The sequence below is a fragment of the Larus michahellis genome, chromosome 2 (genome assembly GCF_964199755.1).
Source record: "Larus michahellis chromosome 2, bLarMic1.1, whole genome shotgun sequence".
In the NCBI taxonomy this organism is placed as follows: domain Eukaryota; kingdom Metazoa; phylum Chordata; class Aves; order Charadriiformes; family Laridae; genus Larus; species Larus michahellis.
In genome coordinates, this window is record NC_133897.1 from 144,582,199 (window position 1) to 144,870,556 (window position 288,358).

At 41.9% G+C, this 288,358-nt stretch overlaps 2 protein-coding genes across 4 annotated transcripts; both read left to right on the forward strand.

Annotated features, from left to right (window-relative positions):
* The first annotated feature begins 5,273 nt into the window (after positions 1–5,273).
* SDC2 (syndecan 2) lies at positions 5,274–65,103 on the forward strand. The gene is made up of 5 exons (XM_074577487.1): positions 5,274–5,597; positions 54,577–54,688; positions 61,569–61,702; positions 62,495–62,630; positions 63,886–65,103. The coding sequence occupies exons 1-5, from the start codon at positions 5,538–5,540 to the stop codon at positions 64,047–64,049; spliced, it is 606 nt and encodes a 201-aa protein (XP_074433588.1). The 5' UTR covers positions 5,274–5,537; the 3' UTR covers positions 64,050–65,103.
* An 11,174-nt stretch (positions 65,104–76,277) lies between these two features.
* CPQ (carboxypeptidase Q) lies at positions 76,278–238,784 on the forward strand. 3 transcript variants are annotated; one of them, XM_074577488.1, is made up of 9 exons: positions 76,471–76,544; positions 84,507–84,571; positions 99,381–99,835; positions 111,489–111,696; positions 136,248–136,455; positions 177,087–177,198; positions 194,162–194,253; positions 204,274–204,475; positions 236,256–238,784. In XM_074577488.1, the coding sequence occupies exons 2-9, from the start codon at positions 84,540–84,542 to the stop codon at positions 236,414–236,416; spliced, it is 1,470 nt and encodes a 489-aa protein (XP_074433589.1). In that variant the 5' UTR covers positions 76,471–76,544; positions 84,507–84,539; the 3' UTR covers positions 236,417–238,784. The 3 variants fall into 3 exon arrangements, with proteins under 3 accessions (XP_074433591.1, XP_074433589.1, XP_074433590.1); XM_074577490.1 differs by lacking the exon at positions 84,507–84,571 and having other exon boundaries at positions 76,278–76,544; XM_074577489.1 differs by lacking the exons at positions 76,471–76,544; positions 84,507–84,571 and adding an exon at positions 79,096–79,181.
* Positions 238,785–288,358: the final 49,574 nt, after the last annotated feature.

The following is a 288,358-nucleotide window of genomic DNA, read 5'->3' on the forward strand; positions in this document are numbered from 1 at the left end:
GTATTGTGTCATTGGCTAATAGGTTATGGTGCTTGGTAGGCCCTTCCCCTGGAAAAGAGACCCTCAAATCAGCATGGCCCTGGAGGCACGCGTTTTACATCTAAAAGCTTCAACGACTTACTGGATAGCAGGGAAGGAGACCTGCTGCAGGAGCACTGCCAACACCGGGCTTTAATGCCAGGTGTAAAGGCCATCTTTGAACCTGGATGAGTGATGGGTTCAGCTGTCCCCCTCTAGGCAGGGGTCATGACTTCCTGAACATAACTCCTCTGGAAAGCTGGGTAACGCCGTTCTCTGGTGGAGCAGGAGGTTACACCAGGTCCCCCCCCTGCCCGCCCCACCTGCAGCATCTCCCTCCGCAGCCACCCACACTCCCTCCTTTTGTTGCAATGCACAATGACAAACAGAAACCAGCCCCGTTTCCAGCCTGCTCCTGGACTGCTTCACCCAACCCACCATCTCTTAAGGAGGCCGCTGCTTGCGTTCTGCCCGTAATGCCAGCCTTTTAGCGTCTTCTTTATTAGGCCTCCCTACCACTATTCTTTTCCAAGGAAAAGAAGTGAAAAAGTTTTGCTTGCCGCAAGTTTTCTGTCGCCCAGCAAAGTTGCAGGCCAAGCTCAGACCTTCCGTTGCATTCGTGTAAAGCCCAGTATTATAAACCACCTTATAAACCACACACAGTCCAACTGTATGGCCCTGGCGGTGCCACAGCAGACACAACAAGCACTGGTTGCTTAATGGTGCCCTTAGCTCCCGCCCTGCTGTTGTTTCGGCTATCAGGGAGCGCCCGGTTCTGTGCAGACATATTTTGTGTCTAACCAAAATAAACAGATAGAGGGAATAAAAAACAGATAACCTGCATAAGTCTATGCTTCAGCAGCTGCATGCAGAAGAGGCCTTTGAATGAAAGAGAAACAAAGATGTCCCAGGGTATTTTGGGGATGCTTAGAAGAGGTACCCTTGGAACAAGAGCCTGTTGAAGAAGGATGCATGTTGATATTGTTACACTGTTAAGAACTGATGCAGAAAAGAACCATTCAGTGTCACGTTACCAAAAATTGCTGCCACCTCTCCTGTGGTTCAATGGTCCCATAAGCACCAGTCCCATCCTACTACATCCCTGAATTCAGATTATAATATAGAAATGAACACGACTGCACTTGCAAATACTTAGTGAGACGTTTTTATGGAAGAGATGGGGAGTTCTATTGTTCTTAAATTAGAAGCATAAAATTTGGGAGTTTAGGGATATAGAAATAAATCTTACCCTGAACTGTCCTACCGACATATTTTAGCAAGTTAATTTCAGATCATTGCTGGCATGGGTTCAAACATATTTAATGTCAGATGCTTTCTTCCTTTTCACAGGTTCTGCTCCACTTTCAATAAGTTATTTGGGAAAACTTGCCGCTTCTTATGACTTTTGAAGGTGATGCCAAGGCTTTCCCATCCTGGGCACAAACACAGCCACTGATCATTTACACAACAAACGTCAGCTCCAGCCAAGGCCACCTCATCACCCACTTGACCGCAGCGTGAGGCTCAGGGTTTTGCTGTGTTTGCTGGTGCTTTGGGCCAAGCGTTCTCAGTCACACCTTGCATTATTGGCCAAATCTTAATGGAGAAATGGCATTATTAGGAGCTCTCCTCCCCATGTAGATCTCTTTACTTAGCCCTGCTAGTTCTGCAAGTCACCTGAAGGACTTGGCTACGCAGGATTGAACGTTTGGGAAGCACTTCGGAACTTGTTAAGCACACTTATCCTTGGCCATAGGCTGGAAATCTTTTCCCCAGTATTTCCAAACTTGTTTTTTGCAGAGCTCCCATCTCTTTCTAGCCATGACTCTTCCCTAAAATTCCAGTAAATCCATGCCACATCGCACTAAAAGGGTCCTGCAAAGCCCTGTCTGTAGTCTGTGGTACTCCTAGATTTAGAAACATTTGCGTTTGTGTGAAATCACTCAGTGCTTTGACTGCACAGTGCGAATGAGCCAGAGCCAGGAACACACGCTACAAATCCAGAAGGTTTATTTCCCCTTAGGAGAGATCCAGAGCTGAATTTTCAAATTTGGTGGACACTTGGGTTGTAGTAGGAGCTCTTCTGTAGTTGATAACCACATTGCAAATGCTATATATGGGGTCCTCTTGCATCTTTCCAGCATATAACATATTTTGGAAAAATCATAGAATCATAGAATGGTTTGGGTTGGAAGGGACCTTAAAGATCATGTAGTTCCAACCCCCCTGCCATGGGGGACCTTAAAGATCATGCCATCCAACCCCCCAACACCTCCCACCAGACCAGGCTGCGCAAAGCCCCATCCAGCCTGGCCTTGAACGCTTCCAGGGAAGGGGCCTTTGGTGAAGTTTGTCACTTAATCCCACTCCATCCTGGTTTAACTCCACGTCGGCGTTGTGAATGGGTGGCTGGTGCCCGTCGAAGGGCTGGGGGGACTCGGGGTGGCACAAAGGCAGTGTGGTGATCGCGGCCTGACAGTCTGCATCAGAAACGCCCAGGCCTGCAGCTTTCTCTTGGCAGCTCTCTCTCATCGCCTGGCTCCGATTACCCTCTCGTTGCAGTTCTTATTACATAACTCCTTTGGGTTAAAAACACTTGGTTTCAGCTTCGTGCTGGGCTTTCTGATTGCCTCTATCCCTGTAAAATCGGGGCGACAAGAACAGGTGCCGGGGTGCTTGGTTGTGATAAGGGGGCACAGCCGTTCTCCATGGGTCCACGCGTGGAAATGCTCCTACCGCAGTGCGGTGTTCCCAGTCACACGGCTCAGGAGTGTGGGGAGGCAGCAAGTGGGTCCCAAGACAATCTTTTGTTATTTCTGTGACCTACAAGCGTTATTTCTTTTCTCTTCTTTCCTCTTTACACTCATTTCTATCTGTCCAACTTATCTGTCTGGCTTCTGGTCTTCAGTTCTGCTCTTCCTAGTATTAATGCGTGTGCTCAGCTTTGTGCTTGGCATCAGAGATTGCCCCCGCACAGGTTTAAGGATGTGTGTAGGCATTTGGAGGTTTTGCAGGTCTTAGCTCCGAGTTCTTCATGGGCACTGTCCGTATGGACACTCGTGGTCCACGAGGAGCCCATTAGTTGGTGTTGTCTTTGCCTGAGGAAGGCCTTCCCTTCGCTGTTTGCACATGTTTTGGTCTTTGGATAGATTCTACCAAGTACATAAATCCCTGATAATCGTGGATTGCCACGTGAAAGAAAAGGTGAGATGGTTTATTTGTTAAAGACATGCCTGAAAGGTCTGAATGCTAAAAAAAAACCCTGCTGTAGTAAATCACCTGCCCGTTAGTGTCTGACAACCCTTAGGATGCTTCCTGTACTCGGCTCCTCTGTCTTCACATTTGTTCTTTTATGTTATTTGTTTCTAATGTGGCGTTCTGTTTTCCTGCTGTTAAGGATCCTGCCAGCATAAGGAATGCTATTGCTGGTTTCCGCTTTGACTTGGGGCAAGTTGCAACCTCTTTATCTCTCCCAGCCCTGCAGACGGGGGTGCCTGTAAGACCCCGTGCCTATGTGAGGTCCTACAGATTTGGCCCAACTGGAGTTTTCCTCCCTTTGCTTCACTGCACTTCACTCACCCACATCAAACAGCGCTGAAACTGTTGCTTGGTTGGATTGCAATCCTGCTGCCTACAAAGGAAGAGGATACACAGAATAAGGTCCTAAGCATTTTCAACTTACTTTAAAGGAGAAGGATTATATTAAACAATCTGTTTAATTAAGCAATCTGTGTATGACACCCACGAGGAGCAGACCATTGAAAATCTGATAAGAATTCAGTGGGGAATACAGCCTAAAAACCAATGACATGGCATGTCTGGAAGGTGGATCTAGAAATAGCAAGTGTGGTAACCATTGAGAGGTATCACGTTCCTGGGACTGGGCGGCGCACAGGGAGAGCACTCTAGGCATGGCCATCGACCAATCTGGGGACAAGGGTCCTGCCGCTCCCCAGCACAGAGTCAGCCGCTGCACCCACACTGCACAGGGAGCTCCAGGCACGCGTGTTTGGCTGGGAGAGGCTGGGAAAGCGATGAGCGGGGTGAGAGATGGCTTGTGCCAAATTAACTTGATTTTATTTTCTTACATGGCATTCCTGTTTTGATAGGAAGGCAACCAGGGCGGGAACCAAAGGTGGTTGGGATCTCAACACCACCCGTCTGCCGAAGGGTTCCACAGAGCCCAGGGGAATAAAGGCAAAGGGTGTGGAAAACCAAAAACATCTGCCCATGGGATGTCCCTGGGCCAGGGTCCTCTAAGAGGGATAGGTTTTGCTAAAGCAAAAGAGACCATTACAGTCCTTGTGACCATTTGGCTCGGGCTATAAAACGCTGCCTACAGCCTTCTGAATTTAATCACAAGTGGTAGTTTGTAAGCGAGACCGATAGATTTTGCTGTCTTGGTTGTTGCTCCTTTCCCATGTCCAATGACTGATGTAATATATGGATGTGTTCAGCGGTGGAAACATGCTGGCATAGGCAAGTGGATCGGGCTGAGGCTCCTCAGCTCTGCAATACCACCATTTTCCCCAGTTGAGAAATACCATGGACTAGTCATAGCAAGACCTCTTGGTTTGGCTCCTGGAGCGCACATTCTTGGGGCTGTCAATTCCTGCAATATTTATTTTGAAGACATAGCTCCTGGATCCATGTAACTAGGTGCAAATTGCAGCCCTCTCTTGCTTGCCACCCCCTCACCCCTAAAAGTTTCTTGCCTTCTTGTTAAGGGAGAAAAGCCTGAAAAATGGAACCGTGGGGCCGAAAGCCAAGTGGGGATCCAAAGTGGGCTGGCATTTTGGGATATCCCCCCTCCCCGTGATTTTTAACCCCTCCGTTCTGCTTTTTTTCCGACACTTGAGGCTGCCACCCGGGCTAACCGGGGAGGGTGGCGCGGAGCAGCGATGCGAAAGCCGGCGGCCGAGCGCTAAGAGCAGGCGGCAGCGGCCAGATTTCCCTTGAAAAGCGGGAGCTTTTCCACGTCCCCGCTATGAACACCGGGCCCTCGCTCCGTCGGCCCGCGGCGCTGCTCATGTTTTCCACTGGGGGCGGGGGGGGGGGGGGGGAACGACGAGAGAGGGGAGACCGGGGCGGAGGAGGAGAGCGACAGGGGTGGTGTGGGGGGTGGGGGGGGGAAAGTTGCTTGAATTTGCGAGGGGCGAGAGCCGGCGGCGGCGGCGCGCCGCCTCCTTCCACTGGCTGGGGGAGCTGCCAATCTGTGTTGTAATCCTGCAGGAATTTCTGCGGGGTTTAACTGGGAGCCGCGCCGCCGCCGCCGCGCACTCGGGGCGGAGGGAGGGAGGAGGGCGGCGGAGCCGGCACCGCGCAGCCTGCAGCCCGGGCGCCCCAGCGCCGCGCAGCACCGGGCCCGCCGGCCAGCGGCGGAGCGGAGCGCGGAGAGGAGCGGAAAGAGCGCGGCGGGGCCGGAGGGCGCCCGCGGCCCTGCCCCGCGCCCCCCCGGGCGCCGCCGCCGCCCCCCGGTTTCTCCTTTGTGGCCGGCCCCAGGCGGCTCCGCGGGAATAATGCGGGGCGTGTGGCTAGCGCTCACCGTCAGCTTCGTGGCCTGCGCCTCCGGGCAGCCGGTGAGTACCGGGGCGAGCGGAGGTGAGGTGGGGGGGCGGCAGCCCCGCGGGGCGCGGCGGGACGGGACGGGGGCAGCCGCCTGGGCATCGCTGCTCACCGGTTGGCGGGGGCATCTGTTGATAGCTAAGCGCTCTGCAAACAGCAGACACCCCCCCCAAAAGAAAAAAAAAAAAAAAAGAGACACCCCCCCCCAAAAAAAAAAAGCCCACGAAGCCAAGCGGAGCACCCTGCCGCCCTCCAGCGAGCCTCATACGAAGTTTGCCGCGACGACCCAGCCGCCTGCCGGCCCCGGAGCCCCCCCGGTGCCGCTTTCCGTGCCGCCCCGGAGGGAGGGGGGCTGCCCGGCGGCCGTGGGGCGCCCGAGGGGCGGCAGCGCCGCGGGGCTGGCTCCGGGAGCCCTCGGGGCGCCGCGTCCCGCGGGGCTTTGTGCCCGTCCCGGCCCCGCTGGGAGAAACGCCGCCTCCCCCCGGCTTCGCGGGCGGTGAGGCGGGAGCGTCTCCGTGCAAGATCAACCCACCCCGGCCGGTTGCTAAAAAGATAAAGAAAAGAGGGGAAAAAAAAAAAGCCGTGACTAGCTTTGGCTGCGCGGCTCAGGACGCCCCAAAAGCTTCGCTGCTGCGCCTCTGCCTGCGCGGGCGCGCAGCGCTGCGCGCCTCCCGGGCAGCAGCCTGTCCCGGCCGCGGAGCCGCCGCTCGGCGGAGCCCCAGCCTGCCCTGTCCCCGCCAGCCCTTTCCCTCCGCTCTTGCCGCGGGATGCTCGGGGTAATGCCGCTGTTGACACTTTGTCCGAGCCACAAGTGTATTTGCTAACCGGGGACCTCTGCTTAATGCAATTAACTCGGTTGCCGGGATTTGTACCTCTGGAAGAGCCACTCTCCGGAGAAGCGCTCCCACCCTTCCGCGGAGCGGAGCTGGTGAGGGCCGGCTGGAGGGGTTTTCGTCTTTTCCATCGCTGGATCTGAGATTGTCTTGAGGGAAGGGGGCGTGCAGATGACACGGTTGCAGTGTTGGGCAAATATTAGGAAATAATAAATTGAGGTTTCAGTATGAAATTAAAAAACCATGACAATTTAATCCAATTAAAATGAGCTGCTCCACTGAACTAAATAATGTCACTAGCTTGGGTTAACTTTTGAAGTTGTCTAGCTATTGTATAAATTAGCCCAGTCGCAGCCTTCGTGAAATCTGGCTCATCATTAGGGATTTCTAAGGATACAATTGCAAAACACTTTTCTTAAGGACTAATTAAAAAAGGGTTGTGTAGAACACTGACTCCTGTTTCCGCTAAGTATAACTGCGCTGCAGAAACACCCTGGCTAATGAGGTACAATATACTTTAATTTTATAGAAATGCTGTTATTACGAAGTCCTCTGATGGTGTAGTAACTATTAAACTGCCACAGTAATTAGTAAAGTATTAAGTTTTATGTGTTTTTGCCTTAGGATGAAGGTGCTGCGGCAGCGGGAGGCGGGTTGTCAGGGCGTACGGGGGCAGCGCGGTTCGGGGAGCAGGGGGGGAGCCTGCCCGGCCCTGCTGCAGCGCCCTCGCTGCTGCCAGAAAGTTGTGGAGAGACTGGAAAAGTAAAGGCGGGGTGGATTTTTTCCTTTTCTTTTTTTCCCCCCCTCCTTTTTTCTTTTTTTTTCTTCTTTTTTTTTTTTTTTTTTTTTCCCCCCCACTATGCAGCAGCTACGTGGTCCTTTAAGGTGGGATTTTGTAGACCGGTCTCTGGGAAAAGGTAGATGCTGAAACTGTTGTCTTCTGCAGAAGGCTGTCCTGGTCATAAGAGAAGTTTTATGTGGATGCTGAAGAAAACCTGCTGGCTCTCTGGAGCACTGTCAGGTGGTTTTAGCTCTAAATTTCTTCCGCTTTGTTTGATTCTGCTATTTGTTATTATTATCTAGGCAAAGCTGCAAGGTAAAAATATAACTTCCGATGAAGTAAATTATACAGGAGTTTTTTGAGCAGGGAAGGGGAAGGCAGCAGGAGATTTTGTTTCCTAAGGCAGTGGGTTCCCTGTGTTCCCTTCGTGTAAGCAACAAGACTCTTCGTGGGGTGGGCCAAGTAGATGTCGGAGCCCTGTTAAAAATGCACTGGAACCCAGAGCTGCCCATGCTGGGCACGCGCTTTGTGTCCCCTGGGGTGGGCTGTGGTGCCGCAGATGGGTTCCGCTGTGCAGTGCCAGCTCCCCCGAGGGAGTCGCACTTTGGGGACACGGTGGGGATGCGGAGGGTGAGGGGGAGCCCGACCTGTTCGTGCCGACCTGCGCGTGGTGGTAAGCGTTGCCCACATCAGAGCTGGCGGATCGCAGCCAGGGCTCGCAGGGTGGTTTGCTGCCATCAGCGCAGCATGCGGTGAGATGCCAGATTAGAGTGGGGTCCGGTAGCCCCAGCGGGCCTGGAAGGATGTGGGGCAGTTCACCCAGGCTTGGCTAAATGGCAAAAAAATGTACTTTTTAGGTACTTTCAAGGCTTCCTGGTTTGCTTTTAGGAGAGGGGAAAAAGTGTGGCATGAAACCTCTGGAAAGAAAAGGCAAACTCTGTAATAGTGAGAGGCCTGATGTGCCTTTTAAGAGGTTGGGTCTGGTCCTGATGATAGCAGGAGTCAGCTCTTGCTGATTTTGATAGCACCAGGGAGCAGCGCCAAGCATCCAGCTGTACTTGTCAGCTCCCATTCGGAAGAGACTGGTAAACCTTTCCGTTTCATCCTGGGTCACGGCAGCGGGACGAACAGTTTTCCAGAGCTGGTGCAATAGTCTCATCCTCCCTGCAAGCCCAAGCGGGCGCTGGGGAACTTTGCTGGCTGGCAGGTTGCGCTGCTCTCCTCACAGAAGGCTGATCCTGGCTCTTCTCTTCCTCAGTGAGGTTTCTGGAGCCTGGAGACTTTGCTTCATGTCAGCAACGCGTGTGTGGGGTTGGTTTTTAGGCTTTCAGTAAAATAGAGCACTGAGGCATCAACAGCAACTGGGTGGTCTTTTTGTTTCTTCTGTAAGCTCTGAGCACTGATTTGTTGGCATAAACGTTATTGAAAGATGATACAAAGATAATATTGGGTATTTTTTTCAGAAATATTTAGTATTTCAGAAGCACAATGCTATAATTTTCCTGCATTTGTTCCTAATGTTTACTTTGCTTTTGGAATTTGGAAAATCAATAGTGTGTTGGAGAGGAGAAATGTTAGTTTTTTGAAAAATGCAGCTAAACTTTGGAGATAGTAATTACAGGAGAAGAGAGATGAAGGGCTGAAGAGGTAGGTGGCGTTTCAGATTTATATGCTGTGCGTGTCTCCCCTAAGCATGTTAAATCTGCATTGCCAAGTAAGTTCCAAAGAAAGGTAGGAAATTTTTTTCGCCTTGATTTATTTCCACCCTTCCCCAACTCACGTGAGCTTTTTCTTCTCACTGGAGAATTAATAAATATCTGTCCATTGCTTTTTGTGGCTTGGCAGCCCCTGCAATCAGCCAGCAGCATCTGCCATGGCTGCTCCCCTTGCTCTGGCTGAACATCTGGGTGCTCCCATGCAACATCTGCCTGCGCTGCCGTACGCTGGAAATTCGGGGGAGCTCTGGGTTTTGCCACCAGTTTTGGGTATTACAATTCTGGTGCTGCAATGAAGCCGCCCCTTATCTGGATGTTCTCAGGAGCCACTTTCTGGGAATAGGTTTCCCTCCCAGGTTAGCTTATCTTTTAAAAATTAAAGAACAGATGAATCTTGACCCAAGATCAAACACTGAAGCAGTTTCTCTTTTTAATATCTTAGCCCCGAGGTCTGCATTGGAACTGACTTACTATTCAGGCCCAAAGTGCAGAGATGTTTTCTCTGCATTTTTTTCTAGATCCTTATCGGGGAAGTAGATGAGAGCCTCGTCGTCGGGAGCAAGTCGGGACAAATATCTCAGGGTTTGAAGTCGGGTAGTGGGATTGTGGTTCTTGGGCAGACGATACCTCTGTGGTAGGTTTGAGGCAACTGCTGCAGCTAATGGGATAAAGATGGTGGACTAGGGAGAATGAGCTGTAAGCCTTGGGGTTGTTTGAAGTTTTGATGGATCTAAGTCTCTGTGGTCCTAATCTTAAATGTAATCTCAGGGTGACCAGATCAAGGCCTAATTTCTTGACTAGCAGAGGTCGAAGCCTAATTGCTTGGCTAGCAGAGGTGCGAGTTATGAAAAGCCCCACTTCAAACATACAGCTAGGATCTAAAGCCTCTGGAGGGGATGGTGGAGAGCTACCTGCCGTCCTTGGTGGGGAACATGGTGTTTTGGCAGGGAATCCTGAGCCTGGAGGAGAGCTCGTTCCTCCCTGCCGCAGCTGAGCTCTCCGTGGAGCAGACAGTCGTTTGCAGAAAGCTCCGTTCGCCCTGCTCTTAGTGGCCAATTGTCTTTATAAAACGTCAAGCAGAGGCATATGGATGGCATTTATTAATTACATTATCTCACCAAATTGACTTTTGCCATTGACCAGTTTAAACATTTTCCTTATGGCAAAGAATTACGGGCTTTAGTAAGGCTCAGTGGCTGAACAAAGGGCTGTTGTCTAGTTACGGAAAAGTACCCTTTTGTCTTCTCAATAGATTTGACTGACTCTGATTTTTAACAGAAATGTTGTGTTTGAGACTGGGGAGCTTATCTGAGGCCCCGTGTAAGAAGCTACTTGAATGTAAGTCATAAAGATGCCCTCTGTGCTGCTGTCTTTGAGAGAGGATGCCCAAGTCACGAGCAAGCAATTTGGTCCTCATTCAAGTTGCTTTGCTCTCCGTGTTGTAGCAAGCATGAGAGAATTCCTTTAGGCGGTTCTGCAAACAGCTTGTTGTTTGGTTATCTTTGGTTCATGCTTACAAGACGACAATAAACTGCTATCTATAATCTTTTCAGGACTATTAATTTATTCATAGGTTACATGGCACTATTCAGCAGTTTGGGAGCAAAATTTCTCTTGCTCACATTGAAGTATAATTTGCAATCTCTCGAGTAAAGACCGCATTAGTGTTTGACCCTGTAGTAATGACAGTTCTCTGTATGTATGTTGTTTTCTTGATTAGCTCAGCCCTGAGGGATGCTTTCAAAAGCATACTAGATATTTAGGCAGAAATACAAAATACGTGTAATCCTCAAAAGTATTGGAAAACTGATTGCAGCAGGAGCGTTTAACAACAATTTGCAACAAGTACTTTTGCGCTGCACAGAAGATTTCTGTTGGCGTCTCAGGTAGGGGGTTCATTTAAAATGAAATAATGACTAATGGGGTGGTGATGAATCTGCAGAACTTGGCCTTGTCTGTAGATAGGCTCTTAGTGTTTACTTAAGCCGTGCTTAACTAAAACCTGAGCTGGACGCTCCATCTGAAATCACTATTTGTAGTTTATATATAAACAACTTCTTCAGAAATCTGCCTTCTAGGCTAAATTGTTTTGTTCCAAAGGTGAATTGATTTGGGAAAGTTCAAATAAAAACCTGTTTGGCTGTGTTTGAGTTGAGCGTGAAGAAAAATACATACTTTGTACTCTTATTAAGGGTGAGGAGACAAAGGGACTTGCAGAAGGTCAAAGAGCCTGTGGTATACACAGGAACTGAATCAAAATGGTTAGAAACCGGCATTGTGATTAACAACCGGAATGTGTTGTCTGTTTTTAAATATTATGTTGTCAGACATGTGTTGTTCCTGCTTGATTAGCCGTAATAAGGCATAATTTTCTCTAGAGGTGCTTCCACACTAATGGAGGTCGCTTGTCACCTTTCAGATCAGTGTGAAGTGGCCTATCCTTATTTTTTGAAAGGTATTGCAGAAGTGTAACCGTAATGGCCTCACAGAGCTGTAGAAAACGGTGCTGCTAAAGCAATACAGCCTGGCATGTAAAGTATTTTTCGGGGGGGCAGTTGGGTGCATGACTGGTGTGGCCTCAAGACGAAGGATGTTTTGAGAGAAGAAAAAACGTAATGTGCCTGCTGCCACATGAATGAATAACCCAACTGGGTCTTCCATCTTTCCTACCTGCCCCAGGATCCTCTTAGGTATGTCTGCTGATGTGCCTCTATTAGTTACACAAATAGAAGTAAGCCTTCCTCTCTCTCGGGGCTGAGCTGCCTTAATTCCAGCTGTGGTGACCCTGCAGTACCTTCAGGAACAGCTGGCTGGATGCAGCAGCTGGAGGGCACAGCTGTGACCAGCCAAGCCCCGTGCGCTTGATCTCTTTTAGCTTTAAGAGCCGAGTCTTGTTTGCTTTTCGGACTGGGGTCTGCAGGGGAAGGCTAATGACGGGTTTGAATACATACTGTATCTCGCGGGCCGAGGAGAGGAGATGTGTCCAGGAGACAGATCCTTCCTTTGCTCTGTTGTTTAGCCGTGCTCATTCTGGGAGTGGAGATCCCAGAATCAGTGCGTCACTTAAACTGATTACCAGGTGAAAGCCTCCGCAAAGCCTTTCCTTTCAAATCCCTTTCAAGTGTTGTGAGATTCCGCATTCAAATATGCAGGCGCGGAGGTGTGACATTGATGGTGTTCTTTAACTTTTTTAAAATGGAAACCTGCAAGGGAAGCAAAGCGGAAAGGTGAAGCCAGTTCAAAGTAATGGAAATACATCATTATTGGGACATCCGAAAATTGAGCTTCCATTGAATATAAATTTGTGACATTGCATAAATAAAAATAGGTATGGCTTAGCCCTATAAATAATAATAGTGTATAATTCCCGCAGCAAGAATGTGCATAGAATAACGTTGCTGAGAAGCAAGATTCTGAGTTTTCCGTGGAAGGAGGGTTGCAGAACATCCAGGTCCTGTCCTGGCTGTGGCACCGCGTCTCCTCCCAGTCAGGAGCTCAGGGGCACTCGGTACTTGCCACGGGTGGCAGCACAAGCACAGGGAATGGAAGTGTGTGTGCAGCAAGGAGAAGGGGCATCCATGAACAGGGTGTGTGAAATTTGGTTGTGTTAGTGAGTGGCTTGCATAAGTCTCACTGAAAGAAGGTGAAAAGTTCTCAAGAACTGTTGTGGCAGCATACGATGTTAGAAGATTAATGCTTTAGGATCATTAGTGACTTGAGCATCTGTAGCATGTGGGAACTCACAAATCTCTTTCTCCATGGTAGAAGAAAGATGGCTAGTCCTGGAGGTAGAAAGGAAAAGTTACTAAAGTGCCATGAATATCTTCTAAAGTCTTGTCTTTGGTGGAGTTGCTTGTAATTTTCCAGTCGCGTGCTCTTTGGTTATTTCTCATCTGTGAAGGCTGATTTTTTTGAATGTAACAATTAAATTGTCTTGAAATGAAACTTTTGGGAGTATGTTTGAAATTACATATTCCTGGAGACTGTCTTCCACAGAACGTTCAGCACTGAGCTCTCTGCAGCTGTTGCAGTTCTATCTCGGAAGGGCTTTGAAACTTTGTGTGTATTATATATAGGTTTTTATTCTACATACATCTCTATTTTACATATATTTTAATTTTATATACTTTTGTGTGCATGTCTTTTACGAAAGACAGTGTGTCTTTCAAGTGTCAGGAAACGAAGTGCCACGCAGAACATGAGGAGGACTCCCAGTTAAATAAACAACAAAATTGCTCTCAAAATCATCTTAATAATTCTCCTGGCCTGAATTAGGATAGGAAGAGCAGCTTCTCTGATATTACTTACTAGGAAAAAAGGCCTTAAACAGAAGGTGGTCTTTACAAATCGTTTTCCTCTTGTTTCTCCACTGGTGATTTAATACAGCAATTTCGTAACAGTTTTCCTCCGTAAGTATGATTTGATCCTCCGTGGCTCCCACAGGTGCTTTTGATTTGGTTCTCCAGCACAGCCTTCCCTTTGCCCTCAGAGCCCTGGTAGCGGGACAGGCATGTTCATCACTGTGAAATGTGAATGAATTGGAAAAATACCATTCTAAAGAGAAAAACTGGGAATAATGGTTAACATAGGTCTGGACCTGACCTGGCCAGGCTGGGAGGTCACACCAGAACTGTTGTGGCCTGAAGGGACTCCTGGCTCAGCTAAAATTGTCTCTCCGTGTTGAAGCTTGGGTTGATTGAATTTGTCTTTTGGTCTCCTGAGCAAAACGCCTTTGGTGGACGACATATCTGTCTCCTGCATAAAAACATGGCAGAGGTCTCCAGAAGTTTCCAGAGAGTTTGGCAGTGAACGGGAGGTGGGTGAGGAAGCCCTGTGGCAAACCATGAGCTAGTTTCTGCTCTTCTGGTGGGAGCTGTGGTCCTCCCTGCAGAGCAGCATAGAGCATCCGTTGGGGTGCAGAGGGCACGGATGACATGAGGGCACTGAAGAAGTTGGCAACTCTGAAAACTGACCATAAAAAAGTATATTGATACCATTTAACAGCCTTACCTCCAACATGCTGAGTAACGATTGGAAACCTCATTGCAGCTTAATGGCCTGGCTGTGCAGGGTTTGAGGGGTGAGGGGAGTACGTACCATGGCCACAAGTTAAAAACAGACGTACCTCCCTAAAGCGCACAGGTACAATAGTTACTGGAGGAGACTGGAGGAGACTGGAGGAGACGGAACGTTAAAGCCGAGTATGGCTGACTGTGTCTCCAGCTGTGTTGCATATCAGAAATGCTTTTCTCTCTGGTGGCGTTTAGCCCAAGCAGCCATGGCCAGTTGAAGAGCAAGGGGGGATCGCTATGGCTTTGCCGAGTCTCAGGCTCAGTAATAAATAGCCTTTCTGCTGGGGTGGGGAGGTGGAGGTGTGCCCATGCCACCATGCCGGGGCTCACCGGCTGGAGGGAACTCCTGAGCTCCTGGTAACACAGGAGCATTGGGTCTAAAATGGTTTGGGACAGTACCCTCAATAGTATTGCCGTGCTGAAAATGCCACTTCTTGTCTGCTTTGTAACCGTAGGGCATTAGAAAGGGGAAATGACCTTTCTTCCCTTTTGTTCCTGTTCTTACTGTGATTCAAATCCTGAAAAGCTTATTCTACCCTTGGCTGCTTTGGGGTTTTGTGCTTTCACTAATGCTGCTTGTTTGACTGTGTCTCTCCCACTTAACCAAGAGCTGGAGACTTGGTATCTTGATGTAGGTTTCTTCTGGTGGACACCTGTAATTGGTCTTCTGCCTGGTGGAGTAAATTGTCATATGCCAAAAGCCAAATAAAATTAATAGTGATGAAGGTTTCCTGATACTTTTTTTGAGAACCATGAGTCTTGTCTGTGGGTTAAAGAAATCTGGACTTGCGAATATTTAGTAATGCTACCGAGGTCATGTGCCTATCATTTATTTTTTTTTTTTCTGACCTTCTCTATATGCACTGGAAGAATTAGGCAGTTTTGTGTTATGATATAAAAAAAACTCAGCTTGGGAAAAAAATCTGGTGCTTCTATAATATACAGTTAGGAACCTCTGTGATACTTTCTCACTATGTTACTTCTTGCTGTCTCACATAACATCTGAGGATCTCCACTGTTTTAAGCGTGTAAAGGTATTTGACGAGAGGAACCTAAAGAAAACTGGGGAGAAAACTTCTTCTGGCAGATGCTGTCAGTCTCAAAAAAAATAGGTAGGATCCCTTGTCTTGAAGATTGTGGCTGTACAGACAGTCAGAGCTGGCACGGTTCCCGTGTAGTAGCGTAGCTCACATGGCATTTCTGTATTTGTGATCAGAGATGAAGGGGTCCTAAGGGAGGATTAGCAAGAGTATTTTTTTGGAATTTCTCTTTGGCTTCGTAGAGATGCACAGAAAAAGCTAATCTCTCTCTCTCCCTCTCTCTCTTGTTATTTAATTCAGCTAACCTAATTGGAAAACCTCCTTAGCGCAGTCTCTGGCAGCTAGCTGTAGCAGCTGTACAATTAGTAGTGTCACCTAACGGGAGAGCGAAACAAGGAGTGGTAGGAGACTGGAGGTGGATATTTCTGTGTATCTTAACAACCCTCCCAACAGCCAAGCTTGCTAGAGTGAACTCAGCTGTGAATGTTAAGAGTTTAAAAAAAGAAAGAAAGGAAAAGTCTGTCTGAGTTTTTAAAGACTTAAAATTCTGAATGCCTTGATTTTTCTTACCGCCGCTCTTGTTATGCGGTTAAGCTCCACAAAAGGAGCCAGAGTTACTGTTTTGGCTATGTAACCCCCTCTTACTCCTTGAAGCATTCAGCTTTGGGGTTTGGGCATTGTTGCAGTTAATTTACGGATGAATTTATTAATGAAATTTTACACAAACATGAGGGGATGTGGGGACTGGTGGGCTCTATTGGCCATTCCTTGAGGTGTAAGCAGTCAAGCTGCGTGGGGAAGAGGCGTATTATTAACTGCTTTATGTATCTGCGGAGAGTTCTTTGGCATTTGCCCTCCCAGCTGGGCTACTAGAGTGTGGTTTATCTGGGGATAGCCCTGGAACCCATTAAGATCAGGAGCTGGCGTGGAGGAGAGCATCATCCCCGGGGCTGACCATGCTCCAGCAGGGCAGGAGGTGGCAGAGCCGGTGGCAGTGATGCTCCCTGGCCGCACCGTTCAGGGCTGTACGGAGGCACCAGAGGGCAGAGACAGGTTTGCATTTGAATCGCCAGCTGGGCACTTCCCAGCTTCACATGATTAATTACCGCGATGCTAATTACGTATATTCCAGGGAGCATTTAGTTAAAGAGTATGTGTGGGGCAAGCCGTAATTTCCCAATCTGTGCAGAGTTATGTGGTCATCATATCTGAAATGTGTGACCCATGGTTATAAAGGATGGGTTTTGGAAGGGCTGTTAACCGTGTGGCATGTGTCAGGGACTGGAAAATGTAGGCTATTTATAATTATCCACAGGTGGAGAGGGAGGCAGCAATGCACAGCACTAGTAATAATTATCGGCAGTATAGAAGTTCATCTCTTAAGCCGTTGGGTCTAATGCACTAAAAAGTATTTGATCTGAAGTCTGGCACAGCCTTCAAATGGAGCCGTTCAAAGGCGTCCTGACCTAATTTTGCTGCGGAAGCGTGCGAGCCTTCCTCATTCCCCTAATTTCTTGCAGAAGGTTTCAGTGATGAAGTCCTCATCCCCTACACGTGCATATATTTTACCGCAGAGCATTTGAATAAAAGCAGCCATTACAAGCCAGGTGGTAAATATAGCATGCAGCTTAGCAGAAATGACCTTCGATTAAGCAGAGGCGGAACCTTCTCCTGCGCTTTGCAGTTGTCAATTAGCTTTCCTTAAGACTTTTTTTTTTTATTTGCTGGGTCTTTTTGTGACTAATAGCAAAGCCTGAAGTGCAGTGCTGGCTCTAAACGTACGGTAGAGACTTCGTGTTACACTGAAGTCCTATTTCAGTGAACATTTCAAAAATGTGAAGCAGCTTATAAATAAGAAGTTTGCTTTCTTTTCCAGGGAAATAAATCATTAGATTTTAAAACATTGTCCATGGAGCTGTGTAAATGTATCAGTTAAAGCACATAGCATAATTGCTTTGACTTTCCTTTGGATAAATCAAAGCAGATGTAATGATGTTATGTCACAATGGGCTTCTGTCTTCTAGAGAAAATGGGGAAAAAAGGAGCCTATTTTTCAGCAGCGGTACGATAGAGCGTGCTGCAGCGATGGGTAGTGCTCCGTGCTATTGTCTGCGTAGGTGTAGGCTGTTTTTATCAGAAGATAAAAACAAACAAAGCGACTCGAACTGAGGGCTTTTAAATTCTGTCTAACCCGTCACTTGTACATTTTCTCATGCCATTATCACCACAGTGGTGGTGTAAGACTACCAGTTTCCTACCAGAAATGTTGCTTTTTGTTCAGCGTGGGTTTTTTGACTTGTGCTAATGGTATTTCTGAGCAATATTGCGCAGTACGTAGTAACTACAGTGCACTTAATTGTAATTTGTATCTTATATTCATTATTTGCTCTTTTTTTCTCCAATCTCTTGTGCTTCCAACCTCATTAGGCTGATTTTTTTATGTTTTTTTTCCCCTCTCTGCTGCTTTTGTGCTGTCAGGCAAGCCAGGTAACTGTTAGCATTGGCACCGCTCTTCAGTCTCGTGTTGCAAGTACAAGATCCAAGAGCAGAAGAAAAGGTAGATGAAAATCTGGGCCTGCCTTGGTCCTTTGCCCACCCTCCAGAATCCTTCTGCTCGCTCAGCTCGCCGCCATGAACTGGGGGGAGTGGGGAGGGGACGGCTGGGGGTGACTGAAGCACTGGCAGAGCTCTTGGCAGCGAGGGGATGCTGGGCTGCTGGCACATCTTGGACAGACCATAATTCAAGGAAAAATCCTGGAGGTGACTGGTCTGGGGTGGAAAGGAGTCCCTGTATCAGGGATACTGGCTCCATTTTTGACTTGTAATCTGTGTCTGACAGTGCTGGAGCACATGAACCAAGCGTTTAAGCAGACGTGGATGATCTGAGCACTGCATCCCTCATCCCCTTTGGTTTTTGGAAAGTGAATGTGTGGAGCCAAACTTTGCAGCTTGGCATTTCTTTCTGCTCTTCAGGTCGCCTTGGAAGCCTTTGTATTCTCCTCGGGGCCTGGGGAAGGACGGGAATGGTGGGTGCAAGGTGCTGAGGAAGCCAGTGCTCCTCCTCCGACCTACAGCATCACTTCAAAACTTATTTTTGTGCAAATCACCATTTGACTGTTTAAGTGATCAGTAAGTGTGCTGGCCCGAATGGAGCGGGAGCCGGCTGAAGTTGGGATTAGTTGGAGAAGTATCAGGTTGCTGAGGGCACTGTAATCAAGGTGACAGCTGCTTTCCTTATGCTGTACTGAAACAAAATATCCCAAACCCTTCGACAGAGCCTTACCAAATACATTAACCTCGTCGCTTTTACTCTTTCCACAAGTTGGTGGAATACTTAGCGCTGCTGGCTAATGAAACATTGGAGTGCTAATCTCTTTCCATGGATACCGGAGGGGAAAATGTTGAATATTGCTACCCTGAGAGGACAGGCATGGGCATATGCTTGCACCGGGGGACATTTTGGAGGCAGGCAGTGCAGGGAGCATTTTCTCCCAGGAGAAGTTTGTGCACCCTCAGGAGGTGCTGAGGGTGGCTGGGGCCGGGGGGGCAAGAGGAAGGGTGGGCTCCATCATGCCCGGTGGGATTATCTATGGCCCAGCAGCTGCTGTCTGGATGCTCGCTTCTCCATACCCTGCATGGTGAGCATCCTGTTAACACAACCGTCTCCCTCCCACCCCTTCCCGAAGTATTTACACTTGCCCTTAAGTAACCATTTCTTTCTTTGGCTGCTTAAGCTGACACACTTTGAGATGCTCAGGAGTGAAAAATGGGAGGTGCTAACTTGAAATAGCCTTGATGTGCTGCTCAGGAGAAGCGTGTTTGAGGAGCAGGCTATGAGAGACCTCTCTGAGCTCTATTTATACCTCCCTTCTAATAATACCAATTTATTTTATTTTATTTTAAACAAAAACTCCCCTGGGTATCTTAACCACAGAAAAAACACAAAAATACCTTGCTGGGTTTTGGGTGCAGTTTGTTTCCAGTGATGAAGGGCAAGCATGTGTGGGAAAGGGGTTTATGGGAAAGAATAAGATAAATGAAGACCAGGAGAAATTGCTAGTCCTGGGCTTTATTTGGGACTGTGACTAAAGTTTTAGGAATTGTTCTCTGGTACAAAGCCTTTTCTTAATAGGCTTCTTTTCAGAGAAAGCTAGTCTTGGGCTTAGTTTTTGGATTGCCAGAGGCTTGCTCCCAGAGCTGTCAGAGGGCTGTAAGCCCTGGCTTTCTTCAAGGCAGAGGGACCTTCTCCCAGGCCCCTGTGGAAGGGTCTGCTGCGACAGCCAGCATCAGAGAAAGGGAGGTTGAACTGGGAAGCCTGAATCTGTAAAGGCAGCCGGGATGAGAGACTTAAAAATTGCGGAGAGGAAAGATGGGAGTAATCTTCTAATTGCTGAGTCTCACTCGATGGAAAGTGTAGCTTTAGCTGTTATGTGTCCACTGCCACATCCCCTTTCTGGTTAGGAAAAGCAAGAACAAAAAGTGAAAGGACTCCGAGAAAATCATCTTGATTAAACTTGACTGACACGTCTGATAAAATGCACCAGGAATTTCCCTGAGTGCATGTTAAGAGATGGCTGTAAAAGGCTGAGGCAGGTGATCTGCAGTAGGAGGAAGGTGGTCAGGCTCCAGGCTCCTTCCCCACCACGAGCTCCCTCTCCGCAGCCCCCCATTCTACCAGGCTGCCAGTGGGACTGGAAACCTCCCCTTTCCCTGGCTGCAGAGCCTTCTCCAGCTTATGGAAAAACATGCCTGTATCACTTCATTTGTGGTCAATGATGTGAAATGTTTCCAGAGTTGAGAGCACGCTCTGGGCAGTGCTGATGCTCCCGTCAGGGCAAAGAAACGGGGTGAGAGTTAAGGTATTGGTAGAGCATGAACTCCCTATTCCCTGGCTTGCAGCTGCTTGGCTGTTGCAAAGCATCTAGTTTAGCCTTTTATCTTTTCTCGGTTGCACCTGGCTGGGGTGACAAAGCCTGTGCTGTGTGGAGACAGTGTTGGAAAATGTGCATTTTGAAGCAGAGAAACTGCTCAGTAGTGAGGGGGCATGAATATCTGAGAAACAGCTTTTTACCTCGTGATTTTTACTCTTAGAAAGTCTGGAGCACTAGGTGCCCCATAACACATCTCCCACAAGCAGAAGGCTAAGTGGTGTAGGCCATGACAATCATGGTTACATCCAGGCTTTCCCAGGGGGACTAGTTAACCTGAACCCTTGCAAGAGGATGGCTGGGCTGTGCGAAGTCCCCACCATGCAGCAGAGATCCTGCACAGCTCCATTTTCAAAATTCTTGAGGTTCTTTTTTTCCTTTCAGTGCAAGTAGAGGCTGAAACTGCTAAGGGTGACCTCTTGCATGAGGTGACAGCTTCTTCCAAGGGAGAAGGAACAAACACCAAGGAAATTAAAAGGAGAAGTGTTCCAGTATTTTCCCTAAAATATTTTCTTTTTCCATAATTATTTTTAATCCTCTCCTGCTGACAGCGTAAGAGGCATCAGAAGAAGGCAGTGTGTTCATGAGGTGTGGTGCAGGACTTGTGAAGTCTGACCAAAATGAATAGGCTTCACCGGGTGGTCATTGAGTACATGCTCTGGAAATAACTCCTTCATTTTCTCTTGGGGTTTGGGAGATGAAGGGGCCCTTTCTTTCAGCCCTCCTACTTATTTGAAATAATATGCTGGGATGCCAATCAGAGCAGGATTATTTTTTCTGATGCTGGAAGAAGCAGCTCATGATTAAGAAATTCTGGCAGTTTGTGACTCTTACGTTTGTTTTCATTTATTTTTGATGCTTGTGTTTGTATGCGTTCAGAAAAGCATAAGAAAGTGTATTTTCGGGAAAGTTATGAAACGGGTGACATTTTCCAGAAGGACAATGTATCTCTTTTGGCAGCGTCATGGTCAAACAAGTAAATATGTATTTTGGTAAGGAGCCTAATTTTGAAAACATCTATGGATCTGCCCCATCGTTCCCTCCTCAGTGTGTTTGTAACAGTCTTGGAAACACCACAGATGTCAAATCCAAGTATTTTTGTTCATATTTCATGAACTTAGAATTACTTTTTAATTCTGTGATAAAGGTCTGGATTGCTGCACAGTAAATACACTGTATTTCTAGTATATTTAGCACAAGTTAGGGATGAAGTAGCCCAGAACTCCAGTAGTGGTGTCTCAGCACTTTCTGTGGAGGAAAAGGGAGCCGAGTACCGAGTTCTGATCATTTTTTTACCTCTCAGCTGAAGCTGTTGCTAAACAGGGTGTATTTGGGTGCTTGTATTTCCGATGTGGAGGGATCTGCCCTCAACTAATGAAAAATGTCAAGCTTTCCTCTGCTGAAAATTTGGTAGAGGGGGATGGAGTAATGGTGCACTGCTGCTGCTGATCTCTTGTGGGTACGGAGCATATAAAGAAAGTCAGATGGAGAGACACAGGGAGAGGGGAGAGAAGAGCCACGGTGTGACTTTGCATGCTGAAAATCATCCTGTCACTGCTCCCAACCAACTAACGCCGTTCCAGAAAATTATGTGTGCTTTGGAAGTGGCTGCAGCAATGGATGGGAGAGTGGCAGCTTTCCCTGAAAGGAGGAAAAACCCTCAAGAAAACCCGCTTGCTGTAGCTTTTGATTACTTCTACTTTTCGTTTTTGTTGGGTTTTGGTTTTCTTTCGTTACATGGAGGATGTGACTACAGTCAGTTCCTCGTTGTACTCTGCCCAAGAGCCAAGGGAAGCGCTGATGGAGAGTGAGCGGGTACCTGGTGCTGTCACTCCCAGCAGAGGTGCCGGGAGGTGAAGGAGTTCCATCATCTCACCCATCCCTGAGCCGCTCACCTCCTCCAAACCGGGGCTTCATCAGGAAGGCATGGTAGTGTTGCAAGTAACGCTGTGGGAGAAGAGGGCGAAGGTAATGGTGGATTTATCTGTGGGACTCCAGAAAGATGACCCAGGGAGGTGGAGGTGCTCTTGTGTAGAGCTTGTGAAAGCAGAAGGCTGCTTTCACTAGGAGAAGCAGGGCAGAGTGGCAGGTTGGAGCTGACTGTTTGGGTGGAAAAAGACCAAATACTCTTTTTAGTATTTCACACCTGAACTGGTGTGAAAATACGCAAACCGATATGGCTGTTATGTCCATAATTCAGCATAACATAAGAAATTTCTAGCTCCTACGGCAACAGCAGCAAATGAGTTACTGCTTTGTTACGGTCATGTATGAAGTAAAGTACCTGTATTTTATTGGTTTATCTTTGGAAGTCTGTATGATCGAGGGCTTTTGGCATATGAATTAACCAAGTTAAAGGTTATGCATCGCAGTGCATATGGTTGTAACATTCTTACTTACATGATGAAAATTAGCTAATATTTTATATGAGCTATTAAAACTTATTTAGCTTTTACCTAGTAAATATTTATTAGCTGCTAAACGTCAGTCATTCATGCCTGATAATTGAGGTTCTCCAGGAGGCAGCTTCAGCTGGGAAGGCATCTCTCTGCTGCCCTCTTTGCACAGTTCTACATTAAGTGACATCTTTCCCACCTGCTGCTTTTTGCCTGTGGTTGGAATGTACCTTTTCAGTGATTGTCACCAAGTCTGGATGGAGACGTGGGTATCTTGCACTTCCCAGCACTGAGAAACGGACCAGTTCTCCAGGACAAATCCTCTTAGAGATGTGAATTGGTTTGCTCCGCAGGGAGGATTGAAATGGATCATCTACTCAAGCGACGCTGTGATTTCTTCTTGGGAATTTTTAGGCGGATATTATGCATGTCACACAGCTGAGTTTCTGAACATGTTTTTCTTTTTAAAATCTGCTTTTAAATGTCAGTCTACTCATCTCTGAAGCTTAAGTACCCAGAATTGACATGTGGGTTTTTTTGGACTAGACAGTCTTTGTGGAGAGGCAAGAAGGAAGACAGTAGTAAAATAAAGCATTAGACTGTTTGGGATTGCTGGTTCAGCTTTAGTATCAGGGGATGAAAAGTCTGGGAGTACTATGGATGCCATTTTCCAGGACACCATGTGCCATGCGAATGCGTGTAGAATTCGGGATGGAGGGGACAGGATTTTCTACAGAATAGGAAAACAAGAATTCGTGTGTATGCATTATGGCGTTTTTGATGGCAAGGGCAAATCTCCCTTTATATGTGAGAGCATCGTAAGTTGCGATGGGGATAAAGGCAGGACAAGGGGGAGATAAAAAAAATTGGCCAGAATTGTATTGGTTTGTTGGTTAAGAAACAAGAGATTAGGTAAAACGCACCAAAAGAAAAGATCCGTGTCAAAGTCCAAATGATTTTATCATGATCAGCGACGGCCTAGCAGGCTGGCCTCAAACAACAGCTTGGGATATGCTACTGGGTCTTTTCAAAAGAAATGATTGGTAAGTGGTATTTTGCTGATGTATTAAGTGGCGGTTTGCTGCAGAATTGCCTTGGGGAATCAAAACAAGTTAGGGACTTTACTTTTTCAAATGTAAAGTTTCTATTGCCTAGCAGTTCAGGGATTTCCATGCATCAGCATGATCTGCACGGATTATGGAGCTGGATTTAGTTATATGCTTTTACCATTTAAAAAAGTCAACGCTTCTTAGCAATTTTATATAAGGAATGCTAGATACTGTATTAATTTACTTTTCAGTCTGTGTGTTCTGTGTGAGGTTTTATTGATTTTTTTTTTAAAGAGACCACAACATATGAAACTTTGTAAAAGTAACTTTCAAGGGAGTAATTATTACGCAGTTCTTCGATGCATTACACTTGTTTTGTAAACTGTCGCTATGCAGCTGAACGTATGCTTTGAATGAAGCCTTATGTGCCACCAGAGTTAATATTTAAACCAAACCACCCGCTTAAAATTGGCTACCCATTACCCCAGTTACATTAAATTAGAAACTCCGGTAACAAAGTGAAAAGGTTCTTGTTTTATAGCATGAGCCGCTTTCCCACCCTCAGGCAGCAAACTTATTTTAAATCTCTTGCTCTGAAGAAAATAGAGTTCAGTCCTCCCACTGCACGTGGCTGTCTCAGCGCTGCGAAAATAGAAACCAGTGCTATCCCAAATGCATAATTCATCCGGTAGCTAGCAGGCATTTGTGCCATACGGTCAGTGGCGATGGCTCCTTTGAGCGTGCCGTGGGTGAACAGTGGCACCAGAGCTGCGGTGCCTGCGCCAACGTGCCCCTTCCCGGCTCAGCCTCTTCCATCCTGCGCCCAGTGGGATGGGTGCCCTAAGGATGATGTGGGCAGCTCGGCAGCCTCACCGGGGCACCCAGGGACCTCTCTGCTTTTGGTGAAGTAAAGGATGACCATGCAGCCACTTACGTTATGGGGAAATTTAACCTGATGTGGTCTTGGTTGAATGCAAAACACAGAGTTGAAGAAATGAACAGACCTCAGCTCTGTTGGTATCCTTTGGATGAAAGTATATCGCTTGAAGCTTTACTGAGCATGCTTATGTTCTGAATTTGTATAGGAAAAAGCAGTTTTGTAAGCTGTATAAGTGCTGTGTAATGTCTTTTTCTTCCTTCCCTCTTTCCCACAAACCAGTATTTATTTCTTCCCCTCCATCACATCAGTGTTGCTCGTTACTGCCATCAAAAACAGAGTTGTGATCAAGGTTGTGTTCACAGTTGAATATTTGAGAAGCGCAGCATAACATAGCTCATATTAATAGTGTCCTTTTCCTCATCTACTTCTGAGCAAAATTTTCTAGAGCATTTCTTAATTTCCATTCAGAAATTTGGGATACTCTTGCTTTTAGTGTTGGTTTTATCTGAGCAAATGCCATCATTGACTTGAGAGAAGTTTGTAGTAATTGGAGATCTTACTCCAGCATACAAAAAAAAAATAAATAAAAAAAAGAACCTGTAGCTTTGGAGACACTGAAGGGTGGAATAATCTCAGGTAGAAAGGGGAATACAGAAAGGTGGTGGTGTTTTTCTTACAGAGTGAAAGCATGACAAAGGTAGCTGACCTGCTACTTGTTTTGATAATAGACACATACACATCTGTTTCTTTACTACTTTGATTTTTAGAGGAATAAACATTGAGCAATGAAAATAAAGGTGGTATGTCAGAGAACTGTAGAAGTTTAGGTGGCTTCACGGCAGAGAGGAAATGCTTTGAAGTCTGTCCTGTACAGGTGCAGAGTGACAAGCACGCAAGACTTTTTATTCATTATGATGCCTTTCAAATGAGATTCTTTTTAAAAAGGCTTCACCAAAGTGATTCTTAAAAAAAAAGGGGGAAAAAAAAGAGTAGTTCTTCACTTGCTCACAGCTCTCTTCATCCCTTTTCCAAGCTGTTTTTGTTGCTGTATCTCTGTGTGCACACAGGATGTAGATTCGGCAGCGCTTCATTTATTTAGGAAAGGTAAGTGCTTCGGTCATGCTAGGTATCTATCAGTGACTGTGGTGGATGCAGAGAGGTGTTGACTGTTTCATGGTTATGGCTTCAGGAAATTAATCCCCAGATTAAGCGGATGCTTGAACCAGTGGGAGAAGGGCATTCAGAGAAGTGTGGCTGTCTTCATTTCCCAAGTATGTCCCTAGTGCCAGCAGTGGGGTGGGCAGCCCTTCTGCCTAGAGCCCTGCCACCAGCTCCCCCTAGGGCTGGTGCCCCAAGTGCCTCTGTGGCACCTCTGCAGAGGTGGAGGAGGGCTGGGTTGGCTTGGAGGCTCCCCAGCTCTGCTGCCAGCTGGGTCCTTGCTGGGGAGCAGGTGGGCCAGGCACGTGGCCAGGAGCCCCACGCTGCCCTATGGTCCCTGTTTGGTTGCCCCACTGACCCTTTCGTTCTCCCACGGCAGAGGGTCTGGGTGGCCCTGCTGTTGGTGTGTGATGGCCAGGGGGGACGAGTGCTGCCTGGGGTCTGCCTGTGGGCCAGGGGGCATGGCTTGGCCATGTGGCCTCAGTAGCTGAAGCCAAGCTAAACCAGGGGGCTTGAGGATTTCAGTCATCAAGGGAGAGAGGTCAAGTTGGCAGCCATTCCTTGTTGCAGGAGTCTACATCTGTTAGCGCATGTGCTTTGCTCTGCTGGGTGATGGTCTTTGTTTTGCTGGGATTTAGGACAACCCCAGTCCCTACTTTACTTAGGACTAGGTGCTGCTGAAGAAAGTGTTTTGGTTGCATAACACTAAATAGTAGTTGATCCATCGCCTCCCTTATCTCTCTTCAGCTTCTGGTGATTGTTGACCTTTAAACAAAACTTTGTGCGACTGTGATACAGGTTGTATTGTGACAGCTATTAGCTGGGCTCCAGCTGTGCCTCGTGTTAGATATGTGCAGTACATGCTGACTCAGGGTGTTGGTGGTGAAGTTCAGGTTAGATGGATCCCATGTCTTATTCTTTGTTACTCTTCCATCTACCTCATTTTTATTAGAGCCCCTTAATTTTTAATAGTGCCAAAAAAAAAAAAAGTGTAGGGGTTTAAATTACAGGCATGTACTCGTATAGTGTCCTAAAGTATTTTAGAGCTGCAAATAAAACAAAAAATGGAGAGAACTGGTGTTTTCAGAGCAGCCCTGTACATCATGAATTAAAAAAAAAAAAAGTCAAATTGTGTTCCTTGGAGGGTTTGTTGGCGCTGTTAAAATGCTCCATGAAGCGGTTTCACGGTTTTGGATTGATCCAAGGCAGGCCAGAACATACTTTTGTCTGCTGGAGATCTGTTTAGTTATTTATAAACTTACAAAATAATGTCATCAATTGTAGTGCTCTGGAGGGAGGAGACAATGGTAAAAAATTCTGTATAAGCACTGAACGGCGCGAACACTTAGACTAACACTGCAGAGGTTGCTTTATTCGGTTCTGTATCTCAGTGAAAAGACTGTGAAGGAAGCAAAATCCACCAAGTGTTGCATTGGGAGGAGCAGCCTGCATGGCCCAGGCTGAGCAGGAGGAGACAAATGCAGAGAAGAGGCAGCTGGCTGCCTTGCAAGTTTGTCCTAGGAACTGTTGCTTCTTTTAAAAAATAAAATATGAATTGAATTATACATACCAACGGCAGTTTACACGCTGTGTTTGGCCATAAAAGTTAGGAATGCAGCTGAGAGGGAGGGATACAGATGACTGCAGACAAGCACGGAATTGTCTCAGTGGAAAAGATGAGTAAATCCGTAAGAGAGTCCTGTACAAGAAGTTCACTTATTTTGGTCAGCCCTTCAGAGAGGGAATGGAAATGACAGAAGCCTGTGAGTCTTGACAAGTTTCCATCCATCACGCTAACTGGAAGAAAGGATGTTTCTTCTGTGCCTCACGTGAAGGAAACCAGTGGTTGTCATTGCTTGTGTAATTCTGTTACCCGTCGTTCCTAAGTGTGACTGAAGCGTAACACGTGTGCGATGTCCTTGTTTTGGATAAGTAATACTTTCCATCCCAAGCTCTCCTTGCAGACTTATTTGTGAAGCACTGTTGTTTTTCTTACTTGATAACTGGCAGTTGCCTGCTCTTCTCTCCTCCCAAATCCTCACCCCTGCCCCAAACTCAAGCTACTAAGCAGCGTAAGGCTAAACCCATGGCATCTTGCCTGTCTCTGGAGCTGCAGCCCAGGCCTGGCTGAAGCCCAGGCTGTTGGATCACCACCGCCTTGCTCCTGCTTGAGGATACTCCGCACGGCACAAGCAGAGGACGTTTGCAAGGGCTGGAATCACACTGTAGTGCCTGGGAATCTGCAGCTGTAGACTTCGGGCTAGCGTTGAGTTGGCTAGCTCGTACCAGGTATAGGTACTGGTCTCACAGTGCAGAGGTTGTGCACATGAACCTCAGTGATGTTGCAGAATTGGATCCTCCAAAGTTGATGACACATACGACATCAACAAGCGCCTTAATTCTGCTCTTACATATTTGCCATCCCTGGAAGTTGTTTATGTTTCCGATTCCCTTCTTTGTTTCCTGCCAGAGAAGCTTTGATGTCGTGTCCTGTATAGATCAGGCACAGAGGAGGTCTAGTTTATTGGGGTGGAGTACTGTGCTTGAAACTGTGCTCCCTCCTCTGTTCTTCCGAAGCCGGTTGCTCTGCCCCTAGACTGGGGAGCTGGTAGGAGTTGCCGGCACAAACCCTGCAGTGAGTGCAGTGAGGTTGTAGCTCTGAAGCCCGTAGGCAGTTCTACTCCATTGCAGAGGATTTGGCTTTGCCGCTCTGCCGTTAGGCCTGGCAGGTGAATGTGATTAAAAATAGATCTGGCTGTTAACTGTTTGAATTCCCAGGTGGCTGAATTTCCATGTAATAGGACTTTCACCATAATTTATCCACTTGGGGTGTATTAGTGATGAAAAGCCGCCTTTCTGCAATCACAGTTTTATTCATCATGTTTTGTTTCTGCTAAGCCTTTATTTCACTCATCTTTGCTTCTAGGTGGCTTTTGCTACTGTAAAATTTGAAGTATTCTAATGAAGAGAAGCTATACTGGGAAATTAGACCTTTTATTACACTTGCTCTAGTATGTCCTTTCCTTCCTTTCCTTCTCTCTCTGTTTTTCTCATACCACTTCAGCCTCAGAGCTCGGGTGATGAGACCTCCTTTGGTCTCTGTTAGTGAGGCCTTCCTCCCGTTTGAGGAGTAGCTGGCAGGCAGTGACCTGCACCTGGGTGCTCACACCCGACATGGCAAACCCCAGCCTGGGTGTGCAAGGTGCTCGCTGTGTTACCTCCTTCTCCTCTGGGCAGCAGGTTTGTCCTTGGTGATGGATGGCAGGTCTCCTTCTGAGGCTGCCTCGCCAGCAGCAAAGGGAGGGTGGTGTCTTGGAAGGTAGAGGAAGCTGGTGTGGGCAACATGGCAAAGTGGGTTTTCTTTTTGGCAGCTCTGTTTTATTTGACTGAAATTGCCGCACCCATGCTTCATGAGTGACTCTTGGGGAAGCGCTTTCCAAATCGTATAGGTGCAGTGACTTGGCTGGTGCCAGCAGTTGATATGAGCTGTATTTGTCCCTCAAGGTGTGTGACACCTCATTGTGTAATATTGATAAAAGCAGAATAAGCAGAGGAAGTTTTTCCCCCTCCCCTTTTGCCAAGTGAAGCTTCAGTTTTGGACCTGTCTCCTCTCAGATACACCAAGGGAGTACACCTCAAAAAAGGTGTTGTGTGAGTTTGAAAGAATGGCATAATCTGCAGTGTGGGGTTTCTGCTAGCATGTCACCTCACCCTGCTTCACAGGCCTTTTCAAGAACTTGACAAGGAAAGTATAATTTATAGTTTATGACATATTTATATGGAAACAACAATATTTTACTATAGACCTGTATTTCTCACTCTCTTTCCATAACTCACCTTAAATTGCTCAATCTTAGAAAGTATATGCATTATAAAGTTATTTTTTCTGGGTTTATATCTTTTTCATATATTCTGTGGGAATTTTTTATAAAATATACTTTTTTTTAAATGTTGTTAGCTTCCTATGTCATTTTCTTGAGTGTTGTGCAGTACTGAATGAGCATTCCTCCTGTTTCTTGAAGCATCGTGCCTTTGTTCATGTATAAGGTTTCTGAAATTCATTAAGGTTTATAGGAGTTTCTTCATAGCAAATGAAAAGAATTGCAGGTATTTCAGGAATCTATGAATAGCTATTTCATAGTAACAGGCTAATAAGAGGGGAGCATTTTTTTCCCTGGTAATCTGAGTTTCAAGAGAGGTGAGTACTAAGAGCTCAGTGTTACGGCCTCCTTGCTAAAACTTGATACTTCAGCTGTGTAAAAGAAAGCTGTGGTCTTCAATGAGATTGCGGAGAGATAAAAATACAGCTCTGCGCTGTGTTAGAGTATTTCTCACCACAGCACTGAGTGAGCACTGAGGTCTCTTTTGTCTAAACCAGAAGTGACAGCATGTTGCCTTCAGCATGGCCAAGAGCTAAGGTAGAAGGAGGGTGACTGGATAACAAGTCCCATTTGAGCGCCTCTAAAAAGTAAATAACTAAATTACTTGCAAATTCTATAGTATGCTACAAGTCCGTCTTTGGTAAGGAGCGTTAAATAACTCTGATTTGGAAAGACATCTCAGGATGACCATTTTACCTTTTAGAAAAGTAATTCCGCTAGATTTGCTTTGCTCTGTATAGTGAATTGCAGTAGCTGCTGTGAGAGCCCTTCAACCTTAATGCCTTCCTTTTAGGAAGTGGTATTGCTAATGGGAAGTTGTACAGATTAGGTTATATCAGTGCCTGGTTTCTATCAAACAGCTTGGCGGGAATTGCTGCATTCTCTGCTAATAGATTCGGTCCTCTAATGGTGTATCTTTCTAAATGCAATCTCAAATGAGATGCTATAGTACGACTTTTGTTTCATGACTGTACTTAAGAGTATTGCCTTTAAATCGTGGAGGCTTATTGTGCTTCAGTTTACTTATGTTTAATTTTTAAGCAGGGATTCCCTTGAGCTAGGTACTCAGTTTTACTTAAGGCACATAATAAGGTAAGTATCAGATGTGGATGATTGTTTAACAGCCATGGATTTTCACAGTATAATTAAGGTTAATGTTTTCCTAAACTTATTTGGTTTTGTATCTTTTTCAATTAGTGTCCAATATAAAAGATAGGTTAGTAGGCTACCTCTGCTCTAATTTTTTTTTTCGTTTTTCTAATGTGATTTAATTATTTCTAAGGGGTGAAAAAAACCCTTCCTGGTTTGGCTTCAGTGTTTCAGCAACCTATAACTTTAGAGGAATACGCTAAAGCCTGAATTTAGCTAAGCTTTTCTTTTTCCTCTCTCATTAGTAATGATCAGGAACAGGCTTCCATATCGTCCAAGGGCAGTAGTATTACCTGTGCTGTGAGTTCAACCCAGACAAGGTGGGTTTCATTATAGGTGCTGAAGAGGGGACATCTCTCAGACAAACAGTTCCAATGAAATAAAAGTCTTTTTCCCCATTGTCAGAAGCAGTCTTAGGGTTTTGCTATTGGAGGAATTTACCCCAAAATAAGTAAGTCTAAACTTACATGTAGTACTTGTGCTGTATTATTTTTGAAAATAATGCTCATTCCTTCCTAAAGTAAGAGACGTTTGATTTAATGCTACTGGTTCAAGACAGTATCGTTAAGACACAGACAAATCTTGTCCATGTGTTTGAATGCAGTAGAAACATTTAGACGATGTCTCGCTTCACACAGGAAAAATTTTAGGCCCAGATAATGGAGTTAACTGAAAAAGTTTAAACTGGAAACGTGTTTTTTGCTTTAAAAGGACAGAACATACATAGCATACGCAGCTTGCTAATGACTTCTAGTTGGCCTGTGACTGTTGTTATTGCAGCAACTACGCTTTATGTGATTATCAAGGAAATTTAGAAGTATATGCAAGTTTTCTAAAACAGATAAAGATAAAAAACTCCAAACCTCTGTCCCCCACACCCTGTGTTCTGATCCTGAAGCTGTCGTGTGGAGGTTTTGTATTGTTTTCTGTTCCTTACAAGATGTACTTGTATTTAAAAGAAGTTAAAAGCCCCTGTGGGAATGCCTGTTCTGTAGGAAGCTGTCAAGGCTTTCTGGTTGTATATGCAGTAAAGCTTACGTGTTACTTGCACAAAAGTTAATTGCTCCTATGTTTAACTTAATCACAGACCTCAAGCATATAAAGGAATTAAAATCGGGGATTGTGCCTTGGTATAGACCCTTTTTTTTTTTTTTTTTTCTAAAATTGTCCTTTTATCCCTTTTAGAATCATTGCAATAAAGCAAAATGCCTATTTTTAATAAAGTGAGTGCAGTATGGAGTACAGTCATGCATTTATTTATTATTTTTTTGACTGCCTGTACAAATTACATTCTACATACCACGCTGCAGTGTGTTGGTAGGCAGTCTGATTTATGGTTGAAGAAAAATACCATTGATAGTGTTTTTGAGAGCCTGGGAAGGAAGGAAATAGGTAGCCTTTCTGGTTAGCTTTCAGTGGAGTGCTCTGAAATGCTTGGCCTTCAGTCAAGAGAACAAAAGCCCTCTTGTTGGTTTATGAGGTTTTGGGGTGTGCCTACACCCTAAAAATGTTGCAATAGCATTTATTTTGGAAGCTTTATTTGGAGCTTTCATCAACACCTTGATGAGGAGGGGAGAGCTACCATCAACTCCGCTACCTGGCCAATTTCTGGGTTAATCCAGCTGACAGGGAAACGTCGGTAAAAATGCATCAGCCTTTAAAAATCCTGCTTGGACCTGTCTTTCTCGCCTTGAAGAAAGAATGAGATGTTCACCAAGATTTCCTACTAATCTCTGTATTGCTGGTGATCTGTACGATGAGGAACTCTGGAAGTAGATCTACAGGTGTTTTAACAAAACCAGCTGGTAGTGCTTCACTTTGTTATTTTCAGCTGCCCATCTAATATAGGATCCAATTCAGGATTGCAACCTGCTACTCCTTTTTGAAGTCTTGTTTTTGCAAAGGGATTGTGTGGCTGAGAACTACTGAAAAGTTACATGTAAATCTGTGCAAATCACCTCGTAGCTATGTGCACTGAAATGAGAGTAAAGCTTGCTCCTAATCAGAATATTTTCACCAGCTCTTATGCCATAGGTACGAGTACTGTGACTTCTTCTAATCCCATGCCTGTGTCTACAGGCATAAGACTGAAAATGATTTTCTGTGTAGTTGTGGAGCCTAAGGCTAGTGAAAATGCTGATCTCTCACTGTGGAGCCAGAATAGTGCAAGCCTGGTGAGAAGGGTACCCTCCTCTTTCCCACCGCACCTTAGTTAGCTTTTCACCATGGCAAAGGGGAGGAGGATTGTTCCTTCCAGAAGAAGCTATGGCTGCTGTAGCAGCCAGTGCTCCCACAGCCTCTGACATGGATGTGTTGGAGGCAGCAGGGGATGAGGGGGATTTAGTGACCTGTAGAGAGAGTTCAACAGGCCACTGCAGAACTTGGACGTGTTCCTCCACTGGTGTAGGAACTATTGCTGGTTCTCAGGGTCTTTCCACAGCAGCAAGGGGAACCAGTGTAAGCAACACTAAGTTGTGGTGAGGAAGGCAAAGATTGGGGTTCTTGGTTTTCTACTTATTAGAAAAATTGTTTAATAGATTTGTGTTACAAAGACGTCAGTGTTCGTCTCACCTCTATAAGCAACAGGTTCTTTAAATTAGCTCTGAACGTTTGGAAACTTTCTATGCTGGCATATTTAGTTACAAGAGGGCAACAGGAGAGAAAAAAATCTTCAGTGTAGTTCTTGTATCCTGTGTAATCGTCGTGCACTTGGGATACGGAAGTCTGCATTGGCATCTGCTGTTGTGAGGAGCATCTGGGTGTTTGGCCCAGACCTCATCATCTGAGGAGTTTCTAGGTGGTGTAAGTGGGCTCTGACACCCTGGAGCGCTCTCCAAAGCTTGCCCTGCTGTGCAGGAGTTGCTGTCACTGACGGGTGATAAGCCAGGCTTCGCTCATGTTATATTCAATACCTGTGTATAGGCACTGTGTGCTGAGGTTACAAAGCTGAGTGTTCCAGAAGTGTTTCAGACATCTCTGCAGCCTTCATTCAGGGTCCTTTGTCTTGTATGCCACAGACCGGTCCCTGATTCAGAAACAGCCTCCTCCTCCCGTCTGCAACTCCTGCCCTCCCAGCGCAGGACACAGAAGAGAAATGATCTTTACTTTTTGTGCCTTTTGGCACTGGGAGGTCCGCACAGTCCTGGAAGGTGCGACAGGACCTGCAGGAGGCACGTGTCCATCTGGAGCAAGAGCTGGGGACAAAACAGGGTGCCTGAGGCATCCCAAGCAGTGCTACGTGCCTGTGTTTAGGAAGCTCAACAGGGCTCCCCTGGCTGCAGGGGCTAGATTTCCACTGATTAAGATAGGATTTTGTACACTGAGCTCCAGGCAAATGCCTGCCTAAAAGTAGGTGTCTTTGGAGCTGAATCCCTTGCTTTAAGCCTGGCCCTCTGGGCAGCTGAGGCTCTCCAGGAACAGGTTTTAAATTCTCCATGCTTGTTTGTGCTTTTTCTCTTTTCCTTTTCCCCTATCTCTGACGAACAGTGATGGGTCTTCAGCTTGGGGCCAGGAAGCACACCGATATCCTGTAATTGCCACTCAGACGTTAGCTGGGAAGTTCCTTTTGTGTAATTGTCTTGTTTTGTTCTCGACTTGTTTGTTCCCACAGCCTCCTATTACATTAGGACAATATGTCCCTCTCGGAAGGTTTTCTAAGCCACTGTAAGGTAATTTCATCTTGCTGACCAGGACACCATTGTCTGTAAGTGCATTATATGCAGGTATCCTTAGGGGGTTTTCATACCGTCTGCGCATTTATCAATAGGCTGGCTCGAAAGAGAAGAAGGTGACACAGGAATAGGAACTGGAGTGCTGTCTTATGCTGAGGTAATAGGTCCTTACTATCTGTAAGCAGAATAGGTGTATAATTACCAGAAATTTCAAGCACTTTTTAACACAAGCCCATCTCACATTTATGGGTTGGCCTTAGGTCAATTTTTCTGCTATTCTGTAATTGATAGGTATACAGTGCCCTTATCGAAGAGCATTACATATACTTATGGTCCATGAAGAATGTAGTAGGTAAAATGTCGCTGAAATGATAATTGGCTTGTTTAACGGCAGCAGTTTTCTGCCATGCAATTCGGGTTTGATTCTTTTCACTGCTAGCAAACTCCATTAGTTTCTCATTTCACACCTGGGAGGTTTCTGATGCTAACTGTGTTGCAGAATTTCAAGAGGCTGTCTCACTCGCGTTTGGATGCCGGTCTTACTGCCTCTGTTGATTTTAGGAACGAAGCTAAATTTACATAGAAAAGAACTGTGAGTTTTGAACTGGTTTGGCTGGTTTCTGTCTCATTGCATGATAGATACGGGGTGTTTAATTTTAAGCCTTAATAGATTACAATTCGTTCTCATTGTCCATGAGAAAATAAAGTAAAATACAGTCTGCAGATTTTACAAACCATTACATCCTTCTGAGATAGCTCAAGTCTGAATAGTTGTGCTATCTTGTGGATTTTGATTACAGTATCACAATGCAGCTTCTCCTTTGGTCTCCATTCCTCAAAGTAGTACATGGAAAATCTTATTTCTAAAACATTATGTTCAGCATGCATTCTCCTGTACACACTGGATAGCACTGAGAAAGGATCTGATATATGGTACCATTCATTTAATGACTGTACAGGGTAGAATTAACAACTGGAGAAGAGTTGCAGTTCTACAAGTGTGGAACAATATAACTTTCATAGCAGTCATCAAGCAACTATAAGCAGCATACGAAGAGGTAAAAAGTTTACCTGGAAAAATTTTTTTGGCACATAGTACTGAGCTAATTAGCCAGCAGAATTGGTTTTCTGCACAGCCGGCTCCACACATTTAGTTGCATGACAATGATGTCTGGGTGCTTGTATACTTCAGAGCTGAAATAGCTGCTGTTGTGCATGGCCAGAGAAATACAGCTGTTTCGTTCTGAAAGAACTCTGCAGTCAAGAATTATGCTGTGGTTGCTTTTTTTTCCTTCCTTATAAAGTGTCCAGAGAAATGAGTACCCGCTGTCCCAGTCCAGGGACGAGTCACCTACTTGGTTGGGTTATACTGTGTCATTACAGATAAACAGAGGTCTCTTATTAGAACCGTCAGCTGCAAAAGTATGGGTCTGCAGCCTGAAGTTGTGGGGTTTGAGGTTTTTTTCAGCGCATCTTGTGGCAGCACTGAGATACTGAGTTTTCTTTCCAAGGCTCGTAAATGTGCTGTTGTCACAGTAATTGTTCCCTTGGAAAATGCAGAAGATCTGCTGGCTTTGCAATGTGCCTCTCTACTGTTTTATTCCAAAACTCATTCAGACCTACTGGAACCTGACGTTATAGGAGCCATTTCAGTCAGAGATTGACTCTCTTGCTTGACATGTGTTGGAAGGACTGTTCAGCTATTAACTGTCAACTGAGGAGTCTGAATTCAGACATAAAATCAGGACTCTGGAGAAGTACACCTCTCTCCATTGATCTGTAGAAGGACCTTTTGGTCCTAAATTTAGCTACTCTGAATTGAAGTAAAGTTAGGTGCCTGAAATACACAGTGACTTTCTGCTTCCCCCTCTTCTTAGTCTCATCTGAGAGTGCTGCTGTATTAAAGCCCTGAATTGGATAATCCAGCATGAGGCCAGTGGGTTCAAAATTACAAGTGAAGCCTATTTGTAGTGATTATGCTAATTGTACAGAGATATTGAGAGGGAAAGGAATGTGCATATGACTATTTGGGGACTTGCTTTGATCCTTTGCCTCCCTGTGCCAAGCAGAGAGGGACACAGAGAGTGGGAGTAGATGCAGATAACATTGGAAAAATACTTTACGTTTCATCCAAGGCTGATGTTGCGCTTTAGGCCGTGTCACTTTTCATCAGGCCAGGTGAAACCATGAAGGAAGCACTGTTGAGGTTGGGTGGCTGCAGTCGGCAGCAGAGCTGAGCACTGGCGCTGCGAGGAGCAGCGTCCTTCTGCTGGGCTCCTTGTCCTGACCAGCTGCCATGCTGGGCACTTGCCATTAACTCAGAATTTATTGATGAATAAATACGTGGGACTGGAGCTACCTTTAAAGTGAGAGGTGTGAAATCAGCCGCTGATATCCCTGTTACAGAGAACTGGTTTCACTTTCGCTGCATCTAAATTGAATGATGTAACTTGTGCATTTGTGGGACAACCTGTCCGCCCACTCCAGATAAAACAAGGGGCTCTGCCATATGAAATCCTGGCTTTCGGGAGGGGATGAAGGGGCAAACAGGTGAGGGATGTTAGTCTTACGCTTTATATATCGTGTTGGAGAGCACTGTGCAACAACTTAAGTGCAACAGAATATAGGAGCATGGAAAGGTTCAGCATGAATCCACTCTGGAAGCCATCTTTTGTGTAAGAGGGATGGCCTGGGCCTGTTGATGTCCAGCTGGGGAAGTGGGGCAATCCAGGTGTAACCCTGTCACAAGGTGCACCAAGCCTCTGGGAGCTAACTGTCTTTAGCTCTTGCCTCTCTGCAACTCAAGTCCCATGCCTGGGCCAGAGTGTCCACATCTCCTTGGCCTTCTCCCGCTTAAATGGAAACGCCTTTAGTTTTCTTGAGCAGGAACATCAGCCCGTGGTGTGCGTAGCTTTTGCTGGCAGGGTCAGTGTAGCTCTGAGAGCAAGGGACACTTACATCTTAACCAAAACGTGTCAACACAGATTACATTGTTAAAAGAAGTAAGCCTTTGAATCCCCAACATGACAGTTGTAATCCCACAGTCATTACGACATCAAGCAACAAGTCTGAAAAAGATGTCGAGTTTGATGCTGTTGGCTCGGGATGGCTTCAAGCCAGAGAAGCCGAGCTCCATGGGTGGCACAGGACCGCAGCTGTGTCCTGTGCTCTCTTCTGAGGTGCTGAGGTCTCAAAGAGTGGGAAGATGAGGGCTCTGATGGGATACTCTGCTTTACTTTGGCAAGCCCTCAGCGCATTTATTGCAGTAACGTGTTCAGAGGGGAAGTAACATGGCAAATAGCTGCCATAACTGGAGGTTTCACAGTATCTTCTGTGCTTTCCTTTGGTAATACAAGCTGAGACTTGACGTGTGCCAGGATCACTGTGAATGCAGACTGAATCTGTGTTTAATTCCTCTTTAGCATTGGGGTATAAACAAGTAGTATGTGCCCTGGAAGTTTTTCCAGCTGCTTGCAGAGAACCAGTAATGGAAGCTCGGTGTTGAGATTGATTGATTACTCCCAGATTATAGAGCAGCAATTGCAGACAGTTTTACTGTTTAAACACTGCTTGGTATTAAACCACTTTTATAGCAGACTGGAAAGGCAGATGTCCATTTAATCTGTTTGGCTCCTTCAGCACTGCATAATGTCATGAATGACAGCCTTTTCCAGCAAAATGGAAACCTTCAGCTACACAATCCAGTGGAGCAGGCCTGGAAGTGAGGGAGAAGCTTGCTCCTCTTGGTGACTCCTTTAGAGGACGTGAGCTTTAACTTTCAGATGATAGGGCTGATTATAAATCGATAATAGGGTATGATGTAGCTGGTTATAAATCAATAATAGGATATTAAGTTGATTTCCTAATACATTATAAGGTTGAGAAGTGGTGTGAGGTATCCTAAACTATCCCTTTATTTGAATGTCAAGTATTCCTTTAAAAAAGAAAAGACAAAAAAAAGCAGTACTGTTGCAGCCTGTCCCTCAGTGTGCAGACTATATGTACTGAGGCTTTGTGGTCAAATCTTTAAGTGCCACTTTTATATTTTGCTTCAGCAAATGCCGAAGGGCTGCAGTTGGCTATTACAAACCCGAGCGCTTTCCATCTTGTGTTACCTCTGAACCGTGGTTGTAATGAGCACAGAGAAGGGAACAGCCCTTTCATCCTCCCAAAATGGGGTTTCACAAAACTGGGCCCCGTTGGCTCATCAGTGCTCACCGGACCTGCTGCAGAAAGCCAGCTGGGAGAGGTTCATGTCCATCTGGAAACTTCTCCTCGGCTTTCTGGTGACAAAACGAGGTTTTTCACTCTGAATGCAAATGGTGTACCACTTCAAACCGGCCCTACTGGAAAACTAATGAAGAAAACGTCTGTAAAGGCAGGTCATGGCTTGCCCGGAGGGTTGCCTTTGGCTGCTGGCGCCATTTGCTGCCTGCCCGAAGCCGGCGGCTGCCGAGCTGGTGTGTGTGGGGAGCGGCAGTGTCCCTGGGGCACAGGGGCTGCTGGCACCATGGGGCAGGCCCTTCCCTCTCCCTCCTCCTCCATGGCCTGACGTGGAAGATGGAGTGACCTCCAAAGCAGGTTTTAGGAATATTAGACTTGCAGAGCGCAGCCTGGTCATTCTTTTTGAAATTGTAAATGGACTCATGAAGGACGTGGTGTTTGAGCAGAAAATACAGAGCGAGTCCTGGCTTCCCGGCAGGCTTCATCAGCAGGGCCTCCTGACTCTGCCCTCACCCCCCTCATGGAAAACTGAGGCATTATCCCGCAGCTTTCCGCTGGGTTTGGGGGGGTTTATGTCACTTTTTTGGTGTTCTTCGTCACGACCATTCATTTTTTTCCCTTTCAAACTGATTTTAAAAGGATGAAATGGAGGCTTGTTAAGCCTTTTTGTTGCATAACGTGCTGTTTCTGAGCCGTAAGCCAGCAGTAATCTGCTCTCCCAGCCCATCAGGGGCTTCCCCGGGGGACTGCAGCATGGGACGGCGTCAATGGAGGGAGGACGGGCCCTGCCAGGAGCTGGACTAGGGCCTTCGGCCTGCAGAAGGGCCCATGCTCTGTCAGGCTGTTAAAGCCAGCAGTTCCAGCACAGCAAACTCTTGGGGTGCCAGTTTATCTTGATAAGCCAATTATTCTGCAAGCGAAGTGCAGCCATGTATTTCACTGGATGAGTAGCATTAGCTTTCATGGGATGTGTCCAGTATGGACTCATGTTTTTAAAGAAATGAAATGAGCTGGTGACTCTGCGTTATCAAAATGCCAGTTGCTGTTGTGTTCTTCTGCCTAATGGTCTTTGTTCGTCCTGTCATTAAGAAGTCGAATCAACTTCTGAGTGACTTTTAAGAAGAGACGTCAGTTACTGTCATGAACTGAGCTTTCAGCAGAAATGATCTTCACCTTTTCAGTTCTCAAATGCTTCCTGGTCATCATCTGCCCTCATTCAATTATTGTCCCTGAAAATGGCATATGAAAGTATGTTTCTGATCTCTTCTATCTGGTCAAAGCAAATAAACAAATGCTACTTGCCAGGATATACCATGTTGTAGTTGCCTCCTTACAGTTGTCTTCCCCAACATGCTGTAAAAAGCTGCCTCCATTTGTATTATTTGCAAAATTGTATTTATTGACAAGTTCTTGATCTAATTTGCTCATGTATGTTTATCAGAAAACCTGATTTACACCCTGGCCTGTGAGGAGAGGTTTATTCTTGATGGAAATGTCTAATTTGAGAAAAACTTAAATACAATATGTTGTGTGATAGAAAACTCTTCTATGCTTTCTACTAAAACCACATTACAGACGCATTTTTATATCTAATTGTGTAGATGCATATGTTAAAATGTTGCTTTGCGTTGCATTGCTCTCATTTGAAACACAGTCCTTGACCACTCTGTTTTCTTAGTTATACATATGCAAATGTACTAGTAATGTTTCAAAACTGTTCTGTGTTCTCTTACTGTAGCAGATCTGAATGTCTTGCCATTTGGTCTCCCTAAGCAGAGTCTTTACACCTCCCCTCTTTGTCCTTGGATTATTTTTTTTAAGCTCCCAGAACCCGGGGAGGTGAGCAGGTTTGTGTGAGGTCAGGTCTATTAAGCAGACGATATCCATAACACTTAGGCTGATGAAACTCCTTTTCGCTTGTTCCATTTCCGAGTCCTGAGTGACCCTTTTACTGAAGCAAACAGAAACTGGAACTAAGAAGCTTTCTAATGCTGTCAGTGTAGCAAACTTTTTTTTATTGCTTGCAGAGAAAAACCTGTGGTTTGAATTAAACTTTTGTTATTAATCTGGGGATAGCCTTGTAAAGTGCAATTGCTTTGGACATATCTACAATGAAACCTTAAGAGAATTTGTCCGTTTGATTGATGGCTATATGGAGCGGATTATGTGCTGTATTTTTGAAGCAGAACTGTCAGAAGTATGGTGCAGATAATTGGAATACATTCGTGCCTTATCTAGAATAACTCAGGATTGACAGGTTACTTATCCATTGTGTCCACTATGTTTGCCAGCGCTTAACCATGTTAAGTAGCAAAAAGATGCCAGTGCTCAATTAGTTGCTTCCGTAAGACGTTGCTTAAAAGATGTTTGTGTGGTACTTGCAAACCTTACTGAATGGATAACTTAGAAAATATCTGTTCTTTCCATTCACTGTGCAAGGTACAGGTTTAGCAAGGAAATAGGAAAGTTGATCTAACATCCAGAAATAAAGTATCACTAGCAGAGATTTTGTAGACTCATTTTGTATCGGTTTAAACCTTTCTATTACCCTGCTCCCTGGGCAGCTTCCTCTGTATGCCTTTGCACTCAGCTGAGAGTCTAGTTATGCAGCGTGATACAGAAGCTGTTATCAAATTTAAATCTCTCTGTGCCTCCGTGGGCTGTCAGTTGAGTACATTATATAGTGTGCCCTTTGATTAAAACAAGGTAGGTCCTGTTGACACCAAGGAGTAGTATGGGTCACTGGCCACGCAAGCTTTCAAGATCTGAAACTTCAAAGTAAAAGGACGAGCAAGAGTTGCTTCCCCAACCAGGATCACCTCATAAATATTTTTGCTAAGTAGTAAAGTAGAAGCATGGATGTGGCTGCTTGACTGTGGCTATTCATAAATTACAATCCAAGGAAGGCTGCTGTGCTAGCGCTGGCCTTCTTGGTTGATACGTCCAGGCACAAGCCTGCAGAAGACAATGAGATGTCTTTTTGATCTATGTGGATATAGGTAAGGTTGAGGTTTGCATCTCCTACCATGCCACAGTGATAGAATCCTCAAGCTGAAGACCTTTATCTGATAACAGGTTTAAAAATAAAGCAGAGTGTTTGGGTTTTGAGTTTGAAGTATGAAGAATTTACCTTCTTTTTTCTTCTTCCTTTCCTCACCGCCCAAGCCAGGTGGTGTGTTTCCTTACACATACACTTGCTAGCTTCTGTTTCTCTAATTATATATATGTGTGTGTGTGTGTGTGTATACATATATATATAAAAAAGTGCCACAAGGCAAAATAAAATGTGCAAGTTAAATAGCATGGTCCCCAAAATACGTGGATTTGGTCTGTTTTGCCTGCTGTACATTCACATTGCTCCCTCTCAGGAGGTGCTTAGATGCATAGCCAGCCGGGCAGTGATCTGTAGCATATTAGAAGCATATCAGGAAAATGGAGAAAAAAAGAAATAAAAAGGGAACTTGACAGACCCCTTTCTGGTTTCTGCTTAGTACCTCCACATTTTATGCTGTATTGTAAGCAGTGCTTTAGCAATAATACAGACAAAGCCTAACAAAGAGACTTGCTTGCTGGCAGAAAGTTGCTTAAAATAACTTACTGAGGATAAAGAGGCTGCCCAGGTCAATAATGCTGTGAAATCCTCAATGTGTAACAGCTCCAGGAGGTTTTGTAGGCATATGGATTTTTAAAAGATTGTAGAGCGTGGCTAACCTTGTATTGATGGTGCTGGGACAGTTTTATGAAGATTTTGTGTTTGGCTATAGAAATACTGAAATTTTTGTTCCCTTCAGCAGAACTCTGATTTAAAGTATGAATGCTAGAAAGAAAGGATTGTTCTTTGATAACAGATATTTAATACCATTAAGAGTCTTTGTTGTATTTTACTCTTCAGTCAGATCTATGACTGTTAAAAATGCTGTCAAACAGCTTACCTGGCTTGCTTTCCTTCAGATCAAGGGAAACTAATTTATCAAATGCAGTGTAATTTATCCCTACCTTCATTATAATGTAATTCATTTGGTTTAGTTTTATGTAGCATTTTTTTAAAAACATTAGCTGAAGGTAATCAATATGAAGCTTATTTCAGCCAGTTTTCATTAAAAGTAGCCACTCATGTTAACGGGGAGAGATTATGTTATCAGTTCACTAATCCTTCAAATAAAGCAGCAGTTTTCTTGACTATGCTTTAAACCAAAAAAAATGTAGCATGCTGTTTGAAGGTGGTCCCTTAGGTAATTCCATCTGAAACTTTTATTTCGAGAAATTCCTATGTGTTCATCTTCAGTTATTTAATCCATGTTCTGCCACATCCACATGCATAGCTCATAGGGAGGGAGCAGCACAGGGAAGAGGGGCAGGAGCTGGGGTTGTGGTGGGGAGGGCAAGCTCTGTAGAAAATCAAGTGCCAGACTTTCCACTGCTCATGGAGTAACTCTTCTATTTTAGGATACCTTATACGAGGCGGTTTCAGCTTGATGCTTTCTATGTACGTTACTGGGTTTTTTTAAGAGCAGACATATGTTAGATGGTTCTTCTCAGCAATATGAGTGCGTGTGAAACGCTGTGCAGAAGTGTCTTACAACAGGTATGGATGCTCGCAGCAGACTGCCTCACCAAGGCTCTGCCTCGTTTTCTCTTGCTGTGCGTTGATATGGGATCAGTCAGCTGCAAAACTGGGTGAAATTCCTAACAATATAGTTCAAGTTGTGGATGCCCCATCCCTGGAAGTTTTCAAGCCCAGGCTGGATGGGGCTTTGAGCAGCCTGGTCTAATGGAAGGTGTCCCTGCTCATGGCAGGAGGGTTGGAAGTAGATGATCTTTAAGGTCCCTTCCAACCCAAACCATTCTATGATTCTGTGAAATTCTCATTTAGTGGTTCTGCTTAGTATATCCACCTAGTTTCTGAATGCAGCCCTGATCTATATTTGTCTTCAGAAGAAATTGTCCCCTTAGTTCCCTTGCCCACTCTGGTGCTTCACTGCAAGCCCCAGGGAGCTGCCAGGAGAGTCTAAGAAGGAGGGGAGGGCAGCAGGGAAAATCCTTCCTTTTTGCCTCGGCCCCACCTGGCTAGGAAGCTGGCTGGTGCTGCAGGGAGGGTGCTGTGTGTCCCCCCAGCCCAGCCCGTCTGTCATCTTTGGCTGGGGAGTCACGCAGGCTTGTGTCGGTGATGCACCAGTTCCTTCTCCCCGGTGGAAGGAGGGGAGTCATGCCTGAAGGGCAGCATACCAGACAGAAGACTGTTCCTGAAGCCACGTCGCCCATACAAGCCGCCGTATCTCTGATTTCACTCAACTGCTTTTACAGTGGAAGTTATTAGAGTGGTGTTTTATCCCATCTGAAGTAAACTCATTTCTTATCTTTGTATGCATCAAAGAGAATATGAACACCAAGCCTTTGTAGCAAAAATTCAGTTAAGTAAGACAGGATCAGAGTGCTGAATCCAACAACATAATCTTGTACACCAGTGAGATGAGTGGGTGTTAGACTAGTTGGCACCTGGAAACAGCAATAAAGTCATCTTTGTTGTTTTACTGTTTGGGGATCTGGGATACTAAGAGGTATCTCACAAGGATGTACCTGGTCTCTCAATGCTTTCTGTGTTCGCTGTCTCTGTCTGAGAAGACTATACCAGTGGAAAGAGTAGCAGTGATACCATTTATCCTTTTCGGCCGCAGAGATTAAGGCTTCTGGCTTAATTTAACCCAGTTTTGTATTTACCAGTGCTTTTACTGCCAGAGGACAAGCTTATCACTTAGCTCAGCCATTACCCAACAAGTTGGAAGTAGTTAACCGAATAAATGAAGATGTGATTGTCTCCATGGACTGGAGAAAGAAGTCAGCACATGCAGCATCTTCTGCTGGCTAACACGAAGTTCACATTGATCTGCCGTTCAGTTTGCATTTTGCATCATTAGAGAAGATTTTCTGCTCAAAACTGGTACTGTCTGTCAGAACCTGAAGCAGTATAAAGATGATGATTTGGGGTTTCTTGTTTGTTGCGGGTTTTTTAAAGATACTTGTTTAAAGGGTGATTCTTTCTTCTCGTGCTGAGTGCACAGCCTGCGTATCCTGTTGTAATGAAACTGAGAGTCCTGATACAAAGGTGTTTCATTTAAGCATACTTAAAATTTATTTAAGCTCTACTTTCCTTAAGTAAGAATCTAGTGAACCTGTGATATGAATGTGTTACCACCAACATTCATCTCAGTTCCAGAGGATCCAGGATTTCTCTTCATTTAAAGCGGTTTATGACCATCTTCTGAAATAGGTTGCATGTGTTTGTGTGAGGAAGTTCCTTCAGCTAATTGCTACCAGAGCACACAGTTTTAGAAAGATCGAACAGATTTCAGATCTACCAGTGGCCATTTTTCCACCTATGGGGAGCTTTGGTGAGATGTCACCAAGATTCTGCTGGCTGCAGGTGGCAAATAGAAGTGTCCACTGAGAGATTTGCGGACCTTATTGTTCAGCAAATTAGTCCCTATTGAATAATAGATTAAGCATTCAAGAATTGGAAATGCTCACTCCTTAAGCTCTGAAGTCTGATTCCTCCTCACCTTCGGCAAACTTCAGTTGCCATACATAACCTTTGCTAGTAATATTTAATTGGTGCTTAATGTAACTTTAATAATATAGTTGTTTTATGTGTAATTTCCCTGTTTATGCAAAAGGAATGCAATTGATTGAAGCAGTTTATTGCCAATTCTTGCTACTAATGGCAAAAATATCTTAATTTAAATGATTTCACGTTAGTTGATTCTAGGTTCCTCACATGGGGTTATTTTGTTGAAATCCACGGACTGGAAAGGAATCGATATGGGGCTTTTGAAACTGGCGGAGGTTTGCAGTGCTCCCACTACGATTGATTACAGCTGCTTTTGTAGGGCTTTAAAAAGAACAATCTGTATTAAAAACATCATTCTTTGGTATGAGCTCGAACAGCTCCAAATAGGTTTCCATGGGGGCTGCCCTGCAATTTGACCACTTCAAGGGATTGCAGTAATCACCAGTGGGCCAGGGCAGCGAGGCAGAGGAAAGGCTATTAGGTGAGGAGTTATTGGCATGCATGCCAAAGAGGTTACCCTGGCAGCTTTAATCATTCATCCACAGTCTCAAGAGGAGGGAGGAAAATATAAGTGTTAGTTCTTCTGATTGATTAGGAAAAAGGATCAGTAAAGCATGAAAGGAGAGGGGAGGTGTGCGTGGAAGAGTCAGTGCGCATTGGATCTAAAAGCACTGACTGGGTCAGGTACGTGTAGTTTTGACCTCTATACCAAAAGCTACCTGCATCTCCCGTTACTGTCAGACTTGGGACTGGTGATTCAAAAGCAGGCTAACCTCTTCATTCAGCATTTTCAAAGGAGCACGTTTAGCTTCTTGGTCACGGCTGTGCCTTAAATTTAACCTGTCTGCACATGGGCTGATGTGTCCTTAAAAAACTGATTAGCATTTTGAGCTGTGACAACAATTTGCATGGTGGTTTTGATCCTATTTTTGGTGAAACCGATGGGTGCTTTTTGGAAAACGTGCAGAAAATTGCTATGCTAATTGAGATAAATCAACCCGTGATGCACACTGCTGGCTGCTGGCTTCTGATACTGTTTTGCCTGCACATTGCCCTTTAATATTTCAGGCTGGAGTGGCACTTCGGAAGCTGATTCAGCTGTAGCCTTTCTAAAATAGTTTCCCTGTTGTATCATGCCTACGTCAAAGGCAGAGTTGAAGAATAAACTGTTCTTTGCACCAATTGGTGACTTGGCACAAAAGATGAGAGGGCTTTGAGTCTTTTTAATTTTGGGGTTCCTGGAGAAACTTTGCTATTAAACCTCTGCTTTTACATGGGAAACAAGAATTGCTGTGTGCTGTACCCTGACTGTTAAGAGGTCTTGAGGTTTTCAAGGTAAAGAAGACAACTCAGCTGCAGTGTTTAATTCTGGGTTTCACGTGCAAGGAGAGAAAGGCCTGTTAGTGCAGAGTCAGGGAATGTGATATAGTGTCAAATCAGGGGGTTCATGTAAACAGCACAGCAGCACTGTTTGCTTGGGTTGGTGTATCAGAGTTGCCGTGCCCCTCTATCATTCCTAACTAACCATTTTTGAGTTGGAGTAAGTTTATGTGGTCATTGGGCTAGGAAGGTCCCTTGGTCCTAACCTGTAGCCTATGTGGAGGTGGTCTGATCATGCAGCTTCCCTGGCTGTAGGTCCTGGTCCCCTTTTGAGCGTGGGCTTTCAGCACGAATTGCTGTAGAACCACAGGAAACTTCCATTGCTGGAGAAAGAAAATAAAACACTGCCGTTTCATATCCTGTGATCCAGGTAGCTTTTACTTACTGAGTTGTAAGATGAAACTGTGGGACTTCTTCTGAGGAGAGTCTGCCCAGGTGAAAAACTGCTCTTCACTGGGATATAGTGGTGGCACAGATGCACAGAGGTAAAGGTTTGTTGTTCCAGAACATTCCGCATAACTGAATGAAGATGTAGGTATCTTCTGCAGGGTGGATGATGAAGGCGTCTTTTATTGAAGCAGACCCAATTATGGTCTTGCTCAACTAGCAGTCCTTTAATACCCGATGTGGGCTTGAGCCTAGTTAGATAGCCTAGGAAGGCTGTTGGGTAACTGATGAGTATCTCTGTTCATTTACTAAATATCTGCTGAGGCTAGAGAGCATGAGCAAATTGTTTGATCTGTCCTTCATCACAAATTGTGCCTTTGGTACTTGTGCATAATGTCAGAAAGCTCTGTCTGATCTTGCTGCCGTGCTCACTTGCCTCCCTCCTGCGTTTTCATACAGCATCTTCTGTCCCACTCTGGGCAACACAGTTTTTGGACAAGGGATTAGACTGATAGACTGAAGTTTAGCCTCTGCGTACATCTACTACATAAATGATGCGCAACTGGAAATTAGACTCTGAAAAGAAATGGAAAGCTTATTCCATTGGAATTTACCTCAAACAGGCAAGAACTTTAGAGGATGGTTATCTTTCTCCTTAAGGCAGGACAAGCCTCAGCTCCAAAACTGTAAGCAGGCGAAAGACCCACTACACAGATCTGTGAGCCTTTATAATGGGAAGAAAAACATTTTCAGCTAAGCTTGAACAAGTTCTCCAGTTATCTTTTAAAGTTCTGTTATCATATAATGTGCCATACGGCATGTAATTACACATTAGGGAATATTTCTAAAGGCACAGATGACTGTTAGAAAACAGGCACATGAGTTTCTATGACTTTGTGGAGAGTGTGAATTTAAATTTATCAAGTGCAGCACAGTAATTTCTTTGGTGCGTGGCTGTAAGTGAACAGTAGCTGACATGGTGGTGGCTTGTTGGTGTCTCCTTACCCTGGGGGGTCTTTGCCTTGGAGTGTTTCCCTGTGAGCACCATGGATGCGGTGTATTTTCTGTAGTCCGAGCCATGAGATAGACTGCTGAAATGCCTGACACCAGCAAGAGTTTTTCGATTAATGCTGTCCCTGTCAAATACGCCTCTGTTTTGGTAATTAGTCTGGCGTAACAGACTGTGCGCGTCTTAAAAGGCAGCATATTTTGACTCTTGGCTCTGACATGAGGCAATCTCTGTAAATCAGCTCTTTTGGTAGAGTCCTCTATTGTTGAATGCTAGCAGTGGTAGAAGCAGTTTGCAGTGCTTGTGTTTATTTTGGGCTCTCCGCCTTTCCTCAGCAGCCACGAGCGGTCAAACCCTTTCTTTATCTGTCATGAGAGATTGGAGGCCTAAAGCTATAGTTTTGTGCAGCATCAGGAAGTTCTTCTGCATGAGGTACAAGGAGCGTGAACAATCTTTCTGGCATGTGTTCCGGCCATGGTAGTGGCTCTGCGCTGCACCAGACAGGGTCTCAGCCTGCTGCGCCGCTGCCGGCACCGGCCCCATGGGCAACCACCCAACTTAACAACGCTGGTAGGGACACCTGTACAGAGCTCATTTCCGCTTCCACCCTTACCTGAAGAAGGGCAGCAAATGTCTTCTGAGGTATTTTTAAAAATACCTTTGGAAACAAGCCCTCCAGAATGAGTCACAGCAATCAAAGGCTGTTATTTAATTGGCCAAAGCCAACGGTCGGGGTGGCGGTGGCATTCGCAAATTTGGTCCAGGCAGTTGCCATTGCAAGGCTGATTTTCACATTGGGCGGGTGGATGAGCAGGAAGACTGGCACAGAAAGGCAGAAGCTGTGGAGAGTGCTTTGGAGGGTTTTAAGCTGTTCTGCAGTAAAACCGGGAGATGGTAACCATGTCAAAATGATACGGAGGAAATGAGCAATGCAGATGGCTTCTGTATGAAACCCTGGCTCTCAAACTTGCAAGATTTAGTCTGGGGCCAGTTGTTATGGAAAGAATATTTTTGCTGTGATCACAGTTACCCAGATGGTGGTGCAGGGCAGCTTTCCTGGAGTCAGTACCCACTCCAATGACTGCACCGTTGCGCAGGCAGTATCATTTCTCCAAGGAAGAAAATGGGGAGTCCTTAGAGTGTTAAATTACATCACTAATTATTAGCATCTTATTTCTCAAAAAAAACCCCCGAACTGCCCACCATCATACTTTCCACCACTACTTCTGCCGAAGGCCCCACCGCAGTTGACACAGTGCAGTGAAGTGGGGTTTGCTGGGAAGAGTTTGGCCTGCAGATACATGAAAGTGGCCACCACCACCTTGAAAGGAAATAATGGGGCCTACTTCTTTCCTTTCCGTTTCATCTGTGCCCAGCTGTAGTATCAGTGAGAGGAAAGAAAAGCATCTATAGCAGGACAATTAGTGGTAAACATGCCTCGTAACATAAAATCTTACTTCAAAATTACATGTTTGTAGCAGGGTACACGTGCTCAGTGTAGGGATGCACAGGCTGAGGGAAGTTGATGGGCACTGCCAGAGTTGACAGCAGCTCATCTCTTAGAACCAGTAATGCGATTAGAAATAAGAGGTGGATGCTCTTCTGGTTAGCACATTTCCCTGGAAGAACCTAATGCTTTGAGGTGTAAATGTGATTTTCAAGTTTTGTGCTGTAGATTTTTTTTGTTTAAAATCGTGACTCGCATTCCTGGACAAGGTTAACGAACTCTTGATGGGACAGTCTCACCAGTGAAATAGCTTTCCTGGTGTGATCAGGAAAGCAAAGAAATAGTGAACAATGATAGCAAGAAGCTTGCCAGCTTTGGGGTCGGCAGTGCTGAGGTCTGTTAGGACTAACTTCTGTTGAGCGGCAGATCAAAGTTCCTTTTGCAGGAAACTTAGGGGGAAATACAGCTCCTCCTTCACACAACTGCCTTTTCTCCTGCCTTCATTGGGAGTCTCTGCAATGGCTAGGGCTTTAGATGAATGCATTCAGGTAGTTAGCTTTCCAAAAATGTAGTGTGTATGAAGAATGCATCACTTCAGTGAACTCAGACTCACCAGCTGAACATGCTTTTATACAAGCACTAATAGAACGGCACGATCTGTTAATAGAAGAGGAAGATCTGTTTTCTTTTTCCTTCTTACGTATAAGATTGCCACCTAATCAACAGCTGTAACTCTTGCAAATTTTCAGAGCCTTCTGGCTTAGATATTTGGGATATAACATCACTTTTAAAATATTAATCTCTGGTTGTGTGCATACTAAACGGGTTACATCTAAAAGACTTCCATCTGGGGAAGAAGGGAGGCAATGTACCATTAATAACCCAGCTGCAAACCTCAAATTCTCTGTCCCATCCATATACCCAAAAAGGCAGAGAACAGACATTTCAGTGCATCTGTAAGTAATAAAATGTTTCCTTCCATATGTCAGTTACTCATTGCTCTTCCGTCTGAGTTTCAAACAGCCACGACAGCGATGGTAGACATTACTTCTTCACTGCTCCTCACACCAAGCTTCTTGGCTTCATCCACATGGCATGAAAGTCTTTAATGTCTTGCTCCTAAATCATCCCCACATGATGGGGAGACTGACTGTAATAGCAGCACTGGAAAAGGGAATGGCTATTACAGGGCCCTTTGTACTTTTTTTTTTAAATGAAGTGCGCCATCCTTTCCCAACCCTTCTATTGTCTGAAGATTGTTCTCAATTTTTTGCCATTTGAAATTTTGATGAATGATTTATGCCTTTCATGAAATGACGAGTCAGAAAAAGCTTTTTTGCTTTGTTTCCTCTCTCATTTAGTGTCAAAATGAGGTGTTTTTTTTTAAAAAAAATATGTTCTGGATGATCTAAATTTATTATATTAAAAATAATTTAAAATGTAAGCTTTAGTAAAATAAAGACTTTGAGACTTCAACATATAACTGGTGTGGAAATATCTTTTATCTAGTATTTAGTGGGTGCTAATCTACACTACATCCATGAGATTTAGATTTGTGCCAGTGTAGTCAATAACCAGACAGGAATCAGTGATCATTGGCATGTAGCATGTGAAGTATTTAGGTCACAGGATTTTGCAGCATTATATTCTTGGAATAAAAACGTAAGTGGGATAACAATGATGGACGAGAATGCAATCTCTGTCAAGAGGTAACGGGCAGTTTTTGTGGCTTCAGGGCCAGATTAAAGGACTGATAACAGAGACATCCTTGCCTGGTGTTCCTGCCGTTTTAATAGATCTGAAAATAAGGCTGTTACATAAAAGTGACATGAGGGCCCTCGTTTCACTTGATAGCCATAGGAAATAGTCTCTTAAATATTTGGCCTTCATAATGGAGTTAGAATTTGCAAACTTTTCTTTTCCTCCTAAGCATATTGAAGTGGTAGTACAGACCTTTCTCTGTCGAAGCCTACTGAAAACAAACTTCTTTTTCCAGCTTATCTTTTGTGAACACCCTGGAAATAGTCCATGGGCCCCCATGGATTCCCAGCTGACAAGCGAGAAAACATTTCTAGAGCAAATATTAAATCAAATTTATTCGTACACTGCATAAAATTGCAAAGCATGGCTTTGGTGCTTAATACTCACTTAAGCACCATGAAGTATTCTTTTATTTTCATTAACCGACTCTCATTTTGCTAAGCTTAATCTTCAGAGAATTATTTTTAATGGCTGTGCATTTTTTGTTAACTGTTGGGCTTTTCTTTTTATGCTTAAATGAAGGCAGTTTTCATTCCAAGCGGCCTAAGGCAGCTACATGCTTCTGAGCAACTGGGAAAAAAGGTGCAAGCTGTGGGTGTAGAGGGGGTGCCCCTACCCCAAGTCTACTAGCCAGCTTGCAAAGAGAGTCTCTCTGGGGACAGTGCAGTGTGTTTATCTATGCAAATGCCTGGGGATTTTTAAGCTAGAGTATGCTTCTTTGTGCCTTTGGTTTGAGAGGGTGCTCGTGTCCTCCCCGAGTTCCACTAGATGAGAGTCATTTGTACTGGAAACGGGCTGAAGCAAGGGGCTCTGGCCGGAGAAGCTGCAGAGCATCTTCCTCAAGATGAAGCGTGATGTCTGATCTGAATGCATTTGGGGTTCACTGGGTCATACATTTCTCCTTATAGTAAATATTGTACTGTGGGGAATAGTTTCGTCATTCTGATGGAGCTGTGCCATCCACAATGCTAGATATTAAATAATGTTTCACATTGTATCCTTTGGATGCCCAGAATAAAATACAATGGATGCTCAAATTGCTGCTGAAAACTACACAGGCTGCTCTTCCATTTCTGTTCCTCTGTTTTCAGCTGGTTTAAATCTTGAGAACATCTCAGCATAGCTAGAAAGGAAAGCTTTTGGCTGCTGAAAAGCCATATTTCATCGAAAGAAAGGGAATGAATATGATGGTGGGGAGCCTGGCTGACCAGGCGCTTGTAGCTTGGGCTGGATTGGGTTAGCTGCTCAGCTGTCTTACAAAAAACGGATCTTTAGAAGAACTGTCAGGGATCCTTTCTGTCTTCTCTGACTCCTGTGAGGCTGGAAAGAGCAAGAAAACAGGGTTGTTTGTTTTGGAGGGGGCGGTGGTGTTTTGGGTTTCTGTTCAGTTTTTGAATTCTGCTGTGTTCGTTTCTGATATAGACAGAAGTGGGAAATGGCCTAGGGAATAAATTGATTGGTAAGTTCATATTTTTATTCAACACTAAAAGTTCTGGGCATGGGGGTGTGGTGCTTCTGTTCTCATGCAGACTGGTTTTCATTCACTAACAATTGCAAACTCAGGCTGTTTCTCAGCTGTTGCCAAATGCTATTGGCAGTTTCCATTGTTAGGAAATTTCTCCAGGTAGGTCTTCGAATGTTTTTCCCAGCTTGGCGTTAGGTAACATTTACTACCTCTGATATCTTTTGAATATTGTATGCCTTTTATATACTCATGGTCAGCCACCTGCACTTCCTTTTAAATATGTTCTGTTTTTTCCTGCCTGATATTGAGGAGTGGGCTGGTTTGTACCACAGTTGGGGCTGAAAGTAAAATGGGACAAAGTGGCTTGGTCCATTGTGGCAGCCTGATCAACAGCAGGATATTTGTCCCGTGAGAGGGAGTTGTTTTCCTATACGGAAACAGTTTCAGCTGCGTCTTAATTACAATACCACCTATACACCTACCAGGCCACTTCAGGCCTTTCTGTGGAGACATCTTTTAAAGGAATTAAGTCATTTGATGGTGACCAGACATCGTCTTGAATTTCTGCTTTGGACTGCAGCCAGTTCCAGGCAGACCGTGTGAACTAGCAGCAGCAGATGGGAGCAGGCCTTTTGTAAACCTATCTTAAAAGCAGGGCTTTTTTTTCCCTACACATCCCACAGGTAAAAGCTGCAGTAGCAAGAGTAGACTTTGACCAAGTTTTCTTTTCCTCTTTAGAAGGAAAAAACGGATAATACTTTTTAGTTCAGAGCTGTTCAGAAAAGTGTTAGGTACCCCCAGTGCAAAGATCTCTTACCCTGAAATACTCTAATAAATCAGGATGGCCTTTCTGCTTTCCATGAAGAATCATTTTTTAAATGTTAGATTGAACTGAATTGCAGTTTTCTGCCGTGAAGAAGCTTGAAACAGGAATCCATTGCCAAAAGCCTCCTAAAAAAAAAAAAAAAAGGAAGGTCACAATTGTCTTCAACAATATTTTTTAGACCTCTGGGAAAAAATTACCTCAGAAAGTCAGATGTGGGTCTTGGCATACAGGAGTTACCCCTTTCACAGTTTGGTACCCCTTTAGGAAAGCTACAGCGAATGTTGTGTAGCATAAAATGGGCAATCAGTGCCATGCGGTAAAAAGTAAGGTGGAAACCCTTGGGATGCAGAGCACCTGGTTTGGGCAATTATATGATATAAAGAAAAGACTCAATTTGGTATAGTATCGCTTTTTGACTTGAAACTCCATTTGCAACTTTCATACTTTTTTCAACAAGTTGTGGCAAATGGGCAAATACAGAAATGCTGGTAAAAGTAATAGTAGTAATAGTGGCAGGTACCTTCTCAGTCATCAGAGATACACAACTCCTGTAACCAAGTTTATGCTCTGTTGAGAAAGCACAAGCTGCTGTGGAGGAAGACCATTTCTAGTCTTTCAAAGCCTGAGTTGTCAATCTAAAAAGATGACTGATACCTTTTCTATTATCAGCTCATTTTAGCAAAATCTTTTTTTAGTCAGGAAATACATGCAGACATAAAAATGTGGTGAAAGTCAAAAGAAGCCAACTTTTTAGCCTGTTGAAGCTACAGCTAAATTTTAGGAGAGATGTGTTCATTTAGGATTTGGAGCGTCTTGCCTGACCAGAATTTTGGAGATGTGCTGTCTGATCCTGCTGGAAATGTCATTCATAATCCTTGATCACCAGCACTGTCTTGTTAAACATTTGTATTTGGCTTGGTGTATATCTGAGATGGTTTTCGGTGTGTGCTCCTGTTGCGTCCCATTTGAGATCAAATGACAGACTTCACGTGACAGCCTATAGATTTGTGTATTTGAGATACTGACAGAGGGCTTCAATCCTGGGATTTGCTTCTTTCTTGTTACAGAAGCTCTGCAGAGTATATTGCAAATACTATTTATTCATTCATGCATTTAATGAGATGAAGTGTGATTTGAAGGGGGCTTCCTTCCTAAAGATTGCGTGGTTTCTTAGTTTTCATTGTGCAACCTTAGATTTTTTTTACGCTGTAATTTTACAAATTTCTTTAATATCTTAGATGAATACGTTGCATAAACTGAAAGTATAAACTGTTCAGTGTGCCATCATCAACTTCGGAAATAGGAGTGAAGATTAAGAGACTGCTATGCTGGAGAACTGTTATCTTTTTAACCATTCCCTCTTATCTGTTTTTCAGAGAGCAGATTTGACCTCTGATAAAGATTTATACCTTGACAACAGCTCTGTTGAAGAAGCATCAGGCGTCTATCCAATTGATGATGATGATTATTCTTCTGGGTCAGGTTCAGGTGAGACAACACGTCACAATTTGATTTTGAAAAGTGTAAGATGTAATGCAATTATTTGAGGAAAAGCTTTGCAGTTTCCCTTTATAAGCTGGAGATGATACTTTTAGTGAATACCATGAGTGCTTGTCTCTCTATTTACAGAGCACTGAGCATCCCTGCGGGCTGTGTTTTAAATATTAACTTTCTGCTCTTTTCTCTTACTCCTTAGTTGCATCATTTCACTGTGGTATTTTCTGTCTTCTGTCCCTCCGGTTTCTATGTAGATCTCTCTGGAGTTTAGAAATAAGGATTAGAGAAGGCTTAGTTTTCCCATAGCATAATGCTAATTTAGTAGTCTGTAAGAAAACATAGCAGCGGCAGCCTTGTTTTCTCTTACATGCATTCAGGTTGATGTAAACATGGTGTCCACTTCTTTGTTGTTGTTTTTCTTTTAAATTTGGAAGTCTAGATACTGCCAAAACTATGACAGTTTTCTCTGAGGTAATTACATGCATATAGTGAATAAAGAAATTCATAAGCGTAACATACTGAGTTTTCAGACTTAAACACTCATTAGAGGCATGTAGCTAGCTCATCATTTTTCAAAAAAAACTGTCAGTGAAGCCTCATTAATCATTTCTCTTAGAAAGCCTCTTGTGGAGTGTCTCCTAGACTAGCTGGGAGGCTCCAGCCATTAAAAGTTAAGCGCAGAATTTTATGGTAGTTCTGGAAGAGAAATTTCTTCATTGTTGTGAGCATTTGCTGAGCTATTGTGGAAATCCCATTTGTTTTCCAAGTGTGCTACTTACTTGTTTGTTATTGCACTTTTTGTAATCTGTCTTTTGATGTTTATATATACTTGTGAATTTTTAAAGTATGTTTTTGTAGAACCTCGTCTTTGTTACCTTGTGAGCCACAGCTGAGATTTTTCGCATGTTTTTTTGTTTTTTCTTCCTTTTGGAGTTTCAAAGGTACGTTAAAATTAAGTCTGCAGGGGTTTGACTGTGCTGCTAGGCAAATCCAGGCCCATCGGTCATTGGCACCTGGGTAATACCCTTCATTTTGGAAGCCCTCCACAGGGAAAGTTTGACATTCCAATGTGATCGGAGGCTTAATTGGACATCCTTGCTGTACACTTCTTTGAGGGGAAATTTAACATTTTATTTGAAAAAAATAATAAGTCAGTGATTTCATGCAGTTTCCAGAACTGTCTAAGGAGAAGTCTGATTTCTGAGAAAATTGCCCCTTCAGTCAGCATCCTGTTCTGTCGTGACGTCAGATGCTGCTGGCTTTGTGTAGGCTTCAGGAAAGGAGATAGGTTGACATTAAATAGCGGTATGGAGAATGGCCTGGTTTGGGTTTATTTCATCTCTCTCTGTGGAGACTGGCTGTTTCTAATAAGGGTGACTCAAAATGCAGCCCTGCTTTTGAAGTGGAAAAGGCTATAGAAGAACTGGCTTCAGATTTTATTAACCCATCTCAGTGGTAAAGGTGGAGCCAGGACAGAAAGTACCCTGGACTTCAACAGTAACACCTTGGCTTTCTCATCCTGTTTTCCTGTGTTCAGCCTTGAACCGTGGGTGGAGGATGGAATACATAACACACACTCATGCTGCCTCTGGCAATCTCTTTCTTTCCTGCAAGAAAGCAGAAGTCTCACTGTAGACTGAGACTATCTGGATGCCACTCCAGAGAGCTCATGTGACAGTATCAAAATCTAATTCTTTTGAACAAAGGAAGAAGTCTAAATTCAAATAATCTTCTAAGCAATCTGTGAGCCCAGTTTTATTGACTTAAGAAAAAAAGCTCGAGGGAAGCAAATTAGCATCCTCTTTGCCCTGCTCACCCTATACTTACTACTATCTCCATTTTATGAAGTAGAAAGTGTCCTGCAGATATAGCGATGATAAATTTTTCTCACATTGTGTTGAATATGTCTCTCTCAACTTGATACTCAGTGATGTAGTGTTCCTAGCAGGCAGAGCCTTCCCACTTAAGAGTGGTTTTCTTGCTATGTAATTGCACTCAAAGCCAACAGATCCAAGATGACAACATGCTGACTCCTTTCTTTGGTATGAAAATTGTTAGCTGCCACCAGGCCTATGGAGATAAACAGGAATTGTCAGCACCACCATTAATGCCCTTGCAGGTCTGCAAGTAGCATTAACATGGACAAATGTCACTGTAAGCATGACACATTTCAAACTAGAAATTGTCTGAGGGCTTTTTCTAAGGAGGAAAAAAAAGGTGATGGTGTTCTGGTTTTTTTCCTCTCACAGTCTCTTTAGACTTCATGTGCATTCAGCTACTGAGGTTTGCCTGCCCAAGTGTTCAGTCCAAATCCTTGAGTTGACATTTTCTGAAGGGGCCGTGCCTGCTTCCTGGTTGTCCTGTATCAACATCAGAAAGTCTGTAGTGAATTAATTAGTCCATTGTTTCCTTCTTGCAGTCTCCATCTCTGAGGAGACGCCTCAGTCTGTCATCACTCTTTTTAGTGTAGGTGTTTGTATATTGCATAATAATAAAAGAGTAAAAATAAGTTTTCCTGCCTATATACAACTTGAAAGGCTTTTAAAACTACTGTTGCTTTTTCCTCTAGCATAAAAGATCTTAACTGAGCCCTGGTCTTGCAGGTACCTGGAAGTAGCTGCTAAGCAGCATGACTACCTTTATGTTAAGGGAAGCCACCATCTTTATTAGATTTATCTACACGTTCTTCTGAAAACTGATTCTTGTGTCTTAAGTTACTCCTGGTAGTCAAATCTATGCAATATGTATTAGAATCTGATGCATGTTTTCCTTCCCCTTCTTCTCTTCTGCAACCTAATATTTCTCATGAGCTTGAGTTGAGAAGGTTAGCTCAGGTTGAACTATGTCTAGACTGATACTGTGACTGGGGACTGTTCTTGGAGGAAGGTTATGGTGGTGGGGCTAGAGCTTCTCCAAGAAGCACAAGAGCAGATCTGCTTTGGCTTTTGGCCTAATGGGAAGCCAGAGTTACACTCGTAAGGCTGGAAAGCAGTCTAGGAGTCCGATGGCAGCGTGGCGTGGGGCTGGGTGACGGCTGGTGGCGTGGCTGGGGACCATGGCTCCAGGCGGGGGAGGCACGGGCGCTCTCCCAGGTGCTGAACAGGAGCTGCCGCGGGGGCCATGGCCGACGCTGGGTGCTCCTGGCCCTGGTGGCAGTGCGCCCGGCAGGCACTCCAGCTGGGGCGACACACCCTCTCCTGCTGTGCTTCCCCTCCCATGGTGCAGGCAACATGGCAAGTATTATTAATTTTTCTGCCTTCTGCGGCCTGACTCATATGTGCCTTTCAGATTTGCTTGGAGCAAGAGATTCTTCTGTCCACCTGCTACACCAGCCCCAAGCATGCTTTGTGACATTGACTGCCTGGTTCTCCAGGTCCTTCAACACAAAAACATACTGTGATATTGTTTGAAAGTGTGTTTTTGTTGTGCTGGACAGAATCTTCAGTATACTTCATTATAGTCAGGACTCTTCCTTTTATTTTCTTCAAGTTTTGTTGGATTTTTTTTCCCCTCCTCAGGTGAGAATTACCAGAGACACAACATCCTTCCACTGTCCCCATGTATTTCAGCTGCAGTTCCCTGATAGGGGACTAGTATTTTGTTTACAGTGTCATCTCTTGTTGCCTAATGCTGTGTTGATTAAGGGTTGCATTGGGGGCTTTTCGTGTGAATGGGAGTGAGATAAGCCAGCTAAAAATACATCATTCTGGTATGTGGCACATTGATGATGGAGATGGAAGGTATGAAAGAGATAGTGGGTATGTGTGTGCCCACCTCATGACAAGTTTGCTTGTGGTGATAGTACTCGCAGAGTGCGATGTGCTACAGCAAGCAAACATGATCCCAAAAGATAAGTTGAAATGATTGGATTTGTTTGGTAGGAAGAGTTAATCACTGGCTGCTTTGCAAGTAAGAGTGCTAACTACTGTGGGCTTTTTGTAGTATATAATGATTTAAGCTGGCACAGTCTTGATTTCCTGACAAGTTTCCTCAAGCACCAAGAGTGTGAAAGTATTTGCATTCCTGTCATCCAAGGGGCAGTGAATAGACACATCACTGAGGGCTATATTACATATTTCCAATAGTACAGCACAATTTAGGCTATTTTGACCACTATGAAGATAGCAGTTGTCCTGAAGAAGTTGCAGTGGATAAAAGATGGTCTGCAATGGTCGAGAGCTCTCAACTCTTTACCACTGAGATAGTTATGGGTTTAATTACGGGAGGGTTTTTTTCTGGTGTCCTCACTAAGGGAGTCCTTTCCAATCCTATTTGGATTCAGGGAGGGGGATAGTTCTCTGGTTTTTTTGTTGCCTTTTAGGGAACATGATACTATGTAAAATGGTATTTCTATGTTCTGGAGAGCATTAAAGAGGTTTTTTGATCACTCAATCCTATTTATGGGTAATTCTGAGGATACTACTGTCAGTTTAGCAAGGGAAATGCCTTCCCCTTGTTTAGACTTACTCCATGCCAAGCAAGAGACCTGTCTAGATAAAGCTAATTAGAAAGCGGAAACCATGAGGATGAGCAGGTACCTGAGTCAGGCCTAAATAATAGGTGCCCCAATGTTTTGGGGATTGTCAGGATTCCCCTGAGGCTCCTGAAGCTGTACGGAAAGAGGAGTTGGGTACCTTTTGGTGCAAATCTAGCGACTAGTCCAGGAGTTAGATTAGTCGCCCGTTTGTTGAGAGACTGGAGATCTGCGTCCTCCATAGACAGCGATGTTCAGACCTGTAACGCTCGCCATTTTATCTGGCAGACACAACTATTGCCTGAAGTGAAGGTGGCATTTAAGGATTTGGAGGAGCAGTTGTGATTGAATGGGACTTATCATTTCATAAAAAGAAGAAAATAAAGTTCTGTACTCTCAAAGGCTGTTTTATCAGATCTCTAATCTGATCATCAATTTTAATTTCCTTGACTCTGAAAGTCTTGTGTAATTTGGAGGAACTTTGGAAGGTAAAGCAGGCTGAGCTATCCATTGGGCCCTTATTTCTCAAGGAAAACTCTTGAGGCAAAGCCAGAAAAATTTTCCTGTTGGATGGCTTTCCTCATCTCTGTTTTGAAGCAGGATGTTGGTTTTTTGATCTTTAAGTAGCATTTCAGGAAAATACCTGATTCTTGTTGTGAGGTCTTTATTCTGGTGGTTGCACTGTAATTGTGTTGTCTCTGAAGGTTTTTCCAGTATTATTCTGTGCCGGTAGCTTTAATGTAGTACTTTTTTAATGATTCCAAATTTTCCTTTCCACAATACAGAAGTTGTTGTAGTTATTGTCTTGTTAATGCCCTTCCTTTCAGTGCCAAATCTATATAATTCTGAATTGTGAGTTCAAAACTTGGTTACTGTGGTCATATTTTCAGCCTGTTTCCTTTCTTTACAAAAATAAGATAAAAAGGCTGTTTGGAATGAGTGAGTCATACTAGTCTGTTGTAAGAGGATACATTTTTATTTGTTAGGAATTACTCTTATGCACGTTTGCTGAATTTATTACCCAATAGTTACTTGGGTATCCGGTGTCTGTAACGAGCAGAACACATTGAGATTCCTAAGGAGTGGTCCGAGAATAGGTTGATTCTTTTCCTCTTTCAAGCCTTGCAATAATTTACTCTCTTGTCTGTGTCTTCTTCCTTCCAGTATCACTAAAGGATATTTATTAGACATGTCCATTATCTTATTCTAAAGGAGCCTTCAGACTCCAGCAGGACTTTGAATGTGGAGGAAATTAAATTTAAGGTCATCTTTAGGGAGTTTTCTATCCTCTTATTCTTTATTTCAAAATAAAAAGGCTTCTGAATTATGTGAAGTTTAAAAACATGTGAATTCCTAGTGACTGAAGTATAAAGTAATAGCAGACTTCCTGAAGATAGAAACTACTTGCTTTTTTATGTTTGAGGGTTTAACAGATTTGCTGTAGAGGAAAGATTTTTGTTGTTGAAGCAGCGTGTTACAGGGAAAAACTGTTCAGTTCCTGTGGTTTAAGTCAAGTCAGGATAAAGTTTATTGATTGATTTATTTATGATATGCAATTAACTGGCAACCATTGAACTATGCCTTTGTGCTTAACATCAGCAATACAACAGATAAGCACAATACCAGCCACTTACCAAATGGTGACATGCAACTATAAATTTCCAACCCCCCTCTATAACTGATCCCAACGTGTGCCACACGCACACACAGATTTGTGTGCACACACACCCTCCCCTCTCACAGGTTGTGGGGTGTGAAAGCCCCCCATCATCTGGGTGTGCAGGACTCTCTGCCCGCCCACCCCTGCTGTGGGAGACAAGGGTGTCCCCAGCCCCATCTGATCCCAGGGGCCCCATCACCGCCTGCCACACCCTGGGGTATGAGTTCCAGGGGTGCCCCCGTGGTGGCCATGGGGGAGTTGCAGGTGGCTGCTGGGGGCACCCATGGGGTGGGGGATGGCACCGCCCAGCCCCAGCAGAGCCCCTGGCGCCATGGGGCCATGTCAGACAGGGTCACACCAGCCCTGACTCCAGGGATTTCCACTCCAGGGTTTCTCCCCCCGTTAAGTGTTATGGTTTTTTTCATACTTCTTTTCAGGCTGGTTCCTTCTGTTTCAAAAATATAGCGGTAATTTCTTGGTTGCTGCTTAATCTGGCTGATGTCCCCCCTTCCTCTTTCTTGGGATCACTTGGGGCAAATATTCCCCTGGCAGTTTGGGTCACAGTGTGTTTGCACTTGCATCTTTATCTTAGCAGTCATTGTCATCTAGGCCATTTGCCTAGGGTGGGCTGTCCAAGCAGCTTGACCTTGGTGTCATAATATACATAAAAATAAAAAAATGTGATCGGTCTGGAAGAATTTCATAGGTCAACGAAATGTCATCTCTTTTGTCTCCAGGTGCTGAAGAAGATGAGGACAGTTCAGTAATAACAACATCCAGAACACTTCCAAAGTTACCGACAACTAGTGATGCATCTAGGGCTGAGGCCACTACGGTGAAAATGCAGACCAAGGTGCCTGCACAAACAAAGGTGCGTGGCTGGAGAGCAACACCATTTACAATGGTTCTGCTGTACCCCGTTGATGGCTTGATGTTAACTTTGTTTGATATATATGGATTTAAAAGCCCCCCCAAACTTTACTTAATGCTACTGCAGCCTGTTAAATGACTACAGAGCTGCTCAGTTTCATTCCTACTAGAAAGTCTGTGTAGGGATGTCTGGATTTCAGATGAAAGGAGACATGCAAAAAAGAATATCTCATGATACACAAGACAGTTTCTCACGACACCTTTGAGCTTTTTTACATCTCTCAAAGAGTTCTTCAAAAATTCTGCATGAAACTTCCCTTCTCAAAGGAGAGGGTTGTGTGGTTGGGCTGCAGTTTGAACACTTGCCACGTTCCATTTACTATTTCAGTATTTCCTTCTACCACCATAAGTAATTGTCTAAATTACCCTCAAAGGTGTTCTGAATATAACATACCTGATGTGTTAGTTTTACAATTCTTATTTCATTCAGAGGCCGTTATTCTAATAAACACAGGCAATATTTAACAGCTGTTTGCTAAATATACTTTTGAGGGTTTTAAACTCGTGGATAGTGTTGTTTTTCATTCCGACATTGTGACGACAGATAGATCCAGTTACAGTGTGTAGTGTGGCTTTCTGCGGTCAGAAGCTTCCCATGTGTTGTGTTTGTGGGTATGGTGGAGTACGCGTGTGGAGCCACAGCTTCGTGGTTGCCTGTGACAGGCAGTGACAGTGCCGACTTGCAGTGCGCCCTGTCTCTGATCAATGCTCTGTTTTCCTTTTTGTGCCACAGTCACCTGAAGAAATCGATAAAGAGGAAAAGCCCGAGATAGATGCCAAGAAAAAGAGTGATGAGCCAGGGGATGACACTGATGTGTTCACCGAAAAGCATTCAGAAAACCTCTTCCAGAGAACAGAAGTTCTGGCAGGTGAGGCATTGCTTGCCAAGGTCTATCTTCCTGGAAACACCACAGAAAACAGAGGGGATCCGTATCAAATAATGCAAACTCAGCATGTGTGTTTTCTTGGTAGATTCTTAAACACGTTTGTAGGGGGTAGCCAGTGGTTGATTTGGTGAGAATGAGATGGGCATCTTCTGAAGTTCTTTAATAGTGAGGTCTTGCTAATTGCTTTGATGCCTACAAGTTCAATAATGCCTGCTGAATATATGGAGCTTCTACAGCTCAGAAAGGGAGTTGCAGTTTGGATTGATGCTTGCGGTGCAGAAATTTAATTCTCACCCACGCTCCTAAGAGCACATCGCTGTCTGGTCCGTCTGGTGCAGATGGACACTGACTGGGAGGAGCTCATGGTAGGGATGAGTGGATGGAGGGGGATGGATGAGCGCTGTCCTTAGGGTGCAGGAGTGTCTATTTCCATGCATAACCTAGGGAGGCGCAGGCTGGCCACCAATGTTTTCACTGCATGCGAGGATTTTTTGGCATAAGAACAGTGTTTACAGACATACTTTTTTTTGCTTGTTCTCGGAGCGGGTCTTGGGAGCCATGAAAGTCATACAGTTTCGGACCACATCTTCCTGTGAGCATCAGAATGTGAAATAGCCTTAATATCCACATCAGTGGAAGCATGTAGGTTTGCTCTTGAAGTCTAGTTGGAGTTGATACTTTCTACGTGCTTGGAAGTACATGATGAATGTAATGACTCGGTTCCTACAACTCCATGAAGTGTTCTCTCCTATTACTCGTCAATAGGAAATTCATTTCAGTCTAGAGTCAGAGTGAAAACTGATGGAGAAAAGGGAAAACTTATTTCTTAACTGGTGTAACAAAATAGTTCTTTTAAGGCTGAAAAAGTTAACTGTTGAAAAATGAGTTTGAAAGAAACTTAAGTGTTACTATTATAAATGATGACAACTTCATGCTCTGTCAGTATGGGTGGCTTTCTTAATTGAGGTTTTGGAAAATTTTTAATACCATTTTTAAAACTGTGAGTTGGTGGATCGCTCACTTGTAGGTGGAATGTCCTTTTAAATGATTGCCTTATAAACACAAACAGGCTTTCTGAGAATATATTTCAGGATACTAATAATCAAGACAGTTGCATAATGGGATCCCTTTTCTGTGATTTGAAACCAATCGCAAACTCTGTGTGAGATGAAAAAGAAACATGGTGCTAAACTTGTTTTTCTGGCATATTGTGAATCTCTTGTTTCTTTGATTACAGCTGTTATTGCTGGCGGAGTTATCGGTTTTCTTTTCGCAATCTTCCTTATCCTGCTGCTGGTATACCGCATGAGAAAGAAGGATGAAGGCAGTTACGACCTTGGTGAACGTAAACCATCCTGTGCTGCCTATCAAAAGGCACCTACTAAGGAGTTTTATGCATAAAATTCCTATTTAGTGTCTCTATTTATGAGATCACTGAACTTTTTTAAATAAAGCTTTTGCATAGAATAATGAAGATTCTTTTTTTTTTTTTTCATTAAAGAGCCATTACGGCACCTTTATGATAAAATCCCATTGTATTTAAAACTTTTCATGTATTCCTTTAAAAATGTAAAATTAAAACTTAACATTTGCAGTGTTCTGTGAATAACAGTGGCAAAGCATTATTTTATAAAACCATTGATGTTCACTGAATCATTTTTAAAACTTTATGCATAAATATAAAATAATGAAAATGATTGTTTTATCCTATGGTTCAATGAAAGTTGTTTAATTTTTGTCGGCATGTCTCAGATTGATCTTACAAGTTAGTTTTTATTTCATTAATTTATCTGTTTCCAAAAAAATGCCTTTTTGTAGTTGTCATGGTGCAATTTGTCTTCAGATGATTCAGATAACAGTAACTTTTAGTGTAAATGTAATTTTTCAGCTATGTAAACTTTAACCTCCACTTTGTATAAATTTAAGTGTCAGAATATCAATTTTACACTTTGCATTGTTTCTCAGCGTACCTGTAGCTTCAGTGAGATTTGTAACAGCAAATTAATGTGTAAAATTGGATTATTACTACAAACTGTATAGTCGTATTCTTACTAAACAAATCTCCTGTCAGGAAGATTTGGAGTAAGCTACTGACAAACCTAAGCAAACCCAAAGACTCTAACAGTATTTTGAGAAGTTGCTGCAGATTTCTATGGCCACTGTATTTGTTAATTATTTGCAATTTGAAGGTACACGTAGGGGTTTAAATTTTTGTTCTTTAAAAATGCATTTAAGTTGTAAACGTCTTTTAAAGCCTTTGAAGTGCCTATGATTATATGTAACTTGTCGCAGACTGGTGTTAATGAGTATATAACAGTAAAAGAAAATGTTGGTATTTTATAAGCACAGACAATTCTAATGGTAACTTTTGTAGTCTTACATGGATAGACATAATTGTAATTTGGGAACATAAACACTACTGAATAAATCATGTGGCCTAATACTGAGAATTCCATTGTGATATACTTTTGTATGCTTTTCATTTTATCTCTGCTTGCTTATGTTTCGATGTTACAGAGTACATCTAGTAGATCTTAGAAATCCAGACCAAAAACAAAAAAATAGGCTGTTGATGAGGCTGATCCTCGGACCAGATCTATTGCTGAGAAAAGCGGGAATGTTTAAGTCTTGCATCTGGTGTATGAGTTATGAGTCATGCGACCTTTGCGTTATATTTAATGGCAGTATTGACACAGACCTATTCTTCCTGCAAATGTTGTTTTCCGTACTGTAAAATTCAAAGGAGTACCCGGTTTCATTTATTGTGTATATTTGTTGTTCTGGTTTGTTTTTTCCCTGGCCTTTTGGAGAATTTTGGTTTATTCTGCTTGGACTCCAGCAGAAGAGTTGAGACAAGTGGAATATCTTCATAAGAGAAGAAAGAAATATTCCAAGTAGAAGAGAAAAGGCTCTGTTGCTTAGACCGCAGATAGGTGATGGATAGAGGGGCACGTGGAGAAGGCGACAGTCTGCCTCCTTATATTATGCTTTGTTACAGACAAATGGCTTCGTCTTCTGCCCTCTTAACCTCCTCATTTTTTATTTTTGAAATTTCCAAAATATAGGTGTTCAGGACATCAAGCTGAACTGCTTCTCAGAAATGGCAATGTATTGTAAATAAGATCTGGTAGCTCTTCAGATAAGAGTTGCGTAACTTGTATTTGTTGCTGTCCCAAGTTCAGTGGTCATTTGGGAACAAACGAACGCTATCCTGTGCTAAAATATTTAATATATTGCTTTTTAAATTACTTATACTTACTGGCAAGTTCTTTCAAAGCCATACAGGTTCAACAAGTAAAAACAGGGTAAGAATTTAACAGGTATATCTTATTGTGCAATATTTAGTGAAATTCAATTAGTAAAATAACTGCTTGAAATAACTGTGCCAAGAAAAGAAAATTTCTGGCAAATGCTGTGCCACTGCTGTAAAATAAAGCATTTGTTAAAGTGCCAAAATAAAGTCTACCATGCCTAAACTAATACTTTATTTGTATAGTCTGACATCCAGTTTTTTGAAGCCCACTTTGCTTAAGGTAGTAGATCTGAATTTTCTTTAAGGGTGCAATGAATATCACTGTAAGTATAGCTGTAAATATTAAACACCGGATAAATTGTCTCCTCCTTCTTCATAAGCAAATTGATTAAGAAGCTGTTTCCTTTGTATTTATAAATGTTAAACTCTGCTTGTATATCTAATGCACAGGAGACTTTATCCAACCTAGACGTCTGTTGTAACTGTGCAGCTACCAAGTATTACACTTGTCGGGTTCCTCCTGCATCTGCTTACAGGCAGAAGCAACGGTAAAGTTTCGGCTCTATTTTACCACTTGCCTTTTTTTCCCCTACACATCCATTATCTGCTCTGTTGCGTGCAGAAGAGGTTTAATGCTTCAGCTGTGTACACAGGCTTAAAGTAACGCAGTCCTCCCACCCTCCCTAACAAAAATGTGAGACTTCTGGAACACGCAATAAGCATGATAGTGGCATTTATTATCTTCCGATCGCTTTGCTGTTCTCTTTTCAGTGCCATGCCATACTGTGAGGGAAAAATTCTAACAGAGCCGTCACCTCGATTGTAAACATTGGTTGATTTTTCATCAGTCCGAAGACCAGGCTGATGCAGACGCCCGGCTTCCAGCAACGCGGTTCGGAAGAAATGGGCAGCTGAATGCGTTTCTCTTACACTGAGGCTTGCTAGCATGAGCTGGTCTTCGGTTTTGCTTCCCTTTTGTTCTCCCCTTCCTGGATGCGTTTCCAGCCATACCCTGGCTACTCATGGACGTTGCTGGGCAGCTGGGAGTCCTGGTGCCAGGCTGTGGATGCTGTGCCACATGCCCGCAGCTTGCAGCGACATCTGTACCTCTGGGATGGCTTTTCCTAAAGACCCTTGGCTCTTCTCTGCTGGAGCTGCTGTAGCAGCTCTGAAATTCCTCAAGCAACCTGATCCGGCACCTCCTTGTGATTGATAGGCTCTGGTGTTTATCAAAATGCCATTTTACTTTGATTTACTCTGGGTTATAAATGGTTACTTCCTCTTAGATTATTTGCAAATGAAGCCTGATGCAAGTAAGGTAAAGCTTATGTTAAAAGAAGTCTCTCGCCTTTGCTTTATTCGTGGAAAAATAACTTCTGAAGTTGAGTTCCTTGTTCCTCTGCTTTAAAAGTGAATTGTAGCTCGTGTTTACAGGCTGCATTGCTAGTTTTTCTTCATTTTGAGCATTGCACTTCATTGAAATAGGATAAATTAAAACCAAAACTGTCCTCTTGTTTCTTTTAACAAGAGAAGGGTATATTTGTAATTTGGGATAGTTGTTGATCTTTTTTTTCCCTTGGAGCTGTGTACAGAAGTGATGGTAGAGTGCAGTCTTAAATGACAGATACTATTTTTAAGCAACATACAGAATACAGGAAACTTTTGTAAGGAAAGAAGTATCCAGATAAATATTAAATAAAAACTATCGGTATGAGGGAAATTATTATATTACGTGCTTAGTTTACAGTCTTTGTTCAAGTAAGCCAACAAGGAGAAGGGGAAACAGAATATGGTGGGGGGGATATCTCTAAGGAAGCTATTCTTACAGATGGAGATAAAGTAGCTTTTTTTTTTTAACTTGCAATCAGTTACATTTGTTACTTGGCATTTGCTTAATCAGACTGGCATAATTTCCTTTGAGGAATTTGCGATATCAGCGTCCATTTGTAATGAGCGTTAATAGTAGTTTTGTTACATTTAAGCTCTTGCCTGTGTATAGCAGAGCTCTGAACCTTGGTGTGAAACCTCCCTGCTGTGAACTTTGAGAGCATTGCCTTTCCAAAACTTTCTTCAGGTTGAGGAAGCACCGCTTTGCTGTACAGCTTCTCTGAGAAAAGATACAGCAAGTATCCCCCTCCCTGGCACATCTTCTGGTCCTGGGATGGCTCGTGGCTGGAGCAGGGAGCGGTTTTGCTGAGGAGCTGAAGCGGGAGAGGGGGCCGCGGACATGTGCATTTCATTTCCTCCTGCCTCTTGGGCTGACCAGGCGCTGGGTTCAGCTGCGTGGGTGGGAGTGGGGGGGCTGTAACCCAACCCTGCCAGTGGAAAAGATGCTTTGCTGAGATTTCTTCCCCTGTGAAGGAAAGTAAGTTAGTTGTGTATTTTTTTGCTTTGAAAACAAACAGATGATAAAACTTAAGCTCAGTAGAGCTAGAAATGGAAACGTGGGCTCCTGCCCTGACCCCTGCGAACCAATTTCACATGTGCATCGGATGTGCAGAGTAGCTGCTTGCGTGGGTGGAAATCTGAAAAACCCTCTGTGTGTTTGCAGTATGTGAGCTTAGTTTCTAGCGGGGATTGGGGGGGCGGGCAGGACAGGGCCCATGTAGAACTGCAGACATTAATTTGGGGTGAATGGAAAGAAGGCAGTAAGAGAAGCCGTCCTGACAGCCCACATTTTCCACTGGAACTTAAAAGGCATTTTGTGTTCTTGAGTGGTTGCCGTCGCACAGAATTTGCTCTTAACAGAGAGAATAGGGCAGATGTTGGTGTCATACCCCGAGAGATGCTCTTGGTTGCAGAAAGCTTCCCAGCGCGTCAGAGATCTGTGCTACCTCTTGCACATGTTGCCAGTCACGGCTTCTGCTGGCTCCTTGCCCCCCAGATTTGCAGAGGAACTGCTAAGGCAAAACGGGTGGAGGATCTACAAGGTTGACCCCGCGCACCCTCTGCTACCCGCAGGAGGTGCTGGGAGGGTGCCAGGAGGCAACGATTAGGGTGTTGCACATTGCACTTGGAAGGGTCTGGATTGTCTTTTCTCCATGGGAAGTGGGAAGAAACGGATGAGACGTGCAACCAGAGCTTTGCAGTTGAGATGCGCTGTTGCCTATTGAAGAAACTTTCCATTTCTTCTCCATGCTTGGGAGATGTCAAGCTTTCACTACCCTTACTCTCTTGATGTCAAGTGTACTTATGGCACAGCCTGCAGAGATCTTGAGTTTTTGAATTCACGTTGCAGCTTAAGAACTGTGCTGTAGTTGGGGTTGAGGGCCACTATCTCTCATGGCTGAAGGCCAGGTCCAAAGAATTCCTCTAGGCTGGCAGTTCAGCTCCAGCCCAGAGTGAGAGGAAGTAGGAATGCTTGTGAAAAACTTCCAGAAAAATATTGCAAAACCTGTAATAGTTTTTTGAAAATAAACAGAGCCCAAGTTCTCTGCAGGGGGTGACTTTAATTCATTTAGATTTCTTCTGGGGCATTATTATGCAATTTTTTTTTTTCCCATGGATCTTTTGTTGATTTATTGAATGCAGAGGAAGCTTCTGATTTTTTTCTATTTTTAGTCCTAAAATGAACCAAGCACTAACATATAAGGAACAATAATTCAACCAGACAAGCTACTTGGAGCTTATCTAGTGGTGGGAAACAAAGCTCAGTAGAAGAAAAGTTCTGTGTCCTAGCTACCCACCCACCTTGTACAGCCATATGTAGTCCTAGAGTCTAAACAAAGTTTGGTGCCTATTTTCCTGAGCTCCTGTGGTGAAACAGGAGCTTTCTCTAAACACTACAGCTCCCCAGAGGATACCAAAGAGAAATGGGAACAGACTTACTTTTTGATGTTTTTGTGTCATAACCCATAATACTAATGCTCATCTCCCTCCTACTCCCCTTTCTAAATATAGCGGCAGGGGAAAAGTCAACAACCATCATCACACTAAACAGTACCGAAAGAATGTAAAACAGTCTGAAGTTCGGTTTTCATCATTCATGCCTATAATTTTCGTTACCGCAGAACTAACAGAAGAGTCTCTTGCGAAAGGAAGAGAAGCGGAGCGCGTGCTTCCTTCTGGACCAGCCCACAGTGCCAGCTGAGTTAGTGCTGACTTGGGGAAAAAACCCTCTTCTTGGGAAGGAACAGCTTCTGGGGGCTGAGCCTCGGGTGGCCGAGGGCACAATTTAACTCCTGCTCACACCAAAACGCTCAAATGAAGGACCCTGCCTTGACCTGGTGCCTCGCTGCCAGGCGGTGCCCCCTTTGTGCTGGCAAGGCAAGGCTCCAGGGGCAGCTGTAGTAAATCTTCATTATCTGAGCTGCATCCCGTAGGCAAACCTTCCCTGAGAATCACCCTCAGCTTAAATTATTGACTACAATCAAAGCAGCAGCAAGAAACTTTTCTTTAAATCATCAGCTTTCACCTTGTTTTGCATGAGCTCAGATATTTTCCTAAGGAAAACTGGTTTTCATTAGCTGGTAAACAAGATGACTTGTTAACTTTAAAATTAATTTAATTAATTTAATTTAACTAAATTAATTTAATCTTTACAGCAAATTTTGTACTTCCTTTTACTCTGCAGGAGCACACACAATTTACATATTTCTGCCATTACAAAGCTTAAATTCCATTTTTATATTCTAGTTTTTCCATTCTGTTAGGTTAAAAATGGTAAATAAATATTTATTTACCAGCTGATTCACTTTATAGCTTTTATTTGTTTCAACTTGATTTCCAACGGAAATTGAGATTTCATTAAGAAGGCATAAAATTAGCACTTCTTATGAAGTAAAATAGATTAAGCACATCAGAGATTAGCAAAAACATTTTGACTTTAAAGCATATGTAATTATTGGAAGTAACTTTTAGTAATTAATATTATTTATTTATTAATTATTAATTAATAGTAACTATTATTAGGCAAAAGCATTTTTGCTAGTTATTGAACTGAATTGAGCAATTCCAATCACAATGTCTGTTAAGACTTTAAAACCAATCTTTCTTCTTTTTTTCCATAGCTTGGAAGAGTACAAGCTCTCCTGCTTTTTCAGCTTCTAAAAAAAAAGCCTGGAAAAAAAAGAGAGAATTTTATGCCTACAGAAAAGCTGTCAAAGAGTCTAAAGTTTTCTTTTATCATCTCAAAAACTGGTTACAGGTGCTCAGCCATGTCACTTCTCCCAATTCATGGTTTGATTTTTGTAACAGCTTTGGCAGTAGAAATCATCAATTTTTCTCTGCCAGTCTGTGCTTTTTATAATACACATTCAGCCACTAAAAGTTAAGTGGAGTTTTACTTGAGCCTTTCCTGATGGGACTTTTAATGCAGAATCTGAAACTCCATACACTTGTTCAGATCTGGCTCTTCTGGATCCTAAGAAATACCGTACCTGTCCTTAAATAAGCAATATATTCTTTTACACGAGCTCTTAGTATATCAGCTTCTCACTTTTCAGCATGTGCATCAAAGCTTTCAAACGGTGATGAAACAGGCATTACAAATTCGAATAAGAATCATGCCATCTTCTAAATAAATACTGTAGAGGATGAGAAGAGGACTCCAAAACTTTAGTTAGTTTTGATAGTAACACATTGACTCTCTTGTAGAATCACATTTGTTTGAAGTTTAGATGATTAATGATATATTATCTCTGCTTGACTTGAGCAGCCTGTTCAGAGTGTTGTAGTTAAACCTCGAATGAGGTTATTGGTGAAGCTGGGTCTCAAAGCATGCATCCCCACGCTCAGTGGGGAGTTGTGGCTGTCTGCATTCAAAACCCATCACAAAATAAAACACCTCTCACTTTTGGGCACGTTCAGATGGTAACAAGCAATTTTGGCACTCAGTTTCTGTCCATTTGCCTAGTATCTACCACTCCAAGAAGGCTCCCCTTCCCCGTACAACGGCTGGCTTGAAGCATCATGACCCAGAGAGGTCACACTCCTGCTCAGCCTCCCATCTGCCTCCGTTAGATGGGTATTCTATTGGCTCATCCTGTATGAAGACAGTCTGTAACGTGTTCAACACAGTTCAACCCAGCCCAAGCTGTGCCCAGGGAGTAACTGTGTTTTCATGCGGGGTGCTGTGGTTGCCCTGGATGTCCTTTGAACATGGGGCTCACCATCACAGTAGATGTGTTACAAAAACAGGGCTGCTTTGGTACATGGCAGGGCAGAGGATTCCCTTTACTGTAAGGCCATATATCCAGAATAAAACATGTATTTTATCTGCATTTTTAAAACTATCTATGGATTTAAACTTGCTTGGGACAAGTATGTGTTGAATGAGTTGAACCTGGATTTTGAGTAAACTGAATCTGGATTTTATCCTCACAAAAATATTGAGATGCATAAAGGTACTTAGCTGTAGTGGAGAGAGTTGCTGAGAGAAACTATTTATAATTTAATTCCTTCATCATAAGGAAAGTTATTTAGAGCAGTATTTAATGTATTTTTAATACAAATATATGATAATTGATGTTAGGCAGCCAAATGCCTTTGCTTTGTAAACACAGGAGTGGAGGAGGACTTGTATATTGCTGGACCAATTGCTACCTGAAGACTGGAGATCCATAGGAATGCACAGAGAGGGCTCCTTGCACCTCTGGTTTTACATCAGGTGCCCATGCTCTGCTCTCTATCCATGGCACCAGAAGTCACCCAGTTTATAGGGAGATTCAAGTGGGAACACTTTCTGCCAATGCTTAACAAAAACCTCTCTGTGGCACGGCAAAGCCATTGCCCCCGTAAATAAACTTGTAGTAATCTGCAGGAGAAATTACACTGCCAGGCTCTGTCTTACCAGCAAGTTTTGCTGCCAGAACTTTTTTTGGGGAGGTAATGAGTTGCTGACATTTTTATGTCCCTGGAGCATGCGTGTTCATCACTGCTTATTTGAGGTGCTGCATGCCCTCGCTGTGAGAGGCTGTACCAGCAGAAACTGCACACCGGGTGAGGACCCAGGGCTTGCAGCTGCCAACATCGCTGTGTTCTTGGAGCACGTATACAGTGGCATTTTGCTAGTAGCTATATGTTGCCTTGTGTTGTTCGGAGAGGAGATTTCACTTCAGCAGGAGAGGCTGGATTTTGTTGGCTTACATCAACTTAGTATGAGAACGTGTAGAAACTTGGGGCAACTAATGCCGACTCCTGACGGTAAACCTGTATAGCACCGGACAGGCCCCAGCCAAGGTGTGTCCCAAGCAAGCACATCCTACCAACCCACTGCTGCCAGATGTTCTGCTCTCAGCTGATGCTGCTCTTCATACCTGAAAACAAGAGTCTCTGACACAGCAGCAGAAAAGCTAGCAGAACCGTATAGAAGAATAGCTCCCACGACGTGCCTGCTGTTTTTCTTTCCCAACGTCCCCACATTTTTCTCCATCCTATGCACTGTTAGGTATATTTATTTGCTGCCAGGCTGCATAAATGGAAAGACGTACAAGTCCGGGTTAAGCTTGAACATTCTTCCTAGGAAGAACTGAAAAACAGTGCCTCTTGGAAACTTAGGAATATTTCTTTTCAGCTCTTTCAACTGAAAAAGAAGAGAAAATAAAAGCTGAAGTTTGCATTAATTAGCAGTCCATATTTACCTTCCTACAGTGCAAAGCAACAAAGCAAAACTCTGAAAGAAGAAAACACCTTCTAGTGGTACTGAAATACAATGTGGACCTAGAAGAGACTTTTGGGAGACAAAAAATGGAAAATGCTTTGGTAAATAAATGTCATAAAATGAAAATTGAGAGCATGCTTCTAAACAAGGGTAGCTGGTATATTGGTAATTCCTTCAGGCTGGTACAGTGTGCTCCCACTTCAAACACCTTTTGTGTTTGGACCTGTGCTGGCAGCTTTTCAAAGGAATCTCGTACTTTCTTCCCTCCCCCTCCCCACTTTGCATAATAATTAGTATGTGAATATGCTTGTGATTCCTTCTTGTTATTTTAATACAGTCACATTTTAGAGACCTCAGTGAAGCTCGGAGCTCCACCAAAGCAGTCCTTGGTCCACTAAACAGACTGGAAAAACAAAGCACAGCGAAATAGCATCATCCATCATCCCCATTCTGTGCAGGGAGAAGCATGGTACCACGTGACTGTCCTATCAGAAGAGATTAAGGATTAATTCGGGCAATATCCTGTGCCTAACAGCAGACTCCATGAGTTGCTTCATATACTGTATAATAGAAGGTGAAAAAAATCCAGCAGTAAAAAACGTCATCTTTCCTCACATTAGATTTCATCCCTCTTTCTAGGAGTTAGATACTGGCTTATTCCCTGAAGCACTAAGTTACCATCAGATAATTCTGATTATTTTTTACATTCATATATATCCAATCCCTTTCTTGAATATTAAGTACTTGACTCCGACACTGTTGCCACCAGTGTAATCACAGCAATCTTGTAAAGACCTTCAAACACCTGAATAGTCTTCATGAGTTCAAAAGTATGCAAGGTGGATCACACAGGTGATTTCCGGATGGGGGAGGATTTTCCCTGACATAGTAGCTTATAAAGTCTGGGAAACTGAGGACAAGTCTCCTCAGCTACAGCTTCTCCCTGATTTACAATTACAATTCTAAGGAGGAAAGAACAGTAATCCGAAAGTCCTGAAGCTGCAAACTAAAGGAAAACAAAACTATGTATTTAATGAATAATGCAAAATATAAGAAAATGATGTAAGAGATGGGTGTGATTGAAATACCTTTCCTGAGGCTAAGTGGGTATTGATGTGTTTCAAACCCACAAACAGATTTGTGCTGTTGCTGGCTGAAGAGGCTTGGCGGGGTGGAGCTTTAGGTTTTGTTGTTATGTCTCCTTACTTGCTCTTATTGCTTCTCAGGCAAGGCCAACAGAAGACGTGAGCAGTGTGCTCTTTTCCCTCTGACCTGGGATTAATGACAGCCATGCCAAGCATTCTCCATCCTTCCGACTATTTGATGACAGGGAAAAAAGATGGCTTATTATCACTCGTCCTTCTGACTCCTTGGCTAGGAAAGGATTAACAAAGGAAGCTAATTCAGGAAAAAATAATGGGAAACCAGTTTTGGGAAGTGATTGAATTGTAAAGGGAGCAAATGAAAAGATAAGGAATCACTCTCAGGAATCAACCAAAATCCTAAATTCAAATACTGCAAGTACAGTTTTACATGAGCTTGTACATGCAGACCCATCCCATGTTCTATCTCTTGTGGGAAGCAAAAAGGAAAGTTGTACATTGGTGGTTAAGTTCAAGATGTTGTGGGTGCAACAGCCAGTCTTTCAGGATGGAATATTTTCTTGCATGACTTACAGCGACACATTTATAACTACTTGATCACTGTGTATAATCTCTTTCCAGAGATACAGTCTCAGATGGACACTTACAGCCTACAGGGCACAACACGTAAAGAATATAAAGAGTGCACAGGCAAGTGACAAGGCAGATTTCTAGCAGACATTGACTTGTGTAACATTTTTATTTAAACAGTTATTTTGTTACCCTCCATGGAACAGGACTCTTAAGGACTGCAGCAGTTTGAGAGAAATGTATTGTTCCATCCCACCAGCATGCTCCGTGATCTCTACAGCAGGACACAGCCCCCAGCTGCAAAAATGTACCATCCAGATTGTGCACTGAAAAATATGAGTGAAAAACACAAATGAGTCACCTCAAATAAACGGGTGGAGGAGTCAGGTTGTCAGAAACAGCCATTATCTTATAATAATGTGTGTTTCAAATCTCTTCTCAAGGTACACGCCCATGTAGCTCATTAGTATTACAGTCTTTTCACTTAGGCAGAAAGATCATGAATACTGGAGCAGTGTTGAATATTAGAGGGAAATTCTTCACTGTCTTCCTGCTACAACAGCTTTTTGGAAATGCGCCGAGGGCTTTGATCCTCAAAACACTTACCTGTAAGCACCTGGGTAGTCCCATTGATTTAAACAGAACCAACTGAGAGCTTCAAGTGTTTGCAGATTAAGACCAATGTTTGTATTTTAAGATCTTATCTACAGAAGGAATTGTACTCATTTACCTAAGCGTTTTTATAAACACACCTTTACTTAAATGAGCACAACGTTACTTGTGCAGGAGGCCACTATATGAGCAGTGGTGGCCTTACTTTGGTTCCTAGCAGTGTCAAGGCAGCGAAGGCCTTGGCCAGCTGGAAGCCATCAGTGGCTGATGCAGCTTTGCCCTCTCTGGAGTCCCCATGGAGAAGGCTGCTACCACCTTGAAGGCAGTGGGGAAGCCTCCTCAGGTTTTGGCTGCTTGCTGTACATCTTCGCACCACCGACACACCTGCCCTGCAGGAGGGCAGCCCCGTGTAGCCGGCAGCCCCCGGCTTCCCCCCGGGAAGGGCTGGGGACAGTACGTGGACGGGAGTTTTGAGGCCTCCTCCGCCTCAGAGGGGCCTACGAGACGCCACGGCCCGACCCGCCGGCAAGGCGGGGGACACGCTCGGCCTCACCCGCAGCGCCGGGCCCGGCCCGGCCCGGCCCGGCCCGGCCCGGCCCTGAGGCGGCTTCTACGCGGCTTCAGGCGGCCTCGGAGCAACTAGCACCGTCCAGGCTCGGGCGGCGGCCCGCCTCCTCTACAACCCCGGCGGCTCCTCCCCGGCCGGGCGGAGGCGGGGGCCGTGCTGGCGCCGCCGCGGCCCGCTCCGCACGGGGAAGGTGCGTGCTTGCTCTGCTCCCCTCCTCATCCTCCTCCTCCTCCTTTTCCTCCTCGTCGTCGTCGTCCTCCTCCTCCTCCTCCTCCTCACAGTGGGCAGGGGGCCCCCGTGCGGGGAGCCCTTGCCCGGCTTTCCCTGTCTCGGTGCCTCTCCGCCGGGCTGCAGCGCTCTACCGGGCCGCGCTTCTCGCAGTGGGGCCCGGCTCCGGCTCCGCCGCCTGGCAGGGGGCGAGGAGGGGAGGGCAAGGCCGCCATCACCGCCGCGCCTCAGCCCCCTCTCCTCCTCTTGCCGAGGCCTTGCTCTAAGGCCCTGCCGGCATATGTTGCTGGGGTTCCCCCACCCCCGAAATGCGGCCTTCAGCTGCTGGGCCGCGGCCTCGGGTGCTGCTGGGCCAGCCCTGCCATGGCTCGGTGGGATGGAGCCCCTCGGCCTGGCAGCGGGGTGTCGGGCCCACCTCACGCCCATCTTCCCGCTCGTCTCTGGCAGTGTCTGACCTTCAGGAACACGGACGCTCCATTGCGTGACAAGACGTGCCTGCTTACCCGCTCGTTCCTCTTAATTTAAAACCAAATATTGACCTTAAGTTGTAGCAGGCTGTGGGGCACGTGCCTGAGGGGATGCGTGGCCAACATCAGGCGAGGCAGGGTGCTCTGCCGCCGTGTTGACACCAGGCAAGCTGACAGCAGTCCCTGGCTGGAAGCTGCAAACGGATGAAACCCATACGTACCAGATGGGTACGTTAGATATTTAATTACGTTTTTACGGCATGCTTCATAGTGAAAAGATCCAAGCACGTAAAGTGGTTTAGTGCTTCTGAGTAGGAAATTCAAGTAAGTAGTACCCATTAGATTTGTTTTGATGGGACTTTAAAGGCTATCTTTTTCAAATTGATGCAGAAGGGAAAAGCATGTAAGAAGAGAGGCATTTTTATGTATGTATATACAAATTTATATGTGTGTATATGCATATACATATTTTATAGAAGTACTAAAATATATATGAGGGAGAGAAAAGTGAGATGAAAAAAGATGAAAAAACGTAAGTTCTGCAAACTGAATCAGGTTTTACTAAGGAAGCATTAGATATAGAGGAGCCTTTTGTATCTAGTGGTTGTGTCTGACAAATCTGCGCGAAACTACTGAAGAGAAGATTCAAACTACAAGCACTGGATGTCTGTTTATTTGTTCATTACTTTTTTCTTCCTTCAAACTGCAGAATTTTTGGGACTTGACTTTCCTAAGTGCCGCATGAGCACTCAAAGCACCTGCTCAGACAGGACCATACATGTGTAACACCTGAAATCATGATTTCTTGTATTATAAGCCTTAATTTTCAAAATTTTGCCTGTCTGTGGTTTTCACTGTGTTCAAAATTGGATTCATTTTTACTGTCTCTGGAGATTGTTCCATGTCTGCCTGCCCTTTTGCATCAAAAGAGCGTAAGAGTGTTGTAATCTGTTGATGAAAGGGGAGCATGTGGGTGTTTCTTCTTATAAAGCAATACTTGGTATGACTGTAGAACAGATTCCCTGTATGGGACTGGAAGGACTGCTTACATCAACGTCTGTCCAGAGTGTATCTCTCTATTTCAGCTTGAGAAATTCTTAGGATTTAAGCTAGGGTGACAAAATTTGCCTTGATTTTGCTCGGGTTATTTTTCTGCAAGGATGAAGGCTTTTATTTTAAAGTCTTTCTCATGCTTACTTACTATCGCTCCTTAAAATCACCTTCCAGCCTCGTCTGGTGCTCCCTCTGTTATATTATTATTTAGAATAAATAAGAAAGAAACCCTGCAAAGCCTGCCATATCCATGAGAGTTCTTACATCCCTTGTTTCCTTGTAAATTTTGACTCATTGTTTTAGACATATCCACACTATCTTGGATAGCGTCTATCAGTTGTGCCTTGCAATCAGTTTTACTTTACCCAAACTTCAATCTTTCAGATGAAGTCTGTGCAGATAAACTTGGATCAGAGCCACTGCAGCTTTAGAGCTTCATACTAAGCCTTTGTCTTACCCAATCTTGTTTCTCGGTGTTTGAAATATATATATATAATTCTTTTGAACAGCAGAACAATAAGATACTAAATCAGATAAGAACAGATTGCAAATCTGGGCTGGGGAAGAACAACCTGGCATTGACCCCTGTTGGGAGACATCTGTCAGTAAAAGCTCATATATATTCTTATTTGTTTTATAACACGGTTTTGCAAATGCCTGCATGTCTTTAATGCCAAACTGGGAAAGGAAGCAACCTACATAGTCTCTTATTGTTGATATAATTGCATAAACTCATAATGCATGTAGAATTCTTTTATCTATTCTTGCTATAGCATATAAAACTTTTATTTTAAGATTGAAAACTTTGTCTTGTCATTTCTTCCTTCCTTTCCAGTTGTGGGAGGATGAAGATGAAGGATGGCAGTACATCTAAGAGATAGCAGCTGCAGGGGTGAAATATTTTGCTTAAAAAAGTACTTTGTGCGTAGAAATGTACAAAACGATTACAATCTTGAAGCTCTACAGTTCTTTCTGTTCTGTCTCGACAGGAAATATTATCTGTCAAAAACTGCATTGCAGTAATCTTTCACATTTTTGTTACCAAACGTCTGCAATAATCTCAAAGTACGGAAATAAACGTAAGTTCTTTCTTCACTTGACCCCCAGTCACTTACATTTTCATTGCGATGGCAATAGTGAATTTTTAGCTCTGATTCTTAATCTCCTAAATGCCAATTGCTTCATTAAGTCAGTATTTCTGACGGAATCTGTGGAGAATGCTCTGTGCTTTTTTGTTTCAGTTTTACAATAGAATAAAAAATTGTATGTCATCTTGAGAAAAACGTTAACCTGTAGTTTTGAAAACGATACTTTGAGTGCCTTGATCTTTCAAGATTTCTTTTTGATTTCTTTTTTTGAGACAGAGAGAATGGACCAATGGTGGGGGGGTTTATCTATCTATCTACTACCTACCTACCTATCTATCTATTGGTGGGGAGGGAGGGTGTTAGTGGATTGGTTTTTTTGTGTCCTGGTATTAGTAATAGTAATATTTTCTCAGAGTCTTTTAAGGCTAATTAACACAGATGTGTTTGATGAATTTTCTCCACAGTGGGTGTGAGAGAAAAACGGGAAAATCCCTTTCGTGCTGTTGCTGCCAAAGAGGGATTCAGTAGAAGTATCTCATGAACAGACATATGAATTAAAATACATTTGATGTAGTTGTTTATATATTTTGGCAAAATGTTTCTTTCTACTACCCATTGCAATCAGAGGTATGGTAAAAGGCATGTGATCTTGAAACCTGATTTTAAAAGATACTAATGCAGTTTTAGAAAAGAAAAATTCCAATCAAGTTTATCTCAATTCTCAATTGTCTGAGATTGATTTTAAATCAGTGATCTTTATGTTATAGTGAGAGGAGGTTAATCTCGGGTCACCTATCATAGACATTTCTTACATAGTACGAAATATAAACAACTAAGATTTATTTTAAACTTGCTTGAGTGATCCTCCTGCATTTAGTGTAACAGTGGCAGTTTGCACCAGCTCGGGATTAGCCCAGACCTGTTTTGTAACCCCCCCATTTTGTGCAACTGACCATTGTTGTCACCCTTGTGAAGTCTGTTTTAGTACTGATGTGAGAAAGTTCTGGTTGTAAGTATATGTGTGGTTTGTTCTTTTTTTTTTTTTTTTTTCCTCCAGTTGCTGGTTATGGTGTCTGATCTCTTACTCAAATGTAGTGATGGTACATTTCCTGTTAGAACTCTCTGCGTGAAAGCGAATGAGATCGCTTCGCTCTTCCTTCTTCCCCCAGTTTTTCTAGCTTTCATCTGCTACATGTATATTGATATCTGTGTCTTTAATTTTTATGTTAGTCTTTTTCAGAGGAGGCACTTGACTGTTAATTTACATAAGACAAGTGAGTCGAAAGTAATTTTGTGTTTCAAGTAGCCCCACAAAAGGGGCTTATGTAATATTATGCATGTGCTGATAGACATTTGAGAAAGAAGTGTGCTTTTTGATGCCTTAAAATGAGATCTGAGCCAGTAACTTCCGTTGGGAAAGCATCCACTTTTTTATCTGTAACTTTTGAAGACCAAAGCATAAATTTGATTTATCTGTAATGGTTTCCCCTTCTACTCTCCACAGGTTTTGAGATTAGCATTTCTGATCTTGTTGATTTTTACTGTTCTGAATCACAGGACTCACCTTCTAGTGCTCTCTCTGGTCATGTTCTCCCATACAATACATGAGCGCTCTTCTGTGGCAGTCTGCAAAAACACTTCTTGGAGTTCTAGTTTAATGAAATTCTTTATTGCTTTGGAAGCCAAAGGAATTGCAAGTTACTGATTTCTTTAAGATTGATCATATACTGCAATGGGCTATTAATATTTTTTCTTATGACAACTAGATAAGGCAGAAAAATACATTACTAATCTCAGGTAATGTATTCAGTGCTGCTGAAAAATACACGGAGCAGACAATTTCTACCTCAGTGATGCACTGTGAGATACACTAGAAGAAAAACAAAGTCAACTTGACTTTAATTACTTGTTCAGTTTGGTTGTCTTGAAATAATTGTTGGGTAAGGAATCTCTAGAGGGTTTTCAGAACCAAAAAAGTTTCAGGAATAGGTTTGGAAAATTCTATGCAGGCTCGGAGTTACTTCCCTTTTCTAATTTACCTGCAGCTGCTGCAGAGGTTTCCACCCCAGCCACTCACCTGTCCCTTGGCCAGTGGTTGTCACCCAGGTGGCAGAGGTGGTGGAAAGAGCAGAGCTGTCTGCTCTTCAGGCTGCAGGAACTGCTGCAGTCCATTCTTCCTTTGAGTAGTACGTCCCCATTTTCTCTTTGGCAGTAACCTACTGGTACTAATGTTCATGATTAATTTCTGCAAACAAAGAATAAATATTTTTCATTGGATTGGTTCCCAGAGCCAACTTGCTGCTTGACCATATGGATGAGGTTCTGGTGCAAGTGAGTGGCATTTTGGAGAGCAGAACCACTGTATCTTGGACCTAGATGGACTTAAGCCACAACTGATCTAAATCTTCTGTTCCCCACTCCATAGGCTGGTAAAATACACCTACGCTGATTTTAATATACATTACTGCAGCTAATATTTCTGATTCATGCGTCGTTTTGGACTTACCTCTTATAGCTGAAGAGAAAACTTTCAGAAAGGGCGGTAGTGAGCAGGAATATCTCTGTGGCTGCCCTTCAAAGAGTAACCGAATGAGGACAGATGTGCTTGTTTCCAGTAAGTGATGCCACCCAAGTCAGCAGACAGCACTGCAAAGCAAGATGTATCTGGTGTACGATACAGTTGTGATTGTTAAAAAGACCTAACTTAGCCAGACCCAGCATATTCGATATGAGTGGATCATACAGGGCTTGTTGGTAGTTGTCCTATTTTGGACTGTTCCAGCAAATCTGGTAATGACAGAGGAGAAAGTGGTCGAGCTGTAAGAAACTTGGAGAGAACAAGTTGTGCTGAATGTCAAAATATCTCTTAAGTCTGCTGTGCTCATAGCAGGTGACAATGGTGTCTTAAGCCTCACATCTAAATTTTGACTGGGACAATGAATGTTTTGTTTCATTGGAAAAAGAGGTGGTCAGAATAGTATGATTATCTTTCTGTGTTTACATCTGGCAGTAGGTGATCTGAAAACTCATTTGTAAGTCTTTTTCACTAGAGGAAAAGATATTTCCCAGTGCTAAGTGGTAGCAGTCCTCTCGTTGCTCAACGTCGTTCTGATTTTTTGGCCCCAGAATATTGGTTTTGAGTAAAAATAATCCCTTTGACAAAACAGCGCGAGTTGTTTTGTGTTCGTAAGCAAACAAGGCTTGATGCTTTCTCGAGTATGGGAATTTTTGGCATGGCTAGAAATGACTTTTTTTTTTTTTTTCCTGCATCACACTCTCGCATCTGATGTTATTTGTGAAACAAATTTGTGAAAATTGCTTTATGGTTTAAGCTTTTAGGCTAAAAGAAGTCAATGCATGTTTTAAGCTTTATTTGAGGAGCTGTCGTTATCAGTAGTGACACATCCTGTGTTTCTTCGATCTAGATCATATGGCAAGTTTTATTTAAAGTAGAAGCATTAAAAAAAAAATGTACAAAGTGAGTCCTGTTTTGCTGGCCTTGATGTTAAGCCAGGAGATGAACCTCGCAGTTAAAATATGTATGATATATGTATCTATGAAGCATAACTAATGTTTATATGCTTGGTTTTTTTCTTTTGTTTTTAAACCAGTGCCATTTTCTTGTGATTGGGGTGCAGCCCTCTCAGCTGTCTCATCATTGCATTTACACACCACGCTCTTGTCAGTGCCGCCATCACACATTTGCAGGCATCAAGGGTTTACCAAAGTCAGAGCAGTTATGTTTTGGGGGACTAGTAGTCAAATTCTCTAATTTTTTTCTCGCCTTTCACATGCTGCTTGAAACTTTGGCTTTTCCTCATTGTAATGCTGGCAGATATGGCACTTCTCCGTTGCTTCTGTTCTCAATGCATTAGTATTAAAATTAAATGTATTCAGATGCCTGTGTTCTGAAAATCCAGAACACACAGCCTGGTTGAGCAGCATGCAAACAGGAATGGGAGCATGGGAAAGTTCCTTTGAAGAATGTCATATAAAAACAACTATTGAGAGCTTATCGGTATGTGAACTGTATATACAAAACCAGATGCACAGTGGATAAATAATAATAACTACAGTAGGCATCTGTCTAATGCAGCCTCCCAAAATTATCAAAATGAAATGTGCTGCGTAACATCTCCTGTCCCTACAGACAAGCAGCATAGGAAGGATGAAAGTCAGCTAATACTAGCTTTTTTTCCTCGAAAACATTTTCAGCTGTGGTGAGGTAACAGCTGGGCTGTTGGCTGCAAGCATCGCTGCAACTGTGAGTGGTGGTCTGTGCAAGCTCAGCTGCTCTCCTGAAAGCAGAAGGTAACTTTGCTGTAGAAAGAGCCTTAATCTACGAATTTAATGGGATAGTAAACTTAAGAAATGTAGGCTTCTTGCTGACGTTGTCTGCTCTCCAGGTACTTTTATATATATATATGTACTTTGTACTCAACAAGTAGGGCTTGTTGGCAAACATGGAGTTGGGGCATAGGATTAGTGTTGCCATCAGATCTGTTCCAATGGATAACTGGGAAGTCACTGTCATCAGGGAGCAGACTGATACGTAATTTGTTGCCCCAAGCACTGTTTATGTTCCAGTCTGACTTCCATATGGTTTCAAAGAAGACTTTTCTGAGGAGTGACCCTAATACGGAAATCCTGGAAGTGTGGGCACGTGTGGTGACACTGTCAGCTTGAAAGGAGCATCGCGTCATTGAGAATTCAAAGATGGCTTTTTTGGCTGTTTCTGAATGAAGGAGCAGTTGTAACTTTATAAGAACTCTACCTCATCAGTTGTCCCTGCTCGCAAGCTGATATATGTCAAAAATCAAAACTGAGTGTAAGCGGTCCTCCAATACCAGTTTCATTTTACTTTGGACTTGCATTTTAGTTCATGAGGAGACTGACATTTGCAACACCTGGATTCACTGAAGGAGGCAGATGCTCCCTTTTCTCCTCATAGTAGTAACACCGGACCCCCAAATGTTGAATAGCCTCTCTGCTCATGCTGTGGATAAAGCCCTCTGAATTTTATGCAATTATGACAGGGCAAATGTGTGGTTTTGAAAATCACCATTTATAGCTAAATCAAAGTAAAGTGCTCTAAGTGGGTTGATTCTGCAAGCATTTGTCTCCTTAATGATTGGTCTTGTGACTAGAAACACTTAAAGGCAGCATTCCCAAAGCTGTGCTTGCAGAGGGCCATTTAACAGGTAGAATAAAAGCCAGAGGTGTCCTAACACCTGGGGTCCCTGCCCAGGTTGATAACACTGTCTAAATAGCAATTTAAAGAGTGTCTAAATAGCTTCACTTTTTATTGTGTTCCAGGCATAACTCCTCCAGCAGACCCAGAAGGAGCTCATGGCTGTCACATGGAATAGCAGAAGGACAGGGTGAGCAACTACAGTCTGGAAATGGAGCCGTGACCTCTCTGGGCTCTGTTTGGTTGAAGTTCCTGTGGACTTCCTGAGTTTGGGTGCAGTCACTCACCTGGGCCTGGTGTGTTTGTGGCAGTGGTGTTGAGCTGGTTTTCTCACAGATGGCCAGTGTAAAAACTTTTCTGGAGTTTTGGAGCTGACAGCTGCATGTCAGCTTTGCCTTATGCAATCTGAACTGTGCAGATGCGTTTAAGACCTAAGAGGAAAATTTTGGCTGTTTTGTTTGCTCCGCTACTTTCTTGGCATAATTTAATCTCTGAGTATTATTGGTCAGGTGCAGTGTCAGAATCATGTCAGTGCAAAGACAGGGAGATGTCTTAACATAATATTTGCAGAGAGAGGGTTGATCACATTCTGTCTCTAATAGCGTTGCAGATGCTATAAAATGTGTGCCGGATGTGGTCCAATGTGTGCCAGAAAATGATATATATGTATACCTAGTCAGCTTATGTCTGCCAGAGTCAGTATCTTCCCTTAACATGACACTCAAGTACAGTATCAGCTTTTATATTGTCACATTCAAGACCCTGTTAAGCATGTGGATCAAACAAATGGTACCACAGACAGTTTGACAGTTAGAACAAAGGACCCGTGAGGATTTTAAAGGGTGGACCTCCATTTTTTTTTCTTACACAATGAGATTTAAACAATAATTGTGTTGAGAAAAGGGAGTTTCATAGTTCGTTACACTACCTTCCTTCTCACAAATAGATTTTGCTGTTTTGGAAAGCTGTCTCCAGTGTAGCTCCTGAATGTGTTTTAGCAGTGGTATTTTTTTCGTTTATTGTAAAGCTGCTGTTGGTATTTATGCATATATGTTCTACGGTATCTCTGAAAGTATGGCTGTGCAAGAATAAGGCATTTATTTTTGCTTGGGCAGCTATCTGTATTAACAACATTATCTAAAATATAGTGTAGTATATTATAGTATAGTATCTTTTGATCTTTTGCTAAAGACTTTCCCTGTTGAAAAACTGGAAAAAAAAAAATAAAAAATATTGCTTTCTGGAAACAGGTCTCTTGAAAAATTCTGACCAAGGGCAAATGGCTAATACTCCCAGACCTGAAAACTATACTGTAGGCATGTTTAGCTTTATAGATAATTCACTGTGTCAGGATTTTATGAAGTAGAAAATGTTTATAATATGTGATACCATTAGTCCAATGCTACTGCACTCAATTAAATATTTTAATTTGAGCATATGAATGGGATTTGAACATACAAATTGCTAATACAGCTACTTTTCCTGGTGACACTTCTGTTACGCTGAGAAAAAAACCACAGTCCTCTGAAAGGTGCTTTAGAGTCTTGATTCCACTTTGAACATCTGCTTAGGTTTACACTGTCACTTTTTGGCTACTTCAGAGAGAAGTTTCTTCTGTTTCAGCCATCTGCTTAGAATGGTAATTCATCAAAAGCTACTAAGAAATTGGTGTTCATCCAGGTGTCAGTTATTCTTTGATTCTGAGCAGGGTGCACCTCTCTTTCCCCTTAAGAAACAAAAGACCTGTAAGATGCTGTAGCTGGTAGCAGCAAGGTGTATGTTTGCAAACTAAGTATTAAAAATGAACTTTAAATCTTGCACTGAGGTGCTTTCACATGAAAAATGTATACATCTGGGCTTCCCTGTACATATTTTCCCATGCTCAAATTTTGTCTGTGCAGAAAATTGTCAATTTTCTAAACCTTATCTAAGGTTTGCTAACCTATTGCAGCCCAGTATAAGCTATCTCACAGGTCACCTGCATGGTGGATCTTTGGAGTCTGATCTATGGACAGAAACATGCCAGGTGTGTTCATATGCGAACAAAAATAAGTTGAGAATAGGCATTTTCAGATATTTATTATGAGCATACCAGATACAATAACTGTTTTATGTTTAGAACTGTTTTGCTATCTTGTGTTAAAAAAACCCAACACAAACACATGGAAGTAGAATTGCATGGCTCAGAAAAATAGGAACTGTTTTACCCTGACTCACTGGTGTCAGCATTTGTCACTGTCCTCTCTATATAATTGGTGGGGTTTTTTTGGTATGTTCTTTGTTTGAGGTTTTTTTTTTTTTGGTTTCTTTTGTTTGCCTTTTTTTTCCCCACTTTGATTTCCAGTTAACTTTTTGTAATACAACCATTTGCTTCACTGCAGCAAGCTTTTGATCGGCTCCTCTTGGTAGTTTCAGGAGAAAGGGTTTGAGTGGTGACGTTAATGGAAGTGTCTTTCATGTGGCAACTGAATCGCTTGGAGATGTCACTTCTGGGTCCCTCCTCTTCCAATTGTTTGTCCATTTTGTCTGTCCATAGTTGTAAGGACCTAATGGCACGCTTGTCTCAGTGTCTCTCTGCAGTGAGTAGTACTGTGGACCATGATCTTAACTGGGAACTGTTGAATGCCACTTGAAATAAAAAAAAAAAAGTTATTAATACTGATAGATGTGTTCTGTTGTAAGTGATGTCTTTTGTCCTGCAGTAGCAAAATCATTTGATAATTTTTGTCTCTTAAATGGCAGTAAAAAGTAATTAGAAACTAAATGCAAAATCTGAACCACCTTATGCATGGTAGCTGTAGTGTTTTGTGATCGAAGGTGTGTTGCTCCGGGGAGTAGGTTTGATGACGAAATGGTGTTGGAGCTTTCCTCAACATCAGAAATAGGTGTGGTTTTGCTTATTTATTGCTCAAAATTGGCTAAACCACAGTTTTCTGTGAAGCTCTTTACTAAGTAAAGTGTATTTATCTTGCTTACAGTCTGTTCTTTGCCTGTTTCTTTGCCTGTTTCTTTGCCTGTTTCTTTGCCTGTTTCTTTGCCTGTTTCTTTGCCTGTTTCTTTGCCTGTTTCTTTGCCTGTTTCTTTGCCTGTTTCTTTGCCTGTTTCTTTGCCTGTTTCTTTGCCTGTTTCTTTGCCTGTTTCTTTGCCTGTTTCTTTGCCTGTTTCTTTGCCTGTTTCTTTGCCTGTTTCTTTGCCTGTTCTTTACATTTAAACTTCTTAAGATTGGTTTTGTTTGTACATTGCAGTGCAGTCTGCAGTGGGGTGGTAGCCCCAGTTTTACATTGGCACTGAGCTGTAGCAATTTATTTCTGATGTTGACATGTTGGAATACAGTATGATATTTGAGTATCAGTATTATGCCCTAGTGAACATGATGATATCATAAATGACATACTTCATAACATATCTCATTGAAATTAATATCCTTTCCCACCCTTAATATAAGTAAAGAAATGTGTGCATCATAAAAATATTTTTTCTGTCAATTGTAATGAGAAATTCTTGATGCTATGCCTTTTTCATGTAGTTGTATTTAGAAATTCATCCGTTATTGCTCTGGAAAGGGAAGACTTGGTGGGCATATCTTACAGTATCTTACAGTAAGGAGGCAAAAGACGAGAATATCAGTTTTCTTAACAAGTCTAGCAATATGTTCACCGGATTTCTCAGCTTCACAAAGCCACTTTAATGTTGATACTATAGCAGTATGAGGAACATACCTTTTCTTGTGACTGTAGAGAAAGACTGTATGAAAAAACTAACCGATAAAAAAGATGTTCAGAAAAATTACAGTTACTTTAATCTGGAAATTTTATTTATTAATATTCTTAAATATCTCATCATATTCAGCAATGCTGAATAATTATTGACTTAATTTGGAATTGTGGTCCTACTTATAGTCTGTAAAACGAGATTAGAGGTATATGGAATAAAATAGCTAAAATGGTTGGATACTTCTGAAAATGTTGATCTCGCTTTTTTTGGTCTTTTTTTTTTGAAGCTTTTAATAATGTGCATAACTCTTTGAATTTGTTGACTTAAAATGAAAAACTTTGTTCCATATACAAAGCTAAAAATGCTTTGTAGCTGTGTTCACAGAGGAACACGGAGGAATATTATTCTTGTCATGTATAGAAATGCTAAGAATTTAACTTAAGAGTTTAGAATTCTAGAGTGGTATATGATATATGTAGGTGAGATTATCATGTGGTGTAATTTTTGTTAAGGCCAGACAGGTCACTTCATCAGAAAACTTGGCCTGTTGCACTCCATTACATAATTGTAATTAAGGTTACTTATTTTGGTGGTTCTTTTTGGCAAATATCCCAATCCTCAATAGTGTAGAGTCACCTTTAAAACTGAGATTTAATTGCTGGAAGGAAACAAAGTATTTGTATTTTCTGCCCAGAATATGGGGCAACATAAAGCATATATGTGTTCTGTAGGACTGAACAGCCTTTTGCTGGAACGCTGCTTGGAGGAGCACCAAGAAGTGTCTGTGGGCGCCAGATACTTGGCGGTTTGATGGCTTTCAGCTTTCATAGGGGTGGCAGACCAACTTGCGACAGTGACAGCCTTGCACTGGCTGTTGTCAACGACACTTGGTTTGCTCCTGCTACAATGTCCATCCATCAGCTTTAGCAGCTTTTGCTATTCATAGAGATGGATTGATCTCTTGCTGATAGCTCGTACCTTGTGTTTTAGGCTTTATCGTGGTATGAAGATAGGCTTCATCCTTTGGCTGGATGCAATCTGCTGGACTTCCAGTAAAAACTCAGAAAGAAAATATTTAGCATCTTTAGCATCAGAATTGTGGGAATAATTTAACTCTAAGTACAGGATATAAGATGTCTTGTTGAACGTATTTTCAAAAAGAAACTCGGTTTAGAATTTTGGGTGATACTTCAAGTATGTGACCTTACTGGCAATTCTTGTCTTTGGTGCCCCTTAATTTGGGACCTTTTGTTTCTCTCTCTTGGGCACTTCATTCTTTTCCATAGCCTAATTCATCTCCTGATATAAGAAAATACAGAAGTGGTTGTAAGAGGAGATTTCTGTGGTTATATTACCTCAATAAAAATGAGGCGCTTTTCTCCTGTAGAAAAGGCTGAAAGAACAATATGTGATTCTGAAGAGTTTGTGTCTCAATTCTGTATGAATTTCAAGAAAAGATACAAGATGTGTGTCTATCCCAAGGGTCTTTACAATCAAGAAAGGTAGCTTAAATTAGTAAGAGGCCACAAATGTTTTGTCTCAGAATGGGTGTATGTGAATATATTTTCTTTTTCATAAGCCAGTCTTTCTGTGTTTGAAGGCAACCTGTTTTGTTTTGTTTTTTTTTAACACTAGAGCAATAGTTACGGACTTGAAGGAAGCGTCACCAAAGTTGAGTATCAAAATACCAGATAATATAATTGCAGTCCTATTCTGTTATGTTTTGATTTAATTGTCCAAAATCATCTCTCTTGCCCCGCCCCCCAGTTGTCTTTCAATGCCATCAGCTGGCATTAGCTACGTACTTTGGCATTCACTGTAACATGAACAACACTGTGTGTATCGGTGTCATTGTTTCCTAACTGCCTTTCTTTCATTGAGTATTTCTGTTCTATTTAGTTGTTCTCATGTAAAAATCAGCTGAATTCATGTCTTTTGCCTCTGAAAAGATAACGTTCTCCCTTTTGAGAAATGTTTGTATTTTGAATGCTTGTTAAGAACAATATCAACTGCTGCATGGTCTAGGCATTGTTTAGTGGTACTGTCTTTTTTACTTAATTTTTGTTTTAGCTGTCACTGCTTTTTAGGGAAGTAGCAGACTGGTCATTTCTGCAGCTCCACTGTTGCAGCACTCTGCACTTGGATTACGGTGTGATTCTTCAGGATTACTGACATCCGTTTTAGCAGCAGCTACTGAATAAGATTATATCAAGGTAGCCTGTTACTATTCTGAGGCTTGCAGGTGAAGAAAGACTTAAGTGTAGTTCCTTTTACTGCTTCCTTCCTATGTTAACTATATTACTTCCACACTACAGAGTATAAATAGGGTATGAAATTTTTCTTCTACCAAATGAGGAGCTCTGACTGCAAGGTCTCTGGGCACATTCAGACTCTCTGTTTTAATCCTTAGCCGCCTTTAAACATTTCACTTCCTATTCCGCGTAAGTCAGTATCGCTACCTGGGCATATATGGGCATACGCTACTAGCTCGCACTTTTCAGGATTTTAGGACATAACTTCATTTGTAGCAAATAAAGATAGTTCTTCTGAAGTTAGTAAAGGTTTTTCCTCTGGAGTTTTAGACTTTTTGGTCCAAGTAATAAGACTTTGGTTTTTATTCAAAGTCTTGTATCCATATTATATTGTACTCTTCCTTTCCTTAGCTTTAGATGTAAGAAGGCTCATTTTAAGGACTTTATAATTTAAATGGTAACTTTGACTGTGAGTGTTCCCAAAGATTTTCTAACTGATAAACATTCTCCCAGATGAAGAATCTTGACAATTCTGGAAAAGCAGTCTTTGGGGAATGTCTGGTTTTCTGCTTCACTCTTCAAGATCATAAAGTTTCCCCCCCCCCCCCCCCCTTATCTTTCTAAGTGATGGGAGAACTCTATGACTTTATTTTTAGGCAGAAATCTCCTCTTCATTTTGCAAGTCCACCTAGCCTTCCAGCTATCCTACTCCACAGCTGTCACAACAAACTTTCTTTCAGATGCTATTAAATGTATCAGACATCACTCTGCAGCATGTGAGTTTGTTACCCTGGGGCTTTTCAGTCTATTCTAATGTTATCAAAACCACTGTGAGATTTCAAGGTTTCCTACATTCCTTGGAGGAAAATCAAATGGTACATGGTTAGGAAACTGATAGATACTCTGCAGATTTAGCAGATCTCTAGCAATTAAGTGGTTAATAATATTCTCAATTTATTGTTTTCTTTACTCATTTCCCATAACCATGACTCCTGTGAACTCTCTGTATCCTTTTGTCTGTATTTTCAACTGGGATTTTGGGAAAACTTTGCCACACTGGAGAAGAAACATTGCTCTAGCTTTGTTTATCCTGTTTCTGTTCCCTTTGCTCCTCTTTCAGTTATCTGATTGCTGTAGACAGTGTTCTCAACTGAGAATTTTTTTATCCTCTTTCATTCTTTTCCATCTGTTACATTTAAGTAATTTGTATTGTAATGATTTTAATGGTGGTAACACCAGTTAGCCTGGTTACAGTCTGTGTGTGCTAAAGCTCTTATATATAAGGGCACCATAAAAGATGAAGATCCAAATGATCTTGCTCTGTAGTATCAAAACCAGTAGTTAGCTATGGAGTAATGGATCAGATAATAGGTGGAATCATCCTTAAAGAAGCTGCTTAGCTACTATTAAACATATCTTCTTATGACACCGTCTGCACTACTAGCGTAGCATTGTGCTGTACATTTTATTCCCTTATACTACTCATTGGAGCTGAAAAAGACTTATTTCCTGCCTTTAATTTCTCTTTTTCTGCTGCATGCCTGGGACCTTTCTCCCTTGTTTTTTTGTAATCCTTTCATCTTGTGTTTATGGCTTCATTTCATATTCTGAATCACAGGTTGAGGTTGGAAGACATCCTTTGAGCTCACCTAGTCCAAACCCCCTGTTTAAGCAGGTCAGCTGCAGCAGGTTGCCCATGCCCAGTCAGGTTTTGAACATCTCCCCATATGGGCACTTCACAACCTCTCTGGGCAACCTTTCCAGTGTTTGACCACCCTCACAGTAAAAAAAGTGCATACTTGTGTTCAGATGGAATTTCATGTGTTTCAATTTGTGTGCATTGCCTCTTGTTCTGTTGGTGGGCACTGCTGAAAAGACCCTGGCTCTGTCTTCTGCATTCTTCCCATCAGGTATTTAAACCAATTAATGAAATCCCTCCTGAATAATATTTTTTTCTCCAGGGCGAACAGTCCCAGCTCTCTCAGCCTCTCCTCATAGGAGACATACTCCAGTCTGTTAATCACCTTTGTGGCCCTTCACTGGACCCTCTCCAGTATGTCCATGTCTCTCTTGTACTGGGGAGCCTAGAAATGGACAAGTACTCCAGGTGTGGCCTCACCAATGCTGAGCAGAGGGGAAGGATCACCTCCCTTGACCTGCTAGCAATACTTCCTATTGCAGCCCACGAGGCTGTTGGTCTTTGCCATGAGGTCGCCTTGCTGACTCATGCTCAGCTGGTCCACCAGGACTCACATGATCTTTCTCTGCCAAGCTGTCTTCCAACTGAGTGGCCCCCAGCCCTTGGTGCGTGAAGGTTAGTCCTTCCAGATGCAGGACTTTCCATTTCCCCTTGTTGCACTTCATAAAGTTCCCGCCTGCCTATTTCTCCATTCAATCTGAGTGGCAGCACAACTAGCATGTACGTCAGCCACTCCTCCAAGCTTCATATCATTTGCAGATCTGATGAGGCTGCACTCTGTCCAGATTAGATCTGGACATCCAGATCATTAAGAATATTGGACCAAGTATTGACTTCTAGGGGACGTGTCCAGTTACTGGCTGCCAACTAGATGTTGTACCAATAATCAAAACTGTCTGAGCTTGGCTGTTGAGCCAGTTTTCAATCTACCTCACTGTCTGCTCATCCAGACCATACTTCATCAGCTTCCCTAAGAAGATCTTATGGGAAAAGCATTACTAATGTCAACGTAGACAACATCCACTGCTCTCCCCTCATCTACCAAGCCAGTCATTTTGTTCTAGAAGGCTATCATGTTGATTAAGCATGATTTCCCCCTGGTAAATCCATGCTTAGTATTCTGAGTCACCTTCTTGTCCTCCATATATTTGGAAATAGTTTCCAGGAGCGTTTTCTCCTATCACCTTTCCAGGGATCAAGGTGAGGCTGACTGGCCTGTAGTTCTCCATGTGGTACTGCTTGCACTTCTTGAAGACAGGAGTGACATGAGTGTTCAAAGATAATTGAGAGTGGCCTCGTAATGACATCAGCCAGCTCTCTCAGCACTGGTGGGTGCAACCCTTCTGGCCCCATGGATTTACATATGTCCAGTTTGTTTAAGTGCTCCCTAACCTGGTCTTCTTACACTAAGGGCATTTTCTTTGCTGCAGACTTGCCCTCTGAAATATTCTGCTAGGATTTTGTAGGAAGAAATCTCTCTCTTCTGTGGACTATATTCAGATCACGTCCTTCCCTCTATATATGGATACAGGTACTGCCATGGCTGGATGCCCACTAGGTACTCCTCCTGAAGCTAGAAGAACTGGAACCATTTTATGTTACTGCCTTTTAGCTTTGTACTCATTTTGGACCACAGAGTTACCATGGTTCCTAAGCGTAGTCTTCAGAAAGCTGAAAGCCTACGTAACCCTTTAAGCTGGAGATGATTAAGCCTTGAGACCTGCTGAAGTTTCTAAAGAGATGAAATTAATCTGGCATAAACGTGCAGTGACTGGTATGTGAATGGCTTCCAGTTCAGCTCAAAATGGGAAGAGGAGCAATGGTGGCTCCTGCTTTTTGCTTAATATGCCAGTGATGAGAAGTCCCTTTGAAGAAGTGAAAGGTGTGGGAGTTGTCGATTTTTACATGGTCTTGAGAGCTTCACTTTTTAGGAGAATATCCTAAATGTGAGGAGGCAGACAAGGCTGGAATGGGACCACTCTGTGTCCTTTCCATGCATGCAAGATTTCTAGGGTCAGAGAAATAAAATAGAAGGACTGTAACCTTCTGATGAATATTCCTGGAAGGGCAAGGGAAATCCCAGATTCTTATCCCTAGTGTGGAAAATGGCTAGTTTGTACTAAAGATCCATGGAATGAGATGCATTAATACAGCTGGGAATAAGGACTACTTAATGAAAATATATTTTCTTCCTATCTCATTTTGCTCTAAACTTCTACTGAAGAAACTCAGTGAATAATTAAATGCATCAAACAATTGTGACTGTCCTTTTATTTATTTATTTTTTTTTTAATTTGGCCAACACCATGATGTTAATTTGCTAAGTCTAACCAGTAAGATGTGCAAAAATCAGTAGTCTCTTTTCCCAGATGATTCACTGGGGTGATAACCTTAATGTTGCAGAGACTGGGACAACAGATGTGCTATTCTTTCCCTGAATTAGCAGTGGAGTGATTCCTGTATTGCAGTCCAAGTGAGTATGATGTCACTTTACCTAGCAGGGAGTTATTTTTGAGCACTGCTAGCTTTTGGCCAGATTATGCTGGACTATTCAAGGAAAGCACAATAAATTACGTTCCCATTCTTGTGTCCTTTCCCAGTGTTTGAATTTAGTTATGCTCCTCTTATAACGCAGCAGCAGGTAGTGAAACACTGTGCATGGTGGGAGTATGTTATATCCACAAAAACTGCGGAAACATGTCTCGTCTCCTAGTGTTCAGTGGGAAATTCCTGGAAAAAGTGTAGCTCTGGAGCAGCCTTTGGAGTGAGGATGCTGCTGGTTTTGAATGAGGCCAGGAAAGGCAAGGGAAGCATTTCTTAGCTAAGGGAAATATGATAACTATGGTTTCATTTCTCCATTGAAAAAATGCGTGAAGTTGGTAGCTGGGGACTCTTTGACTTTGCCAATGCTAATTAAACGATCCCCCTGTGTTTTCTGTTTAACAACTGAATGTATCAGCTTTGTCTGGTAGATTTTGCAAACCATTAAACAAAACCCCAAACCTTAAGTTTTTTAAACTAACTGTACAAAGTTGTTGTCATACTTCACTCAGCAAGAATTTGTCTTATGGCAGAAATCAGATTATCTTTCTTGCTTCTTTGTGGATGAGGAATTTGGCAAAAATCAGGGAACGAGCATGGTCATCCTGAGAAAATTACTATTGTCTCTAGCAGAGGATGTCTATAAGCACGTAATTAACTGATCCAAAGGGAAGCAACATGGGGAAAGTACAGAGCATAGCAATAAAAATACACCAATACCCTCTGTGTAGTATAACCACAAATAAACAGTAACTCAGACTAGAAAAGGCATTACACAGTTCTCTGTCACTGTCCTGAGATAACCCGAGTCTTCTGCTCCTGGTTGTTTAAAGACCTTTGCCCTGTCTGTCTCGCAGAGAGAGAGGAAATCTGTGTGATGGATTTGTCATTCATAGATGAAATCACAGATGATTTTTGTTGTTCTTTTGGGAAAATGATGCTTCACTGTGAAGAATTTGTTACTGCCTTGATCTCAAGTTTAGGGAACATTTGAATAGTTAAAGAGAATAGCTTAATATTCGTATATTGCTAAAGCTATTGTTTAACTTGCTGTTTATGAAAAGACCCATAAAGACCTATGAAAGGCTGGCAGTTTGTACTGGTTATCATATGAGCTAGGCTTGGTGACTCAAAAAATTGTCTGTGTGTGTTTTTTTTGGGGGGTTGTTTGCTGTTTTTTTGGGGGTTTTGTTGTTGGTTTCATTTCTTTTCTGGTGGTTTATGGATCCTAGAAGTGTGGTTTAATCCTTTCACTTTTTTCTGTGTCTTAATTCTGCATTGCACAGCCGGCATTTCAGGTGGCATCTTATGAATGCATGCCTGGTATGTCATCCCCCCTTCTTGGGAGCTGATCAAACAGCTCTCACAAAAATGTTGTGGTTGCCTCTTCTGTTTACATTGACGAATCCATGCTTCTAAGTGCTTGTACACTAATAAACACAATGTGGGGAATAAATATGAGGAGTTGGAGATCTGCGTGCAGTTGCAGGGCTGTGATCTTGTTGGGGTCATGGAGAAGTGGAGGAATAGCTCACATGACAGGAATGATGTCATGGATGGATATATGCTCTTTAGGAAGGACAGGCTGGGAAGAAAAGGAGGTGCGCTTGCCCTTTGTGAGAAGACAGCTGGTGTGCTTGGCGTTCTGCCTGGGGATGGGTGATGAGCCAACTGAGACCTTACGGGTAAGGATTAAAGAGCAGACCAATATGGGTGATGTTGTAGTAGCTGTCTGCTATATGTCTAGCCTATAGCGGATCAGGAAAAACAAGTAGATGAGACCTGGACAGCTAGAAGTAGCTTCTCATTCACAGACCCTGATGCTCGTGGTGGACTTTAACCATCCCAATATCTGCTATAGGGTCAGAACATCATGTTATGAGCAATCCAGGAGGTTCCTTACACAGGTATAGAAAAGCCAGCAAGGAGAGGTGCTTTGCTGGACCTCATAGAAGCAAGGAAGGGCTGGTTGTGGAATATACCACCCTGATGGCAGGGTGCAAAGAGGATGGAGCCAGGTTCTTATCAGTGATGCCCAGTGATAGGACCAGAGGCAATGGGCACACACTGAAACACAGGAGGTTCCATCTGAACATCAGGAAACACTTTTTACAGTGGTGGTGACTGCGGTGGAACAGGATGCCCAGAGGGTTTGTGGAGTCTCCCTCCCTGGATACATTCAAAAGCCATGTGGACATGGTCGTGGGCAGCCTGGTCTAGATGGCCCTGCTTGAACAGCGGGAATGAACAAGATGAGCTCTGGAGGTCCCTTCCAACTTCAACCATTGTGTGATTCTGTGATGTACACCTTTCTGGCTTTCCAGAAGTTATGCTTTAAAGTTACAAGCGCTTTCTTATAGTAACATATAGGAAGGGTAAACATTCACATTATCATATCAACTTAGGCTCTTTACTGAGGGTGGTAATTCAGCTTTTCCTAGCATGCTCTGCCACTGTTAAGGTGAAGCTTCTTTGGAAGAAAAAAGTGAATAAAAATCTGACAAAAAGCAGAAGTGAAGTGGCAACTGTAACTACCAAAGCTACATCCGAATTTGCCAGATTCTTGTTTATCTCAGCATGTTTCTTGAGCGAGGGGAAGTCAAATGAGTAGTTCCTGCAACCTACACTGAGACAAAGATTTCTAGGTGGAAATATAAATACACTGAAACTAAGAGAGGAAAGGAGAGGAAATGGGGCAAAATACATATTAGATGTGATGTCAGAATTCATTGTATATTAAGGTAACTTCATTATGTCAAAGGCTTATTTTTATTTATTTTTAGCAAATGTTGGAAAATGGTCCAGAATGAGCGTCTTCAGAAAATGAGTTCATCTATTTGTGGTTCGTTATAAAAAGCATCAGTGGAAAGGTGCTTTCTTACATTAGATCATTCAGAATGGAGCTTGCAGAAACTTTGAATACAACTGTGGCACGTGCTTGCAGAGGCGCAAAACTCGTGTGACCTCATCTTTACTTTCTCAGGAGTTGGCTTGACTGCTGGTTTGCTGTGTGGCTTCTGGTGGTGGGATTTAATTCAGGAATATCCTGCAGTCAGTGTTGTGTGGCACGCAGATGAGGTAGATAGTCTGGTCCCTTCTGGCATTATGGTTTACAAAGCTATTTGGTTATTGTGAAATTTGCCTACTCCATAAAATGACTGAAAATTAATGCTCAATTAAAGCTCCTGTAGTGTGCACTTGTCTGAAATTAAAGGAGGATTTTTTTGTAGTTTGCATGTAAATATAATATGTGGATATAATGTGTGTAAATACATACGTATAAATGTACACGCACACTTCTACCCTTCACCCTACCTTTTTACTGGCTCTCTGTATGTGTGTAATATCATGAACCAAAAATACAAGATAAGTATGTTGTCATGATTCCTCAGGTCAGTAATTATAAAATGAAGAGCATAACTCTCCAGAAATACTAAATAAGTACAAACAGGGAAGAAAGATAATGTGGAAATCTTAACAGCAAAAGTTTTTAGTAATACTTCTGCCATGCAGGTCTGATTTACTCATATTTTATCCATATTACCTAACTAATTGGTCCTTTGCTATTTGTAGAACAATTGTTTCCAAGAAAAACATGTTTTGTAGAGCAGGGGCTAACATTTGCCTTTAGTGTTACTGTTTTTTTAAGACAAATTACATTCTTTTTCAAAAATATTGGTATTCCCATGAAAATCCGTGAAAATGGCAAAAATGCTGAATCAAAATCTTTTTGGGCTAGTAGTAATTGTCACTTCACTTGGCTGTAGCTAATTACTATTGTTTAAAATCTCATAATAGCTGCAGCTATAGAGCTGATTTAAAGGCCTGATTTCTTATTGCTAATTTTTATCATTCAAATTGCAGCCTGATTTAAATTCAAAGGACAATGAAACATTTTCATTTTCTCTTCTGTATATCAATAAAGACATTTATATTTTGGGTTTGGATAATCATACTTCCTGTGTTATAAAGGAGCTTTGCAACTACTCCAACTGATTCCAAAGATTTCTTTGTCAGTTCAATTAATAGTGTAGACAACCTGTTGCTTTTATGGGATTGGAAATTTGTAAGATCTTAAAAATGAGAACTTTTAATGATAAGATGGATAAACTGTATAGCATTAACAAAGATAACTCTTGGTATTCAACACAGGATCAGCACCCTTGGTGCTGCAACTCTCTACAGTGCTGCTGAAGTCAGTCCTTAAGAGATACACCAGTTAATAAGAAATTGTGTTTCTCTGGTAGTCATGGATTTATGCAATGAAGAAACTCATACTTTCTTCTTGGGGGCATTGGATCTAAATTGCTCGGACACCTTTCTAGTGCAACAGAAAGTGCTTTCCTCATTATAAAGATGGAAATGAAGAAGCACTTTTATTAATGAATGTTTTAAGAAATGTCCAGATGTTTTGTGTGAAGATATTTGATTTGGCATTTCTAGCAAATCCTGCTCCTAACAGAAAGGAGATGCAAAGCTCCTCCTGGACTGGAGCAGCCCTGGCTTTTGATTTGGTGAAGGATGTGATTATTTAAAGAGATGCAGCATTCCAAGCATGTTTCTGAAGACCACAACAAAGGTTGTGTCCAGTTGTTTAAGTATCTTTTTCATTTGCTTGCAATAATTGTCTCCAAGTTGAATTTACTTTCCTGATCAAAGCATTTTCCCGGTAAATGGATTTCTTCTCATTTTGGCCTGTCTGCCAATCCAAATAACAGAAAACTGGTATTGCTGATAGCTGTATGATTATTTTTTTGAATATTCTTTTTTTCTTTCCTTTTTGTCTCCAACAGGACATCTGTGGAAAATAGAAAAGAAAAAATGAAGCATGTATTTTTAATATTTTTCATGAATTTATTACCACAATATGCTGGGAAGTCATTGAGAAGAGATGACAGTAACCCAAAACCATTTGAAGATATTAAAAATGAGATAGCTGGCTATACTGATGTTGCTAAAGCTATTATTGATCTTGCTGTTCATGGAAAAGCTCAGAACAGATCCTATGAAAGATTAGCAGTTTTTGCTGATACCATAGGACCTAGACTCAGTGGTTCGAAAAATCTAGATGCAGCCATCAAGTATATGTTCAGTGCTCTGCAGGAAGATGGGCTGGAAAATGTGCATCTGGAGCCTGTGAAAATACCACACTGGGAAAGAGGAGAAGAGTTTGCAATGATGCTGGAACCAAGGAATCACAGCATTGCTATTTTGGGGCTTGGGAGCAGTGTTCCAACTCCTCCAGAAGGTAACTCTTCCTTTTGGAATGAAGTATCACTTTTTAACACCAAACTGTATTATACTCCTAATACCTTCTTCTCTCAATGGACAAACTGAAGTTTTCTTTCAGCTATAATAGTTCTGCAAGACAAGATGCTATTTTTCTGGGTCTTTTCTGTATGACATGTCTGTGAATGATGCAGTTTGGTTTAATTCAGTTCAGTTGAACCAGTCTGTAAAATCAGAGTTGGTTCCTGAACTCTCCATTAATTCTATACCCTTTTGTTTAACACTGCTGAATCTCCCTTGCAAAGACTCTGCTCCTCCTCTGAGGCTGGCTGGCAAGTTGTTCTTGTGACCTGGGTTTTTCCAGTCCTTCTTTTTAATTTTATCCACAGAAGCTCTCCATGGGGTGTTGAGTTGACACGTGTTCTGCTCTTCTTGCCATGCCCTGTCCTGCGAAGCTCAGCAATTCACTCTAGCAAAAAACAAGACAGCAGGAAGAGGAGGAGAATCTCCTGCTGAGCTTGGAAAGTGCTAATATTTGAATGCTAAGGGGGCAGTTGCATGGCAATTGGTATCTGTTTGTCCATGCCTTCCCCTCTTCTCTCCACTTGCTGTCTCATGCTCACCTTGGAAAGGTCTTTGGCTCGCCTGTCCCTGGACTGTGTGTTGCCTTTTAGTGGATCATATGTGATATGCTACTTCGGGAACAAGAATGATCGTCAGCTGTGCTCAGTAAAATTCAAGTGTTTTGAGCCCCAAAATATTAGCTTGCTTGCAAATTAAATGATTTATAGGATTCTCTTTTTGTACATATTGATATGGGGCTTTCTCAGGATTGCTATTTTAAGGCCGGAAGACAACCTTCCTCTGTGACTGCGCTCCATAAATAACAACAGGCTTATTCCTAGACCAGTTCAAAAGCATTCTTATCCCTTTGTGAGAAAATAAATTTAGTTTAGGAAATAAAAGGTAACATGATACTTATAACTTTTTTTTATGAATCGTAAATTTTTGTGATAGTGAGCTTAGTATTTGAAATGAAACAAATACTGTATAAAAGCTGTTTCGTTTAGAAAAAAAATATATAGCCTTTTAGAACACAACAAATAAAACTGGGTAATTTAAGACATGTTTGGAATAAATCTTACTTGGCTTGGGAAACTACTGCTTTAAATTTTGTCTGAGGTATTTCTGTCATACTGAGGTAAACACATGCCTAAAATGCAAAACAACTAAAACCATTAATAGTATCTGTTTATCCCAGGATATGTCTAAGGCTTAGTGCTTTGACAGGAGAATATTTACAGCAAAGGTTAAACCTACAACTTATTTTGTATCCTTTCCAGTCCTATTCCAAAATTCCTAGAAAGGAAGCTAAAATTAAAATGGCGTTTCTGGTATTGAGCAAGTGTTACTGAACCTGCAAAGAGAACGAGCAATTTCATCTTGGTGAACATCTTCACATCCCAAGTTGTCTATTTTTTGCATCCCTTTCTTAGCTGTGTAGTTATTTGCACTTGCCTTACTCCTAGGTTTGTCTTTTTTCATTTAAAGAGATACTGAAGTGAGATGTTTAGAAATGCTCGCAGAGGCTAACCGTGTCCTTTTTCACCTGTAAAGATCTTATTATACCAGTGACTGAATAGTTGGGGTAGTACCTGTAGCTGGTGGTGTCTTGAGATAAGACTGTATTATCCAGTGCTGGTTTGTGCTGAGTAATGTTCAAAAACCCCACATTATTCTTCCTCACCTTTTTACTTTCCTCTGAGATGTGCAGTGTTTCTGAAGAGGTGTGTGCATTGGTGCTAGAAGACTGCATGGCAATGAGATCTCTCACAGAAGAGCAGGTAGTTTCTCACACTTAGTGGAATCATTTTGATTAAATTGCTCACCTTCTGACTTAAAATCCATCCTACTGTTTGTGGCTGTTAACGATTTCTGCTGGTCTCATCTTGCTCTGTGCAAGCTGTGACAGGTTGTTGTGCTTGAGGAGGTTATGTGGGGTAGCTCATCCCTGGTGAGCTCTTGGCTCTTGTTCTTCCGATCGCTGGACCGGCCGCCTGGCTGACGGAAATGCCTGGAGAGAGCTGCTCGTCATCAGCCTCTCCGGGCGAGAGAATTGCAAGGTGTGCTGCTCAGAAAAATGCCTGTTCTAAAACTCTCTCTCATCCCAAGCATGGAATAAAAAAATGTGTGGTTGGACTCTTAAAACCACTGCCTCATCACTTCTGAGGAATTCATTCCTAGATCCGCTCCCTCTGCTCTAACCAGAATTGTCACTGTGCCCTATTCCTGAGAAAAAGGGATAGACAGCTGCCCTAAATCACATCAGAAATATTTGAACAATTTCCCTCAGTGAGGGAATATCGGCAGTTCAGATTTGTCTTGTTTTAGCCAAGAAGCTGCGGCAGCGTGAGTCACCCTGTAATCAAAATCAAAATAATTCAACTCACCATGAGATGCCTGATGCTGATTCTCCTGGCACTGCACTGCTGTTGCTGCACAGGATCAAACCAGGGAGATCTACTGCTGCCATGCTGAGGTTTGCCAGAGGGACGCGTTAAAGGTCAAGGACAGGCTTTCAGATGCTGGCTCCACAAATCTGGCCATTGGCGCCTGGGTTCTGCCCAGGAACAGAGACACCCTTCAGAGCTGCCTCTAAAGTGGACTGTGCAGGTAATCCCTGAAGGTGTTTGGTATTAACTTGATAGTTATTGCACGCTTAAAACCAGTGTTCCTGTCAGGATACATTTTGGACCCTTCATTTTATGAACCACTGTCTCTGTAGAGCCCCGACAGATCCCTTCCTTGACACTACTGATCCTTGGAGCCAGAGGACAGCACTGGCTGTACTTTTTGTCTTTTAAGGTCTGGGTGTGGGGTTAAGACAAGACGGGGGGGACTCCCCCATCCCAGCAGGAGGTACAAGAGACCATTTCTTGCTTTCTCATCCTCTCAGTTATGTCTTGTATTCCTCCCTTTCCCAGTCTTGAGACTTGATGAGCTAAGAAAATAGGAAGCATTGGCAGAAACTTAGAATGTTGTTTCTCTCTGGATGTGCTTAATGCTTCATGCTGGACTCGGTGGCTCCCAGTGCCCTCAGAGCTCCTCCTGGACCTCAGCTCCCCAAGCTAGTGTTCTGAAGGGCTCTTTGTTAACGTGACAATAGCTGAACAGTGGTTAGAAACCTGGTTTGTATGTTGGAAATTCAGGGTTTATTTTCCCTTGTATCCACGGAAATTCAAGCCAGTGTTTCCTAGAGTGACCCAATGGCCACAGCACACACTGAGGCTGCTCGCTTTCCATTTCGGCATATAACATGTGACTGTGTGGAAAAAAGTGAAAATGAAAAAAATATAGGAAGCCCTATATAGTAGCAGTGTTTTAGCCGTGGAGCCTGAGCCAGCATTGACTCCAGGTTACAAGGAGTATCGTTTCCTGCAGGTGTTCTGTCTATCTAACCCATGCCCGTGGGGTTGAAAAACTTATGGGACATGGACAAAGCTTTGCCCGTTTATTGGATTTGCTGGGATTTGCCCACTTTGTCTCAGATATGAGTTTGGCATAGAGCTGGTTGGCTCACTCAAGGTTGGAACAGTTCTGATGATGTACAGGAGGCTTTTCGGTACCTTGTGATCTTGTGGATAAAATCCACATTTTCCTATTTTTTTTCTTCAGGACTAGGCAACATGCCAGGATGTCAAGTTTCTAGATCCAGTCTGATTTACACAGCAAAAAGGGCCAGCACAGAAAAGGTTAGATTTTTTTTTTAATTGAAGAGGGAAAAAAACTTTTCCTTTCAATGTGTCCTAAGATTTGAAGGTGTTGGGTCAAAGAGAATGTTTTTCACTGCCTTTGATCTCCTTACAAGGAGGGAGTAGCTTTCATGCCTGTCTTAGTGACAGGGAGAAGAGAAACAGGAAACACAGAGTGACCTGGCTTTACAGAAGTCAGAAGAGACTGAAAATGGTCACCACCTTGAAGAAATGGATTCCTAGGTAACAGACAGGATTGAATGTTAGGAATTGCTCAGTTTAGGGAGCTGACAAACTGGAGGTTTACCATATTTAGTCAATGTCCTTGTTTCATTTGCAGTGTTTCAACATTGGCAAAACATACAGATATATATAGAGAGAGTCTGTGTTGATTTCTGGTAGTACTGATTATATCCCCCAAATTCTGAGAAAAATAGATATAATTGTTGCTTTGAGAATCCCACAATTGAAGGAAAGTAGTAGTTTAGCAGATGTTTGACCATAAAGTATCAAAGAATTCATATTTTTTGCATGTGTTTTAAAATGCACTTTTTTTTTTTCCTGATGGGTGACCCTGCCCTTTCATTTTAAAGAAATACTGACAAGTAGAACCAGCCCCAGAATACAGCCTGCCTGAAACGTCTCCTCAAAAAAGGAACAGTCTCTGGTTTCTATGTACTGTTTGTTGCAGCAAAACTGAAATAATATAAATATGAAGATGATATATTGGCAGACTTTTTTCCTAGTTTTTGTGTTGAAGTCGTGGGTTTTTTTGTTTAACTATCAACAACATTTGGTCCAGTCTTGCTCTTATAGAAGGTGGTGGGAGTTTTGCCACTTAGATAAGATTAATATAGTTTCAGCCTGTTATTTATAAAATGGGAATAATATGTGTCTCAAAGCTGTTGAAGGCGTGTGCTCTTGCCGTAGGCTCACAGTTGCCTTAAACCAGGGATGCTGCTGAAAGAAGTGGTCTGGCCCCAGTCCCGGTTGATGTATTTTTCCCCAGTGATGACCCTCCTTTTTTTGTTTCTCTGTGGTGAAGTGGATTAGATTAACAAAAGGCCAACAAAAAAGTTAACTTTAATGCGTATCAGAGGAATTACCCTTGAGTTGCCAGCATCTTGGATGACCACTGACCTACTGGGAGAGAAGGAGATCCTTCTGGAGAGATATGGGTAGCCCCTTTGAGGAAGGGTTCAGGGCTGAGAACAGGGGTTGGAGGGAGTCGTAGGCACGAGAGCATAGCGCAAAGCCCTCCTTCTGTCTTCACTGAATCCCTCTTTTTCTATGCGTGAGAAGCTATTGATTCACATCTTGAGACCACGAGCCTCAGTGTTGGGTCCCTGGATTGTTTATTATTACTTAGAGCAGCGCTGCTTGTGGTATGATAATTATGCTACTGTTTTTCTTGGAATGTAAAAGAAGATGTCCATGAAGGACCTCAGATGCTGTGGTGTTTAGTGGCCAGCATCTGGGCAAAAAGTTAGTTCAGTGGCATTTCAAAGACGTAGAGAGTAGGAGTAGCTGTGTGGCTTTGAGGTGGACGTGCTGTCTGGGAAGAACATGGATTCCAGTCGCTGCTTTAATAAGTGTTCCAGTGAGCTATATGGATTGGCAACTGCAAAAATTTGAATTTTCAGGTCTTGGCCCTTTTCAGTGTCGCTGTGTTGAGGGTGTTTACCTCAAGGATGGTAAACCTAGGCTGAAGCTCCTGCCTTACACTAAGGGAGGCAGGATTTGAACATGATTTTCTGCATGCGTGGGGAATGCATGTACAGCTCAGTGGCACTATCACCTTCCCTCCCAGGGGACAGCCTGCAGTGATTGGCATCTTGACTTTCTAAGGAGGGAAATGTTACCCTCGATACTTCCTGCCTTGGACACCTATGTGCTCCAAAACTGCGTTTTCTGGATCCCGTTCTTGGGTGGCCGATTCTCTCCAGACATTGCACATTGCATAGCAAGCCTGTGTCCTGTGCAGGGCTGCTCCTGGGAGATACAGACCTGTTGCCCTGCTCTTTTGGCGTCCAAGGCTTCGTGCTGGGGGTCAGGTCCAACCCCCTTGCTGCTAGGATTTACTGCTGCACGGTAGGCTACACGTTATTGAAACCAAACTGTTCTGATGAGATCCAGTACTTCCTGGAAATTGTAAGTCATATTTGTCGGAAATGTAACTATTATACAGTGTTTATTTTTCTCTGTGTTCTTCTTAAAGAACAGAGTAATACATTTAGTCTCTGTGCCATACATCAGAGCTGAATGGCCTCATATCCTTTTTGGATAACTCTCACATGTAATTTTAGTTTCATGAAGTAATTCTCTTTGCTGTTCCACAGGGTAGGTGAGGTCACATTTTCCAGAAGTATATTCAGATTTTACAAAATCTTTCTTCCTGATAAAAGCCCTCTTTTTTGTTTCACAGTTCCCCTAAAATAATTAATCTCTTCTTCATATTATAATTTTTATACCAACGTATATTGATATGTGACGATAGAGCAAATGTGTTTTTAGGTGTTAAAGTATTTTAAATTTTCAGTACATGCTAATAATATTTGAGGCAGAAAAAAAATAAGTGATGACACAAATCTTTCATTTGCTTCAGCTTGACACCAAGCCTTAATTTGATGAGCTCATTATGGACCCAGAATTTGGGTTTGTTTTCCTGAAAACCTTGTTGAATTATGTGGGGCATTGGGGGAATGCTGAACTAATTCCTACAGAGAGCTGAAAAGCATCATGTTTTTAAAAGAGGTAAGTTGGAGTTGAGGGGATGAATGTTTTCTGGGCTGATTTTAGAGGGTGCTGAATCTAAATAGGATATAATGCCAGGTCCCTAATCTACTTAGCTTTCAAGAATATATTTGCCTTCTCTCTCTACACCCCAAAACCTTGTTTTCTTTGACCTGTCCCAGCAACTCCCTTTCTTCCCGATCTCCAGACACAGATACCTGCTTTTTCCCTGTTGCATGGTTCATCTTCTTATATCCTCATCCACAGGTATGATCCTGGCACATGATCTGGTTCTCTGCAGGGTGGTGTGGCATCCGGGGTCCAAGACTGCCATATTTATCAGAGAACTCGCATCCCAGCTCCTACATTTTAACTTTGTATGTGCAGCTCTTTCCTATGAGCTATGCAAAAAAATTTCTAGGTTCTCTGTCACTCTGTGAAAGAAGCTACCTTGCAAATAGGCACAAGACAGTGCATGTGGGCCATTTCTGAAAGAAGCAGAGGCATGGTTGAGTCTGAAGGACAATTGGACTAGCCAGGCCAAGGTCAGAAAAGCCTGGGGCTACCACCTGCATGTGCTTAGGGTCAGCATGGAATACAGTATACCTTGATGCAGCAGCTTCCAGGATAAATTAGCTTTATGGGAGAGCTGAGGTGGAAATGGAGAAATCTGAGAAGTGGCAGCCATGGGGTAGACAAGAACCGAGGGAATCAATGTGATCTGATGTCGCTGTGAGGCAGGGCTGCGATCATCACGCAGGCTTCATGCACTGCTCTTGTGGTGTGCTGCTGCTCCTACTCTGTCTTCCTACCATGAAGTGCTTTGATTTCCTGCTCCTGGTGTTCTGCTGCCTGGTTGTGATGAATGGGGAGGTAGCACTCTCGCTCCCTCTTGTTTTCATGACTGCAGAGGCTGGAACAAGTTTCAGATACGTTCTTCTGCAGTTTCAAAATCTCCACCAGTACCAGAACAATTAGATGTGTTGTTGACTTTTTGAGTTGGTATTTCAGGCAGTATTTTATGCTTAGGATGCAAAAATTTTCAATATGTAACACACAAGGAAGTTTTTCAGAGACTTAGTTCATGTAGTTTCCAGGTTTACTGTGTCTAGACCTAAAAATAGAGTATTTTATTTTAAGAGAAAATTGCCTTGCCTATCACATTATTTATTTGACAGTGGCACCTTCAGTGCATGGGGATCAGCAGCATCAGTATTCTATAGTTGATTTGTAAGAGAAATCGTAATTCTTATGTTAACACAGTGTGAAGTAAATGAAGTTTGGAAGGTATGTAGGGGTGAGTTGTTCACTTGCTGTTACTGAAAAAATTCATTCTCAAATTAATGATGTCCGCATTTGGTTTTGTAACTAGATCTCCAAGGGACTGTTTTCTCTTAAATGGATGACAAAAATGAGATTGGGGGGAAAAAAGAAGAGAGTTAAGGCCGTAATTGAGTAATCAGGAAGTTAGTATCCAGTAAGATTAAACTGTATGTAAATGGTATTTCTTTCTGGCTTTGCTAAATTCTTTTAATACAACACTTGGTTGTAACTAACTAGGTTGAATTTCTGTGTATTTATGAGTTGAGTGTTTTGGCTAGTCATAAATAAAAAACTAAAAGAGAGTAGGTTCCCAAATCTCAGGAATTCCTGATACTCAATATGGTAAAGTCTTGCCATGTCTTGCCCTTGTGTGGCCAGAAACAGCAACAATATTCTGTACAAAGTTTCCTTGATGTTTTAATAGACGTTCATCAGTTTTTAGATACTAAAATGGCTTAAATGTTTGCTGCATTTCATCTTGGGGATAATAAGTTATCTCATGGGGAATTCGCTTTGAACTAATCTACTTCTGGCACAATTGCTGGCAGGTAAGACAGAATTGTTCATGCCAAGAATCAGACTTCTGATGTATGGCGATGCTGCAGATACTTGATTTACAGATGTTTTTATATATACGTACATACACACAAAGTTGTATTTTCTGTAGCTAATAAAGAGTAACTGTAATCATTCTTGCCTTCATCCTGCCTGTGACGGATTTTAGACTGCTAATCCATACCATGCCATTTATTTCAACTGTCAGTGTGATCATCGAAGTTGCAGCATATTCAGGTGTTTAGATAGAAACATACGTTTCTGTGTACAGAGGACTTTGTAATATATAATTTTGTTGGTAAATTGTCTTCTTGTTCCCACCACTAACACCCTTCCTGTACCTTAATTCTCAGAAATGACAGGGTACGATTTACTGTTTAATATGAGAAATGAGGGGAAACCCATAGCACAGCATAAATTCTTTTGCTCACTTGCCCAATGCAACAATATGTATAATGTTTCACAGGGTGAGAACAAATAAATAGTCTTCAGTTTCATATAGTCACCCAAGTTTATCATGTTCGTAATTCTGTCTTCTATGCTTCATGCCTTATACTTAGCTAATTCCCCAAATGCTGCGTATTCATCTCTTGGACTGCAGTGGTTATAATCTTTATATCTTGCTTAAGTAAGCAGGCAATCCAGCTCCCTCCTTACATGGGTTTTCTGAAGACTTCTGTTCAATAATGCACAGCCAAGCTCTGGATAAGATAATGACAGGAGTGAGAAAGAGATAGAACAGCTTTGGACATGGGAAGCAGAGCCACGAGGCACTGAATTGGTAGGAAATACTAGGGGTAGAGGTCAGTTAATTTGCTTAAAGGCTTGGTAAAGTGAGGCATTTCACATTTTGAAAAGGAATAACTCATTTCCCTTAAACCAATAAACAGTTGGGGTTTTTGTTTCATTCTTCCCGTTGCACAGGAGGTCTTATGGTGATTTTGTATGTGTGTCCACGTATGTATTTAAGATAAACATGGGTCTTGTCACTTCAATAGATGATACTGAAATGGTATGAAATGGGACTCAAATGCAAACGAGACATTGAATTAGTCAGAAGTTACACAAGAAGGAAGTTTCATCTGGTTACACAAAGCACTGTGATTTATGCTTTATGTATACCATGCTGCCATTAAGTTAAATTTGCAGAGAGAGCCTTTGTTTTGTTTTGTCAAAGGATGGCTCTATTTAGCTTCTTTGAGTACATTCAAAAGTAGAGATACTGGGCTGGAGTTTGCAGCTCTGTGTTCTTTTCCCACAAAGCTCACCGTACAAACTCCTGATGCCTGTCATCTGGGGGCGGGGGGGGCATAAATGTAATTCTCCAAGATATTTGTTCCTGCTCTGGCAGGGGGGTTGGACTAGATGATCTCCAGAGGTCCCTTCCAACCCCTACCATTCTGTGATTTCTTAGGAATTATAGATAGTTGCTGTCTGTCTGTAGAATTCTTTAAAAATCATCCAGAGTTGGTGTGTGTTCATTAATACGGTAAAGTAATGCCAAGAAGAGTTACACTCCTCGCTTCCCAGTCACTAATAGAACGTGTGCCCGTCCAGTGCTGCTGCATGATCCAAGTGGAGCACTGGGGAGAGCTAATATGAAATACGAATTGCAGTCTCAACCTACTGAGACCATTGCTTTTCTTGTGGAAAATGAAATTTTGCAGATACCTGGCTTTATATCCAGTGGCACGGTTCCATACCCAGAATGATCCTGTCGCTGGGATGCTCCTTAGGTAGGCAGCTGAACCTGCAGTTCATTAGAAGCAGCCGGAGTCTGCTAGCGTGCTCACCTACCTGCCAACAACAACTAGTAAAATTTGAAGGTGATTCTCTGGTTTGGCTCTCTGTGCATCTTTCTGTAAAGCTAAGAATCTGAATAGTTACTCAGTTAAAATTTTTACACTAGGTTAGTTCTGTAGCTAAAACTCACGGGCTTTTGCTGTAGTAGATGTCTCTTGCCCTCTTAGTGGTGCACTCTTAAAAAGCAAACTTTTTTTGCGTGAAACAGTTTCTTTAAGGTTTTGAAGCATACTACAGTTTGATCTTAAAGAAGCCAGGAGCCTAGATACTCTGGTGCTGGGAGAGATGATCTTCCTATTTTTCTGTTAGTTCTTCTCATGTATTGCAGTCTCAAATATAAGTCTTTGAAATCTTCTCCAAATGATTCTTGTGCCACAAAAAAAAAAAAAAAAAGAAGAAAGAGGACTTTCAAGGAGAAACATTTTCTTCTTAAAAACATGATAGTTTGACTTCTTTGAAAAATCCTTGCTAGACATTTGTTAATATTTTTAGTTTTCATTGACATATTTTGTGGCATTTAGGTGAAACATACAACACTTAACATTTCAGGCATCCATTACTATTTCTATATTTTGAAGAAAAGTACCAGCCCATATTGTTAAGTAATTTCTACTTATCTCTGTCACCAGTCAAAAAAATTTGGTTTTAAGCATAGTGGTCATATTAATGAATTCTTAAATGCTTTGAAATATAGTTCCTCAATGTTCTAAAAAGTTAGAAGGATTCTCTGCCTTTGGGAAGAACTACTTCTCTGTAAAATCCTTTGTTTTTTCAAGCAAGATAGTACAGCAATTTAAAACTATTCCAACTATTAAAAACAAAGAGCTGGGTGGGATCTAACTTACCATGTGTGAATAGTTCTGCAGAAGAACCTGCCTGTGTTCGATGGGTCCCTGGGAAAACTCCCAGAGGGAAATTCAGTATAACTGTGCTATTCTCCTGAATTAAATATGAAGGTTTTGGGTTTTTTTAGTTTATATGCATACTACAAATTTTGTTGAAACTGTAAAGCTTTAATTTTGTTTCATTTGTGGATTAAATAATTTTATGTGTTTCAGTCTAAAAATATGTGCTTCCAGTTGTCTTATGTTAAGCTAAGTTGTTTAGCAACATATCAAAACAATTCCATGAAAAGATTACTATCTTTTTTTATTAATCCCATAGGCAGTTTTTGCAAATGTTTTTGTACTATAAATGATTGCAGCGAGGCATTAAAGCACATGCAGAGAACAGAATTCCCCCTGTGTATCCCTCTTGCCCTTCAAGTTATGTTTTAATCCCAACCTGATCGCGTGGTTTACAGAACTGCGTGTACTTGGTTCAGGGTGCTAGTACAGCTATTCAGTACCAGTCCCTGATGAACTGTTTTACATGGTCTTCCTTTTCCAGTAAGAAGTTAAACCTAATGCCCTGTGTTCTGCACAGTCCATGCTTTTCTCAGTTAAAATTTGCTTTAGGAGAGTTGTAGGAAAGCAATGTTAAAACCACTGTAATATTTTCTTTCAGGAATTACTGCGGAAGTCATAGTGGTAGCCTCTTTTGATGAACTGCACAAAAGAGCTCAGGAAGCCATTGGGAAGATTGTTGTCTACAATGAACCTTTCATCAGTTATGGTGAAACAGTGCGATACAGATCGCAGGGAGCAGTGGAAGCTGCTAAAGTTGGAGCAGTGGCATCCCTCATTAGATCCATTGCTTCTTTTTCTATTCATAGGTAAGCATTTTTCTCTTTTCTCCCTGTGACTCACATTTCAGCCTTTAGTTCATGTGTCATTTCTGGGCAGGCGTTTTTGTTCTCTATGACTTAAACATTGCCAGTTATGAGTGGGTGTTCGGTTTTGAAACTATTGGCTGCACAATAGTTCTTTTCCCCTGTGCTTTGTCATTCTTTCAAAATGTTTTAATTTTTTGTTACTGATCCAAATGTTGTATGATATTTGTTTGAAAGAACTTCCTGCATTCTCAAGGCTACCATAAATATTCTGAGATCAACCAAAATAAAATGTCTTTGGTAACAACATGTACCAGACTGTCAGCAAGAGTATGAACTGGTCATTCTGGGTATTTGACTAGAATGTAAGTGCACAATTTTTATTGTATTGGTCATTTTCCTAGCACGAGGCTGACTTGTACTAGATGAAGGAGTAGTCTGCTTTGAACATAATTATTTTGAACACTTTAGCAGTAAGGTTTGTAATTCTCACTCTGCTTTTTAAGTAAGGTAGTTGAAATCATGATATATTAAAAATTAATTTTTTTAGATGTCTTAGTATGTTATTTATTATATATAGTTTTATATTTCTGAAATGACCATTTTTAGTTTTCTGTCAGCTGCTGTATTTTGTAATACCGTTCTTTTTTTGGACAATATATATTCAGAGTAGTACAGGCCACTTTTTTCATTCCCCTAGTTGCCCAGTGACTGTTTACCCACAGAGGAGTCATTGGCAGTAGCTAACCTGAGCCTGAATGGATGCCACATCATAAACTGGAATTGTATTCTGCTTGGATACTATCATGGTTTCTTTTTGATTTCCACTCCTAGATTTTCTTTCTCCATAAGTCCAGGCTGGGAAGTGGGAAGGGGTAGTATGGTTTTGGGCCTTGTTTAAGGCTGGGACATGCACTTGGACGCACGTTTGATTCCACCATTTCAGACAAAACCTAAGTGGTCACATCTCAGCAGTATGAGCAGTGTGCAAGCATCACCATTTGTGATGCTTCAAAAAGTTTGAGAAATGCAGTAATGCCAGCTAACTGTGTTGGATCATGCGCAGAGGACCATTCTGCTGCCTGTGTAGTTGCTTGATAGCATTTTTATATGCTCCATATTCCCCTAAAGAAGCCAACATTACCGGTTTAAAATACTTTCTCAAAAGTAAAGTATTTTGAATTCAGATAGTATCCAGACTAGACTACTGTATTTCTTGGTGCCTGACAGACACAGCAATGTTTACAATAAATTTTCTAATACCTATCATTTTCTAATAAATTTAATAATAATCAACAGAGTAGAATATGTTTCAAAAACAGTTTTATGAAAAATTATATGTTTTCAAAATAGTTATATTTGGTCTTATCAAAGAATATTGCAATCCGTAATCTGTTGATTATCCGAAAACCAGAGGATGATCTGAACTCTGATTTATCCAGTCCTTAGTTCTGGTGCCGTGCAGAGGTGTTCATTTGAAAGTGATTCTTTGCATTTTCTGTTTGCCAGACTATTTATGGAAGTGCATTTTAACATGTAATGGAAAGTTTAGAGATGAGGAACAGAGGTGGAGACTGCAGGCAGTAAAGCCTGTTTATTAGGTCTGGGTACTGGCATTACAGCTATTTCAGAATTGAATGAAAAGAGAGGAGAAACAGATGCCAAATACGTGTTTGTTTAGAAGTATTGAATCCTTAATCAAGGCTGGGAGCCGAGGTATCATTCCAAAAGCAATTTCAAATTTAGATGCTGCCAGGAAGCATTTTTTCATGAAATGTACTTTCTGTCCTTTCTTCATTTACCTTCGCTTAGGGGTTTTTGGGTGGGGGGAGGGGTTGGTTAATGTATTTTTTTTCCTGTATTAAGGGAGGTATTCAGGTCCAGTCCGTCACTTCTGCCACTCCGTGATGCCTAGATATGGTTGTCTTGTTTCTAACAGAAAGCAGGTATTGCTGGTAGGCAGGCTGGATTTTATCATCTCCATGCCTTCTATGTTTTCTCTTAATCACTAGCTCTGTGTCTCCTTGTCTGTCCTACTGATGTGCTGTGCTGGATGTGGTGCTTGCTGTCAATCAGTGTCTGGGGCCCTTTTTGTCCAAGTCACTTGCCTTTTTGATTGACTGATGGGAAATACTATGTTGCTGCAGGGAGCAGTGTGTTAGAAGGGTGAGAGATGAAAGGTAGAAAGACGATAAAAGACTTCTAAGCATTGTGAAAGTAAGTCTTGCATTCTTGTGATTTGTATACTGCTGCTTTGTTGACCAGAACCTTTACTTCTTGTGCCTGTGTGTTTACATATGCACCTAAAATATGAGTAACTGATAATGGGATTGTGGCAGTTCTCCAAAACATCCTGGAAACACCTTAGAAGAAAGTATTCTTTTTCTGATACTGCACTATCCTGCTCTCCTCGTGTGAATGAAGGGTGGAACTTCACAATTTCCCCTAAATTGTATAAGCTTTGGTGTGGTGGGTTTTGGGTTGGTTTGGTTTTTTAATTTTATTTTTTTTTTAAATTTTTTTAAGATTTCAACCCCTTTTGGACAGAGGGTCACTTTTTGTTATTTGCTTACTCTGTGTGCAACAAATTACGCTGGCTGGAACAATGGAAGCACTTTGTGGTGTGATTTCACTATATATATTCATTGGTTAAAACTAGGTACTTTCTAGCAGATTAATGTTTTAGGCTTATTATGCCAGATTATTAGAGTTTGCTGACCAGACAGAATTGGTAAAACCACAACATGAATGAAATCAGTGCTCTTGCTGGCAGCTTGGTGGCTGTTCCTTATTCCAGAGATGGCTGCCACATTGTCACGGGCAAAAAGTGTGAAGGGAACCTCTGAGCAGGGATTATGTATACAGCTTATTTTTCTTTAAGGTATGGTAGTGTAGCTGCGGGGTGAATGAAACTGCTTGGGGACTCAGGCGTCCCAACTCTGAATGAGGGCAAGAAGGGATGAACTTCAGTATACTTAGGAAAACTCCTTGCTGTGTTTTTATTAGGGCTCATGCCAATTCATGAGTAACAGTGAAGGACTTGAAGGATTTATTGTTGAGTTTCAAGGTATGGATTCATTTGTTTAGGTCAGAAATGGTAAGTGAATAGGAAATAAAACTAGCAGCATCTCCCTTGGTCTATGAAGAGATGACAGTAGTTACGTGATTGGTATTACCATGTTGCGTGGCAATTGTGTCTCGTGGCATTATCCTCATGCTGTGTTACAGTCAAATAATTCTCTTGCTACTTTATAGGTGTCATGTAAGAGTAGGTTCTGTTACTTAGGAGAAAGCCACTGTAACAGGTAGGTCATTTTCACTGCCCTCCACCCAAACGGTGTGTTTATGACAGCCTTTTTCCCAGTAACAATTTCCTGAAGCACTGGCAATTTGGTGGTGAAAATATTTGAACATGGATATTAGGAGTTAAGAGTAACAGAACTATTTTTAATGAAACTTCTCAAATAACATGTATTACTGTAATCAGTCAACAGTATCCATAGTATTTGGCTTTTTTTGGAGAAATCCGGATGTTACCTTTTTTTTTTTTGCTTTAATAGCTTGACTGTGCTGTGATTAATGGTCTTGTAGAAGTTAAAGTAATATATACGTTTACTGTTGTGTACAATAAATTCATGACTATTTCCCAGTTTGTAGTGGATGTTTTTACAGCAAAAATAGTCAATTTACAAGGCATGAGTAAAAATGTGGTTGTAATAAGCTAGCCATAAGTCTGGTTTTCTGCTTCCTAGCTGTACATTTTAGAACATTTTATAGATAAAAGGTATCCTTTAGCGATTGAAATGGTCCAGTGTTTATCCTGTGTAGAATGTACTCTTATGAATCTAAAACTATAAGTAAATCCTTCTGTTTCTCAAGAACCACAGATTAGATAAAGTCGTAACACTGTGTCTTGTAATAATAACAGCTTTAAGAGCTCTAGAAAGAAGAAAAATCGAGTGGTTTTTTAAGAACTCAAAAAGAAGGTTCCCCAGAATTCTCAGAGATAAATGCCAAGAGCCCAATTATTATTTTTTAAATGCTGCAGAACAATCTCTCCAGTATATAAGAAATCCAACAGAGAACATACTACAAGGCCAAAGAAGACCAAGGAGTACTTTGACCTGGAGACTGTTAACAAGGACACATACTTGGTCAAGTTCTCTTTTTGGGCTCAATTCAGCATCTTATCTGACGTAAGTAATTTCCTTTACTTTCTTTCCTCTTCTTCAGGCTAGGGGTGGCCAAGGCACAATGTCTGCTTGTGAAGTTCTAGTAACTCTAATCAAAAGCTGTGTCTGGACAAAAGCTGAATTTGAGTGGCATGGTGCAACTCAAGATTTATGGCAGAGGTTGCATAGATAGCCCGAGTGGGTGCATATGACACAATTAAGAGCAGGCATGCCAGGGCTGGAATATCATTTCATGTAATGTATGTCAATTTGAAAACTATTGCTTTTCCTTTATCTTAATTTCCCCCCTTTTAACCCCACTTGGTTTATTTTCTTGTATCATGTATAGTCACGTCTAGCTTTTTGTATATACATTGTATTCTCAAAGTGCATTTTCTTTTCCTCTCCTGTTTTCCCGTTAATTCTTCACTGCTTCATAAACAGTTCATTCCCTTCTCATCCTTGCTGGCAACATACATGAGTTAGTGTCATTTTTCAGCTCTCAAGTGCTAGCACAGTGATTTTGTACCACATCACCTCTTCCTAATGCTTGGTCTGCTGCCTTTGGTTCCAAATGTGAGACTTGCCTGCTAAGGAGAACTTCCTCCTTTCCCTAAAACTCCATATCTAAGGAAAGTAAGGGCCTATTCACGTCAGCAATGGCAGAGACACTTTCCTGCTTGTTCTGCCAAGTTTTCTGAAATCTGGGATCATACAGTAGTTTTGGTAGGATTTCTTTTGCCTTTTTTTTTTTTTTTTTTTGTAGCAAAGAGGTGCATCTGGCCTTTAAAACTGTATTGTCTTTGAAATACTATATCCTCTGGTTGTGTCATGAGCCCTGAAGGCTCTTTTCCCTCCTGTTCTGCCCCTCCTACAATGAATGCCAGTATACCTAATTTTTTGGTACCATCTTAGGCGTCTTTCTTTCTATGACCCATCACTTTGCCCTAGAAGGCTTCCCCTTTTGCCCGTTAAATGGCCTGGACCATCAGCTGTTATTTTCATCAAAAAAATATTGACTTGTGTATAAATTTCTAAAATTTAACCTACATCCTAAAATAATTTCAGAAGCTCTTCAGCTAAACACTTCATTTTTACCGTCTTCTTTCATTTTGATTATTTAATAAACGGTGCAATTGCTGTGAACAAGTGAGCCTATGGTAGCACAAAATAGGAATTAGATTTGTTATCACTTTTTCTTTAGCAATACTGTCTGTTGTAGCATGGGACTGGTCATCCAGGTTGCTGATCAACCAAAAAATTAGCTTTACTCAGGCCTTTGAGTATTGTTTGCTGCCTCTGGCACCCGTTGAAGGGAAAAGAATGAAATTGGATTATGAAATAGGAGTTTTTGTATAATTAGTTTTTGTAAGTTTTTGCTTCCCTTCCCTCTTTTCGCCCAAAATTCGTAAGCACCTTTTGCTGATGTGCCTATAGCACCCTGGTGGCTATGTGATTTTCTGGGCCGCTGAAGCCATGCGGCCTCTGTGGCGTATCTGGCCACGTTCAGGAACCAGCCTGGCTGATGCTCATAGGATGCGGAGATGGAGAGAAGCCGACACGTAACATCTCCGGCTGCGTGTACAGGCTTAGCTTGTGTGAGCTGCTAGTGCCCCGGTGCATTTGAATTTTGGTCCCCCTCTCCAAGTGCTGTGTCAGTTCAGGAATTTTGCTGTTACTCTGGCTTTTGGCCTGTTAACGGATGTGGTATGTGAGTTAATTTCCTGCAGTTCTGTTCAGTCCTCTCAATTTTTAATTTTCTTCTAATTAAGCTAGCCTTGTGTTCTCAAGTCTGCAGGGGTGGGATGTACCTTAGTCCATCTGTAAACCTACTTCCCTGCTTTTTGGTGAATGAAATAATCTTGTGTCTTGCTCTCTTGGGATTAGGGAAAATATTTTACTGGTTGTCCAAACTTTTTCCTCTTCTAATTGCAAATCATTTTTACATCTTTCAAAACAAAATCCTTTGTGTTGCAATAGAGTTTTTCCATGTTATGATATAATTACAGTAAAAATCACTTAAAAAAAAATAAAGCTGCAATTAAAATTTTAGGTGCAACAGCTGAGACTGAGCATATGTTAGCGGTTGGGCAATGCTAGGTGTACTTATGGAATGCATCTTTTGTTTGGTTTCATCAGGAAGGAATCTACTGCTGGTGCTCAGACTGCTTTGTGATCAGCAGTGAAGGATTTTGGGAGGTTCACTTCAAAAGCCCATTCTTTATTCAAACTGAAAGACTAATATCGACATACCACATGAGACCTTTAAGAAAGTCACATCATCTGTACAATACTGCAAACTGTTTATGGTGTAATTTCTATTGTAGTGGCCAGAGATGTGCCCTCTGTGATACGAGGATTCACTTCACCAATGCAGATTGTGGCTCTTGATTATCCAATGGAAATTCCAAGAGGGAATGCAGGGCCAGAGACAAGGCTTTCTGTAAGTCAGGGAAGACAAAGTTAGGGATATTCACTGCATGTCAGCCAAGTAGGTCTCCTTGATGCTGATTTGTATGTAAAATCAAATGTTATTATTATTGAAAACTTTTTGATAGAAATGGCTAAACCAGATTGCCTTTTTGTCAAGAAAAAGCACTGAGAAAGATCTGGTTTGAAGTGAGAAAGTTACTGGGCTAAGTTTCCAGAAATAATGTTTTCCAAAGGATGTCTGTGGCACAAGACATTTCTCTGAGTATAAAAGTAAACTATTTCCATATTCCTTGAGTAAAAAAATCTACTATATTTACCTTTTTTTTCCATTTCATGTGACAGTGCTAAGCTGGTATCTGGAATTTTCCTTGACTGCTTGTAATGCTATGTTCTTTGGTCCTGATGCATCCTGTTATGAGCAGTGCCACCACTCCTACTTCCAGGAAGCTAGCTCTTGCTGGAAGTACTGAAAATAAGAGAGTTTACCTGCATTATGGGTGCATTTGATGCCTTCATTTATTTACTGGAGAAACTGTCTTTGGTCATTACAATCTTCCAGTGACAGAGTACCTGTTCTTATTATTGCCTTCTGGTGTTTTTTAATTGTGTTTTTTTTTTTTTTTCCCTCCCTAGCATGTGGGTTTTATGCGCACAGGGTGCAGTGGTGAATGTGTGCGTTGAAGAGTTATTTTCTTTCAGTGGAGAGGAGAATGCAGTTGTGGTCAAGGTAGTTTAGAATTGATCTCTAAGGGAATTGGAAAACTGAACCTGATTCTCCCCTCCTTCATATTGTATGTGCTCGCTTTTGACACTGCAGAATTGTTATAAAAAAAAAAAATAATCTCCTTCTGAGTAGGCAGCATCTTCTGTCCACTTTGTGCAGGCTTTGGGAAGGCACAAGGCATAAAGGCAGCAGGAAGCTGGGTGATAGCTGTAGAGATGTAACAGTAATGCTGTAGCATAACTGATGAAATCAGGAGGCACCCACTGATTATTTGGGAACAATTTTCACTTACGGAATTGGTATAGCAGCAGGAATTGTTCATAGGAAACATCTCAATGAGAGACTATCCTAAGGCAGTATCCTGTGGCAACAGGATACAGCAATATTGTCTTCTGTTCTACTAAGGGACCGGGAAACAAGGATAAAACCCCTTGTTTGTGGTGTAACAAGAGAAAATAAGAGGAAACCATGTTTTATAAGTCTCTGGTGAGCTCTTCGAAGATTCTAGTTATGTTTCATAGCGCTATGCGCGTTGTCTTGCTGCCCTTAGAGATACAAATTGGTGGTGTGCTCTGGGATTTATTTTCTTGCCCTGCACGTAGGGGCTTTCCCTCCAGGATGTCTATGTTGTTGACTGACAATTCATTAATTTTTACTTGGCTTCCTGTGTTCCCTGAAGGCCAACATGCCAGACTGCATTCTGCAGTGCAGTCTTTTGTGCTCATTTTGGGGCAAATCCTAGCTGTCAGCAAGAGAACTTAGATGTCCTTAGAAGAAATGGAGCCTGTGCTTTAGGAGATGATCATATCGTATAGCGGGCTTTTGCTATTTGAGCAGTGATTAAGGAGTCAAATTTCAGGTAACTTCTTAATAGTGAGAAATCTGTAGATGATGTTTCTTAAGTCGCAATCTCTCTTTGGCTTTTGCCAAACTTTTTGGCCCCTTTTTGCGTTGAACTGCGTAACTCTACTGTTTTGTTTTTTTCCAGTAGACAGGGTTTGATGTGACATCTGAAACCTCTGGGTTATTTCGTACATCTGGCATATTTGTTTTCTTACAAAGTCAGTAAAATCCTGATGGAACTAACAAGGGCTTTCTCTACCTCCTCCTAGTTTTGGTTACTCCTGTTCAGGAATATGTTCATGTAATTGGGAAGAACTTAATCCATTTAATGTCTAGTAATATAAGCAGTGTCCTGTAATTTCGGTGGAGGCAGGTAATGGGCGAATAAAGTCTTTGTCAATAGACTTTGTTATCCGTAAAGATGCTGTGAGGATAATGGTCCTTTTGAAATCCTTGCTTCATCACTACTAGCTTCCCAAGGCAACCCTTTATCAATGTAATATTCAAGTTTTTATCTTCTCTTCTGGCCCACCCACTGTCCTAACATTACTGACTCATGCATTTTGTTGGTAGCTAGATGGCCACCCATATCATGAATAGCACATGTTAACGCTCATCATATTCGGGTACCAGGAGCACCCACTGATTAGGTTTGGTAATATTACGGAGTTAGTAACATTTAAAGGAACAGTGTATTCTGCCTTTGCATTGCTAGTCCATGTATAAGAAGACGTTGAGTGTGTAAAGCTGCCAAGTGTTGGGTTTGTTGTACTGATCTTTAAGGAGTTACAGCTGTGTTTGCTGTGGGTTGAACACCGGGAACTTTAGCAGTTTTCCGTGATTTCCTGTTTTACCCTAATCAACTCTGGCTTTCTTCGGTGCTGCCCAGCCTCTTCTGAGTCTGTGTGAGTTGCTGTGCCTACAAAAGCCCTGTCAGCAAGTTCAGAACCCTCTGACATGATTGAGTATCTTGATTCATCAATTGCAGGTTCTGCTTTAATGTTCTCGCAATATTCAGTTTTCTTGATTACACTGACAAGAAGTGTCTCACTAGTATGTGGCGACCATAGATGTAGAGGATTGAAGGAAAACCTGACAATGAAAATGCAGACAAATATTAGAGAGGGGTGTGAGTAATGGAATGCCAATGAATTATTTTCACAAGGGGTGTATTTATTTTCAGCTGCTGATGAGATCTGAGAAGTATGTGGACTGTCATTTCATTTCTCTGTATTTCTCCGTGTTTTTTCTGTGTAAGTGCAGCACTGAGGACTTTATCTGGAGTGTTCATCTCCAGAGCACATGACTCTGGACAACTGGAAGAGATTAAATAGTACCAGATGGTTGTGCCAGAATGGTAGAGAATTGGTGGTTGGCATATCCTAGCCTAATGCTCTCCTTTTTAAATTTAAAAAAAAAAAAGACATTGTAAAGGCTGTGTTTCTTGATGTATTCTAGGATTAACTCCATTAATTTCAAGTTACACAGCAACTCACTTTTTGATTTTGTTCCAGGCAACACTGAAACAGCTTGTACAGAGGTCTAGTGTAGAGATTCACCTGCCTGTCCAATTTTATTATTCTCATGTCTTATAATTGGTTTTCTAGTTTGTACTTCCCACTGAGTATTGTTTCTACTCCTCTATTACTCAGGATACTTTCTCAGAATCTATTTGGTATTGTTCTTAATCTGATGATGTTACTAAAAATTATCTACACGTTACAGAACAGTTTTGGCATGTATATATTAAAGTTTTATTTATGAAACATATTGTGTCTTCTGTAAAACATCTGAAGTATTCTTTTCAAGGCTTACTGCTGATTTCCAAAAGGTTTATGTAGGGACTCTGGCTGGATTTGTGTGCTTCAGAATCTGTTTCATGCATACAACAAAATGTTTTATTTTGATATGTAACCTTTTACTTATGTCACATAAAACAAACAGGGAGAAAAATATAGGTGCCATTTTAAAAATATACTTAATGTGCTAGTCAACTGTTAATATCCACAATCTCCTGGGGTTTATGCCCCAGGAATGCAGAGGATTTGGAAATGCTAATTCCTAGTTTTGTTTTGCCTTGTTTGCTTAAACATGTGAGAAAATGTGTATGATTTACTCCAACATGTTACGATTTCTCTTCACAAGAATGCTTGCATTGTTTTTGAGGGGGTAGGGAGCCTCTCATTTTTCTGGTTCTTCCACTTCCCACAGTCTTGCTTGTGGCTTGTCCATATGGTAGGGTATTTCTGTGTTATTTCATTAAATGTTGTCTTCACGTAGGATGGCCTCACCCTGCTGTGTTAGCTCTACTGTGATGTAAGTCAGGCATTTAAGTATGATGAGCTAGACCCGTTTGTATGACGAAACCCCTTACTTACGGCACACAAATTTTGACTTGTGTTTTTAGGAAGTCAGAGCCAATTATTCCACAGTTGTTGTTTAGAATTGTTTTCTAATGTAGCCTGTTGTTGATGGCCAACAGTAATAATGGGCTCTTCCCTGTAGAAGTAATGTCCTGGTCCTTCTAAGTGTAACCATTTCAATTACTTTAATCCTTTTCTCCAGCTTTGTTTTCCCTTCAAATCCAATCAGTCACCTGAGCCTTTCTCTTACAATGCCCATCTTGTTGCATGGGATACTAATCCTTTGGCCTTGCCTGCAGGGTAGGGCTAAATGGTGAAAATCCTTCTCCATCTGGTTTATTAAATGAGAGGTGCCAACTCCTGTCTCTGCTCTGCCAGTGATGCCAGCTTTGATTACTTGCCTGTTCTCTTCTCCTTCAGGCACCTTGTACTTTCTCTCATTTTGTTTCTATATTTAGGAGGATGGTGCAAACCTAAAGCCCTAACTTTGTTCTCTTCCAACTTTTCTTTTTAAATCTGACCTTTGGTTTGGTATTTATAGATCGTTCCCATATGTCGTTAGCTGGGAAGGTGACTAGGGCCTGTGACTTCTGCTAAACCGTTTCATTGTTGTCTTGCTTTCCTAGGCACTGTCTGCAGTACTTCTGCATTGGCGGCCTACTATGAATACTGCAAATACTCTGTGAAACAGAGAGCATTGTCCTTGATGATATTTCTGTTTGTTATTAGTAAGCAGGGTTGAGATTTGACTGCAGTTCCTGGCTTTTAAATGTACTGTGGTCACGAAAGAAGAGCACTTACACTAAGAAACAGAAAGGAACCACACGGTTTGTGATTTACTTATTTCTATTTGGATTTCATCATACTAGTTTGCTGGTGACTGTGAAGCACACAAAATATACCTCAACAAGAGATATTGAAACTATTGTACTGTTTAGCTCTGGAAAATTCAGACTGATTCTAGACAGTTGTGCACAGGACAACAAAAGACACTTTTGTCAGACGAGGGAGAATGATCATGTGAATTAACTAAACCCAGGGATTCTGAAGGTCCATTCATCACTCTGCCTCATGTCCCCGTGGGATCTTGAATAGCTCATGGTAATTTCTCTCTTTCCCTGTTTGCAAGCAGCAGTAATATTTTTTGAATGTTAGTTTAGTGTAACATTTGTACATTTTTTACTGTAAAGAAGACAACATTAAAAGTTGACTCTTTTAAACTGTGATTAGGTAGTCAATAGTAGATTCTGCAATAATTTGCCTGTGCCAAACGCAAGTAATGGTTGTGTTACATAACAGTGGGTGACTACTGCTGCTGAGAATCCATTACATGACCATGGGTTTTTATTATGAAATAAAACGTAGTGTGTTTGATTGTTAACTTCTGCTAGATGGGAGATTTCAGGTTGACCTAGCAGAGATCTGTGGGAAGGCTCTGGCAGGAGGTGAATGACAGAGAATACAGGTTGTTACTGTGGAATATCATATTTTCAAATGTAAATATTTAAAATTAGTTGGCTGACTGTAGCTCAAAGGATTTGAATTTTGAGTTCAATTCAGTAACAAGTCACTGTGAGAGAGTTGAAGTCGCTGGAAAGAGCATGAAGGAGCTGGAATTTCATAAAAGTACCAGGCTTTTTCTTAGTAACAGCTCTTTATCATCAAGAACAACATGAACTTTAGAAACCAGGTCCTGGGATTCAAATGTGATTTTGCCAAAAGTCTGAGGTTTGGAAAGAGTGAGCTCACAGGTGGGATGTAAGGGAGGTTTTAGCTGTTCTATAATCTGTGTATTGCTTGTACCTTTTTCGGGGAGTAGATTGTGATTGTTCTTTGAGGAGGGTCTGTGTCTCCCTCTAAGTATCTCTCCTCGCAGTCTCCAAAGAAGGAAACAACAACTTTCAGGGCTCCCAGTTTCAGGCTCTGAGAAGGCTGTAGTCGCTGCTGGGACAACATGGGAGAGTCAGAAAGAATGCGAAGGGACCTGGCAGCTTGAGTACATGCTCTTTATCTCCAGAAAGGGTGTTAGAGGGATCTACGTTTGTGCTCAAGCCCAGAGAGCTTGAGCAGGGATTCAACACTGTCCAGATGCAGCCAGCACCTGGAGTCCAGAATCCTGGGCTGCTGGGTTTATCTGGGAGACCATCCAAGGCTGTAACTCCACAAAACTATGTCTCTTTTTTTCCCCTCTTCCTTTACTTAGTTTATAATGCTGACAATCTAGGAAAACAGAAATGGTGTGCTGCAGTGTCTGAGAGAATTTGAACATTTTGGTATTGCCAGAAATGTGATGTGAATAGGCATACCCATGAGTAAACTCTAGCAGAGCTACTTGGAATAATCAGTGCAGCTGCAATTTATGATTTTGTAAGCCTAACTGGTTTTCAGTGCCTAAAATTAGGTTTCAGTCATGTAAATCTTTGTATAGTACTTCTCAGTGACAATCAGTGATGGATTCCTTTAACCCTTTCCCACATAGAGCAGTACCTTTTATTCCTTGGATGTTTCAGTGTTACTTAGTGGAATGACTTAGGAGTTAATGAAAAGATGGCAGAATCCAGGCAGGTACAAAAAGATGACAAGGAATTGGAGAACACCATTATAAAGCATCAGAATTCCAGGTGATGCTTGTCCACAGAAGTTTCCTAAGAAAGGAAAGGAGAATGCCGTTCGTTCCTCTGAGGGTCTCCCCCATAAGCTGTCAAAACAACTGGTGTAACTGGTCGTCATACTTTTCATACAAAATTAAAAAAAATTAAAAATTAAATGCTTTAGATCCGTGTCAGCTCATCATGCAATGTGCTTGGGTGTATGTCTGTATAAACAGAAAACGTACAGAAAGGGGATGTTTTTCAGAAGGACATTAACGAGTTAGCAGGGTGCAGAGCTTGTGAGCTGGACAGTCTGGCTGTCGGGGTTTCAGAAGGATGCTCCTAAATGGGTCTGCCTCCCCTAAATGTTAGACAAATCACAAATTTCTAAGGAAGAATACATTTTATCAGCATTTTTTGTAGTCAAGCCACTCAGTAGTTTCGTAGCTCTGTCAGCAAGAAGTGATACTCTCTGTTTTGGAGTGTACCGTGGGTCATGTCAACCATCAGCTGTTCATTGCAGGTGAACAGTTCAGTGGTTAAGTAGTAGATCAAGCACGGTCATGTTAAAACAGGAGTTTGTTAATATTGGTATTAATCAGTGTATGGACTACATTGCAAGATTTACCTGCAAGTCAGCGGACCTTTATTTTCATGTAGATGAAATTATTAAAAGCCCGCTTTGAGGGCTGGGTGTACAAAGGCTTTGCAGGCTGCAAGTGATCTTTAGGCTGCACTTACAGAACAACTGCTTTCAACTACATGATAAATAGTTACGCACAGCACACATTCGGCGTTGTTCTATAGAATTCAGTATCGGTTTATAGACAGGCTAGATTTGAAACAAGTACCATTTCCAGTGAATAATTTAAATAACTCCACTATACTTATGCAGAAGTGTAGTACAGAGTATTTTACAGAAACAAATTTTTGCTTGACAGCTGCAAGTTAATTCAGCCGGTGCATATTATCTTGTAAAAACAGTTCTGCTTCTAAAATTATATGATACACTTCTTTCTAAGAAGGTACAGTTTTTTAACATATTTTCTATTTATATTATTCATGAAGTTATATACGTGGTCTCAGTGTTAACATTAATCATTAACAATCAGTAAGATAATTTTCCTGCATAGTGTTCTTCAGGGGGGGAAAAATCATCCCTAGTTAGCATTTGAACACTGGGCAGAAAATTACCACTTTTTATTCTGTTGCTGTCTTGCAGTGAAGCACTAGGTGGGCTTCAACGTTTTCGTGTCTTGAGCTCTAAGGCTGTGGTGCGTACACGACTCTATGAATGCAGGTGACTTGCTGCACACCCTTCCTCGTGGAGGCTGCCTGAGCAGAAGTGACACCCAGGATAGATGGGTGAGGAGGAAGCGGGGAAGCCCGTGGTCCCCCCAACAGCCCTCTTCTCCTCCAGCTACCAGAGGTGAATTTGGAGAGCTGCAGCATTCCCATAGCTGTCACTTTTTAGGTAGTCTGGAATCTCGTCATGTCCCTAAATCCAGGTCACTTTCTCCATCACCACAGTTAATCTGATTTGACTGTCTGTGTGCCCGTATATCTTGATTAAGGTCCAAAAGCATTTGTGTATTTAAATTTATGTACAGACTATAAAAGTCATGATCATTATTGTGCATTCCAACAAAAGCCTACAGTCTGCTACCTTTTTTCCAAGAACATTTTCCTCAGCAACATGGATCAGCTAATGAAAAGGAAAGAAAATTGTGTTCTTTCAGACAGTCTGTCTTCCAGCAGAGACTCTCTTAGGCACTCTTTATTAGATATTAAAGAAATCCATAAAATGTAAGAGTGGGATTGAGAATAATCTTTTCTCTCCCCTTCAAAGGATGATGAAGGAATCAGTGTATCTCCAGGATTAAATTGGAAGAGGACAAACCTCCAAACAGTAAGCAAAATAATATGAGTATATAGTATGTATTGAAGAGCACAACAAACTTGATATCTAAAACAAAACAGTGAGAAAGTGTTGCCATTGACAGCAATTTCTCCCTTCCTTTTGAGGAAGGAAAATGACTTGAATTCTCAGGACTTAACTGTTTTCTCGGGAAAACCCTACATTCACTTCTTCATGGCAGCTGCCATGTGCCGGGTGTTCCTCCTGTGTGCTCCCAAAGAAACCAGCAGCACGGGAAGATCCCCAGAAGTGATTCAATCATTCTCCCAATCAGGGTTTGCACTGGAACGATATTTATTTTTTTTTTAGCCTGACACTCTTCATTTCCCAGACACAACACTAATTGCCAGGAAAGGAGCTGTTCAGAGGAAATATGTACCTATTGGGACATTTTGTATTTCATCTGATGTAGATGGTGAAGCTTTTGGGAGAATCTTCCACAGTCAACAAATGCAGCTGGGGAAAGAATGCTCACACTTGGCATGACATTTTGCCATGCGTCTCAATATTTAGTCCTAGATCCACAGGAGTTATTATAATGTTATAACAAGCTTTAAAAATATATTCTGTTGCTAAAAGGAACTTTTCTGCTTACAATGAATTTCAACTTTGAGACTGAAAAATTCAGGGTCTATCTGTAGTTTTGGAGCCACAGGCAAGACTTGTCCAAGTCTTGAAAAATTAAACCAAACCATTTCATTGGAGAATGAGTTTATCAAATCAGTGTAATGCACTACTAGATAAAGTATCCATATCACTTAAGCATCTACATTGCATTTTACATTGCGTGAGTGTCATTGTATAATATGTGAGCTAGATAGGCAAATATAATGATCAGGTGATGTTCAAATAGTTCCTGTCGTGTGGCACTACTAAAATATCTCACTTAAGGGGAAAAATAAGTGTTACCCACTCTGTATTATTTTTACTAACATGCATTTTATTCTCTTGACCTGACTTTATTTTTTTTTTACTTGAACAGAAGTAGTGTTGGACTGGTTAATACAACATCAACGAGGAGTTTAATATTCTATAGAAATTAGATCTGTGTGACTAAAAGAAGCATTTATTTAGTGAGGATATTTCAGAGTTTCAGTTTTCTTCAGAAAATGTAGGGACTCACACAGACAAATGTCTTGCAGTGGCTTTTGGCTTGCTCACTGCTTGAGGGTGAATCCAGTCAGGCCCTTTGCTCTGTCTTCTCATGTACAGTCAGTTTTTAAAGCCTTTTTTTCCCCCTACTTCTATTGAAGTTAATGGAAGATTTGCTGCTGATTTTCAGTGGGAACAGGGTTATACTCACAAACAGCAGAAAAGATGACTAGATTTCTCCATTTCCTCCAGTTTACTACTGGGATTCACTTCCATGCTATCTATTGTGATAATACCTAAGTTATTCTACTGTCTGTTTTTTTACTTTAAAAAGCTCTCCCCTTTTATCCATCTACATAGTTGCCTTTGGTGCTAAGATACTCCTCCTCTTCCGAGACTTGTAAGATGTATCTTCATGAGGCTTTGTTTGCATTGCCCCAACCTGTTGTAGGGAAAAGCTATTCCTAAATATGTTTAAGACAGGTTTGTATTTCAGATTTTTTACGTAGGACAGTGTCCAAAGAGTGTACTCCTCTGAATGGTGTGTGGCGTAGAGAAGGAAGGGAAGAAGAAAGGCTCCATCCATGCCCTCTTCTGTGAGTTTGAAACTTTCCCCCGACTCCTTTCAGACCTCTCCCCCCTCTGTTTACCTCTGTGGTCAGCTGATTAAAAGGAAGAAATTTTATGGTGGGTAAGACCAGTATCCTCCATCCCTACCCTTTTCCTTCAGCTCACTGAAAGTGTTGGCTGCACATTACCCGTTACCATGACCATCTTTCAGAAGAAGGAGGAACGTCCGTGTACTGTCCCATAATACATTGTATGACAGAGGAGGCTGAAGTTTCTGAGTGACCTAATGTATAGGTCTGTATATAGGAGAGATTGACCTTTCCTGCTACTGTCTGCAATGAAACAGAGACTTGGAAGCACTGATACGGTGATTGATCCTACACTGAAAGCTCTTGGTGCCTCTTCACACTTGTTTGTGCCTGATAATTTTATGTAAAAATTCATTATCAGTACTAACAAACGTCGTTAAATGGAGGAGGTATGAAGGCCAGATCAGTACTCTAGGCAGCTAGCTGTTGTGTAGTTTGCTTGTGTATTGCTAACCCTGTGATGCCTCTTTGTCTGATTGTCTGCTTTCCAAATAAAGAAAATGTGTGTGTTTTGTTGTTGGTGTTTTTTTTTTTCCTTTGGATTTATTTATATCCTTCCTGTAGGTATAAAATATAACATCTGTTTCCAGTAAGGTTTTTTTAATTTGTCCTGTGTGCTCGCTAGTCTCTGGTGTTAGAGGGGTCACTGAAGATATAAATATGGCTTCTGCTCCAGGCTGAGAAGCCAGGAGTTCAACAAAAAATTAAAAAGAAACCCTGTGAAGCCAGAAGCCTTGCAGCTGCTGGCAATTAGGATTGTCATTGGCGTTCCCTCCAGGAGCCCTCTGCTCACATACCTATGGTAGCGTGCAGCAGGCAGCTGCGTTCCCACAAGGCGGGGATGTAAACACAGGAGGAGGGAACTTGGTTCTTCATATTGAGCAGAAGGAGGCCAAACAGGTGTATGACTTAAATGGCTCCCTCAAGGTATTGTCAGCTGCTGGAGAGTCATCCTCCTGTCTGTAAGATGCAGAAAGTTTCTTTTTCAGTTAAAGAGCAGCTGATGCAAGCCTCCATTTCCTACAGACGTTTGGAAAGGATTGTGCAGACTTTTCTACTTTCCCAGCAGTTGGATAGTCCCGGGGTGGAATTCATTGGACTTGCTTCATTTGATCATTTTACCATTCACAGTTGTTTTCTGCTTCTTGTTTGACAAACCATGTCTAATCTACGATATTTTTTAAAAACTTCTGTGGTTATTGTAGAATTCCCTTGGTGTGTGTGGTACTGAATATTATAATGAAATACAAACATATACGTGTTGGTTGCATTCTGTAGCCTAGCATGTATATAATTACGTCAAAGCTATTATGCTTGTTTGGTAAAGCCTAATTTTAATGAGCGCCTAGCACTGATTAGATGCAGTTTTCTAAATGTTAATTTAAATGGAGTCCATGTGGTAACAGGGTAATGCTGTACTCTTCCCACCCCCCCCGCCCCAAAGGCAGTTTTCCTTGGTAAGGCAAATACTTTCTGGAGTCTCTCTTACACTTTATTACACTTTATTACGCTTGTGCAGATACTACATCAGTTAAAGGTTGGTACAAAGTAATCTGGAAGAGACTGTATAACTAGACTCCAAATATTCTATCCTTGGTAACGGACTGCTATATTATATTATTTAATTCCATATTTGCACCTTATCATGTTTTTGCTTCTTAGTTTTTTAAAATTTTCTGTGCATATTCATATTTTGCAGTCTTGCTATGGTTTCAGCTTACTGTAAACCAAGAAATCAAATCCTACAAAGCTAATATAAGGAGCAAGCAAAGCAGGAGAATCTTGGGACAAATGATGTCAGAAACACAAAATTAGGCTGAATTTCTTTCTTTTATGTTTTGCCAAGTGGCTGTAAATGGGAAATAGTCTTGATTTTTATTTTTAAAGACCTAATTCTTCTGAGAAGACTAACAATACTTTTGACATTTTGACTAATTCTGTTACGGTTCAGTTTCTCTATCCAGATAATGATGAGAATCTTGAAAGAATATACACAGTCTGTGTGTGCACAAGAACATGTTTTGTAAGGACTTTATGGTGCTGGAAAAGGCGATTTACTTGAATGGAGTTCAGCCCTTGCCATGCTGCTCTCGATGAAGAGAAAGATAGAGGAGTGAGGCACTCATGAATAGCTATTATCCTTAGCTAACAGCGTACATTTCCCCTTCTGTATTGCTACAGGATATTCCATCACTCCTTTAAAGTGTAAAGCATTGCATGTGAGGGAGTTTTCTCTGATATGTAAAATACACAAGTGAAAAAACAGCCAAAGTGTGAAGAAGATGAGAGCTCATTACTGAGAGTCACAGCTGTGATCTTGCTATGGATATAGCCAGTGATTAGTATAGTCATGGTTCCATTCAGGAATCTATTTTATGATTTAAGTCAATAGTAGCAAACTAGCTGACCTGATAGGAATGTTTAGTTTACATGTGGTTGACACAGGGAGTGTGGCATGAGTCCTGTAGGAAATAGACTGTCATGTATGTAATTAAGAGTCTCACAATATGTTTGTATAAGTGAGTAAACTAAAGATACTTGGACAACATTCATTTTGTGTTTCCCAACCCTAGATTGCTTTATGAGATTGGTGTGAAGAATTGTGCATTGGGGGGGTGTGTATACACATTATGGCTGAAGTAGATCTTTGTAAGCTTTCGTATAATCAAGTTTTGGTTTTATGCCTTGTAGTCACGTTAGAGTTTTTGTAATGTCATGCTTGCTTCTCCCTTTAGGAGATGGCTATCTTTGCCTGAGGCTTCAACTTGAGAAGTGTTTTTCATCAGAGCATCCAGTTTGGCTTGAAGCACTGGTTCTTACACAGTTTATTTGTCCTTGGGCATTTTAGCTTATGTTAGAGATAAGGGTTGGTAGTCCAGGAACAAAGTAACGAAGCATGCAATGTCGGCTGCCGCCGTAACAAGAGGCAGAACTGACCTGACACCAGCAGCAGATCTTTTCATCCACGCCTTTTAGTTTCTCCACATTTGATTATTTTACTCAAAAGAGAAACTAACTAGCTGCCTCTTGACTTTTTTATCCTTCCTTTACACTTTTCTGTAAGATGTAAGCCACATCTGTTTCTTACTAGTCATTTGATGTGCACTTCTCATAGAGAAAATGCTTTATTTTTTGGAGCCTTTCCTCTGCTTTGTTATTCATACTGTGATACCTCTCTTAAATGCTTTCCAAGATGTGAAATCTAGGTGTTTATCAAAAGCAAAACCCAACCATTTTATTTATCTGATTCCTGCCAGCAGGAATATCAAGACCAAATGCTGATGAGTTTTTATTAACATTAATAGGTTTATAAAGGAGTAATCTATCTAGATATGTTCAATTTTTTATGTAGTTTAAATACGGAGATGAGGTGATCCAGTAGATCTAAAATCAGAAGAACAGATGCTTTTGTTAAAGAAAACAAAAGTAAAATCCACCACCTCTCCTCTGCTGGACACCAAACCATGGTATTGGGGTATGACTATGTTAGATATCAAGTGGCCTAATTACCCTTAAAGTTTTGCAAAATGAACTCAGGCTTTGCTGGATGACAGCATTTCCAGAGAGAGGGTGGGTTTGAAGCAGCAGAAGCTGCCATCATTCCCAGGTATTACCAGGAAATGCCAGAGGTGCACCGTGCTCGCCTGTGGGTACCGGTGTTGCAAAGGTGAATGCTGATTCCAAGTCAGGGTTGCTTTGTAATCTCCCTAGCTGGTTTTATGTGATGCTTTTCTTTCTTTTCTTTTTGAAGGGACAGGGCATGTTAAATGCAAGTCAGATTTATTATTTTTTTTAGTAATATCCTTTTTCTTTAGAAAGAATAGCCACAAAGCCGTGTTTGTTCAGACTCAGTGAAAAAAAAAAAAAAATCTTCCTTGTCTACCAATACCAGATTCTTTCTCCAGAACTACATCCTCTTCACCCTGTTTTTAGCTAAACCCAGGACTGCTTCTCTCCATCTTCATCTGTTATACACAGAGTCTGCCAGTAATTTTTTTTTCTATTTTGTTTAGTTAACTTTTGCTCAGGTCTTGCCATAGGGCCAGCAGCCTTTCCAGTTTTTTGTTATCTCTGCATAAAAGGGGCTTAATTTTACTTTACTTGGAAATTATTTTGCTGTACTCTTTCACGCTTTATTAAGCAATTTATTATGTAGATATACTTAATACATGGCATGTTTTGCATGCATGTAAGCTTTAATCAGGTATATCCCAGGATGCTTAGTGTCTGCTGCAAACTTTTTCTATGCAAGTTCATCTGGTAGCCTTAGGAATATACAGTACTGTGGTATTGCCTTGTGCCTTTGTATTGGTAACGCTTAGGGTCCATTTCCCTTTTTGTGGCAATCATTTGGCCAGTCGTCCATTCACTACAGGTCCTGGTATCGTCTGAACAGTTGCTGGCTCTGCTTGCCTGTGCCAAAATATCTTAATTTGGGTAGTTGGGTTTACCTTTGTAATCTTGGCATTGTAGTTTGAGCATAAAAATGGCAAGGTGACTTCAAGGTTTGTTTTTGGGGCTAGCTGGGGTAAATTTTGTACCTGCAAGCATTCGTTCATGTGGGGTGTGTAAGCGTGCGTGCATCTCAGCAGGTTGTCAGAAGCTTTATTCACAGTTGTGGTGGAGTGTCAGGAATAAGCGTCTGAAAGAAATGTGATTGCTACTTATATTGAAGAAACAAACATAGTTTTAGGGGTTTCTTTTGTTGAGCATCTGGGAAATAACAAGGAGAGTGAAATCAATACAGGTAGTGATGAAACTTGAATTACTGCAGTTCAGAGTACATGACATGTTAGTACTAAGACATAATCTTGCCAGAAGACACAGGTGAATGGATTCATTTAAAGTGAGCAGAACTGTTTGTTTCTACTCAGTTGTTGAATGTAGGGGTTTTTCTGAACATTAATACATGAAATTGTCATTTTTATTTTTTTTTTCCCGGTGTGTTGTTTATGTTATGTATTTTGGAAAGTCTCCTGGTTAGCATGCTGGATATATCCCCAAACACTCAAAGAAATATTAAACATAAACAGCAAATTGTCGCAGTTTAAAAGTGGGGGTGAGGGGAGCCTCTTTTTTTTACAGGGACAAAGGGAAAGAAAAAATATAAGAGCTGAATTTATAAGTCTATGTGAGTTTATCCCACTCGGGGATGATTATGTGGCACAAGAGATTTTGAATACCTGGGTAACTCTGTTATTTCAAAGGTGAGCAATGGGTCACCCAACCTGCAAAGCTGATGAGGAGAAGGGGCACCGACATTTGTGTGAGGTTCAGCCATAAACAACTGGGAGCAATAATTTCCTAAACTGTTGCCACCTAATAAACAGATCTGGCTACGCTCTGAAGCAGCTCCCGTAAGACCTCTGTAACAGATTTTTAGTATTTTCTTTTCAAATAAATGTTTATACGTATCTACTCTGCGGGTTATTTTATTGATTACAATATAACTTGTTTTTGTTGAGAAGGATTTATTCATCTAAACAAATAGAGCTGAATAATCTCTCCCATTTTACCTAATCTATATCCTTACAAAGTAGATTTCTCCCTTCCTCCTCACCACATCTCCTCCAGGAATTAAGTGGGTTTTTTTTCCGGTTTAGAAGTCTTAAAAGTCCCCCAAATTTTTTTAAATTTTTGTTTAAATGTATAAAATGTGTCTGCTATTGTAAGTAGGCTTATAGGTGAAGATTTTCACGTATTCTGGGCATGGTTCTGGGCAACCAGTTCTGGGTAGCCCTGGCTGAGCAGTGGGGTTGGATAAGATGACCTCCAGAGGTCTCTGCCATCCTCAACCATTCTGCGATTCTATTATTAATATATGGCTAAATAGTATTAAAATTTGTAACAGCCGATGTGAAGAATGTCTGTAATCTGGTTTGAAAGCTTCAACTCTAGCCCTTCTTCATAGGATAACATGTAGGTAAAGATACTATTTAGCTTTAGAGGGTAACATGTAATAAAGGTATGATTTAGCTTTAGAGATTTCCTTGAGAAACTGAATTCTCTGGCATTTCACTGATAATGTCAGAGTTTAGTAACTGAGACAAACAAACAAATATCATATTCATAAGAATATTGAAGAAGCCTCTAGATGGCTATTTTATGTATTTTGAAAACACCTCTGGAGTAGCGACTGAAACGTGAGAATTACAAAGTAGACCTGTAATAAAGGGTTGCAGATATATTATTTTAGCTTACAGATTTACTGCAGAAGATGGCGAGTACTGGAGAGCAGCTTATTCAGAGTTTTACCCTAATATTTCAATGCCCAGTTCTAACCTTATTTTAGGATTTAGGACATGTATACCAGTTGATTTCTGATCATTATCATGGTATCAGAATGGTTCTCAAGTGTTCACAGAATCACAGAGTGGTAGGGGTTGGAGGGGACCTTTGGAGATCATCTAGTCCAACCCCCCCTGCCAAAGGATGTTCACCCGGAGCAGGTTGGACAGGAACTCATCTAGGAGGCTTTTCACTGAGTCTGTCCTCTTGAAACAAAGTGTACTTTTATTCCCCTTCTTTTTTTTCCTGTCTGCAAAACAGAGAGTGTTTTTATTCCCTTTTTACAAGTGGGAAATGAAGGCAATGAATGATTTAATATCGGGAGTATTTGTGAATTTGTGCATACATCTAGATCCTGATTTCTCTGTTTTCCCACACATGTTTTTTCCCGCTTTATCTGGCTTTATATGCAACTTCACTTTAAAAATGTTGACTTCAGCTGCAGCTGTGATACTGAGTACTTCTGCAAGTCAGATCCAAAGATCTCAACAGAAGCAACAGAAAATGAGAAATATGTAAACAGTGGCCAAACGTGAAAAAACATTGAAGGAACTTGTTAAGGAATTTGTCCCATTACCTTCTAGTGATCCTGCGACGTCAGATGTGGAATCACTCACTCCAGTTAGCTCTGCACACAGCGGTGGTAGAAGGAGCCTCTGGAAGGGAAATAATTGCTTTAAATAGTCATGAAACTGTCTGCAGCTTTCTGAGAAGAAAGGAGAAGTCACTCCATATTGCACTGTGAATGTCAGAGGAACCTTGTGATTATTATTTTTTTTTCCCTATTTTTATTTCCATAAGGCATATCTGTTCCTTAATGGAAGACACTGAAGCCTTACATATAGTGGTGCATATTTTTTTCTTTTTCTTTGTGTAATTTGTGTAAAGTTATTTGTTGGATTTTTATATTTTTTTCCTCTTTTGTCTACAGGTAGTAGTGGAAATTTTGAGTGTAATGAGAACAAATGCACGTGCATTTTTTTAATGGTCTCATTGTCTTATTTTTCCTGAAGTCTCTCATATTAGTGCTCTTCAAAGAAATCTCCAGTCTGATGTTGAAATAGTTGAAGTAGTGAATTTTAATTTCATTACTTGTCACAGGATAAAAAATGCACTTCTTATGAACTGTTCACTTGCTGGCTTTTTATTGCTTTTTTTTTCATGATAAAGCAGTGAAGGAAGTGTGGTATCGGAGCATGTACTAGTGTAATGTTGAAGCATGGCAGTGATCTAAAGAGAGGTGACACAGAATAGCTTTCCAGACATGTAGAATGCTAACAGTCAGTTATACTGATTACTATAAAAACACTTGCTGTATTTTATTGAAAGGTTTATTTAAAAATAGTAAATATATCCTTTTTGAGAGTCTGTTGGGGATAGTAGTGACTATTCTTTTTAATAATTGTATAATAGTGATGATAACTTACGGAGCTAAGTTGTTAACATTGTGGTTTTATTTTTCTTTTCACAGCCCACATACTGGGTGGCAGAGTTACCACCCTGATGTGCCCCGCATTCCCACTGCTTGCATCTCGGTGGAAGATGCTGAAATGATGTCACGAATGTCTTTACGAGGAACTAAAATCGTTGTGCACCTGAAGATGGGGGCTAAGACCTATCCAGACTCTCCTTCCTTTAACACTGTGGCAGAGATAGTTGGAAGCAAGTACCCGGAGCAGGTGAGTGAGAATATACAAAAGGAAAATTACTTTGTTCTTTAAAAATATGAAAAAACAAACCTGAAGAAATCCCTCAAATGAGTAACTCTTATTCGCCTACCTTTCTACTTTTCAGACATCTCAGCTTTTCAGTCTATTTCAGGTAGCAGATTTGAAACCTCCAGACTCATTTCTAACATGTTCTAAATAACTAATAGTAAGCTAAGGTTGCCGTAATGATTTGTGCTTGGGGTTTGCTTATTGTTCTGTTAATAGTCTTCAAGTGGTTTCTTGATCAGGCAAATAAGCCAGGTTCTGCTGTCCAGAAATAAAATTGTTTGCCTAAGTTTTTCTTCAAATGTAAAAGTGAATGCAGGGTGTCAGTTTAACTGTTTTGAAGATGTTTTTTCTTGTGCAAATCGTTGCTGCGTTTAGCAGGAGTTGTGCGTGTGTGTTAGTTTGGAGGAATAAACCATTGGCGCTAAAAAGTATCTGCAAATTCTGTTTTAACACTTGTTAATCCTAAATTGTTTGTTTCCATTTTAAGACTTTTTTTTCTTGCTTTCTCTTTTCTTCCAACTTCTTAGCCAAAAATCATACAAACTAAAATTGTGGTGCAGAAGGATTTGTGCCTGGTATGAAGTCTTCTATGTCAGCTTACAACATGGAATGATTTTTCTGGCAGTATAGTTTATTGTGAAAATGCTGATGCAGCCTCAGTTGCAGCAGCACTAGAAATTGCTACTAGAGTACATCTGCTGAGCCATGATTCTTTTTAAAATATTGTAGTTTTCTAACTTCAATGAAAAATAAGAATTACTATCTCTGACATTTAAACCAGGCATAGCTCTTAAAAGATTTTCTGAAATGGTAGTTCTGTAGCTCCGGCTTGTGATGTCTAGAGACCCTCAGCGTTAGCACGAATGTACAGTTTCAGAAGCTTATCACTGGGCAGGGAAAAAGTAACTACCCTTATAGTTGACTGGTTTACATACCATCGCCTGTGAGTCTAACTTCATGAAACACGTATTTACCAAGTTAAAGACAATGCCCCAACTTCTAAATTAGGGTACAGTTAATTTAATTTTACGTCATCTGAATTTTTAGCCATACTTCTAACCAGCTTATAGGCTATCTTTCCTGAATTATGTTACGTGTATTTCAAAATTTGACACTTCAATTCAGGTTATGAAGTGTCCAAATGTACCTTCAAAGTTGTGTTAAGGTGCTTGCCTGTACTTGATTTTCTCTTTGCTGTCCTGCTCTGTTTCTTTAAGTAATGAAATGGATTGGGAGCTAGCTCTTCACTTCTTCCACTGAGAAGCTCAGTTTTTTGAAAACACTGGGTAAAGACTTATTTACAAGCCCCCTGCTGATGTTAATGGGAGTGGTAGTGGACACACTTTCAAAATGTAACCAAGAAACAGGAAAATAAAACCAGTGAATGTTTAGGTTTTTTAGTCCTCAGTTCCTCTTGGATCCTTAATGGGTGCTTCACCACGCTCATTCCATTGCGTTACTCTGGTAAAAATGGGAACCATCTAGCTATTTAGGCAATAAAATACATTGCAGACCCAAACTCTTACAATGCCTTTCAAGCCAAAGTGTTTCTAAATGCAGTACAAATCCAGGGGAATAGAAAGGTACCATTTCCATGCGCCAAAATTTCAATTTAAGTTTTGAATTGAAACAAAAGCAAATCTGGATCTCTGAACTCTGGGTGAGAAATCAGCAGCGGGTGGTATCACTCTTACAAAGGTCTAAAGCAAAACAGTTTGAAATTAGGCTGAAGCCTGTGAAACTTAACCGGTCACAGGTATTGCAGCAAATTATAACTTAAACTAGAACTTAATTGAAAATGAGGGTCACTGTAGGATACTGAAGAAATCTGGTGAGAAGTGGTACAGCTCTAGATGTAACTGCATGTTAAACATGTTTGTGTTCATCTGTATATTGACCAGAATTTAATATACTGCTTGATTTATAAATAATTCATTAATTCCTCCTGTGAGATTTTAGCATATTTATTAAAAATAATCACCAAGAACTGAACTAATATTTGTCTGAAAATTTTATCTGTTACAAGCAATGTTGAATATTATTATTAAAATCCTTTAAAGGCGAAAACGATTTACTGTTTTTTCTTACTTTTTTTTTTCTTTATTTGAGCACTCTTGTAGCATGTCCAGTTCAGTTCCTCCTTTTTCAGTCATTTTTCCAAGTGTTTTGTGTAGATTCTTGCATATAGCAATGGATGGAGGAAAAAAATAAAACTAGAATAATGTTAAGGGAAACAGAAGAAAATGTAGTTTAAATACTTCTGACATATTTTCCTAACAGTTTGTTGTATTTTAGACTTAGTGTTCTTAAAGTCTTTTAATACATGCTTTGTTTTGCTGTTGCAAGAAATGTTTGATATCATCCAAATTGATACTCAGAATTGTCAAACTTGCAAACCTTTGTTTAGGCACCTGTGCTTGACTTCAACACTTTTACGTTTCTGCATAACTTAAAGCAGCAAAAGAAATGTAATTATTGCTTTGTGAAGCATCAAGCTCTCAGGGATGCATTCCTCTTCAGGAGCGATGATGTGACATGGGTGCAGATGTCCTGTTGCTTTTTGAGGCAGCTCTGCACCCAAGGCACGCAGGTGCTTTTGAAAAGTCTAACCCACTGATACTTCAAGTTTTCTGTTCTGCTTTATCCTTTCTGTTTGGCCAGCCAATAGCAGATGCTTTAGCATCAATTGCTCCAACTAAGAAAAATGTGCTTTGAAACCTACTGTAAGTCGCGACTTTGCAGTGCCAAGTTTTCAGGTGGTGTAGAAAGCATCTGAACAGAAAAAGGAAATGGATTTTGTCATGCTGTCAGTAAAGTTCAGTGTCTCACCGGTGTCTCTGTTCTGTTTATCTTTGTATTATTCCTTCTAAGTTAGGGAAGGGCTGCTCTGCCTAGACAGGACGCTTGCTAATGTCAGAGCAGGCATGACCGTGCACGTTGAGCAGAGACATCCACCATCCTCTGTCAGTCCCGAGGTCCTTGTTTAGTGCTGTCTGAGGCCTAAGTACCTGTAGGTACCCAAAGGAGGCAAGCTTATACCTATAAGATAATAAGTTCAAGATCAAGCTTTTCTTCATATAAACAGATTAGAAGCAGTGGGCCCAAATGTGCTATGGCTTGATGTGCTGGCAGTGTTTCTAAGCTTCGGATCCCATTCTCACGGTGCTTGGGACAGCAGCGAGAGTGGAAAACCTGTGCGTTGTGGGACTTAACGTATTTAAGCCTGTATGACTGCTGACAGTTGAGCCAAAGAGTTTGTGAAATGAGAAAGGTATGGTAGCAGAACCCGCTCAGGTCCAGGCTATTGCTGGTTAGAGACATTTGCATTCCATTCCTGACTTTTAGCTTGGAGAAGTTTTTGAAGCATGCTGTTGAACCTGGGACCGTGCCGTTAGCATCCTTTTGTACTGTATTGTGTATTGGTGAGATGTTTTATTTAAACTATGTAAGCTGACACTGGAGACTGACTGACTGAGAAATTCACAAGTTAACTAATGTGGTTTTCATTTGAAATTCAGGCAGAGCTGGCAGTAAAACATGTTTGCCTTCTCATTTTAATACAGATGTAACATGATTGGTCTTAAAGCGCAGAAGCAACCGTTCCCATCTCTGGGGAAACGCTATAAATAGCGTCTGTTTCTTGTTAGTCTGGCTTCAACGTACCTAATGTGCCAAACACGGAACCACAAAATACTTGATTAACTGAAAAGGTATCAAAGTGGATGAAGATATAACTCTTCTATAATCCTGACTTTCAGCCTCTTTCCGTGCTGTATATTTCTTGGTGTGCAGGGCTTTTTTACTTATCTCACAGTTACTAAGTGATGGGAAAACTGTTTCCTAAGTATCCTACAAAGTACATAAATTTAATGGTTGCTCATTATTTTGTGATCTAGCATAAATACTGTAGAGCAGAAACAGAGGAGTTCATAAGTGGCTTTTTTGGAATCCTGAAGATCTGTTCCAGGAATTCACTCTATACAGCTTTTTTGCCTCCTGTTTTTATGGAGTGCCATATCTACAAAATGTTCCATTTGAAAAGTGACTCTATTTCGAACACCACAGGCATAAAAGACCATTGAATAATGTGCTGTAGCTGTGAGCCAAGTTTGGACACCACTTTGAAAGTAGCAGTGCTAGGAATGACCTGAGAAACAGACATTCTAAGGTAATAGATTGTGAAGTTCTTTACAGATCTGTGACTGATGTAACAGAACCTGTTCTACAAAGGAAATCGCAGCTTATTTACTTTTTCATTCTTCTTCCTTTCCCTATTTCAAAAATCAGCCCTCTTTCAGAATTTGTGATACTGGGCAAAGCTCCAGGGAACAAGAGAACATTAAAATTGTCCAGCTTCTGAGCCTGTTAGGCATTCATGCACATAAGGGAAGAAATAATTTGTAGACCAAAAAAAAAAACCCAACCCCAGGAAAAAAAAAAAAAAAGACTTCTCTGAAGATGTGTAATACTCAGTACAATGTTGTTTTATGGCCTGGCATCAGTTCTACATATGTTAACAAAATGTCTATCCATTAGCCCTTTGATGTGGCTTCCAGATATCCCTATGCTCAAACTAAATCATGCATACAATAGGGCTTTGAGTAGAAATGTTTTAAGAGTCTGGTGCCATCACGTTATGGCTCCATTATCACATTTTCTCCATGTGGATTGTTTTGCTATTCATTCCAAAATGTTGAAGGATTTGTAAGTGCACTTCTGTGAGCCTCTCTTCTGTGACTGTAAGCTGATGCCTGTCCCTGCTAGAATTTAAGAGAATTTAAAAGAATTTAAGAGATGATTATGGAGATCGGGTTTTGAGAGTGCCAGCCCATTACTTCATGATAGCGAACTGATGTGAAAGAAGAAGAGAAGTGGTGAAAAAAAAGAAGAGAAAGGGTGAAGAAAGAACACTGGCATTGTTAGGAAATGTATTTTCTTTGAAGTTTTTATATAAATGTTTGCTGAAAGAAGTAGTACCCTCTCTGTGGGTGTTTGTTTTATTAGTAACAGGACTTTGTACTATTAATTTGGGGGGTTGTTTTTTATAGTGTGCCTTGTGGGATTGGCAATATTGCCATCAGTTGTTCTTAAACAGAGCTCTTGTCATGATGAAAACAATCAAATTAACATGAAACTGATATGGAGGAAAATTTTTCTTTGTAACTTAACCATTTTACATTTTTTTTTCTTTTTTTTTAACTCCTAGAAGGCCTACCAAATTTTAAGACTGAAGTGCATGCTAAATTTTGTGGCGTAGAGCTTGGCAAATCTTCTAAAACTTGAATTGCCCATTTGAAACCCAAGAGCTGATTGAAAGCATCTAATTCTGCTAGGAGAACTTGGTAACAGTTTGCCTTCTAACTCAGAATGACTGATGCCCCCTGAAGTAGGCATGTTTTTTGGAAACCTCAGTATCTGGGTATGCAACAAATACATCTTAAAAGTCATTTGTATATACATGGTTGATGTCGTTAAGGGGTAACAGTTAAAAAGCGTTGTAGTACTTTTGTGTCTGAAATATTGATGGAACAAGGGAATGCGTATACATGGAAGAAAGACTCAAAACAACTTACATATTTTTAAAAATTATTTTGCTGGAAGGCATCAGGTCAGGTTCAGCAGTGTAATGTGACCTTTATAATGTTCAGATATTTTCAAACTGACTAGACCAGATCTATAAATGGGCAGCTGAGAGTGGGGGAGAGGGCCGGGGTGGTAGCAGGCTCTGCTGATCTTGGAGACACCGGAAGTTGGTGTGTCTCTCAGCTTGGTGATGCCGGAGCAGAACCAAGGGATGTGCTCTACTGGGTGGGGGCAAGCCAGCAGCTCTTTGAAAGGGTCTTCCTCTTGCCAACTGAGGCACAGTAGCTGCCAGTGCTATTGCGATATGAAGGAAAAACATATTAGCTTTACTTACCGTCGGCGCCTGGTCTCCTCTCCATGTGCTAACTCAACTCACTGGCATGCAACTGGTGATATCCTAGGTTACTGCAGCACCAGGGGGACAGTGACAAGGAATGAGGACATCTAGGTGTTTGGAGGAACTGAGTGCTGCTGTCACCCTGATAGACATGTTCCATTTGGATTCTCTTGATGTGAGCTCAAGACAGGGTGCTTTCTGCCTTTCACCCGAGCTTGGGCATAGATATCACCATATACATGTCAGCTGGCTGTCTACCCCAGCCTCTTCCTCTGTTTGAATCCGGTCTGGTGTCAGCCCAAAGCTACTTGCTAGACCTTTGCTCTGTGCGCTACTCTTTGGAGCATTTGGTTGGATTTTAACTTATCTGCTTCTTAAACTGCAACCAACTGAATTGTGAAACTAGAAGTTAAAAAGAAACACTTAACGGTGCTTGTTCTATTGGTCAGCAAATGTATCTGAGCACATAGTTTTGTAGTCCTTTTGATGATGTGAGTATAAGCAGATACACTGTAATATTTTTTTTCTTCCCACCCATTCCTTTGTCTCTACTCCCACACAGCAGTTTAAAGAATTACTGTGGGATTTTATTTTGGTAATAATTTACAAACACACATAGGGTTTACAGAATGGTTGTGAAAGCTTTTTCTCTCCACATTGAAAAAGTTATCTTCTAAAATTACACTGGATCCTTATTGCATTCTAATACGCAAGAGTATCTAAAGGGTAGTCCTGGGTTTGACAGATGTGGTACTTGCCTGAAGCATGAAGTAAGAAACCACAATATTGAGGAGGAAGAAGGAAAGAAACTGTATCGTAGTTTTCGTTATGAATAAGCAGGCGCCAGACACGCTAGTGCCAAGTGCCAAGGGTTAGTTTCAAAACAACTATTCACTACAGAAGTAGTCTGATAGCTGTAGTAGTATGTTTGTGTTTGTTAGGTGCGGACTATATGCTTGACCTTGTACGGCAGAAGGAGGACTACCAAGATAGTTCTTGTCCTAGTGAGTCTGCAGTCCAGAAGATGAGTACAGTGCTGTAAAAATACATCAGTACATCTTTTCCATGTAAGTCTGATGGAAAACTGCGTGTCTAAGAGTGTGTGGGCTGGATCTAGAAAGCTGTTGGACACAGATTCAGAGGTTCTCACACACGGAACCAAAGTGGAGGAAGACCTGATAGTGAAATTTTAGATGGCGGACAGAGCTAACATGGAGTGGAGGGATAACGCTAAAAGCAGTGAAATCTAAAATGTTCGGGCTGGGGCCCAGGTGAAAGGGGGAAAGAACTTGGTTGGCTCAGTCACACTGAAATACTGAGGGTACAGATGTTATGCTAAGAAACATGTTGTTGCACCAGCTGAGAGAGATGGTGTCGCAAGGATGTAGCGGGGTTTCTAGCAGAGTTCATAGTTTCAGTGGGAAGAGAGACAGTATTCTTGAGAAACACTGAAGCGGCTGCCGAATGGTGGGTAAACTCGTTAGGGTTTCACGCATCACATTGCTGCTTTGTGAGAACAAGGAGTGGGGAGAGACAGTGAAAACAATAAGCTGACCACATTTGGTGTGAGAGAATTAGTTTCAAGACTTTGGTTGCTTTTTTAGTCTGTGCTTCAAAATGCTGATAGCAATTTGTTCTTGGTTTTTTTATACCATTTTTATATAGCTTTTGATACAGTTTCATTTGCCTAGAAGGAGTCCTGTAGGCTTCTGAGACCTGAAAGGCCTTGCACTTTGCCACTATAGCATTATTGTAAATGTAGTTCACAGTGATGCAAAAGTTTTTATTACGGTTTGTCAAAGCAAAATACACGGTAAGGCATATTATACCAGTAAAATTTGTCCAGAATGATTGTTAATAAAATGTTAAAGATCTTGTGAGGCTGGCAGGCATAAATCTCAATTAGATCAAAGAATGAATTTTGTTTATAGAGTTTCTCAAGTATTATCAGTACTTATACCAACAATATATCATGATGTAATACGTAATTTATCTAGGACTTCATTGTGCACAAATGTAATTTTAATTCATTGTAGCAGGTAAATGGAAATTTTGGTCAAATTCCTGATTTACATGGTTGACTTTTTTCAATAGCACTTGTTAGAAAAGTAAACTGGTTTATGTGTTTAGGACTGAGATTCCATTTCTTCTTTAATGAGGTTGCAAAGAAAAAAAAAAGGGTGTATTACAGGGTCTTTAACAGAAAATGTATTTTGCACCACAGGTTCTGTAGTTTTGCCTCTTTATACATGCTGAAAAGTATGTTCCTCACAGTCTGCATTTGCTTTTCCCACTAGTTTTTATTCTGTCACTTATTTAATAAACTGGTTTACAAATTTGAACAAAAATAAACTAAAATGTGTATTCTTCTGGTAGTTACATAGTCCCTTGACATCTGATTTCTATCACAGTGTTCGAATTTACAACCATCATTGTGAAATACTAGTCTCAAGAACAGTGTACAATGTCCTGTTATAAATTACTCAGAAAAAATCCGTGTCCCATTTAATCTAATCATATGTACGTTAGTCCATTCTCCACCCTATATATGATAATATGATGTAAGATGAAATAGTCTGTAAAGCATACTGCTTCAGAAATTGCACAAAATTGGTGTTTTTTCCTAGAGTGCATATAAGCAAATAGAAGTAGGATTTTCCTTGTGTTTTAAATATTTCAGCTCAGCAGGGAAGAATATTAATGCTGTCTCAGTACTTCTGCATCACTTAAAATTCTGGGCTTTATTTTTCAATAGTGTGTATGATCTAGTGATCATTGTGTTTAGTTTCTGCTTTCAGTGATGTCAACTGGACAAAGATTTTTCTCCTCTCCGTGTGCCAAATTTAATGTGCTGCTTATGGGAGAAGGTATTTCATGAAATAATATTCCTTCACTCTAATGGCATTTGTTGCTGTAAGATACATGTATATATATGTATGTATGTACATATATATGATAGTTTTAGGACACCTTCTTCTGTGGTATGCTGCTCGGCAGAGTAGAGCATATTCTACCATTCCAAATGGGAAATGTCTGTCATCCAGCTTCTTGCCAGGAGAATGATTACTGAGCTCTAAAACATGATGTCCTCCCTCCTCTTCTTTCCCCTTTCAAATAATCAGGAAGAGGACCTGAGATCACATTATTCTTTGTGAAGGAAAGGAAAAACAAGATCTTGGACTGTTGACAAGTATGTTCCTCTGTCTTATCTTGCAAGCAGATAATACAGCTCGTGGTCTGTTCTGCTTGTATGATTTTGTTTCTTGGCATTATAAACCTGAAGTCAGGGATGTCTTGGATTTATGTTCTCCACTTCTGCCTGAAGCCCACTGACCTCAGTTTATATGCTAAAGTGCTCCAGGGATCTGTTCACTTAGCTGGAATTAATGTTCAGATGATACTTCATTTGACTGTCTCTTAACACGTTCTGCAAGTTGTTCTGCAAGTCTTTCTGGAAGACCGCAGCTCTTCTACTGTGCATATAAATAGGCTATAGTTAATAAGCCTATTTATAGCAACCTCGTGTCTGATGATTTTTTTTCTCATTCATTAGAGTTTCCAACCTTCAAATAAGTTCGACAAAATAATTGGATTGCAGCCTTACCCACTAAGTGTGGTGCATTTACTTTTTCATTGATTAATTTAGTAGTTTAATTTAAAATTGCCTAGACAAATCTAAATGCTGACTTTCAGGAAAGAGATACAGCTAAGTTTAAAGACATATAAATAAGGTGACTTTGAAAGATTGGTTACATTTAAAAAAAAATCCTAAGAATAATACTCTAAATTACATGAAAATATATAAGCTTTTTATTCTTTTATTTGTGGACTTTGTTACACAGACAGTTTCCTGCCTGAGATCAATATAACAGCCCTCCCTGCCCTGCAAAATACCCAGCAAGCCTTTCAGAATACTTGAGATTATTTGTTGCACGAAGGCAGCAATGGCTAACACTCAGATTACTTCCATTTTCATTTATCTGTAACAGGTTTTTCTGTGAATTAAGAAAAACTTGGGGCATGTTCACAGTCACGCTTCAGTGTGACCTTCTGAATCTGGTGGTGACTGGACCAGGATGAGGGAATGAAGAATGTAATTGCAAGTGTTGCCAAGGTCACAAAGTACTAAATACTCTAGAGGAGGGAACAACGAATCAGAATAATATTGGCAAATTCATAGAATCATCAACGCTCATCCAGATGAAATGTGACTTGCTGGTTTTTAGGAAGCAGAAATCGAATGTACAATGTGCCCCAGCCCAGTGGCTCATACAAGGTCCTTGCCGTATTCACTCAGAAACAGTTGTAAGGTACTTAGGATTTAGCAGGTGTGGTACAAATTATGGCATAAAAGTAACGAGATTACATCCTGCCCCGTGAGCAAGCATGTTTTAGACAGATCCGCAAGTTGGAGTGTTGAAGAGTCACACTTGAAGAATGTGTTTCTACAGAGGCAAGCGGAGGCATCTAGAAAATCTTTCGTGAGTGCAAAAAACTCAGGCTGCTGAGAGAGCATCTGACTGTTCAGCATGCTGCAGTTGCTCCAGTTTGTTTCAAAAGCCTCTGCACTAAAGAGTTGGCTTTGTTTTTCTAATTATCTATCTAACACATTTAAAGCTCTTTTAGGGACCTTTCATCATAGGATTCTACAATATCACAAAGCACAAATATTAGCTATTTAAGATCCAGCCAATAATATATAGATTGAAAAATACATAACTTGCGTGTCTGTCAAATTAAATCACTTGCTGCTAAATTCAGTTTTGCTAAAAGAATTCAAGTTTGTGTTAAAAGCACAAAGAAATCTCAGTTTTTTGTTTTGGTTTTTTTTTTTTTTTTTCTAATGGATACTTTTCCCTAATTGGGAAAGGCTGTGTATGTTTAAATGAAAAAAACAACAAAAAATTCCAACCAAACTTTTCCCTCTTTAACTGAGAATCACTTAATGGATTTAATTAAGATGATCTTCGAAAGCCAGTAAGAAGTTGAAGAAAAAGCATCTAGCTTGCAGTAATTTTAGCTGTTTAAGTCAAGTGATGCTGAAACTGTTTAAATTGCTGTAAATACAGTTTTAGTGGTTTGAAAGAATCTTCTTTGTAACTGCATTTTCATTTAAATGTAATGTGCCTGGGAAGATCATGGAACAGATCCTCCTAGAAGCTATGCTAAGGCACATGGAGGACAGGAAGGTGATTCGAGACAGCCAGCACGGGTTCAACAAGGGCAAGTGCTCCTGACCATCCTCGTGGCCGCCTGTGGTGGAGTCACTACATCAGTGGACAAAGGAAAAGCATGTAACTCAAAGCCTCCATCTCTTGTGGTGTAGAATAAGAGAGATATTTGTCCCACTCTTCCTTGGTGAATCAGCTGCAGTTATAAACTCTATCAGATGATAATCCACAGAAATTATTTATCTGAAACAATTAGCATAATGCTGCGCAATTGCTCTGAAGCTGACCTACTGAATTAGTAATTAAGAAACCTTACTTTATCTAAGGTTGTCTAGACGGTCCTGTGAAGAACTTCCTTTTTTTCAGAGCTCTCTTCATTTTCTGTGCAGTGTCTCAGGTTTAATAAAACCTTTGCCTCTAGAAGAAAATAAAATGATTTTCTGGTACAGGTTTAGGAAATATGCATCCTTAAAGATTTTCTTCTGCAGGTGAAATTGGAATTGGTTGGATGTATGTAGCAGTACATAAGATCAATATTTTAAAAAGTGATAAATTTAAAATGTTTATCACAATCTTTGAACCTTGGAAAAGGGATCTGAAAGTAACTAGCCTTTTTACAGTCTTTGTTTTAAAGCTTTTTGAAAATAAGAAGAACAAAGGAAAACGGTAGCATAGGTAGATATCAAAATTGACACATAGATATCAAAATTTTCACGTGCATAGTAAATGTGAGGAAAATATTTATTTGTGATGAATAAAAACACTCTGTAAGTAGCTTACCTATCATAATCTTTTAAAAAAGAAATTAAATGTGAATTCAGGCCACCATAATGTGACCTGCTGTTTCAGTCTTGGACCTGGAGGTGCAATCTTCACCACTGGAACAATACCCACGCAACAGGTAATGCACTGCAGTGCTAAGTTTGCGTTGGTGGGGATGCCAAATTTCTCACTCCCTCCCCCTTGCGTCCTATCACTGTAAACCAGCAGCCTTCCCCCAGACGTAATCCCCACCATCTGGCTTACTGCAGTGGCTTTTTGAAGTGGTGTGGATAGTCTTTCCCCCTTCTCCCATTTGTTTGAAATTAAGTGCAGGAAGAGTTGTTTAGCTGTGTGCTACACCCAGATTCTCGCACCGTGGCCTACAGAGTACCAAAGCATGGAAAACTTTTTGGTGGTCGACACAATGAGTCAGCTGGTGGCAGGCTGCAGTTTTGGGAAGAGGCAGGAAGTGCTGTGCGGGTCTCGAGTCCGTGACCTGTGTGGCTCTTTGGCTCAGCCACGAATGGGCAGTCATTTTGTGGGCCAGGAGCACGTTTTTGAGTGAAGAGCTGAATGGAAATACCCATTTTGATTTTTTCTGTAACCCTTACCTATTTGTGCTCCTGCTCTGCTGTTCTCCTGCTGAGTGCCTGAACTGGAGGTGAACACGCCTTCCCCAGCATTGCTGGTTTGGGCTGGGGTGAGCTGACTGTGCAAGGGCAAGTCCTGAGGAAAACTGAAGACAGTTGGAGGTTGGGGTTTGCCACTGATTGTTTCTAAAGAGATTTTTCCTCTTCAGTTGACCACTTGATGTAATCCATGCAGTGCTGCCCATGTGAGGCACGTTTATTTCAATTACAAATTTGAAGTAATTGCTCATTGAGTTCAAGGTGACCCACAGTGGGTTGCCTCTCCTACCCAGTATTGTTACCTCATTTCTGATTTATGTGTTGTGAAAGGAAATGGGAAAGGGAAGTATTCGGAGAGTAGGTTCTCCTTCAGGTATTTACACGTTAAAGCAGCTCCAAAGAAACTGAATGTGCCAGCTGCTCTTCTGTCCTGAACCTCTCATTCCCAAGAAAACCACAGAAGGACTACTCAAAGGCTACTATAAGCTTGTCTGTCAGAATTCAGCCTTGTAGAATTGGCATGGTAGGTGTCCAGGCCAGAAGATGAGCCACCTGTGTTGCAATGTTAATGGTTAAAAGAGAGACAACTTTCATGTCTTCCTGAGTTCTCTGCTAAAATGCTTAGAGTCCTTCCTGAAGCAGTCCCCGTGAGTGGTGATGAAACTCCTGGCATTCAGTTCTTTCTTCCTGCTTTCCAACAGCCTCAGAGAGTTGTGGGGTGAACTGTTAAGACAACATGGACTCAAGCACCAATAACATGTGGATGAGAAAAGTCTACATATTCTTCCTTCCTCACCATGTATTTCTGTAGTAATGGGACCAAGACTGTATTGGTCTTGTGCTTAGGTGAGATCAGTTCATGAATGAAGAACAGCTATATGAAGGTGAACTTGACAGAGGAGAGTTCTGGTGGGACAAAAAGACATTCTGAAGAATCCGCAGACCTGGTACTTCTGTCTTCTACTGAAGATACGCATCCTAGACTGATAAATGTGAATTAGTTGAATGCAAGGTATTGATCCTTCTGTGCTGCTCTTTAATTTTATGGGCCTGTGCTATCTAAAAACAGAGGATGAAAACTGTAAACTCAGTAGGTATGCTCCTCTTGTACGATGGGCCACATTCTGACAAAGCTGTTTTAGGAGATGTTACTTTTCAAAGTTGGTCTGAGCCTGATAGGACCAGGGCCTGTAGCCTCTTCTCAGGAAATAAGGGCTTTCGCTGACCTTCTGTTCCAGAGAAAGGCAGCTTTCTCTGCCGTGGAAATACAGCACCATGTACATCTGCAAACACTGTTCCTCCAGCAAAAATAAACAAAACTTTTTAGAAGACATTCTAATACATGTTTTTCTCCCCTTGGAATAGGTTAAAGGACAAACAGCATATAGCAGGTACTCATCCTGCAGAATGATACACTGACAGTGGGTGTTTAACACGTACTTGTTACAGAGATTAATAGACAGCCAGGGCTACTCTGATATTGCAGCTACAAATAAAGAATTTTTTATCTATCTAGTTTTGAAAAAAAAAAAAAAAGCAGTGAAGGATGGATCTAGTTTTAGATTTCAGTCCCTTACATTATGTCTTAAATGGCAGGGAAAGATCAGGCTTTTGGAGTAGGCAGTTCTACCTGACTAAGGAGCACCAATCCCATGAAAATCTGTACTGAAAATTTAGGGCCTCCCCGCAGTAGATAGGCTGGTAGGTGAATTCGGGATAAGAAGCAGGAAAATGGCATCTGGCTGAAGTTTTCTCAATTTGTGTCTGGGCTGCAGAAGCATTTGAAGAGATGTTGTCTTCTTCCTGCTGGTAGCATCTGGACTCATCGAGCACTTGTAAATGAAAATCACTGGGGATTAGTCTGGCATTTGTATTTCCCCGGGTAGAGAACTGCATGTCCAAGGTGGTATACAGCCCAGAGCGGCTGGCCCTGTGAGGGCTCACACGCGGGAGCCATCAAGTAAAAGAAACTGAAGTCCCCAGTCCAGCGTGCAAATTCTGCTCTTGGATGAAATCATTCCTTTGCCTGGGGATTCTCTTGGATTTCGTAGTCCTCACGGATGCCCAAATATTCGTGATGCTAGTAATCACTGTCTTAAACTTAAGTTTGCCAAAAGATGCAGCAGGCCAGATCCATGACTCATGATGATCTGTATATTTTTTTCCCTTTTCTTTCTTTTGCTGGAAATTAAACAGCTTTTCAAAGACTCAGCAAATACGAAATAGCAGCAGCCTGTGAGCTGAGCTCCCATCCCAGTGTTCTGCTGACTGCAGTAGTTTCCTGCTGAATGCAGAGTCCAGATCTGATGTTAGTACCTTAATTCTAATGCTGTACATGATGCCACTGTCCATTTTTAAATGTACTCTTTAAAATCTCTACAGTTAGTTTGCCTGCCAGTGGACAGGTAGGAGACAACTGCCAGGGGAAATGAATACAGATGATGAGGTGGATTCACCCAAGTAAAAAAATCAGGCTTCATATCCATTTATTAGGATTTTAACTTTCCCTTCTGCTTGTGTCCTCCTTATTCAAGCATGCCTCTGAGTGAATAAGGTTATTTTTTTACTTACAGTGTCAGGAAGAGGGCTAGGAGGAAGAGATTTCTATTTTTGCATTCAGGGGAATGTGCTGGCACAACGATGAGGGGGATCTTAAGTACCAAGGAAAATGTATTCTAAATTTATTTTTATTAAAAAAAAAAATAATGCTGTATGTGCTGAATCTTCTTTTTGGTTGCTGAAAGTTTTTGTGTTGCACAGCCTGGCTTACGTACTTTTGAGAAAAATCTTTGGCTAGAAATACATATTCTGTACTGAAATAGGAATATTGTTGTTCACTTAAACCTGCTCATTCCAAGAAGAGCTGGAAAACTTTGGGAGAAATTTTTGCTGCGTAAGTTGCTTTGTTTCTGGGTGTGATGGCTCACAAATAATATATATCTGACATACTTGGGTATGGACTTACATTGTTCTTGGCCATCTAATCAGGAAGATATTCAGTGAATGTTGTCAGAGCTGGGAATGGACCAGAGCACGTATTTATAAAACAATAAGTTAAGAACAATTCACTTTTCCTTGAAAATTGAATCCGTCTGAGTTTCTTAGCAGAGACTTTTATTTAAATTATATCTAATAACCGAAGTTTTATCTGCAAACTCCATTTCAACTAAGGTTTATAAAGCTATTTATTCAAGAGGCTGCGTGGAGGACAAGGTGCAGTGACTAAATCCAAGAGATTCACTTGCTGCTTGTTGGGGCGTATTTTTTCTTCTTTACCTCTACCACTGGTAACCCACGCAGTGTATTTTCCGCATTATTCTATATTAACCGAACATACTCTCAATATTTAACTGTATAGAGATGTCTTTTTGAACCTGTGACACTGGTTTTGGCTTTTTGCTATGTTTGCAACTGAAGGTAGATTTGATACTGTTGATTTACTGCCTTGTTCGAAAGCGTATGGGGAAGAGGTTCCCAGTGACGCTGCACTCAGGAGCTCAAATTCTCCTGAAGATAAAAGAAATTGTTATAGTCCTTTCACTAGCTAATTTCCGCATGCTGCAAATGGATTGCTGTGTATCCAGGGAAAGTTGCTCAAGGGAAAAAGAGTTTGTAACATCTATTTAGTGCATTTTGTGCAGCAGTTACTAGGCTAGACAGAATGAGTAATAAATTACTGGTTTAGTAACTTGGAGCGAATCACTTTTGCTGTAACGAACTACTAAAAAAAAATCATGCAACAACAACAATAAAAGGTTTTTACAGCAAAATTAAATATTTTGAACGGTGCTTTCTGTGCTTGACATGCTAATGTACCCTTTTTATGAAATAAATCATTTTACTGTGGCTTAGGAGGGGGAGACTTGGGATATCACACAGAATTTGAACATTGTGGAGCCCTAGATTTATTAAGATGCTACAAGTGATTGTGCTGCAGAAATGCATCCTCTTCTTTCTTTTTTTGATGCAGTTTCAGTACTGGAATTGCCTTAGCGCGCTGTTGCCCACCCGCCCGTGCCATGGCAGCGGGGCTGCAGGATCAGCTCAGGGGAGCTGAAGCTGCACCCTCTGCAGCTGACCAGTGGGGGGAATGAGGCCAAGTGGAGATACATTAAGCCTCAGTTGCACCCGTATAATTAGACCCAGTCTGCCCCACTTGTAGTTCGTAGAAGTCCACGGCACTGGCAGTGTCTTCATTAAGCTGGGAGAGCTGAGGTAGGTGCTGAGGAAGCAGCAGTTAGGTGGCTCCGTGACAAACAGTCTTATACCTGGAGCATCAGGCTGGCTTTAAAGAGTCTTTTGATCCTTATTTATTTTTCCTCCCGGAAATAAAGTGTAAAGTTTCTCCAACAAGGGTGTAGATCAAGCGTTTGGAGATTCTTACTAAGTGCCTAATCTAGAATGGTATTTTCCAATACAGAAGCAGAACGAGAAGCATTCTGGCTTTAAAATTCCTGACTTGGTCTGTGTCCCTTGTGCTTTGTTTCCTCTAAGCTTTTAGCAATCTCAGCTGAAGTTCCTTTGTATGTACAGGACACTTAACATTTGTACATGCTTGTTGTTTAGGGGGTTTTTAAGCACGTTTTTGTCAGTAGAAAGCGGACTTAATCATGAACTGTGCTTTTTGTGATACTTCGAGCGAGCAAACAGGGTTCATACAGTTTACTTCTGTGTTCAGTGGTTCCGGCAGAGAAACCAAACAGCCGTATCTGTTTAGACTGCCTCCATTCTGCCGAGCCTTTGTAGCCCTGCCAAAGTTCTCCACATCACTGAGCCCTCCCCGTGAAAGCCAGAGACCACTTCACTTTGTTCACGGGGCTGAAAGCCGCTCACAGTGTGGGATTTGGGGAGGGAAATTCTTTCAAGAATGAATTACACTCAACCAGTACGAGTCGTCAGAGGAGGAAATCAAAGGGATTATTTGTTTTGACTGGTGCCTGATTTGTTTTTGCCAATATTATGCTCAGTCAGAAAATTAAAAAAAGCCCCTTAATTAAGTGTGATCTTTTTATAAGCAAAAACCAGGCAGAGGAATCTGGCTTAGCTTTCACTGTGTCCTCCGTGCAGGAACTTTATCATCTGGGTTTTTTCTATTACCCGTTGTAAGGGACAGCAACCATCCTTTAAAAATTGGGTGAGAGGAGTGCGGTTTGTATAATACAGTGATTAAGCAGAGGGCAAAAGAGTGTACCTATATCTAAAAATCTGATCATGGGAAATGCTCTGCTTCTATAAATTGTTTATAAAGAATTAAAAAAAAAGTGACGGAAATGCAGATGACCGTGATAGGAAGTGGGCAAAGCAGAATGATTTTAGGGGAAAAAAAAAATCTTTTTTTGTTTTTCAGTTTTCTGAGCATTTGAAAGGAACTGTGATGGAACATAGTTTTAGACTGTGGAATTATTAGCAAATATCCTTACAAATAACCACCGAGGAAAGTACTTCTCATGCCAAGATTATTTCCAGCAGGTTGTGCTTGTAAAACTACTTAGGAGTCGTAAGGAAAGAGAATAGGAATGAACTGTTGCATTCAACATTGCTATACTATGTTAAAAATTGCACAAAAATAATCAATGTTAATAGCTCGGAATTTTCATTGCAGAGCTACAAAAGTAATTAATGCTTTGATTATGAACTTAAGAAAGGTTCAATAGAACTACTTAAATAGGCTATATAATGGCAAGTGAAATTTATGGGGAACTGCCACTGTATAACCTTTGGTAAAGAGATTTCAGGAGATAAAACAGGTAGAGGTCTTTATGATTTTATCATTAATACCAGATCAGTTGCACATGCAGTGAACTTGTAAAGAAACAGATCTAATCAATATTAGCATTTTGACACTATTCGGTTAAATTATAGTGTTAATAGCTGGAAAATATTGATACTGTGAGTCCTGTAGGATTCAAAATAGATTTAAACATTTAACATAGCTTTATTAGATGGGATAAAATGTTTTTGAAAAGGCCAAATTTGGTATTTACCCAACATTTTGGTATTTTATGTTTTTACATTTCAGTATTGGGTATTTACCCAGCAGCGGAGCTGAAGGAGGGGATGGGGCAAATCTGCAGCTTTAAAGATGTGGTGGATGCCACCTCTGAATCTAGACATAAGAGGGAATTGAATCTATGCGAAACTACCATGTTCATTCATTCAAAGTTGTGTCTTTTGGCAGTTCAACTGGCAATGAATATTTTTTTAGGTAACCCAAATTTTTATCAGAAGAGAAAATGTTTTGAACAGTGCTAGCAGATGAGATTTAGAGCTGCATTATTTGCCTATTTGTTATGATAAATGTTTATAGTGTTTTAATTACAGTAGCTAATAATAACTACTTAAAGTTTTGTACACCAACGCTACTTTAAAATCAAGTGTGGGGAGTAAAACTGCTTTACATTCGCTGGGTCCGGCACTTACACTCTTTTTTTTGGAGAAAGTGTTTTTTCTGAAAACGGTCATGTTAACTTGGGCAACTTTCAGACATATTAAAGGGGACAGAAATTAGTTGTACTTTAACCAGTACCATGTAAATGTTCCATCATGGTGAATGTTGGTGGTGACAACACTTGTGACCTCAACTGTTCTGCTGTTTCCTGTGCCACACCAGCTGCAGCCGTGTCACACACAGCACTGCCTGCCGGCTTTGGGTCATCCTTGCTGCTTTTTAGGTTCAGGTCGCTGAGCATCTTGCAATAAGGACTGGTAGTCTGAAGCCGAGCAGATGTCGTAGAGGAATGAATTAAATGGGTTAATTGCTTTGGCTGTAGTCCATGTAGCTGAAAAGGTACCTTCTGCACTGGTAGAAGGGTGGAATTTCACAGGCACTGAAAATTTAGGGGCCAGGGTATCCAAATCTTGCAAACCAAATACAGTTATCTATATACAGTTACCTTCTGTGAGAATATTTGGTACCTGCTAAACTTACAGTCCAGTGGGAATATTTGGTACCTGCTAAACTTCTGGTCCAATAATAAGAAAAGGACACTGTGTGGTGTTCTCATCTAGAAGAAATAATGGGATTGCCCTCCTAATTTTGCTGTATTCAGATAGCTGTAGTTGTGTCCACAGTATCCCAAGTTTTCAGGACATTGAAGCAGAATAACAGGGTAGCTACTATCCCAAAGATTTTACAGTTGAAACTAGTGATGAGAGAAGAGTTAAGTGGATGACACATAGGGAGCAATTAAACGCTGCTTTGTAAAAAGTTTGTAAGTACAGATTTTGAAATAAAAGTTCCAGAAGTTAAGAACAAGTCCAGGAAGCTGATTGACAGAAGTGGGGGAAGCTGAGGGATTAAACTCACTAAGAGGATTTTGAGGCATGGAGAGTGACACGGTTGGGCAGTAGAAAGAGAAATCCTTTTACTCTGTCATGTTTAACTGAGGAATTAGGAATGTCGGGGAACATGAGGTTACAAAGGGGAGGAAACAGAAAAGGATCGAGAGAGGTGTGACTCATGGTATGTGCACAGGGAATTAAAACAAGAACAACTTCAGAGGATAGGGAGAGAGAGGAGACCTAAGTTTTTTAAATCCTGACACAGAAAGAAGAAATGAGAAATGGCAGATGATAAATTTGAGAGTCTCTTTAACTATTCAGCTCTTCTGGAACCGAAGTCTGTTCTCATAGCCAGCATTTCTTGCAGGCTCCTGTAGGCTCTAGAGGTGTCTGCCAGTTGGCCTTCTCTTGCTCTCACAAACTCTCCTCTTCGGATATTTTGTTCTTGATGATTTCATTTAGATTGAAATTCTCTATATGTAGTATTTTTTCATCCCTTTCTATGACTAATGTTTTCCAAAACAGGTCATTCCTTTTAATCACTTTTCCCCCTGGTTCATATAGAGGTTTTCTGGCATAGAATTTCCTGGAACTGCCACACCACCACATAATGCAGTTGCAAGGATTTCTTGCAATTTATGTACCTTAGGATGGGACTTCATCTGAAAGTCCATCTCTAGCTTTCAATTTTCAGTCCGGCAAAGGAATAGTATTGATTACTTTAAAGGAAGGCAGTGGAAAGAACACAAAATGTAGGCACAGGATGGGGAATGACAGGGGAGAATGATTGTAGAATAATTATGCATTTCTGAAGTGAGTGGGTTGGGAGGGGAGGAGGACAAAATGTCTGCATATAGCGTGAATAATTGCTTGAGAAAAACTAAGCAGGGAATATTTAGATGGAATATTGTGAAAAGCTTCCTGAGAGAGATGGTTAGCTGTCTACAGAATGGCCAATCACTTTGCTCCCCAAGTTTCCTGCTGACAAGGAGAAAAGTTTGCTCTCATATTGCATCTCTTCTGCCTCTAGTCTGTTTTTGTTAGTTCCGCTATCTTATTAAACAAACTTCTACTTAAAAAAGCAAAACAAATTCCAATGTATGAATAAATAACCTTTGCTCAGTGGTCTTCTTACTGGACAAGCCTTGGGATATGCCCAGTCCAAAGAGGACAAAGTGCTACAGGATTGTGGTCTGTCCTGTCCCAGTCTCCAGTCTCGGAATTGTGAACTGTTGCTTGTGCTCAAAGCTGAATTTTCCTTTTTCCTTAACCACAGTGGTTTTGGTTTATGTTCACTCAGTGAAGATTACAGCAGCGTGTCAGTTAGAACTAGTGAGGAAGGTTTTCATTTATTTAATGTGTGGTTGTTTCCATGACCTGTAAAGTTTGGGAGAAAAGCGCAATGGAAAAACAAAGGAACTTCTGCAACATCTGCATGTGCAGCCTGCAAAAGTGATGATCTTTGTTTGATAATTGCCCATCCATGTAGTAGATAGTGAATGAACCAAAGCTAGTAGTGACAGAAATTACACAGCTGTTGGGAGAAGACTCCCTTGCAATTGCCTTTATAAGACACTTCTGGAACTGGCTGAACTTTTGCTGGCCTTGCACTTGTAGCCTTGTACATCTTTGATGCTACTTTGGTATTCACAATGTGTAGTTAGTTTGTTTTCCTCTTGCTCATCCAGCCCTTTGATCTCTTCTGTTTTGACGGAAATTGAAACTGGCCCGGACTCTTTCAGCAGCTTTCTGGAGATGGTGTCTTCCACCTTCTGAAATAATTAATCTTCTCCCAATATACATTTTGGTGACATGTTTTTAGGACTCCTTTAGATGCTTTGTGGTGTAGTAAAAATCCAACTCTCGCGGCAAGGTATTTTGCATTTTAGGGCGATGTTGACAGTGACTTGTCCAAACTGGATGCATTTTGTTGAGTTATGTGAAAGCTACAGCGAAATTATTTTAAAGACAATTTGTTCAACTTGGGGGGTAAAGTGAGATCTAGCTATATTTACATCTAAACGTCTCATGGAAAAGAGAGATGAATTGACTATCTGCTGTCTAAGAAGTGTTACATTATGAGGATACTGCAAATTTGAGGACATTTGCTGGACATTGGTCCTAATTGCTGGCTATTTACATGGAAAACTAATGCATGGAGCATGTTATATAAACCAAAAGAAAGAATAAATACTGTAAACATTGCTTGATTCAGATGGATGCAGCCAGAATAATCAAAACTATATTTAAACTATGTTAGCTGTAAGTGTTTAGACAAGATCCAACAAATTGCTTCTTAGCTGCTGTGGAGAAGGCTTACATCCAACTTCAAAGGCTTTTACACGGGGTCAGAGTTTTCTTATGCTTCCCTTCTATAAAAGCCATGAGAAAAAAAAACGGTGTCCTCTGCGTTCCCCCTCTGTTGATATGAATGTTCTTTCTTGCACTACTGTCCTGAATGCCTCGTTTGCTAGTTGTCTTGTGCATCCCCTTTCATAAAAATGAAAGGGCTTCCACCCTTAGCCACGCTAGTACAGAGAAAATGTTTTAGGTTATTGTACATCTTCTACTCAAATTTTAATTCTGTAATCTGTTAGCACTGTCCCCTGCTTTCTTTTTGCTGCTTTTTTAAAAAGAATATCTATCAAAATTTACATTTTCTTGTCTTGGTGTAGGAGATGTTTTTTAACACGCCATCTATTACACAATTTAGGTATGTGGCGAGTGCTCAGTTGCTCCAAATCCTGTATGAGAAAAGCCTTTCCAGCAAACACTGGCAGAGGGGAAGCTTCAGACCAAACCACCAGGCATACACAATGGCTTCTTTGTGCCTGTGGTTAACATGTTCTAACTAATAAACCTAACTAGTACTTTCATTTATAAAGGATGCTCTGCCAAAGCCCTTGACACCAAAAACTGTAATTTTTTCGGTAAATATATATGAACAATAAAAAATTAAATTGCAGCCTAATTAGTAAAATGTGACCCTTGCAGAAAAAAAAAATCAAACCATGTTCCTTGTTTACTAACCTGCTTCCCACAGAATATTGCTTGTAGTCATTCTCTGTAGAGATGTTTCTCTGGCAGAAGCTTGCAATCTGTCATGGTAGGCATCTTCATTTTGACAGAAATGAGCATATCGTCTGTATATGCAGGGAAGAGCTTTCTTGGGAATCAGTCAGACTCCATACTGCACCAAATCCAATCATTGTTCCCTACAGCTGCAAAGCACACATCTTTTACGTTGCCTAAAGTCAGTGTAATGTATGCAAACAAGTGATTTCCCACTGTGATGGGGAGAGGGAGGGAACATACAGCAATGCTGGACACATCACTAAACACCATGGGAGTTATTCTCATGGATTCTGGGAAACTCTGTGAAATTAGACAAAAAAATTAAAAAAAAAAAAACAACCAAAACCAAACTCAGAATACAGTCCAGACCCTGCAGATCTGGAGAGAGAATTGGGAGTAACATATTTTTAGCTCACATATTAATTTCTGTGAATGTCTCTGACATCGTGTGTTTTCTGGATTAAAAACTTTTGTGTTCAAAAGGTCTTTTTTTTCTCCTATATCTAAACAAAACCCAGGTATACGTTCACGGGAATTTCAACCACTGGTCATACAGTCACTGTTAAATATACTTAGTAATTTCCCTTCTATTAAGAGCCATGGAAAAGCAGTTTTCTTGCTATGGCTGATTGGCATGAAGAAAATGTCTTTAAAATATATATAATGGTAGTCTCGAGCCAAGAAATATGATTTAATATCTTGTAAATTGTGGGTTTATGAAAAATAGTGTATAAGGTCCTGGATTTAGGGGGAAGGCAAACACTTTGCAAAAACAAAATGCAGAAGCATTGAGGGTATATTCTTTGTTGTACTTTAACACATTGTTATTACTGGCCCAGATAGTCTCACCATCAGTACTTCCCCTCAAGTGTAAGAAAATGTATTACTCTGGTTTTGGTATGATTCTGGGTTCCGCAATGTTACTTCAGAAAAGGAATTTGCTGCAAATGTCACTCTAAATGAACTTTAGTCTTGTAACACTCTATTGTATTTTGTGTGTGCATGCACTTTCTCATATCGAAAAACATATGCATCTCATTTTATATATAAACTGTTGTTGATTTAAGTCTTTGATGATCTGAGATTAGATTCTGAAAGCTAAAAATTTAATAACTTGTGGGACATTTAAGGGTACTTGAAATGTTGCATGTTCTGGTTAGAATGCGTAGACACGTCATATCTGAAGATGTATGGCCCATTATGAAGTTCTGAAGATGAACGGTGCTTTATGAAGTGTTTTCTGTTTTTCTTCTCCGTTTCCTCCGTGGTGGTCAAGCTGTCAATAAATAGGTTCTAGGGGCTGAATTAATTGAGAGGAAATTGGGTTTGAATATTGGAGAGGCAGGAGAAAAGAATTAAATCAGATGATAAAATAGCTTTCCAGGAATGTGATAAAATGCCTGCATGTCTCATTTTCCCTGTCTCTGGTTGCTGAATGCAGCTTGCCCTCTTTGCGCCATCCTTACTGTGAGTATTCATTTTCCTGTCTTTCAGATGAAGTTGGTCTTTTTCAGCCTGAGTTGGGCAGTGGGAGAGGAGGGGAACATTGTGAGGAGAGAAATGCTCGCTCTCTTGATTTTCCTGGTAGCCACGGTGACCCACTGAAGGTGGCTGACCCCTCACACCTGTGATGGAAACCCTGTCAGGTGCACTGGGCTCCAGATTCCTCCCCAAAGTTTAAAAACTTTGGGGGGGGTGTGCGGTGGGGAGAGTGGAAGGGAGATTTGAGTTGCAAACTGATACTTAAGCTTTTCTTGCTCATGAAAACCAGAGTGGACATGGGGGTGCAACTGATGATCAAGATGGTCTGGAGAGCAAGCAAAGGAAGGTCCCCAGACGCTGTTACAGCAAGTATGGTGAAGGTGGGTGTGTGGGGACGCCAAGACAACCCCGTGATAGGAAATGATTGGCATCTCTCGCACAACTTTTGTTTATTACATAAAATGCCTGTTTAACACCTGTTGTTTGACAGTGCAGTTCCTGATCAAGGTACCTTGAGCTCTTATTGTGCTTTGTCCTCCTCAGAGGAAACTCAGGTCTCTCATAACCCCTTAAAAGCTTTTTCTGCAATACATTTACAGCCTGGTTTTCAGTCCTGTTTTTGTTTCTTGGTGTTCTCTTGGGTTCATTTGGAGAGATTGTGTCCTTAGAACAAGAACCTGCTGTAGCTCAATAGACAGAGATGACTGTTGAGGCAATCTAGCACGCTTTTTGTGTGTGTTCCATGAACTTCTGGTACGCAGTTGCGTGACCTGCTTGGAGCAAATGACATGTTCCAACGCCGCCAGCCAATATATGAGTTGCCACGATCTGTTCCCGGGCAGCAGTTTATATAAATTTCTTCCCTCAAACCTATGGTGATTTGATGATACTGGCAACAAGTCATGGGCACTTCTGGTGAAATACTTGGGTTGGAGGCAACACTTTCTACAGAACTGCAGACACTTTTTATCTGCAGCTTTCTTTTTAGCTCATTTGACTTCTTTATTGTTTCTACTAACTTCCCTCCTGTCTTTTTAAAGAAATATAACATTAGGTAGCTTTTTTGGGAAAAGCATGTATAGTGGAGAATGTAGAATAGCACTGTATCAATTGTGGAATAGAAAGTAGGCGTAAGGTCGTTTGTCAGATTACAAAGTTTGTAGGCAAAGTAATAGAAATATTTCAGTTCTGCTTCTTTTTGCCTGGTGTGTGGCTCAGTTACAATTATAATGGTGTAATTGTGGTAGCAGTGTCCGTATCGGATGTCCTGCAGCTGGGAAGAGTAAACATTAGTTACTAGAGCGAGATTTGTAGCTACGCTCTGGGTTATGTGAACATAGGTGGTTTCAGAAAATGAGTATACAGCTTACTTGTTTTGGGGATGTATGCATTGTAAGGGACCTGTTCTTTGGAGCAGCTTTTCCGAGAGGGTGTCTTTGACACCTGTTGTTCAAGTAAGTTATCCTGCCAAGCGGAGGGGTTTCGGCAGGACAGGAGTAGCAGCCCAGAAGCAGAGTAGTTTTGCCTTTTTTGCTCTTAGTAATAGAAGAAGTTAATTTGCATTTTGGTTCATTTGTAACGTGCACAATCTAGGTAAACGTTTTTGCCCAGTCTAAGAAATGTTCGAGTTTTCTGCTTGTTCTCATCGTCAGTGGGAGGAGAAGAGTTTAGAGAGAACTACAGATTCCTGTCAGTTATTCTGAAATTGTGTTATTGAATCCACTAACGTGGGAATAAAAATTGCTGAATGCACTCAAATGATAAACACATGAACCACATTTTTCATGCATTTACTTCTGATAATAAGGACTGGAGTGGACGCGTTAGGAGAATTCTTGTTCTCCGTGCCCCTAATTCTCTGGGTGCAATCTTGTTGGAGGTTTATTTAAAGGCTAGAATAAGTTTCTTTTAACATTCAACCATTAAAATATTTAAGCAGGTACAGCCCTGATACAATCTTAACTAAACATGCCTTTCAAGCTTATTAATCCGGGACGTATAATCAGTTTTGTGTACTACTGTGATAACTGTTGTGTTTCATTTTGAAAGTTAAAGGCACAAAAACTAATAAAATTAGAATAGGAGCCTCCGAGAACAGTGCCTGAAGGAGAAATTAAATTCATTTCAACGCAAACAGATATGAAATGAAGTACAAATAGAACAGCAGTAATAATTTTAGTATGACACAAGTTTTCATTAAAAAAATCCAACAACATTTATTGCACGCAGTTTCAGGGTTGTGGAGGCTGAATGAATATAGGGTCTTTTTAATGCATGTTCTGGAGGTGGTTGCAGGGTGATATCTAATAGCAGCCAGTGGTGTTTGCCAACTGGTTAGCCAGTGCTATACAGATGTCAGAATTTCAGTGAGCATACATTCCTCTGTCATGTGTGAAATTGGGGGGGTGTAGGGAAGGTTAAGTAAATAAGTTATTTCAACTTGCAGCTGTAGGAAGAGAAACTAGAGGGAGGTGGCATCGGCAATGAGGCTCACAACCTTTCATATGAAGGTCAGAGATTCAAATCTAAGGTGAAGTGACAGGGAATATTAGTTAGCACTGACAGATTTTGAGTGGCCTAGGGACATAAAGTTGATGTTAAGTCCAAGTAGACAGAAACCGACATCGTACAAACTTATCCATATAACCTGGACCTAGCTGGTGTTTCTGGTGCTTTTCTTTATGATTTCCTCTCTGTAGCTGGCCACAGGGAAAAAAAAATTCTGCTGTGAACATTTTCACAAGCTCAAAAGGTGGCGGGCATCATGCTGTAGTGGGCATGAAAAAATTTGTGCCTGTGAAAATGTCTGAGATGATACCAACATGCAGCCATTTCTGAGGTGCTTGACAGGGGGAGATGGAGACCAATATGCAAAGCACGTCTCGGCTTGATTCCAGGCTGTGGCCATGAGGACACCTCTCTCACTTTTGGGATGAGCGCTATAATCACTCTGCCTGCCCCTTGCAATGAATACCCAAATGTTTCACACAAACTGTACTGGTTCCAAATGAGATAACTTCCATTTTCTGGTATCCCTGCCTGTGGTAATCACACCGTGATTTTGGAAAGTGGAAGGACGAGGGACTTGTGTATCTCCTCCCTTTCTGTTACTGCAGTTGACTTGTTTTTCACCTTTCTCCAGGGTTTGTCCAGAGCTATGAGTTATCCATCTGCTGTCTGCTCTGTGGAAGGGAAACACTGGCTTATGCCTGGCACGTGCACCTATTCAAAGATGGCAACAGGCAGTAGCCACGCAGTGCTCGGACAGCCCATGCGCTTGAACTGCTTTCCAGCCTTGCGATATGCCAAACGTCTGGAAGTGTGTGTTGCTGCTGTTTTTTCCTGCTTTGCCAAAACTGAACTTTGCACCAGGTTTTCTGAAGTCCCTTGCGCTCCAAACGCATTCCAGAGCCTTCGCGTTACTGGTTCAAATAAATTGAATCTCTCCTGACTTTGGGCAGATATTCCACCCTGGGAATCGTCCTGACAACAGTTGTCTCATTTGGTCTTTTACAGAAATTATTTGAGTTTGATAAAGCAGCCTCTTCTCCATCTTGGTGAAAACTTGTGTCAAACACTTTGAGATTCACAATAGTATATAAACAAAGAAATTAAGGACAGATAAACATGAAGGGTGAGCTATCACTTTGTATCAAAACTCAGGATTTTTGAGATAGTAATGGGAACTGAGCAGGGCAATCTGTCAGTGTTACTTACAAGTACTCAGCTGTGAGTAAAACTTCTGTTTCTGTGGGGCTGTGCGCAGGTACTGGAGATTGTGGACTGAGTTTTCTTTTGTTTAAAGAGATACAGCTCCAGTAATTTCACTAGAAGACAGGGACTTTGAGTCTCCACTTCTTAGTATTTTCCATGAGTACTGTCATAAATATAGAAATAAATGTTAATCTTCACTATATCCCTACATAATAAACAGTTGTTTAGTCCCATTTTACTGATAAAGAGATCAATACAATGTAATTAACTAATCTGAATTTAGAAATGAGAAATTAATGATTTTCTAAGTCCACGTTTAAACCTCAATAGAAACGCTGTCTTAATTATCAGAAACTAAAAAAAAACAAAGGGACTGTTATTGGTGAAAGAAGAATTGTAATCTGAAAATGATGTTGAGACTTTGAAGACAAGTCTCATGCAATATGTAAAGCAATTCTTTCAGGGTCAACGTAAGATAAAGACTTTTTTTCACGTTGCAAGCCAAATAATGTCCTGTTTCTGTGGGTTCTTGACTCAGTTCGTAAAACTATTAGACAAAAATTGCAAATGATTCCATAAAATGGAACTTTAATTTTTACCATGATTTTGACTGCCCTAAGTAGGAAAGAGGTCTTTTATATAGTAAAATACTATATTGAAGATTACAGTTGTATTTTAGCTGTCTGGATCTTGAAGGACATACTTGGGTTTGGTACAATTGATTTCCAAGTTGTGTTCTGCTTTTTGGGTCTCTCTAATGAAATTTTCAGAGCCAAGAAAAATGTGGATTATTTTTAAAGCCAGAAGAAAAAATGTGAATTATTCATTCTGGAATCAGTGTCATAATTATAAAAAGAGACGTCTAGAGATCTTGTAGTCCAGCCCTGTGCTCAAAGCCAGGTCAACTAGAGCAGATTGCGTAGTTGGGTGTTAAATATCTCCAAGGATGGAGACCCCACATCCTCTCTGTGTAGCAGTTTCAGTATTCATAGAATCATAGAATCGTCTAGGTTGGAAGGGACCTTTAAGATCATCAAGTCATCATTAACCTAACACTGACAAAACCACCATTAAACCATGTCGCTAAGCACCACATCTACCTGTCTTTTAAATACCTCCAGGGATAATGACTCCACCAATTCCCTGGGCAGCCTGTTCCAATGTTTGATAACCCTTTTGGTGTAGAAATTTTTCCTAATATCCAATCTAAACCTCTCCTGGCGCAACTTGAGGCGGTTTCCTCTTGTCCCATCACTTGTTACTTGAGAGAAGAGACCAAACCCCACCTCACTACAAGCTCCGTTCAGATAGTTGTAGAGAGCAAAAAGGTCTCCCCTCAGCCTCCTTTTCTCCAGGCTAAACATCCCCAGCTCCCTCAGCCGTTCCTCATAAGACTTGTGCTCCAGACCCCTCACCAGCTTCGTTGCCCTTCTCTGGACCCGCTCCAGCACCTCAATGTCTTCCTTGTAGTGAGGGACCCAAAACAGTACTTGAGGTGGGGCCTCACCAGTGCCGAATACAGGGGGACAGTCACTTCCCTAGTCCTGCACACCACACTATTCTTGATACAAACTAGGATGCTGTTGGCCTTCTTTGCTACCTGGGCACACTGCTGGTTCATACTCATCCAGCTGTCGACCAACATCCTCAGGCCCTTTTCCACTGGGCGGTTTTCCAGCCACTCTTCTCCAAGCCTGTTGTGCTGCATGGGGTTGTTGTGACCCAAGAGCAGGACCCAGCACTTGGCCTTGTTGAACCTCATACCATTGGCCTCAGACCATTGATCCAGCTTGTCCAGATCCCTCTGTAGAGCCATCCTACCGTCAAGCAGATCAACACTCCCACCCAACTTGGTGTCATCTGCAAACTTACTGAGGGTGCACTCAACCCCCTCATCCAGGTCATTGATGAAGATATTAAAGAGAACCAGCCCCAATACTAAGCCCTGAGTGGTGGGGAACACCACTCGTGACCAGCCGCCAACTGGATTTAACTCCATTCACCACAATCCTTTGAGCCCAGCCATCCAGCCAGTTTTTTACTCAGCGAAGTGTATGCCCATCCAAGCCATGAGCAGCCAGGTTCTTCAGGAGAATGCTGTGGGAAAAGATGTCAAAGGCTTTACTAAAGTCCAGGTAAACAACATCCAGAGCCTTTACCCTCATCACTAAGCAAGTCACCTTGTCATAGAAGATCAGGGTAGTCAAGCAGGACCTGTCTTTCATGAACCCATGCTGACTGGGCCTGATCAGCTGGTTGTCCTGCATGTGCTACGTAATGGCACTCAAAATGATCTGTTCCATAACCTTTTCAGGCACTGAGGTCAGACTGACAAAATTATAATCTCAGCAAAATTCCGGAAAAACTAGCGCAGATGTCAGGAACGTAAGATAAGGCATAGAAATAAAAAAGGGTTACAGTAACCATATGAAAGACTAGTGGAGTGTTTTAGCATGCTTCGCAATGAAATACTTTATGTAGCAGAGGAAGAAATGGCAGGAACCTGGTGTACACGTGGATTTGTGGAGTAATAAGACAGCATCAGAAGAGCCTCCGTCCTAGGCTGGAGTGGCAGTTGTGAGCACAGGCCTCTGAATCTGTGACCGTGAAAATACTTAATGATGGAGAGTGGGAAGTTTTTGCCATCACAGCAGAAAGGCATGGAGCCCACCTCCCACTATAGAGTAGCAAGGACAAGAGACATCACCAGTTCTGATAGATCATTGTGACTGTGGAAGAGGGATGATGAGGCAGTTTTGGGAGAACTGATTATGTGATCAGGACTCCACTTAGTAAATATAATGGTGAGGGGCAATGGTGTGGTAAAAGGCAGGAATTTCATTTCCATTATGTTCAGCTGGTGGTGATTAAGTAAAATTAAGTTTCTGGAGATGTAAAATTAGGAGACAGGCTTGTGAGCTGACCGTGAGCTGCAGTGAGGGCTCAGTAGAGCACATTTTAAAAAAGGCTTAGGATAAGTATTTGGAAAAATATTATCCTCACAGCAAACTTTGAAACAATTTGTCCAGAGAGGTCGTGGCATCTCCATCTTTGGAAATTTTCAAAACTCGACTGGACAAGACTGAACAATCAGATCTAAGGTGGCCCTGCTGTGAGCGAGGTGTGGAAGTTGATGAGCACCCAGAAGTCCCTTCCGACCTCTGGTGTTCTCTGATGCTCAGTGTCCGGCACCGAGACATAAAGGTTATGTTTTGCAGCCTCCTCTTTTGTAGTCCTCTGATATTATTACAGCCATCTAAGGGTTGCTTTGACTTGCTTCCATTAGTAATCTTCTTGGGGGATTTGTACAAGAAAATCTATTTTCTTGAGGATAGTTCAGAGCTGGCTACACAGGATGGCTTTCAGGACGTTTTGGGTCATCACAATGCTCTAAGGCAGTGCTAGCTAGGCACGGGGGCTGACTTAAGGGGTCCACTAGTGTTCTGGAGAGGAAAAAATAGTTTTGGAATTTTTTTGAGACAAATCTACAATTTCTACAATTTTGGAAAGTGATGCTTGCCAGTATTTCACGGTATCATAGTGTAGAAGTAGGACAGTTTTGTAAATGTTTCAGTTAAAGAAGTAGCACTAGCCATTAATGTTTATTTTAGCTGAGATTAATTTTGATATCTGATAAAAGAAATTGCAAAGATAAAACATTTGTGAATGTTGCTAGACCTGTAGTAATATGGTACAAGCATATACGTCCCTAAAGTGAAAAATATATAAATACAGAGAGTCTCTAGATTATAAAATAATCCCTTTCGTCATACACAATCATCTACTACGTGTCTAAGGGAAGTCTTCCTTCGGTAAGTGTAGAAAAAGGATTGTTTCTCCCTGCACATCAGGCCAGACACTGTTTCAGTTTTCATACGTGGGGGTTTGCAGATTCTTTGCTAATCTTTGAACTAGAAAAATAGCAGCTACAACACCAGTTTTATGCAAGGGTAGGCGACATTTTGGTGATAACCTGGTTTTGTTTAGGTGAAGTTATTAATAGGACTTTTTCCTCTTGAAACCTTTAGAGGTGGTCTGAAATGTATAAATTAAAATCCTTATTTTCAAAATACAGTATTATTAAGAGTGGTATTATTTCTGAAATGTTACAGCTCAGGAAATAGGAAATAAAAGATTCTAGGGAACTTAAATATGGAAATGCTAAGTCTTAAAATCCAACATTTCAGAAGAAATGGGTAGTCATTTCAGTATTTGGTTATCTTTTGAGTGCTCGTATAGTTTCTATGTCCCATTACCTTTACTACAATTCCCTTATCAGTAATAACTTATTTTCAGGCTACTTTTCTCCTTCACTGTCTTATATACCATAAATGATATCAGCCCGTGCTGTTTTACTCAGTGGTTTTGAGATCCACTTCAAACAGGGAGGTTTGGTTGCAATACTTTCCGAGAGCACTTTATTTTCAATCACTTTTATAAAGTAGAGATTCAGCTTTAACGAGTTTACTGTATATTCTGACACAGAGGCTCTTTGAAGGTTAATCAGCTTTTTAGCAATAATAGGGTTGGATTCTTGTGTGACTAAGTGAGTCACTTCTGTTTCATGTGCAGATCTATCATTTAATCGGAAGCCTGGAAGACTTACTACACTACATGTTAAGTAGAAAAGACAGTTTTTGTTTTAATCATTTTTTTTCTTTCTGAACTTCACTGTATCTTTAGGACTGTAAATTGGTTGAGACAGCCAGACTGATTATTTGAGAACCATTCCTAATGTGCGTGAAATCTAATAAAAGGAGCTGTACAGTGAAGTCATATTATTTGAACACCAAAGCTAAAAACTAATTTGAAGAAATATTCTTATATATACAAAATAAAATCCACTAAATGTGGTAATGTTCCTGATTTACATTCAGGGCATGATTTAATCCAATTGCAGTTTAACTGGAGGCAGTTAGTGTTTTCTTAAAGGCAAGTGCAGAAACTCACAAATCTTTTTTCACATATTTGTAGCCCAAAAGAAATATTTGGGAAAATGTCAGGGTAGGCTTTCACAAAGAGTTTTTACCAAGTAAGCATTTTTTTACAACTGAACATCTCTGATACAACTCCGTCTTGAATTTAGCTGTTGAAGTTGATGGAATTACACTCAAAAGAGTAGACCTATGTTTAAACATAAACATATTTTTTTCTGGTAATAATGAACTGCACATTTTTTAAAAACAGGAGAATTTATATTAAAATATATGTATATTATGTACGTATGTATCTAACCTTGCATGTAAATCTAATTCTAATCCCATACCATATGTTGCTGATGGGCACTCAACTTACTTGGTCAGTTTTGTCTTCCCCAAGCATTGAGATGCTGAGCTTGAAACAATGGTGGTATAGATACAAAATGCGGTATCCCTGCAAGAACTATATAACCATTTTAAATGGTTGTCTTTATTCTGTAGGGCTTGAGAAGTTTCCTTTGAGGCTCTATCCTGCTGTTGGAAGAGCTGGCTTGGATTCCAGAAAGGAAGACGATGTGTGATGCGTTTGCAGCAGTCTGTGTGCTGCTGCAGGACGTAGGATTACAACTTCTGATGTGTTTGGTTTTCGGAAGGCCTGTGATGGAAAAGACAGAGACTGATTTACAGCGTGATGCAAATAAATAACTACTGTAAATATTTTAAAACTTGAGGATTGTTGCTTTGTATAAAGGAATGGAGTTCTGCCTGGACATGAACTACCAAGTAGGAAGAGTTGATAACTGATAATTTGTCATTTTTTTTACTGTGAGTTGAAGAGAGAAAGGTTTGGGGAAGAAGGGAAGAGAATGGGCCAGGGCACAAAACCTGATTACACACTGACATTTTATTCCACTAAAATGACAGAACTTTTTCCTAAAACTGAGAAAGAGAATACAGTCTGCAGACTAAGAATTACTTTAAAAGAGGGAGATGATTGTGGACGCTAGTGTGAGCTTTGCTGAGTGGATAAGCAATAGAAAAGCATGTTGCTTGGTGTTGCCGTTTTCCAGAACATATTTGCAAGCACTGCTATGGATGATGCTAATACATCCTAAAACTGCCATGCCAGATTTACTACCCTTAATTTGCAAATCTATGTGTACGAAGACTTTATTTAATCATACTTTTGAAAGCAAGTTAAGCAAGATGGGCTTAAATTTAGTTCTGCCAGCTGTTTTATTTGCCCACTAGTTTGGTACATGATATGCTGCCTTTCTCTTTTCCCTTATTCTCATGCTGTTAACACAATGAAATGAAAAAAATCTTTAGATCCTTACAAACTGAAGCCATCTGGTCGTTCATAGTTGTCATGCTATCCAAATGGGTAGATTACTTAAAATGTAATCCCCGTGCTTAAGAGCACAGGCCTGAATTTGGTGCTGGGTTCCTCTGCCTGAGAAGCTGGGATTGAGAGTTTTTAAGAAGTTGTGGTTTAGTCAACGTCAGAAATTTTCATTGGGACTGGGGACAATAGGAAATTGTGAAGTGAAAGAGTGTTTGTGTGAGTAAAAAGAGTAATGAGTACCTGGGGAAGGAGAGAATTTATAGACATTTTTTTGATTTGATTGAATAGGGGACCCTAATTCTCATCTGGCTTCTGTTTTCCTCTAATTTTGGTCCAAACACAAATCAACTGTTTGTGCTGTTCATATGTGCAGGTTAATTATTGTACAAATATCCTATGCACTGGGAGGGGATCCATGCAGAAAACATATCCAGTCAAATAATGCAAGACCTTATTGTGGTACCTAGAGCTTAAGATGGACCCATTTAGAAGCAAACTGGAGAAAAAAGAACCACAGGAATTTTAATATAAATGCTTTTCATGAGTTTCCAGGTAATTGGGAACTGGGCTGGAACACCGTAGACCTGTGTTGCCTGAGCAAATGACTAACCTGTGACAGTATTTGGCTGAAAATGTGGATGAGCAGTTGAAAAGAACTCAAGTTGCAATCTAGAGCACTCCACTGTTTTAGCTTGAAGTTTTGGCACACAGACACGTGGGGTTTGAATGTGTCTTGACTAAAGACACTTGATCTGGTTCTGATACCCTGTTTAGTTCTTGGTCATCTCATTCTCTGTGTATGTGATACTTGTCAAGTTTTCTGTCCTCTCCATGCACGTTAAAGTGCTCCTTATCTTCCCTGTCTGCTAGAGGAAGGTGTAAGCAAAAATGCTTTTCAGTCGTTTGGATTATTAAAGTTATTACTAAGCTTTTTTAAGAGAATGTGTTGATAGCCATATTCCATCAATATAGGTCCAACTTTGTGGACCCTAACCTCCATCCATGAAGTCTTTTTCATCCATGAAGGGCAAAGATGAATGATGACTTCATTACTCTTCCATTACCATCTACCTCAGTGAGAGGAAATAACTTTGCACGCTGGTATTCACAACTTGATACAAATATTATTCTAGATTAGATTCTGTGATTGAAAATGTTACTTACAGTTCTCTTCTAATGTTTAATATTTATGATCTCTAATGTTGCGTAGAAAGAAGCCTTGGCTGGACATGAGCCAACAATGTGTGCTTGCAGCCCAGAAGGCCAATCGCATCCTGGGCTGCATCAAAAGAACCGTGGCCAGCAGGTCGAGAGAGGTGATTCTCCCCCTCTACTCTCCTCTCGTGACACCCCACCTGGAGTACTGTGTCCAGCTCTGGAGTCCTCAGCACAAGAAGGACATGGACCTGTTGGAGTGGGTCCAGAGGAGGGCTACGAAGATGACCAAAGGGCTGGAGCACCTCTGCTATGAAGACAGGCTGAGAGAGTTGGGGTTGTTCAGCCTGGAGAGGAGAAGGCTCTGGGGAGACCTTATAGCGGCCTTCCAGTACCTGAAGAGGGCCTACAGGAAAGCTGGGGAGGGGCTGTTTGCAAGGGCACGTAGCGATAGGACGAGGGGCAATGGTTTTAAACTAGAGCAGGGTGGGTTTAGATTAGACATTAGGAAGAAGTTCTTTACAATGAGGGTGGTGAGACACTGGAACAGGTTGCCCAGAGAGGTGGTGGGGGCTGCATCCCTGGAGACGTTCAAGGCCAGGCTTGATGAGGCTCTGAGCAACCTGATCTAGTTGAAGATGTCCCTGCTTACTGCAGGGGGGTTGGACTAGATGACATTTAAAGGTCCCTTCCAACCCAACACATTCTATGATTCTATGATTCTAACTAAAAATGGAATAGACTTTTCTTAAAATTCCCTCTAACCAAGCAGAAGGTAACTACCTACATTTTATTAAGTTACTGCGTGACAAATGCAGTAGACATATGTGACTACATATGGAATGAGAGATTATTTTTTAGTGGCAAAAACCATCCTGTTCTAGAAATGGATAACTTCATGATAACTCCATGCAGATGCATGGGAATGGGTGGTTCCTCTTCCTAATCTTCTTGGTTTTAAGATATGAAATATATAAATAGATATTTATATAAATATACAAAATAGAATATAAATTTCAAAATATTTCAGTAGGCTTGATTGAAATGCGGGGCATGACTTAAAGGCATCCAACAGAGGTCATAATGCTGGTGCAGAAGGAAATAGAATAAGTCATCTTCTATTTGTAATGTTTCCTGCAGTTTCCCTTCTGTTGCACAGTCTCAGGATTGTGTCTAAGTAGCATTTCTTAGCTGTGTCGCTGCAGGAAGGACAAATCTTAAGTTGCCATGTTGCATGCAAACTGTCTTATCCTAAATTTTTTTTTGCCAATTTGGCAAATGTGTATTGCTGGATTTGCACTGTCCTATACAGTTGTTTGTAGTTTCTCTGTATATTTAAACCAAATACTTATACGTACATATACATACATTGCCTTGCAATGCGTACATTCGGTTGGCATGTGCTGACATTTCTATGGGGATGTTTTGTGCAAATGTAAGTGATTAGTCTGTGTGTAGATTTGAAGCTGAGAGCCACGTAACAGGTTTGAAAGCGGTGTGGAAAATGCAATAATCATATTTACATGATAGCTTTGACTGCCTTTGTTATTGGCCCAACTGTACAGAGAATTATAATACTATTATTTTATAATATTATTTTAAATAATGTAGTGGTTTAGAGCGAATTTCAGAAATATTTCCATTCCTTGCCCAGACACGTTATATCTACTTAAAGACCAAGATAAACATAGTGGTTTTGTTATTTTATGACTGTGTCTTATTTTAAGAATGTCTATGGCTAGCTATCAGCAGGATCGTGGAAACTTTCATTTTAGCTGCTGCTGCAGAAGCATGATAGCTAAAAAACCAACTGTTCTGAAAAAACTTTCACATAGAAGTACATTGGTTGTATTTATGTAATTGCGCTTGGCATCAGTAAATTTAAGTAGAAGTTCATCCATAAAATTATCTAACTTTCTCAATCCATTTGAACCTTGATCTGGTTTGGTGTAATGTTCTGGAGCTGGTAACGATGCTTTGTGATTGGAGTCTGTAACCCCAAGTGGGATTACACCACCTTCTTCTGATTCAGAATTTCCTGCTGTTGCAATATGTGTTGTTTCACAGAAAGGAGGAGTAATTCCCTCTCAGATGCTCATGTGGAGATTGCTGCCAGGGAACAGCATTAGTGAAGTATTCTTTCACTGCCAAAGACAAAGCGTTGTTTCTATCATAAGCTTGGTTCTCAATGTGAGTTTACAAACTTCTAAATAATTCACTTGAGCTTGAAGCTCTCTTTCCCAGGAAAGTGAGTAGTTACCTTCTTAAAATAAATTTTTGCTTTAAGAACAAACAAAGCACATGGCGATTTTGAAGTTGTGGAATAGACAAAATTTACACTGCAGACAGTTGTGCTTTCACTCAGAGCCTTTTCTGTGTCTGTTTGTTTTTGTTTTTTTGTTTTTTTTTTTTAATTTGTTGTTTGCAAATTCTGTGTTGAGTGGACAGTAATGAGTCTTCATTAGTCGACCGCAAAGTGTGGTGGTGTTTGAGCCCTGTCCTCCCTGGGCAGGTTGCAGTGGGGCTGCACGTGCATCCCAAGCTCTCAAAGCAGGATCATTGATGCTTTGCCTGCACCGCCTGCAAGAGTGTCTGCACGGGTGTGTCTGCTCAGTTCTCCCTTATAAGAAAACAAAAAGAGCAAGGAGTACAGCAGTGAGCACTTCTTTTCCGCTCTTGTTCCCAAAAGGTTTCTACCTCCAAAGCTGGCATGGCTTTTCTTAGATTATCTGGTTTCAAGGTACGTTGCTATTGTAGCAGAGGGCTGCTGCAGATTAAGTACTTCTACTGCAGGGCAGCATCCCCGGAAAACATGCTGTTTGCAGTCTTTCACGCTGGGCTTGGGAGGATCATGACATTAAATTGCAGGAATACCTCCTGAGTAAACCTGAGGCTTTTACAGAGGGGCCTGCCATCCACATTTAAGTGCTGTTGAAGGAGGGGACGTTTTGGAATAAAGACTGCAGCATGTCTGTCTTCTACCAAGAAAATCAGCTGGTGCTGGAAAGCAAGCACATGTTTAGTTAAGGCTGGGTAAGGCTGGGTACCTCCCCCCAAAAGAGAGTTGAAACATCTGAGAAGGAAAGAGTGAGCTGCTCTTCAGATTTTGATCACAAGCTTTTCCAGCTTCTAAAGCATGATGCTTCTGTTATTTATAATGCACACATTTATAAACATTTCATAGTGCATTTTCTAAATGTAAAGAGTTTTGGTGCATGCTGGTCGGACATATGGCAATACAATATATATGACTAGTAATTTGTCTTGGCCCTTGTTTAATGCAAAGGGGCCTTTTAGTTATGCTATATCACAGAATCACAGAGTCTTCATGGTTGGAAAGGACCCTTAAGATCATCAAGTCCAACCAAACAACCTACAATCTCTGCCACTAGAGCATGCCCTGAAGTGACAAATCTACACGTTTCTTAAATACCTCCAGGGATGGTGACTCAACCACCTCCCTGGGCAGGCTGTTCCAGGGCCTGACCACTCTTTCAGTAAAGTAATTCTTCCTAATATCTAATCTAAACCTCCCCTGCCGCAACTTCGGACCATTTCCTCTGGTCCTGTCATTATTCACCTGGGAGAAGAGGCCAACACCTACCTCTCTGCAACCTCCTTTCAGGTAGTTGTTGAGGGCAATGAGGTCTCCCCTCAGCCTCCTCTTCTCCAAGCTAAACATGCCCAGCTCCCTCAGCCTCTCCTCATATGACCTGGTCTCCAGACCCCTCACCAGCCTGGTAGCTCTCCTATGAATTCATATTTGCTGCACTCCATTGCCATGATCTGTTTGTGTGCTATTTTTAGTAATCGGTGGAAACTTACTAAGATTTCTCTCATGTGAAGTGGAAAATAGAGGTTTTCATGGTTGGACCCCAAGTTAGTTCCTTGCAATGTTAGCTGCACACTCGATAACAGGAAAAACTCATTGTGTTCTCATTATCAGTGCTAGAGTAGTTGTCCTGCATATATGAAAGCTGAGATGATATGCTAGGAGAGCCTCATCCCTTAGGGAGAAGAAGGTGGGAGGAGGAACAAGTATTTTTCACCTCATTCTAGAGCCCATAACTCTGAGAGCTGACTGACATCAGCTGACTGGGGAGTTGGAAGCATCCCTTCGCGTATGGCCGGTTCTGGGCAGCACACAGACAGAAGCTACGTGGTCTTCTGCAGTTTTTCCTCAGTGCTGAGTTATCATAGGTTGGATGCTTCCACTTCCACCCTATCTCAAGGGCACTTTTTCCTGGTACCAGTTCTTCAAAGACTCCTGGAGCACTGTAGTGGCTCCCTACTCTTGTTTTTGACCGATTGCATCATTGTACCACACTGCCTGCTCAGAGTTCTTGTCCCTCCTTGACATCTCCATTGCAATCACAGATCCAGCAGCCCTTCAGCTTCAGGTCCAGTTAGGGAACGGTCTCGCTTCTGGTATTGGTCTGATGCTGCTTGACAGCATTTGAAGAGTTCAGATCTGAAAGCGGGTGTTTCTGGAGAAATGTATACTGCTATACTCCACTGTAGCCATAAAGCTTTCTTTGCTGAAAACCCATCTGGGACTTACTACCCCGTAGTTTTTAATTTAAAATATCCTTATGACTAATGGAACTATAAAATATCTTGTCATTGTTGTAGCACGTAGGGGATCCAGTAATAAATCAGAGGTCCTCTGTGGCAAGTACCATAGATATATAATAAACCAACAGTGTCTGGGAACACTTCAGTCTAAGTTTATATTTCTTACTTATGCACCCAGAAATAGGGTTAATCAAATTTCATGCCTAAGGGCTTAAATAGCCATAACATGAAAGAAGTTTTCACCATTCTGCAATGTAGTAGTCCTGTATCTCTGGAAAGTGTGCACTTTGTTAATGTACGAGACAAAACCTTTCATTTACACATTCCTTACAGTATATCTACTTTGATTCATGCAGTGGTTTGAAGCAGTAGGATGCATTTGGTTGTCCCAGATTTATATTCAGTGACTAGAGAACGAGAGTTTTATTTGAAATATTTCCTTTCTCCTGCTCTAAACTACAAAGCCAAATTTATGAAAAAATTATTAAAGTGCTTAAATGCTGAACTGACTTTTCTGATTTGGTGTTTTCATGTAGATATGTTTTCTCATAATTGCTTTTCCAGATTGTATTGGTCAGTGGACATCTGGACAGCTGGGATGTTGGGCAGGGAGCTATGGATGACGGTGGTGGAGCATTTATATCATGGGAAGCATTATCACTCATTAAGGATCTGGGTAAATATTTAATTTTAAAGCATTTTAAATTAAATCAAAATATTTTTAATGCATTACATTTGCAGAACGTTTTGCATGTTGCCTAAACTGGATTTTCTACTTTATCCTTTCCTCTGAGCACAAATATTCATACTTAGTATAAATATTTTGCAAATTTGTCTGTTAAACTCTTCCTTTCCTCACAGGGATCATCCAAAAGCAACACATCAGTCAATGATCTAGAAAGTACTTTGAGCTTGCATGGTCACCATCATCACAGAATGAAAGTTCAGTATAAGATATAATATCTAGGTAACTTAGAAGGAAGTCACTCCTTTTCATTTTTTCTTAATGAGTTCCTCCCTGTTAATGAAGATAAATCTTCATGAAATCACAGATAGCCTCTGATATTCTTCTCTAACTCTTAAGCAGACATTTTAATCAAACATGTTCCTAAATCTTTCACTGTCCTACATGTTGCTTGTACAGCAGCTACTCAGTTAATTTTTAATTCCCAGCCCGTTACCTCTCTCTTGATAATTTCTCAAGACAATTTTGTCTAAGTCTTTCTCAAGAACATGTAACTAGGACTGGATACAGGCAATGATCTTGCCTCTGGTCTTTTTCCTTTCATCTACGTGTAAAGTTATTCAGTAAAACTGACTCAAAGTTTCACAGAAGTTTGCATTTCCAATGTATGTATTTCAATTGCTTTGTTTTCTTCCTTGAATGCTCTTCCTAAATAAATTTGTATCCTGCCTGGACTTGTTCCACTGAATATTGATAGATACATCTATACCATCAAGCTACTGTGTTCTCAGCTTTGCACTTGAGGGCAGGTTTCCTGGTTACGCTGCTTTTCTGTTGCTGTGTGCTTGGGCTCTGCTTCGCGTTGTGACAGCTGATTTCCTTGGCAATGTAATCCAGGTCAGAGGAAGCACACCCTTGAGTCTCGTCACTACGAGAATACAGTTCTGTCAAATTTGGTTTAACAATGGTGTCCTGTCCAATGTTGTGGGCTCATCTGGCTCATCGAGTAACATTTGACACTGAGGCCTTGCACACCATAATATCCTGCTACAATAGGTTTGTGGGATGCAGAGCCACCTTCCCTTTCCAGAGATCACTTCTTTGAATCTCTTTTGGTAATCAGCAGGATGACAAGCTGAGTGGGTTCTGGAGTTTGGTCTGTAGATCAGCTGGACATTTCCGAAGTTGGTATTGCAGTACACAGGCTGTCAGCCCTCACTTGCTCATTTCCCTCCTCCAGAATTTCTGCTCAGCAGAAGTGCGAGTTGAACTAAATGCCCATGTCATCAGTGGTAAATTTAGATAAAGAAGGAGAGAAAAAGGAAAAGGCAGCTTCTAGCCTGGATATGTCTGTTGCAGTGTGGACTTGCTCAGCCTACTGTCTCCTGGCTTGCATAGCTCCCCTGTGTGGGATCTGAAAGGCCAGTTTCGTCTACTCATGGTCTTCATCTGACCTGTGGGTAGAAGTGGGCTGCAGACAGCATGTTATTGTAGAAGGGCATGCTCTATGTATGCCTACATAGGGTGTGTTTGGTGGGAGAGGTGGTCCGCAAGGTAAGATGAGGTAGAGTTGCTGTACATGCAAGAGGGAGCTGTGGTTGCATAGTCATCCACCTGTGTTCTCCAGACACCCAGCCAGTTTGGTTGAGTGTCCTGCTGTTCCCAGTCTGATGCAGCCTGATCTGATTTCTAGTCTCCAAACTGCAAATTCCAGTCTTACTGCTTGATCTGTAGTATTTTGCTGGTTTTACTTCCATATGGGCTTTTGTCACTATGCCCCTGAAAACTAGTTCAAAACAGACTTCTTAGATTGTCAAGTTGAAAGCTAAGGATGCTTTTCCCCCTTAATCAGATGGAATCTATTTTTCTTCATCATTCCCATTTTCCAGAACTGTAACCTGTGGTCAAGAGGAATGCACCATGTGTTCATTAAAAACTAAAATCAGCTGCCGCTCCTGCTCTTAGCTCTGGCAGAGTTTAAATAAGAAACTAGCCTTCTCTGCTTCCGATCAGAAGGGTTTGTGCACTTGAACAATCTCACTGTTTCTTGAAGAGCTCTTTGTAGACAAGCTCTGTTATGTGATTAGCCACTCTCATATTTCAGTGGTGAACATCAGACATCCCTGTGAATTCCTGTTCCTTTATTTTGCATTATTTGAACCTCTTATCTCTCATTTTCCCAGCCTCGGAATGATTGGAATATCAGTCTGTGACCAAAACCAAAGTGGATCTGTTTTAATTTTTGCTCTTTTAAAAGTAAACTAAGGAAGATTCCTCTACAGAAGAATCCAGGCCTACTCCTTCTTTTAGTGTTTTTTAATCTTTCTTTTATGGTTCTTGGAAAATTGTCCGTCCTCTCTCTACCTTCAGGAAAAAAAAAACAATTATGCTTCTGTGTTTGCTGACTCTATTCCGTTCAGAATAAACTGTTTTGTGTCTTTTAAGGGCGAATTCATGGTGACATTGTGTAATTCTTATTCATAGGGTTTCCCTTCATGCATGACTGAAATGCATCACTCTCTGCTTGTTCAAATATTTGATTTCCTCTGGTAGTAGCCTGTGTGTTTGCTGTACAACCTGTGGTGAAATGCTGTTTTCTCAGCTGGGAGAATGCCGAGCCTTTGCTGATGCCCTCTGTTCTGGCCAGCTGTTGTGTTAAGCTCTTCTTCTTCTACCAGTCTTCTGCAGGGACGTAAGGCTGGGAGAGGACTTCTGGGTCATCACATCTAACCTGTAGATAACCATGTGGGATAGGGCCTTTCATAAACTGTCTTCCATAGCAGATTGGTTAATGCAGATTTTGTATCTTATGATGCACGTAGAATCTGACAAAAAGGAAAGCAAAATAGCAGATGTGCAGATTGTGTGAGAAACAAATTAATGAGTTTTATTTATTTTCAGTGAGCATTATATTTTGGACTGTGGAGACGTGGTTTAATATCCTTTTGGACCCTGATAAATTTAGTCTCAGACTAGTCCACCAAGTGCATTTGGCATGGTGATAAGACAACTAAACTGGCTTGTCTGTATGCACGTGTAGATTTATTTTACTGTTTACTGGGAGTCTTCAAGCCATGGTCCATTGCGTAGCCATAAAAACTGTGTTTGCGTATGGTATAACTGATCTGTCAGATACTGAGATATCAGCTTAAAGCTGAAGTGAGCATTCTGAAATATGAATTTTTGAATATGAGATTTGTAACATATATAATGAGGACAACTGCCACTACTTCTGCCATGGTCCATTGGTTCCATAAAAGCGAGATATTACTACGCTATTTAAGCAGGTTTTTTCAGTGATGATCTAATAACACTTTGTCATGACATCACTGTGACCCTTGGATGTGGCTTGGATGGGTCCACCTTGGATGGCGGACACAAGTTATGCCGGTTCATTAGGATTTTGATAATTCCATGTATTACCTGAAGAATGATTATAGTTTAAATACGGTTCTGTACTTTCAACATAACCCCCTTCCCAAGCCATTTAATAGCTAGTGGCTTGGGGCCAAATACATGAATTTATTAAAAAATCATTAAAATTATAGTTTAACTTATGTTTTATATTTTATATATATATAAGCATAGGTTACCTTTTATTTTAAGCAGTGCAGATTTTCTTGCCTCAAGTAAAATTTTTTAACAGTTTTTGCTTTTATTTCTAAATAAAGCAGTTACTTAATGTGTTAGGGTTTATATTTCCTAAATCTTCAGTGTTGGCTTTTTTTTTAAATTGATCTGACAGATCTGTACCATGTTTTTGTAGCTTTCCAGACACCATAATAGTTACACGTTCCCTATAAGGACACATAACAATAGCACAGTCTCAAGTAGTTTTACACAGAGTCTTCAGCACTTCAGCCTTTTGGTAGGACTTTTTCCATTTCACTTTTTGACTTCACATGGATGGTGTTTCTTTTTGAGAGAAAGGAAGCTACAGGAAGGCCAGACTGAACTGAAATAATTCCATAGTATATTACCGGAGAGTGGAATAAAAAGATTTAATTCATGTAGAATCCCACATATACATTTCAAAAGAGTAGTACCTAAAAAACATAGGGCCAGATTGCGAACTACTCTAGTTTTTGAAGACTGTTTAGACCTATAATGATTCAGTTAGACCTGGAAAGTAGAAAAGCTAAAAAGTGGAAAGTCTGAAGTTTGTCTGGATGCTTTGCTTCTAATAGCTGTAATGTCTCCCTGCCTATCTCCCCCATCGGGGTGACGGGAAGGGGTAGCTGCTAGTGGTGCCATTCCCTCTCCTTCTCCAGGGAGGAAGCACAGGCAGCAAATTCAGAGCAAACACCGACTTTTAGATGGTTATATTTCAGCATGGTGAATCTTCCTCCACATGGCTTTTCCACCACCACCCTGTGCAGAAAACTGAACCCCATCTCATCTCCTCTGTGCGGCTGCAGTTTCACTCTGGAAACATCCCCTTCAGCAACTAATAGTTCAAGGTCAGCACCGGCTTGTGCACCTGTTGGTACCCACAGTGGTTGTAGACATCTCTGGACCTGAGTGAACAGAAGTGTTTTCCTTTGTGCACCCGTATCAGCTTCTCCATATCAACTCTACTCTTATGATTGCTTGTTTTTCTAGAAGCTAATTTCAGAAAAATTCACCAACTAGTGGCCGCATTGACAAATGTTATCCAAAGAGGTCTTTTCTCCCAGTTAACGGTGAAGTTTAATGAAGCACGAAGGAAAGAAAAACAGTATTTTTTTCCTGGAACTCTTGAAGCTTATATATGCTGCTGATCGGCATGATCTGTGGTGAGCTACTTTATGGCTTAATGTGCTTAAAAAGCGAAGAACTGGAAGTGTTGCCACAGAAGTTGTTTATGTGAAGAAAGATGAAAATTTCAGCCAGTTATCGCTCCTCATTCCATTTTCTCAGAATAAAGACATCTTTAGAGGGGCTGAGGCAGTTCATGAGCTGGTCTGAACTGGTCAACTCCCTTTCCTTGAGCAGAGCTGGGGCTGTTGCTATTAGCTGGGGATTTCTGATGCTGAAGAAACTACCCTTCATAACTGCAGGCGGGGTGTCGGAGGCAGAAAGCTTGTGCAATGCGCAGTTTGCCTGCAGCAGTGTCTGGCAGCTGCCGCCCTCCCCAGCCCTCTGCGGTTTTTAACCTTTTGATCAATTTTAACTAAATTTGATAGAGGCATAGAGATATTTAGAATATGTTCTTTGCAAATGGGTGATTGAGGAGAGATGGGCGAGTGCATTTACGTCCCAACTGAAGGACAAGCAGGAAGAAACTCCACTTTTATCCTTTCCCTCTGATGATGAACGCCTGGTTAACCAGCACACGTGTAGCTTTGGTGTAAGCATCAAATCCTCTTCCCTGTTAATCTGTCTGCAAACTCTGTGCGATAGGTAGCAAATATTGTTACAGCGGTAGTGAAAGCTTTGTTCGGGGTAATTTAGAGATGATGGGAAGGCGTTGGGGTATGTTATAGGGAAGAAGGGATGAGGGGTTCCCGTCTTTAAGCCAAGGGAATCCATGGGGCGTTGCATGAGCTGTGATGTGGTGTGAGGGCATTTGGAAGCTGTAGGAGAGGCAGCACCCAAGCAAATGGGGGTTTTCTAGTTTTCCACAATTAGCAGTGTTGCTAATTAGAGTCTAGAAACCTCAAACCCAACTTGTTTTCAGGTTGCACTTATAATTCTCCAGTTTCACATTTGTTAGTTTGAGTGCAAAAAAGGTGTCTCTGCAGATGGCCAGTTCCATTTAGCTCAGCATTTTCGTGTTGGTCTGGTTAATGTGCTGGTGTCATTTGAAACACAGTTTCTCTTGTCCCCGTGTCACATGAGGTTTACAAAAGTACCTGCCTTTCCAGGTGAGCTGAAAGCCTAGTTAAGCAGCTATTCATAAAAAAATCACCACATAATTACCCCAGATTTATTTCGGTGCCATATTTTGCCTTTAGTTGGCTATACAGGTTGGACAGACAGCCTGTGGGACTCGATCCTGCTCTGGATGTTGGTTGCCAGTTTCTGTGAAGGGGGTATTTGTGTTCCTCTCCCACCATTCCAAGCCTCCTGCTGCCGCTGTGCTGGTCTTTCTCAAGGCTAATACTTGTGTACAATCTATTTGAGCAAGAAGCAGGTAGTACGTATCCGATGATTTCAGAGCTTTAGCCAGTGCTGCCTCTTTGCTCCCAATCCATCGGTGTTCCTGCACCGCTTGGCCGAGGGACATTTCCCAGTCAAGGCCACAGGCGCTTTTGCCCTGCTCCCACCCCAGGGAGTGCCCTGCCAAAGCCACCTCCTGCTCCACCGCTAGAAACGTGGTACTTTTATCCTTAAAAAGAGCTTGAGGGAACTAAATAGCTACCATAACAGAGAAAGGTCTTTAGAAGGTGGTCCTATGGCAGTGTCAGCTTTCCAAGCGTAGTATTTTAAGGCTCCTGACTGCAGCAGAGAGCCCACTGGAGTTAGAGATGCAGTCAGTTTTGATGGATGAATTTCACTGCTTGCTTCTGAAAAACTTCAGGCATGGTAACTGTTGTGTATCTTTTTAATTAAAACAGCTGGAGCCTTTTGAGAAGAGAAGCTGATGGGGTCTGCTGGTTGACACTACAGTCTAGTTTATTCTCATAATGTCACCTCTGCTAGCACAGGAGGAATCAAATAGTCAACACGTCCTTTGTTCAGGTCCCAGGTTTCTTTTAGCAACATTTATCCACCAGTTCTCTCTCCTTGTTCAGAAATGTGTTTTCTACCTTTCCCTGGCTGTGTTTGGGTTTTGCTTGCTTCACCACTAGTCAACTCTTGGTGCCCTGCCAAGCCCAGAGGTTCACGTGCATCCACCAGCTACTCCCTGCTCTGTGTGTTTACGGGATCATCTTTACAAGAAGCCCAATGTCTGTGCTGTGAATTTGCCAAATCACAAACTTACCCTCTTTCCCTTCAACTGCTTCAACTGCAGCAGTGTAAGGCATTGCCAGTTATTGCTATCTGAACTCCTGCCTGTGTTGAGGTAGTCGGTATGGACTTCAGGAAAGGCTGCACTCCAAAGACCACTATAGTGATGGATTGTGGTACAGAGTAAACATTTCCCCGCTTCTGCTGTTGTCTCATGCACTGAGCTCATGTTCAGTCATGTCTGTGTGCCACAAGAGACCAGGAAGTCTCCTGCTCAGCCAGTGTCTCCAAGCGCTTCTGGGAACCCTGGGTCTTCCATGTAAAAAAATATTTGCTCTGGGGAGCTGCCAGAGCCAACGAATACCAGGAGTTAAGTAGATGAACGGGCACATTTTCCTCTTCCGCACCCAGGGCAGGATGCCTGATGCCATTGCTGCTAGAGCAGCCTGATGAAGGAAGGATGATTGTTGACAAAGCCTAATCCCAGCCATCACACCTTTTACACGGCTTTCCTACATTCCTAGACGATGATCTCTATGCACACGAGGAAGGGAGAAATGTGTGGTGATAGGTGCTGTGTGTACTTCCGCGTCTTTGCCGGCATTATAGGGAAATGGAATTTCACGAGTAAACTTTCCTATAGATGTAGACATGGATCTGGTACAACCAAATCTCTGTTTCGTAGGATAAAGGCACAGAAAACTATAGAAATGTTTTTAAAACAATGCACGTAAGAATTTTAAGGTGCTACCTGAATTACATTTTATGTAACTCATAAGGAGTTGATTAGACAGTTCTTTTCCCCTTAAAACTTATTTAAAATTGAAACTGTAACTCTCATCTGAATTATACCCATGACTAATGAGACTGGAAAACCGTAAGACAGATTTTTATGCAGTTCACTGTAGTCTTTGTATGATGTTAAATTTCTCAAGTCCAAATTCACTGGCTAATATATGAGGACTAAAGATATGTTTTATTAAAAAAATGATCACTGGAGTCATTCCTTTTCTGCTAGTTTAATTGAAGTCATATAACTGCAATTTCAACCTACTTGACAAAAATTTTGTTATATGTTTTTTCTGAATTTCCTATAGCTGTGGTGGCGTGGTTGTTTGCTGTCTGGGAGATAATGTTGTGAAACATGATTAAATGACTGCATTTACTGTAGGGGTTTTCTTATTTTATTAATTAAATATGCCTGATACTAGCTCCTTGTTCTTACATTCTTTCAACTTCACCAAAGTTGCATATTTTATTCTGAAAATCACCTTTTACAAATCTATTAAATCTACTTGGTATGAAATATCTGTGTATGCTATTACACTTCAACTGCATTTATTCCTTTATTTCAACATTTGGTTGAATGCATATTTGGCAAATGCTTAAATCTTCAATTTCTATAGCAGGTTGGCATAGCAGAGGGGTGACTGCAGGCATACAGAATTGTTACTCCGGTGGTAAATTTAGGCATGCAGCCCTCCATACCCATGTTGCTTTTTGTTCTGTGGACTGCTGCTTCTCTGCAAGCTTTAATTTACCCAAGAGATTCAAGATAAAATGTGTGCTTTGTTTATCTATAAAAACATTAAAAAAACCTGGCAACAGAGGCTATTGTGATTTTTGTTGAAATCTGTAATGTGGCCGACATGGTGAAATGCTGAAATCCTTCCCAGATGAAGTCAGGGGCATCTTGTCATTACTGTCCATTTTTTAAAGGTATATATTTTCAATATGGGGAGACAAGTGTGGCTGGTGCATTTTGTGACTCATCAACTCTGAAGACAGTCTAACAGACTTGGGTTTTTTCTGATCCAAAGAGCAGGGCAGGAGAGGCAGAAGGCAGAGCCACCACTCGGTAAGGTCAAACCATGGTTGATGTTTATGATACAAGAGACTGAGGGAGTCAGTCTGCATTGACTTTTCTGCTCCACAATTTGATGAAATGTCCAAATACCTTTGAGGAAGACAGTTTTCCTGAAGAGGAATAAGGTACTTTTTAAAGGTGGACATTGTCTTCTTCCTTTTGCGGGACTTGGAGAACGTGGCAACAGGATCAGAGCAGGGCAGGAGGTGGAGGAGTGCTCTGCTGAGGGGTCCTTTGCTGTTTTACACGTAACCAAGCAAGTAGCGTGTTTCCTTTTCTTTTTTTTTTTTTGTAGACATGACTTATATTGACTTCACAACCCTACACTAACTGATTCTTTCTTTAAAACCCCATGTGCAGAAGAGCATGTTTGTCAGCGCTTCTCGTCTGAGCTCTCCCTGAGCTGGGTGGCAAGGAGGTGGCACCCAGAGAAACCCTGGCTCTGGCAGCGTTGCTGCCTGGCTTGATTGCAGCCCATCAGACCAAGTTCTGAGCTGCGCTTCCCTCTTCTTCCCCCATCTTCCCAGTCAAAAAGCTTAATCGGTGTTATTTTTAGCTACTAGACAGGCAAATCATTCACAGCTTTCCCCTCCACTCTTGTATATACAACTCCTTCCTTGACATTTCCTCTCGGATATTCCACAGCTTTCTTAAAATAAAGCTACCTAAAACCTCTGACATTTCCCACCTCCACTCTTCTGTAAATCTGCCCTTCCTATTCTCCCATAAACTCATCAGCCTCCCTAAAACCAGAAAAAAACCCAATTGCTGCAGTGCCCAGCTTCGCTCCTGCCTCTGCTTATTTTTCCCACTCTCCGGCCCCTGTCTTGCCTGTTTTCCATCGTCTTCTTCCTGCAATCCCATGTCTCTTCTCCAGGAGACCTCATTCTCTTTACTCCGGACCTTCAAGACTTACAGGATTACTTGCTTCCCAGCACTATCTTACCCGAGGACCTCATCCTCAGTGCTGCAAACAGAACTGCTATCAACAACGAAAAATCAAGCAGATTGCATTGCATTAGACTGTTTTAAGAAGAAAAGAAGTTTCCCAAGCAAAGAGCTGTTCCCTTGTCTAATTTGAGCTTCACTAGCGAATTACAAATATATCATAGTCAGGGTTTAACTAATACTAGAAGTATTATAACGGTTGGACTTGATGATCTTAAAGGTCTTTTCCAACCTAAAACATTCTTTGCTGAAAAGTTGTTTTTTCTTAAGGTGTGCTTTGTCTTTTTGAAGCTTGTAAATTTTAATAGCTTTAAGATTGTCTCTGTTAAATTGTGTTTTTTCACTCAAAGCAAAAATATTTCTTTTTAAATAAATGTCTAACTAGACAGACACTATTATGCACAAATAGTGAGACTAGTTGTCTGAATCATGGAGGATTGTATTTCTAATAACAAAATGAAAGCCAAAATCCTGTTGTTTTAGAATGGAAACTTCTTGGTCTCCAGAGGAAAAAATCTGGACATCCTCAATTAATTGCATTATTACTGTAGTTTATTGTTATATGTGTATTCTTCGAAATTAGCCAGAGAAACAGGATACTAAGGGGAAGAGCTTTTTTCTAAAACAGAGCTTGCCCATGGTGCAGAATACAGAAATTGGGTAATAGTCTGTAAAATATCTGGGAATATTGAAATCTTCCTGTCTTTTATTTCAAAAGCTATCAGAACCCTGTCAGCAAAGCAATATAATTGGGTAGCAAATGTTAGGAATTTATGCATACTCAGCTGATTGGGACTTGAGTTTATTGGGACCTCCAGCAGACGCCAAAACTACAAAGTGTGGGCTTTTACTCTGGAAATACTATGGAAGACTGCAACACCCAAACTGTGCACAGTCTATTACAAAGAAAGAAAAGGGATTAAAAAGTTATAGTGGGTTGGTGAAAGTGACCTTATTTGATAGTTCGCTTGAGGTCTAGACGAGAATAGGGAATGTTATGACTAAAAATATCATAGATATAAAAAATAGGCAGTGTAATGAGAACGCAATGAGAGCTAAAATATGTTACTTGCCATGAAGCCCAGCAGTTTAATTAAATGAGGAAATAAAACATTTGCTGAGATTATGGAAATTTCAGAAAATCTCCAGTTTCCCAATCTGTTAATGAGTAAAACAGTTTCCACTTTAGCAGATTGAATCTAAAAGAAAATGAAAAAAACCCTTTGAATGTTTGTCCAGATCAAAAAAAAAAAAACAAAATTAACAGAGCATTGCTAGTTTGGAGGGGATTTTAATGATGCATAAAGGGACTGCTAGTGTGATGTATGCAAAACAGAGCAATTAAGAATGACTATTGGTACAGCTAATTTGACCCTAAAATATGCACCAGAAATTGCTTTTGTAGAAGGCTGCTAGTAAAGTCACAAGAGACCTTGGGAAATTTCTGTGAAAACTGTGCAACAAAGAAGGCACGGCAGGAGAGAGACTGGGGAAAGCAGGAGGCAGAGCATGGAGGAAACTCAAAGACACAGTTTTCTACGACACTATTTTCAGACAAACCCAGTTGACACTGCAATAAATTAAAAAGGATGAGGACAAACCAGTAATAAAGGAAAGCGTAAGTGCCTCCTTAAAAAGAATAGTAGCCATGTGTCTGTTGATGCTGTGTGTGTTCCAGCTTCAAACTCTAAACCTGGAGCTTGTCGTCAAAGGATTCCTTTAAAACCAGAATGCCGTCACATGAACGAGCCATGGGTGACTGATGTATTAGGTGTCTATCAGGGCCCCCTACGAATTATTCGTGGAATAATTTCTAAGATAAATTTGTGGCACAGAGTATCAAGGGAGAGCATCAGTGTTTTGTAGTATGCCTGGGAGAAAGTTAATGGTGTCCAGCTAAAAGGTTCAGCTCCAAAAGGCAGTGGATGGGACATGGACAATAATCTGCTGCTGTTAAAAGCACAGAGTTTCAGCTTAGTGAGGTCATTGTCTTGCTTGAGTAATTTCAGCTGATACAAAGTACATTTCACAAGTGGAATTTCCCTGTTGTAACGTAGCTGAAGACAGGGAAGTGTTCCACATTATTGACACTACATCAGGGGCTTAACAGAGATCTTATTAAATGTACCGTTTCGTTCTTGTTTACAGAAAACTACGTTGGTACTTGAAACAGAAGCAGATTGTACCACTGTGTTTGATGCTGAACTCTTGTTGTCTTTAGCAAAATGCGCAGTACTGGTTTTATTTTTATTTTAAGCTGTGGCAGAGGTTTTAGAAATTCCAGGCATTTTATGAGAAGTGCTTGCATGATAGAAATATCCCAACTAATGTCACACAGTAAATTCCCTATGTCTAATCAGCTGCAAACCTGAAAAAGGTAGGGAGTGCATTAGGAATTTAATGATTGTCAGCAGCGTCATCGTGTATCTTACTACTTTTTGTATAAATACCCTTTTAAAGAAATTCCACGCCACAGGGTAATAATGCAGAAAAACGTGTAGCTTGTGATGTTAAATGCAGCAGTGGATGAGACTTGAGGATGACATATCGGTATGTACCTCTCCCTAGTAGCTCCTGAAGCAAATGCATCAGTGGCTTAGTTGGTGTTAGTGAGTGAGGGATCCGGTACTGCAAGTGCTTCTGCTTTGATGCTCAATTCAGGGCTTTGCTGGGCATTTATGTAGGGTCTTGGGAGGTTGAAGCTGGCAAAGCTCTAAGAAATCTCATGGTCTTCACAGTTTCACAGCGCACGGTGAGGGGCTACAGTCATTTTCCTTTGTATTAGTTACAGATGAGCTTCAGCCCCATTTTTGTACTGCTAAGGAGCTTCTCCTCTGTTCAGCTAATGCAACCTCTTACAAATGTTCTTAAAAATCAGGAGGGGTGGGAAATAAATACGGCTTTCAGACTGAAGAAATAGAAATAGACTTTAGAATTAAAAACCAGGAAGATAATATTTTAACACTGAATACACTATAAACGCAAGTTAAAATACTTGACCTGTTAATCTACTCACATCCATTTGCAGTATGCTTATATGCCTCATGTAAGCTGAGCAGCTATTTGATTTGCTTGGGGGTGATCCCAGTGCTTTGGCTTGCAGGGGAAAAAATCCTTTTTCACCGAGGCAGGATACTTTTTATATTTTGAAGAGCTGATCAGTCGTACAACAACATGATGACTTCTCTTGAAGAGGTCTGATTAGCCATCATACAGTGTCTTCTTAGAAAATACTTTATCTTTGTACTTAATCCTCCTCATCAGTAAGGATTTATGTTTATAAAGCGGGAAAATATTTACTGAAGTATAAATATTTAGTATTTACACTACTGATCTCTATTTTGATTTTTTAAAAAAGACACAATTCAAGTTCTCCCTCCTGGCTTATGTACTCTCTGGAGGGCGAGGCAGGTTTATTTTTTAACATTACACGTGACAGACGAGCATAATTTGTCTGTGCTTGTACCAAACCATACATTTCAGTTTCACTATGTGAATTTTATCAAACGTGAGCAAGATATGTGGGACAAAATTCAGGTCTTGTATAGCATCCTTGTAAGTATCATCACAGGGAGATCATCCACATGGGTAAGAATATGTGTGGATTTAATAAACACTGTCACATCTAGAAAATATCCATTTTAGATTTAAAATTAAGGTAAATTGTGCATATATATGCTTGTGTGTGTGTTTAACACCTCCATGTTATTTGTTGACAATTATCTTTTACATAAGTTATGAAAGCATAGCTTTTGGCAAAATACTTCATGGTTGTTGAGGTTGAAGTCAAACTGATTAGTTAATAAAGTTTAGTTACAAATTGTTTTTTACTCAAGCATTTGGTATTTTGGCTTATATAGGCTTGCTGCTGACACCTGCAAGCGTGAGCACTCTATGATGATTTAAAAGAAACAGAGAACAGAGTCAATAAAAGCTGCATCTTAGTATGACTGAAATGTTTTCGGTACCCAAGGACAGAGAAAGGGCTAACAGCCACTCCAGCACAGAGGGCGTACAATAGAGCAAGCGTCCTGGTGTACTCGCTGCACACGTTTCCTTAGTCGTAGACTGACCATATTGATGTTTTTATTTCATCCTTTAACTTAGGAGCACAGGTGCCTTATGCTATTTTTTATGCGTGGGATAAACCATAAGAACGTAGAGGTTGATCAGTAAACCGCACCTTTGTGGTAACCTATGACTATGTTTCCCAGTTAAGGGTAAACTAGAGGGGGAAAAAAAAAAGCTACTTCATTTTTCTAATACATTGGAGATTTGCAAATTAATCTGTAGCTGGAGGAGGCTCTGTAGTTGTTTTGGTTTTGGATTTAGTTCCGTGGGCTTAGAAAGAAAATTTATTTGAGTACCAGCTATCACCTTTTCAGTGTTATCCTCCTGTAAGCCCCTGCTGTTCTCTTTATTGGGATGCAGCAGTAGGAAGGACACAGGGATTTTGGTGGTTTCGAGCAGGTGCTGAGCTCTGCAACTTTCCTTTGAGTACATAATCTCAGATGCCAGTGACCCTGGATCTCAGATCCCAGTGACAGTAGGATCCCCGCACTGATCTATTGATGAATGCCATTATAACCTGCTGCATTTGCCAAAATGATCTATTTGAATGGACTGGGTACCTTTGTAATCTGATTTTCTTCTGGTATCCACTTTTTTTTTTAGACTATGTAATATGTCATTTATACAAATAAAAAGGAAAGAGGCACTATTTTATTTGTGAAACAGTTTTCCCTCATTTTAAAATTTGCTACCCAGCCCTCTACATGGTACACCCTTCACAGAGCATAGCTTTCTAGTCCAGGTGCTCTTTCATCATGCCTTTTCAATACATATTTGGGCTGTGATCTGCAAGAATTCTGACTTTGTGGAGATGACACCGTGCTTAGGAACAAGTGGTTTTTAGGAAGCAAGTCAGAATAGTTGAACTTCCTGAAAAAAAAATCATAACTTAAGTACAGTACTTCATATTTTTTAATAAAAACATGCATTGAAAATATTCTTAGCAATTTTACTTGTGAATATTGGATTTGTTTGATGTTCTTTGATCAGAATAGCTGTGCATTTTAATAACAGGTAGATAAATACTTATCGCTTTCAGATTAAGATAATGAGGAAATTAAATTTTCCTGTGTAGACTTTGTTTTGTATTAAAATAACTGCTTCCATAGCTTATATATCTTTTTTTTTTAACTTGCCCATTTAATTTCAGTAGAACACACAAGTGAATCTGCTGACAGAAATCTCTGAGATTGGAAAAGCCAATACACCATCTCTGGGACTGGGAAGACCAAAGCTCAGCAGGGCTTTTTTTTCCCCCCAGCTTTTACGGACTGATGCAATGACAGGCTAGGAGGGGGCCATAAGAATCTCTTCCCCACAAGTGAGATGAGACCTTCTGAAGCTCCTGCGGAGCAGGAGCGATCAGCTGGGATTACAGCCCATTGGGGCCCCACCTGACGTCCCTGATGACTGACCCAAGTCCCCTTAGGGCAGCAGTGACAGACTAAAGCATCTTGATTTTTGCCTGGGAGGAGCCAGGAGATGCTGCTCCCTGTCTCAAGCATCTCCTACCAAAGCTGCTTTCACAGCCTTGGCGTGGGGGGATGGAGACTGGGCTTCAGTGCTTTGGATTCTGTGGTATGACAAACACACCTCTTATTTTCCACTTAAACTGTGGTGCCATTGGAACCGTGCTCCAGGACAGGCTGCTCTATGCTTTATACCCAGCACCTTCTCTTCTTTAGAGCCGCCCCTTCTAACCAAGCTGTTGACACATTGGTGGTTATTTTGTGTCTAAAATCTTTCAAACTTCAGACCAATAGCTATTTTACTATCTTGATTTCACCTCATTGGCCATCTGGCTGATTTGAAAAGCAAAGGAGGCTAATCCTGCGCTGTCATGATTTAGGAGAAGAGCAGGAAATCCACTGGGATGTGTGCAGGGTGTTGTCTTTAAAATAATGAGGTTTGACAGCCTTTCTGTTTACAGTCAGCAGATCAACATTTAGAAAATACACCTTTAAACCACTTGTTTGCACCTCCCTCATCATGAAATACTGGAAAATCCAAGGTGTTTTCTTCAGATTTTGACTATTCCTTGTATACTCTGCCTTCAGTTATGAGGATTGGTAGCGTGTAGTTTTGGGAAAGAAATCTTCAGTTGGTTTTCATTGTGTCGAGAGGAAAAAAATAATGAAGGTCAGGTCTATTTGTAAACCTCATCCATTTCAGCTAGGAAATGAAATAAGTTTTGACAGTGATACCGATATTATTTCTCCCCAGCACAAAAGTGTAATTTATGCTTTACCGCTTGTGATAGTCTTCTGACTGGTTTTTCTTTTCTTTCTTTTCTTAATAGTTTTGGGGGCTTTATTTTTGCTCGAACATAATTAGCATTACACAGCACAGAGAACACTATTCTCAATCTGTTTGCTCTTCTATGCTCTCAGGTTTGATGTTTCAAATGTATTAGTTTATGAACAGAATGAATCAAGTAAATAAAGGGCAACAACTTCTATCTGTTCAGTTCTGCCATGGCAGAGACGGTTTCAAAATTTATCTGAGAACTTATCTTTCTTACTGAGCTACCATAGCAAAATAGAAAATGGCCTTGTGTTTGCCTTGTTTTAAGAAGCTGTGCATACATTCAGCAGCCGATTGTATTTCAGATTCCAAAGTACTGATTGTAGCTTTTCGTTTCTCTGATAAAAAGCAAAATAATATTGCGGAGCCCCTCAGTTCTTGACATGAGCAAACATTTCTCATATAAATCCAGCAGCTCATTTTCAATTAATTATAATAAATTAACCATGACAAAGCAATGGTAATTCTCATGAAAATTTGATTTGGATCTGCTGAAAGCGGACGCGCATTACTTAACTGCAGACCACCACCATGACAGCAGCATATGTCTCAGAAATCTATCAAGGTAGTTGGTTTGTGTCGTGGTTTTCAGACACCCGCAGTATGTCCCCAAAACGGGCTTCTCTTGTGCGACTGCAGCTGGTAGCAGCACCACAACAGCCCATTCCTTCCTGGCGTGGGCTCTCTCCCCGCACCTCAGTCCTTCCCACAAACAAGCAAAAAATACTCTCAACAACAAAACCCACACTTGAAGTGGGTTGCAATGGGCGAACGTAGAGATGAGTGAATGGAAACCCAGACTTTCATCCATTGGAGGGGGGAGACCAGTGCTTTTTTTCTCAAATATATGGATATTGAGTACTAAATACAATATTTAAAATGCTGTTTTAGGACTTCGTCCAAAAAGGACTCTGCGCTTGGTGCTATGGACGGCAGAAGAGCAAGGAGGAATAGGTGCCCAGCAATACTACCAGTTGCACAAGGTAAATGATGTCTTCTGATGCTTGGCAGCATTTTTCTCCCTGGTCTTGTGCCTTGCATATTATTTTTGTCAAAATGTTCAGCTTACTATCTAGCCAAAAATAGTGATTCTAGTTCTGCCTGAAATTATATTTTCTGGTTTTAATCGTAAATGTAGACTTCATTTTACATTTAACAGAAAGTGATGCGACCACATGTATATGTGTTCCGCTTGACCTAAGATATCTGTCACAAAACTGTTCTGAAATAGATATTTCATGATGATATCTGCCATAGCTTTCAAACATAGCTTTCTGAGAATGAGTGACAAATGGTCCACATATGTTGGCAATATAAATAAATTTTGTTTGCCTTACGTATTTCTGCTTCGTTGCATTTTCCCATCATATTTTACTATGTAAAATATAAAATAATGCAAAGAAAAATCTTTGCTATCTTATCTTAATAGTATGTAGTCTAAAATACTCTTTGACAGTCATTATTTCGAGAGGATCTGGAACATTTTCAATGGTTGATTTCTGATGATGCAAGGAACTCACAAACTCTATGCCTGGTTATCAAGACAAAAATACTGTGTATCGTCACATCTGTCTCTCCTGCCAAGAACTGCCTTTTCAAAGTACATCGTGACATAAAGGGAAGTTGCATAAAACTATTTTGGAGATAAGTCTTTGGAATATGTGCGGGGGTTTTTTTCCCCGAAAAACTATACTGTAACTGTATAAGCTAAACTAGTTATCTTTTATGCTTTTCCCTAATTTAGTGTTATTGCACTCAGCAATGGTTAATATACCCAAGGCAGAGACAAGATGAGTGCAAACGTGTTTAGGAAGTCACCTGCTGTACAATAATATGAAAGCAGACTTACAATCAGTTCCTAAGAGTACGTTTTTAATGGTAAGCAACCTATCAGAACAAATAAATGGAAATTTCACTTTGAATCAAATTCATCGTCATGAACAAAACTAAATCAATTTGCATCTGCAAATAGAGCTGTCAGAGGTAGCATTACAGTGGTTGTGCTTTTCTGGCTAATTGATGAACAGTCAATTATTTCCCACTAACTTGTTTAACATTTACTAAGAAATGTATTTAACTACCCATATATAATGTAGTTCCTCCTTATATAATTTGGAAAATTATATGGATAGCTCAGCTTAGTCATTTGGAAGAGGAACATAAGAGCTTGCTTCTCAGCTTCAGGGAGGTGACAGGTTGCAATTTAGTGTGTGTTAAGGACTCTGGATTTACCACTGGTATTCTGGTGTTCAGCAGGATTAAACTAGAATGAAATGTTCTGGAATATGTAGCACGGGAAAGAGATGCTTCTCATGTACAGAAGTGCATTTTGGAGGAGCTGGAGGGATGCTCTGTGCGTAGTGCACGCCGCTCACGAGGAATGTATCAACATCCCTGCAGATTTCCATGTTGGAAAATAAGCTCTGTCCTGTGGTGGTGGTGTCAACAACATGTGAAACTGTCTCATGCACGTCTCATCTTTTGCCAAAATGCCTGCATTTCACTGTTGTCACTAGGATTTCTATTCAGAAGTAATATCAAAAAGCAGGCTTAAGGATCAAAGAGGGAAATATAAAGCAGGCTGGGTGTTGTTTGAAAGATACTTGGTTACTTTGCTTTTAAAAAAAATGAGACAAAGATGTGTCTCAATTTTTGCTCTGCTGGTGCGATTCCGTCTGGATGTTGTGCTCTGCAAGAAAGCCCAGTCTAACTTAACAAGGATTTGTAATTTACATGGAGAATTTAAGCAGAAATTACATCCGTCTGTTGTTTGTTGTTCTTGTTTCCCCCCTACTATGCGATCTGGCATAATTATAAATTGATATGACTATAGGACATCGCATTACTCATAATAACAAAATAAAGCAGATTAATACCGTACATTATATTTAGCATGAAAAATAACTTAACCTTTTAATGATTTACTTGCGCAAATTTCTGGCAATTAGGATAGTACGGCACAAACATTGCTCGCTGATGGTAATGAGTACAAGTTAACTAAGAGTGGTATTTAAAGATGCCTTGTTAAATGAAAGATGGCCTGTATGACTCATCTACATCGCTGGGCTTATTATGACTTTAGTTCGCTACAAACAAGTAGAAATATGAATGCAGTAATTCAGCACAGACAGACATGGATTTACTTGACATTGTAAATTACCTCCTCATGTCAGTGGAAATGTGGCAAGGGAGAAGAAATGAAGACAATATAGTACTGGACAAGTACAAATACTCTAACTTTGTAGCTTATTTATTATTTCTTTCAATTTAATTTCAGGTCTTTCTTCCTCATCCGTCATTATAGGTTGCCACTGCTAGAAAGTGGATAAGTTACTGCAGAAATAACTGAGATTGCGGGGGCAGCATAGTGGTTTTACTATGGTGCCAATAATTAACTCATATCCCTGTACAATAGCATTATTTATATCACTCAAGTATTTCCGTAGAGCCCAATATTATAGTTTCTGATTTTTAAAACTAGTGGTAGGGTACACTGGCTGTTCGGAGCTTTGTGAGAATGTAAGGGATGCCATATTGAGTTGACCAAAAGCTCAGTCTAGCGCTGTCTCCTGTTTCTGATAGCATGCAGTAAAAAGGTGCTTGGGAAAAAGCATATTTGCCCAACTGCAGCCAGAATACTCATGCAACTGTGCTTTCATTTTATCACATATTACTCTGGAGAGCATCTCATGGTCCTCATCCGTTGTTTCCTTTGTATGATATTTGTAAGACGTTTCCAGGAGTCGAAGGCCAAGTGTCGTCCAGCAGTTTCAGTGCCTCCATTCGTGTGGGGGTACCTGCCACCCACCGGTACATCGCAGAGCACCTGCTGGGTTTTGGCCATGGGGTAGAAGCCTCCCAGGTGAATCACTGGCATCTTTGCTCCCAAAGGAGATACCTGCCAAAGCACTCACTGCTTTTAACTGTCGGCTAATAATTAGGTTGAATCCCAGACTGGAAAAAAGCCTGATTTTCCTTTACAATGAAGACTCTTCATGAAGGGTAATGAAATTAAAAGATCTAAGTGTAAACCAGACTCCAGGTCTTGGGTGCTGACATTACATCTGAAGTCTTTGCCCAATGCTTAGTGTTGTGTGACCCAGTTGCTGAGTAGTGCTCTTACGTACAGACAATACAGTAAATAACTTCAGGAATGTGAACCATTGCAACTGCTTCTTTCCTTTCCAAGTTGAATGGAAGAAGCAGGGGGAACATAGTTTAGTAATTCTGCAGGACCTCGTGTTGCAGCTATTCAGTACAGATTCTCCTACAACCTTTAAAAACAGTACCTGAGTGCCCTCCAGTAGGGTTTTTGAGGTTTTTGTATGTTTACTCTTATGCTATGGGAGAAGGAAGTGTGTGTAACGAAGTGTCTGTCCTCCTTCCGTTGCTTCAGACTAGTTCCTGTGAAAGATCTGTGTACCATGAAGACAAGGTTACAGTTACTTCCCTGGCTGAATTAACGGACTATGAATGGCTGATAATATTTATTTTGGAATAGAAATATTGCATACAGTCTCCTGGGAAAGCAAATACATTTTGTAATGAGAAGACTAAGAGATCCTAGGCCACATTCAAATTTACTTTAGTAACTCTGTTGTGATCATTGAAGGCATTAATGTGTTACGAATTTAATTCAAACCGCATTAGAGAAAGCATTCTTAAAATATTTCTGCATGCTTTTATTCATATCATAATGATGTTTACAGTACTTACCTGAATTTCTGGTTCAAATGCCATCCACGGTTTTAACTTTTCAGGAAAGGTTTCACTTTAGGAATAGTATAGATCATCAATGTGTACTATGGTTTCCTTTTTGTGTTTATTACCAAGAAGATTTGATGTTTTGCCCAAGCTGGGTCTGCATGAAAGCAGGACTTCCTGAAATGCTGGTATCTCATTGTTGCTAATTTAAGTACTCTTTGTTGATGCTCACTTGAGGTTTCTACTGTGATTTGCTAATGAGTTACTTTCTCTAAGAAGCAAATATCCAAAAAAATTCTTGTTGCTTTCGGGTGAAATGATTCTTCCCCAGAAAAAATTGGCTTCTCAAAACCAGAGTTTTCAGAAAACTCGTGTATTTCAACATTCTGTATATTTCCCAAGGTACCAAGTACGCTGGTGAAAAGTGAGGTGTGGGTTTGTTTCTGATTTGAACCAAACACATCAAGGACTTTAATGTGGGTTCTTTTATCCCAGAGAAATATGTTGACCATTTGCCTACTGACTGTTCTCAGGAAATATTCTCTGTAATCAAAAGTTCTGTAAAATTACTGCTTCTTGTTTTCACCACCGCTGTCCTGTTGATCCCTTTCATTAAGAAATGAAAGAAATGCATAAAAAGAGAAATGTTCAGTTACAAAACTACAAAAAGAGAATAATTGCACTGTATTCTCCAGAATCACAGTTAACAACCAGAAGCACCCTTGATTGTATTAAGCACAGATTGTGTTAAGCATTATACAATTATATTTTACACCACTTCTAGGTCAGTAGGAATTAATAATTCTTAATATCGTAGTGTTGCAGTCCTACTGAAAGCTGCAGAGGAAACCAGATTTTACTAAAACACAAAAAACGTTTGATTCCTTACCCTGCCTGAAACAGGGAAGACCAGAATCAGCCATGGCAGCGTGTCTTATGTGTGGCAAATTTCATACACATCTAGTGTCAGGAGAACTTTTGTCTTTGTAGCTTTCCTCCCTTTTCTTTCCCTCATGCAAGTAGCAGGGCTGCCATCTGAAACGTTGTGAGCTGGTGGAGGCATCTTCTGAGGGTGGCTGCTCTGCTCTCGTGCTCCAGGCAGATGCACCCAACCACAGGTCCGGGTGCTTTGGGATGTTCTGCTGTAAGAAAGCTGGGCTCTTTCTATCCAAACTGCCTGCAGCTGTGCAAGACCCAGAAAATTGTCACCTCTTGTTGACTCGCCGTGATGAACTTTCTCCTCATTGACTTATTTTCATTTTAACGTTTCACCTCTTACCCAGAACCTAAAAGCGTTCTGCATAAAACCCAGGAAATATTAACAATGTGTGCGCTGTGGTAATTTCCAAGGCGTTGCCGATTTATTTTCATCTCTCTTTTATTGAAAGTTACAAAAGTATTCATTCGCTTACTGAAAGAGTAAAAATCATCTTTGGTTGAAAGATGTAAACCACAGTTTTTAGTTTTGGCAGTGTTGCCTATTTTCAAACAAAAACCTAAAACCTTTCAAAACGGGACAGCGGTGGGACACAGTTGTTCAGAGGCATAGATAGTGTTTTGATACCCTTGTATTTCAGCAATAAAAGGGCTTGAGTTATGGAATGTTTTCCAGGAAGAGGGCTTCTCTTTGATATATGGCTCCTTGTCGAAGAAAAATCCTCCCAAGACAAGGCTGCAGGTAATGCAATGCATCCCTTACGTAGCCTGCTGCTGTCCTCAGAGCTGTCTGCTTTTTCTTGTCTGTCATCCCAGGGAGCTTACAATACTGAATGGTCATCTCTGTCAGTGCTGGCAAGTGCTTGCAGAGGAAACAGTAGTGGTATTGTACAAGGCAAGACATGCTACTAGTATGTTTTTACTGAGTGAAACACTAATAAGTACATGACGGAATCCTGCTCCAAGGCTGTTGAACTTACTGAGACTTTTGTCATTGGCTTCTCAGAGGTCAGAACTCTGTAACTCTGATAGAGAACAAGCCATAAAATCTGTGGACCTCTTTACGGACTGCTTTCCCACAAAATGTGGCAGAAAATATGTCATCTTTTAATAAAGTATGGGTTTTATTCTTGTCATCTATCAAAAATCGTGCTAATCTTAAGCTTTGCAGAGCTTTCTCCCGTGTAATGATGGGGTAGTTTACAAAAATTTATAACTGACAGTGTTCCTGATTTTCCGTGTCTTCACTGAAAAAAGCGTGTGAGTGGTATGATCACACTTGTGGCTGGTGGTTATTATGCCTTGATGCTGGCGCATCCCTGCTTCCTAACAGCTGTTCTGGTGTTTTTTCTCTCGTTTCCATTTATGCTGTTTTGCTTCATTAAATAATCTTGATCCTAAACAGCAACTCAAAATTACACTACACCATGTTTATATATTATTAAACACTTAGAGGGTGTTATTTATTTTATTTTTTTTCTTTTCCAGCTGTCACATCCACTTAGGTGCTTCCGGTGTTTTCTCTTGCCTTTCCTGTAGTCTTCGTTGCCAGCCTAACAAACCTGGGTGTCTATTTAAACACACTTTTAGTACTGCAAGTGGGATGACCGTCATTTCACCATAGGTTCTGCAACATGGTTGTTGCTGTGCTATACTTGGATCCCAGCTGCTCTGAGTCAAATACTGGAATATAAGAATACAAGTGTTGATGTTTCCTAAAGTTAAGCGTAAATCAATAACAGAAAGCTGAAAATGCACTGTCGGATTAGCTGATGTCCCTTATTACTGGAAAAAATTAACCATTAGTCAAGGACAGTGCTTTGCCATTACAGACTTTCGTATTTTCCCTGTAAAGTGGTGATTTTTCTCAGTGGAATGAAAAAGAAAACCAGTAAATGGGCTATTGGACAAGCAATAGCACTCTATTTTAAACAGCTCCAAATTACTGAAGGCTTTTAGGACAGCTGTTCCCTCCCTTATCCTTTCAGGTACCTCACTGCTTTAGCTGGGTAAGAGGAATTGATGTCAGTGACTTGGTAGACGAGTCATGAGATGTTGGAGTCTAGTTTAACATTTGGTAAGAATTAACAACTGGAATTTTGACTGAATAAGTAGCTACCTGTATGCTTGGGATTGCCAGTGTCTCCTCTGGATGGGATGTGTTTACCACCAATAAAAGTACCAATCATGTGTATGGCAAGGGTTTGTTTTATTAATTGAAAAGATTTTGTTGTAATTTCATGTTTTCAAGTGTTTTCCTTAGAGATGAGAAGCACTTGTATTTTTAGGTTTGCTTAACAGAGATAAAAATAGATCGTTTATAGAGAAAACAAATAAAAGGAATTAAAATTAAAAATATAAAAATAGGAAAAGTATTGGCACGGAGCATGCCTATTTGCATATTCAATGAAAATAGCAAGCTATAGAAAGCCAATTTTCCCATGCAGCAATTACTGTAATGTTTCATTTAAAAATTCAGTCCAAGAGCTAGGCTTGATAAGATAAAGGGAGGTGACTTCTTCTGTGACCAAGTCATAGGAAGGTAAAGGATAAAAGTCTATTTTGATGTTCAGTGAGTTAGGCAGCAGGTTACACCAACAAGATTTAATTTTCTGGTATGTGCTAAGAGAAGTGGCACAGTACCAAGATGCAGCAAATGGGATTACTTTCTGAAAAAAGTGCATACTGAGTTTAAAATGCTTATTTAAATGATACATTCAATATGAGGAAAAGTGAAGAAAACAGCTGAGCCTGCAGTTATTTTAGAAAATCTTACTGGTTTGTTTTTCTGTTCCCTTGAGTTAGTCAAGGGAGCAACGCACGGTCTCACCCCGCTTTGCTAAGTGGCAGTTATCCCTGCACCATAGAGGGCAAAGGACAATGGAGCATCTTCTCTGTAGCATATTTCACAGAGTGTATGTATTTCTTTCTGTATAAGAAGAAATGCTAATATACATGCACAAAAGTGGGTACGGTGAAATCAACCTGACCTCCTTTTTTAATATTGCAACTTTCAACCTCAACAGTGAATAGAATGGTCATTAATCTTGTCTTCCAGTGGATAAAATAGGGAAAAAGCTTTCTCAAGGACATATGGTACTTCGAGGAATGGTGACCTGTTTCTTTTTTGTCCCCCAACGAGTCTAGTTTCTCTCCCCAGGGTGTGTTGTTTTCTTGCCACTCCAGCACGTTCTAAGAACCAAAGAGCTTTCTTACAGAGCAAGAATATGGTGTAATGTATTGTGGGTGGTTTGTTTTCTCAGTTTCATATTAAAACCACATGTGAACATTTATATGAGAAAACACAACTGAAGGCTGCAGTAATGCTCTTATACTAGCAGTTTATGAAGTTTTGGAAGTTAAGAATTCTTGGTTTTGGGGCAGTAGGTGAGATTTCTTCTGAGTAGCCGCACTGCTCCCGCCCTCGCTTTTCTCACCTCGGTGCCCTGGATAATTCTTCCCACTCGCCTCGTTGCTCCTCCTCATTGCAGCTTCTCTAAAAACAAGCAGACGTCCTGCTTCAAAGACTCAGCCAAAGAGGCCATTTCTGAATGTTTCAATCCTGGTATTTATAGAGTGCTCACTATTATTACGTTACCTTTTGTTGGCAATTCATCCGCACACCGGAATTATGTTGTCTACCCTAACTCCCGTTCTGAGATGTTCTTTCTGTTGTAACTGTGACTTCTGAGCATCGTTGGTCCCTTTCACTGCACGGTGTGCTTTTCTGGGCCTGCTTCTCTCACACTACATTCAGAGGGTCAGTGAATCACGATTTCCTGTTGAGACTCATGACCTGTAATACTGCGTTTGAAGCTAGGCCTAGATACCACGTGTATCCTGATTCTTGACGTTTAATCTTGTATCTGAGTTTTTTTTCATTGTATAAAAATAGTCATTGCCAGTTTGGCAACAGCGTTGGTTATTTCCACCTTGATTTCCAGTAGCTTCATGGGTGGATAGGTAGACTGGTTATTTCAAGGTATTAGAACATTTACGATTGCTTCTTCATATGCAAGGGGTTTGTATTAATTTTTTAACTGCTGGATATGATTCTAAGTAAGAAATGAATACCTCTGCCATGCTAGAAATTGTTTCACTCAAAAGAGGAAAGTTCTGGGAAAGTCGTGTAAAACACAGTTCTTGGCAAATTCTATGAAGAACTTCTGAAAACTTATGGGGCCAGATTTTTATATTTGTGGAATATTACATTCACAGCCATCTGTAGTTCATATTTGGTTTTATATCCAGAAAAATGTGAAGGAATTCTGTACTGAATTGTAGGCTTATGTAAGGCGTTAATGACATGGATCTGTTACTCACTGCTATCACGTAGCTCTTGTAATGATTTTCTTGTAATAACCTATGACAGACATAAAGTTCTGGAACGAGATCTGGGCATAGGAGTAAAACCTGCAGTAAGTTGTCTTACTCACATTCAAGATAGTCTGAAGTATAGCTTTTTCTCTGCCTGACCTGGCCATACACTGCTTTATTTTGCAAAAAAAAAAAAAAAAAGTGATGTGCCTCTCAAAAAGAGTGAGACCTTCTTTCATGTAAAGTTCCTCAGTACTTTATTCCAATTAAAACTTTGCATCTGAGTGTTCTGAGTGTGTGGGAAGCAAACAAATGCCTCTAGATGTGATTTTTTGTTCTTTTAGCTAAAAAGAATCTTCGGAGTACACATAAAAGCAAAAGGGTTTATGCCATTTATACACAAAATCTTAAAATTTCATGTTTCCTGTAAGAACTTACCTTCCTTAAGGGAAGCACAAACTTCCCTTAAAATGGACATTACTCCTTCAGGTCAGGAGGAACCTTGGCAGTCCTCCAACCGAAGTCAGAGTTGAGTACATGTTATATTGAAAGTAATGTGTTTCTGAAGACACATCAGCTGTTTTTTTAAATGGGATGTCCTTCACAATCCAAGCAAGCTTTGAATGCATCTAATTTTAAATCCAAGCAGACTGCGTACCCTGCCACAGAATTTCTGAGTTCCAGGTCTAAGAAGAAAGTGAGAGCTGCAAGTGAAAACTGAAATGTGGTGGTAATGGCTTACCCTTCTAGGTGGCACTTCAGAAGTCTTATAGCAAGTATTTGGGGACAGCAGGCCAGTCATGTTGTGGCTCCTAGAAAATATTGATGCCTCAGAACTGAACTTGAGCTGTTTCAGCGTTTTCATACAGTAAGATTAGGTCCCTTCATTTATGCTTATATACACGCGATCACATTTCTCTGGAAAGAGAAGCATTTCTCTGCTGCTTAAACAAGTTTGTTCACTTGCTCTGACATCTAGAACCCAGTATATGGTGCCAGTTAAAAGAGCAATCACAAAACAGTATCTTCTTTCCTTATATGTTTAGGAAAATATTTCCAACTTTGATATCGTCATGGAGTCTGATGAGGGCACCTTCAAGCCATCTGGACTGGGGTTTACTGGCAATGCTAAAGCTCGGGACATCGTGAAAGAGATCATGGCTCTGCTGCAGCCCATCAATGTTACGGATGTTTATGACAACGCAGATGGAACGGACATCGATTACTGGATGAGAGACGGCGTTCCCGGTGAGCGTGCTTTACAGCTGACACCGCTGCTCCCGTGCAGTGGCACGTCGGATGGGTGGTTTGGTGTTTTGAAAATAGTAAGAAATGCTTTCTCTGGAGGAGTAAAATTTACCGTAGGTAAAATGCGGAAATGTTAAAAGGTGACCAACAGAAATAGGACATAAAGTGCATTTGAGCTGCAGTTTAATAATGGTATAGATTATACGTAGCATAACATGTCTAAAATCTTCTTTTCGGCTTTAAGGATTTATAATAATTAATCCCAGACTGGTGGTTTATAAATAGTAAACTAAGGCAGAGGGGAATTCTCCAATGCAGAACAAATAATTTTATTATTATTATTATTTCGACTTTGAAATACAGGGCTGTTTTTCCCTGCTTTATATGCTGAAGAAACAATGTTTTTGAGAAGTGACATTTAAAATGTTAAGGAGCATTAAGGTGTGTGAAAGGGGTAAAATTCTGCAAAGTTTCAACTGGTTTCCGGGTTTGTTTGGAGTTTTGTATCTGGCTCCCTGTGCAGGAGACCCCACACCAGCACGGGGGCTTGCAGGGCGCAAGAGCCCCAGTTAGAGGCCAGCCTGGGTGAAGCCTTAGGGAATTTCCATGGTAGTTTCCACACTTGAATAATAGTAGAAAGAAAAAAGTTTCATGACACTGATATTTAAAAAATTATGATCGGTTTTAAAATTTTAAGGTGCTTTTTCTCCGGTGTTTTATGACTGAAGGAGGTTGGCGCATTTCTCATGCTAGTTTAACTAGTAACCACTATATGCTTAGAATCACTTAATATTTGATTAACTGCCGTGTTTTTCACCAGGTCTTATGGAAGACACAGTGGGTCATGGAACATATGCTTCTTATTTATGGTCAGAACTCTTTGCTTCTCACTCACCTAGGGTGTACAAAGATACCATAAAGTTGACTGCTTCAAAAACTGTATGGCTATCTATTTTTCAACGCAAAATATCTATGCTGGGCAAGAGGTATGGATGAAGGGATGTTGTTTAACAGCTAGGGATTCATCTTCAGCTGGTGTGCTGCTTTCCAGGTACAGTGCGAGCTGTTTGGTGCAATGTCATACAGCCGTGTGGGTTCCTAGGCTCTGTAAGCTTCTGTAAGATGCCTCTGCGCCATGTGTGAGCGTTAGGAGGATGTGCTGAGTTGAGCTGAGAGACTGAGCACTGCTGAGAGGCTGTAGCTGTGCATCGTCCTCCACAGCCTGTAAGTGCCCATGCACAAAGGCACCTGGTCCAGAATTTCAGACCGACATGTCTGTGCTGTAGTTGGAATATGAGAACTCACCGTACAGCCCGTGTTTAGAAAATGCAGGTGTATCGGAATGATTTCCTAGGGAAGGTTTTGGGGACAGAACGTGGAGGACATTACAGTCAGTCATGGAGGACTTCTGTTGTGCTTCCTGAGAGCGACAGATTATGGAAGGAGAGAGAAGAATTTAGCATTCAAATGCCTTGTTTTCAGTTGTTAATGTGAGTGGTGCTTGTGATAACAGTGCGTGTTGAGCTCTTGTACCCAGCTTTTCATAAACTGAGTTGCACCTGGAGCATAAAGAGCTACAGTTTGCCATGGTCCTCTGATTAGTCACCTAGGCTAAATGAGTAAAGTACACTCAGCAGGAGGAGGACAGAAATGGGAGCCGTCTCCCATGGTCACCCATACTCCTCAGAAAGCATAAACTATGAAAAATATCGCAAACTATAAGTTCAACCTTGGGAAAATATAAATACACCAGAAACAACACCTGAGTTTTTAAATAAATCTGATTTGCTTTCTATTAAAATTTGGTGCATTAATTGATGGTGGATTTTTTTGCTGTCTGAAACTTTGATTCATTTAACTTCCCATTAAGCAAATAACAAAGTGTTCTTGCAGCATAAAGGAACAGTGATTCTTTTTTTCCCCATCAAGCCCCAGTGGGAAGGAATTAGCTCCACTAAAAGAATTTTGGTTGCTTTAGATTGTATTTCATACTGTACCAGGGAGAAGTCTAAGACATCTTGTAATCTTCACGCCTTGTCTGCAGTATTCTTACTGCTCGAGTGAGCCCTTATGGTATATAATAACATTGGAACAAATTGAACACACTGTAGCAGCTTTTATAATTTTGTCCAATTTAAACAAGCAGTCAAGTGTTGACACTTCATCAATTTCATTTAAATATTTTCTTGAAAATACACTTGGTGGCTTTGTTTCTGCACCAGTGAGAGAAAACGTGGTGTGCTTCTTGAACACTCAGAAAGGTTTCTGACATCGTTTCTCTAGAATTTTTCTCCTTTTCAGTGGTAAATAGATTCTGGAATTCACCTTTTTAGATGCTATTAAAATTCTGCTCCTCCTGCTCCTTTTGGTCTGAAAGATCCGCCGAGGGCAACAGTATGCGTGTTTTTCAGAGCTGTTCGTAGCCGCTCCTGAGACAGGCAAAGTGACTCTGGCTCCTTCCTCTCTTGCTATTTCCAGCATATTTATTTTTAATGGGCATGCAATGACATGTTATTTGTAATGTTACTTAAGCGTATTTACAAGAAAAGACTATTCTGGGAGTTCGGAGTGCTTTGCAAACCATAGACTGAAGCTTAACTAATACCTCTGGAAGCACAAGCAAGGTGACCTGCACCAAACACAGCAGTTTAATGCTTTGTAACTGTGGAGTATTAAAAATATTTCCGTTGGTGGCCTTTACGTTGGATTATTTTGAGAACAGTTCAGCCCAGCAATGAGGAATGTCTGTGGCTGTGTTTTTCTAGTGATAGCCAGTTTTAAGCTACTGAAAATATTTGTGTAACATTTCTTTTGCTTTTTCATGAAGCGTAAATCAGATGAAATGGGCGCTTTGTGGTGTCGTATTTTACACTGTGGTTTTGCAGTTTGAGGTTACCATTGGTCCTAAGACTGCTCCTTTATTAATTATGTAATTATTTTCCTCAGCTTTCTTTTTAAGGGTCCGATTGCGTATTTGTTTTTAGTTAGGGATACATCTAAACAGTGGCACATAAAGCTGTTCCTTTGCAGTACTGAGTCCTAGTCAAGTTTGGCCAGAATTTGCAAATATGGGTGGGGAGGCGGGTTGGTTGTGTTTATTTGTTTGGTTTCTTTGCGTGCTTTTTCACAACAGGCTTCTTCAGTGTTTGAAAGGGTTAAAAAACCATTAAGCAAGCCCTGCTAGACCAGCGCTCAGGTATTTTTGTTGAAAAAGCAAGGTATCTGGTGATCACAAGGATGCTTCGAACATGATTTAGACCAGTTCCTAAGGTAATAGCACCGGGGCTGAGTCAGTCTTCCCTGCAAACCTTTGGAAACTGAGAAGGGGGAACGAAGTGATTATATTTGTATTGCAGTATCCAGTGAACATTAGTTCAGCTTTAGGTGTTAGGGGAGAGGAAAATGGGTGCTCTCCTATTTTCGCGAAGGGCAGGCTGTTGTGACACTGTATTTCCAGGAGAGCTGGTACAAGGACACTCCTTTCTGCCGGGCTCATCAGGGAGGTTGTCTGTTGCTGCAGCGTTTATGATGGGAACACTTGTCTGTTCGGAACTGAGCTGTATTTGAGATCGAGCTGACCCAGGACATCAAACAACTCCCAGAAGGCATGTGGCAACTCCTCTATTTAAAATTCAACCTGTGACCTAAAGGTGAAACTCCTTTTTACAATGTCACCCTGAACCTTGATAGCTGTTCATGTCTCTCTGTCTCCACAGTGACGGTGTCTTGCTGTTTTGTTACATTACACAAGAGGAGGAATTATTCTTCCAGAAACTAATAAACCAGTAGTTCATCTAACTTTAATGTTTCTTCAGAAATCAAAAATTCATTGCTAACCCAATCTATTAGTCATTTTCTTGGAGGTGGCAAACAAATACTATCATATATCATTTCTCTCGTTTTTATATTTTCATAGTGCTTCTTTATTACCTTCATCTAAAATAAGATGTGTTGTGGCCCTTAGACACTGGACTTTGACATGCATGGTTTCCTTTCTTATAACATAAGAGGTCAAATCCTTCCATTCCACCCCTGTTCCGGAGCATGCTGCCCACCTGTCCCCCTGTCCCCATCATCCCTTGTAGCACCAAACTCCAGCTCCAGCCCGCCGGCATGCTTGAGCCAAGCCTGCTCTTCTGCTCGGTGTCAGCCAGGGATGTTTGAGAAAGGGGTGTAATGGGAAAACTCCCTGACTTCAGATTGCCAGCAGGCATGAAGAATTGGGTAAACTCTCTATTTCCCAAATTCTAAGTAGGTAAACTCCTTTCACTCTTGGCTGCATTACTGTTTGGAAGTGATACTGCACTGTGATGCATAAACCACTGCCCCTCAGCGTACCTACTTCATCTTCTCTGCAGACTTGGACAGACTCTTTGGATGCAGCTTCTCAGCTTCTTTTTATTGCTGAAAGAAGAAAAACTGTAGGGAATAAAAGGAAAAATCAGATTCACGTAGTCTAGGACTTCATAGGCCAATGCTGAAAAGCCTTTGGCTTGATTGTGCACAGGTAAGGGGCATTTCACTTGACAGGACCTTCCTACAAGATGAGGGAAAGAGAAAAAGCTTTCCTTGAAAATAGACATTAAACTTCACTTTCTCACTTTAATATGTAGCATTCGTGTGATTCATGATCTGAGATGTTTAGCGTAGGGTATCCCGTGGAGAGCTCTAGTTATTTGACCAAATGACTAACACAAGTGAAATGTCTCCTGCTTGCTCATGCAGCAAAAAGCTGGACAAAACTCCTAAACACTACTCAAAAAACTAGCTTTATGTGTAGTGTTACAAGTACAGAGGTAATTTTAGCTACTTCACAGTTGCTACGTTTTCTGTACCTGCTGAGTTCCCGCTGCTCTGGACATGTGTTGAAGCACACCACCAACACCAGCCACTATGGGCCTGGTTTATTTGTGCCTGGAAGTGAGGGGTAAGGGGCTTATGTTCTACACCTATGTCTTGCCTGACTCTTGATCTCAATAAATCTGAGATATATCAGCACTATTGTGTGATAATTAGCAATACTGTATTGCTTTTTCCAGGTCATTTGTTTCCTTTTAAATATCTTATTTTATCATTCCAAAAGGAAATATGGTGAATGAGTGTGTTCCACTGCAGAAGTCAAATTTTCTGCAACTTGGGAGGTATTAAATTAAACCAGTATGCTAAAAGAACAATTATAATTGCTTGGCACTTAAAGAACCTACTATAAGTGCTACAGCTATTAGAACCATTTAAAATCTTGATTGCAGAAAGAACTGTGTGTATTAATCTGTAAAATAACTCATCTATGCTCTAATTTATCATTGTTCCATAAAAATGGGCTTTTGAAATTAGAAATTACTCTAGAGTAATTAAATAAATTTAATATGCCGCAACTTTTTATGAAGGTGGATACCTTAAAAGGCTCGTAGTTTAACATAATGTCTCAGTTATATTAGCCTTTCATATGACCTTCTCTGATTTTAATAAAGTTAATAAAGTCTTTGAGACTAATCATTTAATGAAAGGACTAGTCTGTAAATTACGGTAGGTTTTCTTATTAGTTGTGCTATGTGACTTCCAGACAAGCTTGATCGTACTTTACGTACAATTCTTTTCACTGCTTGGACTAGAGTCTTGTTTTGGCATATTGGAGTATGGGACTACATCTAATAATTAACAGGAAGCATCAGAATGGCACGTTTGTTTGTTTCATGTAGACTAGACACAGACCATGCAAATACTCAGCTGGGATAGCGCTGTTGGAGAGAGGGATGGAGTTGGGTGATTAGGCACAATGCTTGAATACAAATTTTACTGGTAGTTGTAAGAGGGCTTCTGTAATATATTTCTCATTAGAGCAGGTACATTTCTAATGCAAGGGCACAGGGTGGTCCTGGCAAGTCAAAAATAACGTGTCGTCTTCGGGGCAAAATAATTCATGATGATAGAAAATACTTGAAAACTGCTCATTCACGCTTATTTTGACAAAAGCGAAGACTACTGCTGAATGAACTTGCTGAAATCTACCTTAGCTACGAACCCCCACTGTTCAGTAATATGTTTTAAGAGTAATTTATTAGAGACTCATAAAAATACTAAGAAGATAAAGGTTGACACAATCAAGGGTGATTAGTAGCAGGTAGTACTGAGTGGTTTTACTTCACTCGATATTAGTGACATTTGAGTGAGAGCAAGATCACAAAAGAACTGCAGGAAGACTCAAGAGTCTAGAAATCACACCTTACAGTGAGAAATGGGAGATGTTAAATCTCTCTCCATTTATGCAAAACTATGGTAAATGATGACTCAACCACAGCATACATATTAGGCTGGGAAGCGATTTTTCTAATTACAGCACCTTTTCCCCTTATTTTAAAAAATAGTCCATTAGCAATTCAGTCTATCTGAGTCTAAACAAATTCAAAGTGGAAGCAAGCAGACGCCTTCCAATAAGGTCAGTGAGCTACAGAAGCACCGCGCAGACTTGGTGAATTCTCCATCATTTTGAAAGTGTAAAAGAAGACTTGGGTGTCCTTCAAAAAGTAAAGGGTAATTCAAGCAGGAGGAATGGGCTTGATGCAGTAGCTGTGGTAGCTAGTAGTAGAGGTGAGGTTCTTTGCCGTGTGTTATTCAGAAGGTGTCATTAGATGGTAATGGGTCTTGCTGGCCTTAAAAAATCTGTGAATCTGCCGGTAAATCTTATAAGCATTTTCCATAATGAAATGCCTCCTTCCCCATTTAAGCCTTGCCATTTCAAACAGACTAGCTTTCTGAATATTAAAAGCTCTTGTCTTTGATTTGTACAATGTTTAGATAATCTTAATTACAATTTAAAAAATAGAAATATTGTTAATTTTCTGATCCCAGAGAAAATTTGAACTGTGAAACCAGAAATATTTCTGAAACTCTATCATACATTGCTAAACAGCTCAAATTTCTTATTTCTAGTTATTCTCTTTTCTTCAGTATCTGTGATGTAGTTAATTTGACAAAATTTCCTCTCTGGTCACAAGCTAAGAATTACAGCACATTAGTTAAGTAGCTGGTATTACACAGCACTTAAATTTATCTTTCAAAAAACTGAGGCAAAGGATCTTTAAAATAATGTTTTATGAAAATTACAATAAATTTGTTTGAAACACTGACATTCTGATCGGCTTTTAGAATCCTAGAAGTAAAATTGTTCCAGTGCTTTCAGCATTGTACAAATACTAAATAAACTCATTAATCTGGTAATGAAAACTTAAATTAAGGTGTTTCAAATAAAATTGTAAATTCTAATGGTTCTTTTTGGCTAGTGGACTTCTTTCTCTTGAATATATTTTTTCACTCTTCCTTCTGTGAATATCATTAAGGTTGAATTTTTTCCTTACTTTTAGATGCTTACTCTTCAGAAAATTAAATGAGGTGGATTCGTGTAAAAGACCCTGTTATTAAATAGGTTCTTTCTGTAAGCACACAAAATTCCTAAACTTTTCAAAAATTGTCAATAAATTTGCTCCTGCCACTCGCCTTGTGAATAGGAGAATATGCTCTGTCTCAGAAAAGAAACACTGAAAATATCTAACTGAAATTCTCGTTTGGATTTGGGGTGTGGTTGTTTTTATTCTGGCTGTGCCTCTGAGAGGAATATTAATTCGCTATTGTTTGCTGCGTAGGAAAGCTGAATTCTGTTTCTGTGGGTGGGAATATTCCTTTCATATGGAAGCATTTGCCATTTGTTGATCCTAAAAAAACGAGTGTCCTACATTAACACACAGACCTCAGTGTTAACATGTTAAATATGCAGTTTCGAACTACAAGTTAGTTAAGCCGTATTCCTAGAACTGTCCCTGACTTCACTGAAGCTCATGCAAATAATGAAGAAGTAGGAAAAAAAGAAAAGGGTTTAATTTGTGTTCTGTAAGGAAGTTGGAGGTGGAAAGTGTTTGCCAATAGAAAAGTGTGAAAGTTAAAAGTGATTCTTTCCACCTTTTTTTTTTTTTTTTCACCTTTTTGGAATTTGACTGTCTGAAAAATAAGACACATTCATAGTGTGGAAGTGTTGGGAGATTTCTCACCAAATGTGCAATGATCCAGAATGGCTGTTAGGAACAACAGCAGAAATATCTGTAGGTTCATGGATTTAATTCCTGGAAAACAAACTGTAATGGCTACAGTATTAAAAACTGAATAAAAAATAAACCGTTCAGTAGCATTCCAGGAAGACCACGTGTAAGCTGCTCTTGATGGGAGAGACACAGGTTAAATCGATTAAGATCTGGCTTGCAGCTCTCCAAGTAGTTTCCTACATGAAGTCATTTGATGAGTGTTTCTAATAGGATTCTTCAGGGCTTGGTACATCCTCAACTATTCAGAGTTTCCACTGGTGGTTTGGAATCATGTTTAAAGTTACAAGAAAACAAAGCTGATGTAATTGCTATTGGAATGATAAAGAATGATGAGAACAAGCTGACCATCCATCCAGGGAGAGTATGTTAGCGTGAGTCCGCTCTGTCCACTTTGGTCACACCTTTCTTGTACTGCAGTCCCAAAAGAAGATGCAATATTTAGAAAAAATCACTTCCTTGGACCTGTTGGCTACCCTATTGCTGATGTAGCCCCACACGTTACCTTTATTGCCACAAGGTCTCCTTGATGTCACTTGTCCAGCAGGGCCTGCAGGTCCTGTTCTGCAGAGCTGCTACCCTGCTAGTGCACCTCCGGCCCATACCGTTGCAGTGGGTTGTGTTGTTCCACTACAGGACTTTGGTTTTGTCTTTGCTGAATTTTCTGAGGCCCTAGTCAGGCCATTCCTGGATTTTGAGCCCTCTGAACAGTAGCTCAGCCTTCCTGCACACAAAACCGCTCCTTCCACAAATTTAATGAAGATGCAGTCCATCCCTTTCATCTGAGTCGTTGCTCAAGATGCAAAGGGTACTGGCTTGGTATTGACCCCTGAGGGTCACACCACTCACAACCAGCCACCAGTTAGACCTCAAACTGTTGATGGGCTACCCTTTTAACACAGCAGTCTGGACAGTTTTCAACCCAATTTTATTCCACCCCTCCAGTCCGTAATTTTCCTGGGGACTGAGGTTAGTTTGTCTGGCTTATAGTTCTCTGGATCCTGCTGCCTTTTATTTTACAAGCATAACATTTGCCTTTTTTCAGTCACTGGGGGCTTCTTCTGATTGCCACAACTTTTCCAAGATGATAGAAAGCAACCTCTGGCAGCATTGACAAGCTCCCTCACACAGCCCATCCAACCCCATTAATTTTTATACGCTTCATTTACTTAATCCCTAATTTGATTTTCCTATACCATGGGTAGTACCTGTTCCCCCTTCTCACTAACTCTGCTGCCAGGCAGAACCTGAGAGTTAAAGTTTAAACCTCAGCAATTACTTTCTTACTACTCTTTTGTTACTCATTGTAGCCAATGTAGCGAATAGTACAGCACTTCCACAGCATTTTTTTCCTAAGCAGTCTAAAAGTTTTACATGGAAAGGGGGCTATAAAAACATCTTGACTGGCCATGCAGGGCACATTGGAGGTTTGAACCAAGTATGTTTTTGATCCAGGATCAGGAAGCTTTTTAGTGACAGACCTTTAGATGGTACTCAGAAAACTCGTCCCTTCCTTAAGCAGCAAACACATCAGGCTTGCATTTGCAGGTGACATTTTAGGTGTAAATGTCTGAGGCTTCTGAAGAATGCTTTTGATAGTAGACCTAGCTGAACAAATACAAAGCTCAGAAATCATTTATAGAGACATCTTCCTCAAGTTCAAAATTATTTCAGTGGCAATCTCTCCAGGACATGGTGAGCATTTATAAACTTCAGAATGGGAACCCTTCTAACTGTCTGTCTTCAAAACTGATTTTACACATTTGATCTACAGTGCTACTGAATTTCTGAAGAGCAGAATTTATTGAGCGCCAATTTTTCTTTTCACAGATATCTCTCTTTCCAGTGGCATTATATGTGTTTTCGTGCAATAATTCCAGTCAATTCCACCATGGAACAGACCACAGAAAAACTGAATATACATTTGTATTTTGTAGTGGCAAATCCTCAAGAAAGGACCATGGGCTACGTAGGAAGGCAAGAGAGAAGGTATGGGATTACTGTTCCGGCTCTGGCATCAGCTGCTGATATCACCAAACAATTTATGCTTCCCCAGTTTCTCTAATGCTAGCAGCTACCTGAGGGGTGCTGAGGAGCTGCTTTTTGTCTGTAAGGTTCAATAAAGAGGAAGAGGTCTTTAATACCTTCCTAATTAAGCTGGTCCATCTTCTGCTGGAGTCATCGGACCTTGCATTTATTTAGCACAAGAGCAGCTTTACCTGATCAAATGTTGTGAATGCGTGTAAAGAAAATAGCAGTGTACGTGGAAAGAGCTTCCTACAAATGTATTTTAGGGACATGTAAACGAAGCTGTTTGCAAGGACAAAGCACGCACCTCAACATGAGCAGCAGTTTATTCAAGTTCTCCATCCAAAGTGCCAGAAAACCTAATTAAGAGTTATTATCTATCAGGGCCGGTCTGTCCTCAGCTCTCGGTTGTTTGCAGTGCCCGTGACAGCGCTGTCTCAATCACCATGTAGGGCTTGGAAATCCACCAAAGAAAATGGGCACTTTTCCTGTTGCTCAGATTTTGAAACAGTTCAGTTCTATTAACTGTATTAAACCCAAGCAGTGACCTTCTGGGACAGCAGAATTTTTGTAGTTGTTGCTGCTGTTTTTAAAGAAAGCGAAAGTAAAGAAGTAGCTGAAAGCAGGGATTTTCAGTCTGAAAGCAGATCTCCAGACTCCTGAGGGATTGTGGATTACTCCTAAAAATGTACAACTTCATCTGCTCCTAAGAAGAGAGCAAGTTTGTTGTCAGTGGGCTTAATCATCCATCTGTTGCCGGTTGGGATCATCCGTGTGTTAGAAAATGTTTATGGATTTTAAAATTGGAAGCAGTTGAAAACCAATAATGTGGCATTCTGGAGGGGAAAGAAGTTGAACAGCTTGGTTTCTCAAAGAGTAGATTCTCCATCCCTACGACCAGAGACATGAGGGTTTACAGTACTGGTGTTTCACAGCTATCCCAAATTCCCGTGGGAAGATGTAACATACAAACACCTCACTGGCTGGAAGCTACTGGAAGCAACTTACAAAAGTACATTAGAGATACAGGACAGAAAAACTAAAATTACCTGAGGACAGAGGTTATTGTGAAGAATCTTAAAATAAAGTGGTTTTACCTAAAGGAGGGATGTCTGGATTGCCTGCCTGCTTCCCCCCCTCCCCAAACCCATAGCAACAGCAACCAAAGGAGACTGGAAGGTGCTGGGAGCAGGCTGAGAAATGTCAGTGCTCGGTTGCCCATCTCTGAGCAGATGCGAAGGAGCAAAAACTAAACTCAGCACTGGTGAAGTCACAGAACTGATTTTCAAAAATTTTTATGCCTTGTACTCCTAAACGGGAAACTTGTAGAGGTAGGACTTTTAGCAGTATTTTCCACACGCACATGCATTGCAGTTCATGTGTAATATTTAGGAGCAGGACATGTTTCTGATGTAAAGTTCTTATTTCTGAGCTGTTCATAAAATGCAACGAGGTTTCTCCAAAAATTTGATGTCTAGTTTAATGCTGCATGCAAGGACCACTCGGAACAGGGATCCTGAATTTCCCTCTGCCTTGAAGGCCAAACCTGGCTGTAGTCGTGGGTCAAGTCAAGCGCCAGAGAAAGATTTGTAGCCTTTAAGGAGCTATTTCAGAAATGCGTACAAACAGATGAGATTTCAAAGACTCACAGAGCTGGCACGAAGGTCTCTAGAGAGCCTCTAAACATCCTCCGTTCCAACATGGTCTCACCAATGCCTGGGTCATTTCTTTCACGTTTGTTTATTCTGTTCTTCAAGACTTGCTATAATGGAAACATCATAGACCAACAAGTCTGTCCCAGTGCTATTCTTAGTGCTTAGGGAGGTTTTTCTAGTATCTAACCTAAGTCTTTCCTACTGCAAATTAAGTGCATTAGCTCTCTTTTCTTTGCATTATGAACCCAGAGACATGGTAATTTCTTTCCTCTTGCAGCAGTTGAAGTTCAAGTTGATTTTTTCCTTTCTTGCAGTAGTTTATCCTTGTCCCTACTGATCAACATCCTGGGGTTTTTTAAGTGTCTCCAGTTTGAGAAGATAGCTTCACAAATTCTCATCTTGCCCTCAGTGTCCCTGCTGTACGTCCCTGGTTGGTGTCGCCTCTTAGGAAGACTCTGCTCCATCGTTGTGGTCTATAATGAAAATATCGAATAGCCTCAGACCTTTGTGGTGCCCCACTCCTTCCCTTTTTTACTCCCTAAGTACACTGTCCATCCAATTTGGACCAACCCTATAATATACATAATTTTCTTTGTCTCTTCTGGTGTCCTCAGTGAATAACATAACTTTGAGCTTTTGTACCTGTTTTATGGGATCAGAAAGTTAGTCCAAAGTGAGCCATCATGTATACTGAGGTGATGGATCATACTATATTCTGGTAGCGTCTGGAGATCACAGTGCTTTTGTGACTGGCATGAAAAGCATTGATCCCAGGTGTATGTTTCGGGGTTTCTTCGTAGTTAGAATGCATTGCAGAAGTAGTTTCTGTGGGTGGATTAGCTCTTTAAGCCTTTAAGGAAGGAAAGATATTGAGAAATGTTGACTTGCATAAACGAGAACTATTTTGATGAAATTGTAATAGAAAATAAAACAATGGTGAATTCCACTAAGCACAAACAGTTAAAATTTAAAACAATTAGAGAAACTATTCCTTAAGGTTTTTATTTCACATATGTATTAAGTCAAGAAAATGTGCATGATTGGAATATTCTGTTTTACTGTTTTATTCCACTTTGTGAGAATAGTTTAGGGTGTCTTTCATTTTCATTTGAGTTTGGAAAAGAGAAAAGCAGAATTGTGTCATTTGCTGCAAAATGAAAAGCCTGGCTTTTCCCAACTCTGCTTTTCATTGTCTGCCTATCTTAAGGATTCCATGAAACTGCAGTTCTTTGCATCATGTATTACTACAACAAGATAATATGGGTTACAAATTATTAGTTTGATCAAAGCAAAACAGTCCTTATACTGTACAAGCTACTCCCTGGAAATGAATGCAGACACAAACCAGGTTAGTTCCAGGTTTTATCAAATTGTCCAGTCATATCTTTAGGTGGAATTCACCACCAAAACTATCATCATCTCTGGAAAAAAAATGAAAAGTACATGAGAGATGTATGTGAATGGCAGAGAAAAGGTGAATAGTTATCCTCTATAATATATTATAGATAGTGCCCTATTACATTATAGAGAATAACAATCCACTTTTTATAATACACCTGAAGGATCAGGGCATCAACACTAACCAGAGAACAGACTTGCGGCAAAAGGACATGCTTCTGGACAATGGATAACTAATGAAGGGAGGAAATCGGCACCACAAGATGTTTTGGAGGCCAGGATCAAACACAGAATCATAGAATCATAGAATGGTTTGGGTTGGAAGGGACCTTAAAGACCATCGAGTTCCAACCCCCTGCCATGGGCAGGGACACCTCCCACTAGACCAGGCTGCTCAAAGCCCCATCCAGCCTGGCCTTGAACACTTCCAGGGATGGGGCATCCACAGCTTCTCTGGGCAAAAATATAAATTTAAAAAGGATGGACTACTGCATGGGAGAAAGGTCCAGCAAAGGCTGTGCAACACAGTGATAGGAATGCGAGTTCCTGTTCAGGAAGTCCATAAACTGTTGACGACTGAACACATGTACTGAAGGAAGAGACTCTGTTTCTCCTATTCTTTCTCACAACATTGTCTGCTATCAGAGACTGGCTAGAAGACTGGCCGAACTTTTGTTTTTTTTCCCAGTTCAGCTATTTATATGTTCTGAGTAGCACTAGTCTGCGTATAGTCTAAATAGCCCTAAATAATCCGGGTAGGCAGGCTCACAGCACTCTTTACAGTCAGTGGCCCTTTAGATGCAGGAATGTTCTGCGTGTTATTTAAAGTGTTAGGTGTAAGTTATAATGCAGTGTTTCCTTTGAGCCTTTGTTTCTGTATAATATAAATCCGAGGCCCTCGTCCTGCCGCTGGGTGCCTGCAGCTTCCCACTGCGGCGCTTGGCCTGAGCTGAAAGGCAGCATAAGGCAGATGGGAGGGGAAAGGGGAGAGGGAAGATGAAGGGGCTGGGGTAGTGCTGTGAGTCTCAGGCTTTCAGCTTTCCAGGCTAGCTACTCTCAAATGAAAGCATCTTTTAGTTGGTTTCTAGGTTTAGGCCAGAGACAAGCAGGAAGTAGTAATGATACCAGTGATCATTATTGGCTCCTTATGTATTGTTTATGTTCTGTGCCTTAAAAGTGCTAACCAAATCTGCAAGCAGATAAAACATTTCAGCAGCCCTTCACTTCCAAATTACAGAGACTCTGAAATAAGCTGAATGGGTTTCGACTGGAGGGCTACAAAGATGATCAGGGGAATGGAGCACTTCTCTTACGAGGAAAGGCCGAGAGACCTGGGTCTGTTTAACCTGGAGAGAGAAGACTGAAGATGGGATCTCATCAATGCTTATCAATATCTAAAGGGTGGGTGTCAAGACGATGGGGCCAGACACTTTTCAGTGGTGCCCGGCGACAGGACAAGGGGTAACGGGCACAAACTGGAACACAGGAAATTCCATCTCAACGGGAGGAAAAACTTCTTTACTTTGAGGGTGGCAGAGCACTGGCACAGGCTGCCCAGAGAGGTGGTGGAGTCTCCGTCTCTGGAGATGTTCAAAACCCACCTGGACGCGTTCCTGTCCAGCCTGCTCCAGGTGACCCTGCTCTGGCAGGGGGGTTGGACTAGATGATCTCCAGAGGTCCCTTCCAACCCCAACCATTCTGTGATTCTGTGAAATTAAAAGAAAAAAGATTATTAGTGTCTTTTCATTTGTATTTCAGAGCAGAATTAGGGCCCTGTGTACCTGTAGCACATACAGATATCACCTGAAGAAGTCTTTAGAAAAATACTGCTGAAGGCTGGGCAGTTGTTGGTTTTGTAGCCCTTGGGCTTTCAGTGGTGCGCGTCACGACTGGCCTGGGGCCTTGCACGAACAGCAGCCCCTGGAGAAGCAGGCAGCGCTCTTGTGGGCTGCGGTATGTGCCTACACAGTCTGTACCGGTTTCAAGCAAACCATAGCGCGGTCTCGTTTTGTTGTCTCTGTGGACAGCCTGCGTGCAGAATGCTGCAGAAATAGATGGTCACTAACGGCTGAAATCCCTAGTATTGGCAAAGCCGAGGTTCATTCTTGGGCTGTTCTTTTTTCCCCCATGCTGGGGAGGTTCACGGAAGTGTCAGGGCCAGCCTTGAAAATGGTTATTAGCTCTCCAGCCACCATTGCTCTGGAGCCCGTAGCTGGCAGCGGTGTGAAGGAGACGGGCCCTGGCAGGGCAGCGCTCGCCCTCTCGCTGCGCCGGAGCGCGAGAAGCACAGGCCGAACGCGTCAGGGCTGCGACGCTCCGCTGCCCCGGCTTCTTTTCTTGGCCCACGCAGTTTTAGCCCTTCTAACTTCCAGCTAAGAAGCAGATTTCATGGCGCAGCTAAAACTAATCGACAAATTTTTGGGCATCTTAATCTTGAAAACGTCCCAAATTATACGCGTCTTTAATTTTAAATCCCTAAGATGTGCTAAATGGGAAGCATTGAGGAAAGTTAATTAGTGTGCCTGCCTCTTCCTAATTACTAATGAGTACTTTTCTTGTCCACCAAAACCTGCTGGCTGGATTTTAGGGCAGATGTTAATGTGCAGTTACAATTAAAAGCACATGCACTGGATGCTGCTGAAGTCTCCAAGTGCTCTGCATTTATTTCTTTTATTTCAGGACACCTGGGAGGAAGAAGGGATCATCACACAGTTAAAAATGACATTTGCTTTCTTTCTTCTTTTCCATGCAGCTCCTCTCTTTCAGTCAGATGAGTAGCTGCCAGGAAATCTGTTAATGGTAAAACGATTTTGAGACATGGTGCAGTGTTTTTGAGAACATTATCTTGGTGTCTGTAAAAACTTCTTCACTCAGTATACTCAACCTAGTAACAATTTCATTTCACTCTCCCTTGGCCCAAGTAATGACTTCAAGTTCCTAATTAGAGAGCCAGTGGGAAGGGACTGTGCGTGGTCCTGGGGGCCTGAGCTAAGAGAGCACTCAGAAACACTCCTGTAATAATTTAACAGGCGTGAGAGCTGCTGAGCCAGCTCTCCTGCCTCCGTGGAAACAGGCAGGATCGCTGCTTCGTCCGTGTCGTGCCTTCGCCTCCCCGAGCTGTGCAAATCGTGGCTGAGGCCCCCCTCTCAGCCCTCCTTACGGCTTACCTGGGCAAAAACATCTGCCTCCCTGTTTTAGGTGTAGAGCATCCTTTCTGTGGCAAAAAAAAAGGACAGTATTAAATACATATCCCTGTCATGGATAGCATTATTCCATGCCTTTTACTGCTTTTCTCCGGTCGTTCTCTTTTCCTTTTTCATTTGCAGTGCATTTTAAATTCATTGAGACAGGAAAAAGTGTGATTGCTCTTTCATTGTTTCAAGAGGAGGGTATTTGACTGCTCCATTCGGTAAAATAGATGGCTGTAAAGGCACTGCGGGTGCCTCTTCTAATTCCAGATAAGCCTTAGGCTCTCGATACGCAGCACAAGACAGAATCTAATTATTGAAGTAATTATTATTGCCTTCTCTGCTGCACTGTGTTTTTCCAAGCCCAGAGCCACCTTTGGGGTCACAGCTGTGGACCCTGCTGGCAGCGGTGGGGACGTGATGGCAGTCTGTCAGCCTGGGAACGGTTTGACTGTACTTACCTGGAATGAGTTACTTATTTAAAATCTCACTTGTCTATTTTTTGACCCTGAAAAGAATATGTGACAATGGAAAGTTTTCCCTTCTTCACTCAATGCATTCTGATTTCAATGGCTGCATTTCTGAAAAGGTGGTGCTTTTTTTTTCGACCTCTTCTGCGGAACCTGATACCAGCTAAGTCTGAGGTTGGGCTACCCAGGACTAATAAGAGCTGCTGGTTTTTCTTCTATGTCAGTCCTTGTAGGAGTGGAAAACAGAAACTATTCAACCAATGATCGTGCAAGACCATTTTGCAACAATGGATTTTAAAAAGAGAAAAACCAGCCTCTTTTTCTTTACTATCAAATGCCTTTCAGTTTTAAAGTGAAGATGTAACAGTAAAATGAGGATGTAAAAGTAAAATAAATATTGGCCAGAGTGTAAAAATTTTTCACTCAGATGCTATTTTTAGGTAAGACCTTTAATTCCAGTTTGACTGAAAAGTCATTGCAGTCCTTTTCATTTTGCAGCATGCCATTCTATTTAGCAAGTGTACATTTGGCTCCTGGAAGTTTTTAAATTACATATGGGTTGTTGTATGTTTATGTATATGTATGTGCATGTCTTTGCTGTGTAAAAAAATTCTGCAATTTATGTATTTGAAAGGAACCAATTGTCATATCTAATCTTTTCCAATGAAACCCGAGTATTTTGAACTTTTTGATCGACTGGAAGGTTCCTCTATATTCTCAGACTTTTCTTAATAGAATAAGAAATATTTTAATTGATTAAGAAGTGCGTATTAGTACAGCAATCAAAAGAAAGGCAGGTTGGTGAGGACAGAGGTCTAAATCCATCTAATCTGGGTTTAATGCCCCAAGTGCTGGTCAGATTGGATTCTGGTTATGAAAACTTGCATTTGGGGAGCCTCCTATGAAAGGCAAGTGTAGCAATGCGGAGATTAACATTTTTTGAAGGAAAGCATTAAAATTCTAGCTTCTCTCTATTAAAATCAGTATAATCATTCAGCAATAATCTTGCATCACTTATTCTAGGTGATTAACTGCTGTCATCACTCGGTCTTTTTCCCCTTTGACTAGGCTGTAGGCGGTGTTTGCATGTAACACCATAAGCAGCTTTACAATAGCGTGTTTGTGCGTGATTTCTTTGACTACATCCAAATCGAAATGGCTTTGATTTATCCAGCTGTAAACACTGGTCTAAGTTTTATCACGGTTACAATATATCAGAGGGATGGTAGGAGTGTTTAAACTAACAGAGGTTTGTTTATTCTATGCTGTGTAGAGTCTGGTCACTGTTATCAAATTATCTACGTTGTATGTAAAGCACAATGTCATTTGGAGCTGCTCATGAAATTTTTGTAAAAGCTGCACTGAGCAATACAAGCATATCATTTAAAATGGGACCTTGGACACTTTTATTCCCATATGGTGAAAAAGATGCATTGATTCTTGAATGATGCAATGATGTGATTGTGATGGAGATAGTCAGGTGGCATCTGGAAGAGGATTTTCAAAGCTAGGCTTGCAGCTTGGCGTTTGGGGCAGCTGGACACGCTGGTGCCTTGTTCTGCTTCTGTAAACTTGCACCCAACCAGTCTTTGCCTTTTTTTTTTTTTTTAAATGTGGCCATCACCCATATAGATTTAATTTGAATGAAAACAAAAAAAACCCAACACAAACCTCAAATTAATAAGAAAACAGCATGTTCTGTGCATGTTAATACAGAGAATGCAGCAAGCCTGTCTTTAAGGCAGATGCTATTTCCACTAACTGGTATGACTGAGGCTCTGTCGCTGAAAGCAAGCAAGTTAACCTTTCAACTTAAAATTGATTGTTGGCTTCTCTTAGTGTTCTTTCTAAGCTTGTATGACTTCTCTTTCATTCTGAATATATTTGCATTTTGACAAGTCACTCACTGTGTTTGCTTCATGGCAAAATAGCTATCACAGCAGCCCAAATTTACAGGTTGGAAGAATCATGCTAGTTAGGGACATTGCTTTATTTACTCTGTCATCTTCTAGGATGAGTTCTACTGTGTGGATTAGCCAGACCCCACCTGCAGTTAGTGATACGCTGCAGAGTCAGAGCAGGTGGGAGGAATTTCTGTCCTTCCTTCCCTCCCTGTAATTTCTCCTTTTCTTTTCTGAAAGGGCCCCATGTAATTTCATGAAACATGGAAACAGAGAAAGATTCTGAGATTGCAAACAACAATGTTGCGGCAGGTGTCTTCATTGTACCTTAATTCTTCCTTTTTTGTTAAAATATGTTGTTTCTTTGCAGCTTTGCTGACAAAAATATGCAATTTATTGCTTAAGAACATTGAATCGTTAAAATTGCTTATTTTCCTTCCTGCTACTTTGTGTTCACAGCCCATGGGACAACATGATCTGTAGACCAGAGTGGGAAGGATTACTGCAGCTTTGTTTCAGAAATGGCTCAAAACTCCCAGATCTGAACAGCCCTGAACCTTGTGATAAGATCAGATCTGAACTTTGTTTCAAGTACCTCTCTTGTTTTTCTATTAATAATGAACTAGCTAAATATACACTGATTTGTAGATCAAATGAAAGAGCTATTTCATCACCAATATCTGGAGCATCTAACATTTATTAGGAAATAACTTACATAGGTTTAAAACTCAAGTATGCATTATGACCTGGACAGGCTGGAGAGCTGGGCAGAGAAGAACCTAATGAGGTTCAACAAAAGCAAGTGTAGGGTCCTGCACCTGGGAAGGAAGAATGCCAAACACCAGTATATGTTAGGGGCGGACATGCTGGGAAGCAGCTCTGAGGAGAAGGTCCTGGTAGACAGCAAATTATCCATGAGCCAGCAGTGTGCCCTTGTCGCCAAGAAGGCCAATGGCATCCTGGGCTGCATAGGGAAGACTGTGGCCAGTAGGTCGAGGGAGGTCATTCTCCCCCTCTACTCTGCACTGGTGAGGCCACAACTGGAGTACTGTGTCCAGTTTTGGGCTCCCCAGTTCAAGAGGGACAGGGAACTACTGGAGCGAGTCCAGCATAGGGCAACCAAGATGATTATGGGACTGGAGCACCTCCCTTATGAGGAAAGGCTGAAAGAGCTGGGACTCTTTAGCCTGGAGAAGAGAAGGTTGAGGGGGCACCTGATTAATGTTTACAAGTATCTAAAGGGTGGGTTTAAGGAGGACAGAGCCAGGCTCTTTTCAATGGTTCCCAGCGACAGGACAAGGGGCAATGGGCACAAGCTAGAACATAGGAAGTTCCGTTCAAATACACAGAAAAACTTCATTACAGTGAGGGTGACAGAGCACTGGAACAGGCTGCCCAGGGAGGTTGTGGAGTCCCCTTCTCTGGAGATTTTCAAGACCCGCCTGGATGCAGCCCTGAGGGATGTGCTTTAGGCAATCCTGCTCTAGCAGGGGAGTTGGACTAGATGATCTCTAGAGGTCCCTTCCAACTCTGAAGAGTCCGTGATTCCGTGATTCCATAATCAGAGTAACAACAGATATTTTGAAGGGTGTTTTATTACCGTAGTCATAGTATTCTTCCAGCCTTGTCTAATGGTCTTACATCTAAAATCCACCATGACCTTGAAGAGTCTGATAATCTCAATGGGGTATGACAGTAAAGAGACAGTTAAAACCATTGCTTATCCTGTTGGTGTGGTTGTATAAATGCACAGTTGCTGTTTATGTGATATAAAATATAACAGACTTGCAGTTTGCTTAGGATGTTTTACCTACAGCAGGGTGACCGTTTATTTTTTCATAACTAGTTAAGCACCAGGATGGTCATTAGCAAGCTTTGTTCACTATCTGGGCAGAAGAAAGCTCTGCTTAGTTGGGTCTGATGAATATTGGTATTTCTGGGGGTCAGCTACCTGCTGGGGACAGCCCTACAGGAACTTTGTGATTAAATATCCGGTTGTGATCCTATCTGGGAGAGGAGCTTAGAGCCCGAAGGGAACTTCAAGGGAAAGCCACATGTTTCCTCTCCATCTCCAGCATCCCCTGGAAAAGCAGACCTAAAGGGTTGCGTTAAGTTGGATTGTGACTTTGACTTAGGAAATAGCTCCATTGATTGTAAAATACATGGAAGCTTCTTGAACTGATTGAAGTGTAAGTGAATGCAAACAGTTGCTACAGACAGAAATGCTGCTCAAAACCCCAATATGTGGGTCATTCTCACAGTTCCCTCTCCCCACATCTGACCTTCAAACCATCCAGAAGGTGACTATTTCCACCAAATCTCTGGGGTGGTTTGGAAGCTGTTGGCACAGGGTGGAACAAGTGTCTACCACTGGGCATTAGCAAGAAGCTCTTTGGCTAGTAGAGAGCAGTGAAGAAAGCCCTTAGAATCACAGAATCTGAATTTTCTAAGTTGGAAGGGACCTTTCAGATCATCTAGTCCAACCATCAACCTAACACTGGCAAAACCCATCACTAAACTATATCTCTAAGCACTATGTCTACCCCCTTCAATACTTTGGGTTTCTAAGCAGGTTTATAACAACGGCTACTCTACACATAGAGACATACAGAAATGCATTTGGTTAGGAAAGATGGTTTGCATGGGTCGGGGTCTTATAAAGTACTTCACTTGACCCTTGTGTGTGACATTTAAAGCTTAATGCCATTAAAATAAATCACATGCTCAAACTTTAACTGCTTTGCTGAGCTGAGGCATAAACAAACACATGAAAAGGAATTCTAAATTAGAGAAAGTGCCAATTTTGCAATGACTTTCATCCCTCTTACACTATGTTTAAAAGAGCATGCAAAATATAAAGCATGTATAAATCCAACGACCAATTTTAAAACTATCAACTTTGGTAAGTAGTTCCTACATAATGTATGTAGCCATATGTTAAGTAGTCTCTACATGATATATGTAGCCATATACCTCATTTTAAAGACAACAGAAATAAAGTAAACTATATTGAAATATACAGCATGTATACATATATATACAGACATCTAATACAGGTATATAACTCTTCTAAATTGAAATGCCCTAAGTAGGGAATCCCCTAAATAGGGATCTGTGAATCACCAAACCAGGGTAGTCACAGACCCAAGATTAGGGCTGCAAAGACAGAAAATACAAAAGTAATGGAAGAGTCCGTGTAGCTTTTGAAGAAAGAAGTCATGCCTCACCAATCTAGCAGGGCTTTTTCAGAGGAGTTTATAACTGTTTTTGTAGTTGGATCTGGTCAGCAAAGTACAGTTGAGTCTTCAAAAGCTCCTGGATCAAAGACCTTTAGAGAAATAAGCTACGGTGAGATAAGAGGTATTTTCCACTTGCAGAGTAATACCTGATTAAAGGGAGGTAGAAATAAATTGTCAGTCTTCATAATGGAGAAAGGCTTTATTAGGCTGCACAGACATATTTTTTTGGGGACTTTAGATGTTTGTCAAATTCAGTGTTAGCTGCAAAGGGAGTGAATAGCAAGTTTGCAAAGTTTGCTGATGACTACTACAAATATTTCATATCAAAACTAATGCTGACTGTGAAAATGTGACAGTAATCTCATGCTAGAAAATGCCAAAGTAATACAACAGCCAGCGACATTTCATTGTCAATAAATGCAGAGTATATGGGCTATGCATACACAGCAACAGGATCCAGATGAGTTGTTGTCAAGAAGAAAGATCTGGGAATCACTGTGGATAATTGTCTGAAATTGTCAACTCAGTAGTGGTTTGGTTTACCAACCAGGGATGGTAAAAAACAGTGTTTCGCGCTGCCAGGGAAGGAAAAGGGAAGGAACAGAAAGCATCCTTAGGTAAGGTGTTATGGTACGCCGCAGTCACGTCATAAATCCGTTCACACACTGGCGTTTGTGGGCAGCTTGGGCTTCTTGTTTCAGGAATGGTGAAAGAGAATTAGAAAAGGGAGAAGAAGAGTCATCATCTGCCTGTATCTGCAGAGATATTAAATAGCTTCCATATGAAGAGGAGTCTTCAACTTGGGAAAAAGCTGCGGAGATAGGGTGTGATAAAAATGTATTAAACCATCAATGCTATGGAGAACGTGAACAAAGAAAGGCAGGGTGCTACTTCTGCAGCTCATGAAGCGAGAACCGTAGCGTGCCCCCATGAGATGCTGGGGGACACAGTGCATTTTCTCAGGGAGCTGTGATGGGCAGAGGTGTAAATAGATTCAAAAATGGGATGAGTGAGCCTGTGGAGGATCTCTCCATGAAGTAGCCAGACGGCAAGCGTGGGGTCATGTTTGGGCAGTGCTTGGCTGTTCAATACCCCGCTAGAAAGACTCACCCTTTTATTTTCTTTTTTTTTAAAAAAGAGCCTTGCTGATTTAAGACAGAGGGCGGACGAGTGGAGGAAGAGCTTCTGGTGCCTTTTACTGTTGAAGCTTCATCTGTTTGTTGGGGTTTTTTTCCAGTCAAGTGCTGTTTAGGATATTATTTTAGAGCCTAGTCAACCTGTGCTCTATGGACTAGAACAACTTCCTTCCCTGAGACCTCATTTCACAGGATTTTATGCGAGTTTAGATTGAATCCCCAGCTGTCACCGGTCCTTTGCCACAACGAGTGAAAGGTTAATGCGTTGCAAAAGTAACTGTGATAATCCTGAGCTGTAATTTAGTCTGTTTAATGTATCCAGAGGATTAATACTCAAATGCATTAAGCAAAGCAAGAAATAATGCACGCTTCATATTGTCTCCCTTACACTGTAGTCTCATTTAATTAGACACTGAAACAACCGACTGAAAGCTTTCCCTCTGCCTTGTTGTTTGAATCATGAATTTTAAAGACTTTTGAGAGAATGACTCAGGAGGTGAAACAGCAGGGCTTCTGATGTTATTTATAAGCTCTGTACTGGAAACTATTTCAGTGTCTGCAGCCATGAAACTCAACTAACTTAGCCTGTAATTTCATCATTTGAGACTAAATGACAGGAGAACTAATGCTGTCAGCGCTCCACTAAACAGCATTAGCATTCTCCATTGCCTCTGCTTACTTGAAAAATGGGTAATGAAATAATTGGCATTAAAGCCAACTATCAACTACAGGTTATCCCACGAAAGAAGAGGTTAATATGGGCACCAAAATGCATGCAATACAAGTCTGCAATAATTGGGTTTTCATTACAGTAATAGTTCTGCAGGGCTGCAATTAAGTGAGGGCGGCTCTCACAAAACATCTGTGTAACACCTCGTGCAAGCAGGCGGGCGCTCCGCGGGGCATCCGTGCAGCACCGAGGAGGCTGTGGCATGGGACAGACCTTCCAGCCATCCCATCCCAGGCAGAACTGCTGTTGCAGCAGGCTTACTGCCTGACCATTTAATATTTGTGACTTTGTTGGGTTTTAAAAAGACACAAAATGAAAATAAAAAAGAGAATTAAGTGATATTCCTGTTTATATCTTTTATCTGTTTCTTTTCCTTCGGTAGCTCTTTGACACATACCCTTTGAAGGAAGAATCACGCGTCTCCCCACCTCTGCCCTGCAGTTTTGGCCTTTTAAAATGCCCGAGGCAGCTCCCGCTATGAGAAGAGAGAAGCTGTTGATTCTGTTGCCGTATGGACACGTGTACCCCCACACCCGCGGTTCATAGGAGCACAAAGCTGAGTTAGCACTCTGGCGTGAGGAGGGGAATGCTTGTTGTCTTCAGTATTCTTTGCTTCCCTGGTACATAGCAGTTTTTAACTGCGCTGAAGGTTGTGATGCCTCTTTTTTTTCCCTAATTCCAAGTACTTAGTGTAAAGGAAAAGGACATATATATTTCCTCAGGTCTTGCTTTATTTCCGAGGCATTGTAGTTTCTTAGTACATTCCTGAATAGGGTCATTGGCATTAAAAAGTCCAAGACTGGAATAAACTTGGCAAGGAGTTTTCCTTATTTCTTAAGGAAAAAGCAGGAAACAAAAGCAATCTTTAATAATGGGAATAAAAGGAATCTGTCTTTTGTAGCCAGAAAATCACTGCAGAAATAAAAATAAGTTTTCAGATCAGGTGTTTGTGTTATCTTTGATAGTGCACAGATTTGTTTTGACAGGGAGATGAAGCTCGAACACATAGGTACTTGGAAGATGCAAGAGATGCACATAGTTATCTTGCAAAGCCTTTCTTTTAGCTTCGTAGACTTTTGGAAACATTGAGCAAAATGTTTCTTGTTAAAGCATTTCCAACTTTGCTGTTAGGAGGTAGTACAGCTCGCTCAACAGGGCACTGGCCTAGGCTCAGGTGTCTGGCATCTATTCTTTTCTCAGCAACTGTGAGAAAATGAACGTGCCATTTCATCTCTGCATGCCTCTTTCATCCTGCAGTCCCTCTTGTCTGTTTAGCGTGTATGTTCTTCTGAGCTGGAGTCTTTTTTATTTGGAGAGGTATATATACTGTGCAAAATCATGGAGTGTCAATTCCGTCAGCTTCTCTAGGGACTACTGTAAAATGAAACCTGAAAAAGTTATACATTATTGTAATTCATTAGCATATTAATTTATAGAATTTATATTCATTATATAAATTATTATTAATTATATAAACTTTATTAATAAATAATATATGGCAGTGTACATGTAGAGGTCAGTATCCCAAAAATCTAACTGTAATATTGAAGATTCAGCACACCCAAGAGAGATTACACAACCAGTGGGGAATTTCATGTCGTGTTTGAAAGTTTCGTGGAATAGTTGTGTTGCGAAGTTTACTTGAAAGCAGACAACTGGAAAGCCATTGATAGGGCTGTACAGCAAACATATATTGACTTCAAGACTCCTATTTGGCTTGCTTTGGCAATTAAATGCTATTCAGGATATAAAAAAAGAAAGAAAATGTAGGGAAGAATGTAATGCAAAACGTTTTACACTGAAAAAAATACTCGGGAGTTACTATATGCTATCCCCCTTGAAGATATCTGTGTTTTAAGGAGACAGCCTTTGTGATCATTCTGATAATCAATAACTAATTTTCTGTTCATTGTTGGCACAAATTACAATAATTTTAATGCTTAAATATCTGGCATTAGAGTTTAAACTAATGATGACTTATCGCAGGAGTGCATATGAAGGCGTTAGTGCCTGACAGTGATTGACAAGAAGCAGTGGTCATCATTGACACGCTCATCATTCATTTTGTGGTTTATTCATCCTCTTATCTCAATAGCAGCATCGTATCTCCTCAAGTCTGTAAGAAAAAAATGCGGCAGACAGTTTATTAATGTGTGAAGAATTGGTGTTTAATGTGGACATGTTGTAAGGCAGGTAAATATTCTGGTCATCAGCTAATTAATATTCACATTGTGCATTTCATGCTGAGATCAGAAGCTAGAAGGGATGGGCTGTTTTTCAGAATTCCTCCATGTGTGTGTGTGCATTCTCATGAAGATACTCTTACACAGCTGATTACTGAAAATACATTGTCAGTATCAATTACCAAAGCAGCTGCTTTTACCTGCCTTATGCAGTGCATCAAATCAGGTATGAAATAGCTGGTTATGAAGAGACTCACGAAAGAAGTTCAGGACAAGAATGAGCTTGACTTGAAGAATTTGTTTATGGTGTGTCAGTTATAAGAGATGTCTGAATGAGCCAAGGAGATGGCACCGTGGGTTAGAGAGTCCCACAGAAGAGTTGAGAGTGGCAGGCACCTCTTCAGATCATCTCGTCCAACCGCCCTGCTCAAGCAGAGTCAGTTGTAGCAGGTTCCCCAGGACAATGCCCACTCAGGTTTTGAGTATCTCCATGGATGGAGACTCCACAACCTCCCTGGGAAACCTGTGCCGGTGTTTGACCACCTTCTCAGTAAAAAAGTATTTTCTGGAGTTCAGATGGAATTACGTGTGGTTTTTTTCATGGTCATTGTTTCTTGTCTTGTCAGTTGACACTGCAGAGGAGAGCCTTGCTCCCTCTCTTCATTCTCTCACATCTGGTGTTTATACACACGGATGAGATACCTCCTGAGCCTTCTCTTCTCCAGGCTGAACAGCCCCAGCTGTCTCAGCCTTTCTTCATATGAAGGTTGCTCCAGTACCTTAATCATCTAAGCGGTCCTGTGCTGGACTCCAGTAAGGAGCTCCAGATGGGTAGATAGAGAGATGTCATTTCTGGAGATGGTGCCCCCAGTGCAGTGGCACAGGAGTGGCATATCTTACTCCTACTCTGTGAGTTAGACACTATCTGGGGCTAGGAAACAAGGTCCTGATGGCACGTTCATAACAGTGCCTCAGGCAAGTCACAAAGAGGACAAACAGAGAAGGTGGCAGGATTGGCAACGGTAGCAGCAAAAGGTTGACAGACAACAGTTGTTACGTTTGGTTGTTGCTTCTGGTAACAGCGACCATAATTCACATTAACAAAACAAAAAGCAATGGACAGCTTTGGTGCAGCTTTATACCATTGTGTTATTTTTCTCACAACTACATGACAGTGAACCAATTCCTGAAGAAACACTTGCGCTTGGTGGCCAAGCTTGGAAGATGGCAAGTCTTAAAAGAAGGTGCAGCTCTTGGGGAAGGGAAAAGGGGTAAATAGTATTTATATTTCAATTGTGTGTAGCAGGCCTGCAATACCTAGTATCAATATTTTTCCTAGGAGCTGGATTTGATCCCAGGACGCCTGCCTGCTGTGCTGAGGGGACCCCTCAGTGACTAATGATTTCATCAGCTCAGATGACACCAGTATCACCCCAAGCCCTAGAGTGCGATCCGGGTTTTCAAGGCATTTGGTCACAAAAGAACATATGCTGGTTGTGCATATTTTTAGAATTATTACATTTATGGAGTAAGTTGATCTGTTTGGCAAGTGCTGCCCTGCTTTATAACCTGAGGACAAAATGGGTTTCATCTGCAGCCTGCTCAGCGTGCACTAATAGGTTAGGTATAATAAGGAAACAATCTCAGAAGGAGTCGAAAGCAGAAAAACAAAGCACAATAAAACCACAACAAAGAAACCAGAAAGCCCAACCCGAGAAGTCAGAGGCATTACTGAGTGTTTGCCTCTGACCCTACTTACACAACTGTTTCTCACAGAGGGCAGGTAAGGCGGTGCCTCGCTGCGACAAGGAGAACCCTGCTTGGTGTTCCCCAAACACAAACGTCGTGCTAGCGAATAGGGGACTGCTTGGCTCCAGCAGCTGCTCTGGACATGAGATGTATCTTCTCTGGACCCTCGGTCAGACCCATGGCAAGGGGTCCCACCAGGCAGCTGGGGGAGCACAGGTGGCACTAGATACCTGCCGTTAGGCAACTGAACTGGACCACTCTTCTAAAGAGGGTTTCCTGCCACTCTGTAATGGAACGATGAATTATCTTTTTATTATCTTATTGAAGCTGCAAATGATTAATTATTTTGGGTTTTTAATTTCCAGTATTTTTGATGCATTCAAATAATAAGTACAGCATTTTTGGCAGCAGTTTTTAACATCCCCTGTTTCCATGCCACAACATCTACTACATCCAGCTAGAAGCAGTTTCGCAGTGTTTGTTCCTCATGTGATTTGCATCACTGTGAATGTGAACAGACTGAAAAAGGACAATTAAAGAGGGTCGTTTGGCAAACGTCCCTTTTTTTTTTTTCTTTATGGGTGTTCTTGCTCTGCAAACGCGGGAAAGCAGCAAAGCACATAAAATGTGACAGTCGAGCACCCAGCCTGACGGTTGTTTTTCTGTTTGAGTATTGGTTCCACCTAGAATTAAATACATACCTACGTAGCACCTCCCATCTGAGGATTTTAAGGCACTTAATTAGACCTTTCAGACTCTTGTAAGGCTGTGTACTATCCCCTTTTTAGGTGGCTAGCATGGAGACGAATGAGTAATTTGTAGCAGGTCTACCAGACATGGCTACTCATCTGTTTTACTTGACTGCTAGTTTATATAGCTGGCAAAAATAAAGCTCCATTTGTTACCAGCTCTTGTTCCTGAGGGAAATGTTACATAGTAACAACAGGAAAAAAAAAAAAAGCCCCCTTTAGATCAATTTTATGTGAAAGAACAAAACTGGAGCAATTGGAATTTTAAAACTTGCGTCTAGGTCAATTTTTCCAGTTTCTTTCAAGCTTCTGGAAGTGGTATGTTTGGCTTCCCGGCAAGTTTTGTTTGAGAAGTGTCAATAATACAGGGACTATCGAGGATGCAGTTTGGTCAGCCAGCCGATGGACTTTGAAACCTCACTGTTTGAAGCGTTATGCGGAGTCCTTCTCTCCCCGCCCCTGCCTTCCGGAGGATGGCTGCTTGCGCTCACAGCCATGCTTCTTCTGATAGTTTTTTAGAAAAGGGGCTGTAGGATCCCACGGGCTTTATTTAGGTAACCCAACATGACTGCAGTCCACAGAGCCCCGCAGAACTTCCCTCTTCGTGGTCGTCTGCAGGGGTTGATCTTAGTCCTGGACGTATTTGCTGGCAAAAGGGTGCTGCTCAGTGTCTTGCTGCAGCCTGGTGACCTCTGGAAGCCATAAGTGTCTCCAGGCAGCTAACATCAATGTGGAGAAGTCTCAAATTTGGAGCAGGAGATGTGAAAATTACTTGCAGTCATATCTGTGCCCTAGGTTGTTTCATGTCTAGAGGCTTGCGTAGGGCTCTCGGCTGGAAACTGTTCTTGTGCTCAACGCCAAGAACATGGATTTTCACTTTTGTTTCTAATTGTGTAGGGTAAAACTGCTTTCTTAGGGTCTTTCCCTTAGTCTCACAAGATGTTTGCAGGTCATTGACTTCAATGCTAGCCCAAGACATGAAAGAGACAGCACGGCCAGTTTAGGGTGCCTTCAATATTCTCTCTCCTCACACACTCTGATGTTTCTTGCGCAGTCATCGCTTGATGCCAAAGCCAGCTCATTTTCTGATTTTTAAGATCAATTCAGAGAAACAAATCTGTTTCAGCATTTCAGGGAGTTAAACGTTACTAAACAAAGGATGTTTATCCTTGTTCCATTCACAGACATAAAACACTACTCGGTAAATCTATAGTTACTATGATTACTGAAATGTCTACAACAAACTCCAGGCAACCAATTTTTGTCTTGAGTCTTATAAAAGTGTTCAAAAATTGTAATGGCTTTGCCTCAGTGGCTTAACTTCTAATGTGTCTGTAGTGCACAAGTCCATCAGTTAAAGAATTTATCATAGTTCAGCCCTTTTATGGTTGTATACATTTAAAAGAATTCAGAATCAAATTTTAAAAGTGAATACGAGTTGACATAAATCCAATGCTAAAATTACTGGAACGTAATTCAGCACCTGTAACCTACCCGGTGACTTCTGTGGGATTGCATTGCCTCAAGTCAGTAACAAACAAGCCTCTTAGGAGCAAGAAGAGCTTCTTATAATAAAATCAGTCACAATACTGTATAACCATATGCTACAGCATTTGGTCTTTCTGCGTACCATCTCTCTCATGAAGGGATCTTAATCTTGGATGGAATTATAAAATGCATTACCTTTCTCTTCCTTTTCTCTAAAATAGCCGTGAAACAAGTAGTCCAAGTCAGTTCCCATTACAGCCACAGAAACATGCCTGTTAACCACGGTGAGAGCTGGACTCCGTCCTGAATGGCTATATGAGTGATCAAAAGATATGTATTACAGGAATGTACAGTTACGCTGTGAGAAATTTTGCTTTCATTCTCTTCAAAGGCTTCAGGCATCTCAGGGAAACCAAGAAAAATCATAACTGTAAGCCTTATGAGCACACATGAGTTTATCAAAGCCCTCATCATCTCTTACTGATTTCCACTGCGTGTAAATAAATACATGAATAATTTATTTACTTCATCTTTATAATCAAACAGTCCGGGGGGTTTTCTTTCTGTCTTACTTGGCACAGTAGGAGTAGCCTCAGTCAGTGTTTCCGCCTGGGGCCCACAGCTCATACTCATGAATTCGCATCAGTGCTTGTTCTCCGGGCTGGATGACCAAGCGAGGTGGGGGTCCACTTGTGCTGGGTGGGAGCTGTGCACCTCCTAGCCCCGATCCGCAGGCAGACCAAGGGCATCAACGCAAAGGAATTGCAAGCAGTGAAGCGGCATGGTGGGGGAAAATTATTTTCCAACTTTGGGGTGGAGTTCTGTTATGATGAGAGGGTTGTTGACATTAAACCAAAGCAGATGGAGGCTGATAAAACCAGAGAAGAAGAGGCAGAGATAATGAACTGGTAAAGGAAAAATTGCAAGGGGACGGGGAGGCAGAGAGGGTTGGTGGCGACCGGACCAGGCGGAGAATGGCCAGCGTGAAAATACCCCACTGCTGTCTCTGCTGCAGCGCCTGGTGGGGCAGCAGCTTCTCTGGCTCCTCTGGGCTTTGGTTTGCCTTGGGGCCTTGAGTAATGCCTCACCGGCATTATTTGTGCTTCCTGAGCCCACCTGGGCTGGGGAAGAGTAGTCCTTTCCCTACCTGTGTGCCCCCAGAGGGAGTCAGTTATTCCTGAATGGGATGAACTGTGGTTTCACCCAACTTGCTTCTGCCCTGGCTGATGAGGACTCCTGACTGCGAGGGTCACGTAGTCCTGGGCTGTCTGGGTTACCCAAGGTTATCTGGAAAACTGCTCTGAAACAGCACATCCTTGTGATGAGCAGAGGCTCAGAAGCAGAAGCAAATTCCAAAGCTTTCCCCAACATAAATAACAGCAAGGAAAGGATCCATAACTCCGTTGTAACTCCTCATCGGAGCAGTGGGATGAACGGAGGAAGCACTGCTGCAAGTGGGGTCACTGGAGGGATTTTCCTGCTTGGGCTCTGGTAGTCGTAGAGGAAAACGGATACATACTGTTGCTGAGGAAACGAGTCTCCCGGGGGAAGGTCGGCTTTTCCGCGGTGTGAATTTTTGCTGCCTCGTGCTCACTCAAGTCAATTAACCTAAAACCTACAAACTGCACACACCACAGCTCTGTACAGTTGTTATATGGAGCTTTATACAGCTGCATGTGGATTTAATCACAAACAGCCCAGGAATGGATTCAAGTTTATATTCCTCTTTAAATATTTGTATTGCTATAATGGAATATTGCCCGTTTTTCTCTGTAGGTGCCAGCTTGCGTGATGACCTCAGTAAATACTTCTGGTTTCATCATTCTCAAGGGGACACGATGACAGTTCAGGATCCAAACCAGATGAATCTCTGTGCTGCTGTTTGGACTGTTGTCTCCTATGTAATTGCTGACATGGAGGAGATGTTGCCAAGGTAATAAAACAGTGAGAAAGAAGATGTCTGTTCTTCAGTAAAGATTGTGAGTCCACTAATGCATGTGGTCTACAGCTGTGGGAAATTCCATTTTTCACCCTGATTTTGTGCATTATGATGTCTGTTTTCCTCAAAGCACATGCTCTTTAAAACATTCCTGTTTCTTTTTGCTGTTTTGATATCTTCTGTTTGTGCTTTTCACTTAAAATTTCTTCTTTTAAGTACTTTTTAGATTTCTGGTGAAGGTGTGATACCTCTTTGACTACGATATAATAATCATTTCTATGCAAAGATCCTGTGCAGCAGGAAAAATATGCCAAATAAATTTGTTGCATCAGAATAATTAATGAATTGAGTTAGTGTGCACGTTTGTGGGTTTGTTTTCTGTCTTTCACTCTATGCATTAGGATGATGTACATAATAATGTTGGATTATTTAATAATAATAATAATAATAATAATAAGGATGATGTACAATAAAACAGCTATTTCTTTTTACTCTCTTAAGATAATACTGCAGATTCTATATGGTTTTCAGGTTACAGGACAAATTAAACTTGACTGTTTTAATGGTAATATGTGGTAAAATGGTCAAATAATGGTCAAAACGCTAAAATAATATGGCTTTTAATGGTTCGTTCTGCTCCCATTGTTAAATCCTACTGAAGCCTTCATGCGAGGCTCAGATAAACCAGGACACCGAGGGCAGGAAGCCAACCGCAGGACTCCCAGATCTCCCGTGTTTCTTCAGGCACCTCCCCATGGAAAGCTGCGTGTGTCCTTTTCTTTCTGATGGAAGGCTCACCGTAGTGACATGCAGAGAATTTCATATGGCAGTTTTTCTCTGAAATGCCGTGATGTTTCAGAAATGACATCACAGCTGTGATTTGTGACCTTTACTACGTGCCAGCTGATATCCAAACTAAGTGTAAGAGCAGATTTCGATTCAGGCTGCTGAAGCCATTCCCAGCTTCCCTTTCTTGCTGGGGTGCCCGCCCCTGCTGGAAGCCAGGTGAGAGGATACTCGTACATACGCACTTTGACGGGGGAATTAATCTGGGAATTTGATTCTTGCATACTTTGGGTTTTTTGGGTTTGGGTTTTTTTCCTGCTCAAAGATTATGAATATTCAGATGAGTTTCAAGGGTATCTGTAGAGAAGATATAACTGGTGTTGGGGAATATTTTAAGGCGTATGATTTCTGCTCATTTCTTTGTGACTTGATCCCTGTTTGTGCTTTTAAATTTTACAACAAACAAATTTACTGATGTGAATAACTGCTGCAATATAATCAACACCAAACAACTAACAACACGGAGGATTAAACCAAACGGCAGGCAATGCCTGGTGCTGTTAATCAGTTTTGTAGGTGAGCAATAGCTGAGTGATGAGCCATTCATTTTTATAGAATTAATAACCATGATGTCTGTTTACCATGATAATAGTGGGTTTACATCAAATTTATTAAATATTTCAATTTTCCCTCCAAATCATTTCAGGAACATAAAAGCTGCTTGGAGATAGTCTGCTCTTTCTTTTTAAAGAACCATTATTGAAATAAAGTTAGCAAAAATTTCCTCTGCTTTCAAGGCATGGTGCCTGTGCTTGTTTTTTCTGATGTGCTTGACAAGAGCGTAGCTGGTGATGCTCACCACTGACAGATCCTCAGCTGTCTCTAAATCCAGCCTTTTGACCTTCACAGAACATTCCTGACTGTTTCCTGAACCGCGTTCCACATCTTTTTCCCTCAAGGTATGCCACTTTGTACGCCAGATATTCCAAAGGGTTTTCCATGGAGTTACAGTTATTGTTACAAATCTTAACGTGTGCTAACTTGGAAACGAGGTTTATTTGTGTTTTTCTCCAATGCCTCAAGTCAAATGGAGAATCTCTGGAGTCAAGAATACCCTCCGTAGAGGAGAACGCTGTGGTACGCCCGTGGTGCCACAGCACATCCCAAGATCTGCTCGTTGGCTCCTAGGCTACGTAACATAGGCTGTAAGACCGTGATGCCCCTGAAGAAAATTTAACCTTTGCAACAATTTCAGATACACAGTTCTGGAGAGAAGCTCTGCAGAGTGGATTTGGAAAAAAAGGTTACAAATCCAAAATCGCCATCTTATTTTTTTATAAATAGTGAAATTAAAAATCTTTCAGGTCTCAAATTGAAACCCAAAGACCTTTTTACATGTAAAAACAGGTTTTGTTAAAATAAGACATTGTCTTTTTGATTCACCAGATCTTTTTTGTCTGATCTGTAATAGTTCTCAAATCTAAAAGTTCAGGTGTTCACAGTGCTGTCCTGATAACCAGATCAAATTCAACCAGATCAAATAAATGGAGAGATGCTAATAAATTTCTTACTTTTTCGGGTGGGTTTTTGTACTTTCTGTGCAATAGCTCATCTTTATCCCTTCTCAGTGAAGCAATTACGCTGTTTTAGTTGCTGGCAATTAAACGTATATCGGTTAGTCAATTTTCAATTCGAGAGCACTTCCGACGCGATCCAGGTATGCCAACAGAATTTTGCTTTCCACTTGCATGCCGCCTTTGGTATTTGAGAATCTTCTCAACTTTAGTGGAGAAAGTAATAGCTGAGGATATTATTTATATTACTGTATTACCGTTATTGTCTGGGTCAGCTACCATAAATCTGTGCTTTTCGTAATTACTTTGACGACATTCGAAGAAAAAGGGACCATATGTGCATTTCTCTCCAATAAAATAAAACACTCTCAGCTTTGGACTAGATTGCTTTTTGCCTGCAAAGATCCGTGCACTGAGAGTTGAAGAAACAGCGGTAGTATTTAAATATATGTAAAAAATTTAAATTTCAAATAAAAATTTTCCTCAAGTTATTACAGATCTCTTGCATCTGCTGAGAAGAAGGGAGGCCCCTGGGTAGCCTTGCTTTCTGCTACAACTCAAAGCTTTCAGACATAGTTACAGAGGGATGAGGCCAATACATAATTCATTTACCCGACTAGACTATAGCACAAATGCTGATGAAAAGTCTCTTTTCAATACTGCATAATGGAACGTAGGTAATTTTGCCAGTAATAAAAGAGGAATTGCAGGATAGGAAACTGAGCTGGTGCTTTTGTCCTTCATGTGTCAAGACGTTATTGGAGTTTCGGCGTCTCTTTGAACGATTCGGTTCTATGTGATCCCACAAGATTTTTACGTCCCTTAAAATAATTAAAAACAAAGAAAGAGCGCTGTTTCCTGGAGCAAGAGATGAAGCGGTGCTTCTTCTGCTGCTACACTGCAAACATCTCTGGCTGTATATTTAGTTAGTATGCTTCCCCCATAACAATTTGAGACACTTCCATTTACCATGAGTAAATATCAAACTGATCTTGATATCTATATCTGTCTCATGAAATATACATACCATCTAAATGTGCCCAAATGATTAATTTACTGCTGCGTAATGATTAGCATAAAAATCTCATCACTGCACAGGATAGAAATGTTACCACTAATTGCTGGTTGAAGTGAACAATGTTTTCTGCATAGAAATTAATGATGCATGCATCGCAGCTCACTCTTGAATGGAAAAACTCAAGACTTTCTGGAAGAGAAGCATCTTAATTTTTTTTTTCTTCTCTTTTCAGCTAAATGATAGGAGAGCCTGATCATGTATAATAGAAAGGAAAATTACTTTGTTCGTGGCTCGTTTTGTCTTTACACCACACTTATGGCAGTGTTTTAACTTACCTATTTTACAATCCTCTGTCTACAGCAAATGCATGGCAGCACCGTCCACGCACACACTGTAGTCTTTCATGGTTATTACTTCTGGGAGCTCCAGCCCTTTTGCACAAAGGAGCTGTGATTTTTAGTTACAATTGTTTAATAAATATATCGTGCTAGCACCTGATTAAGGCCTTTAGGCACCTCTGTTCTTAGTAATCCTCTTTGCCCTTGGAGGAGGGGCCTCACTCACAACTTTTTAACCAGCTCTGTGTTTAGCTTGACGTTTGATTTCACGTCAGGACAGACAAACCTCCTTTAGTTTTTGTTAAGTTTCTATTTTCTGAGGTTTTTTTCGGAATTTCCCTCTGTCTTTATCAGTGTCTGTATGGATATTAGGCATGACTGATCAACTGAAAAAATCTGTGTATGTTGTGCCTTGAGGCTCAGGAACTGCAAGATGCGACTGAGTTGACTTCAAAGAGCAATGCAGAAGTACGTGGGTGACAGCTCCACCAGGGCCACCACTTGCCATTACCATTGGCCTATGTTACTGGCAGGCAGAACTTTGTTATCAGTGCAATGAGTTTTCATCACCAGTCACGACTGTCTGTATAACTAAGTGAAAATCAGGTTTATGGAATCCAAAGAGGGAAGCTCCCGAGGAGGAACCACAAAAATTAGAGCAAAGTAACACTAAGGCAGGGACCGTGGCTTCAAGTACTGCTGTTTTACCCTGCTTTGCTGGGTGAGTTGAGGAGCACTACCTGAACCTACCTCAGTTTCACGGTTAAATGGTGATAGTGGTGTTCAGCGCTCACGTTTGGTGTAGCCTGATTTAACAACACTGTCTTAAAATACACGATGCATTTAAAATGTGAGTTCATAGCAGAGGTGAGGTCCAACTGGAGGAGAGGAGCAAGAAGTTAACACCTTTTAGCTGCACGAGGATTCATCTGTAAAATGTGTTTTTCGTAATTACTGTTTGCATTTACATATACTCCCATTATTTGCATTTGCATTACTATTTGCATTTACTATTTGTTGTGGCAAACAAAAAGAAGTATCATTCCTCCAGATACTGCCATTTCAAAACAGAATTTGGACATTAGGCCTATCTGGTTTAAACTAACGGCACTTTGCATCCAGGGATGATGTGGGACAATTATGTATGCGAAATGGTCGCACACATACATTTCATCGTAAATGCAATCTATATATAAATATCATTTCATAGCTTTGGACCATCACACACATGTTAAGTCTCTTTCACATCGTATTGTCATGGGAAATCTTTTCGCATGGGAAAAGAGAGTAAGTCAAATGGTTTTCCAACAGCCACGCAACCAGTCAGTCCAGAAGCTAAGTTAAGGATGACAAAGTTCCTACCTCAGCCAAACCCTCCTGCCCGTAAATAAGTTGATACTTTCTGTTTATGCCACTGAGATAATTTTGAAGCTGAATTGTAAAATTTTGTGCAAAAGTGACATTTTTGACTGACCATATGCAATGATCTGGACTGCAAATTCAAGAGAAGGAAATTAAAAAATATTTTTTATGTTTTCTGTCAGTTAACCAAGTTAGTGATTTCTGGAAGGAAAATAAGTAGCCTTACACCATTTATATTAATCTTAAAACATATTAATACATCCTTCACACATTTCCCTCTCGATGCATAATATGAAAAAGCTTTCTTACCCTGAAGATCCTTTCATTTTTGCTTTATATGCAGAAGTTGCCAAAAAAATTCTGGATTTACAGAGTGGCAACTGTATTCTTTAGTCTTAGTAGGAATTGAGATAAGATTTCTATGATCAGACTATGCAATCTTTGGGAAAGTCTTTGAAACCGTGATTTCACTGAGGCTCTTTGTGACTTGTGTTATAATCTCTGGAATATCTTGACTTCCCCTTTCTGAATGTGATTATTCAGTATGTTACTTACCCTAAATCGTCTATACCTTTTGTCTTTTCTATGGATATGTGCCAGCAATACCGCTGCAGAGAATTCATATCTTATTGCCTGTATTTAAAGCAACTTTCCCGGTTCTTTTACATTTCAAGTCATCACGTTTGCTTTTGCTTTAAATTTCTATCACTGGGACAGAAAGGTATCACAGCTTTTAATATGATACACAATGCAGCATATGATTGTTCAAAAGCAGATGACAAAATACCCACATTTTTTAATAAAGCTGCTGTGCTGTTCTTTCTGTGACTACTGTCAAGCTTTAGCTCATCAGTAAGTTGAGTTTAATAAAAGGAATTACTAGAAAGTGAGTCATGAGACATCTAAGCATGGAGAGTTTAACAGGCATAAATCACTGCATAGTTTCTGAATGGAAATAAAATGTTGACTGCTTTACCCCTCCAAATTGCTCATTGTAGAAGCAGAGAAAGCTATAAATATCTGGAAAAAGATGCATGCTTCTCTTCAGCAGCGATTCCCAGTGCTGAGTTCTGTTATTTTAAGTGGTTATTTTAAGCCTTTATAATGTAGCCTGAACCTTTAACATGAAACGTTGGGAAGCAAAAACACACTAGTTGTTGCAAATTCCTATATGCCTTTTTTGCAATGGTAAACAGGGTACAGCTCTATTGGAAACTCAGCCTGGCATTAATATTGCTGTCCCTCCAAGCAGGGGGCCTTTTGGGATATATGGAAAGCTTGGTGGGAGGATAAGTATAAGCAGTAGAAGAGATTACTGTAAAATGTTGTCTTGTTAGATCTTCATGAAACGATGAAATTGTTTTTTTTTAATGTACAAATACCTTTAGCTTGTTAATAGCTGAACTTAGTTTTTGACATGTGCAGTTGTTGAAGGCTCTTTTCATTCCTCTGATAAACCATAGTGTTTCCATAGGCATGAGAACATAGTAAATTAAATAATTCAGTAAACTCTATATAAGTACCATATGTATTAAAGAGCAGCCTATCAATGTTACAAAAAATGCAATTATAAAGACAGGATTAATTTGGCAAGTTGTTGTAAGGAAGTAGAAGTGATAGAAGAAAGTGTAGACTTTTGATTGAGAAAAACCTCCTTTCAGTTTTTTTACACTGGGCGTTCACTTGGATTCAAAGAAGTTGGAGAAAATGTGTATTTTTCTCTGTTGATCAAACTCCGAACTGTGGTGGTATCAGCAGAGGCTGCTCCTCAGGAGGCTCTGGGGACAGGGGGTTCTCCATCCACTATGTGTTTAATAACACACTGGATGTGCTATGTTCCCAGAACTATGTAAGCTTAAATTTATGGGGTGAGGCCAAAAGTATTTGTTGGGAATGTTTTGCTAGAAGTGCATGACACAGCTGCTCTTGACACCACATCTTCGTGTTGCAAACAAATAATAAACCAGACGTTGGTAGCTCAGCCACTCGCCTCAGCCCAGGTGGTTGCCCTGGGCTCCTGTGGAAAGGGTGATCACTCCAGGCCTCATCTAGAGAGAACTGAAGATCACTGAACAGAGTCCAGGTGTCTGGTTGACACAAGCCCTCTTTCTACACAGCTAAGAGGTCCCACGGCATAACCAGCTGGTCAGAAGAGATGATTATCCCACTGTATTCAACGTTGCTGCGGCCTCAGCTTGAGCACTGTGAGCAGTTCTGGGCCCCACCATTGAAGAAGGATGTGAAGGTCCTTGAATGCCTCCAGAGGAGGGCAACAAAGCTGGAGAAAGGGCTGGAAGGAATGTCCCATGAGGAGCAGCTAAGGTCTTGGGGCTTGTCTAGTTTGGAGAAAAGGAGGCTGAAGGGTGATGTTATTGCTCTCTACGGCTTCCTGAAGAGGGGAAGTAGAAAGGGAGGTGCTGAACTCTTCTCCCTGGGATCCAGTGACAGGACATGTGGGAATGGTTCAAACCTGCACCAGGGAAGGTTTAGCTGGACATTAGGAAGCATTTCTTTACCAAGGGGGTCGTCAGTCACTGGAACAGGCTTCCTAGTGAGGTGGTCGATGCCTCAAACCTGTCCATGTTTAAGAGGCATTTGGACAATGCCCTTAACAACATGCTTTAACTTTTTGTCAGGCAGTTGGACTAGATGATTGTTGTATCATCTATTTCCAACTGAAATAGTCTGGCCTATTCTATTCGGTTCTGTTCTGTTCTCCTTTGCATCCATGCTCTCATAGAGCTGGAATGAGAGGAGAGTTTTCGTGCTTGCTGACTGTCTGTAGGTGAATACTATTTTTCCCACTCCAAATGCTAGAAGTTCGGGAAGAGCTCAGGGTCACAGGCTCTTTTTTCCTCCCAAATAGCCTGAATTATAGTTCAAACTGCAGTACTTGTGTGTCTTTCAGACTTGGATTTGCAATGGATTTGTAATATGTAACATTGTCATCACGCTGTGAAATCACCAAAGCCTGATACTTTTCATGTTCCATATCTCTGCGTTTCAGAGCTGTGTCTAAACAAGCAGGAACAGTAATGGCTGTCAGCAGAGCGCTTGACAACGTCTTCAAAGCAGAAGAACTGAGTAAACATTTGCTGTGTGTGCTCTATTAGGTGTCAACGAAAATTTTATCCCTCCCTCCCTCATCTGTGAAGTGATGGATGGAGAAAACATTGCTGCTCTGTGTTTCTGCAGCAGCGAGTCTTAGACTTGCTGCTACAATACTTCTAAATTGGTTTGAGGTGTAAGATTATGAGAGACACCGGGATTTGGCAAACTTCAGAGAAGTTGCAAACGTAGCAACGTGGTTTATTGCGCAGTGTTTATTCACACGGTAGTGGATGAGCCTGAAAACCAGAAGTATATAGAGTTTTGCACTATTTGCAGAAACATTTTGCTGATCAGCTAACGCTTTGCAAGACCTGTGTTACTTTATTCTTGTAAACTAACAAAGCGAAATTAATACCTGCTTTTTTTTAACTTATTACTTTTATATTCCTCTCTGAAAAAAACCCCTCAGCCCAGTTTAAAATAACTGTAGGAAGAGCTCCCAGAGTTCCTTTGATTTACACTGGCTTCAAATACAAAGAAACAAAGATTTCAGCTTCAGATAAGCATTGGTCAAGTCAGTAGGAATTTCTTTAAAAACATTTGCAAATGTGGGCAGATGGAGTTGGGTGTTCTGCTCTGTAGCAGAGCAAGCAGTTACATTAGACTCTTTCTTTTTCCCAAAGTTATCCTGATTTTTACAAAAATCCTCCTGTTGCCATTAATCTCCAACATTCTAACAAGCTTTAAATTAACTACCATGCTGTAAAAGTTTACTTTCTGGCCACTTTTTTCCCTCCTTAGAATAAGCTCAGTCTAGTGGTTTTAACTTAAGACAATAAACCAGGAACTCCCAAGTTCTAATTCTGCCTCGGTAACCATCTTGCTGGGTGGTCTTGGCACACCCTAAAGGTATGCCTTCTGTGCAGATTTAATTTGTCAAAAACTAAAAAAAAGAAAGGCCTATTTCCTAGCCTGGATGCAGCCAGAGGTGTGGGACAATCTTTGTTCTAATGAAATGTCTTTTATCTTCGGTCATAACCTGAAAACAGCTGAGATTTGGGCATCTTCTAATTTACGCTCCGTAGGTGAATTAACCTTGCAGTTGAATAATACTTCAACTTGGCTGAAATCTAAATACCGTTGCGGTCCGTCTTCACTGTGACTGATTCCCAGTTTGGAATGGAAAAGACATCAGAATTTCATGGGGTTTTTGACCTCAAAACAGATGAAACCTTGGCGTTGGGGAGTATTTTCTGTTGGTTAAAAGATTGGACCCTCTGCATGTGAAATTGTAGATGTCTCCCTTCAAAGTTCTGCACAGACACTTCTAGAAAATAACATTGAAGGGGGAAAAAATAGAAATGGTTAGTATAAAAAACAGCATGCGTAGTAATACCATGAGCCTGGAAACAGGGAATATATCCCAAATTTGAAGTGTTGGGTGGGGTTTTTTTTAACAATAAGAGTTAGGATAATAAAACTGCAGAGTAAGTTTAATAAAGTGTCTAATTTATTCTTAACGCACAGTCATTTTCTTATAGCTGCGGGAAATAAGCCAGCCCTACTGGAGTCAATTCAGAGAAAACTCGGCAAAGAGAAATAGGTCCCACCCTTCTTCATTATCCTGAACAGAAATCTACACGAAACTCACAAATTCTGCTTTTGTTCCTGGTGCTTACTGAGCCTTTAGTACAAATAATTAGGAGTCATCCCTCATAAAGCACTTACAAGTTAGTGAAATGTCAGAGGATTTCCCTCTATGTTCGATTTTATTACAAATTCACCTACTTTCCCCTCTGTTTTCTTAGTGGATTCAATTAATGACACTGAGGACTTCTCAGGGTATAAATTAAAGATAAAGTTTGAAGTAATGCCAGTGACTTAAGAAGAGAGCTTACTGATAACTCATTCTTCAGCCTCCCAAATACATCAATTCCTCACTTTTTCACCTGCCAACCCTGGCTCTAGATTTGATACCTGGTATTAACTGCATCTCTTTGCTAATGGAAATGACAACAGAACTTAGTTGTATTAAACTGTTCTTCTTTGTCCTTTAGAGTGAAACTAAAACTGTCTTTAAAATGAATCATTGCCCTCAAATATTTTTTCCAAATACTTGTTTAAAAAGTCAGTTTCTGTCACTAGTAGTACGCATATCCACAATTCACGCAGCCGAAAGAAAACAGCACGAGGAAGACTTATTCTTCTTGCAGGCACTAACGTAATCAAAAAGTAGTGGTTAAAAAAGCGGGACCAGCAATTACATACAATAAGTCTGAGATGCTGCCATTAAAGGAATGAAAAACATGTTCTTACCTTGTATTTAGGGTGGAAGAAAATGGAACGTCTTTAGGGAAATGGGATCTATAAAGTAAAATACTAAGTGCGAATGGGAAGATGAGATTGTTAATGTGCCTAAGTAAGGTAATGTAGCGCCAAGATACCCAAAGCACTCGACTACTCTAGTAGCTGTAAAAAATAAAGAAGAAACTGAAGAGCAAAATGCCTGTATTCAGTACAACTATATAAAAAAGTAAGGATTTTTTAATCCAGGAAACACTGCTTCAGATGTTACAGGACCAAGACTTGGGCCAGGCTGATGGCAGGCTTGGAAGTTCAAAGCTTGGAAGTAAACCTGAGCCAGCTGGATGGAAGAAATGCATAACTTAAGGGTTCATTATCTTTCATCACCAAGTAGGTGAAAATTGGCTGATCTCGGTGCACTTATATTAGAATTTTGGTTCAAGGGAAATTTGGAACAACAGTGCCCGATGCCAAAAGAATTCTTGTGTGAAGTTGTGGTTGGAAACTGCAGTGCGTAACACTGCTTGTAGCAGGACTTTTCATCTTTCTTTTTCCCTTTGCTGAGGATTGTTTCATGCAGTCAATGCTCAGCCTTTTGCCAAGGTTTACTTTAAAGTTAGAAATTGATGGGCTTCCCACGATTTCCCCTGAGCAAGTTTTCTTTGCAATGAATATTCTCTACCAACTTCTTTGGAGCTTGTAACTTACCAGTGGGATAACGCTGACCTTCAGTGTGCTTGCACAATTTTCAGGCATGAAAAAACTGCCCTTTAATTTGTCTTCTAGGAGAGAATGAGGTTCATGCAACTGCAGATGTTGATGATTTATTTATGTTACATGCAGTGATTCTTAATTGAAGAAAGCAAGCAAGCAAACCCCAACTGCTTCGCTGCTTCTCCAGCCTTTTGAGGTCGGTGCCTTTGTGGAACCTCAGCAGCAGCCTGAGAATAACAGGTGAAAAGAAAACTGCCGCGTGGAGGGCGTAGGCAGGGCTCGCTGGTCAGCCAAGTGCTCTGCTATTTGCCTTCAGTATGTCACTACAAATTCAATGTCTCGATACCACACCCAGAGAAGGCTTCCAAAATCCAAAGGGCATTTATGCCTCACCTTTCTTTATAAAGGAGGTTCTGAAATGTCCACACGTTCCTCCCTTCCCTGCAAAGGGTTTTATGTAAGGTTGCTACCTAATACTGTAGGTTGCTATCTAATACATTAATGTAAACAACAGGAATAAAAGCGCATCAAAGGTTGTTGTTACACTTTAATCTTTAGAAAAAAATGATTGCACATTTTTGTACATGATTGAAGCAAAAGATGCTGCACAGATGAAGTGAGACATTTCCCAGCAGGAGGAAGGTGTCAGATAAAAGAAAGGTGTACGTTTTCTCACTGCTGAATTTGTCTGAAGATACATCTTATAACAAATCTCCCCTTAATGTAGTGAGGATCCATAAATTCAGGTTCAATTCAAATTAAGTAGCCAGCCAATCTGCATTTTAAATAATGGTGTGTTTAATAAATAGAAAAAAGATCAGAGAGCTATGATGTAGCAAGTCCTCTGAAAGTCTCTTAATGGCAGTTAATAAAGAGAACTTCAAAATCAATACATGACTTTCCTGGAAGCCAATGTAAAGTCATTAAAACAGCAGTAATATAATGCAAGCTCATACGCCTGCAAGAATACAAGCATTCGCATCCCGGGCACTTTGTGTCTGGGGAAAAAGATGATCAAAACTTCTGTGAAGCAAAGCAACATGTTGCAACACTAATTTCTGCAAAACAAGAGCTTTCACAAGAACTGAAAATCATTCCCTCAAAGTAACTATATCATCTTGGCACCGTTTCACAAGAAGTGGCGTTCTCTCCCTGACTGGCTGCAGACGGACAGACCGTTTCATTTGGTCTTGAGAAAAAAACCCACTACTGTCTTTCCTTTGTGAAATGGAAAATATGTGAAAAGAAAGGACTGTGCCTGGCACAAAGACGAGCCCTCCTGTGAATGCTACAGATTGTTTTCCATTGTATTGCTAAAAGTCTTTCATTTCCAACCTCTCCCCATTTCCTAGACCTGGTTACCAAAGCGCAGTAAGACCTCAAACCAAACAAACATTTGGCACAACAACAACAACAAAAGCCCAACTGGATTTTAAGACTTTAAAATATTTTTCTTTCCTGATTCAAACAGCTATCTGTTTACCTTCAAACACAGCCACTCTCCGTGGTTCAAGCTGTTTACATCGAGAGACTCCTCTCCATCCCCATCTTCCAGGAAAGCCTGCTGAACGCTGGATATTAACCGTCATGTATTTTTATGCAGCCTTGTGGTCTTTTCTTCTGGTGCGATGTAGCATGGTTTCACTGGCAACTGGTAAAGCTCTTGAAGGTTCCTTTTACAGCGTGTTTTTGCAAATTTTTCTCCTCCATGTTGATTCCTTTGGGTTTGAATGGTGACAGCCTGCAAGCATCCCTGCCTCCTACAACTGTGTCGTAGGAAAAAAAAAAAAATTAAAAATAAGAAAAAAAAAACAGAGTAGAGCCTGTGCCTTGAGATTTCGCTATAGTCAAGTGTGCTACATGCTTGGACTTACATTTGGGCACAGAACCAGAGCTACACAAGTACAGATGGGCTCAGAAAGGATCGGCGTTACAGCTGATGAGTCAGTGACTTGCCTGCATGAGTCCTTGGGCTGAAGGAGCTTCCATGAAGTCATTCTGCTGCCGTATTTTCCTTTGAATTTTGAGTTTGCAGAAGCTCCACACCTCTCAACTGCCATTTCCCTTGTCTTTGTGTTGAAGATATGACGGAAAAAACTAAGTTCCTCAGTCAATGTGGGTCGTTGCTATATATAGACCTAGTTTTGAGTAAAGGCATAGGAAGCCTAGGAAATCTAATAAGGAAATATATATTAAGGCACAAAGCCAATTACATTCAATATGATTTCAGGTTTTATTGAGAAGATCCTATAATGTATTTTATGGAGTGCATAAAGCTGACAATGTGATAAAACAAGATGTAGATCTTGAATGCGCGCGGGTAGGCTAGCTCCATTCATTCCCAAATTCAAATACACGGACTATTGCACCTTCTCCACACAAGATCCTGCACCACTGCGGCGTGACACTCAAAGTTACATTCACTTACAGAAAGTGGTGCAAATACTAACGTCTCTGAAACCAAAATCTGAGTTGTATCCTTTTGGCTGCATAAGCTGACACCACTGCAAGCAGCCACTCATAACTGAAATGGGTGTTTACCCAAGATGTTGCACTTACTTGCAAAGCACGTTTTAGGTTAGTGGTGCGACTTTCTGTTGCTGATAAGCCCTAGGGCTGCTGGTGTGCTCGTGGTCTGCGCCACGGGCTGCCCGTCTGCGGGCAGGCGTGCTTGTGTTTGATCTGCAAACACTGATAAGGTTGAAATTACTATACTACAAGCAAAAAGCAATCCAAAACCGTCCCTGGCAGTGCTGAGAAAGGACCACTGGTATGGGCGCCTGCGGCCTGGGTCGTTTGTGAAACAAGAAAAGTTGATTCCAACATTCTTTCTCCACCCAATTCATCTAACCACTGTGTGAACAAACAAAGTAACGGTTGGCAACAGGGGATCATTTCCAAGTGTGTTGTCTGGGAATCGTGGACATCAACAGCACCCAAGTGGCCTGTTTGATGGTACAGCTGTCAGCAGGGGCTGGGCATCTGTGCTCTCCCACTTGGGGCACCTGGGCATTGCTGGAAGTGGAAGCTCTCCAAAGAGCCCACAGACAGCGTGCAAGTGCTGTTTGCCACCGAGGGATGACCGTCGTAACGCACCAGGGCTGCTGGATGTGCGTTTATAGGCTTCTGGCCAAGGGACTTGTTTTCCAGCAGGCGAGCTGCTGCTGCTGCTGTGGCTCCGAAGGCGGCTCTAGTGACAGCAGTCCTTCCCCTAGTCCTGAGATAACCTGTGTCATCACCCTGACAGATCGGCTGGTAGAGCATTATTGTAAAGGGCACTCATGTGAGAGACCACCCCGATCTACCCGTTCGTAATCTGAAAAATATTCCTTGGCAGCATTTCTTCTCCAGCACTGTCAGGGGACTGTGCCCTGTACAGCTTCATGCGCAGAGAAATGGAAGCGAGTTGAAATGATTACTTCAGGTTAGTCTGATTACTGTTTTATTTTTTAAATAGAAAAGCAATTGCACGTGATCTTCAAAAATGACTCTCATGATACTAAAGCAAATAAAGCTTCTGTACCACCAGAATAAAAATCCCTGGATGTGAAAGCATTTCACAGGTCACACCGGGCTGGGAGAAGAGACAGGGCTGTGTAGAGGGAAACCGATTTGGCTCTGTCACATCAGTGTTGATGAAACATCTGGCAAAGTATGAAAGCACTCTCTATTTGTACCATAATGTTGTGAGATGTGGATTTGTTATATCAGACATATTAAATGGAAAACACAGATTTTGCTTGCAAATGAATATTTTGAAGATTCTAATGGTTTTGATCCTGTGATAAAAGTCATTAGATGTACAAAGGAGGTATCTGGAGGAACGTTCCCGACTTACAGTTAGTGGTACATATATAAAGGGACGTGAAGTCTAACAAAAATCAGATCACACAATTCTAGAAATTACTAACTGCACAACTTGCTTTAATTTAAATGCATTCCAAAACCAGTTTTTTGTTAGCACATCAACATAGGGTTACCCTTCTTTTAATGTATAGGAAGGAAGTAGTTGAAGGTTTTGATTGATCTAGTGAACTTTTTTTCCCGTGTGTAAAAGGCAGCATAGAAAACTGACAGAGAAGTTCTTGGAAGAAGCAAACCCGTGGGGACAAGCATTGTGAAAAGGAGTCTAAATGGGGAGACAAATATTTGTCTAGTTCATTTAGTTCCTCCAAGCTACAGGCTCCTGGTTTCGGGTGTGGATCTGTGCTTTAGGAGCCTTTCTGTCTTTGTTGCTCCCGGTGTGAGCCACAGAGCGTGGCAGAGCCTCCAGCAGCATCCCTGTGTTCAGCTGGACCAGCACCATGTTTGGGTGGGCTTTCACACACAAATGAGAAGGAGGGAACTTCCATTCCACCTTCTGCGTTTGGCTTTTTCTCGTATCACGGTCGTGAAGAGACCCGTCAGCATCAACTTGAAGGACAATTAGTCACTGCCGGCAAAAAGAAAACCAGGCTGCAATGAAAGCTGATCGCTATGCTTAATAGAACTCCTCAAATTTTCAGTCTTATTGTATTTGCTCCTAAAAGATGCTGTGAAAATGGGAGGATTTTGACTTGTTTCAGTTTCTTTTGCAGCACTTCAGAGAAGGAACAGAGCAGACCCCTTTGTTGCCTTTTGCTGAGAGGCCTAAATCTCACTGCGTCACCTAAGAATTATTGCATCCTCAGCAACTAATAATGATTCTCAAGCAAAGAATCTTTCCTTAATGCAATCTCCTAGAATTCAGGTGGCCTCAAAACCCCAAATCTGTCTCGGTGTTTGGATTGCCTACGCATTTAAAAACAATTCTGAGGTTTTAATTTATTTGAGAAGTGACTGAACATACGGCAAAACTTTGCTTGAGCTGCGCGGCAGTTGGAACTACAGGCAAAGCGTGTTGGAGAGTGTATAAAACATGCGATGTTTTACATGCGCACCCAAATCTAGGCAGTAACTACCGAATGAATGTTAAATCCTTTAAAGAAGGAACAAGCGGTACTAATTATGATTAAGTAAATGGACCCAGAGTGTGTTAATAACGCCGAGTGTTAAAAATTAGCTGGAATCTGGTGTATAGAGTGAATATTTTTGGTTGGCTGGCTGTGGCTTGTTTCGCAGTCAGGAATGCCAAGCGACTGACCTAGTAAATGTTTCTCTCCCCACTCACCCTGTCCAACTTCTGACAACATTGTTTGTGTGTTTGTTTGTTTGTTTATTTTTCACAGCTCTAACCTATTAATTGCATTAGGGAGGGTATTAAAAATCTTGGCAGAATTAACCCAGTCTTATCTTTTCATACCGCTCCTACCAAAACGCATTGAAAGTTAAAGTAATTTGAAAGAATAAACTTTCATCTGCTTCCCACACCTGCACTCAAAATTAGAGTAGATCTGCAGGTCCCAATTATTATAATAAGCTGTAGGTACCTGTGAGTCACCAGCAAAACTTTGAGTTCCCTGGTACAGTAAGTCTGTGTGTGTATACGTGCCTGTAAATGCCGTGCAGAAAATCCAGCGCTAGCAGTATTAGAGTTGTGAAAGCAGGAAAACATCCCTTAAACTCAAAAGATCATCCTGGACCTGTGCTTTGTGTACATGCTATATCAGGCAACCTCTTGACCAAACAGTAACTGTATATGCTATTGGCCATGCCTGCAAGGAACCAGGTGTGAGAGAAGCCAAGCTCCCAATTCGCACCTGGCCTCCAGAGCCAGCCCTGGGGTTTTTTTAATTAGACAAACATTTCATTAACTTCAGTGGGACCTTAGCCCAACCTTAGCATCAGGCCTTGGGTTTTAAAACCAAAACTCCATAATTAAACATATAGTTAAACATCCACTAACTGCTGGGTTTTGGTTTTTTTTTTTCAACCGACACACAAGGAATACTGATTAGAAATCTAAAATGCCATCGATTTGAGCACTGTTTCGGGAATGATGAGTGGGAAAAAATTGCAATGCAAGCTTCACACTGTGTACTTCCCGGCTTGCACGGTACATGCCTATAAAGAGAAATTGCTGTGGAATGACTTTCCCGCAAAATAGCTCCATTTTCATGCATTGTAGAAGTTCATCATCTCCTCTTCCTGGGCTGTGCTACTTTCCACCCATTTGAATCCTTTTCAGTTTGTAATTTCAGTGGGATCTCCATAACCCTTTCTAGTTTTATTTATCAAAATACTCCTTTTGTTTTTAAAATGGTCTGCTAGTGAAATACGCCTACAAGATGATGGAAAATAAATTAACCTGATATCAGCTCGTATTCTTGTATGCGAATGGCTAAGTTCAAGGCTGCGTACCCTGTATGACATAAATATCCATAAATGGGTGTAAGAATGCAGTTTGATTACATACCACTTCAAATAGCAAAGATGTTACAACTGGAGCTGGTGGAAATTTTCTGCATGAATCATTTTCTTTTTTTCCCCCAAAGGAGTGAGTGACATTTATGAAAATAATTCGTTTCCTTCTAAAGTTTGGCTGGGAAAGGGAATCCCCCAAACCAGACATTTAGGCATTTCCAAATTTGAGTCTTAAATGGTTTTTATTCTTTCCTGTTTTCTCCCCATCTTTCTTCTGTCATTGAATGTGACAGAGTAAATCTTTGGGCTATGAGATTCTCCTCTCTTTTATTGCCTTCTCCCTGATTTTCAGACAATGAGAAAGTAGAAGGGAAAGTTGAAGGGAAAGTACTGTCTTTTCTAACGCACTCAGGAGATAACTCACAAATTCATTTTCAAGTGTCTTTTTTTATATATTGGTGTGTGTTGTTTTCTTTTTAGATGTTATGTTTCTTCGAAATTTTCCACTATACTGCTTTTTTCCTTTATTCAGCTCACCCTTTTGACAGTGTCTTGAAATATGGAAAAATAGCCTAGCATTAAATTCCATTATGGTAAAATTACAAATATAATACAGCACATTACCAGTGTATTTAGAGTTACAGCAAATCTCTGAATTTTAAACTACATTTCAATCCTATGTAGAGATGCAATTTGAGTTGCTTCTGATAGGCTATACTTTTCCCTGTTTGTCATCTTGCGCTGCTTGTTTGCAGCCTGTAATTACAAGGTACGTTCCTGCCCGCCTCGCTCAGCGGTGGGGTGGATCTGGGCGCAGCGCGATGGATGGGGAGCTGGTGGCTGGTTCTCCAGCACCGGAGCAGCCGCAAACTTCAAGCTGTTGCCGTTAACTTTGCTCGGTATCCAATTCATCGTCTGTTATGACCGGATGAAAAACGCTCAAAACAACTCCCAAAATACCCTTCTCCTTCTTTCTCCCTTCCTTCCCTCCCTGCTCTGCAGAAGCACTGGGGGAGAGCCCAGCGCCCTCCTGCGCTGCCCTGGGACTGAACACCTGCGTCTGCAGGTCGGACCAAACCCACGCTGGCACAAACCAATTCAAGGATATTTTGTTTTGACACAAGTCCATGCCCTTAGCACACAGCACAGTGTATTTCCATACATCTCCATTGCAGCTTATTGATTTCTAGTATCAGCGTAGCCTCAGTTATAGCCCTTTTCTGTTGAACTCGGGGAAACAGCCCACATTAAAGGCTGTGTAAATTCCTTCAGAAATACCAGTGGATCAAATGAAAAGGCGAAGTGTTGATTCGTCCTACGGGAGAAACAGGGAAGGGACACAGGCTGCCTTCCCATCCTCTGCAGAGGCACTGGGCAGAACCTCTCTGCCCCTGAAAGGCTGGACTTCCCACCGCTGCCACCAGCAGAGGCAAGGCCTTCATCTGTGGCTCCTGTGGGGAGTGGACACTGTTTAGCCAACTATTAGACCTGGCTGAGGAAGAAATTTATAAGCCGGGATCGTGCCTAGAGGACTGAGCTAGCCCGTAGCCAAGCGAGGCCGTGCAGTGTACCCACAGCCCCTTCTGGGTACCACCAAGCCCCCAACTTCCCTGCAAAGCCCTTCTCCTCAGCCCTACTTGTCCCAGGTCTCTCTTGGCACAGGGAGAAGAAGCAGGACCTCAGCAACACACACCTCTGTCTGGACCTTAAAGGCGGTAGTTAGTCCTGTCTCAGCCAACAGCCTCTGCATTCCTCTCCCTGTCACTGTCTGCGCTTAGGCTCATGTTCCTGAAGGTTTGCCCAAATGTCTGCACTGCACAAAATGTCCCATCGCTCTTCCTGTGCAAAGGAAAGGCACTCGTCCCAGCCATGGGAGGCAAGCTGGACAGCTTGTGGTCACTAGAAGGTCCCAAGCTCCTCAGGGCCACTGGGCTCTCCTACAGCCCTTTTGGGTGTTCCAGATGAGTTTCCAAATAAAGGAATTCCCGACTGATTGAAACACCCCAAAATAAAGGCACATCCAAAACACACCTTAGGGCTTGTAGGGAAGTCCCTTGTCTCTGCCTTTACCCCCAGGTGTTTCCATTGCTTGAGTTCCTGGGGGTCTCATGACAGTTTTCTGCTGAGGTTGGTCTTATAGCTGGTCCAAGGCAGGGTCTGAGGGGCTCAGTCACCCATAGGACCTTTGGTTTCAACCAACAGCAGTAGAAACACTGCCCAAAGGACTCCCAGACAAAGACAATGCTCATGGCTTTAGTCCTCACCCCTCTCCAGCCAGCAGCAGGCCAAGAGGAGATGGGAGAAGCCTCTCTCTCCCCAGCATGATGGTTTCACCAGTGGTCAGTCACAGGCAGGCTTGAAAAGGAGACCTGTAGGGTATGCCAAATGTCCAAAAACTACTGCCATCCATCAGAGAGGAGAAAATGGGACTTTTTGAGATGGTACCACCAGTTCCAAACTGGATTTCGGACAGGTACTGAAGACCAGGTTAATTAGTGCCTGATTTTGAGATAAGACAGCATTTTTTATTTGTTGTATGGGGCCGTATACCTACACACCACTACAGTTTATCAGCATTTTAGTTGGTCAGGAATGGGAAGTGGATGCCAGAATGGAGCAAAAGGAGTCAGAGGCACCAGTACAGCCAGAAGGTTTCACCATGTGCAAACATAGCTGCTGTTGGAGTACTTCTGCATGCTGTCTTCTGGTGAACCAAGATCAAAAATAGGGGATGGTGGGCAGTCTTGCTAGCCGATTTCAACATTTTCTGTTTTGCAGATGTAATTCCATTGGGGTAGCTCACACACTGCTTCTGTGCAGCAAGCATCACCTGGGCCTCCTGTATGGTGGTGGAGGGGACATTTTTCTTGCAGGCAGTATGCAAAGTGGAGGCCGAAAGGGCAGACACTGTTGTGACACCCTAAAGAGCATGGTGAAGACAATGTGTTGGGTTTGGCCTCTGGGACACCGCGGGGGCACTCTTACAACACAGCCACAGCAAAGCTGGGTCAGGGTGTGGGACATGGCTTTGGGGTAGGGTGGTGAACACTTGAAACGGTGGGTGGGATGCATCATGGGTTGGAGGGAAGCTGTACAAGCGAATGAGAGCAGTGTTTCTTTTCAGGACTGTTACAAGTGCTGCAGAGGGTGAGCTCCATTGAAAGGCATCTTCCACTAAAATGCTGATGAAGTATTTCAGAAGGAAGCTAAGCCAAAAACCACTGGGAACTGGGAGATCCTTATGGACAGGCTACATTTTTATTTCACTGGATACTTTAGTACCCAGATATCTCATATTTTCTTGACAGATGCCCAGTGGGGTATGAATGGGCCCTGGAGGGAGATGCAGGTGGGGAGCTCCGGCAGGTGGTCAGCAGAGCCCTGTTCTCTTCTGTTCCATCCTCTCCTGTGGTTAACCTGGATCCCCTCCTCCCTCAGCTGGGGACACCTCACGGCAGGGTTATTAGGCTCAAGTCTTTCCTACTTGTAAGAATGCAAACTATTTTTATTTCGTGTCTGTAGGATGGCAGGAACCTTCACTGCTCTGTGAACAATACTAACGGTGGCTGTGTCAGGCTGCCTGAAAGGTGGGTTGGTTGTTATCCACCAGCAGCGTTTATGAGAGATTTACACTGTTGGGAGCAGTTGAGCATTAAGTAAATCATAATTTATCCTCCCAGTTCTTCTTTGGTACACAGTATATAGTTGTTTGTTGCTATTTAAAAACTTATTTCAGTAAAATTATTGGTGCAGTGGATTCAGCTTAAAACATAGCCAGTTGCTGTGAGGGCCAGCCATGAAGGGGAAAGCCAGCGGTCTCCTCATCACCCCAGCGCCGTCCTTAGGAGGCAGCTTGAGAGAGGAGAGCCCCTTTCTCGGGCACAGCCTGATGCAGTAGGAGGTCTCCTCATATCCTCCTTTACTTGTGCTTTTCTGGAGACACTTCAGCCTTTGCCACAAACTTCACGCTGATGTCTCTCCTGGGGGTGGGTGAGAGGGGACCCCGCTCTCCTGAGCATCCCCTGAACTGGTGGGGGAGGGCAGTGGACCCTTCCTTCTGGGTTTCGCTGGGAACTGCAGTGTAGTGGTGCCCAGCCTGGAGTCCGAGGTCCCACTTTGGGCTATCAGTGGGACTTCTGGCAACAGGCTGGGCTATCGAGGTCCTGGCCAGCTGCCTGGCATGGGCTGCTCTCTGCTCCATGCCGTGCACTGTGCAGTGGGGCTGGGGCTACCAGGGGGGCATCTCTGGCTCCCGTCTGTGATGGTCACCTGCCTCTTGCCGAGCCTGGATTCATTTCTGTGGTGTGACATGATCCCTACCCATCACACAGGGGCTGTTATTAGCAACATAGCAATTAATCCTCTTTCGTGGGTGGGAACTGACACCTGGATAAGGACAGGAGGCTGCAAAATGCTTTTGAGCAACTTCAAGATAAGAAATGTTAAGGCAGTGACTGTAACCTGTGGGTAACAGGTAAGAGGACAGAGAGGGAACATAAAACAGGGCAGGCAAGGGAAAATGCATGAGGAAATAGATGCAGAGTTATTAAAAGACAGATGCGCTGCGGAGTCCAAAGCCTGAGAAATCCCTTCATTATCTAGTTAAAGGCTCCAAAAAGCTGTGGCTAAAATGTGAGATGTCGGCCTAGCAGGTCTGTTTATACAGACTTCTCTAAACAGTTCTCCAGTCAGATCTTTTGCTTCTGCAAAATCTTTCTTTTTCCCTTGTGTTTTGATTCCTTTCATCTTAAAGGACACTCTGCCATTTTCCAATCTGTAAATAAAACTCACTATGATAAAGGTCACAAGCTCAGTCTCCAGGAAGAATTACCCCACAGTGAAAGGTAAAGCCAATTTGGGCTCTGCCAGTGCTGCCCTTTGCATCCACGGCTGCCGAGGCCTGATGAGCATTGCCCTGCCGTCTATTGAGCTTGCATGAATAGCAGGTCTTCCCCTTGCAATTATCCTATGCCACAAAAGCAGGATTTCTGGAGACTTACTAAAGGGTCAGGAGAGACTGTCACAGTGGGCAGAGTGCCATCGAGCCTAAGTTTTGGCCGGAATGGTGGAAAAGGTCCCTTGCAGGTCGGGTGTGGGTTTTGCCCACTGTGCATGGCGTATGGGTGTATACTTAAATGGCCCGGTCCCTCCGCTCAAAAGCCGGCTCCACTGGCAACTCCTGCCTGAATTCCATGGGAAAATATTTGGCAAATCGCATGCTGACATGTTTATCTTGTTAGCTGTCAGGATGAGTAAGTGCGCACGCTGAACGCTATCATTCAGCTTGAATGGAGCAATAGCTACCACTCATGAAATCTGACGGAATAAATATATTTTCAAACATGATTTTTGTCAGACTCGTATTAATCCTTTGTTCAGCTCCTGTCCTAAGTGACCTTAAATAGACCCGTTCTCACTGGCAACCCCCAAGCTCCAGCACGGTGACTCTACGCAACCCAGAGATGACAAAGTGACACTGTTACCTGCTCATAAGCGACGGATTGAGGTAGCTTCTGCCCTGGCATATATACATGTACATGTCTTCTAACATCTAATTACACAGAGGCGTCCCACAGAAAGCTCATATTTGGGCTTTTAATGCTAATCCAATAAAAATGCAATGCAACCATTTCGAGATAATTACGGCATCAGCAACCCCCTGCCTGCTTTCAGGCAGGCATTCATGGGAACCCCTCGTGGGTGTTCAAACAGTGTGAGAAAATAGCGAGTGCATTGAATCTCATTTCTATGGCACAAATATTTCAGTGTGTTAGAGTACCTCAGAGCTAAGAAATCTCTGAAACATCAACATTTGGTTTCCTGCTTGATCTAAGCTGGCCTTGCCTGAGGCAGGGGTCGATAACATACTGCTCCGTTGTTTGCCAGAATTAAGAATAGCCGAGCTTGTCTGATCAACTCCCTCTCCAGCAATATCAAAGTGCCTTATTCACATTAAAGAGTATCTAGCTTTGGCCCATTTCCCTTTTGATATTGGCAGAAGGGCAAGCGGGAGGAGGATAGGGTAGATTGAAGGTTTCCCCCTCCCTGGGCTGTTTTGCTCTTTGCTTCCGCTTGGCTGAGATGTGCCGGTGTACCCTGGTTGACGGTGGTGGTTCGTAAAGGGATGGCTTCAAAAGTTCAGTGCAATGCTTCTGCATGAATGGACCAGGCACTTAAAAGCCCTGGCCAGTCTTTTAGGGCTGCCAGTATTGAGCAGGTAAAGGCAGGATTAAGTAAGTCAGAGGTCTGTGCGATAGGATAAGGTCTGGAAACGAGCACAAGCTCTGGGAAGACACAGTGGAGTCGCACAGCTCAGAAAGAAAAATGTGGCACGCTGATGCGAAATGGCAGAGTGATGAAATCAGGGCTTTTAGCAGCGCTATGCTCTATTTTAGCAGTGACAAAGACATGCCGGAGATCCCTTTTTTCATAGAACCAACGACATTTCACATTTGGAGCGTTTTAAGGGTACGAGACAAGCACCTGAAGTAAGGAAAAGCCAGGAGATAGTACCGGGACACGCAGCTCCTCCTCTTCCACACCTGCAGCATCCTCCCTGCTTTACTGCCACGACCACAGGCAACGCCTCCTCTGGGTCCCTGCCTCCTTTGCTCTGTGGGGTGAATAATACTAATTTAATATTTTTACCCTCAGAGTTCAATATGTGTCTGTACCGCAGAGCGCTGGAACGCCACACCCCCCCCAGCTCCTGCAGCAAACGCAGTGGGGGGCAGCAGATCCCTTTGCGAGTTGTGCCTTGGCCCACGCTGGGTGCTGGAGGAGGTGGAAGGGGAGGATGTCCGTCCTCGTTATCTAACAGCCTTGCCCTTTTGAAATACCATTCGATGTGGGGAGAGCCATTTGTTCTGGGAGGGGAGCTTTGCTGGTTTTGTTTGGAGTGGTTTTGTACAGAAAGGTACGTCATGGGAAAGGGAAGGTTCGTCCGTGCTGTGCCAAGGAGAGCATCCACGTGAAGCAGAGCGTTATAGGAAGCTCTGAGAGGCTTTCCACGCTCACCCTCTTCAGTAAATCAAATACAGCACTGTCCCTCGTGTCAGTGGGATTTAAATTAGGGTGAAGTCCTGGGTAAAGTCCTGTGTAAAGTTGCTGCAGCAGACGATACCACAATGACCCCTTGTCTCCTTTTTCTCTCTGTTCTCAGCAAAAGACAGTAAAATTTTTCAGCTCAGCTTACGAATTGCAGGCCCGAGCAGCACCTGTAATTTCACATCATTCAAACTAGCTTTTATCTCTCTTGACACAAATGCCAGACCCTTGTGTGTCGCTGAACAGGCTACGGGCAAGAAACAGTGGCTGAGTGAGTTATGCCAGTAATCCTGAAGTCTGTCAGCCAGCACGGGCTTCCAGGGAAAGAGCAGGTTATGCTGGGACAGGAGGGCAAATCTGATGTGAGAATCTATTTTTTAAGCGGAAGGGGCACTGGTTAATGTGGCTGCCCGAGCCCAGGTCAATTCTCACTCCAGATTCAAAGTTTTACCTGGAATAAACCAGACAGCAATAAAGCCTATTATTTCACAAAGGACTTCTATGACTAACACATTCTTTCTCTTCTTCCAGTGGAATGACCTGTATTTGCTTTTGATATAAAATTTTTCATAGGGAAAAATTTCCCCTTCAGTTGTGTTTTGCTTGCATTTGTCACATGCATTTTACTGGCAGAAAAGTCTTTCTTTTAAAGTGCATCGTTTCTCTTTCTTTCTTTCCTTCCCTCCTCATTATTCATTCAGAAAGCTCAGAAAATCTTTCTAGAAGTACAGTGAGCTCACTGGCATTTGAAGAATGAGGATCTTCCCAAGAAATGCAATATCTACGTTTTCATTTGTAATTTAAGCCAGAAAAAAACAATTACTGTCTTAAAATGCAGCTCCGTGTCTTGTTTTCCTGTTCTATGGTTAAGCCATCCCGAGCCTTGGCCCAGCAAATCTTGAACCTGTGTATCGCAGCTCATTCAAACACCAGAGGTTCCTGGTCCTCGAGGCAGACCGGTCCCTCAGAGCACACCAGGAGAAGACAGTGACTTCCTGGCCATTTCAGCAAACACCTGGAGAATGTGGCCAGGCTGCCATCTCTTCTTTGGGGTGACTGGGACTTCTTCAAAATCCCACGGCATAGCTCTTCCAACTTGAAGGAAGGCTGCTGGGGAAATCCCAACTCATTCAACAATTATTTTCCTACTTCACTCCATGCTTGGCAGGTGCGTGGTTCGGAATTAATCCCAGAGGCAGGCATGCATTTGTATTTCTTGTTCATAAACATTCGTAGCTAAAGGACTATGTAATTAAAAAGCACCTGCAGTACAGAAAGGGGGAGAAGGATGTTCTGCTGGTGGGGAAAAGCCCCACCTCTGCTACCATCCTTTTAATGATATTGAGTCGGTCTCTTCACTTGTCCCTTCCTGCCTGTGCCCTTTTGAGGAGAAACCCACAGTCACGGGAGGTTTCTGAAGGACAGAGATCTTCTCTGGGGCAGCCAGGACCAGCCTGGTTTCCCAAGGCTGTCCGTCTTCCCAACAGCTGAGCACTTTGCTTTCTGCAAAGGAGTAATCCAAATCCAGGCCTCCAGCTCCAGCTTCTCCAAGCATCTCCAAGCTTTGGGCTTCTTGTGCTCAAAACACAGTTTCTCTCAAAAAGAAACAAATCTGCAGACCAGGAAAATGAACGTAGCCGTTGAGGTAAGGGCTGGATCTCTCCATGCGTACTTACAGCGTAATTAGTGGCAGCCTCAGCTGTGGTCTCTAAAAATATCCCAGCAGGCAAGTGGGTTAAAAAGTCATCTTTCTGTCCCAAGTAATTTCTCCAACCCAAAGAAAGAGCTCCATTTGAAGCTTTTCAGGCCTTACAGGGAAAACGTAGCCATGCCAAGCAGAGCTTTGGGAGACAAAGAAGGAAGGCTTGTGAGCCGGACCAGCCAAGCGTTGCCATTAATAACCTCAGGCGTCCACAGCTTCGGAGTCACCTCCCTCTTCTATAAACTGTTTTACTGGTGCTGAAGCTGCATCTGCCCAAGATAAACTGTGCAGCCCTCATCTAGCTGTGGGGTCTGGTGAACTTCAGAGAGAAGCTATTGTCACACTCTGTCATAGAATAGAATCATAGAATTGTTGAGGTTGGAAGGGACCTTTAAGATCATCGAGTCCAACCTTTAGCCTACCCTGACAAGAGCCACTTCTAAACCATGTCCCTCAGTGCCCCATCTACTCTTTTTTTAAACACCTCCAGAGATGGTGAATCCACCACCTCCCTGGGCAACCTATTCCAATGTTTAATAACCCTTTCAGTGAAAAAATGTCTCCTAATATCTAATCTAAACCTCCCCTGACGTAACTTGAACCCGTTTCCCCTCGTCCTATCACTTGTCACCAGGGAGAAGAGGTCAGCCCCCATCTCTCTACAACCTCCTTTCAGGTAGTTGTAGAGGGTGATAAGGTCTCCCCTCAGCCTCCTCTTCTCCAGGCTAAACAACCCCAGCTCCCTCAGTCGTTCTTCATAAGGTTTGTCCTCCAGGCCCCTCACCAGCTTTGTAGCCCTTCTCTGGACATGCTCCAACACCTCAATGTCCCTCTTGTAGCGAGGGGCCCAAAACTGAACGCAGTACTCGAGGTGGGGCCTCACCAGTGCCGAGTACAGGGGGATGATCACTTCCCTAGTCCGGCTCACCACACTATTCCTGATACAGGCTAGGATGCTGTTCGCCTTCTTGGCCACCTGGGCACACTGCTGGCTCATATTCAGCCGGCTGTCAACCAACACCCCCAGGTCCTTTTCTGCCGGGCTGCTTTCAAGCCACTCTGCCCCAATCCTGTAGCGCTGCATGGGGTTGTTGTGTCCCAAGTGCAGGACCCGGCATTTGGCCTTGTTGAACCTCATACCATTGGTCTCAGCCCATCGGTCCAGCCTGTCCAGATCCCTCTGCAGAGCCAACCTACCCTCAAGCAGATCAACACGCCCGCCCAGTTTAGTGTCATCTGCGAACTTACTGAGGGTGCATTCAATCCCTTCATCCAGATCATTGATAAAGATATTAAAGAGAACCGGCCCCAGCACCGAACCCTGGGGGACACCACTTGTGACTGGACACCAACTGGATTTAACTCCATTTACCACCACTCTCTGGGCACGGCCATCCAGCCAGTTTTTTACCCAGCGAAGAGTGCACCTGTCCAGGCCATGAGCAGCCAGTTTCTCCAGGAGAATGCTGTGGGAAACAGTGTCAAAAGCTTTGCAAAAATCCAAGTAGATAACATCCACAGCTTTTCCCTCATCCACTAAGTGGGTCACCTTATCATAGAAGGATATTAGGTTTGATAGGCATGACCTGCCCTTCACAAACCCATGCTGACTGGGCCTGATCACCCTGTTCTCCTGCATGTGCCGTGTAATGGCACTGAGGAGGATCTGTTCCGTGACCTTCCCAGGCACCGAGGTCAGACTGACTGGCCTGTAGTTCCCCGGATCCTCCTTCCAGCCCTCCTTGTGGATGGGTGTCACATTTGCTAACCTCCAGTCAGCTGGGACCTCCCCGGTTGTCCAGGACTGCTCATAAATGATACCAAGTGGCCTGGCGAGCACCTCCGCCAGCTCTTTCAATACCCTTGGGTGGATCCCATCCGGCCCCATAGATTTGTGCACCTCCAGGTGCTGAAGCAGGTCCCTCACCATTTCCCTTTGGATTAGAGGGGCTTCATTCTGCTCCCCATCCCTGTCTTCTAGTTCAGGGGTCTGGGTGCTCAGGGAACAACTGGTCCTACTGCTGAAGACTGAGGCAAAGACTTCATTAAGTACCTCAGCCTTTTCCTCATCCTTGGTCACTATGTTGCCAGCCCCATCTACTAGAGGACAGAGATAATCCTTAGTCCTCTTCCTATTGCTAATATATTTATAGAAGCTTTTTTTGTTGTCCTTGACAACAGAAGCCAGGTTTAGCTCCAGCTGGGCTTTAGCCCTCCTGATTTTTTCCCTACATAGCTTAACTACCTCTTTGTAGTCCTCTTGAGTGGCCTGCCCTTCCTTCCAGAGGCCATAGATCCTCTTTTTTTCCCTAAGTTGTAACACTAGCTCCCTGTTTAGCCAGGCCGGCCTTTTTCCCCGACGGCTTGTCTTCTGGCACATGGGGACAGCCTGCTCCTGCGCCTTTAAGACTTCCTTCTTGAAAATCATCCAGGCTTCCTGGGCTCCTTTGCCCTGGAGGACTGCCTCCCAGGGGACTTTGTCAACCAGGCTCCTGAAAAGCCCAAAGTCCGCCCTCCGGAAGTCCAAGGTAGCAGTTCTACTGACCCCTCTCCTTGCTTCTCGCAGAATTGAAAACTCTATCATTTCATGGTCACTGTTCCCAAGACAGCCTCCAACCTTCACATCCCCCACAAGACCTTCCCTATTTACAAACAACAGATCCAGCAGGGCACCTTCCCTAGTTGGCTCTCTCACTAGCTGTGTCAGGAAGTTATCCCCAGCACATTCCAGGAACCTTCTAGACTGTTCCCTCCCTGCTGTATTGTATTCCCAGCAGATGTCCGGCAAATTGAAGTCCCCCACGAGGACAAGAGCTCGCGATCTTGAGACTTCTCCCAGCCGTTTATAGAATATTTCATCTGCCTCCTCATCCTGATTGGGCGGTCTATAACAGACTCCTACTACGATATCCGCCTTGTTAGCCCTGCCCCTGATTCTTACCCATAAACACTCAACCCCATTATCACCATCATTAAGTTCAAAGCATTCGTAACACTCCTTAACATACAGGGCCACACCCCCGCCTCTCCTTGCTTGCCTATCCTTCCTGAAGAGCCTATAGGCATCCATGGCAGCACTATAGCTATGTGAGTCATCCCACCACGTTTCTGTGATGGCGACTACATCATAGTTTCCCTGCTGCACGATGGCCTCCAGCTCGTCCTGCTTATTCCCCATGCTGCGTGCATTAGTGTAGATGCACTTCAGTTGGGTTAATTGTCCTGCCACTTTCTTGGGGGGACAGGCCCTGATTTGCACCTGGTCATTCTCGGACACTACTGTAGCTACCAAATTATCACTACTCCTTGTGTCTATGCTGCCACACAATTCACTATCCCCCACCATCGCTGAGGCAGGCTGCAAGACCCTGATATCACTTATACCCATGAGCACTGCTATGTTGTTCCCAGGCACCACTTTTGTGATCCTGGTTTCGTCCCCATCCCCCATCAAACCTAGTTTAAAGCCTTATGGATAAGCCCTGCTAATTCTTGTCCCAGTCTCTTTCTTCCCCTTCGGGTTAGGCTTCCCCCGCCTGATGCCAGCATGCCTGGTTTCCTGTAGATCAGCCCATGTTCAAAAAAGCCAAAGTCCTGCCGGACGCACCAGTCGCAGAGCCAGGAGTTAATTTGCTGGCTCCTCCTATTTATCCCCTCGTCTACCCCTGCAAATGATGGGATAGAGGAGAACACTATTTGTGCTCCCGATCCCTTAACCAGCCGTCCCAGGGCCCTAAAGTCATTCTTCATTGCCCTCAGACTTCTGGTACCTACTTCGTCACTGCCTACCTGAAATATCAGTAGCGGATAGTAATCTGATGACTGGACCAGGGAAGGGAGTTTCCTCCGTATGTCCTTAATTCTGGCCCCAGGGAGGCAGCTGACTTCCCTGTGGGATGGGTCCGGTCTACAGATAGGACCCTCTGTTCCTCTCAGAAGGGAGTCACCTACTACAATAACCCTTCTTTCTTTCTTTGTTGAGGACGTCCTGAGGCGTGGGGGTGAGTGACGAGCACTGTGCATTTCACTGGATGGATCAGCTCCTCCATCCTCAATCGCCTGGTCCTCAATTTCCAGAGCCTCATACCTATTACGTAAGGGCAGTTGGGATGGTGAGGGGGGCCGTGAGAGGTTTCGCTTACCTCTCCGAGGAGGGATCTGACACCACTCCCCCTTATCCCTTGAGTCCTCTATTTCCTCTCTCCTTGTTCCCCTTCTGTAAAACTGCAAAATCATTAATATGTTAATCATTTTGTAAATTGGCAAGGACATTTTAATTGAATTTGCTCTCCAAGTGGATATGGAGAAGGAGAGCAGCATTAGAGCAGTTAGGAATGAAAGAAGTCAATTAGATCTTGCTTTTCCCTCTGGGACACTCACTAAATATAAAATTGGATTCCACTTGCTGGTAGATTGGTGGCCATAGAGAAGACGGCAATATGTGTTTTCAGTTGCCTTCACCGGCCACTAGCTTCATTGCAATGAAGCCCTCAGACATCCATTGAACAAACTGGAGGAGAGTCAGCAGTAAATGAAATAAAATTATCTCCACGGACGATGGTCCTGGAGCCCTCTGTTGAGGAGCCATTGGCCTTGTACCTTCGGTCCTCCCTGAGTACAAGCCACGGTGGGGTCTCCTGGTGGCCGTGGCAATGCTATTTGAGGGTGAATTGGGTCTGATCCAGAGCGCAGGTCTCAGAGAGCTGCAGTTGTGCCCAGCGCTGCAGCTCCGGGCCTTGGTGCGAGGCCGGGCGCGGGTTCCCCACATCATGGCTGTGCAGCGTCCCCGTCCCCATGGCCTCCCCGTGCGGCTGCCCTGAGCCCTACACTGACGGGAAGGAGCTGTCAGTTTGCTTTATGATTTCCACGAGCGATTATTAATCATCCCGTTTCTCTTAATTCTGTTATTTTCAGAGGTACATTAAACAAATAATAAACTTATTACGACTAAGGAGGATTAGAGTCAAATGCTCAGACAAAGGACAGCAGGGATTTAAGGAAAATTATATTTTCCATTTGTCTTTCTTCCACACCAAACCCCAGGGCAACAATCTCAGACAGCACATTTTGCAACTTTAAAGGAGCCTCAGCAGTTTTATTTCATCTCAAGCGTGGTACAAGGAACACTTGTGAACAGGGACCCAGAAAAAGCCATTGAAGTTCAGTTCAATCACGTGCTTTGGAGGAAAGCTGCGTGATACAAAAGGAAACATTTTCAAAAATCATCTAAAAAAATGACGTCGGAGTCCAACACCATGCTGGGGACCTGTCCTTTACAGCCACTTTGTGGCTTTTGGAAATGTTAACCATATAATTTTGTGTGGATATTTCTCCATCACTCAAGACTAAGAGACGTTAAAGGAAAAGTGAGAAGATTGCCCTTACAAAGCTCCCCTGACAATGGACACAGCACCAGAGCCAGCAGGGGGGAAGCAGGAGGCAGGGAAGGAAGTGCCTTTTCTTCTTGAGAGGGGCAACATCTCACGCACCAAAGCCTCCAGGCTGCCTACAAACATGCCCTTTCTGTAAAAGTCAGTCTGCACCTTATTCTCAAAGGAATCCAGCTGGTTCCAGAAATGCCACATGTCAGCCCAGGAAGCACGTCCCTAAATAAATATGGTTTTTTAATAACTTTCAGCCTCAGCAGGTTACTGGTGGGGGATTGATATATTACTATGCCCCTGTAGCTGAGGAGTTTTCAGTTAACACATGTACGTCAACAGAAAGAGTAGCAACTATGAACTATACATGATGGGGGGTGAATGGAGGATGATGTGGGATAACAATGAGTTGACAAAATGAGGATACTATGGGAGAGTTTTGAAATGGGCATTCACAGACCTTAGCTTACTGCCAGGTCTGTTTGTTGCCTTTCCTCACCCTGCCCCAAGTCTTTTCCTTGCAGGATCCTGCCCAGCCAAGCCAAGTTCAAGGGCAACTGCTTAACCGTGCAAAAGAAAGGGAAAGAAGTGGAGGAAGAGTTTGAGTATGTTTGATCCTGCCAAAAGGACAAGCTGTGTTCTGGAAAAAAAGAGGTTCAGGATCACCAGCTAAAGCAAGAGGAGGAGGAGATGCCTTCCTCATCCTTTTGGCGCGCAGGCTGCCTTAGTGCTTTCCTCCCTGCCTTTGCATAATGGCACCGGAAGCCTGTAATGTATTTATCACTGTTGGAAATGCTGAGCCTGAACATGGGAGACGTGTGGTACAATGGAGATACTACAGAGCAGAAGCTGTGAATGCTGACACTGAGAGAGCTGCCAAAGCTTGCCATGAATAATGTAAGAATAGCTCCAGTCCTTTTCCTGCCCACGCGGGGAGGTTTGAATGAATTCATCGCTAATGCGCTCTCTGAGAATGCACGCTGCCAACTGTATTTTCATGGGGTAGAGTGGGAAAACTTAAAATCAGCCATCAAAGTTAAACTGCTTCCCATTTCCCTGTAAGATGGTTACTGCTGAGCATAAATATGCATACGATGAAAACGGCCCTTTTTTTCTGGACGGAATGACTGCAGGTGACTTACAATCAGCGCTGGGTGCTGATACTGCAGTGAGAACTTCCTCTACATCCCCCCCACTGGCACAGCTCAATAGAGACAGCATTCCAACCCACTCTTGCAAACAAATGGCTGTGGCTCCATGAGCAGCACTTCTGCCGGTGCACAGCGAGTGCAGCAGCGCACCGACTATTGTCTCTACCCTGCTTTACCGGAGGGGAAAGACGTGGCAAATGGCACAACATGGAGAAATCAAGTAAGGCTAAGGAAGGTAGCCCATCGTCGGTGGCTACCATCGTCGATGACTTTGGCAGAATAATGTTTGGGTTAATTGCTGTCGTGATAACCAGCCAACTGCTCCCAAAGTGAAGTACGCACGTTCTGGCCATGCGGGGGATGCGCTGTATCAATGCAGTGAAACTCTGCCATGCTGCCTGCAGGGGGATGCTGCAATGGAACGTTTAGGGAGGATTAAGACAGGAGGAAAAAGGTGGTGCTCTTCCTCACGGTTCCATGGATTCATTAGAAACTCTTATTTCTCAGGGTTTATTAGCCGGGTTACCCATACAAATTGAGGAGGATTTGACAAAATTCAGCTCATTGTTCCTCTCACTGACTAAACACTGTAGGAAATCCTGATCGGTTCACACAGTTTAAACCAAATCAGGGTTGAAGTGGTGCATTGATTTATTAATGATATGTGATGAAATGGCAATCATTGAACAATACAGTCAGGATCGATATCAGCAATACAACAGATAAACTCAATACCACCCACTTATAAAGAGGTAACATGCAACTACAAATTTCTAAACCCTCTCTGTTACTGATCCCAACATGTGCTACTTACGCACACAGGTTTGTGTGCCCCCACACATCCCCCTCCCTGGTCGGGGCAGGTCACAGACATCCCTCCCAGGCCATGGGGGTCACAGACACCCTTCCTTGTCTGGGCGTGTGGGACCTCCTGCCTGCAGACCCCCTACTGTGGGAGGTGTGGGTGCTCCAGCTCTGTGCAGTCCTGCCCTGTCCCACACCTCTGCCACCCTAGGCGTGGGTGAGTACCCTACCTTGGGAAGTGACCCCCCTGCACCCAGGATGTAGGTTCCTTTGCTGCACCCACTCTACAGAAGACACTTCAAGATCTCCAGCGTATCTCCTTTTCCAACATCCACTTTGCAGTGTAAGCCTGTGATGGTAGAGGTAAGGTCACTCTTTTGCATGGCATCATGCAAAATTATTTCCCAATTAGCACAAGTACATTACTATTAAGAAAGTCCAGGAACACTTTGGGTTTGGGCTCTTGAGCGTTGCAATAGAAGTGGGAGGATTTACCAAATGATCTGCCAAGGAATAACTCCAAGGGCTGCTTTGTACACATGCAACAACCCCTCCCAGCCTTAGAGGGAAAAACTTCTCCCTGCTGTCCAGTCTCGGTGGTTGTTTTCTTTTGTTTTGGTCCTACCCTTAAACTAGCCTCTCTTTCCATGAAACGTGTGTCACACAAACATCCTGCTAAAGTGAAAAACGTATCTCTACCTGAACTTCAAATCCTGTTATTGCAATATAACAACTTGGAAGGAGTTTCCTCATCAAGAACATAGTGTAGGGCAATAGATAGGCATGTGGCAGCATGTGTTGCGACTGTTTTGCTGAGTGTTGGTATAACGGGCTTTTGTGAAAAGTCGTCTTTTTAATGCTTTGTAACAGTCTTAACAAAGTATTAGAGTCTTACTCTGAGGGGGTAAAGAAGCAAAGAGCCCTCACCTACCCATGGAGGTGAGAACATTGTGGTTTGAGAGACTGTGAAGTGATCTGACCCATATAAATAAAATACCTTTCATCATTCTGTCATCTTTAGGGTTCCCTCCTTTCTGCTAATAAGTGCATTTTCAGATCCTGACTTATGGATTACCAATTTTTGAGCTCTGAAACCAAGATGTATTTTAACAGGTTTTAAGCTATGATATCTGATTCTTCAGGGGGCCCAGAGTCAGAAAGTCAAACAAACCAGAGCACAGTCCTTTCTGCAAAGACCTTGGGTTGTGGTTAATGGAAACAGCAGAGTTTGCAATACATATGTGCTGTCTTGGCCAAGTTCTACATCTTGTTCAAGTCAGTGGTGATGGAGAAAAAATCATCTGATCTCTAGAAAGTTTCAGCTCTACTCATTTGTTTTTTTGAAACACTTGCAGAATTTAACTTGGCATTGTTTAGTATCAAGGTCTTATTCCTTGAATGAAGAATAAGAGACAGTGAATTTTGGAATGAAACTAAATTTTAAAGCATGATAACTCTTTCTGGAATAAAAGCTTGAGTAAGCACCCCCTTTTCCATGAGCCTTGGGTGGCTGGGAAACAACTTCTGCTCTAACATTTTTCAGAAGAGAGGAAGTCAAGGAAGACTGATGTCTACTTCTGTATGCAGACCGCATTTTAAAAGAACAGGTAATTTGTTAAATTTAAATTATCCTGGTTTCAGCTGGGATAGAGTTAATTTTCTTCCTAGTAGCTGCTGTTTTGGATTTAGTATGAGAAGAATTTTGATAACATATATTGTTTTAGTTGTTGCTTATATTAAGTCAAGGACTTTTTCAGCTTCCCCTAGAGCCTGAGAGGGAACACAGACAGGACAAGCTGGCCAAAAGTATATTCCATACTATGGACATCGTGCTCAGTATATAACTGGGAGTTGGCCAGGTGGGCAGGAATCCACAATCGCTGCTGGAGACGGGCTGGACAATTGATCATCAAGTCACTTATTTTGTATATTTTACCATTATTATTTTTTTTTCTCTTCCTTTACTGTTCTATTAAACTGTCTTTATCTCAACCCACGAGTTTTATTTTCTTTTTTCTCCCTCTTTTCCCTGCCCTACTGGGGGGTGTGCGGGGGTGAATGGCTGCGTGGTCCTAGTTGCCAGCTGGGGATAAACCATGACATAAATTTAATTTTAAATTTGTAATTCATTAAATGCTGGGTTTGATCCCAAGAAGGCAGGGGAGAGAAAAGTAATTCTGTTTGTCTTTTTTATTTCAGCTCCTGTGGGCTAATTGCATTGGAGGGTCTGAAGTAATTCAAGTAGTACCAGGAGCACAGTGGGTGAAGAGCATCATATTTCACAGACGAGAAGGAAGAAATTTACCCTAGGCTTGAGCCTTGGGGGTGGAAAACCAGGAGAAGCACACAGCCACCATTCCACCGTAAACCCCCTGACTCATTTCTGTGCAGTGGTAGATGTTACTGCTTTTACGAAGATACTAAAATTGAAAATGTCTTTCCTTGTGTTTAGAAGAGCGTACTTGTTCTCTAATTCAAATGAACTAAAGCAAACATAAAATATGTTTCAATGAAGAGCTGAATCAGCCGTGCTATTAAACCGTTTGAGATTTGTACCTAGTCCTAGCCTGGGACTTAAGTGAATAATGTGGTCCAAAGGAGCTGTTAATCTGAAGCCAAAGCGTGTAGAGATGAAGCATTGCTTTACTTTTTAAGAAAAAGGTGCTATATTATAAAAGATTTGTCGACACTTATTTGAATACTTTTGTAAAATATTCTGTAAAGGCTGAAAGTGGCTGCCTGAGAACATGTAGTGTCCTGGTATCAGATGGTGCTAGATTTATGATTAAACCAAGGTATAATAACATAAGGAAAATACCAAACAATTTTTAAAGCAGAGTGCTTTTTTTAAAAATACTGCTGCTTTCTTTTTATTCCACTGGGACCAGCAAAAACACATTAAATATACTCACTGCTTGGAAGCCAGCAGCTCTAACTGTCCTAAAAGATAATAAACGTGATTTAAAATCCCATGCCTTGTTTCTGCACCAAAATTTGGTCAACTGTACTTGATCAAGATTTCTGTCATCTCAATGTGTAAATGACTGTTTAATCGGAAACAATTTTAAAAAGGGGTTTGGTTCAAAATTCAGATCACCTTTGGGATCTCCCATGGAATAAATACACACCATGACAGCGGAGTTTACTGGGCAGGTAGCAAAGCTTTGTAGTTTCTTTCTGTATCAAATGCGCTTTATGTGACCTCTTTAAAATGAAGCTGGCCCTGACCCCAAACATGATCTGAGAGTCTCCGACATCTTTACTTTGAGCTTAAGCTTCTTGTAAGTCCTCCTCATAGTTCTTGCTAGGGCAGCTAACATCTGTCTGTATTAGTTCTATACATCTTCTATAGACTGAAGTGCCACCAAGCAAGAAAAACAACTTTGTGCTTTATCACTTGCACTGCTCTCCACTAGGAAGCCCTTGAGTGATGCTTGGCTTTTGGGTATGGTTGAAAGGAAAGGAGTTCAGAACGAGTTTGTGAGGCATATGAAGGGATGCTCTTGTGACTTCTCAGTCTGCTGATGTTAACCTCAGGCAACTTGCTAGACTAACACCTTGATCGATAGATGGGAGCCCTGGAAATTGCAGGGCTGCTATTTATTCCAAAATTCAAACTGGAATTTCTAGTTAAAGGATTTCTAGGATGGACCCACGTGTAATTTAAAGTGAGAAGGCTGGTGACTGTAGACAGTCTGATGGTACACAGCTGATGAATGACCCAGCAAGCATACTGCGGTCTTTTTATTTATAAAGTAAACTCAGTAGTCTACCTTCTGATCACATAAAGAGCAGCCCTATCCCTCAGCATCGTACTGCCTGATCACACACTTAACTGAAGGAAAGAGCTGATAGAAGTCCTTGTCTCCCAATGATCCAAATATCCTGTTTCTCAAATGTTCCAAATGCCTGCCTTCCTCCAGGGCTTCAGTAATACTGGGATTTATTTGCAAACAGAATCCTAGTAATAAGCCTTACCACCAAATGCTATTTGCAGCAAAGCAAATATCTGTAATAAAATGTAGAGAACTAACCAAATTCTAAAAATAGCTACTTTATGGAGTTCAGGTTTATCTAGTGATGTAAATCAATTTAATTTAGTAGGATTATGTGGCAGAAGTGTAGCCTAATACATCTAGGCTTACCAAATGATGATACTTACCAAAGACCTAATCTTTTGTTAATTTTCCTGATGTGTATTAATGAATTCTGTATTTATGTCAGCTATTTCTGGTATACTTTCTATGTAGCATACTGCATGATTAAAAACTCAGCCTTTCTCTTGAGCTAGCTTATATTTCTGGTGATGAAACAGCATTACACCAGCAGCAATATAGCTAGATAGGGACATATATCTCTAAATATTGAAAAGTGAAAAGTATTATTCACAGCAAAGAAAAGCCTTTGTTTATGGTCTTTCTTTATCAAAAACAATTACGAGTGTTTGCTTTATTGATGCTTTCCTGAGAGAGAGAAAGAGAACGATCTGAAAGGGCATGTCTAGAGAGCTGAGCGATGTTCCGTGACAGCAGGTACTCAAGGGATCCCTGCAAAGGAGCGTTGCCCATGCCAGAATCATCCTTCTGGCTGATTCCACCCCTTTGCTACAAAACCTATGTGGCATTTCCAGAAACTGCGAATCGCATGTGTCAGCCTGAGTGTTCGTGTCCCAGATCAGTGATGAAAGGCTAGCTGCGTGTGCCAGGAAATGGAAATCTTCTATTATCCGTCTCAGCTGAAGAAGTTGTTTTGGTGCCTCTTAAAAGGAATCGTTGAGTTCTGCCCAGGTTGAAAAGTAGCTTACAAAGCGGCTGGATGCGGTGGCTGAGCAAGAGGAGGAATAATGTGCTTCCCCAAAGGGATGCGAGCACCACGGTAACCCGTACAGAAAGCTGTAACAAGATTTTAGAAAAGTGATGTTTCTTTTGATTAAGAGACAAATCTGAAGGTTCTGAGGCTGGAGAGGGACTGAATAGACACGATTTTTGTCTGTTCTAGTTATGAGAAACAACTTAATCTAATGTCATGGGTAAAGCTGACAGGGATCCAGGACTCCTGTGGTTATAAATCTGACTCCACCTCTGAGCCGGTCAACTCAGGTAGTTTTTTGACTCTGCCAGATAATGTTAAGCTTGAATTAGGAACAGCAGTATAGACAGGGCTCAGACACAAATGCGTTCATAGTGATTAAATAGCCCATCATTTGCAGTCTCTTGGTTGTCCTTTGGCAGCTATTCACTCTGGAGTCTGTCAGCCAAGATGAATTCCCACCGTGAGATACCTCAGTGGCTTCCAGGTGCTAGCTGTAATGGTGAGGCCCACCTCTACCCTTAATGGGTCAGAGAGTACTCGGGGATGTGGTGGTGGACCCCAGGAGAAAACTTACTCTTCCCAGGTTGGTGTGCAACCTGCTCCCTGCTCTTCATCCCTTCTGCCTGCCCATGAGCAGAGTGAAGCTTTCAAGGTGAGATGAAGCCCATGGAGCAGTCCTCCCCTCTTGCACCAGGATGGGATCTTGGGGTACATCCCAAGGCAGTGCTGCCTTCAAGACGTCAGCCTGGAGTTACCATACAGGAGAGGGCATGCCTTTGTTGGGTTTGGCTGCTCTAAGGTGTTTTTTCAGTCCTGAAGAGCAGCATGGATGGACTGTTAAATGCCAACTCCACCTGCCATGCCTAGCAGAGCACTCTAGTCCTGTCTGCATCACCAGAGCTGACTGCAAGGGCCAGCTGAAGGTCTGGCAGCCTGGCACTGCCGGTAGAAAGATAGTTGTTATCTATCAGTGGTACAAGTAGACACTTGCCTCCTGCATGGGATGCAACAGCCTCACACCGTGGAATCACTGAATCATAGAATGGTTTGAGTTGGAAGGGACCTTAAAGATCATCTAGTTCCAACCCCCCTGCCATGGGCAGGGACACCTCCCACTAGACCAGGCTGCTCAAAGCCCCATCTAACCATTCTTGCAGAACGACAATGGGATGATACATCAGCTCTGCTTTCCCTGGCTTTTCGCTTCAGTGTCACTTGGGCTGGTGGGATTATTCAGTAGCTGCATGGCAACGTTTGCCCTACTCACTGGGTCTTAAGAGGATGACACTTTCTAGGTGGCTAGATACTGGTTGACACATTGCCCTGTGCTACTTGGTTAGGTTTTTATTCTGCAGTGATATGGGCAATAATCAGCAATACAGTTGCTTTACAGCTTTAATTTTTCCCCACTTATCTTCTCCCAGCAAAACAATTTGCACATCTTTGCTCAGCTGATTTCCCAAACTTGCCCGAGAGCCTTATCTGTGTTAAGTCAATACATAACCGTATGGCAATTTAAACAGAAAGCCACTTTCTTTGCTGTTTAATTTGAGGAAGGGGAAAGGAGGGTTAATAGGTAATTTACAGGACTCAGATTGGATGGCGAATCAATTCTTGATATAACTCCATGGTTCGGCAGCCATGGATGAATTCTGCCTAGTGACAGGCAAAAATGTTGATAAAGCTGGAAAACCAGTGGGAGCTTCTGGTGGGTTTCAAGGCGTGGGGAGAAATTAGTGTCCAGTTGCTAGGTGATACGCATTTAGCAGACCACTCTTCTGAAAAGATGAGTGCGGTTTTCTTCTTTTGTTTTAGCAAATACAATTACATCTAGCAACTCACACACATGCACGTACACACAGCTCTTTCTCTTCTTGTGTTTCTCCTGATCGATGGATTGATTTATTTTTTTTTTTTTATAACCCATGCATCTCTTTCTGTGCTATTCTCTACAGTTAATGAAATCTAAACAAGGACCTTGTAGCAGCTGAAGAGGAAGTTTCGTGTAAGCTATGGAGACTAGGTCACAAAATAAGCCATACTCTCCCCACTGAGCCAGGCTCTGAAGAAGCAGAAACTGGCCTCTCTGATATTCTTTCTCAAGATGCAGGAATGCACAACGCTATTAATTTGATTTCAGCTGGAGTTTAATTGGCATTATTCCTGTTGTTGGAAATCACAGCCAATCTTCAGCACTATATGTTACATTTACACTTCCTATATGTGCTTCTACTTCCCTTACTTGCAGGCAGGACTGAACATCAGTCCTGAGTTGTTTGAGCTGCTGCCAATAATAGGTTAAGCCCTGTATTATTTCACTGAGTGGCCATTTAACTTTTAGAGCACCCTAAATCTATTCATTTGTTCATTTATTAAGTAACGTCTTAACTGTGGGGTGGTTCAGCATTGACTTCATTAGTGTAGTTGTAATAATTCAAAACTTTTGATAGGGAGAAAGAAGTATGAACAAAACCTAGGCATATGCTCCAGTCTCTTATCAGCATGCTTGGCTTTCTCCGTGTGGTCACGGGACACAGTGCACTGTGTCTGTCTCTTCCCAAGGGTTTGCTTTGGGAGACAACGTCTGTAAGGGTTGCTTTTGGCAGAAAACTCCAGACGTCTCCTGGATTCGCCTGGGAATTAACCCAGAAGCGGAATGAATCTGCACAGTTCCTGAAAAGCAGTTGTTTTCCTCTCTCGGATGGTTATTCATCATTTCAGGCTTTCTAGGTTGGGTGGTGTTTATTGGAATCTCAGCTTCACTAACCAGGTCTGGCTCTGTCCTGCAAGCCCCTCAAAGTTAAGATTGAGCTATCAATTTGTTAGGAGCGCTGTGCTGCCCGCCCTCCTGCACAGCAGAGCAGCAGCAGTGTGGGAGAGCCGGGGGCTCAGGGGCGCAGCACAGCCACCAGCGGCCACCAATGGACTGTGTAAGGCCGCACGATGTCTTGCTATCTTTGCTCATGCTGAATTACATGCTCTTCAAATGCCCTGTCCTGTACCAACAGTGCCTGCTTTCCCTGGCATTGTTACTTCTACATCTGGGTTTCCTTAGGTTCTCTTGGTTTTAATTCCTTAAGGAATGAGATACCGAACTTTTTTAAAAAAGGTATCCCACAGCAAAAGTTCGGAAGATGGCTGGGACATGCTTGTGTCCAGCAATGCATGCTATTTGTCTACCAGGTCAGGCAACTATGGTTTTGGCAGAGCTTCTCTGGCACCTTCTTGAGATTTAATCCAAAAGCAGCATTTGACTTTCTAAACCACCAAACTTCATTATCTGTTCTTACAAAAGGGCATTTTTTTCCTGTGCATGCTCATAGTTTAATGCAGAAAAGCTAAAGTGACAAAGAGCAGCAATATGCTGAGACCTCTCCTTAGGATAGAATATGACTCAAAATTATTTTTGTTTTTTGAAAGTACAAGTGTGCCTTGATATCGCTCAGATATTGAACCCACTCCTGGCTTTTTATTCTGGAGTTCACCCCCACAAATAACCTCCTTCTTTTTCAGGCTAAGGTTCACAACATCACTGGAAACATCCCACTAACATGGTAGAGCACTATCCATCAGAACCGAAAAGTGGTGTGTCACTTCTCGTACAGCGGCTGTGGCAAACTGCCTTGATGATGCGTATGGTTGCCGATGGTATGCAAACATCCCTGCAACATGGCCTGCTGACCCACCTCAAGATGGTTGGTGGTTGCTCTGGAGCCAGAAGCTCAGATGGCTGTGGAGCACGTTGCTTTTACCTGCTCTAATGGGGAGTAATGGGGTGGGCTAAATGTCTATGGATGAAGGAGGCAGAGGGACAGCCTGGGAGGGACTCTCTCCTCTTGCTGTACCCTTTGCTCTAACCCCTTCTTTAATGGCAGGAGCAAAAATGGCTTTTCAATTGGAAGTAGGAGTAACCTTTGCTGCACATCTCCATCACATGCACCACTCTGCTTCCCCAGCAGCTGCAAGCTCCTTTGGCCTCTCTCTTGCCCCTCTCCCAGCCTTGTCCCAGGTCTCTCCACAGGTCAGCAGCTGCTTTAATGACTCCAGCACTGCAATAAGGTAAAATCTCACCCAAATAAGGGACCCAGCTGCTGCCTTAGGAGGGATGAAGGCAGGGAGGATACATATACGTTCTGTTTGGAATGTATTTGCTAATATCCCAGACTTACAGCCTAATACTTTTTAGGAAGACCTTAGGAAGCTGTCATTACCATGTGGACAGGGAAGCCATCAGTGTTCCCGGCCTCCATCATATACCCTGTGTTCCTATTCCCAGCTGCACTGGACAGTCAGGTCCTAGAAGCGCTCCAGAGCTGCGTGCTGGGACCAGGCAGTGCACACACCACCCTAAACCAGCCCAGCATCCCACACCCAGCGAGGCAGATGTGCAGCCTGACTCACATTTGCTTGCCCATGCTCCGGAGGATCAACAGAAAAAACGCTCCTCTTAGGAAAGGCTGAAGGGGACATTTTCATAAAAGTCAGCTCATTTAAATGGTGTTACTCCAGGAAACCTACAAGTCAGGTTTGTATAATTTCAACATTCCATCATGTCTGATAGCATCTTTTCTCCCTGCAGTCCTCAGGCTCGTAGGCTATGTCTGTTTTCTGAACAGAGCTGTCTGGATCCATTCAGTAGCCCTCCACACCGTGACCAGGGACATTTTGGCAATGGTCCTTCACGTGTATTATCCCCTGAGTCATGACTGGGCATGAGCCAGGAAAGTGCCCATTGACATGGCCAAAACCGGTGCCGGGGAACGTGCCAAGAGTTAAGGAGTATGGACAGCTGTGGGAGAGTACCCGGTGCAAGCCCAGCCCAAGTTCTCCTCTAGTTTTAGGTGTTAGTCTAGGTGCTCCTTCTTTGCAGTTATCATGGCTTCCAGACAGAGCTGTCTGAAATTTCTTGTAAAGAAAGCTTTCCTAATTAAAATATCCCACATCTTTTCATTTTTCTTTTTTCTTTTTCCTTTTTTCCTTTTTTCCTTTTTCTTTTTTCTTTTTTTCTTGTTTCTTTTTTCTTTTTCTTTCCCCGCACTGGAAGATCCTAATTCAGGTAAAAATATTTAGATTTTCTACGAAAAATTTTAAAAACAGTGGCTTTGAATATTTCCAATATTTCCAATGCTGAAAAACAGCATTGAATATTTCCAGCACAGGAGACAAAAAAGAAAAGAAGGCCCTATAGTTAATTTTTTTTTCCCTATTTGGATTCATTCTTAACTTCCTGAAGAAAAAAGTGATGCTTCATTTGACATTTTTCATTTTACATTTCCACTGAGAGAACCTCAGTTTTCCAAATAGCTTTGGCTTTTCTTCTGAGAAATTGTCAGATGTAACTTACAACTTACATTAAACTCTCATCTTCAACAGACATGATATAAGCTCCTTTAGCTGTGAAAGAGGAATTGGTTTTGCTTGAATTACAAATATATTAGAAACACTTCTCTCTTCCTTGTGAATCAAGTACTTCATTTCTTATTCAGGAAAAAAATACGCTGCTTGTATAACAGAGGCAGGGCTGGCATAGTAACATCATTATTTAGACTTGAGATCACCAAATGGGATCAATTTTAAGTAATCAATGTCCGGAGCTGATAACCCCAGCAGCTATCCAAACTGCTTCTAACGGCTTATGAATTCAGAATTTTTTATCGTTTCTCGTGCAAAAAGTATGTGACTGTTTCAGCCCAAAGACTTATTTCCCTGAATGTCCTGGTTGTAGCAAAACCAACAGACCTTTAGTATGAATTCTGTGTGCCGTGGGTCACCCTGTGCCTTTGATGAATATGGCCAAGTCCTCTGGCTTCGCTTCATTTGCAGTAGAGATTCTCAGTACCCGCTGTTCTCTTTCCACTCCAGCTGAAGCTGTAATCAGTGGTTGTGGAGACCAAGACTTTTATTAGTGTAAATTAGACTGGCTTGTTGCTCTGATTTTTTTTTTTTTCTTTTTTTTTGTCAAGGGATTGACAAACTTTTCCTCAATTCCCTTTTCCACTAAATGAGCTCAAAGGAGCAGGAAAAAAACCCAAAGGCATGGAGACCAGCCACAGTCCTGGGACTATTGTTTCCATGCAGATACACTGGGATCTAGAAATGCCAGTCTATCAACACCAGGAATGTTTTAACCATCTAGCATGCTGGAACCAGTTTCAGCCTCCTGTAATTCCCTCTGCTTAAGTGGAATTACTCCAGGGGTAAATGCAGCTCCTGATGCTATGCGCAAAACAAGCTGGCTGGGTTCTAATGTGTACAGAGTCTGGAAAAAATAATAAAGAAAAAGACCTTAGAGGAAGATGACGTATATTGTGGCAGCTACTCTGGCTCAGGAAAAATACCCTAATTTATCAAAATTAATGAGTTTATTTAAGATTACTGTACCCTAAAATTCTAGAATGAGAATTACCCAATCATTTTTTTTTTAAATAACAAGGCCACTGATTTATGGAAAAGTTTATGTGGCCTGTAAGACCACAGTTCCCTTCTGGAAGGAGGAGAGAGGTTGTAGATATAAGGCTAACATGCATAATTAAAAAAAGAAAATATCCAATAGCATAAAAAAGCATGCCTTCAGGAAGGGGAAGGGGTGCTTTGAGCATGGGACATTTGTGGGATGGGCAATAAAAGGGAAATTAAAAGTCTGTCGCAGCAGAGGCACTGCTCTCCTACTTGCCCAAGAGGAAATGGCAGGTTTTCTGAGATAGGTTTGTATTTAGACACTAAACAAGCTGAAAAAGACCCTGTGAGCAGTCTCTGGTCTACTGGGTCATCCTCTCCTGATGGAAATGCACGTCTCTGCTGGTGGCACCCCAAGACAGAAGGCAGTGCTGACTTCCCAGAGGGGCTGTGGAAAGGCAGTGGCTTTGCCTTGAAGCCTGGGCTTGGCAGGACCTCTGGTGGAGCTTTCAAAGCCATCCCCCCTTCCCTGCTGGCACTGGAAGGGGTTGTCCTCCAACAATGGTGATTACACAGGCTCCACAGTGATCAAAGGGCATTCAGGGATAAGTTCCTGGAAAAGCAGGAATTATGGACACCTTCAACCCACCACAGCAACAACTCATACCCAACACCATCTGCGGGCAGATTTTCCGCTGTTGGGGATCTTATGATAGCTTATGCCTGCAGCATTACATCACTGCGCTGGATCCGGCCTGGGGCCAAAGCATTCATGGTTTAATGTAATGAGACATTACCCTTTTGGCTACAGCAGAGCGATGACCTTGAATGATGGCAGGAGCACTAATCTGCAGAGCGTTTATGTGTAGTTCTAAATGAGATTAACATTTGCTGTGTATTCGGTTGTTTGGTAATGATCTGTCATTTCACTTTCCAAAAGGGAGCAGCAATGGCCAGGGTGATTTTCTAAAGACCGTGCAAAGTGCTAAACCCAGAGATGGTGCAGGATACCTGCAGAGAACCCGCCGCCCCAGGAACACTGTACTTCTCTTTTGCGTCAAATCCCCCGGCCCCTGAGTTTTGAAAGCAGGCTTCAAAATTTTTGGTGTATCACAAAGACGGCAGTCCCAGTTCACAATAGACACCACTCGCAGCGTAGAATATCTGGTCAGTCTGCCATCAGTAATAACTGTCATCTTGGTTGCGACCAGCAGCGGTTGTGCTCAATTGTTGAGGTTACAAAACCTTCTGCTTACTCTTGTCTCTTGAGAAATTTTTTCTTTCAAATAAAATCTACTTGGTGGTGCTCTGGCCATAGCTGGAGGATTGCCTTACCAATGGCCAGAACAGGAGGGTGTCTGACCTGCTAGTTTCGCTGCGCATTGCTCAGTTCTCAAGACTTAAATGACTAATAATTGTGTTTTGCTACTTACAAAGTGATGTGCTATACCCCTGCATGCAACAGTATGTCAGAATGAAAAGACACCCAAATAGCTGGTGTCCATTAACAGTAAAAGGCCATGTATAGCAATCCCATAAGTGATATTTGCATTTCCCATGGGAATTGAAGAAATGGTTTGATAAACTGTTCTGTAAAGCATCCTAAAGCTTTCAGACAACAAGGAAAGATCATGTTTAATCTTTGCAGTAATTTTATGATCTCAGGAAGTGATGATCAGCCGTAGTGAACTGAGGTGGTGGGGAGCTTTAGTCTCGCTGCTGTGTAAACAGTTCAGGGAGGTGTTGTTATGAGTGCTGGTAGTCATTGCCACTGCCTGAGGTGGCACTACGACGCACCAGTTTGGAAGTAACGACCCCGCGTGGGAATTATAGGTGCAGCAGAGACCGCCGGGACGTGATACTTGTGCCTCTTCCACTTGGTTCTGGAGCACTGTATGAGTCACTGGGTGCCTGAAAACGGCACAGTCTCATAGGAAATGATGAAAAGACGGATACTCGTGCTTGAGTGCTTCACTCACATTGGTTGCAAGCTTTCTACTTTGTACTTATAATGGTGGGAAAAGTGCAACACTTGGAAAAGACCAGCCTGAACTTGAGGCTGGAACTACACACTCCTCCGTGCCCTCAGCTTCTCAAAGTTAGGAAAATGCCTTTTTTTCCTTGAAGAGATATGGGCGATGGTTTCCCCTGTTACGTCTACTATTCCCACTCTTTGCACCTCGCCACCAGACAATCACAGCACCCTGGCTCCCAGCTCGCTAGAGAGGACAACACCTGTTGTTGCAAGCTCTCGGGACAATGGGAACTGCTCTGCCCAGCCCCCCGGTCTGACAAGCAGAAACATCTGGATTTGCTTCTCTGTGTCTCATAAGTTAGACACTTTTTAAAAGGTTCTTGATGCTGTTGTATGATTTTTTTTAAATAAAAAAGAAGATATGAAAGATCAGACAAAATTTCCTGTATCTTAGTGTTGCATTTGATCATGTCTGACCAGTAGTACCTCAGTCCTTTGTCTTTCTCTGCCTTATATCTTCTCCTCTATAGGTACCTGTTCAATGACAGTAACTTTTTGATATGTTTTAGTACCAAAACTGCTAGTCAAGAGTTTTGTGAAAAGAAGATCTGAAGATGAAAAATCTCACTGAATAAAATTCTAAAAACATTTCCTATCAAGCTTTTAATCACCTTCCAGCAGCTCTTGACAGATCTACTTTGTTTCCTGGGAATTTTTTATTCTGTTGCATATTGTATTGCCTAAATGATTGGCAATACATTTGCCAATCAGGAAAGGGAATGACCTGAGGAAGATTGATTTCAATGTTGCAGCAAAGACATACCCTTCCTTCACTCATATGGTCTTGAGAGAGTGTGATGGTCATGGAGAGAGGGACAGATCTGGGAGGTGTTACTTCTTGACATGTGACGTGGTTTCTAATATGAAGCAGAGAACATCGTTAGATTAGAGAAAACAGTGCTGCCAACCCCTTTCCCTGCATTCATCCCTTCTGTTTCCATGCAAGACTGCTTAAAATTGTTTTTTTTTTTCATCTTTCCTACCTGGTTTCCTACCTCAGTATTAAATGGGGAACATATATATCCTACTAGCTCTAAAATGTAAATAATAGGCAGAACGCAGGGCAGCCAAGCTACAGTGGTAGAGAAACCCTTCGTCTGTGGGTGATCGAACATTTGCATGATTAAACCCGAACTAGGTAACATATTGCTTTCACAGAGTGTTTTGTCTCTCCCTTGCTGCTCCCTTTAACAGCCTTTGAACTCTTCAGGCGTTCACATGCGACTCTGACTCTATTTCTTAAAACAAATGCTGACACCTGCTTCAACAACAGTATCTCCTGGGCCACATAAAGACTGAAAGCTCTGTAACCCTCAAGCAATTTCAGATTCTTGGCTCAAAGGTAGTGGTAAACGTAAGCCAAAGACCCCAGTCACACAGTTCAGCTTGCATATTTCTAGTGCACTGCAGTCTTGCAGGTTTTTGTTTCAGAGCATGTTTGCTTTTCCCCTCATACTCCACATTTTAAAGCAAAACCAGAGCTTTGTTGTTACAACACGACAGCAATAGGGATATTTTTCTCAGGCATAAAGATTGAATGGAAAGTCCTTCCTCCTGCTGGCCCCTTCCCGAGCAGGAAAATTCAGAGGCGAACTTAAAATAGCTTTCTCAGTTTATTCTAGCATCTGCGGTCATTTCTTTAAGAGGATGCGTGAGCTTGTGTGAGACCTGCAGCGTCATGCCGGAGCTTGAAGCTCTTCAGAGAATCCACCTGGGGAGAGGGCGTTTGACATCTCACAGCCACCCCGACCGGCTTCTCTCAGGCTTCGGTGTCTTTATGGCTCTGTTTACAAAAGAGCAAAAATCCCCAGTTTCCAATTTGAATGCCACTAGTCATTTGTAACCTTAGAAAGCACAGTGTAGCAAAACATGAAATTTGCTCCTTTTTCATTTCCACTCCACCACCCCCTTCTTCCTCTCTCCTTTGAACTGTTCTCACCGCTTGCCAGTGTAGTACAGCTTGTTAACTGGCTGCCACTCTGATTTTTCACAAGTTTGCCACGTTGCAGTGACAAGACCATGTCGGGGCCCAGATGCTTCAGAGTAAATAAATAGCACATCTGGGATTTGGAAATGGGCCGGCTCTATATTATGGAAAAAGCTGGTGTGGAAACACATCCAAAGAACACACAGCTGGAAACTGTTAACTCTGGAAGGAAAGGGGAAAAAAAAAAAAAAAAAAAAAGAAAAAGGAGGCAAAAACTCAGGGATTACTACTGCTTGAGATCTTGTGCATTATAATTGTTGAGAAACAGAAACTCAGTTTACACAGCAGTTAAATTAATGGCATTCCTGAAAAATTGATAGTTTATAATAATTGACCTCAAGCAACATAAAGGCAGCACAGGGTGGGAGGCTTGACTCCTCGCTGTCTGGCTCTCTTGGATGTGTTTGGTAACATCCCAGCTATTTGGGTTCGCAGGCGAGCTGGTGGGAGGATGCTGGTGGTAGAGCGATGCGACTGCCCTTCTGGAGCCACGCTGCTGAGAACCGCTGCAGTTTCCCAGGCCCCCGCGCAGCCTGTGTCACCCAGGGTGTGCCGGCCCCAGAAGTGCGGGGTGGAAGGAGAGCGAAACGGGGGCGGCGGCGCTCATTGCATCACTCCCGCAACCGGAGGAGCAGCACCCCTGGAAGATGATTCAGGAGGGTGAATCAGCAGCAGCTACGGAGGGGGCTGCTCCCACCTACTCTCTGCGACTCTTGTACGCTGCTTCCACCCAGGGCAGGGGAGCGTTTCATCAAGGTAAAACCAGGACAGGGGAGGCAAGGAGGAACCCAAAATAGAATGAAATTGTGTCTTTGGACTCTTTTTTTTCTTTGGACAAGTATCCTCACATTTAAAAAAAAAAAAAAAACAAACCAAAAAAGACCAAAACAAGCCAAAGCAACAAAGCCCTCAGACAGTAAAATGACTGTGAGCAATTATTTTAAGCATTGCTCCAAGGGAGGCATGCATCATGCAGAAAAGCTCCTATTTTCATATGGGCACCAGTCCTAGTGTTGAGCTATCAATGGAGTGCCAGCCACTGCCACAGTCCCTGTGCGCAGAGTGGGCCTCTCCTTCCAGACTCCAGTAACTCTTTAATAGCTCTGAATGATCCTGTTTTCCCCAGATGAGACAACCATTGATTGCAGCTCAGAGCCAGTCAAGCTAAGGCACCAGGTACCCTCCATCCAAAGGCAATGCCGCCGCCTGTGCTTCTGCAACAGGTTCATCACACATCAGAGAGGAGGAAACATTTTTTCCCTTACTTTTTTTCCTCTCTTGTTTGCCAGACTTCCTCTCCTCGGTAAACATTAATTTGGATTTGTCATTGCATAAATGGAAAATGTAGTAACGGAGCAAACCCAGAGTTCTAGATCAAAATATACTCAGCTTGGGCAGCTTTGAGTCTGGAGTCTACGTATAAAACAGGGCTAATCTGCGGTGGAGGTAGGTGATGCTACAGATGCTTTACTGTACTCTTGTATTTTTAAGAAGCCCTTTATTGTGCCAGGACAGCTGCCATTTCATTTTCTTCATTCCTCACAGTGATGCCTGAGTATTTCCTAGCATTCATTTTATTTACCCTAAGAACACTCTGTTTCCATTTTACAGTTAAGAAATAGGATATTTTGGCAAAATCCTTAGATTTGGGGCAGAATAAGCTAAGGACTGTCTCTGAAAACTTCCTGCACTGCAGACATGGGGGTGCTGAGTAATGAGACCTGTGTTAGGTGTCTCTGTCCCTTACACGGAGCGCGGGAGGGACAGATGGCTCCAGAGCCAGGAAAAGCCAAGCGTGATTTTGCCTTCTGCCTGAGGAAGATTAAACCAATTCTTCTGCCTCCAAGGAATTCCCTTTCCCACTCTGACTGTCGTGCTGGCTGCTGAGGTTCTTGCACACATTCCCACCCGCGTTTCTGCTGTGCTCTCATTTATCCCTTATTTAGCCCTGTGCCCTTATTACCTTAATTCGGGTGAGGCTGAAGGCAAGTGCTGGGTTGAGTGCACGGAGAAAAAAACCTAAAGCCTGAGGCTAAGGGCATGATATTTTGGGAGAGTCAGAGTTAGATCAAGCAAACCGTGTCGAGTGTGCCCGTGTCAGCAAACCAGGGGCGTTTGCTTGCCCTGCCGCAGGGTGTTCTGTGCTTTGTCTGTGGATTACTAGCCGTGCCAGCAGCAGTTATAACTTTTACTATGGTCGTTTCTTAAAGCCCCAGGAAGGACTGGACATTAGCTGCTCTACAGAGGCAGCAGCTTATATGTCAGGTTATTGAGTTCAGTTATGTTATTAAGAATTAACTGAAAGAAATTGTATGGGCTGGGCAATGCAGGAAATACATACCATAAAACAAATCTGCAGGAATTTCTGAAGCTGCGTTAATCCAAACAAAACAAAATATCCCACAGAAGGCTGGAGGCAGAGTCCTGTCTTCCCAACCACTCAGCTCGTTTTTCCCCAGAGCTGTTTTGAAAGCAACCCTGCTCACTTTCTAAAATAAAGGTCTGGGGTACCCACCCTCAGGAGAGGATGCAGGAGGAAAGTCCAGAGTGGAGAAGATGTCTCCTTGCAGTTCTGTCTAAGTCCATTTGATCTTAATGCAGCATCATAGATTCTATTGACTCAGCACCGTGTCTTTTATGGGCGTCCTTCAGAGGGACTGGGCCAAACCTGAGTTCCCCCATCACACATTTTCATTACCCAAGAGTCACTGAAATACCCCGTTCCACCTACAGTTTGCAGCTATAGACTGGCTCAGTCACTGCATCATACTGATATTAGGACTTTGTTGTGGAAGCTCTGGAAGAAGAGCAAGGAGGTGCAGAAAATCTGGGCAGCGTATGTAACCAATAGTCTGGTCATCCTATCCATTACTGTTTGATTGAAGTCAACAAGGATCTGCAAGGTGATGGAGGTGATATAGCCATAAAATCCATATGAACACAGCATGGGGATGTGAATCCTGTTGGTGTCACCACTTTCTAGCAGGGGAATTGCTTCTGATCCCTTCAGGGGATTAGTATGACAGCTGTGCTGGGGACCTGCAAGGTGGCATCACTGTCTACTGCCCCATAACAAATTATTAGTCCAAAATGGTTGGGGGTTGTTGAGCTGAAAGGGTCATGAACACCTCCCTCTTGGTGGGCAGAGGGCTCCAAAAGGCAGCATGCTGCCTCTGGATGACAGATTACACCTTGA

What these genes read in the sequence shown, in the direction of transcription:
- CPQ (XM_074577488.1), top strand. Translation starts at nt 84,540, where the DNA reads ATGGCTGTCACATGGAATAGCAGAAGGACAGG. An exon ending in TGGAATAGCAGAAGGACAGG is followed by an intron (nt 84,572 to 99,380) that starts GTGAGCAACTAC and finishes TGTCTCCAACAG; the next exon opens with GACATCTGTGGAAAATAGAA. An exon ending in GCTTCTTTTTCTATTCATAG is followed by an intron (nt 111,697 to 136,247) that starts GTAAGCATTTTT and finishes TTCTTTTCACAG; the next exon opens with CCCACATACTGGGTGGCAGA.
- SDC2 (XM_074577487.1), top strand. Translation starts at nt 5,538, where the DNA reads ATGCGGGGCGTGTGGCTAGCGCTCACCGTCAGCTTCGTGGCCTGCGCC. An exon ending in TTCTTCTGGGTCAGGTTCAG is followed by an intron (nt 54,689 to 61,568) that starts GTGAGACAACAC and finishes TTTTGTCTCCAG; the next exon opens with GTGCTGAAGAAGATGAGGAC. An exon ending in AGGTGCCTGCACAAACAAAG is followed by an intron (nt 61,703 to 62,494) that starts GTGCGTGGCTGG and finishes TTTGTGCCACAG; the next exon opens with TCACCTGAAGAAATCGATAA.